At 37.6% G+C, this 272,590-nt stretch overlaps 16 protein-coding genes and 1 long non-coding RNA gene across 34 annotated transcripts; 8 read left to right on the forward strand and 9 right to left on the reverse strand.

Moving 5' to 3' along the window:
• Nucleotides 1-4,165: 4,165 nt before the first annotated feature.
• Nucleotides 4,166-149,269, reverse strand: LOC115767430 (heterogeneous nuclear ribonucleoprotein L). 14 transcript variants are annotated; one of them, XM_030711712.1, is made up of 12 exons: nucleotides 148,547-148,931; nucleotides 144,537-145,319; nucleotides 107,698-107,835; nucleotides 67,943-68,125; nucleotides 67,786-67,864; nucleotides 53,801-53,872; nucleotides 25,556-25,603; nucleotides 14,822-15,003; nucleotides 14,478-14,570; nucleotides 7,596-7,871; nucleotides 7,335-7,533; nucleotides 4,166-4,999 (listed from the first exon to the last, which is right to left on the reverse strand). In XM_030711712.1, the coding sequence occupies exons 2-12, from the start codon at nucleotides 144,702-144,704 to the stop codon at nucleotides 4,863-4,865; spliced, it is 1,575 nt and encodes a 524-aa protein (XP_030567572.1). In that variant the 5' UTR covers nucleotides 144,705-145,319; nucleotides 148,547-148,931; the 3' UTR covers nucleotides 4,166-4,862. The 14 variants fall into 14 exon arrangements, with proteins under 14 accessions (XP_030567572.1, XP_030567569.1, XP_030567571.1 ...); XM_030711709.1 differs by having other exon boundaries at nucleotides 7,329-7,533; nucleotides 148,547-148,920; XM_030711711.1 differs by lacking the exon at nucleotides 148,547-148,931 and adding an exon at nucleotides 147,619-147,800 and having other exon boundaries at nucleotides 7,329-7,533.
• On the forward strand, nucleotides 97,951-102,433 carry LOC115767429 (tubulin polyglutamylase ttll6). The gene is made up of 6 exons (XM_030711708.1): nucleotides 97,951-98,035; nucleotides 98,107-98,780; nucleotides 98,835-98,988; nucleotides 99,460-101,130; nucleotides 101,840-102,063; nucleotides 102,145-102,433. The coding sequence occupies exons 2-5, from the start codon at nucleotides 98,107-98,109 to the stop codon at nucleotides 101,960-101,962; spliced, it is 2,622 nt and encodes an 873-aa protein (XP_030567568.1). The 5' UTR covers nucleotides 97,951-98,035; the 3' UTR covers nucleotides 101,963-102,063; nucleotides 102,145-102,433.
• Nucleotides 149,270-161,499: 12,230 nt separating the features above from the next.
• LOC115767463 lies at nucleotides 161,500-161,971 on the forward strand. The gene is made up of 2 exons (XM_030711769.1): nucleotides 161,500-161,727; nucleotides 161,782-161,971. Exons 1-2 carry the CDS (start codon nucleotides 161,515-161,517, stop codon nucleotides 161,848-161,850), a joined length of 282 nt encoding a protein of 93 aa, XP_030567629.1. The 5' UTR covers nucleotides 161,500-161,514; the 3' UTR covers nucleotides 161,851-161,971.
• Nucleotides 161,972-162,745: 774 nt separating this feature from the next.
• LOC115767464 lies at nucleotides 162,746-163,186 on the forward strand. Its single transcript, XR_004018380.1, has 2 exons — nucleotides 162,746-162,855; nucleotides 162,910-163,186. It is a non-coding gene; the product is annotated as an uncharacterized LOC115767464 (long non-coding RNA).
• Nucleotides 163,187-172,300: 9,114 nt separating this feature from the next.
• LOC115767484 lies at nucleotides 172,301-173,400 on the forward strand. Its single transcript, XM_030711791.1, has 2 exons — nucleotides 172,301-172,478; nucleotides 172,809-173,400. The coding sequence occupies exon 2, from the start codon at nucleotides 172,810-172,812 to the stop codon at nucleotides 173,380-173,382; it is 573 nt and encodes a 190-aa protein (XP_030567651.1). The 5' UTR covers nucleotides 172,301-172,478; nucleotide 172,809; the 3' UTR covers nucleotides 173,383-173,400.
• A 6,312-nt stretch (nucleotides 173,401-179,712) lies between these two features.
• Nucleotides 179,713-181,156, forward strand: LOC115767424 (endochitinase A). Its single transcript, XM_030711700.1, has 3 exons — nucleotides 179,713-179,919; nucleotides 180,391-180,941; nucleotides 181,069-181,156. The coding sequence occupies exons 1-3, from the start codon at nucleotides 179,713-179,715 to the stop codon at nucleotides 181,154-181,156; spliced, it is 846 nt and encodes a 281-aa protein (XP_030567560.1).
• A 12,495-nt stretch (nucleotides 181,157-193,651) lies between these two features.
• On the forward strand, nucleotides 193,652-196,915 carry LOC115767482. 4 transcript variants are annotated; one of them, XR_004018383.1, is made up of 6 exons: nucleotides 193,652-193,805; nucleotides 194,474-194,918; nucleotides 194,985-195,166; nucleotides 196,040-196,212; nucleotides 196,277-196,752; nucleotides 196,811-196,912. XR_004018383.1 is itself a non-coding variant. In XM_030711786.1 (5 exons), exons 2-5 carry the CDS (start codon nucleotides 194,825-194,827, stop codon nucleotides 196,695-196,697), a joined length of 870 nt encoding a protein of 289 aa, XP_030567646.1. In that variant the 5' UTR covers nucleotides 193,652-193,805; nucleotides 194,474-194,824; the 3' UTR covers nucleotides 196,698-196,915. The 4 variants fall into 4 exon arrangements, 3 of the variants coding, with proteins under 3 accessions (XP_030567646.1, XP_030567647.1, XP_030567649.1); XM_030711786.1 differs by having other exon boundaries at nucleotides 196,277-196,915; XM_030711787.1 differs by having other exon boundaries at nucleotides 194,665-194,918; nucleotides 196,277-196,915.
• Nucleotides 196,916-202,926: 6,011 nt separating this feature from the next.
• On the reverse strand, nucleotides 202,927-208,753 carry LOC115767453 (poly(A) polymerase beta). Its single transcript, XM_030711753.1, is given in 9 exon segments — nucleotides 202,927-203,240; nucleotides 203,312-203,432; nucleotides 203,950-204,748; nucleotides 204,818-205,093; nucleotides 205,164-205,754; nucleotides 205,817-206,013; nucleotides 206,083-206,841; nucleotides 206,907-207,065; nucleotides 208,017-208,753. Coding segments are annotated over 6 exon segments (2,607 nt in total). The 5' UTR covers nucleotides 206,822-206,841; nucleotides 206,907-207,065; nucleotides 208,017-208,753; the 3' UTR covers nucleotides 202,927-203,240; nucleotides 203,312-203,427.
• Nucleotides 208,754-209,048: 295 nt separating this feature from the next.
• On the forward strand, nucleotides 209,049-212,517 carry LOC115767472 (ubiquitin-associated domain-containing protein 1). Its single transcript, XM_030711777.1, has 6 exons — nucleotides 209,049-209,448; nucleotides 209,616-209,627; nucleotides 209,689-210,178; nucleotides 210,244-210,585; nucleotides 210,645-210,948; nucleotides 211,762-212,517. Exons 1-6 carry the CDS (start codon nucleotides 209,096-209,098, stop codon nucleotides 211,908-211,910), a joined length of 1,650 nt encoding a protein of 549 aa, XP_030567637.1. The 5' UTR covers nucleotides 209,049-209,095; the 3' UTR covers nucleotides 211,911-212,517.
• An 11,293-nt stretch (nucleotides 212,518-223,810) lies between these two features.
• On the reverse strand, nucleotides 223,811-224,276 carry LOC115767478. The gene has a single exon (XM_030711782.1). The coding sequence runs from the start codon at nucleotides 224,218-224,220 to the stop codon at nucleotides 223,987-223,989; it is 234 nt and encodes a 77-aa protein (XP_030567642.1). The 5' UTR covers nucleotides 224,221-224,276; the 3' UTR covers nucleotides 223,811-223,986.
• Nucleotides 224,277-230,598: 6,322 nt separating this feature from the next.
• Nucleotides 230,599-233,385, reverse strand: LOC115767473. The gene is made up of 8 exons (XM_030711778.1): nucleotides 233,000-233,385; nucleotides 232,784-232,947; nucleotides 232,521-232,703; nucleotides 232,252-232,461; nucleotides 232,013-232,189; nucleotides 231,366-231,649; nucleotides 231,159-231,304; nucleotides 230,599-230,988 (listed from the first exon to the last, which is right to left on the reverse strand). Exons 1-8 carry the CDS (start codon nucleotides 233,274-233,276, stop codon nucleotides 230,675-230,677), a joined length of 1,755 nt encoding a protein of 584 aa, XP_030567638.1. The 5' UTR covers nucleotides 233,277-233,385; the 3' UTR covers nucleotides 230,599-230,674.
• A 560-nt stretch (nucleotides 233,386-233,945) lies between these two features.
• LOC115767483 lies at nucleotides 233,946-236,245 on the reverse strand. The gene is made up of 8 exons (XM_030711790.1): nucleotides 235,917-236,245; nucleotides 235,697-235,860; nucleotides 235,450-235,632; nucleotides 235,189-235,398; nucleotides 234,955-235,131; nucleotides 234,613-234,899; nucleotides 234,413-234,558; nucleotides 233,946-234,339 (listed from the first exon to the last, which is right to left on the reverse strand). Exons 1-8 carry the CDS (start codon nucleotides 236,197-236,199, stop codon nucleotides 234,080-234,082), a joined length of 1,710 nt encoding a protein of 569 aa, XP_030567650.1. The 5' UTR covers nucleotides 236,200-236,245; the 3' UTR covers nucleotides 233,946-234,079.
• A 1,537-nt stretch (nucleotides 236,246-237,782) lies between these two features.
• LOC115767481 lies at nucleotides 237,783-240,189 on the reverse strand. The gene is made up of 9 exons (XM_030711785.1): nucleotides 240,092-240,189; nucleotides 239,650-239,959; nucleotides 239,427-239,590; nucleotides 239,184-239,366; nucleotides 238,918-239,127; nucleotides 238,680-238,856; nucleotides 238,340-238,626; nucleotides 238,131-238,276; nucleotides 237,783-238,067 (listed from the first exon to the last, which is right to left on the reverse strand). Exons 2-9 carry the CDS (start codon nucleotides 239,924-239,926, stop codon nucleotides 237,808-237,810), a joined length of 1,704 nt encoding a protein of 567 aa, XP_030567645.1. The 5' UTR covers nucleotides 239,927-239,959; nucleotides 240,092-240,189; the 3' UTR covers nucleotides 237,783-237,807.
• A 17,305-nt stretch (nucleotides 240,190-257,494) lies between these two features.
• On the forward strand, nucleotides 257,495-258,689 carry LOC115767450 (general odorant-binding protein 56a). The gene is made up of 2 exons (XM_030711748.1): nucleotides 257,495-257,554; nucleotides 258,333-258,689. The coding sequence occupies exons 1-2, from the start codon at nucleotides 257,495-257,497 to the stop codon at nucleotides 258,687-258,689; spliced, it is 417 nt and encodes a 138-aa protein (XP_030567608.1).
• A 790-nt stretch (nucleotides 258,690-259,479) lies between these two features.
• On the reverse strand, nucleotides 259,480-260,309 carry LOC115767466. 2 transcript variants are annotated; one of them, XM_030711770.1, is made up of 3 exons: nucleotides 260,168-260,309; nucleotides 259,945-260,067; nucleotides 259,480-259,892 (listed from the first exon to the last, which is right to left on the reverse strand). In XM_030711770.1, the coding sequence occupies exons 2-3, from the start codon at nucleotides 260,002-260,004 to the stop codon at nucleotides 259,533-259,535; spliced, it is 420 nt and encodes a 139-aa protein (XP_030567630.1). In that variant the 5' UTR covers nucleotides 260,005-260,067; nucleotides 260,168-260,309; the 3' UTR covers nucleotides 259,480-259,532. The 2 variants fall into 2 exon arrangements, with proteins under 2 accessions (XP_030567630.1, XP_030567631.1); XM_030711771.1 differs by having other exon boundaries at nucleotides 259,945-260,080.
• A 657-nt stretch (nucleotides 260,310-260,966) lies between these two features.
• Nucleotides 260,967-262,225, reverse strand: LOC115767425. The gene is made up of 2 exons (XM_030711701.1): nucleotides 262,185-262,225; nucleotides 260,967-261,651 (listed from the first exon to the last, which is right to left on the reverse strand). The coding sequence occupies exons 1-2, from the start codon at nucleotides 262,223-262,225 to the stop codon at nucleotides 260,967-260,969; spliced, it is 726 nt and encodes a 241-aa protein (XP_030567561.1).
• A 3,748-nt stretch (nucleotides 262,226-265,973) lies between these two features.
• On the reverse strand, nucleotides 265,974-266,627 carry LOC115767471 (general odorant-binding protein 56d). The gene is made up of 2 exons (XM_030711776.1): nucleotides 266,527-266,627; nucleotides 265,974-266,463 (listed from the first exon to the last, which is right to left on the reverse strand). Exons 1-2 carry the CDS (start codon nucleotides 266,575-266,577, stop codon nucleotides 266,116-266,118), a joined length of 399 nt encoding a protein of 132 aa, XP_030567636.1. The 5' UTR covers nucleotides 266,578-266,627; the 3' UTR covers nucleotides 265,974-266,115.
• Nucleotides 266,628-272,590: the final 5,963 nt, after the last annotated feature.

Consider the following 272,590-nt stretch of genomic DNA (forward strand, 5'->3'; position numbering starts at 1 on the left):
GTGTTTTTTTCTGTTTAGTTTTTTTTTTTTTGGATTACTCTCAATATGCATATTCATCATAGATTATTATGAATTCGTTTCGGTGTACAAAGTTGTTGGTTTTGTTTTTAGTGTTTTGTTGTTTTATTTTCGTTTGCTTCAATTTGTTTTTCGGAAAAACCAAAATCATAGCAAAATGTCTAGCAAGTAAAAAGTTTATTCATAGAAAATTGTTTTTGGTTTCATTTTTACGTTTTTTTTCTTTAGCAAATAAAATGTTTTTCATTGTTCAGCTTTGTAGTTGTAACTCGTGCAAGCAGCATGGTATTGGAATATTCATATGAAAACTGCCTGTGCGACTGAAAACGATTTCAAAACCATTTCGAAGCGTTTTTGTGGCATACTTAAAGGCGCGGCGGCTAATGGGTATCAGAAGGGGCAGGCGGGGGTAAAGTTGATGCTTTCCCTTTTCGGCTCTGCAATGTGTGAACTTTTTATCGATTATCGATTACGACTATCGATTACAACCATAGATTAATCGATAATTTGCATTTAAGCGAATTTGGTAAGTCAAAAATGTTATATAGGTGCGGGCGGCGGGAAGACAGAATGAATCTGCCTTCCCTTTTCAGCTCTGCAATATGTAAGAAATTCTAGTTATCGATAACTATTGATTACAATAATCGATAAATAGCATTATTGATTGCTCGATCAAAAAATATAGTAGCAACTTGCTCATTTGTCGCTGGTAAACCGATAATTTATCGATAACTGTCTGAAGTAAATATGTTTTAATAACGTTTCCAGTGGCAGCAGGCAATTTAAGGTTGATTTTTTTTTTGTTAGCAGTTTTCAACTCGTGTGTACGGTGTGTGGTGTTGTTTGTTGTTGCTGTTTCATCATATTTGGACGGTTTCATCAATTTATATAATGTATATAATTTCTCATTACTCTTTTATTTGGTTTTTGATTTTTGGTGGTTGTCAATTCAATGCTGAATAAACTGGTCCATTTTCTTGTTGTTGTGTAATTGTTGTGTAGTATGCGAATTACAAGAACTAAGTAAAACCGTGTAGAGCATACGATTTGTATATCGCTCGAGTCAAACGGGGGTAAAAATATCGTTCGAGTTATTTATAAACAGCACCTACCTTGTGCCCCATGCGCATTTGTTTTTTTTTTAGAGTTGAAAACTACGCGGCAATACAAATCGGAAAGGATTTAAACAATTTGCAAAGAATTGCTACAAAAAGCGCTTAAAATAAAATGCAAAAATTGTGCAAACTAAGGAGGGAGCGGGGGTTATCTTTTAACAAATTCAATTCGCTGACAACCTTAATTTAACATAATTTTCTTTCAACGAAATTTAGCTAGACTTAATATACGATTTCCAATGTTTTGAAATAAAATGTGTAAAAATTGTGACTAAAGTTGGTAAATCATTTTTTTAGGCTAACTCTCGAATTGTTAACGTAGGCAAATCAAATAAAAATAATTTGGCTAGTACTCTTTTAGTTTTTGTTAGGTTTGTTTTTCAAATGATCCACACTTAACTCAACATTGCTTAGGTCTAGCATTGCATATTTTCATACAATTTTTTGCTGGGCATTTTTGTCGCTTATTTTTCGTTCATTTTATATTTTATCAGGGTTCGTTTTTGTTCTTAACAAATGGATTATGTTTTGTTAGCAGTTTTGTTGTTCAGTGAAAGTATTCTGGTTTTTTCATTTTTCATTTTCATACATTTTTAATGCCTAATTTGTAAAATCGTTTTAACTTAAGCGGCCTTATAAATTTCGATATGTTAAAAATTCAGGATTTACGCTTTAACAATTTGGCATATCTTTTGGTATAGTATAGTTTATTATCGTGTTTATCATTTTGTTTAAATAAAAAACTAAAAACGGCGTAGGGCTGTGCGCTTGCTAGGATGTGGCTTGTTGCGAGTTTTTCTATAGTTTTCTTTTTTCATTAAGCAAATTATTTGTCACGTTTCAATTCCTGTAAAAACATATAAAAACTTTCTTCCATGTCGTTACGGTATAGAGCCTGAAGTAAATGAATATATGAGACAAACAAATACAATTGCTAAACAATTTTACATATACATATATATATTTATATCAAAAAAATCGAGCGCGCATATTACAAACTTTGGGCACACAATAAACGCGTTAAAAAATAACAACAAAATTTAAATATTAAATAAAACAAATTATACATATAACTATATATAGAAATATATATATTTTTTGTTTTCGCTTTAACTCATAAGAAACTAAAAATAAAATGTTGCAACGTTGTTAATGTTGCATTTTTTTTAAATTAAAAATTAAATTCCATATTAATGGTTTCTGATTTTATTATATAAATTATATAGCTACCAAGTTGAATTGTATTATTGAATTAGTTTATTATATTTTTATTTTAGATTATTATGTTATTTGTTTATGCACTAATTAGGAGCTTCAAGATCGTTGTTGCTTTAGGTTCTTAAGAAAATAAATTGTATGATTTAATTAACGAGATTTGTTTCTTTAATCCTCTGTCTATAAATCAATATGCTTTAATTGTTAAAATTAAGTACAATTATACTTAATTATAGAAAATTATTTTACAATTTTTAAGATTTACAACAATTTACATAAAACTAAGACGCATTAAAAAAAAAGTAGAAATAAAGATGAAATAAACGAATGAGCAGAGAATTGCAAATAAATTAAATAGAATTAATGAAGTGTTCTTTTATTTAATTAAAGCAATAATTGCACGTAGTATTAAAAATGAAATATATATGTATGCGTGTGTGTGTGTGTGTGTGTGTGTGTGTGTGTTTGTTTGCTTGTGTATGAAAAATTCGTTTAACGGCTCTATATAGCATATAGTATTCGTTGATTTGCATTTAAGAACAAAGGTGTCACATAGAACTTCGCCCTGCCTAATGTACAGACTCTAGAAATAATAAAAAATTCATTTTATAACTAGCTGCAGTTGCTTTAAAATTAAATGAAATTAATTGTTATTAATTTGTTTATTATATTTGTTTTGTTATTATTCATTTAATCTAACATACGCCTTTGATATGGTTGTTACTGTTGCTTTTATTGCTGATATTTTTTAAATTTATTTTTATTTATAAAGTTTTTTATGCGTCACGCCAAAATTATTTGGAGTTTTGAAATGTTTGGCTCTCGTGTCTAAGCTTAAAACGCCTCAAAAATATTTGTATTTTTATTTATTTTTCTTTTAAGTTTTATGTATGTTTTTGCCTGTCTCAATTTCGCTCTGCACTTAATTGTAATTTATAAATTTAATATGCTTTTTATGCATTAATTGTTTTAGTTATTATAATTTTAGTTTGTTTTAGTTTTGTTGTCGCTTTTTACATTTAGTGTAAAATTATAATTAATATAAATTTAAATACATATACAGCTCATACATATAAATTTATGCCTTTTTAAACCTTTGTAAATTAAGCACATAAATTAATGTTAATGTTCTTTTGTCTTTTTGTCGTTTTGTTTTTGTTAATATTTAATTTAAAGAAAAAATCAAAATAAAAAGAAACATTGGCTTGTGCAAGTTTTTCCTTTTTTCTTTGTTTAGTTTTAGAAATTTGCTGAAATTTGCATAAACTAAAGTTAATAAATTTGATTTAAAATTGCTAAATTTTTGGTTTAATTTTACACGTTTTGCGCTCTCGCATATTCATTTTTTTTTTAAATATTTTTGATTCAATAAATATTTTGTTTTTAGCATCAGATTTTTGTCTCACACGTGAATACTTGTCGAAATATTGTCCAAAGAAATTTTGTTGTTGCATTTGTGTTTTTTTGTTTTGTTTTCTTCCCATATCGTACATAAGTCTAAATGATATATAATTAACTAAAATATATATGTATATATATATGTAGTTGAAAGTCAGTTGATTTCTTGTTGGTTTTCATTTTTGCTTTTGCGTTTTTTGTGTGTGTTTAATATATGTTTTTATTATAATATATAAATTGCATATTACATTGTTTACAATTTGTTGTTTTGCTATAATTTCATCAAGTGCAACACACACACGAGAAACTTTACAAACTCAAAGCAAGAAAAAACTAAACATTTTCGTTTGTCAATGTTTTGGTGTTTGTTTTGTTTTGTTTTGTTTTTTGTTTTCTTTTGTTTTTGAATGCAACTAAACAATTTTTTAACCTAATTTTTTTGCTATTCTTCCACACAATTTCAATAACATTTTTTGTATGTTTTTTCTTGTGACGCAAACGCATGTAAAAGTGTTTAATTGTGTGCGATGTTAATTCGGTGTGTGTGTGTTTTGTGTGTGTATGTGGCTGTGTGTGAGCGTGTGTGTAGCTTTTGAACGCCGCCATTTTGTACATGAATGTGTAGGGATTATGTTTAATTGTGATTCGATTTTTTTTAATACAAGTAAATGGCGCGTTTAAAAGTTACATGCGTTTGCGTGTTGTGTTTTTATCCATAAACTTTCTTTAGTTAAAGTTTAAGTTATTAATTTGTTAGTGTGTCGGGATTAGGTGTGCGTGTGTGTGTGTGTCAGTAATTTAGTTTTATTATTTATATATGTAATCAGTTTTCTTGTTATTCTTGACTACACTCAGTATGTTCGTTCCATCAATATTTGAATTTAATTTGTGTTTGAAATATTTAATATGCTTTGTTGTTGTTGTTGTTTTTGATGTTGCCGTTGTGTACGTCTGCCTCTCTTCTCATCGCGATCCAATATGCTCCACATAAATTCAACTCCTCCAGTTCTGTATGATTTGTATATTTGTTGTTTGTTGTCTGCTGTTTGTTGTTGTGTAGTTGTTTGTTGTGTTGTTCAGCTGGTTGTTGGCTGCTTACACAATGGTAATCAAATCTCAATTGTAAATCTCCACTTTGACATCGCCGTCATTCTCCTTCTCGATCATGCCCTCATTGGCCGCATTGTTCCAGGCGCCGTTCATGCTCTTCGACGAGGAGAAGCACAGCTTCATGATGAATGGGAATTTGGTGCCTAAAGTGCCAGAGTTGGATAAATAAAGATGGGCAAGAAAAATGCATTGTTATAGAATAAATGGGGTTCCTTCGTTGCTAAAAGCCGGTTTTTATAGTATTGTTGTAGTAATGTGTATAAGTGTTGTATATCTGAATCAAGTTATTTGCTTTTCGCAGAGTTTCGTAATGGGACGGAAAAATGAAAGGAACCGTGGGTAGTGGGTAGGGAGTGGGTGGATAGGAGAGGTGTGGTAAAAGGAAATAGGCATTTAATTTAAACTTTGTTGCGCAATCAGAAAAGTTGGTCATGTTTATGACCGAAGACCCAACGCGGCCCTGATTTTATACGACGCCGCGTGCAATTAAAATCATTAAATTGGCAGAAATGTGTGTTCAGCAGGTTGGTACCCTGTAAACTGAAAAGGTTAGACTATAAAGAGCTTTCTGATCGAAGTATAAAGTTCCTGCGGAGTCTTGATTGAGCTACGTCTTTTATGAGAGACTAGGCATATAGGCCCTTCATTTTACCCTATTGCCATCAGTGCAGGGTATTTTAGAAAGGGGCTAGAAACGCCCGATAGACCGTTAAAGGTACTTGGTAAGCCGACTAACCGAACAGCATAAGCGTGTTTTATGTGCCAATTAAATGCGGTAGCCATCATAAAAATGCTTTGGGACCAATGCAATCAAAACCATTCAGATGTAAAAATTGCCAACCATCAGCAGAGCACACATACGACCACATTAATCTATGCCTGTGTGTGTGTGTATATATTCCCATAAACACACATACACAGAGCGAGAGAGTCTGTGCAAGCGAGAGGGCTTGCAAAATATTTTGCTAGATGCATAATTTTTACAGCCTGAAAGTATGCAACGGCAGCTGTTTGCATTTAGCATTTGCTGTTTGCTTTACGTGTGTGTTTGTGTGTGTGTGCGTAGGCGTGCGCCTGTGTGAGTGTATTTGCATTCCTTACATTTTTAATTACTATTTACCATGCACTCGAGCGAGCACTCGATGCAGCAGCAACAGAAATGCATCAACAACAAATATGCAAGCACCCACCAAAATATTGACAAAATATATATACACGCACACATGCACACGCGTCTCCTGCTCGTTTACCTGCTTAAGCCTCACCTCGCTAGGCTGCCGTTGCGCTCGGGTATTTGCATAAAAGATTTTTACGCAAGGTGTAAACAATGATAGGCAGAATACCCTTGTGCAGGCAACACACTTGGCAATGGCAACACCTGTGAAAAGGTGTGCCAATGCCAGGCCAATGCATGCAAATTATTCTCGGGGCACGGCATTGCGCATAGACAGCCACAGCACGCAGCAGGCAACTAGGTTAAGTGAACGAATGCATATCAATGGAAAGGTTGGATTGTTATCGATTATGTGGTACCGATTGTCGATAAATAAAACCATCCCACTGCATGCGAGTGGATCGATTATTTGATATTAATGACAAGGGTTGTTTTTGTAAAATCTAGTTACTTAAGCAACGACCTCGACTGTGTTGCATTAGCCGCAAGAAGAACTTTTGCATTGAATGCGGCTCAGATGCCATTTTCTAGAAGTAATTCCCATAAATGGAAGTGAATTGGGCAAATCGATTGGAAATCAAATTGATTATTTTATGAACAATTGCTGGCAAATGTTGTAGCCCATGTTGACAAGGTAAATAAAATCCGAATGTAAACATGAAAATAATAATCGGAGACAAAAATTGCTCGAAAGTATTTATGGTAAAAGTTTAATGGGTCGTCAGGACAGAAAAGTCCCGCTAGAAAGGGGGCTACAGAGCAGATGTTATAATAGCTTTTGCCGCAGGACTGGCTGAGGGGGCTTGAGAACCCATAAAATAAAATAACTGGCTACCGAAATTGTTTATCTTAATTACCAAATTAAAATTTTCAACGCGACTCATAACTAAAAACTTTTGCACAGCCAAGGAAAATGAAAGAGCAAAAGTTTGGCGCGAGGCTGTGTTAAGGTAGGGTTGTTTCGAGTGGTTGGCGGTTGGTGGATTGGTGGATTGGCGGGTTTGGGGTTGGGTGTGTGCTGGGTTGTGTTTTGGTGTGATGGTTTAGTGGGCCGGCAGCAAAAGTCAAGAGGCCATTGCGAGAATGGCGCCCTAACTTTTGCATATTGCCTACTTTTTGGGGTTGTGGTGGTGTTGGGAAGTTGTGGATCTTTTTTTTTTTTTTTTGCGAAAATTTTGTGTAACTTTTTTCTCAAATTCTTTTTATATTTACTGGCCATATGCACAAAATTTTTAAATAGCCAACTTTTTGATTTGTTTCGTTTTTTCGAAAAACACTTAAACACAACACTATCTCACCTTTACCCTCAATAGGCAGATGGTTGCACTTCATGATGGCGAGCACGGCCTGCGAAATGTTGGGGAACTCGATCAGACCCGAAGACGAGCGCTCTGTCTTCAAGGGGAAGAGACGCACAGATGTGGCTGGCACCTCCTTAATGTTAAATATTCCAATAAGCTGATCCTCGGTCAGACCGGGCGGTGTGTTAAAGAAGTGCAAGATCTATTAGGAATAAGAATATATATCATATAATTGAATTAAAACCTCGTTTAGCTTGCACTCACTTTGCTCGGTGGTTGAATGCGATTCTTGCTGGCCTGTGCCGGTGATAGGAATCGATTGTTTTTGGAGCCAGTGTACTCCTTGAAGCTGGGTGTATGATCCGGCAGCAAGAATGGATTAATCACCTCCGATAGGAAGTTCTGCTTTGAGAATGCAATCTGTATTTTGCCGCCAGTGCCAACGGGAATGTTATTCAAGTGCTGCACGCAACGTTCAACGGCAACCGAATCGCCCATTTGTACCATGGCGGTGCCCTCCTTTGTCTTCAAGAACTTGATCTGCAGAAAGGGTTAGATGTTAATTTTGAATATATATATTTTTTCTTGTCCGTCTTGTTTGTCAGCTTCTATCAAAGGCTTTCAAACCATATAGTTTACTCTAATGAGATTTACCCCGAACTCTACCATGAGATTTACCCCGAACTCTACCATGAGATTTACCCCGAACTCTACCATGAGATTAACCCAGAGCGTTAATTTGCTACATCTGCAGCTTCAATAATTTGTGGCAGGTGCATTTACGTGTACTTGCACACAATTCTGGCAAACTATCATATTGACGCATCGACCGCTGAGAGCTGTCGGTTGCCATTTGATTGAATTTTCGTGCAGTGTCCACCCCTTTTTACTCTTACCCATTTCTTAGCCGGACCTCGAACGTGAGGAAAATTTAGGTATTTTTTTTATTGAATTCAATTTAAAATTTATTTCAAAATGAAATTATCAAATTGAATGAAGCCCTTAACTTGGTAGACATTGTGCTCTCACGATGTGCCACATTCTATGAGTATATTGTAGAATTATTATATATATATATATATATATTATATATTATGTTGTACGTGACAAATTACCAAAATTAGCGATACGAGTTTGAATGCGAGTAGCATATGTTTGGTAGAAGAATCAAGCCATAGGAACTTGGCTGGCAACTGTCAAAACCATATATTCCATCCTAGTTTAATTTATAGCATTGCGACATTTGAGTCGAAAATTGTGTCAGCTGGGTATAGTTAAGGACGTGGTTGCGAAAATTCAATGGGCTCAGTTTGAACATTTTACAGAGCGTTTAACCGCGCTTTAAATTAGTGAAGTTTATGGCAAGGTCTTAAGTGCACTTTCCAAACTAATTGTTAACATGTGTATAAACCCTCAATTATTTGTGGCCAAGCCTTTTGGCACCCCTTGCGGCGGCAGCAGCAGCAGCATAAAGTTAATTAACCAATTCGAGTGCAATAATTACACGACGGTGAAAGTGAAAAATCTATGGAAAATGTTGCAGCTTGGCCGTTTGGCTGTTTCGGCTGCTTGGCTGGTCGGTTAGTTAATTTGGCCGTTAGTTAACTTGGCAATTGAATTTGCAACGCGGCCAGCTACTGTTACTGTTACTGTTACTGCTGCTGCTGCGGCGAGGCATTGAACTCAATAAGCGAAAACGTGTTTTTGCACCTGCAGCACCAAATTGGCAGCTCGCAATATTTCGGTTTTCATTTTGTTTTCAAACGCCGCCAATTTGGTGCATTTAAGCAAAGTTTTCCATAAACGAAAAAAATGCGCTTACACAAATGTCATTTTGTACTGCGTGGTCTGTTTTTTTTTGTGATTTATTTGTTGCAGTTTAGCTGCTGAAAATTACCCAACTTGGCTTGGAGCTTGGGTCAACTGAGTTATAACTGCAGGCGGCATTTTGGACAAATAATTGCAGGCTGTCTTTGTGTTATGGTCTTGGGCCAGTTTCCACTTGAAAGTGACAGGCAAATTGTTTGTTGGTTTTCGCTGCAACAAGCAGCAGCGGCAGCGGCACAAACAACTTGTCTCTCATTCAACAGCAGCAACAAAAACAACAAACTATGGCAATCAAGTCAAGTGCCGCAATATTTTCTCAACAAGACATTTCTATTAAACTGAAATTGTTAAGCGAAGCGAAAAAATATAGAACATTTGTAGAGCATGCAAATAAGGTACAAGACGCAATGAATGCGTCCAATTTCCTTGCACTTATTTCTTTCGCTTTATTTTTTTTAAATATATTTTGATTGATTGTTTTTATTTTTTAATTCGATTCAATTTGAAGCTAAACCATTTTTTTTAATAATTTCTTAAATATTTTTTTTTCTTTTTTTAATCTTATATTTTTGTGAAATAAATTCAAATCAAATAAAATTTGAATAAATAAACACATTTTGCTCTAAAGGAATTAATTTATCTTGGCATGAACACACGCTGTGTTTGACCAGCCAGTAGATTATTACAATTGTTTACTTTACATCAAATTTGGATCTGCTTAAACGAGTTAATCCTTCCATAAAATATTCATTGTTTTATTTGCAAAAAACAAATTTTCACATAATTAAGTTGTAAATAATTTAAAATGAAAGTTCCGCTAGGAAAGCCGAAGGCAAACAGATTACAGTTTATGGTTGGAAAAATCATTGTTAAAATTTAAGAAAGAAGCTTAAAAACCGAAATATTGCTATCAAATGAAAGCAGACACGAGGCAGCTGTACCTTATGCTATGCCATATATAAGCCGCCCATATATAATATATACATATATTTGTTATATATTTATTTATGTATACATATCGAAGCGCATACGCTTGACTGACGGCAGGAATCCGAATGAATACGAATAAAACATGGCAGAGAGAGTGAATGAAAACTAAATGAGGCTTATCGAAAGGTAGGCGGCCCACACAATCCAGACACGAAAACCCAAAATAAAATTGTATATATAAATAAATATAGACCATAAATCAGTGAGGCAGAAAGCGTGCAGATAGCCCGCCAATTCCCAAGCAGCTAACAGCAGCTAAAACAAAAGGCATTTATGAAATCTGTGGCAAATGGTGCGGGGCATGCTCCATACGGCGACGTACGGGACACACGCAAAACAGGCGCCAGGACATTCACAAATCAAAGAGCGCTCGCTCTTCATGGCTCACTGGCCAATGGCCACCGGTCAGAGCTGGTTCGCATTGCGAGCGAAGCGACAAACATTTGGTGCGTGCCTAATGAGCTGTGCTGTTGCCCTTTGCCCTTTTCTGCCGCTCACCGAAGCCCTCCTAGTAGCTAGCTACCCGCTCGCTCGTGCCCCACAATTGGACGCCCAGCAACCAATTCCCCATCAGATACTTGAATGCGTATGTTGCGTTAATTAAAACAATGCGAACAATTTACCAAGCGCTATGATGCGCTGCGAGATACCCTGCAAAAATGTTTGTTTTATTAATTTTATCAATCTATGCAAATAATTTAAATTTTTCCTTGCATTAATTACATTAGCTATTCCTATCATAGATTTACACCTCTTAGCTGCTTCGTTGTATAGATTGAAGCCTTATTCTAATATTTATTAAAAATATCTTTTATAGTAATTTTGTACCAGTCAATCCATAGAGCCAGAAAATATCCTCATTGCTTACAACGGCATTTTATTAATTTTGATATCAATCCTATCATACATTTAAGCCTGTTCTCAGAAACAGATCGAGGATCGTTTACATATTCATTACAAATTCCATCTCAAGCTTAATATGCCCCATAGCTATCCTCTATTTGTGTTTGCTGCTCAATGTGCCGTGGCGTCTGCTGCCGTTTGATTTAATTGCTCACGCGCTGGGCGCCAACAACAACAGCAGGGGCAGCAGCAAAAACCCGACAACAATAGAAAGAATATTGGCTGCAATGGTTGCCCAGGATTTCACCCAAGCCCAAATAATACGCACATCCCCAATTCCCAAGAGGGCAACATGACCCCTCCCCAAACGAGCCAAATGCCTTTTTAATGCGCATTTAATTGAGTGCGTGTGATTGTTGTTGTTGTTGCTGCTGCTGGTTGTTGCCAGCTGTTGTTGTTTAAAGATACTACCGCTTTTGGCCTCTTGCCTCGTTTTTGACAAGCCATTTAACCTGAAAATCAATTTGGCCGATGACTTCATCGCAGCTGAAAAATAATTAAATCGATTGATTGCTAGGCGTTCTTTGGCACCTTCGTCTAGTTTAAAGCAAAATCAACACATCAGCAAAAGGTAGCTGGATAACCGTCAAGGCGGTGTGCTTTGAAAATTACAGTCAAAAAATTGGGTCCGAGCATGGACGAGGGGTGTGTGTATGGGATATACAAGCGACATACTCCCGGGCTGTTCCCATCATCTAGCTCATCTTTTGGCTGATTGCCCCTAATTCACTGGGATAATCGAATCTCTTTTTTTTTTGCTTTAAGGCTGGGCCAAGTACATGATTTCTGTGTAAAGGTTTCTATCAGATACCCTTTACAATGACCAAGAGATTTTCGATTAAGAAAGATTCATCTGAAGAACTACTCAGAAATATATGTAACTCGTTTAGTTTGAGATTACATCAGAAAAATGAGATGTGCACAAGTTTCACAAGCTTTACCACCAATCCCATTATACATTATATCATTTGAAAAGGAAGAGTATTTCCGTTTCGTTATGTAATGCACACAAGCTGTATATATTTTATCGCTAATCTACAGCTCATGCCTTTAAAATGAGATGCGCCTGCGATGTGCGTCCCAGGCACATTAACACCAACAGGAGCCAGCCGCAAGTTCAGGCAGCACACTTTGATTGAGTGCCCATCAATTTCTCATTCGCAATTCAAACATGTCGGACATAAACTGATGGGCAGCACACACACGCGCACACATACATGCACACACAAGCACACATAGACATGCTAGTTTATAATGAGGTTGGCATAACACGTGGCTGGCTTCTTTAGAGCTCAATATAAAAGAGAAAATGAGAGTCGGCGGAGCAGCTAGAGATTGGTCTGTGTCTCGAGAGCAAGTGGGAAATAGAGACGAAGAAGCGAAAGGGAGAGAGCGAGAGAAAGAGAGAGAGAGAAAGAGAGCGAGAGAAAGAGCGAGGGGGCAATGCATGTTTTGTGGCTTAGCGAGAGAAGCCAGTGAATAATGTTTGCGCATAATCATTTTTAATGGCTAATGAGTAGTTTCCGTCTCGGACAGGAAGTTTGTAATAAATCTCAACTGGGCGTCGGCCACCCTAGAGCCAAACACAATGAGAGAAATGCGAACTAAATTGCCTGTGCCTTGAATTATCCTAGCCAACTATCCCGACTTCAATCCCTCCCAAGTCCCACTGACCAAACATGTTGGTGACTGTCCGCTGTTTGCTTTAGGTTGCTGGTCAGAAGTTTTCTGCTTTTCTTTTTATTTTGCGCGTAAATTGCATTTAATTGTGGCTGGGCGTGAACAAGTACATAAGGCAGGGCGGAGCGGTATGACATTGTGTGCGTGTGTCCGTGTTGTAAAGCGCCGTAAAGGCTAATGTAGCGCAATTGTTGAAAAATTGGCTAGTGCTGAGATTTATGAAGTGGAAACTACGCTTTAGATAAAAATGTTGCCATATGGTCAAAGATAAGCTAACTACAGTTACTATGTGGCGTTGCCATATGGTCAACGATAAGCTGTGAATGTGAGAGCTCTAAAATTATTTGCTAATAAAAGTGTTGCGCTATGGTTATTTACACTGGCGTTGCCATATAATCTGAGCGAGATTTAGAAAAGTGTTGCCATATGTTGTATATATTTCGTACAAACCAGCAGCGGCCATTTCTTTTTGACTTTAAAGAGCTACAATATATGTAACCTTTCACCTATTCCCAGGTCTATAGATTTTAAATCAACTCCCACGTTGTATACATTTATGTTGCATTCCTGCAGAAGCCCAAGGGTCATGCGCTTTGTTTGAGTGAAAAAAAACTGAACTAAACTGACTTCGTTTTGCGTTGTCCTTGTGCCCAGGCGCAATTATCAAAGAACGCACACAGAGCGAGCGACTTAGTGGCAATAAAGTGAAAGCGAGTCCTGTTGCCAAGGAACTCACTTTTCATTTTTCTTTTTACCATTTTCGACTTTGATGTCGCCGCGCTCGGTTTATTTTACCCCATGCCTTTCAAGTTTTCTTTTTTATCGCAATTGTTAGTGGCAGGCGGCGGAAGGTGGGCGGCGACTGCGTGGCTCACAATAGTTTCGCTAAATGCTCCCCAAGCGCTCCGCTCGTACAATGGAGTGCCCATTTGAATTGTCATTTGGCAAAGGTATTCGGGTTTATTTTTAAAGGATATTTTCTGTAATTTTACCAAGTATGATTTATTTTTTAGCGAGCATTTTGTGTTACTCTAAAATGGTATCAATTCTATTCGCATTTTGTGTGGCACGTTGATGACGCTGCACTGATTGCTGCCCGCGGGCGTCTTTGATGTGAGCACACAACCCTCTTTAGCCCAACCCTTCCTCGCACATGTCCTGGCATTAATCTAAAACGCTTTATCTAAATGTGTTTTGCTGTGGACCAACTGGCCCGCGTTTGTACGGGCCTAGGGGCTTTAGCTTCTGCCTTCAATTTTATTGCGTTTCGTTTTATTTGCACATTTACAAATGGAAGTCACACTCACGAAACGTCTTGTGGTTTTGTGGCTAGTCTCGACAAAAATTCTTGCTGACGACCAAGCGAGTGGCGTATTTTTTCGTGTCATCTTGCTAAGTGCAAGTTTAAGAGCATTCCCGCCCACTTTTTAAAGGTCAAATATGACACAAGAGCTTTTCCTTCAAAGTAGCAATCCAAGAGATGTAAGTTCAGTGTTGTATACCTTTTTTGCTGCGCAAAGTAGCAACAGCACGTATCAAATATCTAACTATTTTATCACAGCATGCCATTCTATATTCAAAATTGCTAATATAATTTCGCCTTTTGATTTTCCCCAATTATCCACAAGCTATTAATTAATTTTATAGGCTTATCCATAAGATCTGCACTGTCGCAAGCCCGAGATTTTCAGTCATTTTGTGCAATTTATAACAAGTTAATATAGTTTATAGTAGGGGGAAACTTACCCGGGCAACATTGCCATACAGGCAGACCAAATTGAAGAGCTTATCTGTGTTGGAAGTGTCATGGTCCATGCCATAGACCATCATGACAGCGCCCTGAGGATGGAAAAGTGTATGAGAAAAAACGCAACAACAAATTAATTAAAATGCTGTCCAGATGCAGCAACAGGAGCAGCTGGCGGGTATTTGTGGGATGTGGCTTTGCCTCTGGCAAGGATTGCAGCGTGCGCAGAAATTGTACATTTAAATTAAAATTATATTTATGAAAAGAAATAAAGCTGCAAGCCAAGCCAGTAGAGTCTAGGATAGGTGGAGCTAGGGGTAACGAGGGATATTTCGATACTCACCTGAGCCTGTCCCTGTTGAGCGAAGGCGACTGGCGCATTGCGTCCGGCAACAACGCCGGTTGGCTCCTTCATGAGGCCAGTTGGATGGATGGCGGCGCCCTTCCAGTTATCCGGCTGGGTGGGATGGTATTCGGCTGCACCGAATGGTGGGAAGGCGGTGCCTGGTCCCAATAGTGGTGGCTCTTTAAATGGAACAAGATTGTGCGTTTGAGCTGGGGCAACAAGTTGTTGATGGTGTTGGTGGTGGTGATGATGTTGTTGGTGTTGTTGTTGTTGGTGGTTGTTGTGGTGGTGGTGGTGGTGGTTGTTGCGATGTTGTGTTTGTATTGTTGCAACTACAGTTTTTGGTGCAATTCAACAATTTGTTATTCACATTTTGCATGCAACAACAATTTAAACAAGAATCGAAAAAAACCAAAGAAAAAAAAATAAAAAAGAAAAAGCACATAAATAATTACGAGTTTATTAATTAAAAAACTTAAAAATATGCTTAAATTTAAATTACAACTTTTTCTATTTTATTTTTTCGTGTTGTTGCATGCAAAATGTTGTGTTTGATGTTGAAGCGAGTCGCCAGCCAAAGGTGCGTTACAAATTTATGAAAAATCCAATTTAAAGCCGAAAAAAAAATTTGTTTTGCCTCCTTTTTCATTCGAGTCAAGGAAGCAGTAGTCAGAATTGGTAGCTGGGCCTTGGGTGGTTGTGGTTATTTTTTTATGCCAGTTGCGGCTTGGCAAGCCAGTTAATTGAATTTTTTTCATTACAATACAACAGTGGTGATTGCTACAAGCTACAAGCCAAAGTACAGTGCATGAGAAGCGCAAAGAGAGGCGCAAAAATGCGCAGCTTATTTTGCCAGCAACACACATTGGAATATGGGATGCAGTAGTAAAGGGAACTTATTCGATGATATTAAAGCAGCAAATGCGCTTTTCTTTCCCACTGTAACGCACAATATGCATGTATATGTATGTCTAATATGTATATCCTAAAAACTGTCAACATGCAGACCCGCAATAACCCATAGACAGGCCAATAACAAGGCAAGTCTAGCAAAGATTTACCGACCAAGGCTACCAACCACCAATTTCTCATTTCGAATAGCGCTACAAGCTGTCAAAATACCGCTGGGCAATGTGTATGTGGCACTTGCTAGCAGGGCACATTAAAGAAAACGTTATATAAAAAAAGTTGACGCTATTTAAAGTCAAGATTTAAAACTTTTATCAATGTTACGTCAGTTACAGGAATTTGCATGCCACTTGACTACTGCCCATCTCTTCGCTTCACAATTTTCTGCTTTAAGCTGCGCTTTTGTTTTGATTTGATTTAGTTGCTGGGACCCAACACGCCAACGGCAACTGTTTGTTTACGCTGGTTCCAAATATTCTGGTTCCATCGTCGGCGATTCTACCTGACAAAATATTTATATAAAAATCCACACAGGGTTGCGAGCGTTGAGCGCGCCACTTGCTGCTATTTGTTTGTTTTCTTTTTTTGCTTGCTAGTTTTTGGCTACCAAATTGCGTTTCGGTCCTACACAGAGGGAGAGAGAGGGCGAAGTCCTTAAACCTTGTGCCATTTGGATTGAAAATTCGCAAATATTTCAAATTCCTAACAATTTCTCATAAGGATTTTACATTTTTTCTATTTTTTATATATACATGGCATTAAATCCTTCGCACTTCGCATCAAATACTTTTGCTATTCGGTTTTAGTTCCAGTGGCCTGAAGCTATGGCTGGGCAGTCAAAACTAGAAGTTCCTCCGATAAACCATAAGCTTTTAATACGTTTACAGTGTGGCAAGAGCATCAGAAGGTTGCCAGCACATTTCAATTTAAAATTTGGCCTTAAGCAAATAAGCATAGATAAATTTTTGGGCCACGGCAGCTGCTGCTGTTTCACCCACACGCTGAGAGCAAGTCAATAAATGCTCCTAAACTCGGAACGTGCCACAGCCTGTGGCAAGAGGTAAACACTGTGATTCATTTTAACTATTGCCCCTCAAAATCAACCTCGCACAGAGCTTTAATTGAAATTCAGGGACGGGTCGCTGATTTGTTGCCTGGCGCATGGGGCGTATGCGTGACGCGAAGCTCAAGTCTTTGGCCAGGTCAAGTGTATGAGAGAAAGAATTTCATTGCCCCGAGGTTGGGCAGCTGGCGGTCGGAAGCGTGCCTAAAATGTTTAAGCATTTTGCGGTACCGTGGGGCGGGAATTGTTGCATGCAATTGCTGGAAAATTTTCACACGCAAGGCGACGACGCCAACGACGTCGTCTCAGGTGTAAATTTTGCGCGCGCACAAAATTATTTTAGATTATGAGCAAAGCGTCAGGTGGAAGTGGAAGTTCAGCGAGAGTTCCGGAAGTTGCAGTTTAGTTTTTATGAAGCGCAAAGTGTGCGATGGCAATTTAACTCCAGTTGGTTAGTTGGGTTTATTTGCATGCGAGTTACTCATACGACACGTGGACCACAATTAGGTGCGGAAATTGCAAATAATGTAAACTAATGAAGTTCGACAAGAACGCCAGCGGTAAGTGCAAATAATTACTGGGGCTTCTAAAAGGAGGTGTTTAGAAAGTTTGTTTCAAACTTGATTGCGACAATATAAAAGTAAAATTGTATATATTTGGTCGGGAATTAGACAAAGTTCCGGCGAAGTTCGGCATCGAGGTGCTAATTGAAGTTTGGCAATAATGTATAGTGCAATTTGGCAACAAAGAGTGACGCTACAAATACCTAGGTGCAATAATTGACAGCCAAGCACGCTTGTTTGAATGAATTTTGGCAACAAGGTGTAAGAATGTTGCCTGATGAAGTTTGGCAGCAATGCATTGTGCATTCTTGCCCTAAGCCGCTTGTCAAATGTGGCAACAGCGCAATGATACACAAACAGCCATAAAATGAACGACAAAATAAACATAAGATCAACCAGGCGCATTTTTAACATTACCACCAACACCACAACAAGCAGCTATAAACGCTAGCCTACCCCCTAACCCCCAGCCCCTGCTGCCCCTGGACCTGCCATAGTGCAATGCTGCTTGCAGCTGTTGCTTCTAGTGAAAAATGGCTACGAAACGGGCCACAAATCCATTAAAACGGGTGCTGCTGCTGGTGCTTCTGCTGTTGCCATTTAGGGGCGGAGGCGTGTGCAGGAGCCAAAAGCTAGAAAAATAAAATGCAACTCGTTCGGCATATGCAACATTTATGTGGCGTTTATTGCAAATGCACACAGGGAGCAATAGCAAGAGAAAGAGACTGGGGGGGAGAGCAGCGACACACACAGTTGGAAGCGTACAAAGTATTTATGCTGCAAATTGTTGCATACTTTGTGGCATATTGGCGCACTTTGTCGAGCGGCAAGCGGCAAACGGAAACGGCTGCAAGTGGGTCGGGCTGTTGGAGGTGTGGATGAGGGTTTTGAATATCGCAAAGCATTGTGCAAACGTTGCCAACCTTAATTGCAATTTGCTTAAATGTATGCTACACTATTTTTCACTAAGCCACTAACACAGCAGCCATCCCCAACACACACACACACAGCGTTATGCATCTCCCCCCTCTCGTTGTTGCTTAGGTGTGCATTTTACTTTCGCTGTTCAATGATTTTCAATTTGTCAGAGTCAACTTTGCTGCGCAACTGTACCAAGAGTCAGGGCACACAACCCCTACAGCTATAACCCTACCCTCCCGCCTTCCCGACCGAGCCCTGCCCTAGTCCGACTCGTGCTTGTTTATCTGACTAAAATGCATGGCTGCCACGCCCAGTAGCCCGCCCTCGCTTGCGCACAGCACTCACTCTGCTGTCATGTGACATTAATTTTTCCGGCAATGCGGTGCTGCTTTTCCAACTGCCCTCCCCCACCATCAGCCCACACAGTTTGCGCACGTCTTGCATAAACATTTTCATAAGCAGCTTCCAGATTGAATTTGTTTTCATAAGCCAAAACTATTATGTGCCAGACTTTTGGGCTGTTCCTCTCTCATTTGGGTGTGTGTGTGCCATGATACGACGACTACAACAGACTTTATAAAAAATATATTATAAAACATGTGTGTGAGTCTGGGCTGATTATGTGACAATGAGCTTGATTGGTTTTTAATGTTGTCGATGCTCGGGGCACAACAACTTTTTTTTTGGCAATAGCATAGATATTGTGGCAGCTTGATTTAGTTGGAAAAAATTGGGAAAATATTTACCGAGCTGTGTAAGCGTTTACTGAAAAACATGTGCGGGCATTTGGTTTTAAAATTGACAATTTGACTATTCTATTTTATTTTATCTAGCTTATTTAATATATTTAAATTCGATTTTAAAATTGATGTATCCTTGATATTATATTTTTTATATTTATATTTAAATTTTGCACAGCTCGAAATATTTCTAAGCCCAAAGCTTGCATTTTCGTTTCTATACTCCACTAAAAAAATTCCCATAATTCAATCCATTCGACAAAAAAAATAACAAGTAAAATACGCAACAATCAAGAACGAGTGAGCACTCAAGAAGAAGAATATAAAAAACGCGGAATTGTTATCACCAAAAAGGAAGAAGATGGAATTACGGCAGACAAGAATCCAGCAATGAGCCAATTTATATGCGACACGCGACCAGAAACCGAACCGAACCGTAGACCAATTCCCCCCAAGTATTTGACTAAAGCACAACCCCCCGCACCCGCTGCCCACAGAGAAATTAGCCGGAGCGGAGAGAAGGTTAAGATATTAGGAAAGGATTTGCGCGTGAGGTTTTTTGTTGGGCGCTTAACGAGAGCTGCGCGCCATTCCGCTCGGTGGCAAAATAAATTTTCGTTTAATTCTCATGAGCTTAATTACATTTACGGTCGGATTTGAATACGAATAAACGGGTGTAATTGTTGTGCCATGACAGTCGTTCCTCTCTCTCTTTTGGCAAATGCAAACAGGACGAGTTCTTAGAACAAGCTAATTAGACACGCAAAATGGCATCTAAGTTATTTCGTTTGATGTCACGTTTATAATAATTCATAAACATCTAAACAAGTGGTTGACTGTGCATGTGTGTGTGTACTGTGTGTGTGTGCACAGCAAATTGACGCAGCATTTGGCTTTGCTGCATCTCTTTGGCCTGGCCTAATTAACGCATTGGCAAACACTTTCATAGCCATGGTCAACGTTGTGCTTTAATGGCATGCAAACACACACACACACACACACACACACACACACACAGGGGCTTGTGTGCAATCAACTCATATACACACACACACACCCACATGCAGCCTTTGGGCACATTTGTGCCATCAAAGAGTTAAAATTTGGTCCATCAACATTTCTATCCCAACATCAACGTCATCTCCATTGACTGAAGAGTTCTTTACGTATTGCACTTCAATTTTTGACAATATATACTCGCTCTCTGCCTCTCTTTTTCTCTCACACTTGGCAGCTGTCTCGCTCTGTGCTTTGGCCACATTGGCCCAAAAGAAATGCCAAAAGATATTTGGCCAAAAGCATTTGAGTGCAGAGCATGAGTACCATATAATACGATACTAGTTTAGGGTCGGTTAGCATAGTCTGGGATAGATTGTTAGTTAGATGATAACATGGCGTGTGTTGTTTGTTTGGGGTCCCTCCCCCACCCATAGCCACAGTTAGCTGTGGTTGCGGTTTGATATATTGGCCTGTGTGGCATTGGGGGTGGTGCTGCTCGGTTCTTTTCCATTTATTTTTGCCCAGCTTTTGACATTTTCAGCTGTTTGTTTTTGCTACTTAATGGATCGTCATTTGTGCTTTCAATAAAAAATACAGTGAATACTGTGCTAAGAAAACCGACTAGATTTGTAATATTTAATATAGTATAGTGGAGATACTTTAAGAATGGCATGTCTAAGCCATTGAAAACTTTACTAAAAAGATTTTTATTCAACGGCTGTTTAGTGCAACTGCAAAAAATTAAAATCTTGCTTTCGCTTGTAATTCACAGGCTGTTCTAGCGTTGTTGAAAGCTCGCACAAACTCGTTTGTAAAGTGTTGCATACCAAAATTTGCAATTGAAAAGTACCCTCAACTAAATTTAGATATAAGAACTGAAAGCTTCCTTATAATGCACAACCTATTGAACTTAACGAGTGCATACTGTAGGCAAATATTGTTTTATTTATTAAACAAATTGCGCAGCAACGGTCCAAAATTGGGCGACAATTCGTTTTGGTTACTTAGTTGGGTCCTCGGTTCGATTTGATTAAGTTGCCGTTTTATTGGATTTTTTTGTAGCCTGATAAGTGGGCAGATGTGAAAGCGAAAATCGATAATGCCTTTTGGCATTAGCATGCGCCTTGGCTACAAAAAGCAGAGGGAGAAATTGATGGACAATTTTGATATTGTAATTTGTGAACTAGCGCTGGCTGCAGCAGTGGCTGTGGCAGCCGCCAGCTCGTTGCAAGTGGCAACTTTTGTAAAATGTCAAACGCATTAGTTAAATGCAAAATTAATTGCCTCGAAAAAAAAGCAGATGGGAGAAAACAAATTGTTGCTTAAACTAAATCTAGTGCATTTTTTGTTGCTCAGGCCAGCTGTGAAAATTAATTACAAATTATTAGAAGTAGCAAAGTGAGCAAGAAGAGGAAAAAGAGATGCTACAGCAGCCGCTGTTGGCATAAATTAAGCAAATGTGACCACGAGACTGGAAGATGCGGGGGGCGCGTTCGAAGGGTGGGCGCGTGCCTTGTATTTTGCCTCATGAAATTATGAAATGGAACATTAAGGAAAATCATTAGCAACACATAGCGGCAGCAGCAGCAGCAACAGCTAGGCAAAGAGGCGTAGGGGTGAGGGTGAGGGTTGGGGCAAGTGGAGTAGCTGCTGCACAGTGGGTACATGTGGTCAATTACTTTCGAGCTATGCACAGGTTGGAATCAGAGGGAGTAGATGCTGTGCAAATTGTTGATTATGCGCAACATTTAGGCAACAATTTGTATGTAAATGAAGTGGAAGATGAGATATTGATGTAGCAATATCGAGTGAGCGGGGGCGAGGGAGTGCGAGAAAGAAAATTACTTAATTAATCGACGGAGAGAGACGGGAAAGAAAGCAAGAGCAAAATGGCTCTAAATTTATATGTTTTCAAAATGATTTACCTACTGAAAATGAAGGAGATAATACTGTTAAGTTCATAGAGAAATTTCTGTAAATAAACGATTTCTGCGAAGAGCTCAACTATTTATTTGCTTTTCAATCCAATATTTCCTATTTGGTTTTAAAATTTGCTTAATACCGTAATTTCCATTTTTCAATAATTAAATTAAATCGATAGCCCAAAATTTTGAATGTACTCTCTGTCCCTCCTAGTGCCCCGCTTGACGCTGATGAATTGCTCGCATTGAGTTATTTTCGCCAAATACTTGGGGTTAGTTTAAAATAAGCGTAGTATTAGACATGATATTATTTGTTGTACGGTCCGGTTGCATCAGTCATCAATCACGTGCATCTGATTTAAGATAATCGACGCCATATTGCGTGCTGGCCCCAGCTTCAGTTGTGCCCCCTCCCCTTCCACACGCCTTGTAAGTCACTTGGAACAATATTTTTGGTTCAATAGTTTCATTCTAACATCTTGAGATGGGGCGAGGTAGGGAGGTTATTGCCCATTAGGGCTCGTTAGTGTTACGGCAAAGAGAGGGGTGGCGGGGAGCGGCGCGGGTGAGTCGAAAAGTTGGTCAGGCGATGACAGCGCGACATTCTTCTTGTTCGACACGCCATCTAGCGACAGGCAGCGGCGGCGGCAGCAGCAGCAACAGCAACAACATCATCAGTCGGATGCGTGAGCTCCTGCTGCTGCTTGTTGACAACACTTTGATTGATCGCATTTGATTGATTGATGTGGGACAGAGAGGGGAGAGGGAGACAGAGGCTCAACTTTAAAGCCATTACGCATTGCCAACTTTTATTGTTTTATCAATATGGATTTAATTATGGGCCTGTCCACTTGCATTACCAGAGCCCATCTCTCCCCCATTTGGTTAGTGGTTGCTCCAGGCGCATTGAAATGACCGCAACATGACACAATTTGTCATTTTCAATTTTATTGAATTACCATAAAATTCAAGCGCCACAATTTATATATGTATTTTATACATATATGCTTTGGGTTCCCTTATTCTATACAACTGCGGCTATCCAAATTTGTTAAATGTTTCTGTTGTGGTTGTTTCCTTGTTATTGTTGCTTTTGGTATTTCACTATGAATTAATTTATTGTGAGAGTTTTTGCTGGATAGCAAATGATTTACGAGCGACAGGTTCCCAACAGCGTGGTATCGTACTTTTTTGGGTTTAATTTTTGCGAGAAGCGAGTACGAATGGACATTGGAGTAAAGGTTAAATCTAATCTAGGAATTGTGGATATAAATTTAGGAATCTGTAGAGGTAAAATTGTAAAGCATAATAGGACAGATAGATCAAGTTTGAGGTTGACATATGTATATAATTAGAAAATTCAATAGGAATTGTCCTATAAATTATTTCAGATATAGATGAGTTCGGAAAGCTCTTGGTTTATATACTAATTAACTAAAAAGCAACGCTCAAAGGGGTTTCAAAGGTTTATTTATATAAAGAAAAGCTCGCCCACTCCAAAGTTAATTCAATTAATTTCAGCTGCGCCTCTTAATGAAATAACTATTGCATTACGTAAGCAAATATGAATAGCAGGGGTGAAAAAAATAAACATGTACAGGAAAAACATAATTGGGAAGAGAACGAACCAGAAAAAAAAACGGACACACGCTGCCAATCAGCAAAAGTAAGCCACAAAACAAGCCAGAAGGCAAATAGAGGCAGATTCGAGTGGACGGTTAAAGAGTGGGCGGGGCGACCACTAGAGAACTAACGGCAAACAACTTCACACCTACGTATTAAATTAAGCAAAGTTGGGCGCAAAAAAATATGAACAAATACGTATATATATATATATATATTTTTTTTTTGTGCTGGGTCAACAGCTGCGCACAGGCGAGCGGGCGCAAGATAAACAAACACAATTCAACTTTGGCTTTTCGGCTCTCTCTGCCACTGATAAGGCCCGACACACAAGCCTGGGCGACCGACTGCCGAAAAGCAAATAAAGTCGCGCATTTAATTTACATGTATGTGACAGGGGCACAGGAAAGATGGACCAGAGGGAGAGGGGGCGGGTGTTGCTTGGGTCAGGGTTGACAGCGTCTGCTGCTGCTTTTAATGAACACACGCATAAATCTTGCGAGTGGTTTTGATGTTGATCCCTTTTCGGAAAAGCCATCAACAACTGACGAGAAATCTTCACACGGTGGCACAGTCATAAATATGCCAAAATATTAACATTCCTCCCCTCGAACGCCCACAGATATGGCCCATTGGTATTTTTATGTATTTTTAAGTGTTTTCTTCTTTTATAGATGTATAGATTATATTTTTGTTTTGCCATCTTGCCACCTGCGACATTTGGCTTGGAGGCGTGACCAAGCCATCGTATTGGCCAGCTAAAATCGGAACAAAAAATGCTGTCCTAAAATAAACACAAGTGAGGCAGAGCGAGACATAAAGAGATGGAGAAAGAGTGAGAGGGCAGAGCGAACGCCAGAGCAAGCGCAAGATTTTAGCTATTTATTTTTAGGGGCATTTTCTCAGTCTTGCAATTAAAATTAATTTATTTGGCAATTATTGAGCATTGAAAACATTTATTTTAATTATGGTGCAAATATGTTGGCAACGTGCGTGTGCGTTGGTTGTGCCTGCGCGCGCGTGTGTGTGTGTACGTGCGTGTGCTCGTGTTATTATTTAAATGGCCATTTCATATTTTTATGACATACTCTGACGAGTTGGGCGTAAAATTTTGTTGCGGCCTATTAAGAAAATTGTGGATATTTGTTAGTTGAGCAAAATATGTCTGGGGAATTCTCCATGAGGGATTCTTATTAGAAAAAAGTATAAAGAATCTTTGGATTATTATTAAATGGAATATAAGTTTTTTTTTTTTATTTTAAAACATATATTTATTTCAGTGGGAAATTTTCACTTAGGGATTTTTATTGGAATATGAAATGCAGTACGCCTTGCTTCCAAGACTTGGAATTGATTGCGATATATAAATTAAGAACAAAAATGTAGCTCCCAGCCCCGTAACAAGCGGAATATTCGCAATGCAAATAAAAGGTAATATGTCCATAAAGCTAAAATTCTATTACCCAGGCACGTCCGTTATCTCACCCCAACTAATCGATACTCTACCAAATGATGTTTGTCCATTTGAATTTTCCCCCTATGAAAATTGAGTGTGCATTGAATATTATGCAAATTGCAACAGGCAAAGCGGACAAAACGAAAATTATAAAAATTAAAAATTGATGGCGTCATGAACGTTATATAGAAATTTTATAAAAGTCAAGAAACGTCGAAACTGCAATTGAAAATTCTAGACAAGACAAACAAAAGATTACTTAAAATTGCAATGCAATGAAAATTGATAAATTGAGCAGAAAAGTTTTTCCACAAAATGCAAAAATGCAATAATTTTGTATGCTGGCAGGCTTTTGATCTTTTTTTGGAATTTTTTCTTTATTGGAGCTAAGTAATTAATTGGCATTTAATGGAACTTCACAAACGTCTTCTGGCATTTGGTGTGTTTTAAGTATATTGTGTATAGAGTGTGGGATGTATGTATTTATATATATGCAATGTTATAAAATTGTGGTTTAGTTTTGAAATGTACTTACGGCTCTCAAGCACAACAACATTTTCGGGAATAGAAAACAGCGACTTACCTGCAATGAGAAAAGAAAAGTGGAAAGAAAGAAAATATCGTTTAGTCATTTTGCTCAAGAGTTTGAAAATTGATAAGATATCGTTTATATATATATATAGTAAAGGAAGACACCATTCAAACAGTGAGAGTAGTAAGTACAAGAATTCAATTTGAATAGCTATTCAATGTGTTTAGCGACAAATGTTGTAAATTGGGCGCACAGAGAGGGAATTTTAAATTTAAAGTAAAATATAAAAATGCTTTACAGCACTGCACACGCGCACGTTTTGCAGTTGTCAACACTGCAAGTGCCCAGTGTGACAACTATTGTGTGTTTGACATTTTTTCAACAGCTTTTAATTTACTCTTTCTGCAGCATCGTTTACAAACTTTCGCATATGAAAAATTACTAAGAAAGATGGCAACTCCCTTACCATTATGTTGAAAGCCGCCCGGGCTATAGGCCGTGTTCATTGGTTGGCGCTTGCGATAGCCATTGGGATTGGGCGAACCGAGACCCATTAACTGACCGCCCGGATTACTGGCGCCCATCATGAGGCCAGCAGCCGCTTGGGCCTGACTTTGCATATAATTATAATTGTTCTTGTTACTGGCAAATCGCCGGACGGGCTGTGGCAGGCCGCTTAGCAACGGCGGCGGCGGCTGTTGCGGCGGCGGCGGCACCGAAGATTGTTGCATCAATGGCGACTGCGGCTGCTGCTGCTGCGGCGGATGCCACAAATACGCGCCCGTTGTATTTGCCTTCAAGTTATCCATTACGTAACAATAAATGGTTAAAGGTTACAATTGCCAACCAGACAGCAGCTCTTCAGCACGCGCGCTCACACACACACACACGCGCAGTTTTCTTTGCTTTTTAAACACACACACACACTCTTGCGGAAAATTATTCACTTGTCGATTGCCAAATTGAAAGATTTGCGATTAGCGGGAGAAACCGAGCAACACGCGCGCACATGTACACAGAAGCACGAGAGACAGACAGTAGATAAGTTGATAGAAAATTTCTTAGATTTAATTTTACTTATTATATGTTTGTTTCTTTTGTTATTTAATTTATTTTTATTTTTGTATTGCCGAGATGACTTGAAGGAACTCTATTCAGTAAGCCGTCCCACTGACGAATGAATTGACACTGGCTATGTTCTATAGGTTTCCAAAATTTTCACAGCCTGCTCGGTTACCATTCAGGAAATTATGATTCAGTTTTCTCGTCCATTTCTCGATGTACCAAAAATGTGGCAAGGCCTGCTATTGTTATCGCATTATCGGGTACAGATGATATTTATTTATTTTCCTTTTGGCTTATCGATAATCGAAGGTCGTGTGCTCTTAATTAATGTTGGTATATTAAAAGTACTGTCAAGGTAAGCTTCTAACGGTTATACTGCTCCATGATTTTATATGAAAACAGTGTTACCATGCTGGTATTTGTTTTTAATGAGAAAAATAGTTCAGAAAGCCAACGAATTTATATTTTTATGATAGTTTTTGACAAGTTTTGAATTTTACACCAGATACACACTGAAATATATCGGTGTACTGATTTTAGATCGTTCAACATTACTTCAAAGGAAAGTTTTTTATTTATAAATTTAATTACATTAGATAATTCTTATTGTTTCTTTACCAGAAATAAATATTTTACAAAAATCTTTCTAAATATATTTCTGTCTACTTAATGAAGATCTTTTGAGCACAGGGCAGATGTTCTCACCGACAATTTAGATGTTTTTACTTGAAACTTTGAAAATGCCCTTTTGCGTAAATTTAGGAACTATGAAGCATAATATGCACATCAAAAAGAAACCTCTTCCTTTTTTTTTGTGCAGCCAACTTCCTTTGGAACTAATTTTGAATGCTTTTTGCTTAAATGCTTTTGCCCATTTTAATAGTTTTCTATGGCTCACGTCGAGTTGCGAGTTCGGGATCGAGTTCCTTAAACAAAAAGACACTTTGCCAGAGCGGTTGGCAGTCAAGAAAGAAATATTGCACATGACAAAGCAAAGTTGCAGAAGGTTGTTGCTGCTGCCAAAAAGCTTTAACCATGCCCAACAGATGGGTGTTGCCGCCCCTTTTAAAGGTCCATGGCATGGAACAGTGCACAGAGAGAATGACTCGACATGTGCGTATGAGTGTGAGTGTGGAACGTGGGCATTGTGGCAAGCGCCAAAAATGCTAGAGAGCGAGAGAGTGAGAGAGAGTCAGGCAGGGAAAGAGATGGCAGCCAACGCATTTGTAAAATGCTGCAGGAAAATTTGCAATGGCCAAAGGCATAAAAAACGAACAGCAAGAAAAGCAACGCAGGAAACTTTAACCACAATTGCAAATGCAAAGTTTTATTTTAATTTTTCTTTTTGTTGAAAATCAACAGCAGGTGACGCAAAAACATCAAAATTGCATTAAGTGCCAGCGCATTACAAGTTCTATAAACAAAATAAAACATAAAACTGAAAAAATGCCTTTTTAATTGTAAAATAAAATTATCACAGACTGGGTTTAGGCAAAGGTATAAATATAGCAAGAGCAGAAGGGTGCACATCTAGGAGTTCGTAGAGGTCAAAGGTGTGCATAATGCTGTTACAGAACACAAAAGAAAAGCACTTTAACAGCAGGTTATTTTACTTTATGCAAGAAAATTGTTTTCACTTTGCGTGTGCCAGTATTGCCAGCAGGTTCTATGATGACTCGCAGTTTATATGTGTGTGTAAGTGTTGCCATCACGCATAAAAAACATATACTGAGATTAAGGGATTGTGTACTTAGGTCTGGGTAAGAGTCAAGGATTAAAGCACGGCTGCCGACTTGATTTACATTGAACAATTTATGAATGTGGGAATTCAAATTCGAATAGATTTATGGAGAAGGGTTTTAGGAAAATGAAAATAAAAAATCTATAAACAGAAAAGCGTTGACAAACTTGTTGGAAATGAAAAAGTCTGTCAAAGTCTCCTTAGCATATTAGAATTTACGCTATCAATGCGTTACATTTGCGACCCATTAATGGTCTAGCCAGATTTTAGCATAACTGTACCTTCTTATATACACACAAAGCCTTCGCCAAGTGTTGTACCTTTCATGTTTAAATCACAAAATGGCCCGCCTAATGAGAACTGAAATGCATTTCATTAGACGACTACGAAGTGCCAAGCACTTCAAAAACTTCAGTCAGCCCACCGCAGCGCCTCCTGTTGGCAGCCACATACTTGACCCAGTTTATGTAGCTCAAAGTGCGTTAATTGCTGGCATAGCACGGGGAAGGAGCAGAGGAGGGGCAGCTCTAGCTGACAAGAGGCGACGAGCTGAAGCCTTTTTCAAGGAGGCCAACGGTGCAAGTGTCACTTGTTTTGGGGAATTTGATGATGAATTATGTAATCCGTTTGGTTAACGCTGTTCCCCCACCGCCCCCTCGAAAACCAAGCCCATAGATCACTTACAAGCCATTAAGCAGGCATTGAGCCTCAACAGCGAGTGGCATGCATGTATCTTATAGATACACAAGATACAAGTTGTTTTTCTTTTGGTGTCACACATTTGTGCCGCTCAATCAACGTATTCCCCGAGCTAACATGAAAATAAACAAAAGGAAACGAAATGCAACAATAGAAGAAATATATAACAATGGTCAAAAACATATCTGAAACATTTTTAATGAAGTGTATCTAATATAGAAATTAATTAAATAGACACACAGGCAAAGTATTTCGCAGCAGACAAAAGTGCGGTGTGAATTTCAAGATATGTATTTGCCACATGGCCACACTCATTGACTAGCAAAGCGGGTGTGGGGGTTGGGGGAAGGTTGGTAGGGGGCTTGGGGGGTCTGTGTTGTCATTGCCTTTACAGGTGACAGCACAAGTTCAACACGTTGAGCGAAAACAGAAACTCAGCTGGTTGCCTCTCGGCTGCTTCATTCATTATGCTTATTAGATTTGCCTGTCAGTATAGAGCAGGGTGTTGGTTGTACAGGGGGCGCGGTACGACAACAGGAATGGACTATTGTTATTTTGGCATATTTATGGTGCACACACACACACACGCACACAGACATCCCACAAACTGAGACATAACACAGCCTCAACATTCTAGACGCAGTGCTTAAATTTAATTAGTTTAAATTTATTTTCTTCTACTGTAATTTGTGCGTCTGGTATTTCAAAAATGCCTTTGTCTATTTCAATTATATATATTTCTCGGTCTAACAATGGTCAAGGTTGAGAAATCAGCAGATAAACAATACCCTGAGTGTACTAGACTACCTGAAGGGGTGCTCGTGCATAAATAAATGTGATGTTTAGTTTTCGTTTTGTCTACAAATGTCCCTACAAAGTAGACCCAGAAGTTGTTCTTCACTTGAAAAGCTTCTTTTCTTTAAATGAATTAAAATACGTGAAATTTCAAAATTCGTTTTATCTAAATATGCTTCCATAAAGTATATCTAGCAGCTACCATCTTTTTAATCAAGCTTCTTTCCATAAATTAATTAAAAAAATTTAATTTTAGAATAAGTTTTATCTATAAATGTTCCCAAAGCGTAGATCGAGCTTCTTTTCTTCACCTTTTCAGTGGTTTTCATTTTTATAATAAAATTGTCCGAGTCTTTCTAGCATTTACGTAATTTAGTTTAAGCTCTCGATTCTTAAATATTTAGGAAAATTGTGTGAACTTTTCTAAGCGTTTTTTTCTTCATCTTTCAAAACTTAAGCGCTTACCAAGTTTCATATAAAATGTTATTTGCCCATTTGCTCAGCTTGAAAATCTTTGAATTTTATCCAACACTGTTTTTGGCATTTACTTCACTTCCTTTTCGACCACTTGTGCAGTGTTGGCCAAGACAATGTGCGATTGGCATTTGCTACGTTTTTTATGGCAACCAGCGACATTTATGGCCAAGAGCTGACTATCAGCATCATGACGATGGCCACAGAGGCATATCCTCGCTCTCCTTCTCTCTTTTTCTCCCTCTGTGTGTGGCTAGGGCAACTTTCGCTGCAACAATGTTTTTTTTTTTCCCCCCCTCTCTATGGCAACTCTTACGCATATTTCGATATGAGCTGCTGAGAAAATAAACAAATAAAAGTCATAAAGCGCCCCTCGCTGCTATGCTGCTTACATAAGACGATGGCTTTGTGTATGTATGAGTGGGGGGACTGGGGGTGGCTTAAGGGGTTTCGGGTTTTGGGTTGTGGACATTGGCTTTGATGAGCGTGGTTCAATGGCTCTATGGCAGCGCACATACCAAAATTGATTTCGATTTCGTTTGCAGCAATAACAACAACAAGATCTAAAAACATGTTCAATTGGCGAAAACCACTTTTGCCTGGCTGATTGTTGCTTTTATTCGCAGCAGCAGCAGCAGCCAGACGGGAAAACTTGATTTTCAAGTTGCAGAAAACGCATTTTAGCAATCGCGAGTTTCCCAGAGCTGTCGTCGTCGTTGGTCGTCATCCACTTTTGGTCGCATGTTGCTCTAATTGCATGACAAACTCTTGCCAACTTTCACACACTTTTTGCTGTGCCGAGCTTAAGCCTGAACTGGCCTTTGGCTAGGCTGCTCCCCTCTCATCCAACGCCACAAGCACCTCCCCCCCTTCATAACTGTCACATATCACCGGAAAAAAAGTGAAAATCTCTGGCAGGAAATTGTTGCTGAACAGCAACCCGTATAAATCTCTTACGTAATCTCAGCTTGAGGCGAACGTTGTCAAGGAAAAGGAAAAACGGCCGCAGTTCTAATTGAAAATGGAAACAAATTAAAAGTATATGCACCAACGGGGAGAGCAAGTCCTGCTGAGGCAAACGTATTCTTATATTTAATTTTTTTTTTAGTAATTCCCTTTTAAACTAAAATAGGTTTAAATAAATTTCACTTGATTGCATAAATTTGAGTAATCTTCAAAATGATGACCAGATTTGATTGACTTTCTTTTTAAAAATCAAGTATGTTACGATAACTTATTTTAAAATTCTCACAGCTATTTATGTAACCATCACTCAAATCCCACCCCACAGTCGAGTCTGTAGAAATCTCACAAAATAGATTTAAATATTTTATCGAATCAGTTGCGTATATAAATGTGTGCATAAATATTTAGCAATCAACTTGCTGTCAGTTGAAATTAATACATTAATTGCAAAAACAGCAAGGGAAAATGCATAAATATTTTGGTGACATGTGAAAATGCTTGAAAATATTGCCAAGAGCTGCATTTCAAATGTCGTCAACAAATACAAATATGTCTAGCTACATATATGTATATCTATATTATGTATACTTGAGTATATATAGAAAAACTTAGCATACATCATTGCGATTTAAGTGTCTGCATATTTGCTTTGCCGCAAGTAAACAAATGGACAAATAAACAAACGGGCGAACAGACGAGCAGAAGTACGTAGCCCCTTGCATAATTTGCCAATTTTATTTGTGTGAACAATTTCATTGAAATGCGTGAAGAAATGCGTGCAAATACGACTAGCAGACACCACGTAGCCGTCTATTAATATAAAAAATTACTTTGTTTTATAAGGCAGCACCTTATATTCTTATTAAATTTCATCTGCTTATGATGAACAAAGTCTGCCTATCAAAATCCTTACTCTAGCTGCTGTAGTCGCTGAGTTGCCTGAGGTCAGCGCCACTTGGCTATAGGGTATAGAAAATTATAGCAAAAACGATCAACAACAGCGAATCATATATTCAATTTATAAACACGGGCTACGACCGCGAGCATTTCGAAATTGAAAATTGCTTTTTCACTGCTAAAGATTATATTTATGATGTAGAACAGGCCAGAAACAATTCCAATACAATTCGATTCGATGCGATCCGAACAACACAGAGACCAACAAAACTGTTTTTCATTAATTGCATTTTCATTTATTTATTTTAGTTTTCCACGCCGCCAGGGGGCGCCAGCAAAACAATTTGCCTTTACACATTGCGATGTGGCAGTAAGGTCAATGTCAGTGAATTATATTTAGTTTGTTCAGCAGCAAAACGTTGCGATCTGAGGTAAGCGAACACACAAAATACCCTATGAAAAGGAAATCATGAAAAATTAAAGAGAAATCTCTTAGCCCGCAGCAACAGTGCAATAAGTCAAGACTAGCAAATGTTGTATACCTAATATCGGGAACAGCTTCTATTATATGATACGGGATTTCTAATTTGTTATACCATATCATATACCATAGAAACCATATAAAATTGCAGCTAAATAGGCTTGAAAAATTGGCTTTGGGCCGCTATGAACGACCTTTTTTGATTTCATTCTATACTCGAACACAGTTTTAGCAGGAAGATCACGATAATCTGATAATCTAAGAAGTATTTTAAAAGAGTCACCGCAAAGAATGGTAAATTGTTTTACGGTTTGTATGCACCGTCGCACTGAAACTTACATCCCAACTTTTGCGTGTAGCGTCTGTTGCTGCTCCTAGTTTTTTTCTGGGGCGGCACAACATATTTTGTTGCCGCCAAGCATAGGAAAGCGATGGAGCATTGCGTGGTGCGAGCCGATAAAGATGACCTTTTGCAAACGGCTGCTCTTGCTGCCACAAAAATAATTCTTGCGCAAGTGGAACAGTTTAATGAAGGAAAACCTCTCAACACCCAACTGGCTATCGATATCAGTGCGGTGATAGTGAAGGGGCTGCTGGATGGCATGTCCATCCGAGAAATGCTTTGGAACGCAGTAATTTGGTGTGACGTTAACACTCCAGATGGAGTCGACAATCCCGGCGGAGGTCCTGGGGATGCACCCGAAGGCGCTCCAGGAAGTGCACCCGAAGGAGCTCCAGGAAGTGCACCCGAAGGAGCTCCGGGAAGTGCACCCGCAGGCGGTGCACCTGCAGGCAAACCAGGAGGTGCACCGGCTGGCAAACCAGGAGGTGCACCCGCAGACAAACCAGGAGGTGCACCGGCAGGCAAACCAGGAGGTGCACCCGCAGACAAACCAGGAGGTGCACCGGCAGGCAAACCAGGAGATGTACCTGCAGGCAAACCAGGAGGTGCACCCTCAGGCGAACCAGGAGGTGCGCCCGCAGGCGGTGCACCGGCAGGCAAACCAGGAGATGCACCCGCAGGCGAACCAGGAGGTTCACCCGTAAACGAACCAGGAGGTGCACCCGCAGGCGAACCAGGAGGTGCACCCGCAGGCGAACCAGGAGGTGCACCCGCAGGTGGCACACCTGTAGGCAAACCAGGAGATGCACCCGCAGGTGGCACACCTGTAGGCAAACCAGGAGATGCACCCGCAGGCGGTGCACCTGGAGGCAAGCCAGGAGGAGCACCCGAAGGCGAACCAGGAGGTTTACCCGGAGGCGGTGTACCTGCAGGCAAACCCGGCGGTGCACCTGCAGGCAAACCCGGCGGTGCACCTGCAGGCAAACCAGGAGGTGCACCTGGTGGGGGTCCCGGGGGTGATGGTGGTGGTGGAGCAGGAGGTGGCGGAGGAGATGGGGGAGGTGGTGGAGGAGATGGGGGAGGTGGTGGAGGCGATGGGGGAGGTGGTGGAGGAGCAGGAGGTGGTGGAGGAGCAGGAGGTGGTGGAGGAGCAGGAGGTGGTGGAGGAGAAGGAGGTGGTGGAGGAGCAGGAGGTGGTGGAGGAGCAGGAGGTGGTGGAGGAGCAGGAGGTGGTGGAGGAGGAGAAGGAGGTGATGATGGAGGAGGTGGCGGAGGAGAAGGTGTAGGAGGTGCTGGGGGATCTGGTGGAGGAGGAAACGAGGGAGTAGATGGATATGATGGACGTGCAAGCTATCTCTGCCTAATTGAAAATGATGACCTAAAATGCTACCGTTATGATTATAGGACAGATGAAGATATATCTGTTATGGAGCATAGGCCAAGAACAATACACTCCAAAAAGCCAGTAAAAAACGAAGCAAAAATCCGGTCTGGAAAGCAGCATAAGAGGAAATCATCAAAATTAAGGAAACGAACCGCAACAACAGTGGACATCATGAAAAAACTAACCGGTTGAGTAGAAGGAGAAACCAATAAACGTGATCTTCAATTTTTAATATGTTAAAAAAATACTAAAAGAAAGGTAATAATATTATAAAAGTATCAACAGTTGTATGTAAAGTCCATGAAATGAAATGTAATATTAAAATAATGATATTTTCAATAAATTTGATCTGCACAAACTTTTCCATCAATTCTTCAAACTTTCTTTGTTTGGATCCATAAAGATAATCCTACAAATATGTGTACATATCAAGATTTTGGAGCAAATGTTATTCAACATAATTATTCATTTAGTTTCCTTGTTTTATATCAATTTATCGACGACTGTCTGCTGTCTATCTCTAGAAATCTCTGCTAGGCTTTTATCGCAGTCCAGGCTCCATTAAGTGGCGATTTTATAGCGGGCCATTTATCAAATGTACGGCGAATGTGGCCAAAAACGCAGCTTCAGCCAAGACACAAGGTTGGGCAAGGCGAAAAAACAAAAAGAAATAAAAGCTGGTGCCCTGAACACATGCCACGTAGGCAAAAGCCACGTTTGTCATAATAAAAGTTACTTAAAAATTGCAGCACAAATATCTGGGCGCACATAAATCAATGAATGTGGCGCGAATAACGCGGCGTATGCGTGATTTATGTCTGTAAATAAAAGAATAAAGGCGATGTATCATGTGTTTAAAGTAAGAGACAGCAACTGACTAATTACGTATACGCCATGCCGCGTGCTGTTCGCAGCTCTTTTGAGATTTTAATTAGCCGTTGCCACTCAGGCCAGAGGCAGCATATCAAAAGTGACGCATTTATTTGAGTTTCACCCGCAAACGAACAAACACAAGTCAAGAGCTGTTGCTGCTTGATAAACATGATGTTTCTCGTTATCACAAGCTGCTGCAGCATGTGCCCAACTTCCGGCTGCTTTAGGGCCAAGTGCATAAGGTGGCCCACAGTCTGTCAGGGGTCCAATGTTTTGTGGGCTGGTGGAAATTTATTGCTGCGCTACGCCTGTGGGCTATTAAATGAGAAACGAGAAGGTAAGGCTAACCGCTTCAGGTTGCCGAAAACTAAATACACTTCGTACTTTTTGAAATTTGCATATGTCATATGGAATTAAATAGTTTCATAGATAAATTTCTTACTGCCGTGAGCCTCGATTATAATTGAATGATTTTAACATAATTATAACTGAACTATTGGCAAAACCAGAATCTGATCTAGCATATAAGACTGCCTTGTGGCCTAACAGTAGAGCCTCCCTCCTGCTGACTTGCTTTTAGCACCCAAAGTTAGGGTATGGAAAAAGCCTGTGCTGCGTTTTCATATTTAATTGCGTCGTTCTTGTCGTCGCAATGTTTATGAAATATTTGTGTGTCAGTTGCAGCAGCCACGCCTTGTCAGAGGCAGCAGACCAACAGCTCAGCCCACTTCCCACCACTTCCCCGACTGGCATATGTGTCAGCGATTTTAATAAATGTTGGCATTGCCAACTAAACTGAAATCTCTGGAGCATTCAATGGCTGCCAGCGGGAAACAAAAGTCGATAAGCCGCAGTTGGAAATTTGCTATATTTCATTTTATTGAAATGATGCAACATTTTTCCTTATTTTTAATTTGTTGATTGCTCGCAACGCTGCAGCAACAGAGAGTTGTGTGTGCGCGCGCGGGGGTTAGGTAAAAGGTAAAAGCAAAGTGATTGCAATTTTCACGCTATTTTTGGGGCATGTAATTGACTTTAGCTGCGGCCATATAAGTGGGCAAACCAAATTTGAGTAAATGGCAAACCAGGAAAGCAGCAATCAATACCAAAGGGAAATATGATGTGAATAATTGTGGAAAAGAAGCGATCAGAGAAACATTTAATAAGTTAAAAGAGCTAATGAAGAACGCACAAAGAAGGCGGACCAATATAATGCGAGAGCATTGTAAGAAAATTAAAGTAATTAACGGGAGAAGGACCGACAAAAAATATTGGACAAATATGAAAACATATAAGTTTACAGAAGCTAACAGAGAAACAAGAGGAGGAGTTTAAAAGAAAAACTTGAATGAAGGCATTGACAGAAGAGATAAAAAAAACTCTAAAAGAAGCGATCAGAGAAGTAAAAAAGAAACGGTAGAGGCGAGAGGAGCCTAAAAGGATATACAGAAAGAAGCTTAAAAGTAAGAGAAGAAAATGAAACAAAGGATAAGTACTGACAAACACAATCAGATAAGTAAAAGCAATTAGAGATTCGAGCGAGTGGCTGCTGTCACTTATCCTTCTCTTTTTGCTGTCACTTATCCCTCTCTTCTTTCTATACAAAATGTAGCTACATTTGGTTATATTGTAAACATATTTCTAAGTTTACTGTATTTCTATTCATGTTTAATTATAGAAGGGGCTCTGTTTGCAGTGCTTTGTTTATGCACATCGCTTCTCGCTTCGCTTCTTTTTAGACAGCTTTTGAGTGTTCGCGTAAGAAAGCCTAAACACGATGTGGTTGTTGGTGTTTGCCACTTTACGCTTCGCTTCTTGCTTTGTGTCTCGCTTCGCTTCTTGTTCGCTTCTCGCTTCATTACTCGTACCTACTCTGACATTAGTTTGCTTAAAATGAAATTACTTGCCATATTGCACGTCAGAACTTAAATTCGTTTTAAATAAAATAAAATATTTAGAATAAAGTTTCTATCACAAATTCCTGTAAATTTACTTTCATGATATAAGCTGTGCCCCTTGGTTCGACTATCTGAAGGCATTTTCAAAGGCAAAATTGCCAACATATGTAAAAGTATGCGAATTTGTAAGCTGCTGCGAAAATTTGTGGACAACATTCCGAATAGCACAAAGTATTCCACCGACAAAGTACTCCCCCCCTTTTGGAGAGGAGAAGCTACCCCACGCACTTGCTTAAAATCTCATTATGTAAAGTACAAAGAGAGAATATGTGAAGCGAGAGAAAAGAGCAAAAACAAAGAGCTGAGCATAATGATTACCACTTTTACTTGGCTTGCAGCAAATTGAATTGATTTTAATCTGCATGCACAGCGCATAAAGAAGCTCCTGCAGGAGACAAGTCCCACAGCGAGGAGTCTGCCTATCGCCAGGCTCTTGTGCCAATAAAATTTGCATTCAAAATCGCTTTTCAAAAAGTGAAGAAAAAAAGTACAAGAGGGATATCAAGCAAGCAGGCTTAGTCACAGCACACCGAAGATGAAATGCTCTTTTGAGACATTTGACTTGCAGTTTTAGCTAATTCTTCGAATTATTCATACTATAGGAGCTATATGATGTGGCTGTGCATGATGTTCATATATCGATTCTATAAAATGTGCATAGCAAAACTTAGTATCCAATGTCAAGTTTGTTTAAATATTGAACAAGTATGTTTTTCATGAGATTTCCTCGATCCCGCCGGTTAATATTTTATTAACGACTGCTTTGCATAGACATAGACAGTCGGACATGGTTCGGCAGCTGATGCTGATCAAGAATATATATACTCTATGGGCTTGTTACGCATTTCATGACAGAATTAAAATACACTCTGCAAGGGTATAAACATTCTGGCACAGGCGCAGCAGCTAAATTTTGCGTAGTATCTATTTCATATGAGTGTGTCTGAGTTAGTCTGTGTGTCTTTTAGGGTGAATTAAATTCTTGCCAATAAAAAAGTTTAAAGAAACAGACAGCAGCAACTTTTATGCGTGTGCTGAAAACGATAAGAGAGCCTCTGCAGCCTAACAGCAGGCTGCTGGGGATTTTTTCCAGTGGGGCTTTAGGGTTGGGCCGTGGCTGTTACGCTTGAGCGCAAATAAACTTAAAAGACATATGAAAATCAGTTTTTGAATATTGGCACAAGCCAAACAAAGTTTTCTGCCAGCTTTTTGTCTGTGCGTATCCTGCAACAGCAGGAGTAACGCTTCACTTGAGCGCTGGCATGCGGCCAAAGAGGGGGCGGGGGCGCCAACACTCATGGGTATATCATTAGGGTGTGTGTGTGTGTATGTGGGAAGGGGAGCGAGTTGGGCGTCGATGTGTTTACTTAACTGTGGCTCTTCTAGCCAAGAAAACAGCAAGTGTAATTTAGATTTCTGGTTCATTACTTTTTCTAGCTCAACTATTCAATGTGTATATTTTAACGTTTGTAGTAGTAGTAGATATACCCTGTAAGTACAGATCTTTCAGTCGTGAATAGTTACGTTAATGTGTAGTATAACACATAAGCTTAGACCAAACATAAGTGTGCGTCTGCTTATCTAGAATAACTCGGAGACTATAAGAGCTAGCGTTGGAAAAGTTAGTATTAAGTGCGCATATACCCTACTTATTTATAATAACAATAATAAATAATCTTCGCAATAAGGGAAAGCCTGGCCTCAATTTACCTAGAGCCGATTGTAGAGTATCTTTTGCTAGTTAAACGAACACAACTGTGGACTTCTTACCATTTTTTAGCACCTGGCCTGAATTTCAGGCAACAATTTTAATACATTTTTAGCCACACAAATGGCTCAACCTGTTGGCCCGTTGAAAAATCTACTGAAGATCCCCCGACGTGACCATTGGGGGGTGGGGCGTTTAAATGGCTTTGTGTCTGCGGCAAATTCCGGCAGTTTTTGGCGCATTATTCATTGTGCCAAATGCCACTTAAAACGCAATTACCGCAACCTCACAGAGAGTTGAAATGTTATTGCGAGCAGCCCACGCATCGCTGCTGAAAACATTTTGAAAATCATTTCGGAAGCAAACAAAAATGATATATACAAATATGCTGCACATTTTCAATGCAAATTGCGCGTGGCCAAATAATAAAGCAAATGCGCCACAAACTCAAAACTAACTAAAACGAACACAACTGAGTAACGAAAATAGAAACAAACGCATAAAAATGCGTTTCAAAGTCGAAACTTTTATTACTGAGCAGAGACAGGGGCAGGGTTTCAATTGTAGCACAAAACGTTTGCGAATGACGCACAAAGAAGAATTGCCAATAAGTAGGAGCATAAAAACATAATATTAGTTCATTAATAACTAGGGAATCAGAAGTACAACACATAAATAAATGCAGACATGTTATCATATATATTCACTATTCAATAAAAATATACGTTTAATATTAAATCAAAAAATCAATTGCTTAAATCTGCAAAGGTTATATCGTTCACACCGTAAAAGGTGTTTAACCCGATACACAATTCATTAGTTGAAAATTCCTTTTTCAAGTCATGGAACTAGTTCGTTGAGCGAGAGGGCACGTCATCAATTAAGAAAACCCTTTTGCCAAAATTAGCGTACTCAATTAATTTCCAAACAGTTTTCCCGCCGTCGAGCAACACCAACACTATAGTTCACAGCGGCCACGCCTCCCACACAAACACACAGGACGCCCAATATTCACACACACACACACACACAGAAACACACACCTTGACAGTGAGTGAAATTTCAATTAATCAAGCTGTGTGCGGATGAGCGAGAAACGGGGTAAAATGCTGCACATTGGGCACAAGGTGAAAAGGAAACGCGTTTTCGGTGCTTGGCGAAGGGGTACGTTGAATGGGGCCTGGCTGGAGTGGGGCGCGGGATGGGGTTAGTTAACCCGTGTCGACATTCAAGGCATAGCGAAATTGATGGCAGGATATGAGGTTGGGCGAAGGCGGCGGAACGCGTAGGTGTATTGAAATGAAATATTGAAAAGCAAAATATAAGTAAGCACAATTAAATGGGTATATACGACTAGCAAAGACTCTCTATCATTCTTTAATATACCTTAATATTCTTATACGTAGCAAAAGTCAAATCTTTTACTTTTAAACAATAATTTAATATAATATTGTAGCAAGCACTAATAAGAATAAAATAAAATTTGATCATCGCACAGCTTGGAATGTAATGGTCAGCCCCGCACTTGCCCCTATGCCCGTTTTTAAAATTACCCACTATTACAGGGTATCTGTCAATTGATACGCTAATACACTAAAACTAGCTGCACGACTTGCATATTTTTTTTGTATTTCGGTGGCTGCTGCTGCTGCTGTTTTGCAGGTGGTGATTAGTCATTATTTATTTTAAAATCAATTAGTTTGCCTTGAGAGGGACGCAGACATAAAATTCACGTCTCATTTAGAGGAAAAAAGCATTTTTGAACATTATTTCGTTGGCTTTCATTGAGCGGCAGCACTTTGCGGGTTGTTTTTGTGTGCTGAGTAATTTCCTTGGGCAAAAATACAAATACCCACAATTTTGCATATTAAATTGGCGAAGTTCTACACAAAATATAAATATATCAAATAACCAAGTTTAACTTTGCACTAATTGGCAATTTAGAAACATTGTGGATCATGCGAACTGAATGAAAAACTAATTAAATTCGAAATTCAAAGGAAAATGTTCCTATACCAGAGAGTATTAGTAAAATTGACAGCAGCCGCCAGAAAATATATAAAATAGTTCAAAATGCGGCAAACGTTGTGCAATTCGAACGAATGAGGAAATTAATGCTGCTGCATACGAAATGAAGAAATCATCATCAGCATCAACATCATCATCGTGAAGACAAAAGTGTGCAAATGCAAATGCAAATGAGAATGTCAAGAACTGAATACTAAGTAAAGCCCCCCGAAAAAAGAAATAGACAGCCAATGAAATGTCAACAATTGGCGACAGAGCAGGAGATAAATAGCTACTAAATAGAGCGGGATGAAGAATTAGAATGCTTTCTCTCGCTCACTTTCTCACTCGTTCTCTTGCTCTGGTGGCAGCAGCTCACGTAGTCGTAGGCGAATGGGCAAAAATGTAAAACAGGAAATTAAATTTACAAGAAATTGCACAAAATCCAAAATCAGGGGGCGAGAGTAACTGTTGCATATCATTTGCTGAGCCGGGGTTGGGCTCTCGAGTGGGAAAGGACTTCACTTGAAAGTGCTCACAAATTGCACAATATTGTGGCTAAAATCGAGAATAAACGAATTGGATTGACATTTGGTTGCGCTGTAAAGGACAAGTCAGTTGCTACCAAATTGAAATCCCAAAGAAACTGCTGGCATGTCAACTGCAAAAGAGCACAAAACATGCAGCGAGACATAAAACGCAGCTAGTTGACAACACTTTTCAGGAAATTTAAATAGTTTGATATTTATATATATATATATATATATAAAAAGATTGTCCTGGCTGTGTCTAGGTCTATGTATAGACCAAAGCACAAGAGCTATAAATCTGAACATTTTACTTGCGTTTTCTTTTGAGTCGAAAAGTGCTTTCTTAAAACTCGTAAGCATATGTTGAATCATGAGTCTGAGTAGTGTCTGAGCGTTAAACCAGCAAGAAGTCGCTGGATCAACTTTAGCTGAAAGTCAATTTTTTAAAGCTAGTAATTTATTCGAAGGCGTACAGAGAAGTAGTTCAAGGGTTTAAATTTGATGTAAATGTAAGGAAGCCGCCAGCTTGGTAAATTGTTTTAAATGTACTTAATAAATTTAGGCCTAAAAGGAGTAGTTGGTTTCACTATATATTATCGAAAATGTAGGCAGTATTCAAGTGATATTGTGATTTTATAAGAACATTTAAATCAAATTATTTAATTTAAGTTAAAACTACCGATACTGGCCATAGCTTCGCCCTTTACGGATCGTTAAGCTGCCAATCAGATTTCAGACAATGAAAGCAAATATTGATTGCCAACAGCAGCTGCTAGTAGATAGCATCACATTGGAGTGCATTCTTTTTGGACATGCAGCAGCAGCAGCAGAGGCTTTCCGAAAATTCCAAATTTTTGGCCAGTGGAGTGGCTTTGAGCAGACGAGAGTGCATTGTCTGTGCCCCTTTCAATTAGCTTGTTAAGAGCGAAAAAGTGCAATTTTAGACTGATGGAAAAATTGTGCAAGCAGAAATTTTGAGAGCAAACCGTAAAGCATCTGGAAGCTGAGCTGAGCACTTGATGCTGTGAAAGAGATTCGTCCGGAATGTTGGTAAGGCAATTAAACATGTGGCAATAGCCTTTTTGTTGCAGTCAACAAAATTAATCAAATGAAGCAAGAGTCAACGCTCAGTGGTGTGTGTGTGTGTTTGTGTGTGTGTGCCACATAAATCAGTCTCGCCCGGAAATAGTTTTGTTTAAATACTTGCCCCACACCCTCCCTTCCGCACTCTCTATCTCCACCGCACACGCAGAGCAGCCAGAAGTCAAGAGTGCAACATATATCAGGGTCTGGCAGCCAGAGTTGCCAGATTGCCAGAGTGTAGTATAATAACGCACTAATTTGCATGCAGCTGAAGGCAAAGCTGACAAAAGGACAACAGCTGTTGTAGGGAAAGGCAGGGGGAGAAAGGAAAAGGAGGAGGAGGAGAAGCAGCAGCGGCAGCATTTAAGACCCATGTCACATATGTCGACAGACTGTTGCAACAGTGGCATGCCACGCCCATGCACAGCATGTGGGCGGTTGTTGCAGCAAATGAAGCTGCGCAGCAAATATTATTTTTTAATGAAATTCCATTTAAAACAAAATTTATGCTGCCACACACTATTGGACGTCCGTCCAAGGTTGGTCTTAGCCCAGCTAACACGAGGAGGCGGCAGGCACTGGGAGACCCGGCGTTGAGTCCAGGAACAGAAAGCAGCACGAACAGCACGAGCAGCAGACAAAATTAGAAGCTTGTGCTATTAGGTCGCGCGTAAAAGTTTAATTGAATAAGTTTTTTGTTGCCAGCCAAAAGAGTGTAAAGAGGAGCAGGGAGAAAGAGGTGAGGAGGGGAAAGGGTGAGCCAGAGTTGCAGTTCTTAGTTTTCTTTAGTACTTCTGTCAGTGCATGCAATTAATTTGGGTAGTGCATAAATGTAGCAAGCCAAAGGGCTGCGACCAAGAGGATACCCTGTACTTGAAATGTAAATTATGACATTTATATAATAATTTCGTAGAAGTGTTGATGTAAGGGTCAGCAAATACCCTGTGCTTGACATATCAATTTCACCACGCCAATATTATTACAAACTTCTAGAAGGACACCCTCTGTGTATTATAATATAATAATATCTTGAACAACTTATGTGAATATTATGCAATGCAAAGATTTAATTATGTTTAATCTCTATAACGTGTTTTTATTTCTCTTTAATCTTTAACCTACATATTTCTTCCAAACTTGATCTGATTATGCCAAGATGGTTAGACTTCTATAAACCAACTATTAGATCGCGACGAATACCCTTTTTGCACATTTTTATGTCTACAGGGTATTCAAAAGCTGTATGAAAGCCTTTAAAATGTAGCAGTTAGTTTTTTAGGGCACTAACTGACTTGACTTGACTGCTAACAGCGTTGATTTTGTTATTTTTCTGCAGTCGCCGTTCGCAGTTTCCCAGCTAATTCAATTTCCTGGCCATTTGGCATTGTGTTTGGGACAAGTCTTGTGTTGTCTTTTGTTACAGTTACAATTTTCCCAACGTCAGCAGTTAAACAGTTTGCATATTGCGCAACAATAACAATCATGAAAAGTAGCTGCAAGGCGGGTTGGGGTGCGGTGTCGAGGGGTGCTCTTGTTTCTTGGCTTGTCGGCCACTAAAATTGTCGTCGAAATTAAATGCTTAGTTGAGCTGACAAGCGCCGATGACAGTTGCACAATGTCCGCCATAGTAAAAACTGTCAGCTGTGTGTGTATAAGTGTGCGTGTGTGTGTGTGTGAGTGTGTGAGAGAGTCGTAAGCGATGTGGCAACGCCAATTTATGTCGCATGCATCTTTGAACGCTGACAAGTGGCATGAGAAAAGCATGCGAAAAAGCAGTATGAGAAAAGTTTTTGCAAGTGATTGCTTGGGGCCTGCATTGTGGGATTTGATATGAGCCCGAGGCTCTTTTAAAAATGTAGCAGAAATGCTAGTTTAGCGGAAGGGAGGGCTAAATGTGGCATTTAGGGAATTAGGAATTGCCTGGGACATGCTTACTATGAGTGACTTTTTGGGGTCATTTGAGCATTAACTGATACTGTAAGTAATTGGGCTCATTAGACGCCAGATAAACATTCACGAATGTGACGTAAAGAGCAATAGTTAACGAAAACGCCTATTATTGCCTGATTGCGTTTACGAATATGATAGAGAGGTATTATATAAATTAAATGCCTGCATCGGAGTTTTAAAACGTTTACGAAAGTGATACTAAAAGGAGGTGAAAATAAAAGTATCATGAGTATCTTAAAAGTTAAACGATTGTGACAGAGGAATCGTAAAAACAAAAGGCTCTTTAGTGTTCTAATTTTCCATATCTTTCACAAAGCCAGTGAAACTCTTACGAATGCGCTACTAAAAGTAAATGAAATGCCAAACATTAATCGAATATATGATGTTGTATGAGTTGGCACTATCGAATACCAGTGCCCTGATGTATCGATACTTAATTAGGTAACATTTAGATACAAATTCCATCCAAGATCTGAGTTCTGAGCTTTCAATTTTTAACAGGATGAAGTTCATCTTTGATTTATATGATTAAAACCAACGCTCTAGCATTCGTCCTGCTACAATTTGCACGTGAACGTCCGTTCTATTCAAAAAGCAGGAGCAAACTTGTACAAATTAGTCTCTGGCTGTGCTGTAGAGATGACTAAATACGTCAAAGTCAAAACTTCATACGCACTGACCACCATTCATTTGCTCACTTTTACAGCAACCGAATGGAGGAGGTTGACATTTATGTATATTGTTTGGTCAATCAGAAAAGCCGTCCCGAGTGGCCAGTCGTCCGTCCGTCAGTAGGCACTCAATCAAGTTTTTCAAGGGGCCATCAATGCTACTGAAAGCCACACTCAATTACACGCACTTAACACAATGCCAGAATGCAGACCATTACGATGAGCGATAAGGACGATGATGTTGATATGGATGTTGATGATGATAAGAATAAAATTGCCTGACGATATATGTATTTTTTTGCAACAAGCTGACAATTGTCAATATTGTCAGAGATGAAGATTTTGACACGAGATATAAAAGCCCAAAAGCTGCAAGTGCCAAAAATGCGCCAATTATCGCAGCTGCAATAACAAAAGGCTTTCCCCACACAGAGCAAAATAAAATAATAAAGCAAAATTATTATCGGCTCTGAACAACAATGAAAGATGGAAGCAGCTGAGCAACGCGATTGGCTCTGAGCCTGACAAAGAGGCTAACAACAATGTGGCACAAGCAGCAACAAATGTTGCCAATATTTTGCAATAAAATGATGGGCCAAAAAAAGATGAAGTGCTGATGCCAGCTATACACACGTACGCACACAGACACACACATACACAACATCTCATCAGATATGGCAGTTGAGAAACTTGACAACAATTTGAGGTATGTCGGTAGCAATCAGCCCCGCCCACGCCCGACTGCTGCCTGCAGCATAGCAATTGGAAAATACTCAACAACTGAAATCGAGCTCAAATAAGTAACTTTTAGCTACAAGCCAAACAAGAAGAGGATGCTGTAAACAACCAAGCAGATATACGACTAAATTATGCCTTATTATTCACTACAATATTCTCTTTATAACACGAAACATGTTTTTGTCATTTGTAGACGACATTTTGTAAGACATTCAAAAACCTTAAACTTTTTGATTTAAGTAAAAAGGCAAAGTTTGTCAGATATAAAGATTAAGCTAAAATATACATTTGTCTAAATTATTTGCTTCATTTAATTCACTGTACACCAAATATTATGAGTATAGATCTTTTAATCCTTGAGTTGCGTATGGAAACAAACTGATTCCTGTTTATTTATGCTTACAGGGTATACGAATTGTGAATTGCAACAGCTGCTGCCACAACAAAAAATGTGAAACAATTTCTTCATCCATATTTCTAGTTCTTTGCTAGTTCCTTTTTCGTTTCTTTTATTTTTTGTCTGATAACTTTCAAATGCAATGCCGCAGGCTGTTATGGCATGGCAATAATGCAAAATACAGCAGAAGCAGCAGCAGCAACTGTGGAGATGAAGTTGCGAGTGGAAATGGAAATATAGAGGATCGTGTCCTCCTACAACGATGGTGACTTGACGTTCAATTTCTCATAAAAGTTTCTTTGGCAGCTGTAACAACAAAAGCAGCTGCAGCAGCAGCAGTAGGAACAGCCGCATCAACAAAATATATGACACACAATTCAAACTTGAGAATTGCATTTCATGTTTCTGCATTTTTGATAAGGCGCTCAAATCGAAATGGCAAAAATGGGGAAAAGAAGAGAGAATTTTGACATGTTTTATAATCAGGCGAAATATGGCAATAAAAATTTAAATAATCTATTACAGTTTTAATATTTGTTTACGTATTTTGTAAAATAGTTTTACTGTTTAAAGCAAAGTATAAGCATATTTTGTACTTCTATTCAAGACGCCAAATTGATTTTAATTGTTAAAAATTGGCTTAAATTACATTTAAGTTCAGGAATATTTTTTTATTAACATATTTATACGCTCTGCTTTAATTATTAATACTTTAAATACATTAATAACATATCAAGCTGAGCTTCAGATGAAAAGTTAAGCTACATCAATATGTCAATGGGTTTTTGTTTTAAAAATAGGACAAAAAAAAAAGAATAAATACCGTTACGAGTAAAAATATGCGCATAAATGAAATAATAATACAAAAATAAAACCGTGCAGCCCTTGCATTAAAATTAAAAACATTTCCGACTGCGCCGGAAACAGCTGTAAAAAGTGGCACAATGCGATGTCGCAACGCCGTTGTCAGCTTCCGTGGGCGGAGGGTGTGGCCGTCCGGCTGGAGATGGTTGTTGGCCATTTTGTTTTTACAGGCTGGGATTTGTGAGCCCATTCAGACAACGAAACATTTCGCTGCGGCCCATTGAGTCAGTTGGGCTTTGCAGCCCTAACGCGCGCTGCCTCTGGAGTCCCCCGCAAGAGCTACAGCACAAAGGCAGCTGCTGGGGAATTGAGCAGGGGGTGGAGTTGGGCAAATGTAAGCGTTGACAGCTGCAGCTTAAAGGTGTGAATGATTGCTGGGCAAGAGACGGATACGCAACAGCAATTGCGCTCGGCATTTTTGATTAGGCAAAGAAAGAGCCCCAGCGACGCCGCAGCCCATAAATATGTGAATGATAATGAATTGCAATTGGAATTGCGTTGGGGCTAAAAGAATTTTCCATTTTAAGTGCGACAAAGAAAAAAATTAAGAAGAGCGCGTGAATGTGTCTTCTCTGCATTTTAATGCAGTCTAATTAACTTTTGAGCAACTTTGCGCATTTTAAATGCAAGCCAAAAAAAATAAAAAAAAAAGGGAAAAAATCAAAAAAAAAAAAAAAAAACAACAATTTAAATTTAATTAACCTACGGCTCGCATCTGTAAAGCGAAACCACAAAATGTAAAGTTAACAGCAAGCAGATTAAAAAGTTTACTTTTTATTTTTAATAAAAAATGTAGAAAACTTTTAATAAAAATCACTTTAGCGTTTCATTTGCGACCAACAACAACAAGAACAACAAAAAGCACAAGACAAATATATTTATATATGTAAAGAAAACTTTGCGGTTAAATTAAAAAATACTTTTCATTGTGGTTAACAGCGTGGCTGAGAAAACAGGCCAAAAGGCAGCAAATGCAGCACAGCTTTGTATAATAAGTACTATATTGAAATTTATTTTTATATAAAGAAAAAAAGAAAAACAAGCAAAGGAGCATAAGAAAAACAAAAGCAAAGCAAAGCAGATTTGCATTTTGAAGCCAGAGCAAAATTTAGAAGATAAGCAAAGAAACTGCTGCAGACAATAAAAAAACATTTGCTAGCCCCAAACAAAGAGCTGCCACAAAAGTAGCCGAAAAGAAAAACTTATACACAACAAAAAATAATAAATAAATGAAACCTAGCACGTAGCGAGGGGTTGAAGCCAGTTGCATAAGAAACGGATTCACTGGCAAATTAAACACGAAATTGAATTCTGCTCATCATAATTTCCCCAAGGATGCTTATTAGGACAGGCCAGGCCAGACCAGACCAGACCAACCAGACCAGACCCGTCAGGCCACACAAAGCCCCTAAAGAATTCATTTGACGAGTCCAATCCACAAGCTGGCGCCCCAAAAGCCAAACGACGCCCAACTTTGACTGCTGCATTGTCATAAGTGCAACTGAGACCAGGACTTGATATTATTTCCTTGATTAGGCGTGGAAGAGGCAGCACCAACGGCAGCAGCAACGGCAGCAAAACTCAGAAAAACATTCAACAAAAGTTGAACGTAAGAAAATATTAAATATGCATAAAGGCATTTAGTGGGAAAAGCAGGCGAAAAGAAAATTGAAAATTCGCATGAAAAACTGCAAAATTTAACAAACTTTTATGCGTGGCAGCTAAACAGAGTTTGGTTAGAAATTAGAAAAGTTGACAGTTTTTGTTGCTAAACTGCGGGAAAATGTGTTTGACAACACATTTTTGAAATATATTTTATTGCCTTTGTTAAAGTTGAAAAATAAATGCTAATCACATAAAAATGGCTTAAAACACATCAATAAAAATAGGAAAGTAAGGATATCCTATTATAGGCATTTCCCTTTTACAGATATGTGAGAAACTTGCAGCACGAAAATGCTGAGTTTGTTGAAATATCTTTGAAAACTGAATATTTTGCCTTATAAGATCCTACTATTTTACCGATCTTTCCTATGCAGGTATATGACATAGTTATCCGATATTGTTCAGATATTGCATATATATAAGGATCATAATGGAACTAGTACATTGAGTTCGATCAAGTTATCTTAATATTAATAATTATATTTAGGCCAATTTTCCGACGGATTGTTACATGTTATAGTGGTCCAATTCGGCCGGTTCCTACATGTGTACTGCGTGCAACAGATAGAGGGACGTTTGCAAAGTTTCAAGACGATAGCCTTACAACTGAGAGACTGTTCGCATAGAAACAGGCAAACCGAAGCACGAACGAGCATGGCTTTATCAACTCGACTACTGATGCTGATCTAGAATACATATTATTTATAAGGTCGAAGATGCCTCCTTTAATGCATTACACATTTCATGAAAACATTTCAATACCTTCCACAAGAGTATAAAAACAAAGAGACAAAACTATTAAACCAGTAAGTAACTAAAGTCAGACTGTAAAAATTTGTAGTTAATAATTTAAATAGATATTTAAACGCCTAATAACTTATATCAATAAAAAACAAGGCCACGTAAGACCTATAAAACCAATAATTAAATAGTTAGTAATTATTATTGGACCGTACAAATTTTCAATAAATATTTAACTTCTTTCGTTTAACTTCATTAGCAAACTTTTAGTACGCACATAAATCAATAAAGAAAGAAATAAACTGAGTTTGGTTTAGTGGTCAGCAATAAAAATGAAATCCAAAATTGAATCTCAATTTCTTGTTGTTAAAAGATATTACAAAAATGAAACTCATTTTCAATTTACTTTACTTTACTTTTGCACAACAATTCCAATTAAAGAGTTGGATGTTTTTCGGCAAGCAATTAAATTGTACACGCTCAGCAATATTTGTGTGCCCAACCCAACGAATATTGCTATAAAAATATATATAGGAGTTTGCCGGCAAAACCACAAGCATTCAAAAAAGCTCAAGCATGTGAGCGAAACGGATCCAAAGCAAACCTATCCAAGCGTGGTAAAAACTAACTACAACAAACATGCGGGAATGGTGAAAAACCACATGTATTTCATGGAATTTTCAAAAACTTCTAACTTCCAGCTGCCGCTCGAAAAAGAAAAGTGAAATCAATTGAATTTGACTTAAACTTTGACCCGCAGATCAAACAACAATGGTAAAAGGCGTGGCCGTAGCCAATTATCACACACAAAAACAGCATTGAAGAAAATTTGTGTGCAAAACTTTTCACTTTTGGCTACTATCAAGGAAAATAACTCTGCAAGAAGCAGATGAAATAACATAACAACAGCAAGAAAAACAGGGCAAAAGTTTTGCGCAACTCCCCGCAGAGCAAATGGAAAAAAAAAACAGAAGAAAACAAACTCCCCACAGAACAACAAATACTTGGCATAGGGGAGCTCTATGTAAGTTGTGCAGAAACAACTACAGCTGAGCCATAGATACAGATACTTACGCATAGATATAGCTATATTCCGACCGCCGGCCTCTCCACTCTCTCCCCCTCGCTGAGTTCTAATTGAAACCAACGGCAACGGCAGAACTTAAGTTCAACTTTTGCCTCGAATGCAATTAAAAGCAGCAGCCGAGCGGCAGTCAGAGACGGATTTTTGTTTAATCTTTTTACATCAAGAGTTTCTGTCCCCAAAGCACTAGAAACAACAACAACAACAGCAACAACAAATTCATGGCACAAACTTTCCACTTGGCTAATGCAAAAGCAAAGCAATGCTTAAAATTGTATTTACGCACAAATTAAAATATCAAGGCTAAGAAAATGCTCGAGCGCAAAATTATGGTACGAGCCGACGTCGCGCCTAAAGGCAGCTTACATAAGTCTTAAAAGCCATGGGGAGGGGCAACAGCAAGTGGTGGGTTGCGGGGTCTTGCGGTTGCCTAGTTTATAGTTTTGCGATTTTTAGATAATTCAAAAGTTGTAACTAGGTGCGGCCTCGAGGCGCAGCCTGGTTTTAGTTTTTATCTCTTGGCCTTGCCAAATGAAGCCCAACACAGCAGCGGCCTCTGCTGGGTTGGTTTTTGGAGCAGTTGGTTTTGGGATCAATAAATAATATAAGCAAATTAGTTAGATGTTAATGGGCGTGGGGAATATAGAAGAAGAGTTTTAATAAAATGTGTAAAACTTGGCTACAGCTGAGTGAGCCTCGTAAGCGATTGTTTTTCTTTAAACACTCTGAACTGAACCTTAAACCGTTTGGGAATTCGAAGCTCAGAACATGAGCATCGTTCATTTAAATATTTAAGCTGTCAATTTTAATTTATATATATATATATATAAATAAATGTATTTATTATATATAAATTTTTAGGCAGATTAAGCCATCATAAAGATCTTCACAGAGCTTCGAACACTTTTTCTTAGTAAAAAGAGCGCAGAAAACGCAGATTTTAAAATACTTGGAAATTAGAAGCGCCCAAACTTGTGATATAAAAAAATGTAATTTTTAAAAATTAAAATTAACTGTGTAATTAAATTTCAAAAATTTATTTTAATGCAAAATAAATATATTTATAATGATGGCAAAATAAACATATATATATGTATATGTTTCTTTTGCCAAGAATTGCAGAGCGATTTGAACAAGAATTCTTTTGTGTTTTTCAGAAATTTTGGGCTATTTTTAGTATGCCCAAATTCTAAAGAATCCTATATTTATAGAGAAGTCTTTATATAAAATTCTCACACAATCGTTTCGCAGAGCAGGAGCCTTCTCACCCTGACATTTTCTGAGTAGCCGCAACAAAACGAAAGCCACAAAATTTTACAATCAACTTGAATGCAATTGAATTCGAAGTGTTTGGCTCATAAAAAATCAATTAATTTTGTACTTCACATGTACACGCACACACACACATAGATCTGGAAATCGATTACCACATTGGAGGGAAAATTAGTGGGCGTACGGTGTTTGGCAGGCCACAGAGTCAACGAGAAAATGAATACACATGTTCATTGAAAAAATATACGCGCTCTCTCTCTCTCTCTCTCTCTCTCTCTCTCTAAGCCCACTCTTTCTCATTCTCTCTTATTGGAATGTGTTTTCTTGCTTTAGGGTTTTGCCATTTCCTTCAGCCAGTTCTTTGCGTTTGACACAGTTTTCGCAAGCCAATTGGCAAATACCAGAGACTTGAGCAATGTGCATGAAATCTGAACTTTCAACCGCTTCACAGCACTCAAATCCCCCGCCCACCGTCCCGTCCGCCTAACACTTGATCTGACGACTAGTCGAGCACATTGTCACGTTTAAGGACCTTTATAAAACGTGTGCACTTCGAGTATCTGTGGGCTCTATGTGGATTATTTTGCAGCTGTTTTTGAAGACCAAAACACAAATTGGGTCGAGTGCTGTACCAATGTTGATTTAAAGCGCCAGTTTTACTTTTGGCCAAGTTAATTAGTATTATTTGTTGTTAGCTCTTAATTTCTTTTAATTGCTCGCATGTCACAGACACACACACGTACAAAGCAGAAGAAAGTTGGCTGATGGAAATGGGAAGTAAAGGGGCACAAATTGTAATGATTGCAATTTTATGAGGGCTCCTAACGAAAGACACGCTCAAGTGCCAACAATTAGAAAAGTTTGCCAGGTAAAAGAAAAGAAAAGAAAAAACTCTCAGAAAAGTAGACTTTTACTCTACGCTACGAGTGGAAGAGTGCTGCATTTGACATACTAATGAATTTATGTAGACAATTTGCTAAATGGCATGTGAACTGCTTAAAGAAAATATGTGGGTAGAGTATGAAGCGGGCGTGGCAAGGCTGACATGGGTATGTAATGGGAAGCGGAGCAGAGATGCTTCGAATCAAGAAATTGTTGCACAAAGTCGCGCAACTGCCCGAAATCAGATTTAATTAATTGAGTACTTACATTAAGGTAAAGAGATTACTTTATTAATTCTTGGCATATACATTTGAAAAATGAAAGTCAACATGTAATTGCTTTTATTAGTATTTGTGGATTAATTATCAGAGTAATAACTTTTATCAAGCATAATTACTCGAGTAATTACTTATATAAAGCACCATTACTGGAGTAATTACTGTGTGTACCTTAACTGGCATGGGCAGATGATGTTATTCATATTTAAAATGTAGTTAGTGTTTATGATTATTTATAATTAATTAAAGGTAAACACTTGGAAATAAGAATAGGAAATATTCAGATATTTTTCATCCTATACTTGACTGGTCAAATAGAGCACAATTACTCAAGTAATTAATGCTTGTCAGTTAGTAATTAAAAGTGAATTGGCTTGATAATGGGCTCAACCAACTTAAGCTCTGCCAAATGGTCAACAACAGTAACAGAAACAATAACTTCACCTACCTCAATAACCGATCCTAAGCCCACAAGTAGCACTAAATAACCAAATTGTAAAAACGAAATGTTTTAAACATAATTAAATAAAAATTTCGAAACAACCTGTTACACACACGCACACCGTAAACATTTTGTGGTTATAATGGAAGAAGGCGTTGGGAGTTTTTGGGAAGGGGGTATGCAGAAATAAAAAAAAAACGTAGGGTACAACATTTGTCAGCTAAACAGAAACTACAAATGAATAGGCGCCTTCTACTCACTGTAGGGCTGAGGTCGTGTACCGTAAAGAGGCTCCTGCAGTAATGGTGAGCGACCATTTCCAATCTCCTTAACTGAAATGAGATAAGAGCAAACGGCAAACAATTTGCGCGTGATAAATGTTTCCACAAATTTGTTGAATTTGTTGGTTGTTGGATTTTGTTGGGTTGCTTTTGTTGGATTGATTGAGTTGAGTTTAGTTGAGTTGAGTTGGGTTGAATTTAGTTGGGTTGAGTTGCGTTTGTTGTGGTGTGTCTGTGTCTGAGTATTGTTTATTCATGTTGTTGTCTTCTGTTGTTGTACACTAAAATCTAACTAAGAGAAACTGTTTTGAGAGTGTGTTTGTTGTTCTGTTTAGAGAGTTGGTTAAAAAACAAACGAAACAATGGCCGAAAATAACTAAATATATGTTGTTATTTAACCAGGGGAGCACAAAACAATATGAAAATAAAAGAGTAAGCATCACATATCCAAGTCCAGTCCCATTTCAATAGCTGCGAATTAACAGAGAGCGCCAAAATATGTAACACACCAGGCTGGGCAAAAGAGAGAGAGAGAGAGAGGGAGAGGAGCGAGAGTTGGCCAGATCATAAGAGAGAGAGAGAGAGAGAGAGAGAGAGAGAGAGAAGATAGAGAGAGAACATTAGAACGAGAACTGATGCAAATATATGTCTATATACATATACAATATTACGGGTCGTTCGCCCGGCTCAGTTGCTGCTTCGGTATTCATGGCCTTTTGCATGTCAATGAATCAGTTTTTTGTATTTTTTTTTTTTTTTTTGTATATGCCATATAATAAAGAATATAAAAAACAAGAACGAGATAAAAAGAAGCAAAATATATACGAAATAAAAACCTGACGCAACGTGTAGGCAACTAATTTCTTTTCAGTTTTGAGGCAGGTCAGTACACAAAAACAACAACAACAACCAGAACAACCATAACAACAACAAATACCAACAACTTGTGAGCAACGCGTCGTCATGTTGAATTCAAAATGCGGCACAAATTCTTATATAACAACATTTTGAATTGAATTAATTTATGACAGCCAAAAACATTTTGCGCCAAATTAAATGAATCGCTGACAATTTTTATTCTGTTTGCGCTCTTAAAGACGTTTATTAGAGAAATCTGAGAATTGTTGCAAGTTTTCAGGGCCAACGAAACGAACTGACCAACAAAATCGAATGCGACCCCAATTATTGCAGCTTGTTTTAGCTTGAGTTTTAGAACCTGTTCTACTAATGCTTTGACGATTGCATAAAAACAAGAAAAACGTTATTTTTATGTGCAATTATTTGCTGGCAAATAGACTTTTATGGTTAAGTGGGCTAATGTCTTGCATTGAATACGAATTTTAGCGACTTTTAAGGCGAAACATTTAAACATATTCTGACTGAAAATTGACCGCAGGAAAATAGAGTTAAGATTTAATACATGCGATAAAAAAAAAGGTCTAATATTATGTAAGAGAATAAAATTATGTTCACTAACCATGAACCACAAAATGATAGACTTGCGGAGACCGTCGACTGACGTTTATGAGAAATGTGAGTTTTATTATTCGTCAAAGGAGACTGAAATAATTGGATGGCAGTTAAGACATTTAATGGTAGACAAGTTAAGATCTTGGGCTGCTGTAGAATAAAAATAAAAATTTTGGATAGGTAAACAATATTTGCACAGTTAAGAAATTGAATCTCTTATTAATTCTGGTAAGAATCATAGCATGGAAATTCAAATTAAGAGATTTGAGCGCAGAGATTGACTGAAAGCTGTCAAAAAGTTCTTCATTTATGGTATGTTTTTTTGATATAATCCATCAACAATTATGAATTTTGGTTTAGGTTTCCATTTAAACAGACTGCAGCTAAAATTGAACACATATCGTTTAAGTTGGTGCATTTGCCATTTGCTTAACTTATGCTTCCTGGGTGAGGTTGGGGGCTTACGTCGACTTTTGCACTTACAAACTATGATATCGTATTTGGTAGGTAGTTATATTTAGTATAGAGTGCTTCAACTGACTCACCTCCGTCACAGTAGTAGCTGTGTGTGTGTGTGATAATACGCGACGTTGGTCGACGTCGTCGTTTCTCATGACGCGCTCTCTCTCCACATTAAACGGTGCACGATATACATATTTTTTTTTTAATTTTTGAACTTTTTTCTTTTAAATTGTTTGTTTACCGTCAGAAACTACATACATATCGAGCGACGAAAACCAACGGGCCCGTACATACAACTTCTCTACATGCCCCAAAAATCGTTTTTATATAGCTATATAGTCACATTACTTTGAACAGATCCCAAATGGTAAATGTTATACATACATATATATATATATATATATATATATATATATATATATATATACATACATATATATATATATATATATATATAAATAAATATATATATATAAATATATATATATAAATATATATAAATAAATATATATATATATATATATAAACATTTAAATTAAATAAAATTGTAGCTTGATTTGAAATTTGTGGTTCATGGTATGATATACAGAACAAAAATTATATATATAAGCTACATATATATTATATAAATATATATGTGGATAGTACCAAAAACAATTTTAATTTTTTCAATTAATATTTCGTTATTTTTTATGGATTTGGGTTTTTTCAGTTTCTCTCTGGCAACTCGTCGGATTGTCAACAGCAGTCACAGCAACAACCACAATTGGCAACATTTTATTCCGATAACGATAAGCGATATTTGATTGCGATAACGATAAATAAATCGATAAATCGCCGATTTCTGTTTAAGTGTGTTATTTTTTTTTTTTTTTTGGTTCTTTTCTCTTTTCTCAGTTTTATGCAAAAAATTCAAAAACTTTTCAGCGTACACCGCTCAAACATTTCAAGGATCTGTTCAAATTGTACATTCTATAGCGACAACGCATTGGGGCTGTAGTAGCTGCTGTCGTAGTACTAGCAGTTCTGGTATTTGTCGCTGTTGTAGTTGGTAATATTATGTGATCCGTTCGAGTTTCCAAATTCCAATCCGTATATGTTATGGCTGATCCCGCGCTGTCAACATCATCAGCATTAGCATCACCATCATCATTAACATCTTTAGTATTATCATGATGCTGATGATCATCATCATGATCAAGTCCAACAACAACAATTCTTGCGAGTGGATCTGCGTCGCTGCCCGTGCCATGCATCCCTGCACACAGACAAACACAAGCGAGATAGAGATAGATAGTAGAATAGTGTTGGGTAATTGTTTGGTTTTTATTTCATTTGCGATTGTGATTAGAAAGAGAGAGAGTAAGAGAGAGATAGAGAGTAAGAGATACTATGTGAGAAGACATATACTGAGTTCTTGCATTATTATTATTATTTTTTTTTTGTAGTATTATATATATCTTGTCTGCGAGTTTTGCGTTTATATTTTGTTGTGATGCTTAGTCCTGCCCAGATATAGAGTTTGAATATACTGTCTATATTTATATATATAGACATATACAGAAAATGCTTGCATTTTCGTGGTTGGTTTTTGAATTTTTTGTATAGATTGCATAAAATTGAATATATATATATATATATATATATATATATATATATATATATATATATATATATATATATATGTATATATTTATTATATTTTTTTGACTTGCTTTAATTTGGTGCATTCTTTTTTTTTTAGTTGCATAACTGTTGTTGTTGTAGCTGTTGTTGTTGTAGTAGTAGTAGTAATAGTTGTAGTTGTTGTTTCTTACTGAGGGAATAGATACATTTTTTATCGGGTTTCTTTCTGTTTTGGAACTTACACACGCACAACAAAAATAGTAGTAGTAATAGTTTTTTTTAGTATGTTGCTTCTTCTTCTTTAAAGTTTATTGTTGGGTTAAGTAAGAAGTAAGTAAGTTAGTTAGTTAGTTAGTAGGGGTAGTCAGGCAGGCGAGCGAGCAGGCGGGCGAGCAGGCAGGCGGGCAGGCGTAAGGGCGTTTTTAATGGGGGGCGAGGGCGGGGTTAGCTGCGGTTTTAACATTTTGATTGTTAGTGGGCGCTTATATAAAATATGTCGAGCTTTGGGCTTGGTTCCAAGTGTGGTTTTTGTAGTAGTAACTGTTGTTGTAGTTGTTGTTGTTGTTATTGTTACTACCTTTTAAACACTGCCGTAAAAAAGAGAAAATTAAAAAAATTATAAAACAAAAATATATTTTTAAGACATAAATTAAATGCATAAATTTGTTAGTGAATTCTTGACTTGACGCGCAGTTTATTATAATTTTTTCATTTTTTTTTGTACAGTGCGAGAGCAAAAAGCTGTTTGCATCGTGGTTTTCATGTTGTTGTTGTAGTTGTTATTGTTGTTTAATAGAACTGAAATTTTGGTTGTTGTGGTTGTTGTCGCTGCTGCACTCAATTGCTGCTGCGTTTTGTTAAAAATTTGCTTAAGAATTCTGTTGCTGGCTTTTTGGGCGCTGTTGCTTGTTGTTCTTGTTCTTGTTGTTGTTGCTGGCTTGATGTTGTTGTTGTGGTTCTTTGTCATATAATACACAATGTTTCTTTGTATCTGTTGTTGTTCTTGTTGTTGTTATATAATACAGTGTATTCAATTTTTTTTAGTAGTAGCGGTGAAAAGATTTCAATTTTCATAATTATATTTGAAAGAGTTTTGGTTTGTATTTTTTTTTCGGGTTAATTGTTTTGTTGTTGTTGTTGTTTTTGTTTTAGTAGGCGCTGTGTTGTATTTGTTGTGTGTTGCATGTTGTTGTTGTTGTGGTTGTTGCTGGCTGGCTGCTGTGGTTGTTCTTGTTGTTAAATGAGAGAGTTTTGTGTTGACAGGATAAAGATTTGTACGTTGAAGTTGTAGCTGCATCTTTCTTTTGTTTTCACTAGGTTTTTTTATTTATTTATTTAATATAAAATGTATAAATATTTACCATTTGTCGAGTGAGTAAATTTTGAATTGTTTTGCAGAAATAAAAAATATATAGGAAATGTTGGCATTTATTTTTAAAATAAAGTTTTGTTGTCAAAGATATGTTTTTCAAAGTTTTTATAGCTGAGAGTAAAGTATTTTTGCTTATCAAGTAATTCTAAGCTTAATTTATAGATTTTAAAGCTAGTTTTTTTATTCGTATATAGCTGTGTGTAATTGAATGAGAGATATTGTATGAATGAGTGTGTAGAATGGTTTTATAAATATTTGGGGTTAGTAAAGCCGGAAGAAACATAAAATATATCAAGCCAAACGAACAGATCTAAAGGCACGATATTATCAAACATGTGATTCATATTTTTGAGAGTTTATTATACACGTGTTTTTGGGTCTGTTAAGCTATTTGTGTTTCTTTGAGTGTACAGTAATCAATCAGATTTGATTGTTCACATAGGCTATTTCATCAATCCATCATTTAATCACTCATGTGACTTTTTATATTCAAAAAAATACTTTGTGTAAACTTCTAAGCTCAGCTCGAGAATTGAATAAGTTTACCTACTATAAAATATCTTATCAATCAATGAAGTTATGCCGTCATCAACTAATCAAACAGCTAATTATGTGATCAAGTTTTGTATTTGCTTTGTTTTATAGTGTGCATTTCCATGACATATAAAAGACTCATCAATCATTACATCAATCAATTGTAATGCCATTTAAAATGCTGTGTACAGAAAAATGTTGTATTAAAAAAATGAACACTGACAAAAAATGTCTGTTAAAAGAACTTTTGAAAGAACTTTTAATTCACTTTAATTGATTAAATGCTGCCAAATATGTGTATTGCCGTGCAGGTATCCAATTTTAAATAGTTACTAAGACAAACTTTGTGTAATCAATCAACAAAAGTTTGATAAACATGCTTATGTTTGCTTCGCTGATTTTAAGTTCTGCTCAATTTAATCCAATGTTGGGTGACAACCTCAAGAGTTGACAGCACTTTTGATGCGCCACATTAGGTTTGCGTAAAACAAAAACCATGTAACCAGATTAGATGATGGCCAAGCGGAGAAGAGGACGCAAACCCAAAATGTATTCACTGGGCACACACACAGAGCCAAAAATTTGGTCAACACACGCGCAGACACAGGGCAAGAGGAGGCGCAGGGGACTATCATAAAAACCAATTTAATTGGATCCGAATGCTAAAGTTGACGCCTACGCAAAGGCCATATGAAAAGGCATTTACAACAATTATACCAGAGACGAAATGTGTATGGAGGGGGCGGGGGGGTGTCGTAGGGTTGGCCATTTCGGGCCGGCTATTATGGCAAAATGCGAATAAAACCCCCATATCGGAGAGGGTATAAAAGCAAATTATTCACACTGATTACATGAAGTTTGCCGCTTGACATAAAGTAAGCCACGCTGAAAAATAAACCGTTATAATTACGTTGCGTTATATGAGGTCGCGGGCCTTTTGGGGGTGGTGGGGGTGGCTACAGCCTCTAGCGCAGCATATGGCATATGGCTGAGAGCCGGCTGGGCAAATGTGCCACTAAAAACAAATTGAGGATCCAAAATAGCGCAAGGCTCTAGATAAAACGAAAATAATCAGCAGGCAGCCAGGCTGAAGGACTGCTGGCTCCCCACATACACACAGACAGGCACACACCCCCAGAAACTGTCGTGTCATAAAAATAAAGTGCCAAAGAAACAGCGCAGTGCCTTGGGAGCGCTTTTCGGGTTTGGGAAGCACTGCAGGACTTGGCCATGAGACTATGACAACGGAGCGGGCAAACAAATGTTGATTTAGGATAAGCAGCCAGTCGTCAGACGGAGGGAGGGCGGCCCAGATGAAATAACAAACATGATTCTTATTCCTTTTATACATCCTTCGATTGCAATTTAAATAAATAACAAGTGGAAATATGCTCAAGCCGCGCGCAAGTTGCGCGACTAGCAGATGCGCAGCAGTAAAATTGTGATGTGGATTAAAATATATATTATATATCTCTTTTTGTATGTATTTGCATGTCTATATGTTTGGCTTAGAGTTGCCAACTGTCTACAAACACAACATACCCCATTTGCGTCTTATGACTGCCTACAGGGTAGACGTAGCTGCCGCAGCAGAAGTCCCTTCGGTTGAATGGCGCTCACAATAATTGAAATCACAGGCGCACACACACAGACAGGGTTGCCAACGCAACGCATTAGGGTTGCCATTGTCATTTGCATACATAGCCAGACGCATGTGTATGTGTTTGTCCCACATGAATTATTTATGCTCATTTAATTCGATAGTTGTGTGCCAGCGCCTGCTGTTGGTCACACAATAAAACTGGGCACACCTTTTGTGGCACCTCCCACCAGCACCCCCTCTCAAGCCAAGCTTCCTTTGGGCATGATTTAATCATAAACGTAAAGTAGTTTTATCATGTTCTATGTCATCTGCCCTTTCACCAACCCCCCTTCTGCACCACAGTATTAAAATTGTTCTGTTATGCGACTTTTTAATGTGTTTCATAGTTTTTTCCTTAGTTTGGTTTCTGCTTTTGATGACTTTTGGCATTTTGGTTGTTATTTATATTTGTTGTTTATTTTTTATTGTAATTTCTATATTGTGTGTTATATACCCTGTAGCTAAGGCAAGCTAATGGGCATGCCAAGTGGTTGTGTGTATTAGAAGAGTGCTGAGACTCGAACATTTTCAATCCAAAATTCAATTTCAAATCTAATTACCACGGAGTACAGAGCAACCTTTACTAATGAAGCAATTGTTAAATTGACTAATTGCAAGAGCAATAAAGTGCCTGCGACTCGTTTGTAAGACAGATAATTAATTAGTCTTATATTTACATTTAAAGGGTATTCCGTAGTCTAACCATTTTCAATTTGGAGCTTGTCTGTTTCATTGTGCAGCTTTGTTATTGTTATTGTCATGCATTCATAAATAAATAATGACATCCATTACAATGCAGGTTATTTGTGTGTTGTGGTTTTGTCTACTGATGGCAAAGGGCGACGCTGGGGTCGCGGCTAGGAGCTGAGGTCGCTGCTGCCAGTTTTGTGGTTAATTATAGCATTGTTTTGGGGGATGGGTTTCCTTTTTTTTCTTTTTGTTAGCTGATACGATAATAGCACAAAATGGTGCATGTGCCAGCTGTTATGAGTTTCCCGTACGGAACTTTTACTTTGAACATTTTTCTATAATAGCGATTGAACGATGATGACAAGGAGAAAGGCTCGGCAGAGAAAACTCGATATTGGAATTTTAATAACTAGGAATTCGATCAGTCATGATATTCACGGAAATAGGTAACAAGTACTTTAAGATTGTTTCTCCGATAGATAAGTTTAAATAGACGCATTTCAGATCTCAACCAATGGCAAAATTTGACGCATATTAGGCTATACAAATCTTAGACGCGTTTCCCTCTTTAATTAAGTTCTGTGTACAATATTTAAAGTTAAGTCGAAAAGTGCCGCTGCATTCCGTCCAGCCTAACAATGTTAGGTATTATTAAATTATTCAAGCCATTCCCAAACATTTTAAATAGGCTGTCCAATTTTTTATTAGATAAGTTTTGCGCACCATCAGAAACTAAGTGTAGGAAAGTCGCCCAAAAATAAATTCTACTTCACAACGGATATCTTCTCTAATATGGATTGCATTTGATGGGCCTATAAAAAACCCTTAAATAGCCTTTACGTTGCCAATGGCCGACCCTAATTAGCTGGCAATGTCTAATAGCCCAGAAAAACGACAACTGTCACGTTGTGGAAAGAGTCAATTGGAAAGCCCGCGTTACGTAGACGTAAGCTAGCAGCACGTATTTGTAGGTTTGTCAAGTAATTCTAAAAATCGAACATCCTTGGGTCAGGAAAAATAAAAACGGAACTCAAGCAACTCAACGAATAAAAGAAAGAAAAAAAAGAAACAATTTGCAGTCAAATACAGAGAGAAAACACAACGACGAGCAAGTTTCACACAAAGAAGCAAAACGTGGAAACACATCGCGTGACAACACGAAGCAAGAGCCAAATGCGATGAGCATAAGAATCCATCTGAATAGACTCCCGTCCCTTCCCTTCCACACTTAAACTAAACAGGATAACGGAAACGGAAGCAGAGCAATGGGCGAGGGGTTGGCTGGTTGGTTGGTTGGTTGGTTGGTTGGTTGAGCGAAACCGCAACTAGGATGCCATGGAAAATGAGTGGAAAATTAACAAAAACGCCAACCGCGCATAGATAAAACATTGCACGTGAAGTGACTGACTCGGGGGCTGCACACAAGCCACTCGTAAATATGCAGGCAACCTGTCCTAACAGCTACCCTGAAAAGCCAGCCCCAATGTAAATATACAGCTGTCTGTCTTTTTGTCTGTCTGGCTGGCCAGGTTGGTTAGCCGCCAGCGTCGACCCTGACGCTTGGCAAATGCAAATAATACACAAATTTACTTAACGTTTAGTTTAGTTACGTTTTTTTTTTTTTTTTTACTTTCTGATAATACTTGACTTTATGCTGGCTACCATCTACTCGGGAGTTCGAACCCCAAACTTCACGCTAAGTTCATTTATTTTTCGTTGAAAGTGTGTTCTGTTCTAGAACGGGGGTTTGAACCGCAATCTTTGTGGTAAAGTTAGTTATTTTTATCGCTCAAAGCTTGGTTTCTTATTAGAAGGGGGTTCCAGTCCCGAACTTCGCGCTAAACTGTGTTTTTCGTTCTTGGACTGTTGGTTTTTTGGTTTAGTTTTTGGGCTAGTTGCAGTTCACTTGTTTAAGAACTACTTTTGGCTTGGCTGCCATTTTAAGGCAGGCTTCACTGTTTGCTCGAAGGACATTTTTTTTTTATTTTTTTGTCGATTGTGAATACTCTTCCCCTCTGCCCCCCCCCCCCCCCCCCCCCCCCCTCGACCAATGCCAAAGCTTATGCAAATGTTGTTTGCATTTTTTACTTGATATTTAACTTTTTATCGCTTCTGTTTTGTCTTTTCCTTTTAATTGTCGTTGTTGTTGTAGTTCTTATTGTTATTGTTGTTAGTCATGCAAAATTTATGGCTCTGCGTCAGTAGTGGGCGTGGCCTGTCACCAACAGCAGCAGTATTTTAAATGAATTCTATTGATTGGCCAGACCCGGAGTGCAGACCAGTTTATAATGGCCGTCATATAAGGTCGAAGGTCAGCATAACTTGCCACGAGGAGGAGGGTGGGATTGGTTTAGGGAAGTCGAGCTGCAAGCGAATGGAAAAAGCTTTTTGAAAATTTACTCATGGAAAAAGTGGCTAGTTAGCATATTGATTTGCATTCGATCAGCAAGTGAATGGGAAAAGGCAATGATCTGTCTTAAGTTGGTTGCATAATTTATCCAAACAAAGCAAAGTTTATCTTCTGAATACACGAGTTTAACTATTAGAGAATTCCTAGAAATCAATTGCAGCAATATCCAACAGACCAGTGGAATATTCATAAATATTTTACTTGCAGGAAATTCTTGGAAGTCAGTTAATGTGAAATCTGCGAAAAGTCAAGAGGATATACACAATGGAATAATGCATTTAAGCCAAGTCCTTCTGCTCTTCGTGCAACTTTGAATGTTTGCAATTTAGATAGAGATTCAAGTAAGCTCTGTGGAATTTGCTAAGCAAAAAAACACTTTCCAGCGATTGGGCATTATGATTTTACAAAATATTTGTGGAAGCTAAAAGAAAAAATGTATATTAATACTGGTTGAATAAGTTTTTCAGCGATTTCGGGAATTTCACCAACAACCGTGGAAAATTTGCGGTTAGTAATTCTATACAACTGTTTTGATTAACTTCCAGCTCATTTTGATTCTGAATTAGATGCACTGCAAACTCAGATTCAAACGTCAATGTAAATATATTCTCGGGACGTGAAGTTGAGGGTAGTAACCGGGGATTTCAATTTCTCAGCTGCTGGAAATTATTACCAAAAAAACGAACTGTGAAATATAGTATCAATTGCAGTGATACTTAGCAATTGAATCATGTATTCGACATTGGCTGGTATCGAAAATAAACTAACAAATATACAAGTATATAAAGCAGGTCTAATTAACCATTATATTTGAAACACTCCACTAAAATGCTATGTCAACTTACCAAGCCGAAAAAAAAACTTCAAACAACCAGTGGCCACAGACACAAGCTGCAACACAGTCGAGAAAAAAACAAGCAAACAGAAATATGGCGCCGCCTATGGCCACATTTCAGTGTGGCATGTTCATTATACGACAGCCAAAGAGATGGTCTCTGTGTGTCCGGTCCTAATTTACACGCCCACATAATGTGGCAAACGGCAGCGAATGCCAACAGATGCTGCAACTACCGACTGCCTGGCTGGCTAGCCAACTGGCTGGCTGTGCCGCCAAGTTCATTCATCTTGGCATTCATTGATGGCAACTTTTGCTGGGGCAGACTGCTGCTGGACTTGGTTGCAGCTTTATATGTTTGTGGCAAAAACAGAGAGAGAGAGAGAGAGAGAGAGAGAGAGAGAGAGAGAGAGAGAGAGAGATAGAGAGATAGAGAATGGGGCAGAAAAAGAGCTGAGTGCTGCAAGCGACGCCAACGCTATGCAGCAGACGCCGCAGCCTGCCGTCTCGCCCACCTGCCGTCTCGGCATGCAAACGCAATGCAAACAACAAGAACAAGAACAACAACAACAACAACAAGCAGATAAATCCAAGGGACAGCCCACAGTCAAAAGTTTGTCCAGCAACAACAACAACAACAACAGAATATGACAGTGGGCAATTTGGCTGCCGTCTGAGTTATTGTGGCTTTGGCCACTCCAGCCGTTTGTTGTTGTTGTTGTCGTTGTCGTTGACACTTGCAACATTGCCGTCATAGCAAGAGGAACAAGCGGGTGTGTGCGGCGGGTTTGCATGTCGCACAGCTGGCAGATTTTCTGCAGTTTGTCGGCCTTTTGAAGTTGCTGCGTCCGTTGTCTGACGACCCAGCTGGCTGGCTGGCTGGCCGGGGCAAATTGCACGACAACGTTGCCGCCGCGCTGTCTGCGACAGCAAAAGAAACAACAACAGCAGCAACTACGGCAAACTGACAACAACGAACCGACGCGCACAACGTTTAATTTCATTTTTATTCAAAGTGAAATATAAAAATTAAAAATGGCATTTAACGCGCGCGCAACTTTGTCGACTGTCATAAAGCGAGACATGTGACTGCCTAGCTGGGCGCAGGGGCTTGGCTGCTAAGAGGGGTTGGGGTTCTGCAGCAGGTGTTGCAGCTTTCATTTGATGTGGCCAATATGGGTGGGGGTGGGTTGGGGTGGTCAGGCGTGGGCGTTGACTTCTGCTTTGCTAGCTTTGACGCCGCGCGCTTGTGCATCATAAATGTTTGATGTTGTTGCTGCTGCTGCTTGTTGTTGTTGTTGTTTGTTGCTTGTGTCAGTTATGCGTTTTGAGCTTGACAGCTTTGACTGAGGCAATTAGAGCTGCCACACGGCGCTGGCATAAGCCATCAAACGGGTTATTATGTATACGACCCCTGCAACAAGCTTTAAGCCGGGAAAAAAGGTTTCAAGCCGGACAGACGCTAAAAAACCAACAGATAGCTTATGCAGAAAAAATTTAAGGAATGGCAAATAATAATTGCTAGGAAAAACTGCTTGGAATTCAAAGAACTGTAGCTTCAAATTGTACACATAAAATATTACGCATACGCCAGGTAACACAGCTTGAAGGCAGACCTTAGACCTGCGTGTGTCCTAAGACAATAGATGTATATAAACTACAATTTTCTTTACTTTTGTGCATACGTCAAGTCAGCCTTGATGAGGATCATACTTTCTATAAATTTCTGCTTTGAAATATTAGGCATACCACAGGTATGAGCCCAAAAGATTGCAGGTAACCGTTGATAAAGTAGAAAGAAATTTTATTTAAATAAATATTACGTATACGCCATATAGAGCGTGCTGCGCGTTTTATTTTGCTAGAACTTGGGCATTGTGCGAAAAGTCTAAGTATAATATAAATCATACGCCAGGTGGCGCCACAGCATTTGACCAGAAATTACGTATGCGCAGCGTTAGCTACGCATAACAGTATATATATATATATGCATAATGTGAGAATATATTTAAAATGTATTTCACTCGAAATGCTTGGCTATATAATATAAAATTAAAAGCTGACAACTAAAAAATAATAAGAAAATGATATTAATAACATAATAAAAAAACACAAATTATAAATATTAAAATGAGTGTGTTTTGAATATTTGAAGACATTTTTGTGTTAAATCAAAAAAATATATAAACAATATTTAAATATTGTGTTAAATTAAAATAAAAATATAAAATTTTTAAATAAATTTGTGTAAAATCAAAATAAAAATATAAATTTGTCGAAATTCAGAATAAAAATAGCAAATAAATATATAAAGCCTGATATCTTAAATATTCAATTGTTACGGTAAATCTCAATAAAATTACGCATACGCCTTGTCGTACATGATGTTTATATATGCTTTTATGTTATTTTGACACCTGCAGTACACGCGTACACACCCATAAAACTGAGTGTCAAAGTTTAATCGCTTAATAAATTTTAATCTAAATTAAAATATGTTCGTGTGTGTGTATGTGTGTGTGTGTTTGTGTGGGTGTGGCAATTGAAAAAAGTTTACAAAAGTTGTATGCGCTGCCTAAAAGTTTTACGGAAACTAAAAAAAAACTAATATAAAGCCAACTAATTGGCAAAATAGAGTTATATATATATAGAGTTATATATATATATATATATATATATAATTATATATGCATACATATTTTCACAACTCTCTCCACATGTGGGCAATAAAAAGCAAGTGTATGTGTGTGTATGTGAGTGTGCGGTTGAGAGAGTGTGTGTAAACAGTGTTTATTATGGGGCATATGCAAATGTTGTTCAGTGTACTCATGATAGAGAGATATAGTTGTATAGTATACTATGTAGGGTGCATAGGTACACTTATAGATTAATAAGTAAAAAGTAGTAAAAAATGTGAACGCACTTGGTTGAATCTCACCTGTGCTCAGGGTATAATCCCAGCTGGTGTCTGTCTCATTCTTATAAACATTCAATTTCTCCGGCTAGAATATATGTATATATATATATATATTATATATAACAAGATATAGCTCCCGCACTGATTTTACGGGCTCACTTACCTTAGCAAAATCAATTTTTAGAGTGCAGCATCCGGCATAGATGTCGGCACCATTGAGATTCTCGCGTGCACGCGTAGCCGCATCGAGGCTATCAAATTCAACCATAGCCTGTACGCCGTTCTTTTTGAAGATGACAATGCGCAGCACTTGTCCATGTGGATTGCAAATTTTATGCAAGACATCCTGCAGAAAACACAAAAAAAAATAAGAATAAAATCAGAGATTGAAGCCATGAGTTAACAACAAATTGAAAGCCTCTGCGCGCTGGCTGCAAATTAAGCGACATTCTGCAAACCCAACTGACATACGCAGGCCATATACAACTCAACCAAAAATATCCACAAAAACAGCCCCCGAAAAGCTGGCAACGACCGTTTTTGCCGTCCCACTCCCGCATTGTCCTGACTAATTAATAAACGAGCAGTGCACACAACAGAAGCAGCACACAGAAAACAAAAACAAAAAACCCAAAATAGCAATGAATGCAGTCACCAACACACACACGCTCAGATTCACCACAAGCACACATATCATACACACACATGCAATGACTGACATTCCGGCCTGACCAATTTTCAGTCTGACTTTATACCCTAGCAATGAATCAAGCGCAAGGCAGCTATATCTATGAGTCTATGCCATCCATTCGAGTATAATGTATTTATATTTTTAAAATTTACTAGCGGATATTGCAAATAATATTTTAGATAGTACATTTTGTACACTTTCGTGCATAATTGAAATATGTTCGTACCATCTTGATTTTCGCTTATTTTTAACAAATATTTAATGTGGATCGATTATAGAAGCGCGTATAAACGATTTCCGCCCATGTCTTGTGGTGAGAATTTTGAGCCTTTGAACCGCATTTTCATAAAAAATTGAGGAACTTTACGGAAACGTATAAAATAAATTCTCACTAATATCTTTTAAAATGTGTTTAAAACCTTTAAACAAAAAGTTGCAAGTCTTTTGTCAAATTTCCACACTTGCGCTTGGTTAGTTTTTCGATCGGATGAAACTTAAATGCACTCAAAAATAACTTGAGCAGCATTTTCCACCGAGAAAGACCAACCACTGTAAATCATTAAGTATCTCGGATAGTTATTTGATGGCGAAACTTCACCCACCAAATCTTCCAGCCCGATTTATATATTTGAACAAAGATCTTTGAAAATAAGTTTGAGGCCAATCGGTTGGTAAGCGTAAAAGTTTCGTACTAACGTTTTTCGTGATTTTTCCACACTCGCGGATGGAATTTCTCAAAACCCCGTCTTAGAGTGCAGCTAAATATATACATAAATTAATATTTATATATTTAGCTTTCAAATAAAAATAATAATAACGACAAAATATGCAGCGTATTTGAACCTCAGCCATCTGTAGTTAACTGCTTTTTGCGTGCTTTTCTTTTGCTGATGATGATAATTGGAATTTTTCGTTTGGCTGGTTTACAGTTTTGGGCCGCCCGAAAATTGTTCTCGGCATTTCGCTGACAGTTGGCGCAGCAAAACTCATTAGCATAATTTAATAAGCAGTTATTGTCTAGGGCCAAGTGCGAGAATTTCAGACAAGAGCCGAAAAGTACATTTTCCAATTAACATTTATAAATTTTCGAAAATTACGTTAATGAGTTTTCCAGCAGCCCGCCAGGCAGCAACGTGTCTTAAGGCTTTACAACAAAATACATCATTATATATTATATATTTATATGTATATAGAGGGAGGAGGGTGAGTTTATGTGAATTTATGGCAAATTATAATGAGTCGTTCTTGCCATGGTAATTTATGTTAAATTTAACCTGCAAAATTTTCGTCTTCGTCTCAATTCGTTGCTTTTCTATTTATTTCATTTAAGAGCCCAGAATATTCAAGAGGATTTTGGTCTGTAATGGGTTAAACGTTCAATTTGTACAAGTTTCCGTCAAGGGGGCGGGGTGGGTCACTGATTGTCTTTTGGCCAAGTGCTGGGCGCATAAATCTTGTTGAAAGTTGTAGCTAAATATATATTTTGTTATTCATGAAATTCATCGATAAGTTGGCGCAACAAATTTTGCGCTCTTGTTGAAAATGTTTGCACAGATTTTCCAATAAGCAGCCCGGGGAGTTGGGGCCTGGGGAGTTATAGGGATAGGGGCTGTTGGCATGGCTCTGGCAGTAATTGACAGCCAAAGAATGGTTGGGCGTTGCGATTGGAAGCTTGATTAAGTGGCTTATAAAGGCACTGCGCAGCCTATAGAAATATTTTTGTTGTTTGTGTTTGCTTTTTGGTTTTATGTGGGCTTAGCGCAAAGTGAAGATTAAAAGCAGCCTTGAGTGGGTCTACGGGTGGGAATTCGTCGTTTGTACGTACTCAATTTGTTGCTTGAAAAGTGGGCTGAAATTTATTTTACAATAACACAGTTTGGCATAGACTTATCACTGAATTATTAATAACAAGCGGCTAAATTTTTATTTATACCTCAGTTTTGCACATACTTTAACCTGATCAAAAATCAATTAAAATCAGCAGCAATTGCAAATTAGCAGAATTCATAGAACTCTTAATATTATATAGCCAGCTAGTTAATAGAACTTTCAGCCCAGCCTTAAGATATGTATTTAAGCTTCGCTTTAAGAGCTCCTGGCCACTTGCCAGTTCACTTGTTGGCATTCCACAGACATTCCAATTGTTTTGGAGCGTTTGCCATGCCAACGGCATTTGCTTATGCATTAATTAGCACACACAGCCACACACACGCAAAGAGAGAGAGAGCACTTCAGTCATGCTTAATCCTCTCCAATTACCAAGAAACAATGGTGGAGCAGTAAATACGCTTAAGTTACAGAACTGACATTGGCCATACTGATGGGATAATCAGGCGGAGGACAGTCCATTAACTGCGGCAAAAGGTCGCTGCGAGAAATACTTTTAGCCAAAGGCACGCGCCAGCATCCATTCATTCATTCAGTCACTCTTTCAATTCGCTGCGCGCTCATTAACCAGACTCATTTAATTCTTTTGCTACTTTAGCACTTTTCTCAGTTGCTCAATGATTGCGACATTTACAATAATTGCGCACATTTTCGAGCATCATCCGGGGGGCCACCCACATGTCCAGCTGCCGAGCGGCAGGTCTAGACTTGGCAACTTGGCGTCTGCTCCACGCAAATTGTAATAAACGCAGGGAAAAATTGTGAAACTTGCCACTGGCTACTGGCTATTGCTGCCCCAGCAGCAGCAGCAGCTACGTGCAACCACTTGCAACAACGCCAAGAAGTGAAATGCATAACTATAAAGCGCACTGTGCACAAAAACTAATTAGAAAAGTTCTGTGGTAAGGACTGGGGGCTGTTAGAGAGCGAAAACTTGTTTTTCTTCCAATGAAACAAGCTGTGGACATCACCAGCTGGAAAGTGTTAGCTCAGCGTGTGTGTATGTGTATCTGTGAGTGTCTATCTGTGTGTGTGTATCTGTGTATATCTGTTTGTGTCTGCTTGAGTGTGTGCAAAGCGATGAGCGGGCATTATTAATAATTAAGTAATAGAACACACACTTTAATATGCTCGCTAAGTGTGTGGGTGTGTGTCTATGTGGGCGTGTATGTGTGCTAGTGCGTGTGTGCGACTTAATGAAAATGTGGCTCATAAAATAGCGACAAGCTGCGAAAAACCTAGGGCCATAATGTGGTCTGACTTTCAAACAACTAAACAGCTGCGATAAAAATATACCAGACAAAAAAAAAGAGCTGCTGAATATATAACAATAGTTGTCAGGAAAAGTAAGGTATAATTTTCAAAGAGGAGAGCATTAAAAGCTTTTAAAATACAAATCAATTTAGTTTATTATCAATTAAAATCAATATCAAAATTTTATAGAACAATTTGTTAGATTATGGCAAATAAATTTCCAAAAACGGAAATTGTAAAAGCCAAGCTGAAAGAATCGCTGAAGTTGATGCAAGTGTATTTAATTTGTTGAACACCTAAATCATTTCTGCGTTTTTTATTTACAGAGTGATTATTTATTACCAATCTCTCGCCAGTAGCTGCCCATAAATTAAACGCAATATCAAAACAAAAAATTCATAGAAATGGGCAAACACAGAAAAGGGAATGGAAAACATTTTCAATTTCCATAAAACGAGGCTAAACAAAATATAAACACACTCAATTGCAAATGTTCTTCAATAGTTAAGGGACCGAAAACTTCTGTGACCCACTGTCAAGCTGTGGGCGAATACAAAAAAATAAAACAAAAGGAAAAGTTGAGCACGAGCCACGCGCTGAAATTAATAAACACAGAACATGAGCAAATCAAAAGGCGTTGAAATAAAAGAACAAAAAAATAAGAAAAACGCGGAAAAATATAAGCGAAAGCGCAAATAAAGCGCGTGAAAATTAAAATGAAAATATTAATAACACCCAGTACGAATAGAAAGAAAGAGACAGCTAGATAGTGTGTGTGTGAGAGAGAGAGAGGGGGCAGAGCTGTGGCAAACACGAAACAGTTATTTAAAATTAAGTGCTCTCTGTGGCGCGCAGGATAAATACGTACAATTTTATGAGGCACTATAACTGCGTTGCAATAGCCGCAAGGATACGACGAGGGAGTGTGACCGCAGCAGCAGCAGAAGAAGCACGCAAAATATATATATACAAAAAACATACAAAAATAAATTAATATTTTATCTAGCGCAGAGATTCCACATGCAATGCCAGGACCACGCCCCGGGCACCCCACCCTCTTTCTGTGCCGCCCACATGCATTTTGTTTGGCCATTTTATGGCCATCATCAAAAGCGCATTAAATTTTTACTAAGGCAACAGCCCCCGTCGACCTCAGCCCACATGCGCACCCATGGTCAAGCACGACCTCGCCCCCCACCCTAGCCCCAGAGCTCTGTATCCAGGCGTGCTAAATATTAAATCAACCACAACGGCAAGGAACATGCAAACGCAGGTGAGGGGCGGGGCTTTAGTGCAACCAGCTCGTGTAGCCAAGCGGCAGGCAAACAATTTAAGCCGCTTTACCAGGTTCGTCAACGTCCAGTGGTAAGCCCCGCCCCCGCGCCCACCCTTTGCCCACATTTCATATTATTGTTTGGTTCTGATAAAAATGCCGCCTCATAAAATGTCCAGATTCTACGTCTTCTCTTCATTTTGTTGTCTTTTATTTTGGGCAAGCGCATTAAATATTAATAATATTGTGTACTTAGTTCTAATATCAACATTTTAGTGGTCGAGCTTGGCCTTTATTTGATTATCACTTACGAGAAAGCGAGAGAGAGAAAGGGAGAGAGAGAGAGAGAAGAAACCAAATGTCATAAAAATTGCGATTGATGTCATGTTACGAGCTATATGAGAAGCTGCTCTGAATACACAACAAGACTAAAGAGGTTAGCAAGGAAATAAAAGAAAAGCCTTACGACATAAAGATTGACAGGGGAATGAAGCAACTCGGTTGAGCTTTGAGCTTTAAAAAATATTGAAGTAATGTGATACGAGCAATGTAAAAGCCCTGTCTGAATACACAACAAACATTAGAAGGTTAAGATAGAGGTTATAAACGCATACGACAAAAGATTTAAATGAGAATGAAGCTAGTTGGTCGAGCTTAAAGCTTAAAATAACAATTTTAAGAGACACTGTATTTATTTAATTTATTATTGTGAAATTTATTTGAAATGAAAAAACGTTGAGCTTTCAAATAGCTTTATTGCCACACACAAGATATTAAAGAAGCAAACTATATGCAATAATTTAAGGTATAATTAGACAGTTTCTGGGTAATTCTTAATAAACAAAGCTTCAATCACAAAATAAGCTTTAACTAAGAGAACAGCATAGCTGTTTTTCTCATTAAAGTAAGCTTTAAGTTAAATTGAGGTGTACGCAATCAAGAAGCTGTAAAAAAGTAATTTTAGCTTAATGTTTAAGCTTTAAGCGCTCGAAAAACTCAATGTGATTAGTTGCACTCGTTCCTTATATTAAAGAAAGTAATTTTAGACTGATCATTAAGCTTTAAGCTTTTATTAAGCTTAGTAAGACAAGCTGCGCAAGTCAATAACATTCTCTTAATCTTAATTCATGATTACTTTCACGCCAGTTAAGAGTTTTATTATTCTCTTAGAGTATGTACAGTTTTTACATCCATGTAATCAATCAACAGCATGCTTTAGAGATTTTTAATGACAGCAAATTGAAGAGCTGCTAAGGACAACAAGCTGAAAAGTGAAAGTGTTTTTCTTTTCTGTTGTTTAGCTTTTACCGATAGATGCTGTTAAATTTTCTGTCCAATGCTAAATGTGTCGTAATTTGATTTGCAAGAGTTGCTCGAATGCAACACGACGAACTTCGCCTTCAGAAACTTGCCACACCAGTTAGCCAGGCTGTCAAGTGGTTGGCTAACGACTAACGGCACTTGGTAGCAGGCAAAAAAATAAAAGCGAAAAGGAAAAGAAGAAGGCAAAAGCAGAAGAAAAAGCCAATGGCCCAAACGTAGACGCAGTTACTCACGTAGCCATGGTCGAGGCTGCAGAGACTGGGAAGCGACCTTTCTGCTGCCGCTGCTGCATTCAGCCAAAAGTGTTGCAAATTACTCGTAACCGGTTTTTAAAGGGCTTTGAACGAACGGCCCGAACAGAAATGGGTCAATAAGAAATTCAAATGCAGAAAAAACAGAACCCGAAAAAACAAAAAAATTAAAATAAATTGAAGTGCCTCGACTTGCCCCACGCTGCCGGTTGAATAATTTGTGGCTGCGTCGCGAATTTTAACAGTTCGTTGACTCTAAAAAACTGAAACGTGGTCAACAATTTAAGCGAAATTAGTGCAGGCAAAAGGGAGAGAGAGAGACAGCAAGAGCGATCCGAAACGTGTTTCTCACAATGCAGCTGGCCAAGACAAATGGCATAAAATATCAAGGCTAAAAAGCGCTTGGAACGTTGACAATGCCAAGAAGCTGCCTGGCAGCAGCAGCAGCAGCAAATGCACAATTTATATAGCCAAGATTTAGTGACTATGAAAATCTTTTCGCTTTGCTGCATAAAAAAAGTGCAGATAAAATGCAGCTTCGTTTGTGATATACCAAAGCAAGGTATGGGAGCACAACAGCCTGCACAAGGAATTTGTGACTAGCAGCAAAAAGAGCTTCTGTGAATTTTATGATGAGAACTTAGTGTGTGCTGGCTTAATTTAAGCGAAAGTTGTGAAGAAACATTTAAGATTTGGACACAAACTAGATGTGTAGCTCATCAAATGCCCAAAACAATAATTCAATTTGCTTTCGGTGCAAACTTCGAAAGCGAGTGAAACAACTTTGGCAGAAAGCTTCAAAAAAATGTTATCTGGAAACTCATTAAAGCTCTCTTCACATAAGTGCAGCGAATTGAACAGATTAAGCAAACAGCTTTAAGGCAAAAATAAATGAATATTAAAGCTCAAGCCCATTGTTGTTTGCAAGCTCATTACGACTTAACGATATATTAATAAAAATAAGTACAGAGCAGAAGCAAAAAAAAAAATATATATATTAAAGCTCAAAGCTCTGCCAACTGTAGGCAATTTTAATATCAATATTCTTTACTAACTAAAGTAAATTACACTTAAAGCTCGTTTCAGCAGAATTTATAGCTATAAATTAGCATAAAAAATATATAGAAATATTATCTTAAGTACATAATAAAACCGTATTTATTGTTTGTTTAAGATTTTCAAGAAGCTTCCACACTCATTTCTCAAATCTGCCCAAACAAAGCACTTGCTTCAATTACACTCAAGCACAGTGTGCACAATTTGTAAGCTAATGTCCTTCGGGACCATTCAACAGACAAGGAATATATCAATCTTAAGAAGCTCTTAGCTTCTATTTGTATATCTATAAGCACTTAATTGAGCTATCTATGACTTGTTGTGCCGCAACAACCTGGCCCAAAAAATTAACTTCACAAAGTGTTGCCTCAATTATGTGTTAATGTTGATATTTTATTGCCGTCTTTGCAACTGGCACTCATTTCCATTTTTGCCAGCATTTCTCAGTGTCATAGCGCGCCGGAAATGTCTCAGTTTTTTGCCTTCACTACCTCGCCTATCGTTTTGATCGTTTTACAGGCCCAGTTTCTGTTTCTGTTTCTTGTGACGCTTTTCCTTTGACTTTCCCGGCGCTGACACGTGTTTCCAACAATGTTGCACGCCTCGCGCGTCCGTTCACTTTCTCGGGTGAACATTATTTTCTTCTCTTTCTTTTTTTTCAATTATGTTTTTCCTTTTTTCCCAACTCTATTTATGCACACATTTTGTAGGGCCTCGATTTTCATTTTTGCCCGTTTTCATAATTTGCATTATGCTAATTTATAGTTAGTTGAAGTTGAGCACACGAGCCGTGCCCGCGCAAATGAAATGATAGCAAAATACAAATATTTGCTCGCATTATGATTTGTTTGCCATCGTGACTCGGGCATTGAAAATTTTCATTTCATTTTATGTAAATTTGTCAATTTATCGAAAATGCGAGAGGAAATGAAATGGCATCAGGGCTTTAGGCCATTTTAATGGAGCTGTTATATGTTTGGATTTGCATACTTTATTTAATTCTTTCAGTTTGTAGTTCTTTAATGAAGACTTAAACTGCTCTCTTTAGGAAGTAATAAACTCTCTCTCGCAAACGTTCTTCTTTGTGCGACATTCTCAGACGTTTCCCTGGCTGCGCTACTGTACCCCTTCCTCTTGAACATTTTTCTTTTTATTACAAGTCCAGAATTTTTAATGATAAAGATTGGCAAGTTAAGTTCGTATGACCTCGAAGTAAGAATTTGCAATTCTTAAGTCCCACACTTGATTTAGGTACGAACTACTGAAAGTTAGTTTCAAAATTCTTTAAACACATAAAAAATACTTGTAGAAAAGAAAATTGATCAGGAAATAGAATATAGTACGCAGAATCTTTATATAAGTTTACAACTCAGGCTCGAACCCCACTAAGAGAGTTAATCAAAACATTTTCTTTAAATTTTCTTAAAAGTTCAGAGCACAGCTCGAACCCTACCTAAGCTATAATGAATACATTTCCTTCAGATTTTTTGTGTTGATTTTTGCAACATTATTCACACATTTCTTTTGTGAAGTTCTTGAGTAATTTTCTGAAATATTTGATAGCCTGCTTCTTATATTTTAAGGGCTTCCGCCTCCGTTTTAAATGTACTTCTCATCTTTTTCCCTTTTCTTAAATGACTTCCTGCGCTTACAGCTCCCCATTGAACATTTCTTTTTGGCTTTCCCTTGTTTTCCTTTTATATAAATATATTTTTTTCAATTTGTTTTTTAATTAAATTTGAAATGCAAATGACTTTCATGTTGCGACACCCTCTTAAATCTGTGTGTGCGCATGTACGTGTATCCATGAAAATATAGAGTATAAAGCCCAATGACCCGGCAGACATAAAAATAAAGTAAAAGAACGCAACTCGTTTAATTTGCCAAATACTTTGGCATCCTTATCGCACCTTAACGCAGCTCTTAAGTAGCCGGGCAAAGAGACTGCTAATTTTTTTTTTTTTTGTTAGTCTCCCCGCTCCGCCGATGACGACAACACCCACTGCCGTCTGCCAAAGTGGGTTTTACAACCAATAAAAAGAATTTTATGACCACAACATTAAAATGTTCAAATTGAAACTGAGCACAAAACAAAGCAGCAACATGAAAAGAAGGCAACTAACAGGACAAGACCACGACCAAGACCAGGACCACGACCCAGGACAGGACAGCCGTGCCAGAGTACGGCAGGAAAGCGGGGACAGGGGTAAGTGCGCCGCAGGTCTAGTGCTGAGAGTTCGACTAGAGCACAAGACATACTTTGAGCCAAATTTATGTGGCACAAAGAGGCGGGCATACAGCAGAGCAAAGCGTTGAAAGCAAAGGAAACGGAAGTCGGGCTAAGTAAGGAAGGAGATGAACACAAGTTGTGGATAGAGAGCTAAGAGAGGCGGCATGTGTAGCAGAGGGCGGGGGGAGGAGCGCCTGTCAGCGGCAAACAAAAGTCCAAAGGCGGCAGAGAGCCCGCTTAATGTGTGTGTGTTTGAAGTTGGCTTAAAACTGCTTGAAAATTGCAGCACAAGAGGCCAATTCGAGCGTGAAAATGTAAACAAGCCGAAGGCACAAAAATAAAGAAAATAATATGAAAACCTGAAAATGTGTGTCGCAAAGAAAGAAAGATGTTGGAGGTTGGGCGGGCTGGAGGTGAAGAGAAGACAGCAAGCAAAATCAACAGTTAGCCAATGAGCCTGAAAGTGGCCAAGACCAGAGAGGGGGAAAGGTGCAAAGGGCAGCAAAGCAAGCTATTGCAAAGGGTGAGTAAGAAAAGCAAACGCGGAGGCAAAAAGAGAGAGCGAGAAGAAAAGAGAGATTGAGGGAGAGAGCAAAAAGAGAGAGAGAGAGTAAAGCGAAGATATCACAGATATATATGCAGCTCCAGAAAAGCGAAAGAGAGAGTAGAGAGCGAGAGAAAGAGAATACACGAGATCTTTGCAAAGTGAGCTGTTTCATAGCTAAATCAAGCTATTTCTAGCTGCATTTAGCTGTTTATAAGCTCTCTCACGCTCCCATTCGCTCATTTATAGCCAAATTTATTTATATATATATATATATATATATATATATATATATATATATATATATATATATATATATATATAATCTATTATTTGAACAATAAGTACTAACAATTCATTTTATCGGTTATCGATCATCTCTAACTGACATACCGCTGCCAAGTTAATTTAGCTATTGTAGCGAAAGCTGGAAGCACTATTTTTTTTGAGCTGCTGTGTGCCCATGCACAACCCTGGGTGGTTGGGTTGTTTTCCTTTTTTTCCAGCCACATGGCACAGGTGCTGCCACCACAGAGCTGCGAATGGCAGCAGAACGTTGGCGTTGCCAGAAGTTGCACAAGACAATTATAAACGTAATGGCGGTCCAAGTGAAAGAAGGTGAAATAGACTAAGAACAAGTAAACGAGGCTAAGGAAGCAGACGAAGCAGAAGTAGAAAAGTATCGTTAGCCGCAGTGGACGCAGCTGCTGAGCGCATAAATTCTGTTTAACAATGTGAATGCGATGGACACGAGCCCAGAGGGGCAGACAGAGCGGGGGTGTCGTTGGGTTTACAGATAAAGGTGTTGCCGTCGGTCGTTAGGCTAAAAAGCTAACGCAGTTAATGTGCCAAGGGAGGCATTGGGGGCGTGGCAGGAACGGAAGGTTGGAGTGCGAGTGTGTGTGTGTGTGTACACGACACAAATCTACGACATGGCATTAGAAGCAGCTGAATTTAAACTTGCAGCCAGCTTGAAGGATAGAATATGTGGAGGGTAGATTAGGGAGGCAGAACAGAGGAGCCAAAGGATTGAAAGAAAATTTTTTATAATAAAACCGAGAGAACAGTTATCTGTTGCATGACCAAAGCATGCAAAGGGGTTTCTTTGTTTTTTGTTTTGATTGAAAAATCAATTTTCGAAGCATTTGTTTCAATGCGTAGAAGCTCGACATAAGTTCTGAACGCATCATAAGAGGTGGACGCTGTTCAAATATATAAATTGATATGGGGGTCTTATCAACAGGACCCGAAATATCTGCCGAATCTCGGAATATATTTCGAAAATATGCCGAAAGTACTTTCACTTTTGTAATCCATGTTTAAAGTTTGGAAAAAGTTAAAAATTCTCTTTTCATTTATTAATATTGAACGCATTGAATAGAAATTAATTTTGGGCGGGTTCATTTGAAAAACATCGGAATTGGATAACAAATGCCTAATGCCAGAAGACCGAGGTGGTATTGAATTCGATTTATGCTGCATTGACTAGTACAGTGCTTGGATAAATGCAAACGTTATTTTACCTTGACAGCCCTGCGACGCCTCAATCTACCCAGCACTGAAGCACGTGAATGTGTGTGCGCAGCATTCGGCTGGTAACCCTGTTGCCTTGTCGTGCCTGTCGTTGACGTGGGAGGCGCAGCTGAGTGAAATTAGCAGGCAACACGAGCTAAAGAAATAAATAAAACAAACGGCAGGCAGGCAAAGGCGGTCACAGGCTCGAGTGTAAAAATAAAGGATAAACTGGGACTATTGCGAGAGCAACAAGAGGCAGAGCAGCATATACTGGCATCCTGGCATCCTGGCTGGTGACGTGCACCCAACACTTCTTCTTGAGTAATTCATAGAGAGGGTCGTAAAAGTCGAGTCAAAGTAATTATGCGAGAGGCAACAGCACAGCAACTACAACAACAACAACAGGCTAATAACAAGAAGAAGAAAGGAAGAAGAAGAAGAAGCAGAAAAGGCAGCAGAAGAAGAGCAGTACATGGCATTCAAGCTAAGTTCCGGCCGCCAGCTACATTCCCCGGGCAGACCCATTTAGAGTGTACGCAAGAGTTGTTAAGACAAATACAAGCGTAAGCAAACACAGCCCTCACACACAGACCCCCCCCTCTCATTTGACGACGTTTCTGATGAGTTGCGTTAATTGAGTGGGCCATGCTTGCATGTGTGCGTGTGTGTGTGTGTGTGTGTGTGTGTGTGTGTGTGGGCGTGCGCCTTCAACTAGGGGCGTAACTACTGCCTGTGCGCGTTAAAGTGGCAGCTGCTTTCAGCTTTCAACATCAAGGGGCAAATGCCACCTAGGAATATGCAACAATTTGGTGCAGGCCAAGTACATGGATTGCCATTGGGAGGAGTGTAAGAAAGTGGGCGTGGTTAGCGCACATTAATGTGTGCGCGTTGTAATTACAGTTCGCTTTTAATTATATAATTTGCGTTCACTGCCACAAATTGGCCAAGCGCAATCAGCGAGCGATTGTAGAAGGTGCGCCAAAAATATCAGTTAACGGTTAAGGATAGGGGCAAGGATTAACGAGAGTTGAGGATAAGGTCCATCAGCAGCTTTCATAACCATGAACAGCAAATATAAGAGCTTGGAAGCTGCCAAATTTCACTGTATCTAGCATAGTTGATGGAATTCGCGGTTCAACGGGGTTTTGGGCAATTCCACCCGCAAAATGGAAAATGACGAAAGACATTTGTAAGAAACTTCTTTGTATACCATACAATCGGCCTCTGTTGCATTTTTAAATATTGTTGTTCATACTTTCATTTAGATTTTTGGGTTAAATTAATTTCTAAGAATCTTTATTCTATATAGCACCTGATCTATATCTAAGATTCACTCTTGTTTCTATTCTTTACAGGTATTGCTATATACTGTACAAAAAGTAAAGTTAACAGTCAAATTTTTGTAAATGTAATACTAAACATGAATTTCCCAGAATTTATGCAAATGTTCTTTTATGTGACAGAATATAATTCCCTCAAATACTGTTGGATTTATAAAATCTAATCTAAAATAATGGATTACTTAATTAAAATTACCAAATTAGTAAATTGCCAGCTAGAATGAATATTTCAAACAAAAATTATCTCAAGTCATTAGGAACAACAATGCTCCCAAATTCAAAGCCGATCCAAAGCCGAAAATCCACTTGAGTTTCTGGCAAAAGCCAATAGTTAATCCGGTAACTCAATTAAAAACCATAATGCAAACCCCAAATTACCAGCTGCACAGCAAATTTAATTGGAATGCGGCTCATTAGGCATATACAGATTATTTTGTTGTGCTCGATGCAATTAGGGCAACAAAAGGACATGCCAGTCCAGGCAAGGGTATACACAGCCAAATCGGACGCATATTGACATTAATTAAATGAACCAATATGGACAGCTAGTTATTGAAGCCTGGCTGTAGGGGGCAGGCTGTGGGCGGGGCACAAGCCGACATATCAGTCAGCGGATTGTCAGAATTGCGCTGCCAACTTGTGTGCGGGAACATTGATTTGCCTTGACATTTGGCATTTGGATGCAGACAGGAGAATGGCATATAAAATAAAGAAAACCACGAAGCGTGCCTCAGAATTTGACATATTGGATGGCTGATGAAAGCCGTCCCCATCCCCCGCTCAACCGACACACCATCACCTCCTTGTCGCCCAAGCGTGTCGGCTTGTGTGTTTATGGTAATACGCGTAAAAAGCATGCAAATTTCTTAACTACGAAAAAAATAGGAGGTAAAATTGTTGAATACAAAATTATAGCGCAGACATTGAGTGTCCTTCGGTATTTTTGTGTGTGCTACGTTGCGTTGTCCACATCCTGGCTAGGATTCATTTCCACGCCGCATATATGAATATAAATGTTGCCTTGTTCCGGTGCAACGAAAAAGCCTCCCACAGCTATTGAGCTATAATATAAACTGAGCTGTCGAGCAGGTTGGGGGTCCACTCCTATATATATAACATTTTTAGGGTGGACCATTCGGCAATTTAGTACATTGTTTGCCACGTGGGCGGGCAAATGGACAGTGAGCACAGCTACAACAACTACAACAAAAACACAAACAATGGCGCTAAATAAACTATGCAAGAAATCTATGCAAATTTTATGCAATGTTGAAGCATTTAAAAATGAGTTGCTGCTGGTAGCTGTGTGCGCAAGGCGGGGGGCGTGGCTGTGCAGTCAGCGGGTGTGCCATAATAGTTGAGGCAAAAGCTCAGATATTTCAGATATGCGTGCGCCAGCAAAAATTGACGAGCAAAAGGGGTCTTACAAAATAGGGGTGGAAAGGGTAAAGTCACGGAGATGATAAAACGCTTAAGGGTTTAAAATAAAGACGTGAAATTTAAGAGAGAAAACTTTAAAAATATTTTAAAATTTCAGTAAACGTTCTTGAAGAAATACATATATAAATTAATTCAATTAATTCACAAAAGTGAAGAGAAGAAATTAAAATATTATATTATAACTGTATAAATCATAATTATTTTCTAAACTTTATAGGATTCAAGAGGGCTAAATACAAATGAGGAAAGAGAAAGAGAGAAGAAGAATAAAAGTACACTAATTTGAGGTAGCAGCTTAATCGCATGCATTATCTGATATAAACTCTCTTTAAAGGATCCCAATAAATCTTAGAAATTTACCACAACATTCATATCAAGCATCTTTTATGCATCTTTTGTCACATCTAACCACACTCTCTCACACTCACTCTGTTATCCTTTGTCATTGTCAATTATATAAACTAAGACATAATCAACGAAATGCGAAGCAACCGCAAATGCAGCCCGCCATCAGAAGGCCTCTCTTCAAACACCCTACCCCTCTCAATTCCAATTACGTTGACCATAACAAATGACAGAGAGGGTCACACTTTAACCCTAGATATATCTATTTTGCATCCGACTTTGGCCTCAAGTCATTTTTTCTATCTCTCTTGCTGTATGCAGCGATTTTAAAGCTGACCAAGTCAAAATATTTCACTGGTCAACTATTCCGAACTGCGGTCAACAGACACTCCGCCCCCCTTAACATCCTCCGCCTTGTCCATAGCACAAACATTAAGAGCGGTTCGCTCGGACTGAGCGGAGAAGAAACCGCGCTTGCTGCTGCGGTTGCAGTGTAATTTGTGTTGCATTGTTGAACATTTTTGGTTACAAAGACTTGAGCAGCAGTTTTTTTGTTCGTGTTTTCAATACCCTGTAAAAAGGTTACAATAAAGTAGGCAGTAGCATGCTACTGTGTACGTTTGATCTCTACTAGCCAAGCCATGCTGAGCATATTATTCCAATCATCTATTGCCAATAGCTTAATATAATTTCTATTTACTGACAGCTTTTCAGGAAAAGCTAAAAAAAAATATTTGCAACTTGAATAAAACTGTTTATAGAGTATCTGCGAGTCGCGCATGATCAACCAAGGCATTCTTACATGTATTTTTCTTGTTTTCTTTGAGATGCGGCTGTGTCGAAAACAAATGTTGCCTTAATGCTGTGGTCAGTAGTTGTCTGAGAGCGAGAGAGCGCGCGAGAGAGAGACAGGAATACTGACAAACACTCAACTTCTGCTCCTACTCTTTATAGCCGACTGTGGCTTTCATTTCCGGCTAGCAGCAACTGCCATGCAACTTCCTGCTTTGGCGCTCGCTTTGGCTAATGTGATTGCAAAATGGCGTGCATCCGGTTGCTGCTGCTGCTGCCGCTGCAGTTGACTCTTCCAAGTTTTAGCCAAAGCCAAAAGCCACTTGCCAATTGATTTTCAACTGCACGTACAAAGACAAAGAACCAATTTATTGCCAGTTGTACCCGAGGGAGTGCTAAATAATGCGTGCATCTTGTCTTTGGCTTTGGTAATAAACATTTCAGAGATTAATTGTTTGCATAATCAGCCGTTGGGGGTTGGTTGGTCACCCCGAAAGCGACTGATTTACGTGTCGTATACTCAATATTTATGGCACATTCCATTTAATTGTGCGTTAGAATATTTACGCACACTTCTAGCCAAAAGCCTCGACACTTGAATTATTAGCAGACATTAATTTTTCTCCACGTTCTCCCTTTGAAAAGGCTTAGCCAAGCATTAGGCATTAGTTGGAGCGTTGGGATTCTTGCTCCTTCTGACACTTGCTGTTGATTGACCGTAGAACTTCAGTTAGGTATAAAGCTTTGACTGAGGGCAGCTTTGCGGTTTACGTATTTATGTTGTGGGTCGACAGTGTACTTAAGTAGGTGAAAAATGTTTTAGGGCGTCAGGGCGAGTGTCATAGCTCTTGATAAGCACACTTTGGTTACCTTGGGTCATAGTTTTTGCGCAATGGCCAACAGATAATGACAAGGGTTAAAATATGCCGCTTATAAATGAACGAAATTCAGCTTGGTTTTACCTATTTTCTGTCTGTGTGTAAGAGGCAAAGTTTATATTTATTTAAAATATATTTTACAAGAAGAAAACCCCGCCAAGTGGCTGCGTCTTATAATAAGTCACATTCCTTAAGGCATTCGCCTTACTTTTCTTTTCTCAAATTTTTTTTTTTTGCTGCCTGCATTATAATTAATTAAATAAACTGATAAAAAAAAACAGAAAATTACTGGCTTATTTGAGCCGGTGACTTCTCACTTGTTGGTCTGACGCTCATCCGCAACGTAGTCATTTACACCCATTTGGAGATTGCTTTAGATAGCTTTAAATATAAAGCGGGCTTAAGGATTACTTTAATTTAATATTGATAATTTAAGATCCTAATACTTATCCCTCCAACATTTCAGAAATTATAGATGTTAAGGCAATTCTGTTGCCGAAACATTTAACAATTATTTTGCTTTTATTATAAAGTGGTTCTTGGATTTTAATTTGATCATAATCTGTTTTTCCCTTTTTTAAATATGAATATAAATGTTATAAATGTGCCGCATGGCAAAATTAAATTCAACATCCGGAGCATACTTTATGCTCGCTAAGCCCACTGTCAACAACAAACACTAGAATTAAATACATTTAATATGCCGCGAGTACACCCGCTAACCGCAAAGCCTGTTACCAAATCGACCAAAGAGCGGCAGCTGGCCAGCTGTCTGTTCGGTTGGCCAAATTAACCAAATCAGCTGAAAGGCACACAATAAATGGGCTTAAAATCGCAACTTAATCAATGTGCCCAAGCAATTGGCATGCGACAAATTTTAATTTGGATAATTAAAGCGCGAAAAATCAACGGGGCGCGGCCGGGTAGTTGGTTCGCATACAAAATGGCAATCAAATGAAATAAATGAGAAGCGCTAATAAATGGTTTAACGCGGCGTATGCGCAATGTGGTTGATTCACAGCATTTGAGCATTTTAGCCAGCTGCATTTACATTTCGGCCCGGATAATTAACTGCCAGGCGCATAATTAAAATTCGTACATTTTACTGTCGAATGAACGGACGGCATGAACCAGACAAGGTGCATTGTTTAAGCCCGACTAACCGAACCGGCTCACATGTCAGCTAACAATGAATAAGCCATCCCCCTTCCCACACACACGCCCCCTTTACCAACAACTAGGCTCAGCTCATTTGTTGACTGACTTTAGCGCTTGTTATTAGTTGGCCGTGGTGACCATTAGAGCCAAGTCGTGTGAGTGATGCATATCACATATCACATGTGGGTGTGCGTGCGTGCGTGCATGTGTGTGTGTGTGCGGGTGTGTGCTTGCACTATTTGCGGTTTTAATTATGCGCCCAGTATGGACACAATGGCACAATGAGTCGCATGCGAGCTGCAGCTGCAAAATGATTGAAACAAATGTTGCTGGCCAGCCAATGCACTGACAAATACCCTATGATTTTAAACGAGAAGAGTGCCTATTGTTTTGAAGTTACACGTAAGAAATAGAGTGAGAAAAGGCAATCAATTGTAATTATAAATAAACAACTTATATTAATATAAGTGACAATCTATGGTTTAGATATTCTATGCTTCAACATTTAATACTATTTATATAAAAACAATTTACAGGGTATTAAGTAATATGCGAGCTCAACAATATGTCTGCCCTGTTGTACAAGTTAGAAAATTCGGCCAGCTTGATTAATGGGAGGATAAACCAGCTGCGGGTGGTCGAAAAATCTGCTGATGAATATTATTGAAAGTGGGCGCCGACTGATAACCGAAATATTTAGCCAAGCGCAAAATTTTTCATTATGATTGCGCATTTCGCACAGGAAATACAATGGCAGCCAGTGCAATTGCAATTCCATATCCGGAAAAGCGCAGTTTGCCCATAGAACATGCAGCAAATTTAGAAGAAAATTGCAAAGGGAGAATTGTATAATAAATGAAAAGCAACTGAAAAGCCGCTTGAATGCAATTAGAAAATAAAACTAAATCAAATGAAAAGAAAAGAAAATTAATTATAATAAACTTCATAAAAAACTTAATATATATATATGTTATATGCATAGCACGAAATACTTGAAAAATGTTTAACAATATGTTCAAAAAAAGAAAGAAAATAAAATCTAAAGTATTTTCCAAAAAAGAAATCCCTTGAGCCATCTGAAAGCGTTTCCCAAGTAGCTTTAAGTAATAAACTATAGCCGAATATGTAAATACAAAATATTCGTAGACATTTTTCTGTAATTTTAGAATACCGAAAATCTATGCAAATCTTTCTAAGCCTCGATATCATGGCATGCCTGTTAGGCTCCGCATCCCTTAAATCTATTTAATGCCAATCAGTCAGAATTTTGTGTTCGTTTTGACATTTCAATTGTGTTGCTGCCTTTGCCTTTGGCTAAGTCCGATTTTTTTTTTTTCATCAGATTTTTCTCTTTTCTACATTTTCAATAAATTTTCATGCGCCAATGGCGTCAAATAGCTCTTGGCGCCTCACTTATAGCCTCCCATTTGGCCATCTCTTGTGCTGTGGAAATGTCATGTCTATGTCAAATAAAAAAAAGTGAAAATAAATTGTGATAAAAATAAAATTGTATTGTGTTGACTTGCATTTGACAACTTAATGAATTTTCCACCCATTTCATGGGTGGCGTTGCGCCAATGTAATGACATTTTCAAGTAATTCATCAGCATAAATCATTTTTACGCGTTGAGGCCGCCTAGTGGCGCCCTCTAGCGTTGAGCGCGACAGGCACTCAGTTTAACCCTAATACGTGCTATATTTGTACGCGGTTTATGAGAAAAGTTTTGCAGCCAAACGGCCGAAAAGAAGAGCACAAAAAAAAAATGGCCGCTACGTGAGTGAGCCGAAAAGAAAAATGGAACTGAAAGAGGCAAACGCACGTCCTGAATGTCTGGCAACGCTGGCCAGGCTGAAACATAATTTGGACAATGTGCAAGTTTCTGGCTCATGTTATATGCTCGACGGCAAAGAACTTTTATTTTTATGTGGGCCCGAGCAACAACAAGAGGAAAAACAATATTTCGAACAATCTGGCAACACATGAAGTGCTGCAGAGTTTACCCCTCTCATACAGGAAGCATGTGTAGATTTTACTTGTAATTTGCTTTTATGCTTTATCGGTCGCTTGATTTTTATTATGATTATTATCGTGGGAATTACGCAGCAAGTTTTAGGGTCCTTATTTCAGAGCTTTTCCTCTTTCATTTTTTTTTGTTGTTTGTTTGTTGTTTTGGCCCCTGGAGGCCAAAGATTATATTCGAGTGCTGTTTGTGTGAAATTTTCTAGTGATTTATTAGGTCAGCGTTGGATTTGCTGTAGCTGTTTGTACTTATATTTTTGATGTGCCTTTGATGGCTTAAGCCTGGCAGCTTGTTTGTTGATAAAGAGCAAAAACCAATTGATTGGACGCTCTGACAGCCTCCGAGTGTTGAGTTCAAGAGATTAACTAGGCAAAGGCAATCACAAAAGGCAAAGGCTGGGATATACTTAATAATATGCTTATATCTAAAACTCACGCACAAATTAATAATCTATATTTAGATAGTCGAGAGTCATTGAACCATTGGGAAACTTACCTGAAAAGAGAGAGCGAAGGAAGGAATAATAATATTAGTAATGCGTATATCAAAATGAAAACTGATTTTTTGTAAGTTATGTATAATAGCAATAACCAAGACTCTAGTCGAAAGTGCTCGACTAGCATATACCCTGTAATCAGTACTCAAGTACATTTAAAAACAAATAACGCACAGCATAATCTTTATGCTAATGTCGAGAGTCTAAACTTTATGTGCAGGAATTTAAGCTACCCTCTACTAAAATCTAAAGTACCCAAGCCTTAAAATATAGATCCTCCTGGGCTTTCCAAAAGAACATGCACATAATACAAATTCAATAATTTATTATTTTAATTATTTAACACAAAAATTAAACAAATAAATATTTTAAACCAAATAAAAAATAATTACTCTTTTTTATAAAATAAACAATTATATTATACATTTTTAATGCAAATATTAATAACATCGAAATTGAATTTGGATTTGAAATCTATTAACAAAATTGTAATAAATAAAAAACATTCATATTTATTGTTATTAAATATTTCGTAGGCTAAAATAATGTTAAGCAAGTAAAAGGGAGCAGGCATTAATTGGAGTTGCGCCGAAAATCAACTTGATGTTTTCGCAATTCAATCGAAGTTGGAAAATTACGACGCCATTTGATCTCAATGTTAATAATACTATAGTGACCTATGAAAAAAAAAGAGTTACGAATCGAAGTGAGCGAAACCTGTATGCCAGAAAAAGACAAGAATATGTATATACCGTTGTTGCAGGAGTTGTTGCCACAGCTGTTGTTGCTGTCGTTGGTGCTGTTGGTGTTGTTGATGTTGCTGTCGTTGTTGGTGTTGTTGAAGTCTCTGTTATTGTTGTTGGAGTAGTAAGAGCAGGTGTAGTTATAGTTGTTATTGTTGGTGAAGATGCTGTAGTTATTGTTGTTATTGCTGGTGTAGTTGGTGAATCTGTTGTAATTGCTGTTGGTGTTGTTGGAGTCTCTGTTATTGTTGTTGGAGTTGTAAGAGCAGGTGTAGTTATAGTTGTTATTGTTGGAGTTGGTGTGGTTATTGTTGTTATTGGTGCTGAAATTGTTATTTGGGTTGTTGGAGTCTCTGTTGTTATTGTTGTTGGAGCTTGTGTTGTTATTGTCGTTGGAGTTGTAAGAGCTTCTGTAGTTGTTAATGTTGGTGTAGTTGGAGAATCTGTTAATGATGTTGGCGTAGTTAGAGTCTCGGTTGTTATTGTTGTTGGTGTTGTTGGAGTCTCTGTTGTTATTGTTGTTGCAGCTGGGGTTGTTGGAGACTCTGTTGTTATAGTTGTTAATGAATCCGTTGTTATTGTCGTCGCTTCAGGTGTTGTTGCAGTTGTTACATCAGTAGCGCCGAACACATCCGTTACAGCTCGTGCCACACGAAGTAGACGAATCAGGCTCAAGCCTAGATTCTTGTTTAGATCGTAAGTATTCACTGCGCTCAGGACGAGGCATACGATGAAGCCGAAACGTAGTGCGAACATGTCAAGAAGTTAACTTTGACTCTGAGACTGTGCTGACTGTCAGACAAACCCATGGCTTTTATGATCGCCAAGAACAAAGGCTTTGACATAATCTAATTGACTATGATTCGCTCCCAACGCTATGCGGTGTTCCTATTGAAACGTGTCTCTCAGATTGAGTTGCTTAACTTTATTAATTCTCGTGCTTTCTCTTGGGAAAATATGTGCCATCAGTCGAAAACGTGCCTAGTGTGAGTTTATTTATTATATACATATATATATATATATATATATATATATATTATAATAGATTATAATAATATCTATAATATTATGAACTCATACTATTTTTTAATTTAATTATAAAAATCTTATGCATTAAGTTATTAACCAAGAAAGCTGCAGGTATTGCAGACAAAACAAACCTAGGCAACATTTATTATGGCAAATTCCTAGGAATTTAAAACAGATTTTTATGCTAAATATTTTTACAGATGTCGCATTTTCGTTCACGTTTCAAATTTAAAGTTAATTTATTTTGGTTGCAAATTTCCTCAAGAGCTGTTTGTTATCCTTTTCCTCTTTAAAATCATTTCGTTTATTGCAAAGTGCATCTAATCGATTTCTGGTGTGGCCAGAGCTTAGTTTCCCAGCAACTCAATTCCCCATTTTCAGCTCCAGAGCCTAAAAATATGGAGCCTTTTTGTTGTGGCAATTGCCATGCAAGAAGCGTAGGCGAAAACCACGAAAACCACAAAAGGCTCAAAACCGTAAGTAAAACAAAAAAACAAAACAAACTTCTACTTGGATGGCACAACTAGCGGACATACATATGAACGTTGTTTAGCACTGGCAAAAGTGGTTCCAGTTCGACGGAAGCCCAGTGTGTGTGAAAGGCAAATGTGTGTGCGGGTGTGTGTGTGTGGCATGCAAAAAGCACAGCCAACAAAGTGTGGAAGCAGCAGGCGAGCTGCTGCAGCGGAGCTTGCCACACAAAGGGGCCACTAAAGAGCTGCCTGCACAAACACACACACGCATGTGATTACATGTGTGCCGAGGTGTAGCTGTGTGTCTGTGTGTGTATTTAACAGCAAAGTCAAGCACTTGTGATATGCACAGCACAAAATCCAAATTTAATGACCAAGTAAAATAGACACCAAACTCGTAGCGAAGCGGCAGATGCAGCAAGTGCCCTGTGTGAGAGTGCGTGGGAGTGTAGCTCTGCATGTGTGAGTGTGTTCTGATTGTGTATGTGTTCTGAGTGTGTGTGTGTGTGTTCTGTGTGTGTGTGAGTTCTGTGTGTGTGTGTGTGTGTTCTGTGTGTGTGTGTGTCTGTGTATGTGTGCATGTTTGAGGCGTGGCGCTAATGTTAGTTGAATGTTTGCGTTTGGCTCGACTCGCGCTTTGTTATCGACATGCGTCCGTTTCTCATGCTTTGCTTCTTTTTTTTTTTTTTTGCAATTGGATATGCGCCTTTTTGTGCCCCACGGCTCTGTTAATGTAGACAATGCGCAGCCAAGGACATGACACGTGGCATCAAGCGGACACAGCGTGGGGGTGAACGGCAGAGAAGGCGCCTCAAAAGCTTGCCTGGCTGCCCTGTGCCCGCCTGCTGTCTAACTGGGCATGCTGTCCATGTTGATGGAGTGTTGTCATGGCGCATCGTTAACTTTGCAACTAAGTTGAACACACACACACACACACCTATACAATAAAGCACACATACAGCGTGTGGCTTTCAGTCCTTTCGGCCGCTGGCAAAGCCAAATGACATTGACATCGACATCTCGACATCGCCATCGACATCTCGACATGGACATGCAACATCATCAGCCTCCACACTCACATTGTGCCGGAACGGGGCGGGGCGGGGCGGGGAAACTTCTGCTGCTTCTGCTCTGGTGCCTCTTTCAGCCCCGCTTCACCCAACACTCTTCCTCCCCTAGCGTCGCCTCGCGCACATTATGGCAAATTATGACATTGACAATGCCCTGGCAATTCCACCTGGCCATAGCGCGTCGTAGCTTTTCTGCCTCACCCCTACCCATACCCTTCCCAACCATCCACCCTTCCATCATAAAGGTGTCACATTTCTTAACATGACCCCATTGCCTGCCATCATTTTGCATGCAATTTGTTGCGGCATGCCACATACATTTCCGTCACATCTAAATAAATATTTCATGAATACACGAGAGCTAACACACAAAAACAAAAGAAGCAAGAAAACTTGTGCTTAAACTTAAAGCCAAGTCGGGGCAAAATATTTTAGTAAAAATAAGTTTGACATCCATTAGTAAATTAGAAAGTTTCTCTTCAGGAAAAACAAGCTGATCCTCAGATCAGGACGATATTTACCTTAAGAGAAGCCAAAGCCGAGGGTTAGGAATTATTTGAAACTTACGAATAGAATATATTGAAAGGTGTTATCTGACAAATTGTTGCTTGCCGCAGCTTCTAAATTACAAAAAGAATGAATATAATTTCAACTGAGCCCGAGTCAAGTGTGGAGACAAAAAAGAGCTTGTAATGTTGTCAGATCCAGCATTAACTGCTATACCCTAACCAAGTAAGATATCCATCTTTCGCGCACTTTCTCACTGGAGTTGAGCAAGTCAAAAAAAGAAGCAAAATGTGCTGCATACTTAGCAGCGCGCCTGTCACTTGTCCTTGCTGTCGTTTTCGCAGCTGCTGATGCTGCTTGTGGCATGCCGCTCTTGCTGCTGGGGCAGTTGTTAAGTTTTATTTTGATTACAAATGCGTTGGTTGTTTATGCACTGCACACAACGCAAATAAATACCATAAAATAAAAGCACGCAAAACAAAAACTCAAGTAAAAATGTTGTTAAAATCAAGCAAAAAGATTTTCGCAGAACTTTTGTGTTTGGCCGGCCACGTTTTTAGTTTTGTTTCTATTTCAGTAGCTGTTTTTCTTTTTGTTTTGCGTTACAAATGACCTTTTTTTTTTGTGTATTACGTGCGAGCATTTTAACATTTCAACATTTTCATTGCACCCGAGCTGATGAAATTTATGTGCATATATTTTTGTTCCTGGCGCGTTCATTCATGCGTTTCGGGTCGAAATGCAGGCTACATAAAGCCCAGCCCAGACGGACGCGTTGCAGAAGCAGAAACAGCAGATTCGTGATTCATGCATAATTACGAGCGTAGTAGAGCGTATATATATGTATTCATAGAACATCTATTCTATATACCATATAAATCAACAGAAACGGCGCACAAATGTCAAAAAATTTGTGATTGTCATGTTGAGCTCCCATATATATATATATATATATATATATATATATATATATATATATATATATATGTCTAAGGGATTAGGTTGCATAAGAGCCATCAAAAGTGCATTTTATTTAGATATTTATGTAATTTCATTTGAATTAATACGCATATTTAGCTTTTATTGACAAGAGAAAATATAAGTCAGCTATGAATTCTATATATGGTATATGCATATGATATTCATTTTGGCATAGATAAACATAATCTCACATGCTTTGAGAGAATTTTGAAGAGATGTTTCGTAGAAATATATAAGCTTTTTTTATTATAGTAAATTAAACCCCAAACTTCGAGCAAGCTAAATAAATAATTTTAGTTTTATGCTGGGTTTGGCAATCTTTTTATTTTATACATCTAATTAAAATCAAAAATTAATAATAAATGATCTCGAACTCAGATATTATTTTAAGTTCATTCTTTTTCAAACAAAAAAAAATTGTATTTTTTTCAATTTTTTTTAAATAAGTGTAAGATAAACATGCAGCTCAGAAGTAGTCAGAAGCTCAGAGCCAGTTCGGGCATAAAATATACAATTCGCCATGTGAATACTCGACAAGCGAACACAGTTGAGCTCAAGGAAAACGCGTCAAGTAAACCCAATACAAATGGATGTATACTTGATATGATATTTACACATTTTAAGATCTGCAAATCAGTTAACTAAGATTTTTTTCTGTATATTCTGTATAGACTGCAACGTACTTCTTTAACATGCACAATGAATATATATTATATATTCTGCATAGACTGTATATTTTATATAAGCTGTATACTCTATATCTGTGAATCGTATATTCTATATTCCATACTTATCTGATATGCTTAATGGAGAACACTTTATTTTTGTTTCACAATACGCACAGCTGCAACTCTTCCTTAAATTTCTCGTTTAACTCGCAAATTGTCATTTGTGCCTTTTTTTTTGGTAGCTGTTCATTCAACTAGACGGACGTTTAGAGAAATTTTGAGTATGTTCTTTAATTCCGTTAGCAAAGTTTTCTGCACGGGTCACGCTTTTTTAGGGGGGAGGTTGGGCGCAACGCACGCAAACTTTTGGCATTAAAAGCGAGCCCCAACTGCCCCTTCGCAGTGTTAATGCTTAAAGTGTAAGCGGTCAAAATTCAATTAAAATCAAATGTGTGGCACAGCTATTGTTGCGCTTAACTTTATGTGCAAAGTTTTTTTGGGTTGAGGGTCAATTGAAAGCAATTAAAAACGGTTGAGATATTCTGTAAATGTGCGAATAAGCCAGAAATTGTGACAAAATGTGAAAGCAGCAGCAAAAACCTCAAGCGTTTTCAAGTGGAAAACTGTGTTTGGGATTAGGGCGATATATATACATGTATTCAGGGGGCGTGGCTGTAAGCTGCTCATGTGCTTAGCTCAAGTTTTGAGTTTTGGCTTTGGGTTTTGTTCGAGGCTTTGGCTGGGAAGTCACGTTGGCAAGTTTCAAAGGAACGCAGAATTTATTGTTATTATTATTACAACTATTCTTGTTTTGTTTTGTTGTTATTCTTAAGCTGCTGTTGCTGCTTCTACTTTCAGTTGTGCTGCATTTTGTTATTGTTATTATTATATGCCAACGCGAAATTGTTTTGCTTTTGTTGTTGCATACTTTTTGGGGCGCCTGTTGAGCCAGTTGATGCTGCCGTTTGCCATACAAAATGGCTGCCATTGCACAGGCTACACACACACAAAATGGCTGCCGGCTGCCAGCTAACAAAAGCCATTGCAGCATATATATATATATATTTATATATACGGGGCGTGGCTGTGGGCTATAACAGCAATCATTGCGTGCGTGGGCGTGTATTATACAAAGATCTATATCGTTGGGAAGTACGAGTAATTAATAGCTGCTGCGCACAAAGGCGCCTAAATACACACACACATGCACAAACACACACATAGACGTTGTTGCAGCAGCTATTGTTGTTGTAGTTGGGCCCCAGTAATTAAAAGATTAATTTTTAATGTGCACTCAGTGCAAAGCGGCGCTAGAGATTGAGCATTTGCCGCGGGCACATAAAATTAAAAGGATTTTAGCAACTGCCATCTACACACACACACACACACCCTTATCCCTCCCCCTTCCCACACACACACACATTGTAATTTATGCTCCATTTCAGAATTTTTTTAGCTGCCCAAACTGCAACTTTATGAGCCAAGTTTTTTTTTGCTCTCTTTTGCTTCCCTAAACATCCTAACCCAGCCTCTAATTTTCTTCTCTTTCCGTCTTCTCTCTCTCTCCGTCCTCTTTCTCTATCTCTTTGACCCTCTCTCTGTATTCCTCCCTTTTCTTCCCTTTCTCTCCACCCAACACCCAACTTGTTTTTCAGCCTGGTTTTGTTTAATTTTTTATTAATACGCGCTCGAGTTTTTCACTAACTTTTTCCTTGCCTTTTTTTTGGAAATAATTTTTCGGTTTTGCTTGCAGCTACAAATTAAATGTGCACACCTTTAAATTATTAATGCAGTTTGGCATAAGCACGTTTTATTTTTGTTTTCCGTTTTTGCGCCCTCCACTTGATTAAAAAATCAGCAGCAGAGCAGCAGCAGCAGCAGCAAAACGTAGTCAATTTAATATTTAACAACAACAACAATTAATATGCTTAAAAGATATATATTTGATTTTCACTATACATTGCTTGCAGAAATGAAGAGCGCGTTGAAGTGCAATTCGTTATTATTATAAATAATTGGCATGGTTTTTAAATTGATTTCCGCTTATCGTTTGAGCCAATTAGATGTCAGTAAAAACTGAAACATTAAATATTAAATCAACAAAAGTTGTTATTCAACGAAGTGTTATGTTCAAATTGATGAGAGTCTTTGATTTATTAAAAATGAGCTGACTAAAATATATAAATATGTTTGGTAAAGAGATTTCCCATAAATAATTGCCCCCACATAAGCATTTTAGATCAAAAGATGCTTCGAATTTGTTTAAAATTTTATTTACCATAATTTAATTGCATTTTATTTTATTTACTTTTTAGCTTATATCGCTTAGGCAACCTGTCAAGACAAGTTTCAGTTATATAATACCTATAAAAAATTTTGAAATATGCACAAAACTTTTTCAATTTAGCTAAGCTGTGAAACTAACCCACTGAAAAGCCGCACTAAGCCTCAGCACAGCCTGAGCCACATTCTTCTAGTTCTTCAACTGTTATTTAACAAACATTAATCGTAAATTCTCTGGTCGTTTGTCTGTCGCTTATCTGTGTGTTTTCATGGCAACACTCCTTGTTATCCGTGTCAACAGTAGCCGCAGCAGCAGCAGCAGCAGCCTTTTCCTGTGCGTGCACTATCATTAATATTTGAGCATGTTTAAAGTAGCCAACACTTTTTTGTTGTATTTATTTTGCTTTTGTTTTTAGTTTGCCAAAAAGTGTCAGAGACAAAGCGCGCATAATTAGCAACAATACAAAAGCAAGTTAACAACAAACAAACGGGGCAGCAGCAGCAGCTAATTAGTGAGCCAAAGTGGGCGTGCCCAAAAGCAGGAGAGAGAGACTTAAAAAATGAAAAATAAAAAAAATCGGAACGTCGCTCAACCAAATAAACTTGACAAATTACACGCTCCGTTTGCGCCCCACCAAAAATAACTATATATAAAAAAAAAAACACAACCACTTTCCCGCTTACCAAATTGCAAAATGAGGCACACAGTACGACACACATTTGGTAATTGGATATAACAATAAACAAGTCAAAGGCAATTGCAATGTGCAACCAGTGACCAGGTAATGTGTCTGTGCAAGGGAATTGTCATGTGTGCAACTGGGTGACAATCACGCCGCCGCTGGAAAGTGTCGACCCAAATGAAGCGCTTGCATGTGCTTTATTGTTGTGATTGTCATGAAAGTTAACCAAGCGTATGACAACAACAGCAGCAGCAACACCATCGACAACAACTATAAAAATCTAGTTGTCATATATATAGGTCTATAATTTGTGTGTAGCTTTCCTTAAACATCAACTATAAACAACTGCCTGAACTAATAGCCGCAAAAATCTAAAACTTGATTAAACTGCGGTTAATGAGCCACTCACTACTAGACTCTTCCATTCCCCCTTGACCTACACCCTTTGCTCATGGGCATATCAGCTAACGCAAGGTGTTGCACATGACGATTTTGTGGCTTGAGGCGCACCGTGACTTTGGTAATGGAGAAACGCGACAGGTTGAACCACAGCAACAAGATTCGATTACAACTGCGGGGGAGCAGCCCAAGTTCGGCTAGCTACTGATAAATGTTATGGCAATGAAATGCTGTTAAAATAGATTGTAAAGGTTCCACACAGACAAGCTGACACTGGGAGCAGCTGTGACATTGCACAATATTACTGGACAAAAACTGGAGTTATTTAAACCTATTCTGCACGCTATATGAATTTAAGATAATCGGCATTAAATGACAAAGCATTTTAATTGTAGAAATTCTTAGGAGTTTATCCTAAAATATAAATATTTAGAAATTATTTGCTAACACTTCGTAGTCATAAGAATTCATTTTTCAGAGTTCAAGAAATTATTCTTAATTTTAAATATAAAAAAGTTTTTAGTAAAAGTTTGATAATTTACTTAAAGTCATAAGAAATTTATTTTAAACTTCTCTCCATTCAACAAAAATATTTCATACGTTTTAAAACATTCAATAACAACTTTGATTAATCAAAGAAAAATTTCGAATATACATTTTAAATATTAAGAATTTACTTTACATTTTATGTGCTCTCAACAAAAAACCATAAATATTTTATTTTAACGAAATCACACAAACAAAAGTATGTGATCAAATATGCGCATAGGCCGGTTGAGATTTATAAGAATTAAAATATAAAACGAACAAGAAATCTTTTGGAAAATAAATATACCCTACAGCATTTGCATTGATTGTCAATCATAAAACTGTCAAAATTTTAGGTACTCGCAACCCTTTTGCTTTTAAATAATTCCCAGGCAACGGTAATATTTGATTAAACCGCACATTGCTTCGCATCGATACAAATTATGTTATGAACTAAAAAACACTTTAGATGACTACCATAAAAAAGTTCAAGTCAAAGAAGGTCTCCAATCAATACACACGTTACTTTGATGTCAAAAACCTATTGCACAGTGACAAAAGCTACAAGGTGGCCGATTGCACCAAGGCAATCGGATCACCGAGGAACAAGCAAACAAGAACTCAGACCCGGTCACCCGGTCGATCCGTCTCAACGACGATTCAATGGCAGCCCATTGACACTGCATTTGTGGATGATGCAAGAGGCAGTCCATATTTGCTGCTCTCCGAGGACGATACGCTGGTTAATGAACATTCGAAGAAAAGACGACGACAGACCACCTGCCACAATGTGTTGCATGAGCCGCGTCTGAAGCTAGATCCAGCGGGCATTGAGCCTCTGATACGCGGCATACGGATCAGCATTTGTGTTGAGCATACCCGCTTTCCACTCATCGCCAAGGTAACCAAGGGCATGGGCCTGACCCATGTGCCCGAGCATCGTCTGTGGAACGTGCAGTGGTGCGATAATACGCCCCACTTTGATCTTTTAAAGAGCATGAAGCGCTTTCAGCAAATCAATCACTTTCCTGGCATGAGCGAGATCTGTCGCAAGGATTTGCTCTCGCGCAATCTGAATCGCATGCTCAAAATGTACCCAGGCGATTATCGCATTTTTCCCAAAACCTGGCTGCTGCCCACCGAGTGAGTACACACACATAGTTCTAGGCGAAATTAATCGAATTAAGTTCTATTTAGTACGTACGATGTGGCCGTCTATTTGAACAAACACAAACGCACCTTTATACTCAAGCCATATTCATCAGGTCAGGGGCGTGGCATTTGGCTAACCAATACTCTACGCTCTGTGGGCAGACAGGAGAAGCTCATATGTCAGTCATACGTTGATAAGGTGAGTGTGAGGGGGCGAGCGGGTGTGATGAAAATGTTGGAGAGGTATATTGCATTGGATATATATGATATCTATCTCAATTTTACTTGATATAGCAGCAAGCATCTGGGCTTGTCTCTCCACCCCAGATCAGGTCGATTCTTCAACAAGACTATTGCTTCACTCCATCAGGAAAGTCGAGCAACTGTTGCTCTTATTTTAGATATCGTATATATGTTGTTTACTTCTGTCATGTTATATACCCTCACTTATGTTATATCATATCTTTTCATATGAATAAGTATTTTTTGGGCATTCGCTCACCATTTAACAAGTCAATAAATATAATAAAATTAAAAATACTACATTTAAATAGCCACAACCCCAGTTCTAATCATTCTTAATTTTTCTTTCTTCTTCAGCCATTCTCAATTTCAGCACAAACACTTTCTCTAACACCTTGTTTAACCTTCATTCCCTTTACTTTTGCAGCCTTTGCTCATCGATGGCTATAAATTTGATTTGCGTGTCTATACACTGGTTACCTCAGTGGATCCATTGCGCATATTTGTGTACAATGAGGGTTTGGCTCGTTTTGCGACGCACAAATACAAGCCTCCGGCACTGGGTAACAGTAATAACATGTTCATGCACTTGACCAACTACTGTGTGAATCGTCGGAATTCGAACTATGATGCGGGCAGTGGCAATGATGGTGGCTCCAAGCGCAAATTGAGCGCCTACAACAAGTGGCTCGTGGACCACAACTACAGCGTGGACGAGTTCTGGGCAGCGGTGGATGATGCGATCATCAAGACTGTGATAAGCGCATGGCCGGTGCTGAAGCATAATTATCATTTGTGTTTCCCCAAGCACGACAAGATTCAGGCATGCTTTCAGCTGCTGGGCTTTGACATACTCGTGGATTGGAAGCTCAAACCGTACATTTTGGAGGTGAACCATACGCCAAGTCTATCCGGCGGCGAGCCCGTTGACTATGAAGTTAAGCGCCCGTTAATACGGGATACATTGAATTTAATTAGCACGCCGCTCGTCGACAAGGAGGAGATTATTCGCGAGGATCGTGCACAGCTAAGGGATCGTTTAATGAGGCAGCAGGCGCATCGGCGGAGCGCAGTCACCCCCAGCAAGTCGGCGGTGACACCGCAAAGAGCCGCCGGTGGCGCTGATCTGAATCAGGCATGTTCCCTGGGCGCCTTGGCCCAGCAAATTGCCTGGGAGGAGAGCCATCTGGGCAACTATAGACGGATTATGCCGCCCACAAATAGCGATCGAGTCAATTATTATTTCAAGTTCTACAATCAATACAAAGAGGTGTCCATGTTCAAGGAGAATAACACAAGCAAGGGTCGCATTCGTCTCAATCGTGAGCATTTGAAGCAACAGAAACTGCAACAGCAGCTGTTAACCGAACAGGATCAGCTGCATCGTTTGCGACAGCGCAAACAGAAGCTACAGCATATATTCCTGCAAAACAATACACAGAATTTCTCGAATTTGCTTAAACAGAAGCGCATGCAGGCGCTGGCCATTGCCAAGGATATACATTTGCAAAAGGCCAGATTGTTGCAACAAAATGCGGGAAAGGAAAGGGTGGGCATTTGGCAGATGGTTGACAAGCAGCAAGTGGAATCAAATCAGAATATGGAGACCAATCCGGACAAAATGTCAGTGGGCGCACGCATTCGAAACAAACGCAGCATGGCCGTCATCAAGTCCCATCGACGGACACAACGCCACCAGCTGCAGCGCCGTGCAAGACGCGCACGTCGCCTGGAACGGGAATCCCGCCTCGATGCCGAATTTCTGGCCAAGCATGCGGTTAACCATGCGGTCGGCGGACGTCTGCAAGCAGGCAGCTCTAAAATCATAAGCACCAGCTCCAAAGTAGGCCTCAACCAGCAGCATCAGCAGAAGCAACTGCAGTTGGCTGCCAGGTCCAAGCCCAAGCCCCGAGCCAAGGCCAAGCATAGGCCGGCTAAGAAAATCAAGAGCCCCGCCAAGTTAGCCAAGCAAGCAGCTATCAACAAGGACGTGATGGATTGGATGCCGCAGCCAATCAATGAGGCCGACAAACAGCTGCAAGTCGAGTGGCGTACACAACGGACGGCGGCTGTCAATTGCGGGCAGTTCAAGGAGGTGGTAAGTAGACAGCTAGAGTAAGGTAAATAGCGCAATCCAGAACTCAATATGCTTGAATTTCTAAAAATATTCTTAAGTATCCTCTAGCAGCTATATAAAATACTAGTGGGAAGGATATCAAATTAAAAATGGTTTTTGATTTCGGTTACATTCAGACGACAAAAAATATTACCCGAAATGACCCTAAAATGTAGAAATTCAGAAAAGCGCCAATAAGAATCGAGCTGTTTTTCGAAACGATAAAACTTCCCTAAACACAATTTTCCTAATTTCTCGAAAAGTATTTTTTAATAGAGAAAAAAAAACTCAATAATGGGTTGAAAGTCTTATCTCAAAAAGAAATTAACCCTTTAAAGGATTAATAGAAAACATTATTTTTATGAAAAGTTGATTTTTTAAGACCTTTAATGGGGCAAAATCAATATCTAAGTTTTATAAAAAGTAGAAAAGTCTAAAAAGCTTTTGAAATATGCAAAGGATTCAGTATTTTTTTAATAACCATAAAAAAAAATTGTATCTGATCCAAGAACTTTTTGTCTGAGAAGTAGAAAACGAAAAAAGAATGTATGAAAACATCTCTTCTAGGCTATAAAAACTAAGCCCAAAAGTGAAATATAGAAGTTAGAGAGAGAGAGTAATCTCTCCGCGGCTATAAAAAGCTCAGGCTAAGGCTTTACTAATCCAATAAATAATATATAATATTTTGTAGCTCTTCCATGAAATGTACGAGCGTGGTCATCTAACCAAAAATGACATTAAGCAATTCCCGAATCTTCTTTATCGCATACTACGAAATGAAATAAATAAAGATGCAAACGTAGGAGGCGACTAAGCACATACGAAGCGTGCTCTTTAGAAGATTCCCCAAACATACCCCCCCATTTGGCTCAACCGACATTTGTTTTTATATTTTTGTACTCACAAATTCCAAGTGTAAGTAAAAAAGACAAAGTTAATCAAAACATAAAAATAAAATTTTTTTATTATAATGTCCTCCTCTTCTTAAATTTTCAGCTTGTTTCCTGGCCGAAGACTTTAAAACAAAGTATGGTGGAGAGACCGAATAGTTCCCAATATGTTTGTTGGTCGGACTGAAGTAAAGTGAGCTCCTATCAGGGCTCTGGTGGTTAAATGGAAGCATTTATAGTAATGGGAAAAAAATATTTAAAAAAAAAACAAGCCCAAAATGGAGGGAACAATATACTCAAAACAGCCATATAACAAAACAATAATGTGTCAAAATTATAGTGAATATAAAATAATTGAGCAATAGCACTCAGTCAATAATTATACTGCTTAATTATTCAATATAACTGAACAACTAAAAAAATAGTATTATTCATATATATTTAAATGAAATGTTTTGGAGGTTTAATACTCTTAGCCGATTATATGCCAATTATATAAAATGCATTTTATTGTGAGTAAATAATTGATACACAATTTTTCGAGTGAGCATAAGTTCGACATTTCCATAGTGATAAATGTGGCCTACATTTTTATAGAACTTTATATGGCTTTATAATATTTGTAGTCCAACAAATATTCACCTGGCTTTACTTGACTTCTTCAACTATTTAAATAACACACATATCTAGCTATTCAGCCTCATACATAAGCCATCCGCAGCTGTTTTTACTTTGCAATTTTGATTCAGAAATATAGTTTTTCAAACCCTTAAAAAAACTTTCAAGCAACCCGCACAAACGGCATATAGAGCATGCATATCTAAAGCAAAAAAAAACCGCACCCCCATCGATTTGTCAAAGTGCTTGGCAAAACAAAAAAAAAGGCACATTCTAAAATACGACATGGCCTCAAACTTCAATAAGCTAACCCCAACCCGTACCTGTGCCACAGCCCCAAACATCTTGAGCTTTGATGCTGTCGCATGCATAAACAAAATGCAACACAATACGCGACGACTCATAGTTGCATGCAGCTGGGGGTTCAAAGGGGGCAGCATAGGGCATCGAGTTGGTATAGTCTTCAAACTTGCATTATTGAAAACTGCACGGATACGCTTTTAGCCGCCGTATGCAAAGCAGCAGCCACCATTACTTTTTCTTTCTTTTAACTTGCAACTGCCACAGCCGCCAGCAATTCGCGGCGGCAACAACGGCGGCTGCTGCCAAAGGATCTGCTTTGGGTTTACGGTCTATGCTCTATGGTATATGGCTTTAGCTTTGGCTTTAGACGTCAGCGCGTGTCCTGCGTCCTGTTCTTGTTTCCCTGCTCCGGCTGCAGCTGCCTCACCATGTGTCACATATTGAAAATTGTGCAGCTGTCGTCGGCGCTGCGTTCTAGCGCTGACGCGTTTCGCTGCCTGCCTTTTGGCCAACACAGCGCTCTGATAAGCCATTTCAAAGAGGTTTTACATATGCCAAGCCGAGTACCACGCGTTTGCTCAAACCCTTGCTCAACGCATTGTGGCAGCTCCTGCTGTTGCACACGCTTAATATTTGATTGAACATTGTTGCGCTTGCTGCTAATACTTTTATTGCATACTGTGCAGCTGCATCATCTGCTCTATTTCTTGATGTTGTCGTTTTTGTGATCAGCTTAAAGTTCAAGTTTGCACGCTTAGCAGCTAAAAGTTTTCCCTGCCACCACTTTTCCACATATGCAGCAAAAATTTTCCTTTTGATGCTTTTAGTGTCGTCTTATTAAAAACTTTTTAATCTTATCTCCGCTGCTGCTGCTGCTATTGCCCCCTCCGCCACCCCACCACAGAGCTGCTCTTTGTTCCCTGATAAGCTCTCGAAATTCCTACCATCTATTCCTCAGTCTCTGCCTCTATTCATCTCGCTCTCCATCTATAACAAAGCTGCGGAAATGACTGAAGCATTGAAATGGCAAAAGTTTAGCTCGTCGTACACTATGCTCTCTTTTTGGCATGTTCGGCTGTCTGAGTGGACGTGTCTCCATGTGTGTACTTATGTGTGTGTGTATCTGTCTACATTGTTGACAAAAGTTCAGGCTGCTATTAGAGGTCGTTTAGCTTGTGATTAGTTCAGCTAAGTCAGTCTACGTTGCTCAAGCTTCCTGCCTACTTTGCAAGTTTTCCAAGTTCTTTAGAATTCGGAAATGTCTCAATTTGAAAATGTGCAAGAAGAAACAAATAAAAGGAACTTTAATCACATTAAGGGTTTTAACTTTTAAGTGTTTTAGCAGATGTTTTTCGGCTATAAGCTGTCGTAGCGCATTGAATCTTTAAATAAGTTCTACCCACCAATATGCCAAACTATCGTAACTCAGCCAAGTTTCAAGCAAATTTCTTTAACCTGGCAACACTTTATAGTATATTAAGCATACTTTGATGACAACATGAAAAGAACATCGTATCTACTTACTAACCTATTAAACTGAGCCAAAACACAAGCTGTATTCAGCGCAAAAGTATTATTTAACTGGTTATCCAATACCCTCAAAATATTAATCCACGCACTAACGCTTCAGTGAAAACTCAAGATATATGTTTGCAACTTGTCAGCCAGATTTCTCACATCCGTCAACTTTCATTTCTTTAAAAATTACTCAAGTTGTCAGCATTTTAATGCATATTCTTTTGGCATATATTTATTAAGGTGTCGCCTCTGCAGAATATTTGCTCGTCTCGTATAACACATTTTCCTTACATTTTCCGCTTATCAGTCATAAAGCGTAATGTGCACTTAATCTTCATTTGCACTGGGACAACATTACGACACAGCGCCTGCGAAGTGCATGCAGACAGAGACATATAAGAATTCGCGTAAGTGTGTGTGTGTGATGGTAAGTGGGAGCATGGATTACTTCAGTTGCAGAAGCCTTTTAATTTGTGCCATAAAGGCAAGAAGGAATTGCTTAATTCCATGACAAACACTCGCAGCAGCGTGAGTGCATATAAAGGATATGGCCCAGGAAAGACAACTCTTCCCTGCCAGCATCCAGAATCCCACGGCGATGACTTGAATCAACAAAAGATTTATGCCAGACAGAGAAAGGGGACTGAGCTGAGGGGTGTGTGGGTGGGAAAAAAATCTACAAACAGGCCAGCCGTATATAAATCCGGCAAGTCGGACTTAACGCAACACTGAGTACAGCAACAACAACAACAGTAAATCTGTAAGGACGAAAATAATGCCCAGCAAAAAGTCAGTCAGTCAGTCAAAGGACGGGAGGCGGGGCGGGGCAGCACTTGAGGGGTATTTGGAAAAGCTGTGACAGCCTTTGCTTTTTCCACTTTTTTTTTTTTTTTTTTTTTGCATGCGAATTAACATGTCTGGCCTGACTGAAGCCTGTGCTCTATATCCCTAGCTATAGACACCAATTGTATGTATATAAACCGCTATGAATGTATGTATGTATGTATTCATGTATGTATTTATGCATGCATGTATGTATTCATGTATGTATTTATGCATGCATGTATGTATGCAAGTATGTATGTACGTATGCATGTATGTACGTATCTATGCATGTATGCATGCAATTCTGCATGTATGCATGAAGACACGCATGTATGTAGAATGTCTACATGTATGCATGCAGACATGTATGCTATAGACATGTATGCATGACTGTATGCATGTGTGTATGCATGTATGTCTGCATGTATGTATGTCTGACGACTGGCACAAATAATTTGCAGTTTTACAGTTTTTCAGCGCTTTTATGCTGCATGTTTTCCACTTCACAGGATTTTATGTGCCACACTACGCTCAGCTCAAGTGTTGGAAAATACAATTGCCAGCACACATGCCACATACACTGAGCGAAAAAAACATGTTTCCGCATTTTTGTTGTTGTTACAGGTTTTTTTTTTTTGCTACTGCTGCTGCTTTTGTTTGTGTTGTGCCGCCAAATGTTTTGCCTTTGCTAAAAAGACAATAAACTGTGTCAGTGCGGGCCAACAAAAGTGTGAATACGCGTATCATGTATACCCTGTACAGCAACAGTGATGGGCATATTTGTTACGATACTTCTTGCGTTAAAACTTATAATGTACATTTTTCCAAATTGGTTCTTCATATGGAAATGAAAAACGTATTTAAATGAATTTGTCGTGATTTTCTCTAATATATAAATAATTATATCAGAAAAATTTAATATATATGTAATAGAAGAAACCTTTGTAGACTTATTTGGAAACTATAAAAGAATTAAAAATTAATACCCTATATGATATATAATTCTGTTCAACTTCAATAATTCTCTCAATGCAAAAATTCATAAATAAAAATTTTTTAAATTTCCATAAAGCCAAGAACCTTGAAAACCCTTTAAAATTGTCTACAGTTCATGGTTGAATGCTTTAATTTTACAGGGCATTTAGAAATTCGTCTGAATTATGATTTGCTTATGATTCTTTAATGTACATTTGTGTAACTGCAGTCATATTTCTTCAATCTGTAACTGAGCTGGGCCTCAAGTTTTTTTATTGCAGCATGGCAAACACTTGACTACTTCATGCATTTTTTATGCTTTTTTGTTGCAGTGTTTTTTTTTTTTAATTGTTGTTGATTTTGTTGTTGTTGCTGCTGCAGCTGCAGGTTGTTGCACGTCTAACAATGCACTCGGGCTAAACACTCAGCTACACAAATGCTTAAGCGAAATCTGTGTGTGTTTGGGCTATTGCTTATTTGTTGTCGCTTTAATGTCACACAAATTCTGGCTGAATCGTGATATATATATATATATATATATATACTGCTCGCTCTGTGGCTTTCTGGACATATATCTATATATATATATATGTCCAGAAAGCCACAGAGCGAGCAGTGCCCAAGTGTTCACAAAAGACACAGACACACACACGTGCCGCAAAGCCAATGAAAAATCCTCTATAATAAAAAATAACAACAACTTGAAGCGCCCTCCAGCTGCCACTTCTTAAGCACGCCAAAGAGGCAACAGTGTGGCAAATAACTGTTGTCACACCAAAGGCCACACACACACACACATCTAACTATACATATATATTTATATATATGTATATGTATATATATATCCTTGTTGTGCTCTGCTCAAGTGTGTGACAAGTTTTTGCAGCCACTCACAACAAATTGCCATGGATTTCAGTTTTTCATCGCCTTGCCAAAAACTTTGCTACCAAATAGCTTAAAAAGTGTAATGTAACTATAATCGACACACAAATACCCTGTAAAAGAACAACTTTACATACACAAGTGCACACACACTTTAAACTCAGTTCTTCGATTTTTTCCAACCTCAGATTCTTTGTCATTTTGGGTTAGTTTTTTTGAATATAATATATCTTTATTTGGCTTATAAAAACCAACATATCAAATATTCAGGAACTAGCTCTAACAAACTCTGAGTTCACACTAAAAGTATAAAAAACCTAATTCGAGCTGCTGTCGGCTCTTTCTGTATCTATAACAAGCCCCTTTGTCAAACTCTATGATTACAGGGTATACATAAAAGATTGTGCGCTTTAAGGCTCAGACTAGGAATGAGCAACAACAATGGCGACAATAGCAACAAGAGATGTATAGAAATATAGTATATGAAATTAAAATTGATGTACATAGTATATATATAGTAATTTTTGTGTGTACTTACAACTGTGATAGGATAGAAAGGATTTATGATGGTGAAGAGTAGAATGTGATTTGGCCGTGTAGTCTCAGGACGCTTTCTCCTTAGGTCGTCGTTTGACTTGTTCAGTAGTGCTTGCTGCTGACTCTGATTTTGTGTGGACTGTAAATAGTAATATATATATACAGATATATAAGTATTTGATATAAGTGTGAATGCAAGTTTATTAGGCTTATATAGTATAACTAACAAATAAAAAGACAGCATGTATGCATTTAATATCCATTTAGATATATCTCGGTGCTCCGATTTAGTTTATTTTGACTCAAAACATAATAAATTTTGTATACACAAAATTACTAAATTGAAACTAAATTAACGCATGTGCCTCAAACTCCTTTGTCACATAGGTGCCCAGCAGAAAGATGATTGAAGATTTAAAAACCATGCGATAAAAACTGTTCCGATTTAGAATTTTATATATGTTCGAGCCAATTGCTTTACACTGGTCCACATAATTAAGAAAGCTGCAATAGTTTTACGATTAGACGAGGTGAATAGGAGGAGATTTGTTCGTTATATTATTTACCGCGTTACAGCAAACATCGTAGCTTGTTATAATTTACTTTATACTTTCTTGTTTGTTTTTGTTTGAAATTTTGCACAAATACACTTATGCTTTCGCTTAAATTTTCTGAGTTACTGAAAAATTTTCGTTTGTCTTTGCTTGAACATGTACTTAAACGTGACTTGTAAATCGTAGCATTGGAGATTTCAAAATATTTTCGTTTGACCTCAGTTCATAAAATCAAAATACTTTTAAGCTTTATACGCATTCCTCTATTCAATTTTGTCTCAACTAAAAAATCAATGCATTGAATGTCTTTGGCCATTAGTTGCCAGACCTCATGTCAAACCAGCTGCCCGCTCGCTGACTGCCTGTCAAATGCTGTGCACAACACATTTTCAATGGCCCAAAATGCAAGTTGAGCCAGCTAAAACGAATTGATTTTTCAGCTTTTCAAATTATTTTCGACTTAAATGTTGTTGGCTATTTATTTGTGAAAAATTCAAGTCAAAATAAAACAAAGTTTGCGCATAAGTTTTTCACGTTAATTGACGCTGTCAGCGAAATGCGTGCAAAAATAAGAAATAATAATAATAATAATAAGTAAAATAAAAGCAACAAAAAGCAGGGCTACTATTCGATTGTTGTTGCGAGCTCGCATAATTTGTTGGAGGGGACTCTATAAATAATTGCGGAATTTAGGTAAAACATGTACATGTCACGTTCAAATGTCAATCAACGCTTGCGAGTTGCACCGCCAGGACGGGCGCAAGAGGCAAACATTTTCAATTTTCGCAGGTGAGAAAAATGCTACTACGCTGTTGCTGCACATGCAAGAGAAACTAACGAGAGGGAGAGAGCGTAAGTGGGCGAGGGAGGAAGTGAGGTGTGTTAAGTACACATGGACAGGTGGCGGCTGATTGGTGGAGCCGGCGAAGCTTGTTTTTGGCCTCATAGACTTGACACCAAAATGCCAGACATGCGTCGATATTCGCGCTAATTAACTGGGGCATATGCCAGGAAATGCTGAAAATGTAGCTGTATATGAATGTATATTTGCTCACGTGAAGCTGTTGGCATTTTATATACCCTATATTGAAAACTAAAAAGTGACATAAGCTAAATATATGACTATTCGAAAAGCTCATAAATGATAGCGCACTTAACAAGCAAAGTTATGCCAGCATTAAAGGGTAGATCTCCTTTAAGATACCCTAGACTACGACAAACAAATATAGAAAATTAAAGGAAATGAAATAGAGACATAGACTTTAAATATGCTAGCTAATTTCCTTTAATTTTATTTTATCTTTTTCACAACTCTCCTTTTGTGTAGGATTTACCAATTATCTAACAGTTCAAAAATGATCGCATACTTAGTACTAAAAAGTTATGCCAGCATAAAGTTAAGGCTATACTTCGCATAATCTTTTGTATAGTCCGTCTTCAGTTACTTTCAGACTTTCTGAAAGCAATTCACACACGCGTTGATCAGGTTACTTTAAGACTCGCTCTCTTATTTCCTTTTAACTTTCTTCATTTTTGTATCATAGCTCTCCTTTATATTAGATTTTCTGTAGTAACTATTATTTAAAAATAATCGCATAGTACTTAGTAAAAATATCCTATGTATATCTATTAGTTGAAGAATGATCTCATACACCACGCATAAACGGAAAGTTATGCCTGCATGGGGTTAACAGCAGCTCCCAGGGTATCTTTAAGACTCAATTTCATTTTCACTAATTTTCATATGTTGTTTATTACCCTTCTTTTATATCAGCTCGTAGGGTATCTTTAAGAATTTCTATGCATCATCTTATAGGTCAAGATTAATCGCTTCCCTACACCTAAAAGTTAAGCCAACATAACGTTCGTATCAGATCCTAAAATATCTATAAGAATCGCTCATCTCATATTTCCTAGCAATTTAATTCATTTTTTATCGTAACTCTCCTTAAATGTTAGATCCTAGGGTATCTTAAAGCTTCCTTTCTGTCGAGTTCCGTCTAACTTTCTCCATTTTTATCTCGGTTTTTTTGTCAGTTCTTGCATAACATTTGTTTTTTTCCTTAAACAGCAATTCATTAACTAATTAGCGTTTGTCTTGATTAACTTTCCAACACCAGTTTTCAGCTCCTCCAGCGTTTGCTGATTTTTGTTTTCCGCTGTTGCTGTTGCTGCTGCTGCGACTTTTGATGCCACTTTCACGTGTAATTTTTTGGCTTTTTATTTTAGTTAATTTGCTGCATTTTTCACAACATTCCCGCCAGCTCGAGTCGAGCTCACTACTTAACCTTTTTTTTTAACATATTGTTTTATTTTATTTTTATGCGCTGCTTTTAAGTAGCTCCCAGTTGAAGTTTTGTTTTCTTTCCCTGGGCTTGTAATTAGGTTAATGGATCGCTGGCTGCTGCTGTGACGCATTCTTAACCACCCAAAGCTGTAGCTTTAATGAGCCAAAGGGTTGCGCACGAGCTGTACTTTAATATCACAGGGGGCTATCTTAAGGTCACGAGCGAGCTTGTAAATTGTTCAAATTAATTGACATACAGACAGCTACAGCTCTCATGATTACAGTTCACAGTTGAGTACAAAGGTAGCCTGTTCTGCAGCTTGTCAATTGCATTTCTTAAATTTCGATTAGGATTGTGTAAGGAGAAACAATCTGGATATTTTCTTGAAATAGTTTTTAGCTAATTTTATAATTCTCTCGGAATATTTATAAGTATTTATGTTGTTATATCTCGAGTTACTTAAATTTCTATTTCGATTTTGTAAGGAATCAATCAGAATATTCTAGTAATAGTTTAAAGCTAAGTTTTCAACTTAGATTCTGTAAGAAATCAATTAAAAATGTTATAGAAAAAGATACAGCTAATTTTCTAATAGTTCTCGAAGTATTTTGAAGATTGATATATACACATATTATTCCTTGAGGATACACACATTATTATTAGGATTAAAAAATGCACTTTATAGCTAAACTCTTAAGATGTAATATGCATAGCTCATAGACTCTCATTAAACAAACATTTTTGTTTAGCGTTACTTGGACAAAGCCTGCTATAGCTCGACTCTCTCACAAGAAGCCTCAAGTACAAAGAGTTTATCATGTGCCGCACAGCATAACGAACTATCATTATTGGCAATTTTTGAATATTTCCACACACACAAATTTCCCAATGAGCCCAAGTGCCCACAAAATCTGTATTTACCTTGTAATATAATCTAGCAAGCGTCAAGCAGCAGCGCGAGGGGTTTCAATCAAAAAAGGAGAAGCAAGCAAGAAGAACAAAAAATCTCAAACGCTCTTGACGCACAATTTGTATGTTGAAAAGCCCAAGGCGAGTCTAGAAAACATTTGTTTTCTGTCAAATTTGCCTTTAATAATAATAAAGATCATATATTTTGCCGTGCGCACAACGCCCACCCGCAAGGAGAAGCCGACGTTGACACTGGAAACTGTTGATTAAATTACAAAAAAAAAAAAAAAAAAAAAAAAATTTAACTAAGTGGAAACTGTAAGCGAAATGATTGATGGATGTACGCCTGACCGGGTTTGGGCTTAAGTGCATGGCAAGGAAAAAAATATGATTTCAAATTTGATTTTGTTTTATTTATTCTCAATTTGTTTTTGCTGCTATTCGAAAAGTTGTTCTATTCGTAATTTGGTTTTCCTTTTCTTTTCTGAAAAGCATTTGAAACATTTCTGGCACAACGGCGCGAACGATTTGAAAATAGCCGCGCGGACGGTCGCCGCGGCGGTGTCGTGGCTGCATACCACGGCGCATTTCAACTCGAACCGCAACGAAATGAAGATGAATTACCCGCGAGCTATTCGCCTAGGGTCTGCACCGACAGACAGACGAACAGACGAATTGTCGGACGCACTCTATGTGACGGGGGACAGAGCAGTGCAAATAAGTTTTGCATCGAGCTAAAAAAGATTTGCACTCACAGTTGATCAAATGGTCAAAAAAACACGCTATAAAGTGCGCGGCGACATATTCAACGGATACACCTAAAAAGATACAAATACAAGCGACAGCTAAAGATACAGATACATTTACAATATGCTTAAATGCATCTTTGCCAAGAAATTTAAAAGAAAAGCAAAGAAAACTTGCCTCAAGTTGAGTTGCAAGTTGAACTGCAGCAAGTTGAATTGCGAAATCTCACAGATAAAGAATCTAGCCAATATAAATAGCCAAAGATATATGGGCAAAGAGTCGGTCTATCATGCTGTCAGTGCGCTTGATGTATTGACATTCATCAAACTGACTTGGAGAATATGCAGAGATCTACATAGATCTATATATTGATTTGTAGTTGGCACATGATAATTGCGAGGTGCAAATTATTTGTGGGCAAAGTGTGAGAAACGCATTCGATGAGAAACAAAAGGAAATTACAAGCAATTCATTATAAACACGTGATGAACGAGAGTTTACAAATTATATTTATTTATTATTTGATTATGTTCATTCAAGGTAATTTTCAGATATACATTCGGTATTCTGGTATTAAAACAAAATATATAGATAGCTGAATAAGAAAAATTAAACGTCATTATATTCAAGCATTGTCGGATCTGTTAGACAAGGCTTTATAAGATTTTAAAAAATAATTTCGTCTACTTTCAACAAAAAATCGTTGCATTAAATGTTGCAGCCCATTAGACTTGTCACAAGGGAGCAAAACCCCTGATGCCGCACATCTGCTGGCGACTGTCTCAATAACTGACAGACTGAGTGAATGACTGACTGACTGATTGACTGACTGACGACGTAAATGCTGTCGTGCTGTTGCTGTTGCAGCTAGCCGCCGCATGCTAGGCACATGTTGCTGCCCTTCATTTTGATAGGCAACGACGCCCAAAAATGTTCAAATGCAAATATTTATTTTTTATTTATTTTTTTTGGCTAGAACTGCGTCAGGCGACAGCAACACGCGAGGCAGGCGGCATTTGTTACTCGCAATTAGTTGCACTGTATTTTGCCAGCAGACGCAGCATGCATCAAACTGTGCACCGCCTGCCCCTCGACTGAACAGCATACATATGTGCGCGTGCGAGACGAGGCCGGCAAATGTCGAACGAGTATTGCACATGAAATGCAATTTACAAAATGTTTTCTTCAACGTTTGCATTGCGAAATTTAATTAAAACACAGCAGCCGCAACAACAACAAAAACAACAAAAACAACAACAACAACAACAATGAAATTAAATGCTGCAGTTGAGCGACAAGAGCGCCTGTTGGACTCACAAGTTTGTCTGCCTGCTGCCTGCGTGCATTGGGCAACTGTATTTGGCCAAGTCTCTGCGTATTGGGCCAAGTAAAAAACATCAAAAAGTCCATGTCAAGTGGCAACAGGCCAGCCAGACAAACACACAACACATCCCGAGTGAAAAAACAAATAATAATTTTCACAAAATAATGAAGCAATGTGTAAGTTGTGTAAACGTAGCCGCATTCGCATCTGTAAGATACAAATTTTGTACAAACCAGGCAACTACTTGCTGTGGCATCCATCAATCATGTATGGGGCCAAGATTTTAGATCTTCAAACCTTTTAAACAATATCAGGCAAGAGTTCGTTTCGCATTCTATTGGCATTGCTCAGCTCTGGGCAAATGCTGTATCAACTTGTGTGTGTGTGTGTGTGTGCGTGTGTGTGTGGCCAGAACACGTCAGAGCGTATTGGCCCGCGGATCTCGTCAATGACATAAGTACAATATGTGCACACACACACGCACACATCAATCTATCTATTTGTACACTACACACACACACGTGCACCACACCTATATGTAGCTGTATCTTTTGTATTTGTATTTGTATCTTTTTTAGTTTTTGGCACAAATCTTTTTGCTGCTACTTGGTAACAACTACCCCCGCCCTGTACCGCTCCTCAGCCGCACATTCGCAATGTGCTGTTCCGGCCAGTTCATTTCTTATCTAAGTCGGCAATGCTCATTAGTCACAGCATGGGGGCGTTGCGGTGCTGGAGCGGGTAGGGGGTGGGGAGGCGTGGTAACATTACCCCGCAACGCGTGAAGCATTGAAAATTGTCATTAGTTCAACGTTTGATTTTCTTCCTCATTTTGTTTCCTTTTTTTTTCTAGCTCGTGTCGCAATTTCTTTTCCGCGCCCCGCGTATATAGCTGTCAGGCATCACACTTGATTTTTGCGAAGGGTGTGTGTGTGTGTGTGTGTGTGTGTACGACATGCGACAATTGTGTTGTTTGTGTTTGGCTTTTCAAATGATTTTCAATTAGAGTTCACAGATTGCCAACACATTTTTCTTACGAGCAAAAGGCGTGCAGAGCTTAAGATTGTCTCTGCGCTTGCCACAATTGGGATTTATGTGGCGGCTTAAGCCCCGCCATTGATGAAGAGGTTTACGAGTTGCGGTAAATGAAGAATGGGCAAAAGTTGGCTTGAGACAAGGAACATCAAGAGATAGAGGGAGGAGAGATGAAGAGCGGGTGATGCAGAGAAAGATGGAGAGAGATATATATAGAGAGAAAGAGAGAGCAATAGTGAGAGTGAGAGAGAGAGAAAGATAAAGAGTGGAGAGGGTGAGTGGAAGATAGAGATAGTGGGGAAGATAGAAGAAGATTGTGATGATAAGAGAGGGAGAGAAAGAAAGAGCGATAGAGAGAGAGAGAGAGAGACCTATGGAGATGTAAATAGAAAAATATATATATATAAAGAGAGAGATAGAAGGAAATAGATCTCACGTGAAAACGAAATCCACATTTTTAAACATTATATTTTCTACACGGGATTTTGATGCTTAAACTATGCGCTTAGCCCACCGCGGTTTTCAAGGGACCATTTTGAAGAATAAATATACACATTTTTTAAGAAAAAATTTAAAATAATTATACAATTATTAAGAAAATGAATTTTAGGTTAGTTTCTAAAGTTACAGCAGAAAAATTATGTATAAATTTGACCAAATTTATTGAAAGTTTCTAAAGAAAAGAGCCTTCAAAATTGCAAGAAAACTAAAAACAAGAGCTGAACACACAAAGTAAAAGGAATAACAACCATATACACGTTATTTATAAACAAAGATAAGAGAAATTGGTAATGCAAAGCACATTAAACGAGCCGCAAGAAATTACAACCCCGCCTCAGTTCTATTAATATAAACAAAGTCGAAGACAGCGACCCTTTTTGCCAAAAAGGTCACTCAATTACAGACACGGCATTACTTAACCCTTTGACCGCAGGGGGTGACCACAAAGGAGAGCCAAAAACAAAAAACAGAAGAAAAATGTAAAAAGAAAACAAAGTCGGGAGTGCACGACTAGGGAATACCCTACATAAACCAGCCCTACCAACACCTTTGCCCTAACTTCAGTACAAATCAATTAAAAAATCACACAGTTAAAATCCCTTACTCTCGATGTCATGAAAGACACTTCACCAAAGAGATTTGCTCAAAATACAGTATATCGATATCGATATTTATCGATTGCTTGAACTAGGAAGACACACGTTCACATTTCCAGCTCTTATGGCTGCTGAGATCGATGCGACCGTGCATACGGACGGAGAGACGGACAGCAGGAGAGACTAACGAACGGAGAGACATACAGGTTGATGGACAGATGGACGGACAATGCTCGATCGACAATTGATTCTGATCAAGAATATACGCTATGGCACCCGGAAATACTTCCTTTTGTCTGGTACATACATTTGCACACAACCATCATGCCCTTTTTACACATTTTCAATGGGCATACAAGAAAAAATTTGTGTGTGTAAAGATGGTCTCGCCAGGCCGCAGACAAGCACAACCCACCCACCCAGCAGACGACCCATGCCCAGCCATAAATCCATCCATCTTTTCAACAAAAATTTTCTTTCCTTTTTCTGTGTTTTTTTGTATTTTTTTGTTCTATTTGTTGTTTGCTGTTTGCTGTTGATTTGCGTTTTCGTCATTTTGATGTCAGTTCACTTGACGTGCACAGAAGAAGAGGAAGAATAGGAAGAAGAGGCAGCAGAGGCTGAGGCAGCGTCCAGCATGTGAGTCCCTCTATATAGACAGGCCTGAGGCAAGCGTTGATCACTTCTGACAACAGACTTTATCCCTTTCTCTAATGCCCCCTCTTGCCCCTCCCCCGCACCCTCTCTCTCTCCCGCTGACTTTGCCTCAGCGTCTGCTCTTGTAATTTATGTGGAAAATTCTGTCGTGGCGCACGGCGCAACATAAAACAATTTTCATTTCGTACACGCATATATCTGCCTCTGCTTCTTTCTCTACATGTGCTGCTTCCTCTTGCTGTTTTCTTCTTTATTTTTTTTTCTTTTCTCTGCGCTTAATTTACGCGCCGCTTTTCATGTGAAAATCTTTACTAATTCGTCTGTTGGTTTTGCTTTTCGCTTTTCATAATTTTTATTTATGGAAAATGCTTTTAAAACCACATAAAATGCCTGCCCATCTATGTGTGTGTGTGTGTGTGTGTGTGTGTGTGTGTGTGTAAAAATTGATTTGCTGTGCCTCAGAAAACAAAAAATAAAATAGTATCTGCCAGATACAATAGCTAATTGAGCTACACATTCGCCCACAAATCATTTTATTAAATTTAATTAACTAAAATTCGACTAAATTATGCATTTTGTGTTGTGGCTGAGTAGCTGAAGCAGCAGACAGCGGGGAGGGGGGAGCAGACTGTCAGGGGGCAGGGGGCAGGGGGCAGTGGCACAACACAAACTAGGAAAATTATAGTGAAACGTCAACGCAACAAATCTCCCAGATTTTCACACAATCTGTGACTGTCATGCGTTGGGGTAAAACGTGATGGAAAGCGGGGGCAGGGTCGGATGAGGTGGTAGCTGACCTTCTCCTCAAGCCGGTGGGCGGCGACGGGCAACAATTGAAAATTTGCTGTGAATTGTTTTCTCTTCATACGATTATTTGCTGCCGTTGTTGTTGTTGTTTCTGTTGAACTCAAGGTGTTTCAATTTCTTTGTTGATGAATTTATATATTTTCTTTTTTAGCATTTTTACGTCAATGCCTGAAAAATGCGCTCTATATTTGACAAAAAAAAAAAAATACCATCATCCACGTAATTGAACTACCTCATGAGATTTTTGTTTTATACATAATTTTGTGGTCTGACAGAAATTGAGCAGAACGGATCATGTTGAAGCATCTTATATAAATCTTTTAGGCACGTGTCGGCGCCCACTTTGAAAATAAATGTGACAGAATGGAAATATGTGGTATTATATATATTGTACAACTACAATAATGATATGTGATTAAATAGTCTATATATATAGTATACTACAATACAATACATTAATAATATATACACTATGACATATATACATTTATATATAGGTCAATTGTGCTGCCTCTAGATTGAATAGCTGCGGAAAAATATATCGGTATGCTTATTGGACTTGAAGATATTTGGCCTCTTAGATATGAACTAATGTATATAATATACATAATATTATTATTATAAAACTCAATATACATAAATTTATTCAATGCCTTTATCCCACATTGATTGTAAGAACTGAATTTATATGTTTCTTTATCTTGATCATGACGAAAATATATATGCATTGAAAACTTTATATCATCAGTTACTTTTGTAACATATTATTTAAATATATATTATAATCGATAACCATTTATAATATGTATACAAATAACTTGTATTTTTATTCAGATATTAATGTTAATCTTACATAAACCTTTAACAACATAGCTGCATTAAAAATCCTCTACATTCGACCCAATATAACCATATTAAATTCCAAAAATTCTCCAGTATTAATCTCTTACAACCTCACGTCTAGATATCTCATGGAAATTATTTATATCGTTTCAATTTTCAATTTTGCTACGATCTAGATACAGCTACAGGCCGGAATACATTTTTAGCCCCTTATGGTCTTTCACTCTAGGCTCTCTGCCAATTTCTATATATACATATATCTATATACAGATATATAGCTTTTGTGGCAACCATTTGATCAAAAAGGCAACAATATCTGATTAAGTTAAATGCTACGTTAATGGATATCAAAGCGAAAAATTCTTGAAAAATTCCAAAATTTTAATGCTCAATTATGAATGGATTTATTTATGTTTTTTTGTGTATCGCTCAAGTGTTGCTTGGGCTAAGTAAAATGAATCTTTTAAGTTGCTTAACAAATTCCTGCATTACACGCAGTCTTAACGTAAGAGCTTTGTAATCCGCAGCTGTCTCGTTAAAACATCAGTTTACATGAATCCACCTTGGGCAAATCTTGAAAATCTTTATTTAATGCGCTGCTTTCTTTATTTTGAAGTTGATCATTTGCATTGCCCACTTGGCAACTTAAACAACCACTAAACCACACACAAACACACACACTTGTCAGCGCGCAGAGCCATAACGACGGCGTACAAACATTTTCCGGGAAAATTTCTGCTCCAAAAATACATTTTGCGGCAAGTGGAAAACAGCTCAAAAAATATAGATATATACATACATATATATACATATCTGTGTGTGTACTTCATGTTGTGCTGTGTGGAAAATTTATAACAAAAGCAATTGCAGCGCTATAAAAATTACATTTAGCCACAGCTCCGACATAGACCCATAATAATCAACACCACCTGCGACGATGGACGAGACGGACGACTGAGTATGCAAGCAACAGCAACAATGCTTCCTATCCGACTCCCTCCTTGCCAGCCGCCCGCTTTCATCTTTCAACACCCACTTTAATAGCCCCAAAAGTGCGAAACGCGAGCTGCTCCCCCAAGGAGCACACTGCGAAAGGGGAGAGAGGCGCCTCGGCATGATTTCACTGCTGGCCGGAAGACTCGGCCACATAACGCTGGGCAAATATTTACTTTTCTTGTGCAGCCGCAACTAAATTAGGTTTCCAACTCCGAACTGGAATTCGTGAAGCCCAAAGATGAATATTTAAGAAAAAAGGGTGGGAAAGTAAGAATATCTGCAGCATGCCATAGATTTACTACTCTTCTAGACATTTGTGTTTTGCAGATGTGTGAATTTTATGGAAATATTTTGGAAAACATGCAAGAACCCACTTCGCCTTTTCACTGATCGTTCCAATGGCAGCTTTATGATATAGTAGTCCGATCTTGATAAGATTTTGCATATATACGAGGAGCATAGTCACTTCTAAAATATACAAGAGTCTACTTTCTATCGATATTTCCCATGGTAGCTTTATGATATAGTAGTCCGATCCTTTCAGTTCCGACATATATAGCGAGACGACCTTATAACTAACAGCCTAGATTGCATAGAATCAGACTGACATGGCTATATCGACTCGTCTATTGAAGCAGATCTAGAATATACATATATACTCTTTAATGTCTATGATGTCTCCACTTCTATGCGTTGCACACTTCATGACAAAATCGTAATACCCTCCAGAAGGGCATTTAAAAAAAATGTGTTAATCATCGCACAAGAAGCAGAGCAAAGTGCAGACACACGCCCACACACCTGATAGCTTCAACTGTGCCTCAACTTGCATTAAATATTTGTTTGTCAGCAATTTGCCAAAAAGTTTTTAACTCTTTATACGTTCCCCCGTTCCAACGAACCCCCCCCCCCCCCCCCCCCCCTTGACCAACAACTTGTGCTGCAAATTAACACATGTCTCTGTTTGTATATTTACTTTTATTCAATTTTGACTTTTGTTTGTTTTATTTATTTTTTTTTTTTTTTTTCTGCAACATTTTCCCAGCTGTTGTTGTTGCCATTGTTTTTATCAATATTTTAACATACTTTTTTTGTGTGCTTCAACTTTGCGGGAATCGTTTAATTTTGTGTAAAGCAGACATTTATTTATGCAGTGGGTTATTTTAAATATCGCAAACGGACGAGAGGAACCTTGTGAATGGCATTTTAATTGATTTTGTGGGCTGAAAAGTTGGAAAATCTTTTGAGAAAAGTTTGCAGAAGCCTGCTTTTGGATCGGTAATGAAATCAAAGATCAGGTTTTGGAAAAATGTACGCCTAAAGTTTGGGAAAGCTTGGGAAACCCAGCTATCAGTTTAAAAGTGAACAGCAAGATTGGGCTTAGGAAAACTCGACCTTCCTGTGAAGAACGTAACGCGTACGCGAGAAGTCGCTGGTTCTAATGCAGCAGCGAATGCCCTATTGAAGCTATGAACGAAATCGAATCAATGGAAACTCCAATACTTTATTATATGTTATATAACCAATTGTGAATATAGCAAGAGGAGAAGTCGCTGGTTCAAATTCAGCAGCGAATGCCTTATTGAAGCTAAGAACGAGCTCTAAGCAATGAAAACTCTATTGCCATATTCTATTCTACCTATTTAAACAAATACTGAAACATCGGATGCATATTTTCTTAAATGTTCTTCAATTTGCCATGTAAATGCCCATCTATTTGCCAACGCTCCAAACAATAACAAGCTAATGAATTGCATTCTTTGCTTAAAATGCATTCCACTGATTCCACACACCCAAACCCGAAAAACTCTGCTCTATCAAAATATTTAACCCAACTATGTAAGCAAGCACTTCACGTTGGGCACTTCTTAGAGCATTTTATGGCCGACTTTTATTTAGCCCACATATTTGGCATTTTATGCGCACATATATATACAAACAAATATATATATATATATATATATATATATATATATATTTATTTAGATTGTTATTTCCATAGGTGTTTGTTTTGCATGCCAGTACGCTGTTGTTGTTGTTGTGGGTCTTGTGAAATTTTCTACTGATAACACCGCATTGAGCCGCAGCACAATTAAAATATTTTACGATAAAAAAAAGAACGAGAAGAGAAGTGAAATTTGTTGTTTGTTTCTGCGCTGCCGTTTGGTGTGAACGAACTGTCAAACGTTGTTTTCGCTGCAAAAGTGAGCTGGCTAAATAAATACCATATCTTTTATCTTTTATCTGCTTACAGGCAGAGCATATAGAAAGCATTTGCCATGGTTGGCTGCATCAAATGCAATCAACAGCAATAAAAACAAATAAAATGGGGCCAACGATACGGTATTCAGTATTTAATTATATACAGATATATATCGTATGGCATCCTATCGTAAACTTTAAGCATATGTCTGCTATCAGACAATATTTGAGCCCACTTTATCAGTCGAAAACGTGAGCTTCGGCAAATTTAGCAATTGCTTCCGCTAACTACAACATGCTCAGCAAGTGAACCCACTCGACAACTTGGATTAAGAATTGAGCGAAAAAAACTATAGAAATCGTAGACCTTATTCGAGCAAGTTTAAGCACAAAGATATTCCCCAAATACATCTTCAGTTTTGCTAAAATTGAGTTAATTTATGTAAGCAGAGAGCACAGAGCTGAAGATAAACTGATATTTGCTGAGTTCACTTTGTAAATTATGAATTTGTCCTTACTTACGAGCGTCAAATTATAAATGTTCGGGACTTACTATTAAATGTGACCATGGAGGACAAGATTTGAAGATAATTTAGAAAGAAATTAATTTAAAATGTTTAATGTGAAGGACGAGTAATCAAAATAATTTTGAAATAAGGAATTTTCACAAGGATTTGTGCTTAAATCGCTTTTAAAAAACTTCATTTATTTTTACACATCTATTTAACGACCATTTTCAATGACCATCAAATTAAGAAATATTAATTTATTAAGAAAATGTTAAAAAATTAAGAAATTAATAAAAATTTAATTTATACAGAAAAGCAGTCAAATTTCATTTAGCAGATTAATGAAAATTACTTAATTAATTTTCATTAATATTATAATTAATTAATAATTTAATAATTTGTGAAAAATAATTAATTAATTTAGCTATTAAAGGAATACTTTTGTGATGCAATATTTGATGTAAAGACCATGTATGAAATGAAATTTAATTACAAATCAAATCAAGATTCAAACAGAAAAATTGTCAAAGTTATTTATGACTTTAAAATCGCAAAAAACGCAATTTCTAACTGTCACCCATTCTGAACATTTTTTAGCATTTCTTTCTGATGCACTTTCAATAATAAACTGACATAATAAAACCAATGCAATGTACTTAAATATATATTTTTTTGCAACATACCGACAATTAATTAACATCAAGCGACAACATTGAAACTTACCTAAAACGAGAGAGAGAGAGAGAAGGAAAATTGGTATTAATAAAAAATTAATATTATTTAACATATGCTTAAATGCTAATAAACCATGTTAAACAGTTAACATTTGTATATATGTGTATTTTTATACCCTGAACCCATTAAATATGGGTATAAGGGTACATTGTATTTGTGCGAAAGCCAAATGTATGTAATAGGCAGAAGGAAGCATCTCCGACCCCATAAAGTATATATATTCTTGATCAGCATCAATAGCCGAGTCGATCTAGCCATGTCCGTCTGTCTGTCTGTCTGTCTGTCCGTCTGTCCGCCCGTCCGTCAGTCCGTATGTATGAACGCAAGGATCTCAGAGCCTATAAGAGCTAGAGACTTGTAATTTTAGATGATGATGCTCCTAGTTCCCGCGCAGATCGAGTTTGTTTCCGATAATCGATAACTTACTCCGTTTCAAGCAAGCGATAAAAATCGATATCGATATCCTGTTTTTTGGGCAATTTTGGTAAATAATAAGAGCTAGAGTCACCAAACTTGACATATAGCTTCTAAAATAGAATATATATATGCATTTGATGTTGGAAGAAGAGGGTTCAGGGTATCTCCTAGTCGGGAGCTCCCGACTAGAAGCTCTTACTTGTTTTTATAGTGATCCAATCAGCGCGACAATCGAATTACTATAATTAATCTCGAAAATATATATACAGAAATATATATTTATATATATGTAAAACCGAATTCCCGCTGACCTCAACAGTTAATCAATGCGGCACTTAGCGCAATATTTTGATTATAATTTTATTTATGAGCAGCCTTTTTTGTGGCATATTTGAAAAGTGCGTCGCACGTTTGATTTTCATGCGGATGGCATTAATCACATGAATAAATAAAGTATATTTTAATTAATCGCAATCGTAATCAATTGCAATTGCAGCCAAAACCGCAAAAAGAAATTCATGAAAAAGTCTACCTTTATATAAATCAATGTTTTCCTTTCAACTTTGTTTTTATTGGCCATGATATTTTTTCTGCCAATGCAGCAATAAAAATTGTAAGCTAACAAAAAACAGAAATAAATATACAGAAATCGCTTGAAAATAAATAAAATATTAAGGTAAAGTGCGACTGAATAGACTATGCGACTGACAGATACCCTGCAGACGGGTAAGGGTGAGGTGTGAGGGCATAGAAACGCTTGAATAAAGAAATGTCTAATAATATTAAAATATTTAGATAATAAAATATATAAAAAATATAAATTAAGCAGGCGTACAAGCAAAATGTTTAAAAATATTTAGAGATATAAGAAATGATAAAAAACAGGAAGAAATAGATATATCGATGAAGTTGAACTATAAAAAAGCGAACTATATAAATGAATGTTAAAATAAATAAATTTTGAATTTATAAACCTAGAAATATTAGGAAACGGGAAGAAATGGATAGATGGATCGATGGAGATGAATAATCTGAGCAATGCGGATCAGATCTATATAATATTTAAAGATCTTCAAGAAAATCTTTACTGACATTTCTTTGACAGACATTACAGGGTATACCAACTCAGGCAAGACGCACGCACACGTGTACAGTACGATTCTGTATGCCATGTGTATATCAAATATATACATATAGATATATGAGATGCCTATATATCCGTAAGTAAAACAGTTTATTGACTTTCAATTAAATGCCCCAGCAGCAAAGAGACAAAGGCAACATTTGATAATTCAATTTTCCATAACACAGTTGACAAATGTTAATTGAATTTTGATTTGCAACATGAAAATGTAACAATTGCAATTTTTCAAAATTAATCAGTTTAATTGCGGCCAAGATGTGCAAGGCTTAAATATGTGATAGCCTCAGGTGGAGAATTTCTCAATTGCAAATTCGCATTTGAATGCATTGTCTAAGCTTTATTTATTGAAAATATGTACATACATGCATATCAATTTTCGATGCGTTTCAATAAACGAGTTAAATAAAATATATTTCGTTTTTGCCAAATAAAATGCCAAAATTCGATTCGAATCTGAACTCGAATTGGGTCAATACATTTAAAAGCACGCAAGAGGAAATGAAATCCGAACAAAACGATGCGATTTTTTTCTCTCTTTTCGAACAACACAAATAAGTAAAAGAACGTCGCTAAATAAAAATGCAACAAACCCGAAAAACATTTGAGGTACAAAAAGAGTTGAGCGAAGAAAGTAAAGGAGAGAGGCATGCGGTGCGGGGAAGAGCTACCACAAACGGGTGGAGCAGATGCCAATGCCAGAAGCAACAAGGCACACAGCCACAGAAAATAAGTGTGCGAGTGCAAGTGCGAGAGAGTGAGCGTGAGAGAGAGAGACGAACATAACTTAACCCTTTAAGAATCAGAATTTGCGGAATTTCGTAATTTCAGATTATGAAGTAATTTATGATCTTTAATGAAGTACATTTCGGCATTGCATTTCGAGTTAAAACGGAAATGTTTTTTGGTATTCCATAATTATTTTTTTGATATTTTATTAATTTGTAATGTATTTTTTTTTTGTTTTAGAAATTTTGACGTAATAGTGTCATCCCACTCATTTTTCACTGTATTTAGTGAATAAATATAAGAAACTTATATCTGTGTTTTCACACCTTAGCTAAAATTCTGTCAATGGTGGCTCAAAACAGTTTCCACTGTTAACTTAACAGCGTCCCTTACAGTCGTCCTCAGTAGCAATTCAACAGTTATGCAGCAACAGCAGTTAACGGGTTAAAAGCTGCGTCAGGCATTATTGCATTTCATTGGCATTTCGCAAAGCGCAGCTCCAAAAACATGTTTATGCACACACACACACACACGCAGACACACGTGCACGCACACAGCGCCGTATATAAATAAAGCCCCAGAGCACCGTTAGCAACGGCAGAAAAAAAGGAGGAATGGCCAACAAAGAAACGTTGCCATAAGCAGAAGCATCAGCTAGAGTACCGAAAATAAAACCGTAAGCGGCGTCGCGACGCTTTGCCAAAATGCAGTCGACGTCAAAGCTGTGCCTGTGGTCAATGCACATGGCACAGCGACGCACTCCACAGGCACGCTCTTTCTATATCCATCTCTTTCGTGCGCTCACGCGTCTTGTATTAATGTCTGAGTTAAGCTGAGCTTTTTGAAGAGAGAGACGAGCTGCATTCGCGCATCAAGTGACGTCGCCGTCGCCGTCGCCACTGCTCTGCTTGTTGTTGTTGTCGTTTGTTGACAGTTGTTGCTGCTTTTTATCTTTTGAGCTGTGCGCGATCGTCGCACACAAGCACACACTCGCAAACAAGTAAACAAATATGTACATTGAAAAGTACTAACATTTAATTATATTTGGCGCGTTTTTACTGTTGACTTATTGTTATTATTTTTTTTAGTAGGTCAGCGAAATTGTATTTTTCGCGCAAACGCCGCTGCGTCAGCGTCGCTGTCGCTGCGCTATTTATTAATACTCAACCGCTGCAGCTGCGCAAAACTGGATTTCACAAGCAGCAGCAGCAACAACACCAACAAGGAGAACATTGCAATCAAGGTAAACCAGCGCATAAAAAAGCGAATGAAGAAGAAGCGAAGACAAAAAACTGCATTGAATTTGTATTTGACGTTGCATTCGAAACAAAAAAAGGCTAAAAACGTGTTTTGTGCGAGCAAAAAAATAACAAAAAAAAAAGAATATAAAATACAATTTCCATAAAAAGAGCGCAGCAAAGGCAAAAGCTCTGCGAAGAAGTCGACCACAAAGTTCAAGCACCTGCCCAAAAGAAATATATACACATGTACCTATAGGTATACATATATTAAAGAAAATAAAAAGCGAGCGTACGTAAAATAAAGAAATAAATGAGTAAATCAACAGCAGCTGAAATGCTGCTACCATAACAATTCCATTTATTTTATCTACGTACTTAACTGAAAAAATACCGCTACAACTGCGACGGCGACAGCGACGCCAGCGTTGCCATATGAGCAATTGAGTAATTACAATCGACAGCGCAGCAGCAGCCGCCGCCGCAGCAACAACGAAAACAAAAGCCGCCAACACCACACACATATACGCCCCAGCAACAACAGCAACAACAGCGCATTGCAGACCCTATAAATAGCAGTGCAAAAGCAACAAAAGAACGCAGCAACATTTGGTTGTTTTTGTTGTTGCTGTTGCTGCTGTTGTTTTAAAGAGATCCAAGCAATTAAAAGTTATGATAAACAATTTTTCCATTCGCACACGCACGTCAAAAGAACCAGAGAAGAGAGCAAACACAATGAGAGAGTGGATAAGAGAGTGAGCACGCCAACGCTACAAGAGAGCGCGCGCATAAGAGAGAGAGAGAGCGGCGTACGTGCGTGTGTGTGTGTGGATCGCGAGCGTAAGCGTAGAAAGCCAAGCGAGCATGGCAAAAGAAAGCAGGAACAGCAGCCGCACACACCAAATTTTTTTCATGTCTGCCAGTGACGAAATATGCTAAGGGGCATGACTTAAAGCTGCACAGCTAGCGTCGCTGCTAACGCCGCTGCTGCGCCTGCTGTTGCTGCTGCTGCTGCGAGTGATGAGTCAAAATAACAAAAAATATATACAACAAAAACAACAAAAACAAAATGCGCGCCAAAAATAAGCGCAAAGAATTGGCATTAACAAATTGCCAGGCACTTTGTAAATAGCAATTGTTATAGTCATACAAGAAAGGGTAGATGGGTTAAGGGGTTACGGGGAGGGTGGGGAGGTAGAGGGAGAAGACAACTGAAATAAGCTGAAATGTTGAAAGAAACAGGCAAATAATTAAGTGAATCTTTACATAGAAAATACTAAGGAACTTTGTATTAAGAAATATCTCAAAATGAAATGGCAATTTCTTGTGTTTGAACCAAAAAAGGGAACAAAGAGCAGAGAATAATTGAGTTTAATAAGTCACATATCTTTGAATTATTTTGTTAAACTGATTTCCGAATGCCAGAAATATTGTTAAAACCTGTTTTTTTGGCGAACACATCATCAATTTGAATAGATCAGCTCGTGCGTTACCTTATCAGCACTAAAGCTTTAAAAGATCCTGAGATAAAAGGTAGTTTTTGAAGGCATAAGGTTTTTAAAGGTAAATTTGTATACCCTTGTAGTGGGTATTACGCATAAAGGTAGACATATACGACCCTAAAATGTATATATAGATCAGCATCAATACACGAGTCGATATGGCCATGGTCGTCTGTCTCTTTGTATGCGAACTACTCTCTCAGTCCAAAAGCTATCATCTTGAAGCTCCGTCTTTCTGTTGCCAGGCAGTATATGTATATGTCAGAGTCGGCCGGATCGGACAACTATATCATAAAGCAGCCATAAGAAAAATCGGTCGACGGAAAACTTTTTGTTTATCAAGTTATCTTGCCCATACCAAAGTTTCAGCCTGATCCCTGCATACATTCAAAATTTTATCAACATCGAATCACTATATCATATTGCTGCCATAGGAACAATCGGTCGAGGGGTAGCTTCTTTTATGGCAAAATATTCTGTTCTCCCAGATATTTTGATCAAACTCAGCTTTAACGAGCTAAACTATTCTCACGCATCTGCAAAACCTGTGTGTCTAAAAGGGCATTAAATCTTCGGCGTGCCGCAGATATCCTTTATTTCTCGTTTATTCTGCTTTCTGCAGAAGACATTTGATATTCGCGTTATTTATTTTAGATATTTTATTATCAATATTTGTGCATTCAATTGCAAATTGTTAAGACTAACAACAAATATGCATTAATCGCGCGGCTACACGGCGTATTATTAATAAATGCAAAACAAATTCCATTGCAAATCAAGTGCAGCTAAATAAATAAACAGCATAATTAATTGCAGCGTCAACACATATCCATAATTATGTTCATAACTTTGATACAACAATGCCATTTAGCTGACAAGCTGACAACTTGTTGTTGCTGCTGTTGTTGCAGTTGTTGCTGTTGTTGTGGGTGTGAATATATTTATGATAGCATAAAACGTTGTTGCATTCACATTTAAATTTATTTATTGGGCCAGCATAGAAATAAAAGAGCTGACGGCACGTAAAATGGGGGGTGACGTTCAAATTTGTAAGGCCCCCTCCCGCCCGACACCTACCAAAAACAGGGGCACCCGTGGCAAGTGGCAAGTGGCAAGTAGGCTAGGACAAAGTAGCAGGGTCAGTGGCGTAGACGTTGGCATGTACGAGCCGGGCAGGGGGTGGAGGGGGACTGTTTGTTAGTAGATGTAAAGCTTGGGCAATTGGTTTTTTTTTCATGTCGCAGTCCGGTAGACTAATTAGATACAATTTCCAGTTGCTGTGGCATGCCATTCTAAAAGCACGTTTTCTGCCCAGTTAAAGCTGGAAGCGGCATAGGGCAAGCGTTTTGACAGGGGGTAGGGCGGGGGGCAGCAGCAGCTCGATAAATAGCGTATAGCGGCGATTGCTGCAATACAAAACACGTTTTTACTTTATCGTTGTCGTAGCTCGCCTCGCTACCCCTTCCCCCCACCCCTCTGCCTAGCTTCACTACATTTATTTACCTGCCCGCGCGCTTTGTCACAGGTGAACGTGTTGTTCTAGTTGGCAATTGCACACGTTACAGGTAGTAGTTGTAGCAGCTTGTAGATACAAACAGAGCGCACATAGATACAAGCAAAGCGAGCAGATACATTTGAGTTGGTTCTCTCACCCTCTCCCTCTCCCTCACGCTCTTTCTTTCTCTGTGCGCAGCAGCTGCTCATTGTGCAATGATTCTGAGCACAATGCACAAAAAATTATTAACTTAAGTATAGTGAAAAGAATGTAAAGAACGAGCGTAAAAGATACTGCTGCGATATATGCTTTGTAGGGGAGGGGAGGAGCGGGTATCATCAGTTAAATTTGATATTGAGAATACAAAGGCGAAGACCAAATACCCATAATATTAGATTTGGGATTTATATATATTCTTTGATATGTTTTCATATTTTATTTTATCTCTATTCATTTATTTATATTTGAACATAATGTAATCAGGAAATTGTAATTATGACCTTAAATGTAATAGAAGCACTTCGCAAGAATATTACCATAGTTCAAACCTAATTAACTGAAGCTCTTATGGGTCTAGTTATTAACTCGCCCGGTTACAGCGAGGCGTATATAAGTTGATGATTAATAGACGCTCCGTTGAGCAAAAGATCGATTCTTCAATGAATTCCCGCTTTGGGGCAGAGATAACAACTGAGTTGCCTTGCTCTCTCTGTCACACTCTCTCTACCTCCCTGTCTCTCTCCACATGCTCGCTCTGTCTTGCTCTTGCACACTTTTATTCTTTAGAACTGTCAGCTTCCTGTGCAGCAGCTCAAGACGAAATTGTGAAACGACTTGAGGCACAATTTGTGCAGATCATTTGGTTGCCTGGGCTTTGGGCCACGATCATTAACGCGGCTCAAGTGTTAAGCGCGCTGCAGTGCGCTGTCCGCAGTCTGCAGATACAAAGATACACACATACACACACCACACAGACACACACATGTGGCAATTGACTAACGTCAAAGCGAGCATTAAAATGCTCCGCAAAGACACAAAAAATAAACCACAAACAAAAAAAAACTGGGCAAAAGTAAAGCCAGAGACGGGGGCCACACGTCACTTGACGACGTTCAAGTTCAATAACCTGGCCAACAGTTACACTCGTGCACACACGCACACACACACACACACACAATTACCAAATAATGTGCCACATGCACATGAAGCAAAACGCCGGCAAGGAAAAGCAACAACAACAAAATCTCAAATGAAAAAAAAAGTTGAAACTGAAAAAGAAGCAGGAGAGCCCACAAAGAAATATATATAAAAAATAAAAAAAATAAGTAAATTGAAACAAAATATGCGACGCCGTTCGCGTCGCGCCCGCCGACTGCTTACATAACTGCAAATAAGCACGAGCAGCGGCAGCGGCAGAGCCAGAGCGAAGCAGGAAGAGAACGCGCGTGCGAGTGGAAGAGAGAGAGAGGGAGAGGGAGAGGGAGAGAGAGCGCCAACGAGCAGTAAGCACAAATAATGAGAAACAATAACAACAAAAAATCAAACCAAAAAAACGAAAAAAAAAAAAACGAGTAAAAACGTTTCCAAAAAAACCCAAAACGAGCAATCGAAATTACATTCGAAAAGGGGCAAAGCCAAAAAAAAACAGAAAACAAAATACAACAAAAAATCTGGAAATACAAAAACTGAAAAACTGATCTGTATACGCATAAATTCGATTTGAGATACATACACAAATACATACATATATATGTATCTGTGTGCTGGTTTGTATTTTGCATTTGTGAATTGTGAAAGACTCCCTTTTTTTATGGGTGAAGTCGTTGCTAAATAGAAATTGGGCAACTGTAAACGATTTAATCAGCAGGGCAATAATCAATTAGACTGTGTATTAACATATCTGCCCAAAGTATCTGACAGATACTGATGGGTTTTGTGTCTGGGGCATTGCAGCAGAACCTTCGTGGGAGGGACCCTATAAAATGTAGATCTTACAGAAGAACTGCAATTACAAAGTATCTAAGACACAAATCTAGCTGCAGGATGCAAAAGTATCTGCCAGATACAAAAGTATAAACATCCTTCAAAAGTAACTCAAAGCTATACAAAAGAATCTGATTTCAGAAACAAATATATCTACTAGCTACTAAAGGTTATACAATCCTTAAAACTAACTACAAACTACGAAAGTATCTGGAAGCTACAGTAGTATGTGCAAGATACAAAAGAATATTTAAAATAAAAAACTAACTGCAAGCTACAAAAGTATCCGAAAACTGTAATAATGTTTCCCAGGTACAAAAGTATCCATAAGCTTAAAAGTATCTTACAGATACAAAACTTTCTTACAGATACAAAGGTCTCTCAAATCTGCAAAAGGTATCTGTTAGCTACAAAAGTAACTGCAAGATAACAAGGTATCTACATCTCCAATCTAACAGTCCTCAAGACCTACAAGCTGATATACATATACGCAAAAGTAGATGCAAATTACAAAAGTATCTTTGAGTTACAAAAGTAACGACGAATCAAAAAACTGACTTGAAAGCAACTAACAGCTACATAAGCTCTTCATGTGCGATTTACAATAAATTTCCTGCACTTGACAATGGTAAGCGCTAACGAATGTGTTGCAAGATGCAAAAAGTAGTCTGCAAAATAAGAATAAGGTGCATCAAATGTTTTTAAGCAGCAAAGTCAAAAACAGTTTTGTATGGTTTCTTTTTTGCTAAGCTAGCCCAAAAATGATAATAAACAAAAATGTATCTCAAGCTAGAATTTTTAGCGTAAAATGCATCTAGCGACTTGGCACAGATACATTTAAGGATAACTCCAAAAACTGGGCAAAAATGTTATTAGTCTGCGGCAGAAATAATAATTAAATATTTAAGAGCAAATTAAAGCCCAATCACAACATTTTCAACGCAAACTATAAGATACTTTTAACATATTGTAGAGAACTTCAGAGAGAACCACAAAGCTCATAAAGCGCGTGCAGGCAAAAGTTGTTGCTCCCTTATAGGGGGTTGGGACTGCGGTTGTTGGTGGTCGCGTCTTTTGTTAGCTGAAAATATTTCACTCACGAATTTCATTTCGACATAGGCTAAAATATATATATATATTAGAATTCTTTAGGTGTAGGGAAAAAAATTGATGAAAAGGAAAGAAAGCAAAGCGAACAACAAGATGAAAACGTGGCGCAAGCAATAATCATAATCAAAATAATGCACAGGCAAGAAGTTATAGAAAACATGGCCAAAAGCTTTGTAATGAGTCCAAGTGGAAATAAACTGGGAGAAACCAAAAGGAAATATGCCGAGGGTGGCGCGCCATCGGGAGAGAAGGGGTGGGCAAAGAAGGGGCATGGCAAATGAAAAACTAATTGTAGCGTAGCGAATTAGGCAAGCATCGAAGTTGGTAACAGATGAAGAAGGAAACGGAATTCACAGAAAGAACTACGACAACGAAAACGACGAAAATAAAATGAAAGATGGAAAAAAAAAAACGTATTTTTCTATGCAAGTCACGGCTTAGCCGCAGGCTGACAGCCCACCCCCCTGCAAAAGCCAACCTCCCCCCACCCAGCTTTCTGGCTCAACACACACTCACAAGCCTGTAATTGACGCAAGTTTCGAAAAAGTGCTGCAACGGCAGCGATTGGAAGCGGGGGGGCAACCGAACGACGGGTTGCCGGTCGTGTGCGTGGCATATTGAAAACAAAAGCCAACAACGAATCAGTCAGTCATAGATAAGGCAAGGCGAGGCGAGGCGGGGTGCGCCAGGTAATAGAAAACCGTTAGCAGCCACTGGTAATTGGCATTTAAAAGTATGTCGCACACCAAAACGAAAAAATAAAACAAACAGAAGAAAAAAAATTTAAAAAAAAACATCGACAGCCCGATGAGCTGTGCATGTGAATGACATGAAGGTGTCAAGGCAGGCAATGGGGGGTGAACAGCGGTGCTTAGTGTGTGGGCGGGGTGGGGGCTAAAAGTATCTGACAAATGGGATGCACTTAACTATGAGATACTCAGAGGATATTCGACTCGCTGAATGACAGTGTTACGAGTCCATAGATAAGACAGCAAGTGAAAGGAAAACAAATATGAGTGCTGTGATCACAGTATGTGAAACAGTTCAGACCGAAGCTGTTGACTGTATGGTGATTACTTTATTAAAGTCTATGTTAGCACATTCAGAAGTACTGTGATTACACAGAGTGCTGTGAAACTGCAGATCACACTACTTGCAAGCGCATATATCAATATAAGTATTATATATACATATATCACATAAGATATATAAGACTTCAAATAATTTCTATGAGTCACATATATCACAGTACCACTCTACTATAATCATTCACCACAGTACTGTGATCACTCCACATTACGGTGATCACTCACCACAGTACTGTGCTCACTCACAACATTACTGTGCTCACACGCAACAGTACTCTGATATGTTGGCCGCACTCCACATACAAATTATTGAAGAGCCTAAGCATTTCATTTAGCAACAGTCTTCATTATTCAGTTGCATCATACACATGAGTCCACTTGCGTATTCATAAATGCAAAAGGATGCAATGCAGAGGCATTTAATTTGAACTTGACTTGTTTGTCATCTGACCTCACACGCTGGCTTCAAGCACACTCAGCTTGAGTCTGAGCTAAGCTTCAAGCAGTTCAACACTTCTTCAAACTGCACTTACCACAATATGACAGAAACCCCCAACCGCCTCACAAAGTCTGTCGCTCTTTCAGAACGTTTTTCCTCTAAAATATATTGCTTCATTAATGCATGTAGATGACCTCGTTCAACTGTTCCATTTCACAAGCAATTCGCCAGCATCTTAACCGAGCTTTTTGCACACTTTCCATTCGCGTATATGGACATGTATATGTATGCATGCGACAGATGCAGATGCAGAATCAGAATCAGATACATACACATATCTACAGATACAGATACAGTTGTTGGGGTACCAAAAACAATATATGGCCACATGAGATGGCAAACGACAATGCGCCATATATCAAATTATATAAACGTGTACTTAAAAAACTACACTTCCGACCTTCAAGAGAGACCCAGCATGACATCCGGGCAAATACACGACTCGTTACGCTATATACATATACACAAATGTATCTAGATACATATTGTATCTGAGTGTGTGTGCCTTGTAAGTAAATGACAAGAAAATACAAAAAAAAAAAAAATAACAGTAAGAAAAAAGAACAAAGCAAAAAGAAAGCGGCGAGTGTAGGATGGGGTAAAGGGGTTGATGGAGCGTGTGGGGTTAGATGGGACTGGCAAGGGGGCGGAGAGGGGAATGCATAACACAGCGCGACATAAATTGAACTTTTTGCTGAAACTTGTCGCAAGCACACAAAAAACGCGCGACGTTTGAGCAACAGAACGAGCGAGAGCATAGAGAGAGGGAGAGAGACAGCAGGCTGTAGGGGAGAGAGTTGATCTCTCTCTCTATCTCTCTCTCTCTCTCTTTCTCCCTCAATGTGCCCCACTCATCACTTGCGCGTCGCTTAGCACTTGGGGCACGATTCATAATTTGTTGTAATTGGAGTTTAAACCGTCCGCCCAACGCGACCTTAACAAAAACAAAAGAAAAAGGGGGAAAAACCTTGGGTAGCTGTTTCATATTTAAAAACTCTTTTGTCTTTTAATTTAAAAGATTTTTTGGGTCTGGAAAATGTAATAAAAAGGTGCTACAATTGATAATGCCAACATACAGCTCATTAGGCGGGAAAAAAAGGCCTTACAAAAATTTAATTTTTATTTTTTATAAATGAGATGAGATGAAAAACATTTGAAAATGGGCTTGGGGGCTTGTTTCAAGAAAAGGGAACTGAGCTTAAAATTAAAATGGGAATAAAACATAATTTAAAGATTTTACGGAATTTTGTTTAAGGAAACCTTGCTTTGAATGAAGAGTTTCGTAAATAAAAAAATAAAATCAAATTGTATTGTTGTTTTTCAAGGAAATTTATAAAAATAATGCATTTCGATAAAAACAATGTTAATCAGTTATTCAATTTAATGATTATTTATTAGTATTTATTTGCTGCTATTATTATTTTTTACTATGTATTTAACAATATTTTTTTTAGTTATTATTGTTCTTCAATTATTATATTTTCTATTATTATTCTATTGTTTTGTATTATTCTTTTTTTATTACTTTTCTAATTTGTATGTATTATTATTAATTATTGTTATTATGTATTTACCATTGCTATTTATTTATTGTTATTTATTTATTATTTGTGATTATTATTACTATTATTTTTTATTATTATTATTTTTTATTATTATTATTATTATTTATTATTATTAATATTATTTATTATTATTAATATTATTTATTAATATTAAGATTATTTATTATTATTAATATTATTTATTATTATATTTATTATTGTTTTTCATTTTTAGCTCTAATGAATATTATAAGGGATTGTGCAGTTGCCTACAAAAGATAATCTAGAATTTGGGAAACTTTATAAAACAATTTAAATATGCCAAGAATTTCTGCAGCAACAACATTAATAATAAAAAAAACCAAACAACTTTACGACTTTTTTCTTTGTAGGTCAAAGAACAATATTATACCTAGCCAGCAGCTCATGAATTTCTGATAAGTGCTGACCGAAATATGAATGAAAATTAATTTGTAGACAGCGCGTAGAACACAAGAAATTGTTTTGCAGTTGACCAATATGGAAAGCTACGGCAGTAGCAGCTGCTAATTTTGTATGCCGGTCAGGCATGAAATTCATTTGCTGGTCTCTGCCGCTTTAAGTGTGACCAAAGCAACTGTAGAAAACAGCAGCAACTGCAACAACAAGAAAAGGAAAATGCAATCAGACATCGATACAAAAGAGAACAGCAATCAGTTAGTCATGTCGACAATTGCCCGTTCGAAATTCCAGCTAAAATATTGTTGGCAACAGAACTGACCGCAAATATAACAGACTCCAATTGGGATTTTTTGCATTGTCCACAGCTACGGATAGATATGTGATACGGGCTTTATTACAATCAAAGACAAATTGCATGCAATTTGATGACGCTCAGCTGGCCAACACTTTTATTACCTCTGCCCCAGCAGCAGCAGCAGCCTCTAACCGGCCAACAAACGTATACTAACTGGGCTAGTTGGTTTTTTGTTTGGCTTTGACATACGGCACTTTTGGCTTAGACCAAAGCAGCTTAGTTCTTTGCCATCAGATCTGCTGGGTTGTCTTTTCTTTAATGCCACTTCATTCATAACTAAGCTGATACACACGAACGCCTTAGCCTTAAATAATCATCATCGTCATCTGCTGCAAATTTCAATTAGTTCAATTACAATGCCAAAAAGCAACAAAAAAGGGTGCAATCTGCATATCTAAGTGCAGGTGTGTGTTTGTGTATGTTTGTGTGTGTGTGTGTGTGTGTGTGTGTGTGTGTGTGTGTGTGTGTGTGTGTGTGTGTGTTTTAACACAGACAAAGCCACCCTTTTTACGCACAACCCTCGACTCGAACAACTTTTAGCAATTAAAACTTTGTGAAATGAAGCGACAATAAAAATCAATTATTGCTAATAAGAGCGAGTGGCAAACCAAGAACAAGAAGTACGAGGTATATTCAGTTAGTCAAAATAACCTCAGAAGAGTTAAGAGTGCTGCAAACATTTTTAAATAATAACTAGAGCTATTTTGGAGAGCACTTGATAACATTTTTACAATTTAATTAAGACTTGTCTGAACCAAAAAGAAAAGGTTAAAGTTAAATGAAACGACGAAATGCAGCAAATAAAAAAATATTTCAAATTTTTCATGCGCACATAGTTAAACTCTTAAAAAAATATATAACAAATTAAAAGTTTGTTCCAAAAAAAATTTAAATAATGATCAAAATTATTTTTGAGTTTTTAACAATTTGATTGAGACAATTAAGTTCAATTTAACGCCTGAATAAAAAAGTAATTAATAATCGAAGTTGAAACTATAGAAATTAACTTATATTATTTTTTACATTTTTGTAAATATTATTTTAAAAGCTTTTGAAGAGAGACTGAAACAATTTTAGAATTTGAATAGGATTTAAAGAATTTTAAGCAAAAATTGAAATTTTCAAAATGAAGTTTATTTTTTTGCAAAATTAGTTTTTTGGCAGCTTTAAATAAAAATCCCTATATTTATAATTTGTTGCAATCATTTTAAGAATTTAATTAAGACTTGTTTTAAGCTTCTGAATTTATAAATTAAATAAGTTATTAAATTTTTTGTTAATTATGTCATTATTTAACTGTCTGAATGTAAAATAGATATTTGATTTATCGTGTAATGATTTACTTGTTCTTGTTCTTAGATATCACATATTGCGGATTTTTAATTACTTCCTTTATATATTTATATAAAAAAAACATCTCAGAGCGATAAACGCATTTCCAAATAGTAAAATAATCTTGAAAGTGGAGAATGAGCATAGAAAAACATCTTTAATTCAATATCAATTAATTTGAATAAATATTTATGAAGCAGCCCTCGCGCAATGTTGCCAGCACAATAAATACCACCCCCCATAACGAATGATGGTCAAAAATGCACCAGAGTTCCGGACCTTGTCCGGACGATGCATTTAATTAAAAAGAAGAAAAAAGAGTGGAAAATTGTGGTGTGGGGAGCAGACACAAGGGGAACACCAGCATATAGAGTAGAGTCCAATGACGGATGCATTTCTGGCTACTGTTCCCGAGGCCTTGGACGCACATAATTTGCAAAAGACCTTGCGGCATTTTGGTGGGTTGTTGGGCGGCGGTGCTTGGCGGTTTTGTGATGCAGGCCAGGTAAGCGGCAAATGCTTGCAGCCAAATGGGGAAAATTGTGAAAATGGTGTGCAAACGAACGGGGTGCGTTTCAGCAGCTGCCGCCCGCCGCCGGCAAACGACCTCGAAACGCACCACCGAAAAACCCGCTCGCACATGATAACTTCATTAGGAGGGGGTGTATCCAGGCGAGTGGAGTAAGACCGGGAGTGGAAGCTGGAAGAGAAGCGGCATGCCCAATGCAAAGTTGCTGTTGCTGACTAAGCTCAGGCACAGATCCCAGTGCGAATGCTGCCTCTTCACATCGGTCAGACGAATATGCAATCTATTTTTAACTGTCTGGCGGGGGCATCTCTACAACTGGCTCGGCATACTGATGAGGGGGGCGGGGTGCGGGTTTTGGTGTGTATTTACAGTCTACTCTGCCGCTGTGGCGCTGGGGAGCGTGCAAAATTTATTTGCCATGGCTGTTGATGCCGCGTGCGTCACGCAGCCAGACGCAACGGCGTCGCCTTCTGCTGCTGATGCTGCCACTGCCGCTTGAGTTATGCATATACGGGGCGTGGCAGCGGGTGGCTGTGCACTGGAATTGGCTGTTCCGTGGGATGCGCAACTGCGGATCTGCATAACAGCAAATTGCAAGCTGCGGTCAAAAATTGGTAGCTTTGACAGCCAGCTGCCGCACCGTGCAACCTCATGAAATGGCAAAGGATTCATTTAAATAAGAGAGCACAAGCTTTTCTATATGAATTACATAATTGTAATTGCCTAATGCAAGTTTTTTAATCTTTAAAGTGCTTAAACTTAAACGATTAACCAAATATATGATTTTAGTGCTGTGCAGTGCCTTCATAAGTGCTGCAATTCATTCAATTGAGTGTTGGGCCTCTATTCGTGCTGCAATGCCAGCATATGTTTAATAAACAGCTGCTATTTTACAAAACTTTTCTCGGGCCAGTGTTGCAAAAGGAATTTCCAAATGTTGCAAAATGCAACTATCTCCCGCATTGTGTAAAGCTAAAAAATTAGATATGTCTGTGCTTTCTCTAAGGAGAGATCTAATACAAACAAAATTCAAATAAACAGCAAATATTTTTCAACACTTTTTTCGAGCCAGGGTTACAAAATGTTCTTTCAGTTGTTATAAAATGAAACTATTGCTTACCGTGTTTAATGAATACATTATTATTGCATTCTCTTTAGATAAGCTTAAAAAATGAATAAGTCTGCGCTTGCAAGAAAAAATAGGAAATATTATATAACACTTTTTTTCGAGACAGTGTTGCATATTGAAATTTTAAGTGTTTTTAATTGCAACTATCGCCGACATCACTTTATAGTGCATTCTCTTTAGATTAACTTAAAAAATAGATATCTGTGCATTCTTCTTAAAAGCGCTTATTTTTTTCAGTTTTTGCCAAGCTGTGGACTTTTATGAAAATGCTACCCTAACGACATTTCGATACATTTTTATCGATATTTAACTTGCCAGAGAACTTGAACCATATTCTTTAGAAAAATGTTGCCTGACCTTTGCTGGCTCTGCCAAAACTTTTAAAAATTCCTCATAAATGGCGTCTGTCGTCGCATTTGTTGCTATTGCAACACTCAGACAGACCCACCCGCCCCTTTAGACGCCCAAATTCAGATACCAGAGGCCACAGCTCAGTCAGCAAGAGACACTGAAACAGAGAGCCAAATGGCAAGAGCCGGAGCCGGCCAAGCCACATGTTGAGGGTTGGAAAAATCGATTGTGGCCATTGCTAGTGGCGCCTGTTAGAGCAAAATATTGTTTCGATATTGTTGTTGCTCTCCATGTTGTTGTTGTTGCTGTTGTTGTTATTGTAGAGTGTTGTCTGCTTTTCGCCGGCGCCTTATCTCGGCATGCCGATAAAAATGTTGTTGTTTGTTTTCGTGTGTACTTTTCCGCCCATATATGCAAAAGCCACAAAAATAATAGAAATAAAAAGCAAAAAAAAAGCGATAGAATAGAAGTGGAAGCCAAATGAGAAAATGTTCAATGGGCCGCGGCACATTGGGCTGAAATTTGATGCGAAATGTTTTGGCATGAATATGACGATATTTTCTACATCGGTTGTTGTTGTTGTTGTTGCTGTGGGGAAATTCTTAAACATACTGAGGGAAAAATGTTGCTGTGGCGGCCGCGCAAAGTATGCAACAAATTTGCTCTTCACGAGGCTAATGGTGTGTGTGTGTGCATGTGTGTTTCTGTGTGTGTGTGCAACTCATTTGGCATTTGAGCTGTTGCTTCCGCCTGTGCTCAACGCACACACACACACACACACACACACACACACACACACACACACACACACACACACACACACACACACACACACACACACACACACACACACACACACACACACACACACACACACACACACACACACACACACACACACACACACACACACACACACACACACACACACACACACACACACACACACACACACACACACACACCACACACACACACACACACACACACACACACACACACACACACACACACACACACACACACACACACACACACACACACACACACACACACACACACACACACACACACACACACACACCACACACACACACACACACACACACACACACACACACACCACACACACACACACACACACACACACACACACACCACACACACACACACACACACACACACACACCACACACACACACACACACACACACACACACACACACACACACACACACACACACACACACACACACACACACACACACACACACACACACCACACACACACACACACACACACACACACACACACACACACACACACACACACACACACACACCACACACACACACACACACACACACACACACACACACACACACACACACACACACACACACACACACACACACACACACACACACACACACACACACACACACACACACACACACACACACACACACACACACACACACACACACACACACACACACACACACACACACACACACACACACACACACACACACACACACACACACACACACACACACACACACACACACACACACACACACACACACACACACACACACACACACACACACACACACACACACACACACACACACACACACACACACACACACACACACACACACACACACACACACACACACACACACACACACACACACACACACACACACACACACACACACACACACACACACACACACACACACACACACACACACACACACACACACACACACACACACACACACACACACACACACACACACACACACACACACACACACACACACACACACACACACACACACACACACACACACACACACACACACACACACACACACACACACACACACACACACACACACACACACACACACACACACACACACACACAGACACTTGACTTGACAGCACAATTAGCACATGAAGCAGCATCTTCTCGTCATTTCAAGAGTTTTGGCCATGTTGCTCTTTGGCCCTTTGCTTTAGCCAAGCTTCAGTTGTGAGGTTCAGGCCCAGGCCAGTGCAACGCCGCTTGCCACTTGGCATCGTTTAAGCTTTTCCTTTTGCTGCGAGCGCTGCGAGCTGCGTACGTGCCTTGGACAAGCGGCGCGTCTGTCGCCCAAAACGTGCTAACATGGGACACCTGCCAACCTGCCGTTGCCCCTAAAGAGGCTATCTCTCTCTCTCTCTCTCTCTCTCTCTCTCTGTCTCTTTCTCTCTCCCCACTCTCCCTCTCTCTCTCTCTGCCTGCATCCTGCTCCGCCGTTTTGGCCACCACTTCTATGTGATTAAGTGCACTTGGCCTGCGACGGATGCGCTAAAAAAATATATACGCATGCAAAGTTCAACACGCTTAACTGCACTTGCAGCGGGTTAAGCGTTTTACAGGGCCTAAACAGACCCTAAGAGGTCCTACAAAATGGCGGATCAGCAAAAAATCTACTTTTTTTTTTAAAAGAAGCTGCGAAAAGGAAATGCGCAGCAAGTGCATGCTAGGCTAAATGCTATAGAGCTCTGTAGCTGCTCTCGCGGGTCAAATGATACAAGTCTTGAGATTCAGAGATAATGACAAAAAACTTATTTTCAATATTTTAAAATAAAAAAGTTTAATAGCAAATATATTGCAACACTTTTCTCAAACTAGCTCTTCAAATTGATATTTTAAGTGTTGTAAAATGCAACAATTTTTAATGGATTTTGTTTAGATAAGCTTAGAAAATAGCAAACATGTCTGCGCTTTTCTTAATGACCCGTTCTTCTTTTCAAGTTTCAAAAACTTGGGATTACTTTTAAGAAAATGATGACAGCGATGTTTCGATACATTTATCAAAACTTCTCTGACTTAAGTCTTCGAAATTTGTTTGTGTGTCGTAATACAAATATATATTTATATAAATATTTAAATATATTATTTGAAAATATACTCTTAAGATAATTTTATAGGAAATATATTCTTGAAAACATTTTTTAAATTAGCTCATATATATATTTTTACCTACACATGACGTTATGCACCTTTTCCTGATAATTTAGCGGACCCGCAGAGCATATTAGAAATTATATATTTTAACTTTATAATTATTGTTTTGTTTCCGAGCTTATACTTCGACTCATAATGGAGGTTAACCGTCTCGAAATTAATTTCTGAAACGTTGAAACATTTTCTGTAATCATATTTGTACATGCTTTCATATGAATTGTTACGTAACACGCTACGTTACGCATATTTGCGTAATAATTTAGTCGAACCTTATATCATGTCATATATTATAACTTAATATTATATTCTATTTATCTTTTTGTTATGCCCGAAAGTGGACGTAAACCGTCTCAAAAGTAATAATTGAATCTTTGAAATATATTCTTTATTCTTTTTTTTTACACGATTTTGTATGAATTGTTGCGTAACCGCTTACGTAATTGTCCACAATTCACTCGAACCTTAGTTCATATTATTAAATACCATATATTTTTAATTTTTAACTTTATATATATATATATTATTTTGTATCTGAGCTTATGTCTCACCGTCTTTCTTTACATTGTTATTTCTGACAGAGTAAAAAATCATAACTCTTACACTATTTCCCCTATCCATTTTTTCAACATGAATAAAGAAAATACATACTTATCACAACGCATAACAGTTGCATCGTCCTTGGCAACCGTTAGAAATGTAAATCAAATGGCGTCCACCCTTTGCGCGGACTGCATGATATGTAATTCATATGACAGTCGCAAGTACGGAAAGTACTACTCGCTGCCTGATAACCTTAAGAGCCTCTTGCAAACTGCACTTCAACCCCCAAAAAACAACAACAACAACAACAACCACGGTCGAAAACTTTACCACGAATATTCTGGCTCTGTGTTTCTGGCCATCCCCTGTTGGCCAGCGGCAGAAGGGTGCGGGTACTGGGCTGAACTTTTGGGGTGAGGGTGAACCTTCAGAGTTCGCCCCCAAAAAAGTGATTGAATAGACCAACTAAACCAATAGATGCGATAGGAATGTGTGTCTGCGCCTTGCAATCGCCCGCCGATAGGGGTGGGTAAAGTGGAGCCAATGCACGAGCATGTTGAGCATTTTCGCAGGTAATTATTATTAGATATATTGGGGTTGATTGAGTCTATGGGAAATACGTATATAGTGTTGATAACATTGGAAGACAACTCAATAAGGTTTTAATATAATATGGAAATATACGAATTATTCACATATGCATGCGCTTAATTTATCGATAATAAAGCAATTTATCGAAGCCTAATGTTGATCGCAGATCGATTTAATTGTAGTGAAAAAATAATTCTTATTTATTTTTAACGAAATAAATTATATTTATATTTATATATCAAATCAATTTACCGAAGCAAATCAAAAAAGCGAATCAAGTATTTCGATTTAAAATATTAATAAATTATCTTATCGACTTAATATATCGATAACAAATCAGCTTAGAATGTTGATCGAGAAAGTAGATAGAAAGTAGAAATATTTATAACAAAAATAATTATTTCGATTTAATTTATCGATATCAAATCAATGTACAATAGCAATATGTTGAGCGAAGACCGCAGTTCGATTTAAATATAGCAAAAATGATTCAGCTTATCGTTAACAATAAAATAAATTGATCGAAATAGAACGATTTAAATTTCGTGAAAATACCAAGTTAATTTATCAAAGCATAAAAATTACTCTAATTTTTATTTGACAAAAAAAACCTATATATTGAATATTTCGATAGTAATTCAATTTATAGCAGTATTATGGCGAGCAAAAACGGTAATTTAACCAAAAATAATTATATTTACTAAATTTATCATTTACAAATCGATTTATTAAAACGTCGAGACTGAAGAAAGTCTAACAAGAAGTCGATTTAATTATTCGTAACTAATTGAATTAATCGCATAATGTTGATCGAAGATTGTAGTTTAATAAAAATATCGGACAAGTCAGACTCTTTTGACCAAAACATGATTTCAACTAGCTTTATCGATAACATAAACTTAAACGCGATTTATCGATAACTTGTTTTTCGAGCAAACTTCTCGATAGCAAGCCAGTTTGTTGTTATGATGTCTGCCCGATGTATGACAACTGATGTCAGTACAAAACTGTGAGTTTGGTGTATTTAAAGGCTATTCCTTTCAAAAATCGATATTAATCGATAAATGGCAGCTTATTATTATCGTACTCACCCGAGCATGCATGGTGACGTCGTTATCTCCGGGCTGAACACCGGTACGTATCTTTTTATTCTGGGGTCCCTCGCTGACGACGATGGTGGCCCCGCCACCAGTAACACTGCTGCCTGCGACTGCACCACCGACACCACCACTACCGTTGCTAGCACCGTTATAGGGCATTGTGGTCGCCGTGTTGAAGTTGAGCGAAGCCTCCGTCGTGCTGAATAGAGTTTTTTTCGATAGAATCTTGACGTTTACTTTGGGCCGTAGCCTTTTTTGTTGGATAAACTGGATACTTTAGTTATTGGACACGGAATGATCCTTGCTCTAGGCGCAGTTGTTGTTGTGTTTTTGGTTGTGTGGGTGTCTGTGTGTGTGTTGGGTGTGACTGTGTGTGGTCGAGAGTGTGGTTTTTCCTTTTGTTTTTGTTGTGTGGCACTCACTTGATAACGAAGAACGGAACACAGAATGCACCGGACACGAAAGACTCCACAAAAATTTTGATGAGAGGGTTGACAAAAATGATTGCTAAAATGTTGATTTAAACGCGCACGATTTTCAAGCTCTTCTTAGGCGAAGAAGAAGAGTTGTGAATATTTCTCAGAGATTTATTTATCTGAATGTTTGATTTATTTTTCCTTTTAAACACTTGCTTCAACTTGAACTTTCAACTGCATTTGACGTTTTTCTTTTTCTTCTTTCTTCTTATTGCACTTTCAATTTGCGTGTTGAACGAATTTTCTTTTTTATTTATCGCTTGCTTTCTTTGTTGTTGTTATGTGTTTGTACAATCAGCTGTAAATGGGAGGAAAGAGAAAAGAGGTTAGTAAAACAGGTGAATTACAAATAATAGAAAATAATCAACATACAATAATTGAGTGAAAATTCTCTATGCAAATTGCGGTGATCGCGACGGGAAAAACTTTCTAATGCAAACGGAAATTAATTTAAGTATGCAGTAAATATTTATTTAATGCCAAATCAAAGCCAAGCTGCATTTTGTACAGTGCACGCAATTAAAATTAGAATTAATTATTATATATATTTATTATTATTTATTTCAATAAAATAAAAATGTATATTTCTGGAATTTATTCAAACACAGAATAACTTAAAATTTGAATACTTTAATACAATAAGAAAACTCTTAAAAACTTATCCAAATTTTCATATTTAAAAGAAGCTCTAACATAAAATTTTATAAAAAGTTTCACATAACTTTTGGATGCAGGCAAATTCGAGGGGATAAGTTGCTTATGAGACTGAAAAGTTAAGACATGGCAATACATAATTGAACTAATTTGTCATATATAGGCTACATTATCTCATTCTCCTTTTATCACAAAAGTGTGCTCAATTAGACACTTAATTGTCAACAATCATATCAATCATATCGTTTGGCTTGGCAATACGCAAATTTTTGCTTATCACTAAAACAATAAAAATATGCCAGAAAGATATGGAAAATGCAGCTGGTTATGTAACATAAATAAGCATATGGAATATAAGCAGAATATAAGTGGAAGCAATTAGACAAAAAATAAATTGGTTGATATTTTTATTGAATAAGCCAAAATTGAAGTTAGAAACAAAATGTAGGCAAGAAAATGTGAAACTTTTCATTTGAGATCTTTTTGATATAAAGAATAAGTTTTCATATATATATTTTAGGCTAAAGTTTACATGCCAATATACATAAATATAATATGCATATAGTATATGTAAAAATTTGGAAAATTGTGCATATTTTTTTATTTAACATTTAACAATTCAAGAGAGTTTTCACTGCAAGTGAATTTAATGAACCGAACAGGCAATATATATCTGTTTTTTTTTTTTTTAACAATTTTATAAATGCAAATGGAAGCTTTTTATAATAATTTAAATATAGTATGATTTATTTATATTTATATATTTGTTCTTAGCTGTTTTTTTTTTTTTTTTTTTGTATTCTTTTTTTTGGCAAATTATAATATGCTGCAACAATGGGAAATTCTTGCTAATTGGAGAGCCGAGCGCATAAATCAGAGGCATAAACCAGACAAAAATACAAAGCACGCACACACACACACACACACACACACACGCTTAAATTGCAGAAACAACCCTCGTGAAGCTGAAGAAGAAGAAGCAGCAGCAACCAAAAAGCGCCGGCAAAACAGCAACGTTTATAGAAAAGAAGAAGAGAAAAAGAAATATGGCCGAAAATGTCAAAATGAATTCGAAGGATAACGGCAACAAGGCGAACAGACGGACGGACTGACGGACGGACGGACTGACAAGTGACAGGCTAGAAGCATAAGCAAAAGCCAAAAGCAACGGCGAATGTGCGGCGGAAAAGCGAAATGGAAACGAAATGAAAATGAAACACGGCCAGCGGACAACCTTTAACAGCGGAAAATCGCGTACAAGTAAACTTGAAAAAGTTGTTTCTTTGGCCGCGTTGCCCGTTTGCTGCAACCCTTAAGGGGAAAAGCGGGAAAAGCGGGAAAATGGAAAAGCTGTAGAATGAAGAACGAGCGCTTGCCGCTGCCGCTGCTGTTGATTTCTACTTTGTTTGTGGGGGCGCGCGTTGGCCCAAAATGCCGGGGGTTGATTTTTCATTAATGAAACAAAAAGCCGCGCGACGCGCGCTGGAAAAGCGAATGAACTTTTTAGGCACAAGCACACACGCACACACACGCACCCCGTGCGCTTTTCACACTCTTTTTGGTTAATTTTTTTTTAATTTTTTGCATACCGCTTTTGAAAATGGCGGCCAAATAACAACGACAACAAAAGGGCACACAAATTGTCAAATTGTCTGCTTGCAAATTTAGTTGAAACTGTTGAATTTCTCAATTTGTTGGTTCACACTCAATAATACGGCTAGAATTTGTTTATTTATTATTTATATATATAAATATTTTTTTTTTAAGTTGCTCAGCACATAATTGTAAAATTTTTAACTATATGCACATAGTGTTTTTTTTAAGTTTTTTTTTTTTTTTTTGTTGAGTCGTTGCGAAAGAAAAACCTGCACTCTGTGAATTTTAAACTGTCAATGGGCTCTGAGCATTTGCAATTGACAGTTCGCTAGACGGCGCCTACTTACATTTGGCTTTGACAGTTGACAATTGTATTTGCTCTCGCACGCACACACACACACATACAGATGCGTATGCGAAATGTAACCGCTTTTTTTTTTTATAAGATTTTTATTTATTTTTTTATAATTCTTTATTTTTGTTATTGGGAGCTGTGTGTAAGTAATTTTCATCCGTTATATTGAAGACTTCTGCTGTTGTACACTTCGGCGCCGCGCTGGCGAATGACGGTCAAATAAGAAATGAAAACCTGTGAGAGCGTTGAAACGTCAACGTCGGCTCTTTTGTCGTGTGCAGCAGCAGCGACAGCGGCAGCGACAGCAGCCAGCACACGAGCGAGTGGCGGGCACACACACGAAGCGTCAACGCCGGCAGCGACGTTGGCAGCAAAAGAGAGCCCAACATACACGCACGTCGCACAGGTAGCCGTTAGGCAGCAAAAGCCGCGGCAGCGTCAGCAGCAGCTGCACACGTTTTGATAGGGGTTGCACTGAGAGAGGATAACAGTAAGTGCTAGAGCGAGAGGGAATAAACGCTGGCCAGAGCGTAAGCCTGGAGAGTACGTGGCGGACAGGCAGGCAGCCGCAAGAGTAAAAGTACCTTGTACGTTTTTTTTATGCTGCCCTTTTTGTTTGGCTATTTCGTGGGTGGCAAAGCAGCACCTACCGGTTAGGCTTTGTTGTTGCTGCTGCTGCTGCTGCTGGTGCGAAGCAAAACAGCAAAGCAAACGACGCGCTAAGAAAGCTACAAATTTGCAATGGTTTTTGCAAACGCACAAAGCACACGTCACACACACACGCAATTACACATGTATATACACACGATAATGAACACAAATGAATATGTATACAATGCAATGCAATGCAAGTGCAGGCACAGCACACTGAAACGGTAAAATAACACTTTCACCCATTAGGCGTCGGCTTTTCTGCTTACCTTGTTTTTGGCTTGTTTTCTTTATTTTTCTTACTCCAAATTGTATTGCTGCTGCACTTCGATTAGAATTAGCACGAAAATAGTTTATTATTTGACTTTCTGTTGTCTAAATTCGCATGCAAACGATTATTTTCTGTTGTTTTGTTACTGCTATCGCGTGCGTCTGTCCGCTTGCTGCTTACTTCTCAGCGGCCCTTTTTTAATACAACACAAACAAAACGAATGTGGCGGCCAGACAGAGACAGAGACAGAAACTGAGCAAAGGCAGTGACACAAATGACAGAGATAGTTGGCACTAAAAAGCAGCGAGAGTGTTGCGAGAACGAGAGCAGCAACAATCGAGTTTGAGAGTTTGTTATGTGTATATGTATGTGTGTGTCTGGTCTGTTTGTGTGCGAGTGTGTGTGTGTGTATATATGTGGCGTAGACGTCAATGCGGCGGGGCGAGAGAGCGAATACAGCGCACGCAATGGAAAAACTGGCGCGGCGACGACAACGACGACGCGCGGAAGTATTTAATTGAGCCCAAAAAAGTTTTTAATTTAAATTGATGGCTATATGCAAAATGCACGAACACACGCACGCTAGTATTTTCTACTGCGTTATTGCACAATACAATTATAACAATACACAAATTGCCGTCTCTCGTTGCTGTTATTTAGTTGGATTTGGTTTCGGGTGCGCTTTTCTGCTGCTACTAAAAGGTTTTCAACCGTGCGCCACAGTGTCTCAATTCGTACTGAGAAAATGAGCGGCGTGCTCTGCAGTAAGAAACCACATTTGCCACATAGTGTGCGAGCAGTCCGGCATGTGTTCGTGTAAACGAACGCTCTCTTACAAGCGTGCGCACCTCGCACAGTCAAAGGAACGGATCAAGCACACAAACTCGCAAACTCGCTCGCAACGCAAGTGTGCTGTTGCCTACTGTTGCTGAGAGCGTAACCAGAGCGCGCAAATGAAACGTGCTCGCTCTCGCTCCCACTCTCCCACTCAGCGCTGTAATGAGCGCGCCAGAGCGTCGTCGTTTCAATGTACATAAACATATGAATATATGTATTTCATGCTTGTGTGTGTGCGCGCTGTGCTCAATGCGTTGGTTTTGTTGTTTGTGACTGGCAAAATCGCGCACAGTGGGCAAAGGCTGTCGAACATGTTGCATGTGGAAATATATCAGATGTATTTTAACATTTGACTTGTCATGGTATTTGTTATGTTATTCTAACTTATTTTATTAACATTGCTTATTAATCGAAAGGTAAATAATTTAAGCAAATATTGAAAATAAATTAAATTAATAAAATTTATATTCAAATTAAGTTATTAGATTCGCATAAAATAACAAATATATTTTTATTATTTCTGCTTATGTAAATTTCCTTAAGCATTTTATCGATAAATGGACTGATTGTCAGTTCAGCAGCTAAGAGCGCATGAATTTTGCGTTGCTCTTCACGTTTCATGCACATTTCTCTTACACTTCTCTCGTTCACCACGCGCAACAACAACAAAAAATGTGCTTGTGCAGCTCTCAACTCGTTGCATTTTCATGCAATCGCATTTAACAGTTGCCTTAGATAATTTAACAGTACGCTGTTAAACAACAGCTGAACAGCATAAACAACAGTGGGACTGTTAACTTTAACAGGCAATGTTGGCGTGTTAATTACATTTATCGTTATTTTGAATGACGGCAATTTCAACAAAAATGTAAATATAATAAGTTAAAGAAAATTAAAAGAAGGTGTGTTGCGCAAAATATTAAACGGGAAAAGTTAATTATTATACATAGACTTTTATTTGATGTTAATTTTGGTGATTTTGCTAGAAGAATTGTGAGTTTTTTCAATCTTTGACTGTGTCAAAGAACTGCATTAACGCTTCCCCAGCTGCTCTTATCAAATGTGCAACACTAAAAATAACAGAAAAATTGAGCATACTTTTCTTCTTCTCCTTATATATTAGATTTAAGATGCGGGTAGTAAGCGCGTGGGAGACTGCTGGATAACAATGGTAACCGGGGCAGTCAAATAGCAGGACATGTCCGAGGGTCTGCCTACCTCACCCTCTTTCCCTGCGCTCTTAAGTCGCATATACACATGAATGCCGCTCGATGGCGACGGTTACGTGTTTTCCACTTCAATCCTCGCCGCTTGGCATTGGCATCCTTTCGCTCGTGCCTGTCCATGGCTCAGGCGCTTTGCTTAATGCCAAAGTGCAGGACAACAGCAACAGCAACAGCGACAACAACAACAACAACAACAACAGCAACTGCTGCAAGTCGCCTGGTAAACAACATAAACTATTTAGTCTATGTGTGCGTGTGTTATGTGTGGGTGTGGGGGTGGATGCTTCTCTGCATGCGTGGGCGTGGCCAAGCATTGGTAACAAGCGTGGGCTACGACTAGCTTCTGGCCTATACCCTGCAGGCAAAACCTATCGTCATGGGTGTATCAAGTCTATTTAAATAACTGAGCAACAGGCTTTTCGGAAACAGCCTATGATGTTTTCTTTAAACTTTTATAACTTTGCCACAACTTCCGAGAATTTTAGATTTTATGCAACTTTTGTCACGGGCTTACCTCTAAAAAGTCAGTTTTGAGAATATTCGCAAATGGATTTTTCTTCTAATTTTTGAAGAGATTTTCAGACTCAATGCAATTCTTGTCAGGATTTTACCTCTAGATTCAGCATGTAGATTTTGGAACTATTCGTAAATACATATTATTTTATTTTACATCTTTTTGAAGATCTTTAATTTTATCATATTTTTATATATCGTTCTTTTCATAATTTGTGATCAATTAAACATTATTTAAGGTAATGAAATAATTTTGAGTTAATCGCCCTATAAAATGATCGTCATAATATATATATTATATATATATATTTAATATAAATAATATGTAATATATAAATTAAAATATTTTGATTATTATTTATACAACTTATTTGCATTTGATATAAGAAATCGACGAACTGAATTGAATCCTGGAAGAATAGTGAGTGATATTTTCTGCCCCAAAGGGAGAATTTAGCATTACTTATAGAATAGAACTCTCTTCCGCCTTTAATTCTGTATAATTGAAGGCCGTGACGATTTCATTAAATCGAGGTATTAAGTCAGGGTATTTGCTTATATTTAAGGGGAATTTTTAGGTTAAACGAGGTAAAGTACAGGGTATTTGTTATTATTTTAGGGTACAGGGTACTTGGCAATATTTGAGGGGAAAATTTTGAAAATAAATTGTAGTATAGGTAGTATTGTAGTATATTTGGTATTATTTTGGGGGAATTTTGGGTAAAGTAAGATAACTTAAAGGGTATTATTTAAGGGGAATTTTCGGGTAAAATATGCTAAGGTATAAGGTATTTGCTAGTTCAATTTCTAAACTAGTTCTATTTACGGAAGTAGTTCAGCAGAAGTTCATTAACACTACTTACTATTGAAACTAGTTGCTAATTAGACTTATTTTATAGCCCTTAGTTTAGTCGAGTGCCAAATTGTTCGTTTTTTAAGTAAGAACAGTGACCCCTACACAATTAAAGAACTTTTTACAGGGTATTTTTAAGTCGCGTATTTCAAAGCTTAGGTCCACCCTTTGGCAATTGGAGCAGAACTCTTTGCCAATGTTTGCATCATAAAATATGGATTTAGTTGTGTGTACGCGTTGCGTGTGCGTGTGTGTGTGCGTGTGTGTGTGTGCGTGTGTGTGCGCGTGTGTGTGCGCGTGTGTGCAACGCTCGAATGCACCCATCGATGGAAAATATGTTGATGTTGCCATAGTTGCCACACTTGTTGCAGATTGCATTCCATGATGTCTTCTTCTTCTCCTTCTTCCTCTTTGTTATGGCATACAATTAAAAGTAATACAAATAATATGGTATCAAGCAGATTTCTTAGCCATAGCAAACATACTTTTGTGCGCGCACTTGTTAGATATTGAGATATTGAGCAGTTGCATAGCAAGCAGCTCTGTGTCGTTTTAGAGATTAGCGCTATAAAAACAGAAAGTTTCATAGTGTTTAGAGAAGAAATGGAGAGAGAAGCAGCGAGGAAGAGAGTTTTTATACCCTGAACCCATTAAAAATGGGTATAAGGGTATATTGTATTTGTGCGAAGTCCAAATTTATGTAACGATCTAGCCATGTCCGTCTGTCTGTTCGTCCGTCCGTCCGTCCGTATGTATGAACGCAAGGATCTGAGAACCTATAAGAGCTAGAGACTCGAAATTTTAGATGTATATGCTCCTAGTTCCCGCGCAGATTGAATTTGTTTCCGATAATCGATAACTTACTCCGTTTCCAAGTAATCGATAAGATCGATATCGATATCCTGTTTTTTGGGCAATTCTGGTAAATAATAAGAGCTAGAGTCACCAAACTTGACATATAGCTTCTAAAATAGAATATATATGCATTTGATGATGGAAGAAGAGGGTTCAGGGTATCCCCTAGTCGGGAGCTCCCGACTAGAACTTCTTACTTGTTTAACATTAAACTAGTCTTAAACAAGGCTTGAAGCATTTTAGTCTACCTTAGTTTAATCGAATTAGTTTAATATAGTTCCATATATACTTCATATTACATCGAATTTCATATATAAAAGCAAAAGGTTTCATGCTATTTAGAATAGTAGAATCTTATGGAGAGAGAAGGAACGAGAAATAGAGTTGCTTAAGATGGTTTAAGCTAGTTTAAATTCGAATCTAATTAGATTAAGAAAGTTTCATATAAAGTTCATATTGCATTGAGCATAAATAGCTGTAAAAGCAGAACATTTGATTGTTTTTAAAAGACTAAAAGTAAATGGAGAGAGAGCGAGGAGGGAAGAGATTTGATTAAGATGGTTTACACTTGTTTTAAAGGATTTTACACTTTTTCCCATTCGAATTAGGTTTAGAAAGCGCCAATTATAGTTCATATTACATTGAACTTTATATATAGCTATTAAATAAGACCATTTTATAGTTTTTAAAAGAGTAGCAAGAAATAGAGAGAAGAGAGGAGATAAAAAGAGTTGCTTAATATGGCTTAAGCTACTTCTTTTACACCTACATCCAGTCGAATTAGTATAAGATAGTTCATAATGCTTTGAGATTTATATAAAGCTTTAAATGCAGAATATCAACAAAATAGTTTTCAAAAGAGTAGAAAGAAATGTAGATATAGTAAGCGAGGAAGAAAGTTCTTTAAGATAGTTTAAACTCGTTTTCAAGGATTCTTTACACGCTATTTAAAGCAAATTTGTTTAAGATAGTTCCACATATAATTCGTATAGCATTGGGCTTATATATAGAACTTACTACTCTGGATTCCATCTTGATCGTCATCTCACATGGAGAATGCAAATCACAATAGTCTACCATAGTTACGATAAAAACGAAACGAAATAAGATGGCTCCTTAAGGGAAACAACATGTTTTTTCTGAGCAACGAAGTTTTCTTGTTCCCAGTTTGGTTCTATGCCAGCTAATTCTTCGGAAGAGCAGCAAATAGCATTAGAAAAATTCTTCCTCTAGACCAAAGTTCTCAGACTAACTAATGGGGAATCTTAATAATTCCGCAACGATCTTCTAGGATCACAGTCCACCAGCTACGTGGCCTGTCACTCTGTTCACCCTCATATACTGGCAAACAGGATTTGCAGAAGAAAGATTTCCCAAGCCGCGTACTTGCATAGATATAGGTTAAAATTGAACAATAAATAAGTAAGAGGTTCTAGTCGGGAGCTCCCGACTAGGGGATACCCTGAACCCTCTTCTTCCAACATCAAATGCATATATATATATATATTATATTTTAGAAGCCATATGTCAAGTTTGGTGACTCTAGCTCAAAAAACAGGATATCGATATCGATTTTTATCGATTGCTTGGAAACGGAGTAAGTTATCGATTATCGAAAACAAACTCGATCTGCGCAAGAACTAGGAGCACCTACAACTAAATTTCAAGTCTCTAGCTTTTAAAGGTTCTGAGATCCTTGCGTTCATACATACGGACGGACGGACGGACATGGCTAGATCGACTCGGCTATTGATGCTGATCAAGAATATATATACTTTATGGGGTCGGAGATGCTTCCTTCTGCTTGTTACATACATTTGGATTTTGCACAAATACAATATACCCTTATACCCATTTTTAATGGGTTCAGGGTATAAAAATCAAAGTACAAGACTTAATACTTAATGTTTAGTAAGTTTATACAAAGTTAAAAAGCTAAAGCGAAGTGTCAACAAATTAGTCAATAAAACGGTAGATAATCGGCTTTTTCGTAGCTCATATTTCTAGGAGGATTGGTGTTCACTCAATCTTATACAAATTGTCATGCATTGCCCATCAAAGCAACACAGCCAAAAACCTGCTGGAAAAGCAATGGAAGCTTAAATTGGGATATAGCTAGAAATAGTTGAAAGTAAATTCTTGAAATTAAGATACGCTGTTTACACTCAATATGTATTTTGGGTACAATATGAATGAGTGTTCCGGGAAATTAAAGTAGTCTACTTCTATAAAATAAAGTATCCCCAACTTTGAGGATATAAATGCAGACTGTACATATCAAATAAGATTAAGGAAATTTTTAAGGGGGAAATACTTCTATTATATCATCAGGTAAATCACACTTGGGCGCAAAATCTGATTAGCTATGGAAATTTCACTAGCTTCTCAAGCATGTCAAGTTTTTTTATTTTTTAAAACGTATTCTTTGAAGACAGTTTCTTTAGTTTCTTCTGTATTGTCTTGTGCCACAACATGAAAGTCACATTCTTTCTGTTCTTTACTTTTGCCGTTGCAGCTGCTCTGAAGGCCTGCCCACCGAATCATATACAAGTATTTATAGATTGTATTCCAAGGCGAACCAGAACACATACAACCAAACGATTTTCAAAAGCAAGAGCACCTTTGAATACTCTATCACATGATGAATTTTTAAAATTATTTCACATCTAAATTCGATACAAACATAAATAAAGCAATGAGACTCTGTTACTGAAAAACACAAATGTAATTTATCGATTATTATAGCTATGACAAAATAACTAAGCCTACGCATAATATTGTTACAAGCGTAATTATCCTTGCAATAAACTTTAGTTTATTATTTAAATATAATAAACATGACCTGTCGTTTCTTCAATATAAGTAAGATATGTATTCATATAAGCATCAATCGATAGGTCTTTATTACTTTTACCGATGTTTGTTTAAAACTTTTCGATGTTTTGATTGAAATCTCTAGATTCTTCAAAAAGAACATGTGTATTTTGAACATTCAACAATGTCATCAGTGAAAACAGCAGAAGCTCTTAATGCATAAAAAAGGGGAACTTTATGCTTAAAAAAAAGAACGGCCGATTAACGATTAACTTCATTAGGTCTTCCTCTTACATTAACATTTCTTTCGATAAGTCATCGACAAACTACGAGTTTCGATAAAAAAACGAACTTACTTTTCAGCTTAAGATATAGTTAAATAAGAAAAGAATGCGGACCTTAAAACTTCTTGCATATTATACATATTAGTGTCTTTAAATAATTGTAAAATTTGTAGCTTATGTCAGATATTTCGATTTTGATGCACTGCAGCAACAATTTTTCCTTGACTTTTCTCTTATGCGATGTAACAAACAGCAGTTTTTGGTTTATTTTCCAACAATTTACGCCACATGTTCACATGGTTCGAGCTTTAAATAATAAACTTAAGTCGTGCGAGTGCAAAAAGCTTAAGCTTATTTTGCTAACCCAAATCGGCAACTTTCACTTGACTTTTAAGTGCAAGCCCCAACAGCAGTCAGCCCCCCCTTACTCACTCTCTCTGCCCCGACCCCCTTACAAGCAAATGCAAAATCTAATGCACCTTTAAATGGCTGAATATGATGAGTGGATCTGTGCTGAGCGGGAGGGAAGGTTGGCTGGTGGGCTGGTAATGCTGGATCTAGCACTAAGGCATGCCAACAGACCCCCAAGCCTTATTGTGGGTAGCTGTAGCTGTAGCTGATAAGCTGCTGCTATCAACGCCTTACGCCCAGCCTCCGAACCACACTTGGTACACATCGAGCAGCGCAGCATCCGTTTCCGTTGCGCTGCAGCGTCAGCTTAGTATCCTGTTTTGTCAGATTTACAGCTGAAACTCCTTGAAATACCAGCTGCACATGTGTGTGTGTGTGTGTGTGGGGTGAGTGGGCGTGGGTGTGTGTGAGTATGTGCATGTTTATCTGTGGCGTTGCCGGAAAGTGAAACGTTTATGAAAACGTCCGGCAAGGCGTGCCACAGTCCTGCGATGTACACACACACACACCGCCCGCCTCCCCGCACACACATACCCCTTGAGTAATGACCTTCTTTGGTTTCAGCTATGCTAAATTTCATATTAACTTTCATCGGCTAATTTCGCAAACTGAACAATGCTTCAAGAATTTAATATTCTGCCGCTTCAAATGACCAACTGGACATAGGTAAAGTGTGAAGCGTGAAGCCAGCCAGCCCTTTCTTGGCCGCCTCAGCCGCCAGCTCTGACACCCTGGCTCCGGCTCTGACTCTGGTTTTGTCTGACTTGTTCCAAGACAAACAATAAAGTCTTGACCCAGTTCCTTGTTACTCTTTTGCTTTGCCCTTTGTCATCATCATCGTCAGTAGCAACAGCAGCTTTGACATGGACAAGCACGGAGCAAAAAAATAACTCAAGAAAAAATGAAGAAATCTGAATAATTGACTGGCAGATACCCTGTAAAAAGTCTAAGGACAAATTCCCTAAGTTTATACAAACAAAATTCGATGCATCTCGCTTTTATAATCTGAGTTCAATAAAAGGAGAAATCAGAAAAAATAACAGAATACAGATGCTACCCAACAAAAATGATGTCGCTAGCTTATATGTGAGGAGAAATCCCCCAATATTTTAAATATATTTGATCTTTGTATAAAGCAGATACAATTTATTTTCTCTATCGCTCTTCTAATCTCTTAGCTCAACGGGAGAGGAAAAGCGGATAAAAATCCAAAATTATTCATATACTTAATCTTATGTAGAATATAAATCCGACATACCATGTCTCGACTCCCTGAGCTTTCTGGAAGCAGAAAAACGCAGGACATTCCAAAATGTTATATATACTTGATCAATGTAAAGCAGAGATCCCCCAATATGTCTGTGCTTCTTATGATTACATAGTGTATTAAAGATCCGACATACCAAATATACTTGAGTTCAATGGGAGGAGAATAACGGAGAAAGTCGTATATATATAACAGAAAAAAACTGGATAAATGTCTAAATTTTAAATATATGTGAACTATATATAGCATAGATCCCACATACCAAGTATTATGTCTCTAGCTCTTATAAACCGGAAAAAAAAATGCAGAAAAATATCAGCTCCATTATTTTTGGTAATCTACAGTACTTTAAATAACCATTAAGGGCTTTTATGAGCTTGATTTGACTATTTGCCCAACTTTAGGATATACTCTTAAACCATTTGTTGTATATAGGGTATAAGGCAAACGAAAATTCTTAAGAATTGGGTGAAAAATCCGCCAACTTTACATGCAGAAATGTGCGCTAACCCAAAAATTGAGACAGCTTTGCCCCCGCTATACACACACGCACACTCAGTCACACATAACCAAATATATTTGACTATATTTCGTTTTTTATTTTGCCTTTTTGGTGCTGGACTCCTTGCTGTGCAAGGAATATGTGGGGGTGGCATGGCTAAAGTGCAGTCAGACAGCCATTGGATCATTTGTCTTGGCATTGTTGCCTTTTACAGATTTCTTTTTCCTGCAGCTTTTTATTGCCGCTGTTGCTGCCGCTGCCGCTGCTGCTGCTGTTGCATGAAAGTTTCGGCAACGTAATGCTGCAATGGGGCTTATGGGTTTAGGCAGCTTATATGACAGTCAAGTTGGCAAAATCAAAAGCCAAAGCAAAGCAAAAATGAAAGCATGCAAATAGTACTTGCCAGTTTGGTAAGTTTTAAAGTTAGTTAAGCAGCGGCATTTGAATAAACAGACAAAAGCATTTGGGTGAGTCAATAGGTATTAGGAATCGTTTAAAATGGGATGCGAAGGAGAATAAAAACAAAAAGAATTACACTTTTTAGGGTAAATAAAGCATGCTAAAAAAAAGCATATAGAAAGAGATTATCATTAAAAACAAAAATGTAAAAAAATAAAGAAATATTATCTTAATATTAATTATAAAATTATATATATTATATATATAAGCTCTAATTGAGAGACAATATTTTTCGTATTAATCCTTATATCTTTTAATGAAAAATATTTAGACGCTGCTTTTAAAATTTTAGTCAGACTCATAAAAATATTATTAAAAAAAACTCATCATAATTATAAAATATTTATATCTGCATATTCTTCACTTAACAAAGACTGTCCATAATAGGATATTTGCTTTCAGGACCTTTAATAAAAATAATAAATAATATAAATAATAAATAAATATCAATATTATATTATATTTTATTCAGTACAGATATAAATTGTACAATGAAATTGAAAACAATTAGAGGTCAAATATAGTTAAAGAACTCGAAGTTTTGTGAGGGACAACAGAAATATAAAAGAAATATAGAAAATAAATTTAACTTCAACTTTGTCCATTTGATAAAACGTGACTATATATATATCATGCCTGTCATGTTATAGTCAAAATTGCCGGTCGATCATAGGCAAAAAAATAACATACATAATATACATTAAAAATATAATTAAAATAGAATAAATAGAACAAATATATTAAAAATAAAAAAAATTTAAATAAAACAAGTAGCAACAAAATATATTACAACAAAATTGTTTCATTTTTAATTTTAATAATTCAAACAATTTTATTTACTAATAAATAATGTTGAAAATAATAGTAGATTAATATGTAATATTATAATTTATAGAAAATGTGGATTAATATAGATATTACATATATAATTATCAACATAGAGGTTGAGTTATTGCAGGGTATTATCCAAACTTAAAAATGCAACGAAAACAAAAATCATGCAGGGCACAAAAAAACTTTAAAAGAAATTTCACCCAAAATTACACTCTCAAATACACGCACACACACAAACAGCAACACACACAATTCTACCAACGAAAAAAAAAGAAAGTTAACAGAATCACGGACCTGACTCTGACTCTGACGCTGGCTGAATGTTCGCAGCAAATGAAGGTGTCAAAATGACAGGCAGACACCAGCAAAAAAAAAAAATGAAAATGGGAGAAGAGAAGGAAAAGGCCTCGCGCGCGCTCACACACACGCCCGAATGGACGCCTGCCTGGTTGGACGTGCTGTGGATGGATGGATAGCTGTGCTGCAGTTGATAGGATGGGAGCTGGGCCCCGGACTGGCTGTCTGTCTGGCTAACTGTATAAACGCCAAAACGACAGCAGCATTTGCTAACTTGCACCATAAACAAAAGAAAAAATAAACAACAACAAAAACAGTAAAAAAAAAAAACAATAACAAACACTCGTGCTGCAACAACAGAGACTACATAATTGTATCTGTATCTATGTATCTATACGCTGGCTCCGTGCATTGTATTGCAGATACGTGCTCGATGGTCCAGCAAAATGGCGGAATAAAAAGAGAATGAATGAGAAAACCGAAGCCAGAGCTAAAAATGACTTTTTTTCATGTGGCAAGACGAATCACAAATGCTCTCACATAAGTATTCAAAATTTTTATTATGAATTATGTTAATATGATAATGATAATGATAAAGTTGAGAGTGTAATAAGTTTTTAAATTATTGCAAATAAGTGAATCAGGAATTCCTGTGCTTATTTCTATGACCTTTCAGCTTTAAGCAGGCATTAACAGCTCTTGGAATAACATACATGTTTTTCATGTTAAAGATATGTAAATGTTGCTCATGTTATGCAAAAGTTAACAGTGATTTTAACAGAATAGAGAACTGTATGTAGCGAGTTTTGAATGATATATTAGATGCAAATTTTTAAATAAAACGTATCATTATAGATCTTAAAAACTCTAACAAATTTATACAATATATAATCTATTGTAGAGAGTATTCAAGAAAAAATCAACAAAGAAAATGTAAATGTTGCCTATGTTACGTAAAAGTTAACAGTGTGACGATAACAGAATATATAAAAGATTGAAGCGAATTCGAAATTTCAAATAAAGCTCATCGATATAGATCTTAAAACTTTCTAAAAACATACAATCCAAGGTATATTTTATTCAAGCCCTATTTATGCAGTTAAAATGCACTCTATAAATCTTTAGGGGCTATAACAGTTAGACAAAAAAATGTGGCTAGAGCTCAATAAATTATTTACCTTAGTTACTTAATTTTTTTGGTAAAAATAACCTCAACAGCTCATCAATCTTTTTGTTAGCCACCCCATAATATAGGGTATATACACAAAGAATGACAACAACAAAAAAAAAAAAAAAGAGAAAACGCTTAAAGACTTTGGCGATGGCCAACTACTGACATGATGGCCAAATGCCAAAGAGGATTTAAGTTGTAGCGAAACTTTAAATGAGTTCAAGTTTGTAGATTTAGATGCCACGCCTCCCACCACCCCCCACCTTTGATGGGTGTGTGCTGATGAAGCGTAATGATGATGACTTTGTTAGATTGATTGATGGGCAGACAGAGAGATTGAGCAGGGGGCGGAGCAAAAAGACTATTTACAATTTGCACTTAAAAATTGAAAAGACGCCCACAAAAATTTCCCAAAAAAAAAAATTAAATACAGAATCGCGCATTGCTCATACGTCGCGTAAGCCGCGCGTTATAAATTTAGAATAAACGCATCTGACGCTGCAGATGACCAATTAAATTTTTGTTGAGAAATATTCATATTTCTGCACTTTTTTAATGTCACTCATGAACCGGAAATGCCGTCAAGGTTTGCAGTTCAAGCAAAAATATTGCATAGCCGTAGAACTTGGTATTGCCAGTCGCAATGGATCAGTGGACGGGCGTGCATCGGGCGTTCATAATTCGCGCCTATTATAGAAATAACGATTCCATAAGCACAGCACAGCGAATGTTTAAGAAACAGTTTAGCATTTATCAGATACCCCCCACAAATGTCATCAAATCCTGGCTGCGGCATTTCGAGTGCACGGGCTCCTCGCAAGCGGGCGGCTCGATAGCGCGTTCCTCCTCCATTCCTGTAAGATCAAAACTTTCGAACATAGAGCGGTAAATAATAATTTTGTATTTACAGCAAATCTTCTGCACCATTTGCAATCAGTGCTTGAGCAATGAGAAGAACTTCAGCAGCTCCATTAAATAATAATCATAATCAATTATTTTGTATTAACTCTTAAAATTTGTCTAGTATTATATTCTATGAAATTCCTTTGACTCTAGTCTTATGCTTTGGTCATTTTATATAATAAATTCACGTATTTTTTGCTAATTAACAAGTTTGTTGAACATTTTAAATCAACACTTTTGAGTGCCAGCTTTCTGAGCATATCAAACGCTCGACATTTGTCTTTTTGAGGGGGGTTCTCGCACATTTGTTTGTCATGCTTGGCAAAATGTCTTCGATACGGTTGCTTGCCATCGAAATTGTAAGAAAAGCCAAATTCTTTTGTCGAAAATGCAAGTGACTGACAACAAAATATTTGCATAAACATGCGTTTTACTTGATTGTTATCATATGAACTACAAAAAAAAAAGATATACTAGCACAGATATAATTATTTTTATAAATTTATATTACAATACCATCGCACGAGCAATTGTACATAGATTGTGTACACATGCTGCCAGTAAAACGTTTACGAATGCGACAAAAAGATAAGGCGACAATCATATCCCACTCTCAGTAGCCAGTTCCTCTTTCTTTCCAGTTCGTTAACATTTTGCTTAAAGTGGTATAAAATGTGCTTTACTGAATTTTCTCCTCAGAACTATCAATTTCTCTATCCTCTTTGCATTCGTGTTTGTAAACATTTTTAGATGTTTTCAAGAACTTGTACTCCCTTTTGTTTCCTGTTCTGTTTTGCTCAAAGCAGTCTACAATGTGCTTTATTGAATTTCCTCTTCGGAAATTCATCAATTTCTCTTTTCTCTTAGCACCATGTTTTGTAAATACTTTGCTTAAAGCAAACACAGTGCTTAGGCTTAAACTTTTTTCGGATAGTTAAATCTTACAATATTATCGTATTTGCAAAACAACTCAAAATGTTGAGAGCCTGAAAACCCAGTGTTCAAATTTTCTTACATCAAATTTAATGTATGCCTGAACCTATTAAAGTTTTGAAAAGCTCTAAGTATTAAATACATTGTGGTAAGTCTGTAAACCCATCGTTTTCCATATAAATTCAAGTTATTTCAACTGCAGAAAACCGTTTCAAATTTTTTCATCAAATAAATAAATTAAAATGTTACCATGGTATCGCCTGCGACCCAAACACTGGTTCTACTTTCTATGCAACGATCCCACTGCCGGAGAGTTCATGAAGTGTAGCATGATCTTCATCTGTAGCGTGCTGCTGCTGAGGCGTTTGGGGCGTAGTTTTCGCGCCCTGTCGCAAGGTATTGAGAAGTTGTTTAGCTCTTAAGAGCATTCTATGCGAAATTGTTGGTTTTTTTTTATTTCGGCTTGCATGTAACGAAATTCGTGTAGGTTTATTAAAATCTACTTTGTAGAATGTTGATAATTGTTTGTGTTGCATATTTTTGAAGCGGGAAGTCGCCGACTAGCCATTGGTATTTCTCAATTTTGAGCTCATCTTGATAAGAGTATGTATTAATGGGCTCTTCGTACTTCTGTCATAGAACAAGGGTATGATAATATTAAGCATAAAGACGTACTCGACTTAAGTATATAAAAGTTTATATATGAAAAGGAGAAATCTTTCAACCAAAGAAATAATTCATAGGATGAGACATCTTCGACTCTATGAAGAAGGAGATATCTTGGACCAAACAACGAATTTATAGAAAAACATCTTCGACCCCACGGTATATATCTTTAACCAAGTATTAATATTCTTGATCAGCATTAACATGGTCTTTAATGTTCAGGCAATACATATATGGGTGGCGGCCTCCTGATCGGACCTCTTTATTATATAGCTAAATTAGAAATAATTGATCAGAGTCGTTTCTTGCCTGAAAAACCCGGCTTTTATTAGTTTCACCGTGCTCCTTATATACAAGTCATATCTTTTCAACATCTGCCTACTGTGCCATGTATATTTCTAGCAAAAAATGTTCGCAATATCTGATTTTGTATGGCAAACTTTTCTGTTTTTCAAGATATCTTCACCAAAACTCTGCAATTGCGAGCGTCACAGTGCTGCTCACATATCTGCGCCAGCCGTGTGCCATATGCCTGCAAGGGTATTTCATATTCGGCCTGTAGTTATAGTGTTGTTTTTTCGAGGCATTTCTTTTATGTCTAACCCAGTTCCTTAGCTTTTGGCCAAACTGTTTAGTTAAGCTAATCAAAGCAATCGAAAATCCACAAGAGCTTATATATGAAAGCATTTCTATTTATGGCATTTGCTTCGCTCGCAAGCCTCCATATTGCTTTAGTTATTCTTCGGCATGGGCAGCTGTCAGTTTGAAGTCAAGCAAATCCCAATATTAACTTTTGCCATCAACAGATACTTCACATATTATGTTTTTGCTTCTTCCCCCGCTCTCTTGGCATTTTTCAAAAATGTCCACTTCAAGGCGATGTCATCAAGTTGTCAGCTTGTCATATCAAATGAGCGATATATAAGGATATACAACTATATAGCTGACTAGGTATTTTCAGTTTGGGTGAGGGGAGCGACTGCCGAGCCGAACGTTTATTAACGGTTAAGTATGTTGCTTACAGATTACAATCGGAAAATGCGCATAAGGTTTTGCGATACAGCCGCAGGCGGCATTAGTTTGAGTTATATGCGCGAGGCATATAAAATTAGGTGCCCTACCGCCCGCTACCCCACATGAAACATATAATAAAAAAAATAAAAAATCCCCTGAGAGGTAGGAAGGATGCCGGAAAGCAACGTCAACGGCAGAGGCAACGATTCTGGTATCATAATTTCGAAATGACAGGTAATTTGGGGCAACAACAGGAGCAACAGCATTGGCAGGGGGCGGCGGCAGAGGTTACGGGGCGGCGTGGCAGGAAGACAAGAAATGAAGTGCGAGCGCCAAATGGGAAAATGATGCGAGTTTATTAAGTACCGTTACTCAAAATGTACCCAAAATCCTCACAAGAATTTATGATGCGCAATTTCCCCCGCCAAGAAGAAAACTGAAGAAAATTAAACGCCAAAAAAAGCAAAACCTAACAAATTTATATTGCAAATACATGAAGTGCTCAAGTCTTTAGTGGGCGTGGGGGCGTGTGGAATTGTGGGCGTGTGGTCTAGCTCTAAATGATTTAAGCACACGAACATGCAACTAATGAGTGCAGCTTCTGGCAGGAAAAACCTGCCCCAAAGCTGCTCCACACCTGCCCCCGGCCAGCTCCCCACACCTGCCACGGTCCATTTCAATCAGGACACTAGCCTGCCATAAACTCAGCTCAGGTGTGTTTTCAAAGCTTTAAATTTCAATTGAAATTTACAGCTCAGCTACGTGTAGCTGGGCAAAATACCTAAAAACAAACAATTGCTTGTGGTCCAAATGTCGTGAGTGATTTTATAGCAAATACGTGGCTGGGACAAGTTTAGTTCGCATTCAAACTGAAACTGAGATGTTCAGGGACAACTACGATATATGACGGCAAAAAGAGGCTTTTAAGCGACTGAAGCTGATATTTTGAAAACTATAAATCAATCTGGAGATATGCAGCTGTAATTATGTGAAAAGGAACTCGGCTTATTCTAAGGTACGTTGAAGTAGTAAGAAATTAATAAATACATGTTTCAGCGTTTTTCCAAATTGTGACTTCTTATAATTTGTTAATATAATTTATAAGGTATGAATAATTGCTATACTTTGGTTCTTTTCTGCCTTGTTAATTAACTTTCAATAATTGAAGCTTTTACACAAACATCCTTGATATACTAAGGTATGTTTTATGTCATTTTAATTTTTTTAGCAATTGGGGATCCTTTCAAATATTAATACATCTTATCACCCTTGATAAAAATCAAGAGTTTTTACTGTTTGTTAAAAACTACAAACAAAAGATCTGATGTGTGTATCATATAAATCGCCCTTCCCCATTTATTGCCCCTCTGATAGGCGGACAGCTCTCTTGAGCGGACTAAATTACCCATCGGTTGCTGTTCCCCCAAATGTAGCTTGTTCTTCAAATATTGTTGGTACTAAGTATCCATCTAATTAAACTTATATTATCAGTGTATATTCCGCAACATTTAATGTAATTTCCCTTTCGTTTTCTTGTGCATTTCGCTTTCTTAGGGCCCACTTTTGCTTTCAATTGCACTTCAAAGTTTTGTCTCGCTGAGTTTTGCTTGGATTTAAGCATATATATATTATTTAAACCCTGCTAACCCTGCCACATAAATCATGATGAGAATTATTTTGTTCTCTCTGTTTAATGATGTGCTGTTCAAAATGTTCGCTATTGATGCGAAAATATTTATTGTAACATATCTTTTCATAATGTGGGATTATCTAGGCGCATGTCTTGCCAGGATTTATGTGTGCTAAGAATCAAATACACACACACAAACAGAAACACACACTCACATACATGCAAAACATTAAAAGGAAGAACAGGATGTGGCAGCTTTAAGCTCTTAGGAAATTGAATTCTTAAGCTTTATTGTTTTACTGGCCTGTGCACCCCCCTTCCCCTACCATCTCTTACAGCTGCCTCCCCTGAAGCAGGCCCAAAAAGCAGCGCATGCAAAGCAAGGACCTCCTCGACAAGGACAACGGAGTGTATAAAACTGCAGCAAAAGCAATTTTCATAAATATTTAATGGATAACAGCGCAAAATAAGCAGAGGCCCAAACAACAGAGAAACAGGACTCGCCAGACATTTTACATACATACATATATGTATATGTATGTATATATATATATATATATATATATATATATATATATATATATATAGATACAAACGTACTGACATTGTCAATGGATGTATTGTATTGTATCGCATAGATATCTATATGAGTTGCACATATGCCGCATATATGGCATATACATATATAGTACTCTGTTTCCTACACTCAGAAAAGTAAAACGCAGCCAGAAATTGAAACATTTTTGTAGAAAAAATAGCGGAATCATGTTCCTAAATTGAGAAAAATCTTTTTTAAATGAAGAAAAACTTTCTAAATATCAAAATTTTATTTTCTAAAGACCACAAAATGTATATAAAAATATAGAATATATAAATTATATTTTTAAAAAATAATTTTCTATAAAAAGCAAATATTAATAAAATATTTTTAATTTACAAGTAAATATTAAAAAAAGCCATATATCTTTAGAAATTTTATTTTAAAAATTAGTTTAATAGTATATATATATATATGTATATATATATATATGTAAAATATATGTTTAAAAGCTAAAATTTGTTGTATTTTTTTCTAAATATGAGATGACTTTGATTAGCTTCCTAAAATTTTGAAACATTATTTTTTCTCAAGTGTATAGTATGCAATGAATATAAATCTCGGCTTTTGGTTGGTATCATTAAACGGGATTTCGCGGCGCCTGTGCGCGAGCTGGCCAAAGTCCTTCAAGAGAAGGCCATTACAGGCGGCAAAAATCATAACAATAAAAACGAGACAGGCGGCCAGAGGTGGGCGGTGCGCGGAAAGTGGGGGTAGCTGCTCTTACTTAATCGATGATGATGAATAATTGATTCGTGCGAAGCGCCCAAGCATGGAAATGAAAATGTCGGTTGCCTGGTAGATTGCTGCCGTCTACTTGCCCCCCTACGTGCTCTCTGCGCGCGTGTGTGTGTGTGTGTGTGTGTGTGTGTGTGTGTGTGTGTGTGTGTGTGTGTAACGAGTGGCAAATTTCAGGAAACGGAAATGGCAATTGCAGGCAACGCAAATGTGAAGTTGTGCACTAAATGAAATGCCAACACAGCAACACGGCAAGAAACACGGAAACAGCAATGTGGACAGCAAAGTTACAACAACAGAGACAAAGAAGGGCGGTAACAGATAGTGTTGGAGGGGGAGAAAACGAGAGTTGGAGGAAACTGACAAAAAAAAAAGAAGAAGGAAGACGAGTGCCAAGTTACACAATTCGCTGGTATTTAAATTTGATTCTCAGTTCTCTATTTGAATGGGCTTGAAAAGTGGGCGGAGTGAAACAGCGTAAAAGTAAATGCAGCGAAAGTTTCTTCGATCAACTTTAAGGGAAACTATTGCAAAATAGTTAAGCTAAGTACTTTTAGCCACTCTTACAAAACGATATCGTGGCATACAACTAAAATCAATTTTTAATTAAAAAATGGAAATTTAAATTAAAATGCGGAGTTAAGTTTTAAGCTTGTTTTACAAAGCGAGAGCAAATCCTCTATTATTTTTTTACTTAACGCTCGTTTCGTTTAGCTTAAATACCATTGATATTAGATATAATACTATATTTGGGCATTTTGTATTGCCTATATAACGAGTGTGATGCGAGCTAGCCGATTCTAACATACTTATACTTTATACTACTCCGATTCCGACTATACTTATTCTTTATACATATGTATAGCCAAGTCTGTAGCTAATAGAAGACTCCAGACAAGGTTTCTTCTATGAAGGCAGCTTACGGTCTGAAAAAGTTGCTTTGCATTACCCCAAACATCATTTAACCTGTTTAAACCAATGCCTCTCCTTAAGATTCGGTGCATGAACCAGATTTTTCACACCTGTGAACTGAAATTCGAATTCGAAACTAGGTTCATCAAATTTTCTTTAATTTATAATTGAACTATGCAATTTATATATACTTGACATTCATAATATTTACATATTATTTATTTCAAACATTTAAAATTCTCTCAAAATTTAATTTGTTATCAAATCGTTTTTGCATTTAGGTTAAGCTAATCTTACATAGATCTCAATCGGTTCATCTTAAATTTATTGCATCTTTAATTTTAGGAATTAAAAAAAAAATTATTTATTGAATTAGGTCTTTAGTTAGTCTTTCAAATTAAATTAAAAATAACAAAATATTTTACATCAAATCTTTTTTAAGTTTTTTTTTACATAATTTGTATTTCGGTTGAGGTTAATCTGATCTTTTAAATTCGTGTATTTATTTATTTATTAATGGTCGACAAAACGAGTGTCTTCCTCATTATTCAATAGATTATACAATAGAATTTTATGCTAAAAGCCTAGTTAAAGGATACAATTTTCTAAATAGCATCACCGACCGATGGAGGTGTTTTATTTGCCAGTCCGGCCAGCTGTGCCCCTTTTCACAGCTAATTTTGTCAGTGACGCTATTAGAGCCTACATCTAAGCAGAAGGTTGTAAGTAGGAAAAAAGTGTTTTCAAGTAACATTAAAATAATCTTAATTTGCTATATTAATAAAGAAAATACAATAAATAGGAAAAATGAAAGTAAGAAGATTGTTAATAAAGTAAAGCAATGTAAGTTAGATAAAGAGTGTTAAGTAGATAGGACGGAGAGAAAAGTAATGGGAAATCACCGACCCGGTGGGGGAAAATTTTTCAGCCTGTCCGGCAAGCTATGCCCCTGCTCATAGCTGGGAATGGTCAGCGACTTTTAGAAGGTATGCTGAAAGCAACGATTTTATTAGGGGTAGAGACAGTTCGGTAGAGAAAACGTGATGCAAACTATTATAATTTTTACAAAGCACGCGAAAAGGATTGTGCATAGCATAAATACAAATACTTAAAATTCTTGTACAATTTATTTTAGAAATTCAAGTTTGTCCTGAAACTATGGTTAAAAAAGTCCTTCAATAATACATACTAAAAAATAAATAACATCTTAAAGTCAATCTTTTTTGAACAATCTGAATTTCGTTTCCGGTTCAGCTGCTCTTACATAAATCTAACTCGTTTTAGCTCAAAATTATAGTATAGGCTGCAATTGTAGGAAATTTCTCGGGCACTTAATATGTCTCTAAGGTCGAGTCTAATAATATTCGCTAAGGAACATTATAGTTAGCAACAAAGTGCCACATAATATGCAATTAATTTGTGATGCAGAACACACACACACACATGCACAGAGAGAAATGCAACTCGAGCTATGTTCAATGCATAAGAACAATGCACTTGGGTTTGGGCTAATGAAAGCCACAGAGCTGGCTAGGGCTTGGCCATGCAAAGTGCAACTGCAACAGCAACAGCATGAAGATAGATGGCATAGATATGCCGAGCGTTGCTAATAATACGCATTTCGCTTTAACGGGACATTGGGGGCAAATCTGGCATGCAACTTTTGTATGTTGCAGCAAGCAAGTTGCTGCTGCTGCTGCTGCGGCTGCTGCTGATTGCGGCTGTTGCTGTCGTCGCTGTGGAAAGGACAACGACAACATTGCTGCCACTGACTGCGACTGGCTGCTACTTGGGCCCCGCTCTCAAAATAAATTGCAATTTTATCGCGTATAATTCAATTAAATGATTTGGTTTTTGCTTTCGCTGACGCTGACGAACGATTCTTCTGCAGTTTGCTGTCTGCTGCCTCTTTCACTTTTACGCATTTTCCTTGATTTTTCTTCTATTTAGCTTTTTCTTTTCCTTTTTTTTTACAGTTGACACTCTCGCTGCGCTTTTTGGTGATTTATTGTGCATTCGCTTTGTCTTCTCTATTGTGTCTGCTAAAAATAAGCGTCAGCGCCGCACTCGACTGCATATTTAAATTGTTGGCTAAAAATCGACTGGCAGCCGGTCTGGCCACAGGCCCTACACCAGGCTCCCCCCACTCTTCAGTCTCTCTGTCTCTCTCACACTCTGCCACAGAAATTAGATTTAAATATTTTGGCATTTTCCATCAATTTTCATATAATGCGAAATGGTTCTCCCAGCTTCCTGTGATGTCAGTTTGCCGTATGTGAACCTTTTGTTGCATGCAAGAATGCGGCATGCTGATAGCAGCTGTGGAGCAGCAGCAGCAGCAGCAGCAGCAGCAGCTTTTAGTGGCAAGAACACATTCGATCCGCCAATCGAAGCAGCAGACAGCCAATCCTTTTACGCCCCTTAAGCCACCAGCCGCCCACACATTTTCAATCATTTATGCAGCAATCAGTGCCAGCTTCATTTCCACACGTACGATTACTCACTTTTCCATACATGGAAATACCCTACACTACAAGGCATAACAACTTCCATACATGAAGTCATATTCGCTTCCATTTTTATTTTTATTTTCTATTAATGCACTCTCTAAATAAATAATAACAAATTAAATAAATAGGCATACACATTTTTGCTGGATTTGAGCCAGTTTCCTCTTTTTTATTAGTTCGATGCTCAGACGTTTTGGTCTGAATCGATTAGAGCCAGCCACTTCTCGCTTATTAGTTCGACGCTTTGGACTATGCGTTGAAAACGAATTAGTCAACGAATCAGTGTTAAACAAAAAGTTTTGTTTTTTACATCAGAGGGTTGTCTTTGCATAAGTTGATTTAATAATTAACTTTCTAATAATTAAGGCATGCGATACGCACACATTCCACACACAAATGCACAACTTAGTAGAGCATTCAAATACGCAGTTAGCCGCAAGCCCAATGGCTAAAAGTATTCAATTCTCTGATTTAGTGGCCAAAATCAAATTAAATCAACTGCATAAATTGACTTTTAGTGCATACCAAAAATAAAACTCTGTCAAAGTGCCAGCAAATATATATATATATACATATTCAAAAAACAGATAAGCACAAAAAATTGAAATGCAATCGATGATAACTGACATAGATAGCTTTTTTTGTGGTGAAACAATCAAGTGGCTGAATACAAAATGAATATTTGCTTATTGATTTTAGTATTTAATTTAATTTGGCGACAAGCACGAAAGCAACTAATAGAAATGTTCAAGAGTAAATGAACGAAGCATTAATTCTCTCCAAAGCATTTAATATAATTTAAAATAAATAGACATTTCAGTTAAATGCTTATGAAACTCATGACTGTAAAGATACTGTCAAATGTCAAATATTTTCTAGGATGTTTCGAATTTTAAAAACTAAGCCTGAACACATTGATAATGAGAGAGAAACGATATAATATTTTTTAAACTATAAAATGCATTATTTAATTCTTATTAACAGATTGAAAAGGCATGTTTTGGTAAAGGTACAAGTAATAAATTTAAAAAACGGAATACATTTTTTATATAAAATTATTTTAGTTAAAGCAGCATCAAGTATTCCTTACATAGCTTTACTTAGACGCTACTTCGCAAATAATATTTAGATGTATAGTTGGATATTGAATATAAGGACTCAGCTCATTGTTTCCACCAGTTATATTGAATTTTACGCACTAAGCAAGTCCTTTGCAAAACGTTACAAAATTTATTTAAAAAGGATAGTTCCCCATACAAGGGTATAGGAAAATATATATTTATATAACTATAATTGACTATAAGGCATCTCAGTTTTCAGATTTGTGTCCACAGCAATGCTTGGTTTATTAAATTATTATTTCACAAATACAGATTATATTGAATGAAATCGTTCGTGAATAGATAGATATTTTTATATATATTTAATATATGTATTGCATACTTTTGGGCTAACAGTAAATCGTGACAATGAAAACATTATATTTTATTCTCTTGTAGAGGGTATTATAATTTTGTCATGAAATGTGTAACGAATATTCTAGATCAACATCAACAGACGAGTCGATATAGCCATATCCCTCTGTCTGTTTATATGCGAACGAGTCGCTTAGCTTCAAAGCTATCGTCTTTAAGCTTTACGTAGATCCCTTTTTGGCAGTACACATATTGAAACCGGATCGGACCAACGTACCAATGCCACAGGTAAATCTTCGGCGTGTCTAATATCCTTACTTTCTTGTTTATATAAAAAAAGCTAAATTAACTTAAAGTATGCATATCTTAACTTTTAAATTCTTAAACACATGCATATTATGATATGCCTATTAATATATTATATAAGCAATCGTAAAAAAAGGGATAGATTTTTTTTCAAACAATCTTAGCGGTCAAGCAGGCTTTTAGTATGAAGTGAAGCAGCCAGATATAGAAAAACAAACTCAATCTCAAGTCAAAAATCATAAAACAATATATTAAACTATTTGAAACTATTGAAACAAACAAAGAAACTAATATATTTATACGATTTCAAAGCATGGGTACCGCCAGTCTGGAAGTACCGGAATTGATTACCTTAACCGGTAATAACAATCATTTGGCCTTGCCCGATGTGAAGCGCATCACGGACATACGCAAATTTATGGATGAATCGAAGAATATCAATGGCAGCTTCGAGAAACTATCAGAATTTATTTTGGGCCAGGAGCAACAGTGCCACGACATAACGAAACTGCTCAAGGAGCAGGTGCAGATCAAAATGGATGCACTGCGTCAGGTGAAGGAGGATATGCTGGAGCTACAGCGTCAGCTAAAAGCGCCGGGTGCCAGCGAACGCTTTACCAAGGGTCACAAGGTACTGGTAAAGTTCTATGATGAGACGGAAATAAATGAATACGAGGTGCCCGATGCATTGGCCCGCTACAGCTTGAAGATGAGCTCACTTTACGGTGAAATTCTGGCACTCGACAGCGATGTCGACTATGTGGCCTATCTGGCCAGCATTGCCAGGGTAAATAAGGATTATGTCGCGGACTGGCACAGACACGAAAAAATCGAAAAGGCCAGAAAAACGGTGATTAAGAATAAAAGCGGTGGCGATGCCAAGTAGCTTCAGTTGCTTCAAAGATCTACGATTATAATCTATATTATCTTTTGATGAGGTTTTAGTTTATCGACACAATACTCGTATTATATGAGGGCTAAGTGGTACCATATAAACGTGTCCTAAATTGTAGTTAATATTAAATTTAGCCATGCGAGGGAAGTTTTGGCATTCTGAATATTGAACATAGGTAAAATATATCGTATCTAATGCTCAAAATTGATTTTATTTTTAGGTATAAACTTTCCTCTCTTTGCCATGAGAATTGTTTCTCTCTGACTTTTAAGCACCTGAACTTGCTCAAAAAATAACTTAAAAAGGAAATTTCAAATCATGTTTTGGTATCTTTTTTTCTGTGATAGAAAAAATCTTTAAATTTCTTTACGTTTTCCAACACTAGGCACACAAAAACTTTAACCTTTACATAGGACTCCATGTGGGGCCCCCTGCAGCTCGTTTCCTGAATTTGCATGCTCCATTCATGAATAATCCGTGTGACACTTGCGTTTTATGGCTTTGCATAGTTTGTTATTGTTGTTGTTGGGAATCAGAACCAACTGCAGTTAGTTAGTAGGACGCAGGAGGTACTAGCCAGCAGTAGCCCAACAGGTGGCGTTGCCAGGCAATTTTTCATGCTGAATGTCGGCGCTGATAGCGAAGCGTAATTATTATGCTGGACTCTCTCTCTGTTTGCATAAGAACAACGTGGCGGTGGGCCAAAGAGTAGGGGGTATATGGCTTGTAAATGGCTATGGAAATGCGATTGGAGTAGTTTTTGCTGTTGCTGGGACGCATAAACGCCTCCAGGCATGCAAAGAGGATAAGAAACATTTAGATGCAAATTTAACAAGGTATCTGGTAGATGTCGAAGGTTGAATACCCTAGAGGACATGTATTAGCAGATAACACATACCATTGTAAACACATATCTATGCACGATAGAGAGAAAATATAATGAAAATATTTAAAATAATATAATAATAATAATAATAAAAATAATAATAATAATAATAATAATAATAATAATAATAATAATAATAATAATAATAATAATAATAGCCATGAAAACATTTGAAGAGGGAGGGAAAACCTGTATTCAATATAGTCTTCATATAAATATAAAAATAATAAAGGTAGAGAGAGGAAAGCCCTTAATAAAAAAGGTTTCACATATAGATAACAATAATAATGCCACAAAAGTTAAAAAAAGGCTCGAACCCATAATGAAAATATTATCACTTATAAATAATAATAAAATAATAATGATGCAAACATTTAAATAGTGAGAAAAAATAACCGTAATCAAAATGGTCTACCAAGTGGCGGCCATGTTTGTGCACAACTGCAAGATGGCGTCCGGCATCCGTTATAACGGCAGCTACCTAAGCCCAACCCGAAAGCCACCCTTTTAGCAGCACTTCCGCAACACTTTCGCTATAGTTGCCACCAAAACCCACCCGCAATTGTTGTTGCCCTTGTTGTTGTTCTTGTTGTTCTAGTTGTTGTTGTTGGGTGTCTGCTACAATTCCGCTTGGCAAAAGTTTGCCTTTGCTTTGTTGTTGCTCTTGTCGCGTGTTGGTTGTTTTTGGGCCCAGCTTCCGTTGTCGCCAGGCTGCTCAACTGCAACTTCCTGCCAGCCAGCAACCCCTCGCCCCCTCCGTGTGACAATCCAGTCTTCATTCTGCCTGGCCAGCTGGCTTATTTAGCTTTGGTTTAATTTGACAAAACAGCGCATTTAAGCGCCGTGTAATTTACGTAGCTGCTGCCGTCAGCTGCCTGCTGCAATGGCTATGGCCAAAAGGTCAAAGGATAGCGTGAATAATGCAACAAACAACAACAACCCCAACAACAACAACAATGTTGCACAGTTTGCAGAGTGCCGCTTACAGTTTGCTAATTGAGTTGCAGTGCTGTGCAGGTTGCCTAATGTAGGTAATTAGAGTTGCAAGTTGCCAAAAAAAACGAAAGAAAATAGAAGCTAGCCAAGACAACAGCAGCAGCAGCAACAACAACAACCACAACTGTCACAGCAGCTGCAGCTGCTGTCAATTTGCATAATCAGAGAACTGGCACCTAGCGGCAACTTTGTCTCTTTTGAGGGATTACGAATATTTCGCTTTTCAGACACTAGATTCACAAGAAGAGATAACAATTGCAGCGCCAAACAAATGCGATTTGCAAGAAAGGTGCCATTAAAATTTGATAAGAGGATTTCATAAACATGTGTTAAGAAGTAAAACAGGCAGCATGCACATATCTGAGCTAAGTTGTTTATATAATCACGTTCAACATAAACAAACGAATTGATCTAATAAAATCTGTCTGTTAGTCTCCATTCCAGATATTTAAAAAGTAATGGAGTTTCTTCCTAAAAATATTATATTTTATTATTATTTAATTTAAAACTGGATAAGCAGCATATCTCCATTCTATAAACTTAAAGTCAAGGGAAAAAATAAATACAATACAATTTAATAAATGAATGAAAAATGGTTTTAATCATTGGAGTATTGCATCTCATATGCGTATCGAGAGCAAAGCATATTTATATAATTTTCACAAAGTCAATACATTTTAGGTTTATTAATACGCAGGGAATAAGAACATTTAAGTTCCCCCATTTTTTTCATTCGGCTAAATATTTAATTATTATTATATATATATATTTATTTTGGTTTGCCAGGAATAGAAAGTTCCCAGTACGATAAACTATTATTATATACCTATATTGTAGGAAGTTGAACTTATTTGATTTAACTATGCTGGAGATCGAGAATGTGTGCTCTTTTAAGACTTCTTGCTGCTAGACTATTATCTGATTTAAGGCCTACAGATTCAATGCTTGGTTATTACGTTATTACTTTGAATTATATTTATATTTGAATTATATTTATATATATTCTTATATATTATAAAGACTTACAGTTAAGTTTGTGGAATATGTTGAAAAAGTTGCAGTTTTCAGTTTTCAGCAGCAGCAACAGGGCGTAAATGTTTTTCATGCATCGGAAAATTTAAAAGTTGACCAGGTAGAAGTTGAAGTTTTGTCATACAAAAAGCCTCAATTTGTGCACACACACACAAACAACCACACACACACACGCACACGCGCAGTTGTTATGGCAACAAACCAAATTTTATGGTTATCCAAAGAGTACGTGCTGCAATTGGCTGGCAAAAGCAAATGCACGTGAGCAATGGGCCAACAAAACGAGCGCAACTTGCCACATGTGGCAAATTAAGTTAAAATTAAGCAATTAATTTAATTAGTGCACTGCGTACGGGGGATGCACACACGCAAACATACACACGCGCGGCCCCACTGTCACTTGCCACACACGCATGCAACAGTTGCAATTAAGCAGCCCACACACACATACACACATTTACAGTTTCAGTTGCACTTGCAATTGCAGCTGCCGTCGGCCATTTGCAATGGCGGAAATTACAAACACAAATTAATGTATACACGTATATGCAAAAGGCTGACACACACACACATATGCAAACATATATAAATGCACACTTCTATAAAAAATCATTTAACGCGATTGCATTTAAGATGAAAAATGATTTTATGGCGCCTACCGCTTGCACCTCGCACCTCGCACCTTGCACTGCGGCAAAAAGTAGCAGGCTGTAGTAGAAGAAAAGTGTTGGGAAATTCATGCATCAATACAAAAAGCAATCGACTCCTCAATTAAGCAAATAAATGCAACGGCCAGCAAAATTCATCAATTCCAATTACAGACATTTTTAACGAAAAATTACATTCAAAAAGTATAAAAAATAATAATAAACAAAACCGAACAGAAATTGTAAATGGGCTCTGACAGCAAACATTGAAAGTGTTTTAATTTTAGCGATAGGTTCTTTGCCTTTGTTAAATAAAGCGTTTAAACGAAATCAAAATGAAAGTTAAATATGAGCGTAATTCTATAAAATTGTATACAAAAAAAAAAAACTAGCAAATATATGTTTTAAAAAAATGTTCTTTAAATATGCTAGATATGCTAACCGGGTAATGTCTTTTAGTAAAAGACTTTTATTTTACTTTTATTTTACCCTGAACCCATTAAAAATGGATATAAGGGTATATTGTATTTGTGCGAAGTCCAAATGTATGTAACAGGCAGAAGGAAGCATCTCCGACCCCATAAAGTATATATATACTTGATCAGCATCAATAGCCGAGTCGATCTAGCCATGTCCGTCTGTCTGTCCGTCCGTCCGTCTGTATGTATGAACGCAAGGATCTCAGAATCTATAAGAGTTAGAGAAATTTTAGATGTAGATGCTCCTAGTTCCCGCGCAGATCGAGTTTATTTCCGATAATCGATAACTTACTCCGTTTCCAAGCAATCGATAAAAAATCGATATCGACATCCTGTTTTTTTTAGCAAATTGGGTAAATAATAAGAGCTAGAGCCACCAAACATGATATGTTGCTTCTAGAATATTATAGATATTTCAAGTATCTTTCATTTCATACCTATCGCCACCGCCCCGCTACCACCCCGAGCTATAAATCAAGTTAATAACCCAACTTTTATTGCCAACTAATTTAAACCACAATTTAAATGCAATTGACTTTTTCAGAATACACAAATATTTTATGGTACAATAAGATATACTGTAGAAAATTTCATAAAGATCGGTTAAGAAAAACCAAAGTTATATGCAACTGCGCAATTGAATGGGGCAGCAGCTTTAAGAATTTCTGTATACATGTACACACATACATTCTTGGGCGTCTGCTTCGCATTCTAACAGCATGGTAATTGCATCTTTTATTTGTAATGTTATTTTAGTTCCTTTTTTTATCATAAGTGGTGCGATCTGTCGCGAGTTCGAGCCCTACCGGGGAAAGTAATATTTTATTTTTTTTTTGCTGGTGTGGCTGTTGAGTAGAGTCGAGCCCTGCCAAGGGAACTTTTTTTTATTAATTTATTTGGTGTGGAATAAGAAGGTTCAGGGTATCCCCTAGTCGGGAGCTCCCGACTAGAACCTCTTACTTGTTTTCTTATACATTTTTCATATTAACAGGCTATCTTGCAGCTTGTTTCTTCAACATTTCAATTGCTTTCAATACTACATTTTCTTTTCTTATTTCTAATTTCCTTAAGTATTATTATATTTTATCTTCCCCCACTTATTAACTTCAACATCCTTTGCTGCAAGTTCTTAAATTCTAATAGCGAACTGCTCTATTTGCTCACCTTTATTTAATAAATTCTCACGCCAATCTCAGCTCTTAAACTGAAGTGTCAGAACTATTTGTGCTTGTTGTCATCTGTTTGCGCTTATGATTATATGTGGTTGGACATTATTAGTTGGTCTGGGTACATTTCATGCTGACCACTCAACACTCGAATTACATGGGTACACATTGCGTGCGGCCAGCCCTCAGAGTTCCTCGAGCACCTCAAAGATGGCATTCGAGTGTTTGCATTTGCATAGTGCATGTAAATATTGTGACAGTTGTAACATTACCCAAACAGGGGCTCTAAACGGTTAGTTTAGATATTATCAGGGTGTAAAAACTGATAACTGAAGAGAACATTTGAAACTAGAAGCGAGTGTATAGAAGTACTTGCTTTCAAGTTAAACAGAACTGTTTGGTTGAGTGTTTGTAGTACCAAATAATTATCTTAATTTTATAAAATCTTTTTCTCTTTAATATTATTAATTAACTTACTATTTAGACTCTTTCGGAGCAATAATAGCTGTATATAATATAAAGTCAAGTGAATGGATTTGAACTGGCAATCTCTCACTTGCTAGTTCAACGCTGAGGCAGCTAAGCTGTGCGGGCTTATTTGGCTGATGTTGTACATACATGAAGTTCGAATTTTCTAAAACTCCGTATTAGTTCTTTAGACTCAAAAGGAAACTTCATAACCCTAACCTCCTAGGCCACTCAGGACACTCTCGTTTATATATTGAAAAAACTGATTTTGTACATTCTTCATTAGCTCGTCTTTTAAGTCTTTTAACACTGCTCACATTAAATTAATGAAATGCCTGCTCAACTTTATTTTTACATTTTGTATGCTTGATAAAGATGTATGTGCAGAACTTGTTCAAGTCCGTCAGCAGCTGACATCTTCAGTGGTTCTTGCAGCGCCCAAAGTAAATATAAAATAATCTCACACCTTGGCCTAAGTAGGTGCCATCGAGCCAGAACCTTTAAGTAGAGCCCTCCAAGCCACTGACCAGCTCAGTTGCTCGCGCATCGTTCAAGCCAACAGTTCTTGAAAGCTGAAAGTGCCAGAGAGTTGGTATTTGCGAACTCAAGAACTGGTTTCACTCAAATCGTCTCAATCTCAAATCAGAATGTTGCAGCTGTCGTTGATGCTGATGTTGATGTGCGGCTTGTTGCAAGTCCAAATGCAGCCCGTGGAACAGGCGGCAGCCACGATGCCGGAGGACAGTGAAGGCGCTCGTGCGCTGTACGATCAACGGCAGACGGGCAAATACAATATACACGTCAGCATCAAGGATGTGGCCATCATAGAGGTGGATCAAAATGAGCTAGCCGATGTAAGTGTGTAAAGGAATGTGACCAAGACAAGTTGGACAAGAAAGAGCGAATGTTTTCGGCAAGCCGCATATGAAATACTCTTGTAGAATTGTGGCTTATGGTTTTGCAGATATGTGGGAAGATTTGTGAAGCCCGCAATTGCTCGTATCTTGAAAAACAGAAAAGTTTTGTTCTTGCTAAAAGCAATACTAATAGTAGTTAGATCTTGAACAAATAAGGGCTGTATTTGGAAACTAATGTATGTCAGCATCGGTCAAGTTATTTGGTCAAGTTACTTGTATATGAACTCTATTACTAATCTATCATACCTCTCAATCCTCGAATTAGCTCTAGTTACTGATCACAGCGATCTAAAAAATTTAAAGACAAACTCATAATACCCTCTGCAAGGGTATACAAATGCGTTTGTGTGTGCAGCTAACGAGTTGACGAGGCTAAAAATAACTTCTTTATTTTTTGCATTTCATTAGGAATCGTATATAGCGGAGGACGAGGACTATTACTATGATGATAGTGCGCTGACCATAAAACCCATCAAGTTTACCACCGATGCCAGCACAGCGACAACAACAACAACAACAGCTGAAACTACAACAACAACAACATCAACAACACCAACAACTCCGGTGCCTGTGAGCACAGCAGCAATTGTTGGCATACCAACGCCCAGCAGCAACATGAGCGCGTACAGCGCTCAGCTCTTGGCGGACATTGCTGCCACACAGCGTTTGCGGCCCAAGTCAAACAATTTAATTATTATGGACACGCCCATTGGCGGCTCATCAACGATGTTGCCCAAATGGTTGCATGCGCGCTCCAAGGATGAGCCCATCACAACAACAACAGATGCTGGCCCCTTGCCCGCCAATATAGAGTATACGCCCGCTCAAGGTCACGATTCGCCAATTTTCAAGGTCAAAGTGCAACGTGCCGCGCCCGCCGAGACGCCAGCACGTTGTCGCGCCCATCAGTACCGCGATGCGCAGGGCAAGTGCCGCACCAAACGTTCCGGGTCCATCTTGTAAGCGAGTTAATAAAAAGAAAAAAAACACATAATCAGCTTATCACATGTGTCTTCTCTTTCCTTTCTCACTCACTCTCTCTCTCCCTCTCTCGCTCTCTTCACTCGTTTCTTTGTCTCTTCTTAGAAGAAAGCTGTTCAGCATGCTGGTGTCGCTGCCCTTTACAGGCAATCGTCATGCTCATCATGGACATGGTCTTCAGGTGTCGCCTTAACGTGTACCCGAAATGATTGCGCACTTTTACTCTTAAGCACACTAATTTGGTATTATGATAAGAATTGTCTCTAGCTATTTATTAAGTGCCTGCAATTACCAATTACATTTGCTTGATTTATAATTAAAGCCTTAAATACTTTGACTGATTTCTCAATTGATGGTTCTTTGGGCTTGTAGTCTTATTTCTAGATAGTTTGAAACTATTTATCAAACTTTGAAACCGCCTTCGTCATATACATATACATAGATCAGATATTGGGGACCTACCATTAAGTACATATAACAGCATTTTGCTTGACAACACAGGCGAAACATTATTATAATTTTTTAAAACTAATAAATCTAGCATTTCTTTGATGTTTTTAAATTATTATTAATTATTGATTTGTGCTTGCAAATTTTCTTTTCAACTCAAGAAATACATAAAAGTTGTCAATTTCTGCTGGACTTTAGCCGGCGATTTCTCGCTTGCTAGTTCGATGCTTAGAAAACAAAGCCACGCTGGCTTTTGAACTTCATGTTTGACTACCACAATCCCCTGATAGTGCTCACTTTGAGTTAAAAATCCAGCTTGTACACAAGGTGGAATATTCAAAAACCCTTTCTTACTGCCAAATTTGGACCTTAAAGGAAGCTTCTGCACTAATTGCAGCTGTCTTGCTCTCCGAGTCAGGACAAAAGCTTCAATAAACGCTGATATAATTTGTTGGAATTCAAGTTGGTAAATTATAAATTTTTTACACAATACGCCTGCTAATAAATTTCTATCATCATTTTAACCTCGGCAACAGCCTGCATATTAAAACAAATATTTAATATCATGTACATAATTTGGGCGTCTAATTAGGCATACAAAATGCGGGCTGAACAATCAAATGGTTTCGGAGCTTATTAGTTAAATATGAAATGGTTCATACTAAACAGAAGGCCCTTTGGCATTTTGCTTTGTAAATAATGCAAAGCAAAGCTCTGGCAATTGCACATTCACATGTGTATTTAAGTAATTGATTATTGCAGAAATTTTTGCATATATTACAAAACAATTTGTCAAGTCAAATTGTGCGGCCAACTAAATTGTGGCAGCTTTAGAGAATCTCGAGAAAGTGTTTGCCAAATGGAATTTCAATTTTGAACGTTTACAGAACTATTCTTATTATGAAGTAAACACTTTATTAACATTCACTTGCAATTTAAATATGAATAAAGCAACAAAGGAATCATTTTTAGTAATTAAATGCCACTGAAATAAATCGTTTTGCAAACGTTTAATAAAACTTTAGTTGTGTTAATAAAAATGAATAAAGCTTTCCATTAAGATATTAAAAATCAGTAAGAATAAATAACTATAGTCAAAAATGTATCAAAAACAAGCCAAACACTTGAACATAAACATTATTTGTTTTATTTAATATGCTTAATATCAATTATACAATATTGCTTCAGTTGGAAGTGCGCGACTAGGAGATACTCAAAGTCCAAATCCTCATGGGCTATGCCCAAATTATAACCTTTCTAAGTTTGAGTAAATGGGGAAGGTATTCAAAAATATGAAACTTTGTTTATCTTTATATACTATACGAGAGACTGGACACAACGTTTGGTGCATCTAGGTCTTCTAAATTTAGAGTTATGCTTAAAAGCCCCTATCTTAAAGTATAATAGAGTAGAATATATATAAAATTTCATATTTTTTATGTATCGATTCCATAAAAGCTGCATGAGATATAGAAAACAATTCGTAGAGTAGTTCTGCGTATAGCAAAGGAAATTATATATTTACAATTTCAAGTATCGATATTTATCGATACCACGAAAATTGCATGAGATTCGGTGGTCTATCTGCATATTCTGCATAAAGCAAAGGAAAATTTCTTGATATTTGTTAAAATTATATATCAAGTTTTAATTTTTGATATCTATCGATGCCATGTAAATGGGAGAAGATATCGAATGCAATTAATAGACTAGATATGCGTATCGTAACGGAGTAAATATTTCAAATTTTAAGTATCGATACACAACTACACGCAACTAGTATACCTTTCTTAATCATTGTTGAATGGTATACAGGGCATAAAATGTAAGCATTAAAACAAAGCTTAACATTTCATTGCAGCTTTAAATAGATAAACAAGGGCACATATAATTGAATAGCTAATTGTAGCGAAAATAAACTGTTAAGTGCTTGAATATTATTAAATATATTTTATCATAATTATTCTACAGACAAATACCAACAACGCTTATTTGTTTTAATAGCATTATTAATTATCGCTCTTAAAATCGAACAATAATTTGCATGGAGAAGAGTTAGCGGTATCGCCAAATTGAATTTTCGGCTTTAATTTGGCAAAGGCATGTTTCCGACTAGTCCAATAATAATATATGCGCTCAATCGTAATATATGCGAGAGTCGGGCCTATTGCAAGTCCATTACGAACCACCTGGCTGGCCATTGAATATGCCAACAAGGCCGAAGGGGAAATGATTTGCATGATGAAGAATATTCAGATGGATGTGGGCTTGGCACACAAATTGGCTGGCAACCGAGTTGGCTAATTTGCATACCATAGCGAAACGCTGAATTCAGAATTAGAGAATTGCGAGAATGCGAGAATGCAGAATGCAAAATCAGCATTTCGCATTACGACATGAAGGAAAATGCACTAAAAATTAGATTAATTTGAAATTAAAGGAGGAAATTTTCTTTCAGAACGTTTAGTCTAGATATTGTTGCCCACTTTTGTGGCAAGTGGGTGGCGGGTGACGAGTCGCATTTGTAATTAGTTTTAGCCGCAAACATTTCAAGGCTTAATGCATCGCTGCGAAAAACTTGGAAAATTGTACTCGTTATTGTTGTTGTTTTGGGGCTGGCTTTGTGAACGATGCCGAGCTCAGCAGAAAGACTGGACACGGCGCCAGGATGCGTTTGGGTCAGTAGAAAGGGCAGTGGCAGAGATGGGCAGCGAGGGCATGGCTCTGGGGTCTGAGTCTGTGCCGCATATGAAGTGTATAAATTGCACTTCATCATGAATTTATTATCAGCGCAGCTGCAGCTGCCACCGTTGCAGCTGCAGCTGCCACCGTTGCAGCTGCTGCTACTGCTCGGCGCTGGCTCAGCACAAGACGTGCAAAACCTTACATTTCCCTTGGTAACAGCACACACACACACACCAACACACACACACCAACACACACTCGCCCACACCAAGGTAGGCACACAGGTGCTAACAACAACAATAGCTGACCGTTTCTGGTATTCAGTTTTGTCCCGCGCAGCCAACTTGAAATTGTGTTAACTCAGCGCAAAAATATTAATTCTAATTTCTAAAGCCAAGCGCTCAAGGACTCGCTCGTGGCTGCCATTTTTTGGCCAATTTTGCAGCCGTTTTAGCCGCGTTTGCTGCATCTTTAATTGTGCACAGAAGCGTTTGAGAAATGCTCAAAGATTTCGCTTGACAGTTGCCTACGGTAAAAGGTTTTTGCATTCTCTGCTCGCATTTCTCTCTTCACGTTCTTTTTTTTTTAGCGCCACGCGCCATTTGCTGCTCATCAATTAGCTGCTCGGTAGGAAAAGAAGAAGGAAAAAAAGCAGCGGAACCGGAACCGTAAACGTTGAGTAGCTTTTAGTGTAGTGAAAGGCTTAGGCAGAAGAAACGCCTTTTTATTGCCTACTTTCAGGCGTTTACACCCTGACAACGCAAATAATTGCCCGTTTGGCATTTTAGGCCTTCGGCTAAGCTCAGCTTGAGTGTGGGACATGTAAAATATTTGAAGGGGGAAAAATGTATTGCACTATGCAGGTGACAGTTGTAATACAATGGGGCTTAGCTATGGATTAGTTATATCTATTAATCAAAGTCACAAATCGTTGTGGACGGGCGGACGTTTAACTAAGACTAAGGCTTCGGGCTAAAAACTAATTTATTAAGCTTAATAAATTTGATTCGGTTTTTAGCACGTAGAAAGAGGACAGTTAAATTGACAATGGGTATCATATTTTGTATTTTATTAATTTCAAAAATATTTTTGGCCTTAAATAAAACAGGACACAAAATGCTCTCCGCCCATTGAAAATGGTACAAAGGCTTTGTATGTAACAGGGAAAAGGAAGCATATTTGACCCCATTTAGTATTTATATTCTTGATCAGCATCAATAAACGAGTCGATCAATAAACGAGTCAAGTCCGTCTTTCTGTCCATTCGCCTGTCCTGTCAGAACTTATAAGTTTAAAAGACTTGAAAAAACCAACCATAACTAGCGGCAAATCATGAAAGAACATTAACTCAAAATTTGTGCACATTTTTGTTGATTCATTCACGAACTTTATGTTAATGCTCGTGAACCCTTTAATTACGACAGCGGTAAGGGCTAAAAAAACCAACGTTATGCAAAATTTAACAGGATGCCGCGCGGCGTTTTAATCTCTGCGCACATTTTGCATATTAATCACTTAATTAGGTTAACATTATTAAAATAAACAAGTGTCAGAGATTCTGTGTGCATGCGTGCACGTGTGTGTGTGTGCGTGTGTGTACGAGTGTTTGTGAGCATGTGTGTGTGTCTGTGTATTTGCTCGCATTTATCAGGCAGAAGGATTCAGATACAGCTGCCTTCCTATATGACTTCATTTTATGTGTCGCAGGTGCTTAAATTGTTGAGCGCAAAGGCGGGGTGCCGGCAAAGGGGTAGATGATGTGTGTATCTGTGCGTGTGTGAGTGTGTGTGTTTTCGTGTGTATATTGCATTAATTATGCGCCACACTTAAAAACAACTATGTACACACACACATAGCGACGCTTTTCAAAGGCAATTCAGGTATGCTTAAAAAAAGTTGCCGCATGCCGAAAATGCCAACGATTAGATGCGTTACATAAACCGTTAAAGCAAATGACAATGCTTTTGTCGACTAGAAGATATCCTCTGCAAACCAACCAAAAATGTAGCTAAATACATGCTACATTTTACAATTCTAGCTAGCACAGAGCACGACCTAATAAGTATTCTATGTTGTAAAATCTGTGTAATATACTTTGTGCCAAGCTTCAAATACCCTGTTAAATCTACCTCGACACCCTAGCCAAAAGTATGTCCTTATCAAAGCGCACATAAATATTATTTATTGTTTTTTATCGCCGCACAGGCTAAGGTATGGCTTGGGCACACGCCCACACACCCACCCCCGCACACTGCAGGAGAAATATTCAAGTGTTGCAAATATTTTTCAAGACCCTGCCATGCCGTAACCCCCACTCCAAACACTTGCCCCAACACGCACAGGCGGAGCACACGCATTTCGCTTAGAATGTGTTCATTGTGCTTTAATGAAATGTGTTAGAAGTGCGTGTGGCAGGGGCGAGGTGTTGGGGGAGGCGTGGCCAAAGGTGTCGCTGTCACCTTAAAAACGGCGCATAAAAGTATGCTACAGTTTGAAAATAAACACAATTTATGTCGCGTTCCCTTTCATTTTCTTTTTTTTTTGTACCTTTGTTGGGTCTTTTATCTTGACAAAACATTTGTGCAATGCAAACTTTTGCGATGAAGCAATTTTAAAGTTGCCAAGTTCATGGATATATTACGAGCAATAATTTAAAAATGTTTTCAGCTAAACTCTGACATTCGTTATTAATACTATTCGAAACTTTTAAATGAGCTGCCAGCGCATGGAACATGGAATTGTGTATATAGTTCATATATGTGAACCCAAACATAACATCAATCAACATTTTTGAAGGCATCAATCATATTACGGAAGGGGGTTACATATGCCAGCAATTGCGGTTGAGCAAACAGCGCTGCTGGCGGAGAAGGGCCGCAATTTTTGGCTGAAAGTATATCGGAAATTCTATAGAAGTGAAGGGAATGACACTTTTGAGTAGCTGCAGCGAAAATAAGTCACCATTGATATAGTTATTTAAAGGCAGTTTAGATATATTTTACTTGAAAGCAAAAATTGCTACTGAATTTGAGCCAGCGACCTCTCGCGTGTTAGTTCGACGCTCAGACAAAAAGGAAGACAATTAAATGTATAGTCAATCAATCTTTTTGAAATATAGGCTCTGAAAAAAAAAAAATGATAAAACTAACTAAAAGCGTTTAAGGCTTAAAATGTATAATGAATTTGAGCCAGCGACCTTTCGATTGCTAGTCGGATGCACACAAAAAGGAAGACAATAGAAGAATCTCAAATATTGCTACCGACTTTGAGCCAGCGACCTTTCGCTTGTTAGTCCCACGCTCAGAATAGATCCATTTTGTAGGGCACTTAAATTTAAATGTTGCCTCTGAAAAAACAAAAGGATACTACCTAAAAGCGTTTAAGGTTTAAAATTGGTACTGAATCTATGTTATAACTAGTTAAATAAATTTTAAAATAATTTTAGAAGAGAAAAGAAATAAATCAAGTTAACAATTGCAATTATATTTCACAGCATTTTCTGAAGTTTAAGCCAAGTCTTCAACTTTTCAACATTTTCTCTTGAAAATTACTTTAAAAATGCATGTGACAGAGTTCTGAAAATCCAAAAATTGCATATCAAAAATTACCCATGTGCATAAAATGTTAAGCCCACAACATTATCCCAATGATTTACAGTTGTCTCAACTTGAGGGAACCAAATAGGTGGGAGAGGAAGCGAAAGAGATTGAACGGCGACAGTTTTGAGAAATTTCACAACACTGCAAATTGCATGAGCTGAAAATGCACATATGTATATGCATCCATATATCGTATATGAAGCCATATCTCTAAAGCACAAGCTGTCAGCACCGTAGGCCAGAAAGGTGAAAGGTTAGGGCAGGCGAGAGGGCAGGCCAGGCCAGATCCAGGCCCTATCCAGGCCAGAGGCTGCAGTTGCCGTCTCATCATTTCAGCTGTCACATTAAAAATGCATAAATGTTGCCTAAATGCAATTCAAGAAATGCAACTGGCAAAAATTGAGCGAACTAGCCCAACCCCAATCAAAGTGGGCGTGGCGGGGGACATAGTTCACACAATTTGTACCCTGCATATGCCTGACGCTTTGCATTCACATTGTGGGCGTTGCGACCATGCCCACCAATCTAGCAGAGTGCAGAGCAAGAGAGAGAGAGAGAGAGCTAGAGTGCGGGAGGAAAGCGAGAACTGGGCCGTTAGACATGCCCCTGGGTTGTGCCATGTCTTTACCTTGTCTGAAGCTGCCTACGTAGCAGGTGCCACGACTGGGACTAGAGCTTCTGCCTTCCTCCACCTTACTCCCTTTGCCTTTGCCTTTACCTCTGCTGATTGTCGTGCTGTTGATCTGTGTTTTCACTTAGATATTGGCCCGCCGGGCAGCCTGATAGGGCGGGGGCGTGGCAACAGCCGTACGTGTGGTCGCATCGATACAGGAAGTTTGTTTGCGGCCAAGCTGGGGGCCAGATAAGAACGTATGCTATGCGAATTGCCTATGGACCGGCAACAAAATCGAACAGGCGGACGAGCAGACGGGCAGGCAGGCAGAGGGACAGCCCAGGTCCCGACTTCAATTGCTTCAAATTGAATTTTGTATTTACCTTTACTCTGATATGCAACGAGCATTCGTGCCTAACCTTTGTGCTTATCTCTGTCCCTGACATGCAACATGATGTTGAAAAATACGTTAAGAATGACTTTAGCTGCAGACTTTGATGCGTTAAGCTTTCAAAAGAAATCAACAATATAAGTAACTGTTTGCTGTTCCTATGAAAGGTTAAAGCGTTTACGAATGCGACACAAAGGAGAATTGGGTAACTACTCAATCAATCTAGAGACAAAGAAAGAGAGAGAGCAGGAGGGGTGTTTCAAAATTAATAACTATGTGATTAAAGTTTTACGAATGCGACACAAAGGATATTTGATTAACTACATGATTTCCTGCTCTGAGAAAGGCAGATAAGGAGAGAGAGTGAGAGAGGAAGACAGGTTTCGAAATGATAGACTCTGTACGTTTCAATTAGTAAAATACATGAGTAACTGAGGGCAAGAGAGAAAGAATATAGGATTCAAAATGATTCACTCATAACGTATTAGTAGTTTACCGAATGAAAAGTTTACGAATGCGACACAAGGGAGAATTGGCTAACTGCATGATTAGTAGAGAGAAAGAGAGCTCGAAACTATTCACTCTGTCTGAATAAAACTGTTAAGGATGTAACACAGAGGAGAATCGATTTTAATCAAGTGTAAAGCTCTGATCGTATACATATACATATGTATGTACAACTGCTGTGCATGCTGCAGGTAAAAAAGTTACGGATGCATAACATGAAATAAATTGCCAAATTAAACGCTCAAGAGAGCATGCAGATAGAAAAAGCGAGCGTACAAATGCATGTAGCCATGCACACTTTCCTTTAAAGGTTAACAAATACTTAATGATTTCTACTACATTTTGAATAATTCACTAGTTTTTTTTTAGTGGGTTTTAAATGAAGCCCTTTCTCAGCAAATTTGCAAGCAACAGCTGTAACAATAAACCCTATTCATTTTGCAACCGCCGAATATTTTATTACAGCTCTTTGGCTTACAGTAGGTATTCGAATTCGACTTTTAATGGGCCACTCGAAATCGCGCCCAATTGGTAATGGCAATGGCCAAGGCACAATTGACTGCCAAGTGCATAATCAATGCAATTTTGCATGATTTGCAGCAAAAACTCACAGCCGGAACAGCAACAACCGCAGCAGCAGCGCACGTTGAATGCAAAATGCTGCTGCAAAAGGCAGCGAATGGTCGCCCGTAAGTATGGAATGCTTTTTGTGGCAGTTGCCAGTTGCCAGTTGCCACTCGCCGGTTGCCAGCTGCCAGCTGCCAGCTGCCAACTGCCAGTTGGCCAATTGCAACTTGGTGTTTATTAGCATGATTAGCTGCCCTGCAATGCCACACACACAAATTGTAGACGCATGGCATTTGGGTCAGCCGAGAGTGGGGCAGGGACAGGGACTTCGGCTTTCGGTGGATGCTATTTGAGTGCATGTGGCAAATGGCAGAAGCATCTTGTAATTTGATTTCAACGTTCTTCGTTTGTTTGTGCTTACCCCCCAAAAGGTATTAGATTGCAAAATTACACTGTGCAACATGATTTTAAAATCGATTCCTTTTAAAGAGCATTGCTTTAGATAATTCTTAATCTTTTTTTTAGAGTGGAACAGGCTACTTACCACATGTTTATTCAATAGACATGAGTATATATTTGTAGCACAGTGTTAATAGGAATCTAAATGGCTGCCGAAAGTGCATTGCGATATTGAATGCAAAAGTCGATAAGCTTAAAGCGCATGTTTAATTAGTTTGCCATGCACTTCAATTCTAGGCACACACACTTAAGCTCAGGCACAAATACAAACACAGGCACAAACACACATGCACAGGCCGAGAGAAAAGAGGTGGAAGTGCGTCGCACTTGGCTTATTTCGTTTCATTTCCGGTTAACCACATCCTGCGTAATAAGCGGCCCTTCCGGCCCAAAATAGACTTAAACTGTTTTGTGAGCTGTCATTGTTTTGTTTTTATTGTGAGGCAAATTTTGCGTTAGCCAAAAGGCACAGCAGCCGCCCAAAGACAAGAGGAGCAGCAATGTCCTTGTTGCTGCTGCTGCCAGGATGCTGCTTGGCACTTCCGCCCCTCCAACTGGCGTCCATCCACTGTTGGCCCAAAGTTTTTGTGCTTTGCATGCGAATTGCACGTTTATGGCCACGTTTTTGGATGCTGCCATGTCCTGCCTGGCCATGTTGTCCTGGCCAAAATTGAAAAGCCACAACTGAAGCTGAAGCATTTTTATTTGCACGCCCCATTGTTGCTGTAATTGCTTGTGTAGGACACGCCACTTGGCTTGCATGAAGTTCTCTGGCAATTCCCAAAAACTGATTTGAATATTTGAGCTGTTTTTATTTTTTATAGACTGCCTGCAAAAACAATTTACAAGCCGTACAAATGGATACTTTTGGTATGTGGCGAAGATGCAATGCCCTTGAATAAGTTGGTGTTGAGGTGTTTCCCGTAAACTCACAATATAGAAAGGGAGACAATTTGAGACAGAGAGAATGAAAGAGAGTGAGAGAGAGAGAGAAAGAGAGAGATTCTCTCGTAATAGAGTAATTTAATGTAGATGTAATGTATGTTTTTCTTTAAAAAATATTTGAAAAATGTTTAAATATTAAAAATCTGAAGATGGTCAAAATAAAGCTTTGTTAACCCATGTTGTCGCCTGTACTGGACTATATAAGGTATAACAGATTCCGTAATACCCTAAGAATACCCTTTTAAAGTGTACAATAGCTATAAAACTGCTATTAGTCTCTTTAAACAAAAACACTATATTTTAAATACGTGCTGAAGCATAATTTGTGGGCTGCCACACACAAAGTCTAAGTAAATAATTCTCCACAATTTTCCAAGAGAAAATTAAAATTCTTAAACATTGTCTAAACAATAATTAACTTGCTAGCTTCATTGTATTTAAATTATTATGACAAATGGCAACAGTTTAATTTGCATTACACTAATTGTTGACATAATAAACGAACTTGCAGACCAGCTCTACACCCCCCCCCCCCCCCCCCTTGCCTTCTACCGAAAACCCGTTGCCAAATTTCGCTAACCAAAATGTTGCACAGCAAAACACTTAAATAATGTGAAATTACAATTTAATTGCATTGCAAGTTTGCGGCTAGCGTGCAACAGAATGCAGCTATATTTAGGACGGGGGAGGATTGGGTTTGGCATTGGGTTTGGGTTTTGGTCCACCCCAAGCAGCTGCTTTGAGTCCTAAGTGCGCCCATATGCAAGGACTTACTGTGTGTGACTGTACTTGCAATAATAGACCCACAAGCGAACCAGTTACATATGTTGCACAATCATTTTATTTGCACGAATTAAGCAGCTCACTTCACGCTGTTGCTGCACAGTGGTACACAATCTTCACAAATAACTTGTAAAATAAATAACCTATTCATAATATATATACATAATATATTCATAAGTAAAAATAGTTTAGCTCTTAAAATTGACTTACCTTTTACTGCCGCAGCTTTTTCTCCATTCCGTTACTTACCGTGTTCGCTCAAAAGCTCTGCTGTGGCTCAAGCACAACTGCGCGCCCTCTTTGCCTATGTGCAAAAAGCTCTGCACACAAAATCAAGCACTCATATTGCAGCGAAAGGAGACAATCACGATCGCGTAACGAAAGGAAGATTCATATAATGTATACAATACACACTCGCGACACGAACGCACACATTTAATAATCGGTAGTTAATTAATTGCAGATAACAACTATTTTACAAACAAGCGCGGCGCACACAACCGATTAAGGCGACGGACGCGCACAGACTAAATCGATGCAATTATCTCACGCCAACGCTAAGCCGGCATACACTCTAACATTGCAACAGCTTAGAGCTAGACACTTCTAAGATAACTCTCCCGCTCACACCATAGATAACGGGATCATAAGCATCTTCGCCAATAGCTTGACTGCAGCGTACGTTTGAATTTGCTCTCCCGCTCACGCGCACACACGCACACACACATGGGGCGCTCTGCAGGCTGCAGCCAAAACAATATAACGGAAATTAAAGCATCAGCTGCGCCCATGGCGTGAGCAAATTAATTATCTGCAACTCTCTCTCTCTCTCTCTCTCTCTCTCTCTCTTTGGGTAAGCGCTCTCTGCCAGCGCGCTGATCCGTGCTTAATGCAATCCCACACACACACGAATAATCGTTCACAATAACGCGCTGCCCTGCCTTTAATCATTTTTTGAATATAATTAATCAATTAGGTAAACTACTCAATACCCTTTGAATAATTGTATAGGTTAGCAGTTTCGGCAGTGTGAGGCTACTGTGCGCGTGGGCGGCTTGTGTAGGCAGGTGGGCGGGGCCATTGCATGGCTTCTGTGGCTGCGCTGCGGTTGTGCAATTCTGCGTGCTGCCTGTCAGTTCATCTGCCTCTCCGTCTCTGCCGCCGCCGCCGCCGCCGCCGCCGCCTGCGCTATTAGCATTCATGTGCGTGAGCGTTGGCCAAAAAGGATGGGTGGGGGTAGGGGGCGGTGCGGTTGCCAGGAGCTGGTTGCTGCCGAAAAACCCAAAGCCATAGCTGCAGCTGACGACGACGCCGCCGCCAACGACGACGACGAGGACAACGTTTGGGGTTAACTGGCATTAATGTCATGCAGCCATTCTGCCATTTTGTAGGTGCACACTTTGCGGTTGTTGCAACGAGCCCAACCCAACCAGCCCCCCGGACAACCCACTTGGAAAATTGCTGGAAAAGCCATTTAAAAGTTTCCTTGTGTGTATCTTAGGCTCGTATATCCGACTCGACATTTGAATTTAAATGCAACGCATTATTCTGCAATCCGACTGCGCCTGTTGCATGCCACATTTCCAATGTTTGCTCAACTATTTCTCAAGCAATTTTCTGTTGCCAGCATGCCTTTTGTAAATATGTCTACGACTCGGCTTGTCATTTTGTACAATTTGTTCAAATTGTTTATTTTAGTCAATCGCCCCGAAGACAAAACGTCGCGTGTTATTATTATTATTACTATCATTATTATTGTTTTTATAAATTTTAAGTACTTTTATTCAAAGATCAACTGATCAATTGTTAAACCATTATAATTGTTGAGTGCTCATCATGGAGGGTGAGTAAGCCATATAATGCAAATACCGATTTATTGCAATTAGTATGTCACTTATTTCCAAATATATATGCATACATGTTAACATTACATATCATTTAATTACGTTGAAAAGAACTTGCATAACAAATTTGTGCGAGCTTACTTTTGTTGTTCCCGAGTTACTATAGTTAGTTATTGATAGGTCAGTGCTCAGTCCTTGTGTTTCTCTGTTTCTTTAAGATTTATATTCCTTCTTATCGCATAGGGGTCTGGTTTGTGGAATTTGGCAAACTTTAGCAGAAAATTTGTTGGAAGTTATATCGTATATAGTTGGAAACATAGTCAATCCTAACCTATTTGACAATAAGATCTGCTCTTAACTCTGTAATTAGTTCGAAATAGGTTCAAAAACATTCTCAATCGTAAGATGAATCTTTTTATTTCTTTTTTCTAGAAAACCTTAGCTCAAGAACTTTCCGAATAATATAGAAATACGTAGATATCTTGAAATATTGTGTTCACATTAAAATGTCATATATACTACTAAATACTACATATATCTGGAACATAAATGGCACCCAATGCTTTCGCAAGCCTGTCGAGAACAACTCTTAGTAAAACGTTCTACCCATTTCCTATACACACCCTTTTGATATATCAATTTCCAAATATGGCCATCAATATCGAAGTCCAACTCAATTATTTTAGTACCACATAAAAATAATATGCACATAAAGTGATTAGAGCCATAAATCAGAGAGAACTGGGTCAGAGTTCAGCAAATAGAACGCTGTCTAGACTGAGGGGAATCAGAACTCCGTTTGGCTAATGCCTCGTCGCCTGTGGAAACACGTTTGTCATATTGATTTTGAATTGATAGCAGGTGCACAGATTGGTATTGGGGCAGGTGCGTGCCATGCGTGCCATGCCCTCTGCCGTCAGTCGGGGCACGTTACCCGGCTTCCAGTCAGCCATCGACAGGGCCATCAATTTGGCAGTTCGCGGCCCCAAGTTCAGTCTGGCAGCGACGGCGACCCAGGATGCGTGCACGACAGCCAAACGGCCAGGAACGGGAGCAGCTGCGTCGTCAGCGCTCCGAGACGCGCCTAATCTTGGCACGCTGCCGGGCAAGAGGTGGCATTCCGTGATTGACATTCCATAGTAAAGTTTCAATCAAATTGTTTGCTGTTTTCTCAAAAGGCTTTGAATATGTGGTAAATCCGCCTGTGGTGCCTAAGGTGGCCTTTGGCACGACCATGGATCGCGAGGTGATGCCGGTCAGTGGACCCTTCCTGAACAGCTTCATGAGATCCAATCTGCCGGAGGGACGCGAACAGCCCAGTCCAATTGATTACGACTGTTCCAAGCCTATTGGCTTTAAGGTAAGTGTGGCGCATGTAATGGATGAACAGAAATTTCTCTTTCTTGAAGTTGCCTCTCTTTCTTTTATATTTCTTTATTTCTTCAAATTGTCGTTAGTTCGTTTAACTTTCTTCTAACTTCCATCTACCTAAATCTCCTGCATATCAGTCCTCTTGTGCTTCTGTCCTTTTCTTTCACTTTCTTCAATTTGTTTTTTATCCTTTTAAGCTTCTTGCTTACTTCTTTGCTTTTTAAAATCTATATTTCTTCCTAGCTCATATCTTCTGCTTTCTCCCCTTCTGTCACTTTCTTCCGTATTCTTTTTATCTCCTTCGTTTCTTCCATTTCTTTCCTATTGCATATCTGTCTATCTATCTCGCTCAGCGCATATGCTTATCTCTCTTTCTTCTACTTTTTGTCTTTCACACTTCTGAGTTTCTTTCACTTCCTTCTATCTGTATTCTTGATCTCTTTTAACTTTACTTTACCTTCTATGCCTTTGTCTTTCTTTCTTTCTTTCACTTTTCAGATTTTTTATCTCTTTACTTAAGCTATACGTTAATTTCTTTGTCTCTGTCGCTCCCAGTTAGTCCATCTCTTTCTCTCTTTCACTTTCTTCTGCCTGTTTTCACTGTTCCACTATTTTTTATCTGTTAAACATTTGTTCTGCTCTACTTTCCTTATCTATTTGCATGTCTATGTTTCTCTTTCCTTTCTTCTGTATTTTTTGTATCTTCTTTATTCTCTAATATTTTTCTTTGCTTTCTCTTTCCTCTTGCATATCTATCTGGCTCCCTCTCCCCTTCTATCTAATTTGTATCGCGTACATTCTCTCTCTCTCTCTATTTCTTATTCTTTTTACCACCTCTTCTCACTCAAATAAACTCTTGCAGTATCCCTCCAATGCTGGCTTCTCTGCTCTGGCCAACAAGATGCCCCGTCTGCCCATCGAACCGGAGAAGATTGTTCCACCCATGGGCGCCTATGAGGCAACACCTTGGATACTCCGCGCTGGCTACACCTTTGACAAGTATATGGTGCCGGAGCCCAAATGGGTAACTCCCGGGTAAGTCAGTGAATGCCAAAAACAAGCTGCCCAAAGGATAGACAATTGTTCCCGCCCGACGCAGTGCCTCCACCTACTCGACCCACAACAAATATCCATATTGGAAAATGGAAACCGCCTTTGGCACCCGTCGCATTATCTGGCCCGCGGTGGCCGTCTTCTGCGGCCCCAACAATGTGGCCCAGTGCCTGGTCTGTCATGAGCGTCCCAAAGGCGATTATTTCCATTGCTTTGCCACCGACAAGGATATGTGCCGCAAGTGCATGCGCGAGGAGATGTCCACCATCAAGCACTGCAGCGTGAGTGTCGTGGAGCGCTATCGCAAGCGCCAGCATATAAAACAGTTTGTACCCGCCCGCTATTGTGGTTTCTTTCACGATCACAACGGGACCACTGCCGCCACCGAGTCCATCTCACGCAAGGAGCTGCGTGCCAAGATCCGTGTCGAGAATTATTTGTATCGCTTTGCCAGCAAAGTGGAATGAGGCGCTACGAATATCAGAAGGTTTCTCCAGTTTCCAGACAAATAGTAGCAGAAAAGTAAACCAAAAATATGTTTCAAAATTTTTAATAATTATATAGTATATTGATATTACAGCAATGGGACATTTGCCGTTTTGTGTATCCCAGATAAATTGTAAATGATTTAAAAAATGCATAAAAATTATTATGTAAAGTTATGTAAAAATGCAAGTGTTAACGAATTGTTGAAAATTATGAAATAAAGTAATGTAAAATTTGACGCAACGACTGCTCCGCTTGTTAGTTAGGCTTAAGATTTGTGTTGATGAATGTTAAATTTCATCCAGCGACTTCTCCAATTGTTAGTTCAACGCTCAAACAGCTAAGCCAGTCAGGATAACGATTGATATTGATAGCTGTTATATGTGAGTTTGCGACTAAACCGCTTGTTAGTTGAACTTAAAGTTAAGCTTATCAGCCTTAAAAACTGAATGTTAATTTTGAGCCAGCGACTTCTCCGCTTGTTAGTTTAACGCTCAAACAGCTAAGCCAGGCGGGATTACAATTGATATTGATAGCTGTTATATGTGAGTTTGAATGTCAAATTTGAGCCAGCGACTTCTCTGCTTGTTAGTTCAACGCTCAAACAGCTAAGCCAGGCAGGATAACGATTGATATTGATAGCTGTTATATGGGAGTTTGCGGCTTAACCGATTGTTAGTTAGTTGAACTTAAAGTTAAGCTTATCAGCCTTAAAAACTGAATGTTAAATTTGAGCCAGCGACTTCTCTGTTTGTTAGTTCAACGCTCAAACAGCTAAGCCAGGCGGGATTACAATTGATATTGATAGCTGTTAAATTTGAGCCTAAAATTAAGCTTACCAGCTTTAAAAACTGAATGTCAAATTTGAGCCAGCGACTTCTCTGCTTGCTAGTTCAACGCTCACACAGCAAAGCTACACAGGTGTACGATTGATATTGATGCTGTCGATTTTCCCTTGGACTGTAAGATTCCTAGCTCTTAAGATTCTGTCTTATTTGTTATATATAAATATATATGAAAAACTTTATTAACTAACAATATCTAAAATTTCGTTAACAATCTCTGAAAGTTATTCAACTGTTCAATTGGCATTTCAACTGTCACAAATGCCACGAAAAAAGTGGCGTGAACGTGTTGGCCAACAAAGTGTGGCATTTGAGGCGTTTGGGGGCGTTTCCAAGTAAAATGACATTCATTGACAGCCAGCTACCTGTGTGCCACACATGCACACACACGCACACGCACATGGCTGCATATAATGGCTGGCAATGTCGACGCCATTGTTGCATGCCACCAATGCCTGCCACATGGCTACACGTGCCTGGCCACATTGTGTCTGGCTAACGGAATAGGAATAGGAAAAGGAAACTAAGCGCCGGAAATACGAATAAAATGTTCCACTATAAAAAAACGACTCGTCGCAAGTTTTTCAATGTGCGTGGAAATATGCCTATTAACTCAAAATTGTATTGTTAAGAGTTTGTTTTTATTCTAACGATACATCGGATCTTTATTATAATGCTATTGTTTATATGAAAAAAATATATATAAAATATTGTTTTTAATTTTATTCTCGAAAACAAAAATATTTCCGCATGACCTAAAATAAAACTGCATATTTCATAAATAAAGTATTTTTTATTCTTTAATATTCATATTTTAACAATATATGTATGCAGTTGGTTTTCATATTTATTCATAATTAAATATAAATATCATTTTCGAAGTAAGCAACCTTTGATAATATTCAACAACATTTTAATAGTTACGTTGAATATAAAGTATATAAAAATAAAAATAAATATATATATTTTTAAAATAAATTTTATTTATAGGTATTATTTTATTATTTTTATTTGACTGAATTTGTCGAATATAAACTAAATCGAAACTATAATATTTAATCGTTTATAAATAAAACAAAAAAAACATGCCAAAACAAAAGCGTATGTGTAATGACTTTTATTTTATTAAAAGAAAAATAATGTTTTATAGGCAAAAAATAAATATAATTTAAATATTTTTTTACTTGACTATTTCGTTTAATTATTATTTTAAAATAAAGTTTTTGTAATTTATATTGTTTCAATTTATTTACTTTTTATTTTCTTTATCTTATTATAATTCTATTTTTTTATTTTTATTCCCTGTTATTTTATGAATATGGTTGATCAACAAAACAGCAAATAATGCTTAAATATTTATTAATTATTAGTTTATTATTCTTATTAGCTATTAATTTATTAATAAATTATGACCAATGTTGAATAAACTTTTTATATTTATTTTATTATTTATATTAAATATTATTTGATGTGTTATGTTGTTTAACAAAAAATAAATTTTAAATAATTATTTATTGTCTTTTATTTTGTTTAATATTGAAAAGAAAAAACTTGTTTTAAAAATTATTAATTTTTATTTATATTAACCCATTGTGTTTATATATCAAGTTGACAAATTGCTTAAGGAAAAAGAAATCATTTTTAAATATATTTTAATATTGTTTAATTAACATTTTTGTTAATAATGTATTAACTAATTTAACAAAATATTGATAAAAAAAAAAATAAAATGATGTAAAACACTTTTTTATTTAATTAACAATTCTTTTTTGATGATTTAAGTTGAGAAATTGCTAAACAAAAAAGAACAGCCACTGTGATATAAAGAGTACAAAGGTCGACTACATCAACAGCGAACGTTCTCTTCCCTTTAAACAATTGACGAGCGGCATTAAACTGGACACGTTAGTTATTAATAAAAGTACTTTCAGGAGACAAATTGTTGTGAATTGCGATGCAACCAAAAAGAACAGCCACTGTGATATGGAATCGATATAATCTATACAGTATATCAGCAGCAGCAGTTCCCTGCGGTTAAACATAGCACATAAAAAATGGTCAGCAAATATTTGTTAAACTTTCACAATTTAAGGAATTAACGTTGTACGGCGCTTCAGGTACAAAAAGAACAGCCACTGTGATATAGACAATACGCAAAACATACAGCACAGCGTCTATTCTCTCTACTTTAAAGGCTATAAACAGATAACTGCGCGATATAGCTGGTTTATGTCTATATAGACATGGATAGAGATCGTATATCGAGTTGCTTTACGGGCTGCACGCGCTATAAAGGAAAATCACTGTGATATGTAACGGTTAATGAACGCATATCACAACGATCGTTCCTTTTAGCGCATGACCCAATATATATAGTATAAGAGAATATCAGATATATGTATATAGTCAGATTATAGCCGCTGCTTATGCCACAACGAACTTCAATGGTTGTCTAGCTTTATGATCAGAGAAATCACCTAAGGCTGGACGACCAAAGAAACTAATTGCAACCTCTATATGATATAGATATATATTGCGCCGGATTTCAAAATCGAGAACTTGTGCTTTTTATATACGTTGAACATTTTAAAATTATAGCACGAGTGTTCGGTCTAGTCACTTTATATAGATAATGGGTATATTGTTTAAAAAAGCGACCATACCGACAATCGCCATTTAATTTTAAAATACTGGAATATTGGAACTGAAACACTGTCACACTGGAACACTGGAATATCGGAACTGCGTTTTTTCTCTAGTAGCCACAATTTTGAGACACACTTTGCCCAGTGATGGGTTTTGGAGGCAGACATAACCGCACAAAATGCATCCCAAAAGCAGAGCTATGAGATTCTGTTATTTTTATGTAATAATATTCTTTTTTTTTTGCTGTTCTTTTTGCGATTATACGACAAACTTCACCCAGTGATGCGCACAAAAAGAGCCTGGCAAAACTGAACAAAGTTTACCATATAATATTTGTTATATTGGGCTTCTTCTGTACGCCAGATCCTTACATACTGACACTCGAATGCAAACTGATGTTCGATACGTCCGCAGCCCGATCTTATATACCCCAGACGTGCATGTACCTGAGGTCGGCTTATCGGCTCTTACCTAGATTTACCTGTGCTTAGTCGGCGCTTTCCCTGGAAATCGCAGTTGACCTTCGTTGAAAAATTTTGCAACTTAATCCGTGGCCATAAACGGATTAATCCCGCACATTCTGGGTAAAAACGCGCAGCTGTGTCGCGGCATAAATTCGCAGAAGTGCAATTAGGTTAGGTCCCTGTACCCGGCCCAAAAAGGATCGCCGCTTGGTTAATTGATCAGTTAGTGCGAAGCGCAGTTGTTTTTCTATCTATGTATATTCTTCCATCCAACGATCGTCCTTGCCGCATAGCTTTTTGTATTGACTGTACGCAAAGGTGCGGCAGATTGTGCTACCGTGCTTGAGTCCTTCGGATACTGTACCACGAGCCCGGACCACCTGTTGACAGAGAATTTATAGCTAATCCGACACTTAAGATCATATAAATATTTGAACATACTTTTTCCGTTGACTGCCTTACATTTTCTTTAAATGTTCGCCCAATTCCAGATGGGGTTTATTATAGATCTATAATTTTACTAACAACATTTTTATTGCATATCGACTTGAGATGTCTTTGAGCTTCTTACACAGATGTTTGATCTGCTGATCCTCTTTAATTCCATATCTCGGCTTTTTCTCTATTTATTTTAAATTATTGCTGGTTTTCGCTTTTCATGGAAATCAGTGGTAAATTCTGGTATTTTGCGTGGAAATTCTACCTAAAGGAGCACACTTTTTTCTGGAACAGATTGAAAAGCGATGTGAGCAGACGCTTGATTTTCTGCCAGCTTCTATGTGATTTTGCCTTGAGTAGCTTGGTACAGTTTCGCATCTTTCCCACAGACAGTAATTTCCAGCTTAGATTCTTTCCAGCAGAAAGTCTATTTTCCAATTGATTTTGTCGAAACTGGAATGATTACTGGAAAGAGTCGAAGCTGTATCATGTTTCCTAGGACAAGATCACTTAAAAACCTTCGACTCTTTCAAGCAGATATTTTTCTTTCACTTTCCAATTTCGACTCCTTTTCGCAAACAATTCACTTTCCAGTTTCGACTATGTTCCATTTTCCGAAGTCTGCCGGAAGGAGGCAAAGCTGGAAAGTGGAATGTCTTGGAAGAGTCGAAACTGTATTAAGTTTCCAAAATATAAAATACATAAAAATCTTCGACTCTTTCTAACAGACATTCCACTTTCCAATTCCGACTCTTTCCTTCAAACATTCAACTTTCCAGTTTCGACTGCAGTTATTCAACTTGTGGAAATACAAAATTTCATTTTTTAAAAATCGTTTTCACGAAAAACGTTTTTATTATTATTTATTATGAATGTCTTTATTTTATTACTTCTGACATTCAGTAATGTTCCTAACATGTTGAATTATTATTTATTATATTTTTTTTTATTACAAATCTTGCAGTCAGCTGTTGTATAAGGGATGTATTAATGCCTTGTGCCAAAATAACGAGAGCTATTTAATAAATATTATTAAATATTGATATTTTATAAAACTCAAAATCGGCTCTCGAGTATTATATACGAGTGTAGCTAGAAATTTCAATTTAATTTAATTTTCATTTTTATAAAAATGATTAAATAAATTGCGCAAAACTTCAATTCTCCTTAGTTACCCCTAGTTCAAGTCCATATCCACCTTTACAATTTTAATTGTAGCTGGAGTTAAGAGTAATTATCGGATCGTATAGCCATGATATTTAAGAGCCATCAAGTTATTTCTCTTCAAAGGCAAAGAAAGTTCTCCGAGTGCTATTTTCAACTTTATGCTGTAGAATTTTTCATACCAGGGCTGCCACCTTTACAAACTGAATAATGCTTAAAAATAATCTTCAAACAATATTTTTCTTATCCTCAAACAGCCGCCCACAGGAATTTCCATCAATAAATAAAAACACTACATTTTTGTTAGCTTTCGCTATGCATTTTTTGTTGCTTTTTTTGTTTGTTTATTTGGTAAAATTAAATCAATATCTTCATTTCAATTATATATTTTTTGTTATTACCTTTTTTCAGTTATCATTTCTTAGAAAAACGAACATAATTGTTTCAAATTTTCAGCGTACAACTAGAAGAAGAAGAAAACAAAGATTGAAAAAACAAGGTGAAATTGGAAATCAAAAAAAGATATAGAATATAGTCAAGTTGATTCTAAGTTCACAAGTAGGTTCTGATCTTGTTGCAGTTCTTGTTGTTGTTTTGTTTCTTTCTTTCATTCATTTTGTTGTTGATGTTCTTGTTGTGGTTGTTGTTGTGTGCCATCAGCTGTCTCTCCCTTTCATACACACACACACATTCTCTCTCTCTCTCTCTCTCTCTCTGCTCTAGGCACTTCTCCATACTCCAGCTGTGGGAAGTAAAAAAGATGTACAACAATATTAGAAAACACTAAGACAAATGTTTGCGAAATGCTTTCTTCGGGCCGCCCCAAAAGTTGTTGTTGTTGTTGTAGTTGATGATGTTTTCATGTAGTTGTTGTTGTCCGATTTCTATGGTATGTATGCATATGCCCAACGTACTTGCGTTGAGGGCTAAAAGTAAAAACAAAACTCTGCAGCTTTAAAATGGAAACCTAATAAAAGAACAAAACAAACATATTAGCCAGTATTTTATATAACGATTAAGTTTTTTTTTTAAACTTACCGTTTTGTATAAAATATAGGGACTTCCATTCAGTTTTGTGACATCAAAATGCCAGGGAAAATCAATGGGTAGGTTAACTATGAAAACTAAGCCTTAATGGTACATGTATTAGCTTTTTACACTGCAAATATAAAACGAACATCATTTCATCAGATAAATACACAGTAAAATATACAGCTTTTAATACTAATACAATTAAATTCATTAAAATTTTCAAGTACAAACATTTATTTATTCTAACGAATTTTCAGAAAAAGCTGTAAAAAACGGAAGAATATCAGGCATACATATATTTATAAATCACAAATATTTGAAATTGTTTTAAATAAAAATACCAAACATATTTCATTTTTTTCTTATTTTTTTTTACTCTCATTAATTTTATTTATTGAAAAATGTTTGAATAAATGTTGTCAAGTAAATCTGAAACCATTTTAAAATCGATTGCTTGCAAATGAAATTGTTTTCTTTTTCTTTACTTTTGCGAGGTATCGTGTAGTTTTATTAGCTAAGGAATGCGTTTTGTTGTTTAAGCGTAGAAATAGTTTTTGTTTCTTATAGAGAAAAAAACAGTCTTGTGCGTCACATTTACAAATACAGAAAAACGGAGAATAATGAAAGACATTTAAATAACTTACAAGAAATTGTCGTTGCCGCTGTTGCGGCTGCTGCTGCTGCAGTTGTTGTTGTTGCTGATGTTGCTGGCATGGCTCTAACAGAAGTAGCATGCGCTGATTGTTGTTGTAGCTGTTGTTGTTTCTGTTGTGGTTTTTGGGTGGTAGGTGGTTGCTGTTGCAGTTGCTGCTGATGCTGTTGGTTGTTGTCATCATCGTCATCAATGTAGTAGCATAAAGTAGTTGTGTTGTTGCCGCTGCCATTTTTATTACTGTTGCTGGCAGCAACTGTTGTTGTTGGAGCTGCTGTTGCTGCTGCTGTTGTTGCTGGCTGCTTGCGCTTGTGTCCCGTTATGCTTAGAGCGGCCGTTAGACTAGAAGCCGCATGCAGTATTGAACGCTGGTTAAAAATGCTATTGGAGGCAGCCGCCGCGGCCGCATTGTTGTTCTTGCGAAATTTATGATGATGATGAGACGGTGGCGGTGGCGGCAGCGGCGGCGGCTGCTGTTGCTGTTGTGGCTGCTGATGCTGCTGCTGATGCTGTGCTTGTGGCATTGGCGGTTGTCACGAGCAGGCTACCTCAGCTGTCGTCGCGCTGCTGTTGTTGTTGTTGCTGCTAGCATTGTTGTTGCTGCTGCTGCCATTATTATGCGGCACGGACGCTGCTGCTGCTGCCTGCTCCGTGTTGTCCACACAGTTGCTGCTATCCGAGCCATTCTTGCTCGATGCCTTGAAACTGGGCGCATTCATTTGCGCCGCTGTGGGCGTGGTGGGCGTCATGCCACCCGTATCGCTAGAGGCATTCGAATTGTCCTCAATGAGCTGCAGAGAAATTGATTGGGCAAAAATTAATATACTATTTAATTATAAATCTAATTAATTAAAATTTACCGATTCACTCAAACGTTGCCTCTTAACACCGCCGCTGTCGCGTCCACGATTGCTGCTTGCCGTTTGCTGAACCGGCGGCAGCGGATCCTGTGATTGCGCCAGCTCCGACGACAGACGCTTGCGATTCGCCAGCAGCGTATTATTGAAATTGTTGTGACTCTCCATGGACTTGCGTTCGCGCTTGAGAAAGTCTGCGTCCAGGTAGAGCGACAGCTGTTTGCGCTTCAAATGGCGCGCGTCAATAGCCATGCCCTCCTTCAGCATTTTGATGTTCAACTGGAAATGGTCAATGTTTTGTTTGCATTAAAATATGGTATATACAAGAACTTGGTCAACTGCTGCTTACGCCATGCATAATCACATGCTCTGTAAAGTTTTGTATGCTCTCGGTGAGGTCAATGTTGAGGTTCTCGGAACGCTCGAACTCCAGGCCAATAAACCAAAGCGAACAGAACGGTGCCGTGGTGACGGCGGTTTGTGCTGGCGGCTGTTGCTGCTGCTTCAAATCCTCCTCATTGCCGCTGTTATTCTGTGAATTGTTTGCGCTAGCAGCGCCCTTTTTCAGCTCAAAGCATTTCGGATTGACATGGGCCAGAACAATGTGCGGATTCCGCTCCAGATTGCCAATGAGCAGGCGCACCTTGGACTCGACCAGACCGCACCATTCCAAATGATCGTCGGCTGTCTGTGAGTTGACGAGCAGTACAATAAAATGACGATATCTGTAAAAGAAACTGGGCGCCTCGAAAAGGCGATCCCAACTGACGCGGCCGAGCATGATCTCATCCGTGATGCTCATGCCGCGATTGAATTCGGTCAATATGACCTTCTTTGTTGACTCGGACACATTGAATGTGGAGTTTTGTTGTGGATATGCGGGCGTGATGATCGGCATCAAATGATAACGATCCGAGGCATTAACACGCGGATCCCAGACCTAAAAATAAACAATATGGTAAAACGAGTTTAGCTGGCACTTTTTGCTAATGACACACATACCGGAAATCGTAGATTGACATTATCGGGATGCTTAAGCAATACCGGATTGGGCCACTTCCAGCGTGAGAAGACCAAGAAGAACTTATGCACCAGCGTCGCGGCGGCAGCATTTGGATACAGCTGGCACGTGCGTGCCACCAGCATGGCCCAGGTGACGCCGCCAAAATAGCCCAGCGAATTTGAATAGATGCCATGCTCTGGGAATACGCGTGGATCAATCAATTAATATAAATATGTATGTCTTTATAATTTATGCCACAACTCACTCTTTGCCCACAATTTGATGGTGCGCAACGCCAGGCGAAAGTTCTCAATATTGGGCACCAGGGCTAGTATTTCATCGGTGACACGACAGCCGTTCAGGCTGCGCACCGAACGTGGATCCAGATTCTTGAGCAGATTATCATCGCGCAGATCAAAATCATCGGGTATTTCCTTGAGCGAAAGCCGAGCAAATAGTAAATCAATTTCGATGCCATCGAAATTCATTTTGATGACCGGCACGAAGGCCTCCTCGACGGAACGGCATTCGGTGACCTCGGGCTGTTTCTTCAAGACCTCAAAGAAGCTCTGAAAATAATCGGTACGCTCAATATTACGCGGCGCCACGCACAGCGCATCGATATCCGCCCCCTTATGATGCACGCCAAGGCGATACGAGCCGAATGTGTAGATTTTGCCGCCCAATTTCTCGGCGGCCGCCTCGGGCATATTCTTGCTGACGGATATCTCCTTGACCCACTGCTTGACCAGCGTGTTCAGCTTGGCCAATATTTCCATGCGATGATTCAGCTCATCCTGGCTCTCAAAGACATTGTACGGCTCCAGAGATTTGCTAAGCTCCTCTGTGCGTTGCAGATCCTCGGCACGAGGCTCGGCCAGGCTAATGGCCGATGTCATGCCCAATTGTTTGGCAGGCTGCCCGCCGACCCCCGCCGAGGTAGTGTTGCCATTATATTGTTGTTGCTGCTGCTGCTGGCGATGTGTTGGTTCGGAATTCCACATGCTGTTACTATGTTTAATTACTGTAATTATTTAAACTGAATTACGCTGTGTTCATAGGGGCATCAGTAAATAATTTGCTACTCACCTAACTAAAGTCTTACAATTAGCTGGTTTTTTTGTTGTTGTTTGTTTATAATCTTAAAATTTAAGTTGCCTGCTGCGGTTGCAGTTGCAGTTGTTGCTGTTGTAGCAATAAATGGAATTACATATGTAGCCCGCTAGCGCTGCGCACAATACTAAAATGCTGAAATTAAAAAAAAAAAAAAAACAACAAAACAAAAAATAAACAAATTGCATTAAAATTCGTTCAACTTTTTTCCTTCCGGCAATTTCAACATTGATTTTATGGCTCTTTCTCTGTCACAATGCAATTTTTTCTATGCGATAAGATATTTGGCCATAAGAATCAACAAAAACAAAAACAACAACAATATAAACAAATAAACTGAAAAGTCCAAAGCACAAACGACTTTAGCAAATTCTGTTAGAGCTGCCGCCTTTGGGAACTAATAAAAGAAAAGCCATAAAAACTGGTTAGCTATTATTAAAAAAAAAAAAAAAAGCTATAAAAACGGGTAGCAAAGAAAAATATGGGTTTGTTTTGAATTCATTCATTTTAGTTAAGTATTTTGAAATGCTTCTGAGATTGAATTTAAGTAATTTATAATATACATAATATATGTATTGGAGTTTTGCGACAAAGAGATAATGTTGCCTCCTCACTTTTCCATAAATATTTACTTTATTCTACTCTAATTAAGCGAAACATGAGCGCAAAATAAGCTGATTGCGGTAAATGAAAAAAAAATAGCGGAGCACAGCCACACTGCCTGTACGCAGAGCTGGCCACACTCATGAACGCGCGAGTGAGAGCTTTTTTCGGGTTGTTGTTGCTGCTCGCTCATATAAACAAATGCGTAGATATCATTTATTTGTATTTAGAGATGGCAAAAGTGCAAGCTAATTGTCGACATATTATAAACATAAACAAAAAGCAAGCGTAAAAGCAAATCAAAACGGAATCAGAAATCAGAGATAGACACCCACACACACACAAACAAGCACAGGTATATGACAGCCGAAAAACAACTCATGCGCACACATACACACACACACACAAACGAAAAAATTGCGCTGCGTTAGGAACTTTTATCTGCGGTTTTGTTGCTAAAAACTTATGTTTACTGCAGCTTACCTGCGCTTTATGCTGTTTATTTGTAGTTGGGCCAAGCTTTTGGTTTCAAACAAATTGATGTTGCGTTATGTGTATGTTGCTCTTGTTGTTATTATGCTGTAATTGTGGTGGTGGTGGTGTTGTTGGCGCAAGTGTATGCGTGTGTTTTGTATGCATATGTGTGCACATGTATGTATGTAGTTTGGCAGCGTACGAGTGTTGAGGCCCATTCATTTGTGTCGTTCCGGCTTTTTTCAAGCACTATTTTTCTGCTCTTTTTCTTCGTATTTGTTATTTGTGTCGCGCTTTGTGTGTGTTTTAATCGTCGTCTTCGTTGTCGCGCGCTGTCTTCTTTATGCTCATCTCTTTCATATTAAATTCGCCTCTATACCCGCATGTAACTTTTTCTTTTGCTGGTCTGCTTCTTTTTTATGCTACGTGACTCTGGCTCGCTCGCTAACTGATGCACGCCATGCACAACAAAAATCACTTTTCATTTAATAATTAATGCATATGTATGATGGACGCGCGCGCTGCATTGATGAAATTGCGTTGGATTTTTTCTGCTTCTAGTGTGTATTCGACATTTTCGGTTTCCCTTTTACAGTTTGATTTGCGCGTTCTACAAATGACTATGCCAAGAACCGCAACGACCGACACGAATGTGTGTGGATAATAAAAGAGAAGCCAAAAAATGCAGAGTTGCTTTGCCATTTATATCGCCATGCGGCCATTCACACGCACGCGTTGTAACCTCTACACACAATCCACAAATTTCAAATGTTTGTTATCGTAAATATGAATAATTGTTGTTTGCATGCACAATGATGCCGATAGCTGAAGCCATATTAAAATTAGAAGCTGAAGTATTTTGTATTTAAATATATTTTTTATTACAAATAAAGTGCTCTTGGGCCGCCCGTTGTGGAACTTAACTGTAGTGGCAGTATTGATATTTTGGGTTCCACAACAAGTCCGCCGATGTGGCAACGCTGCAAACAGCTGTGCACTTTATTTGTATTTTGGTGAATTGGGAAAACTGTGCAGAAACCGAAACACAATGTAAAAACAGACAAAACGCACTTAATGGCAGCCACAATATGATACCCTGGATGCGCGAGAAATTCAACGAGAAGCGCGCCAAGTGGCTAGCACGCAGCAAGCAACGGGGCAGCGAAACCGAACCCAACTCCAGTGCCACCAGCCCACGCACAGCGAGCAGCGCCAGCGGCAGCGGCAGCTGCAGCGATGAGGGCAGCAGACTTAGCCTGCGCAGCGGCGCCTCCAGCAGTTCGGTGCCAGTGCAGACAACGGAAACGGAAACGCAAACGGATCTCATTGGCGGCAGCGGCGGCTGCGTTTTGCGCACACCCTCGCCGGCGCGCAGGCGACGGATCCAATTGGAGCTGCAGTTGCAGCAGGAAAAAGCAAGGAAAGCGGAGCAAGCGAATGCGTAAGTTGCCAAGTCAATAATCATTAGTGTTAAATGTTTTTTTTTTCTGTCTTTTTTCTACTTATCCTTTCGAAATTCTCTGTTGGATTTACGCACCGCACGGCTAAAAACGCTACCAATCCGTTCAACCCATCCGAAAATAAACAAACTATGCAAAAATTGCGCAGTTTGTTTCTCAGGTGAGTTTTCAGCTGCATTGGAATCGTTGCGTTTGACCCAAACCTAATTCACTTTTGACAGAAAAAACCATGCAAGGCTCACAACAACTTCATCAACGGTTGTGCAGGATGAGGATACGGCCAAAACTGGCGAAACAATTACCGTGCGCGTCATTTGTCCCAGCTCTCGTGTGCTCATCTTTCAGACGGACATGAATAAGCGCCTGAACGATCTGAAAAGTGAGGTCATTCTGGAACTGAGCGACGATCCCGATTCCATACAGCTGTTTGCGCCCGATGTGCGGCATTTGAATCCACGTTATCGTCTCTATCGTGCCGAGTACTTTGGCGGCGAACTCAACGAGGCCCAGACGCTTGCCCAGCTCCATGTGCGAAACAATGAGACGTTTATATTGTCGCCACGCCGCAATACGCTCTCGCACACCGTGACGCGCACCCGCGAGGTGCCTGGCCCCAACGATGCCCTGCTAGAGAGCGCCACACGGTTTGTGCACAACAATACCAACACGTTGCCCATCATAGACATCAATGAGATCTTTCAGCAGTCAAATGTGAGTGCTGCTGAGCAACAGTTCCAGTCTTTCAATTCCATGCATAATCTACTTTTTGCTCTCAGATACAATACGATGTGCGCAAGGTGCTCATTTCGCTGGCTCAGGCCTCGGCAGCAATTATTGGCGCCGGCCCGTATGCGCCACGTTTGATTAGCATGCTGAAGCAGCGTTTGGTCAATCGGCGTAACCATCAGGCGGACACGCTGCAGTGCCTCGTTGACATGGGCTTCACACGCGAGGTGTCCGCCCAGGCTCTGCGTTCCAACAATGGCATCTACTCAACTACATTGGAGTGGCTCATACAGAATCAACGAGACGATGATGCACAGCAGCCAGCGCAGCCGGCGATGAATATGCAGCAAAGCGCCTCCTCAATTTCACCCTCAACCATTGTCACCGATAATGTAGCTATACGATAGCAGCCGTATTCAATTGTATATGCCTATAACACGTTTCTCTTCAGGAAACCATCGAGAATACCGCTGCTCTGTTGCAAATTGTGCGGATATACAGTCATCGCGATGCGCCGCCAACTGATGAGATTGTCGAATCGCTTACCGAAATGGGCTTTGAAGAGGCCGCTGTCCTATCGGCGCTTAGGAAGACGGGCAACAACAAGGCCTCCGCCTGTGACTGGCTCTGCGAGAATCGTTCGGCTAGCGTGATTGAGCTACGGGAGGGTCTGGCACCAGATTCACCAATTCTTAAAGTAATACTCGAAATGCCGCAAGTGCAATTGACGCTCAGCAATCCAAAAACCTTTTTGGGTACGTGCATACTATATAGATTTATAGTTTAGTTTAACAGGGTTTATAACTAGATTAGAATAGATATATTTGATTTTTTTGTAATGAATGGTTCTAGCTATCTTAAGCTTAAGCACCCTTTTTAATATAATGCTAATTTTTAGACTAATTATGAACAATTATAAATTACTACGAAAACACAATATATAATCTTAAAGAATTTAAGCGTTCTTATAAGAAATATTTTTTTTAACTGTAGACTAGCATATCTATATAAAAATATACATCCGACAATATAATGTAATGTAGGTATATATATGTATTAATTTTAATATAAATTAGATATATATCTTAATATGAAATGTACGTTATTTTAGGTTTGTACAAAGCAATGTTTTCTATAGTTGAGATCTACGATTATATACTAAACTATATCTTATTTCTAATATAAATACTGATTCATACTTTGTGCTAGGTCCTTAGTTATATGTTACATCTAATAGAAATAGACTGACCTCGCGATTCAGATTATGTACTAAACTATATCGCATTTCTACTCATTGATTCCTACCATGTTAAGGTTTTAAGCTTTATCTTATATCTAATATACATAGACAGATTTCTTGATTCCGATTTAGTACTAAGATCTATGTCTATCTTATACCTATTATTATACGATAAATGAGGCAATTACGAATCGTGTATAGGCTTGAAATATTGTTAAATTACTTTGCTTTAAACAATTATGTCATAGATCAGCTCTCTCTCTCTCTACATATTTACTCTCAATATTTAATCTAATAATTTTCTTTTCTGCTCTCATTCATTGTCCAGCCTTTTTGGCCATACTGGAGAACGAGAATGCGATACGTGTGTGGCGCGGCGATAATGATACCACCTCAGTTATCACACATATCCTGCAAAAGTATCACGAGGAGAAGCATGTGATGGGCATCAATCAGTTCTACATTAATCGCTGGTGAAGGCGAACCCTTTAAAGTGGCCTAAATATTGAGATTAACCAAATTCTATTTATACATGCATATATACATTCACAAGCCTATACATATACATTTACATATGGACACATATATATATAGAGATATATATGTATATTTAGATATATACACCTACAAACATACATACATGCATAGGCACTTGACGTGCATCAGTTATCAGTTAAGCGCATTTGAGCCTCATAAACATATTGTATGTATAAAAAACAAAATGACAAAAAAATTATAATAAGTAAATTGAACTAAATTGCACCAAGCCAAATATGCAAAACGCTTCGCTTACAGAGCACATTGGCTGCAATCGACAAACGCTTACCGATCAGTACGAAATTCATTAAATATAGTCTATACTAACTACTATAGTTCTATCAACTTAGTTCTAGTCATGTTTCGTAAGCTTTTCAAACATTTATCAAACCTATCTAAAAAGTCGCACAAAATCTGAAACAAAAACTATTTTCACCCAACTGAAACACGTAGATGATGCGGATTTTTGTGCGTTGTATTTACAAGAGTTGTTGGAAATAAACAAAACAAAACAAAAATAATAATAAAAATAAACAAGAGTGAAAAAATTAAAGAAAATGTAAGGCCGCAACTAAAGTATTATTTTGTAAAACAAATTGTATTTTGATAAGTAATAAAAATAATTAGTTTTTTATATAAAATTGAAAGCGCAATTATGATTTGTTTAGTTAATCGAATTTCGGTTAGGTTTACTTTAATATATGCATATCATTTTAATACATATTTGCATATTAAACAAAATTAGAACTTACTTTTAAAAGAGATTAAAGTTTATTTGGCGCATAACATAACATAAAGTTGTATAACATCTATTAGGCGCTGCTCTTAATGGATTTATTGTACACTTTAGTCAACAAACGTGTTACTAATACCACTTGCTGGTCTATTTGATAAACAAATGTGCTTGCTCCATGTGAGTCAACGTTTGAGCCTCTAGACTATTAGCAACAAATCAAATGAATCATTCAATAAATACAAAATATGACATTTGATTGTTGATAAGCGAAATTCCAATGCATACACGGCTACCCTACCCCTCCCCCTTCTTTTTTGTTTGTTTATTTTTTAATCAATAATGTCGTATTTTTTTTTTATAAATATTTACTCTGCCCATCAGACAGTGTTATTAATGTTTAATGTATGGCATTTCCAGTTTGAAATATTCACTATTAAAATGTACTTTTATAGTTTTGTATATCGTTTTATTCAAATTATTATGTGTATTAGTTCTTGGGTGTATACCCTTGCAGAGCGATTCATAATCAAGAGGTAAATAAGTGTAGAGCAGGGTAGTTAGGGTAGTATATATATATACTTATACTATATATATAGGATATATTTTGCCAATATGTGAGAATAGTGCATCTTGTAAATGCTGATTTTGATGAAAATGTCTTGGATATAAAGAATATATTGCCATACAATAACCTACTTTTCGACCGATCGTTCCTGTGGGAGCTATTGATATATAGTTGTCCGATCCTGACGGAAAGACGGACCTATGCAACTAAGAGATTAGAAGCAAACAGACGGACTTGGCTATGTCGACTCGTCTATTGATGCCGGTCTAAGATATATATACTTTATAAGATCGAAGATGTCTTCTTCTATGCGTTACACATTTCATAAAATAGTTGTATTACCCACTAAAAGGGTATATAAAATAAATAAAAAGTACTGCTACTACTATCCGTTTATGCCGTGCTTCAGCTGGAAGAGTATCTTATCTTCGGCTTACGCACAGCTAGCTTTTGCATCTTGTTGACTAATGTTTAACACACGCATTACTTGCCACGCCCACTCTAAGTGCGACGCCCCCCTCTGCACCACACACAAAGTACTTCACACGCATATGTTTTGTTCAAAATGTTTTGCAATTTGTTAAATTTTATAGAGTTTTTGTGTTTATGCTTGTTTTTATTACTGTTTTGGTGGAAGGGGGTGGGGCGGGGGGAAGCGAATAATTTAACAATTGCACTTTTAATGCATTACAATTAATTTTCCGAGCGACCGCACATTTTTCCATTCGTTATTTTCGCAGCACTCGAAAAACAACTAAAACAACAACTGAATGTATTTTATATTTTTTTCTTGTGCATTTTTTGATTTATGCTAAGCGCGTTTATTTAGTGGTTACGCATCCGTGAGTTACACAGATACTCGGTTGCATAGATGTATGCGCTGGCAAGTGGCTTTTAATTAATATTTTGCGCGCATAATTGTTAAATTGTTTAGCAAATGAGCAAAGCGCCATAAATAAAGGGGAATACATATTTGTACCTAAAACCCATTGAAAATGCGTGAGACGGGCACATCGGTTCCTTGCTAGTGTATGTATATATCTTACTGATCTAGATCTAGATCTAGTTTGTCGCTTTCGGCAAATTACAAAAGCTCGAGAGTTGAAATTTGATACCTATACCTGATGCAGAACAATCTAAGCATTTTCTTCTTGACATCGCCTCCCAATTTCAAAATATCGATAAATATCGTTTTTGACACTTGGTTTTCAAGCAAAACTCGAGGATTATAAAAGCTATTTACACAAAATTTGGTACGTAGTTTTGCGTATTGTATATGCAGCATAAAAATAATTCACTTTTTGGATAACTGTCTACATTTCACGAGAAACTTGAAAAGACCCTATTCTTTAAGGTGCAGCCTTGTGCTTTGGTATGTACACACTATTATATGCCATATTTGATCCCTGAGAATTTCATAAAGTTCGGACTGTAAACACTCAGGTTACTTAAACACGGATTCCTTATAGTGTATGCCTAGGGAAATAACAAGCACAGCCGTTGTAGCGGCAGTTTGGCAGCTGCGTTTAGGGCAACTGCTAGTCGGTTAGACCCGACTAAAAATGCTTAACTTGTTTTATATGTTGTTGCGGCAACAGCAAGTGGCAGCTGCAGCGTTTGCCTAATGGTCCTTGGTCATGTCCATGCAAATGTGCGAGTGTCTTGCAAAAATTGATGACGCATGCAATGTAAAGGGGGGGGGGGGGGGAGTGTGGGTGTGTTGACTCAGGGGGGTAAGGTATAATAAATCATCTGCTGCAAGAAATATCCAGCTAACTACTAAATCCAAGCGCTACCCTCGCAAGTGGCCCAGGCAAATGAGTTTTTGATATTATCAAAAAGACGAAATGCATTGACAAGCAGCAACCCCCAGCCCCCCCCCCCCCCCCCCCACCCCTGCGCTTTAGCCTAGCCGCAGGATAACAGACACACGCCCAAGCACTCCCCAGCAGCCTATAAAAAAACAGCCAAGATTCGCCCAAGGGTTGGAGGGTTGTTGCTTTTACTTGATATTATAGTCGTGTGGCTTTGGCAATTTCCGTTGCATATTTGCAGGCGCCTCACAATTTATGAACATTATTATCGAGTGGAAACCAAAAAGAAGAAGAAGGAGGAAAAAAGACGAAGACAACCCAAGACCGAATGCGAATCAAGCCGAAAACAATGCGCTGCAACAATTTGGCGTTGGCAAAATGTTCGCAATTTGTATGAAAATGTTCATTTGAAATTCTTGTCGCATGCGAATTTTCATTCCGTTTTCTATGTTTATATTTGCCGTAAAAGCCCAAATAACTCGATATAATGCGCTGGCTCTTAAAAATTGCATTAAATATGCATTAAAATTGCCAACGCATCGGATATCATATAATAAAATATTAAAATTGATGCAAGTGAATGGAGTAAACGACTAGAAGATATGCTGTAGAAATATGTTTATTAATATTTCTTTGTTATGGAAGACTCGAAGAACTTGGAATGTTAAACTTAATATTTATGTTTGTTTTCTAGGTAAGAGTCTGCATTCCAAATTTGCTGAGCCCAGGCCTAAGGGTCGCTGAGTTCAATGAGGTCACTTAGACAAAAAGGTCAACTAGATCAATTCAATTGATCTTGCAAATTGGAAAATCTCTTAGGGAAAATTTCTTCTATTCACTTGATGTCAAAGGACATGATAAGGGCAGCAACTTATCATGGCCCTCTACATCTTCCCTAGGCACAGGGTATTTAAATATACAAGACGTGCGCATTCGTTCGATATTCTGTGAGTATAAAGAAATTGTGGCTTGAGTTAAATGACATTTTGGCAAATGAATGCATTAAATTCTGCATTCTCTCTTAAGGCTTTGATTTATGCATAATTTATGCTTGATTTTCAATCGTAATTTGCAGATTTGATTTAATCAACATTTTAGACAATTAGTCAGACATATTTGTGATTGTTTAACTATTTACATTGTTGTCATTTATTTTATTATCCATCGACAATTGTTTGTGGTTTTTTTATGACCCTGGGAATAGACTCTTTGTTTAAACAGAGTTGAAGTTTTACTGTTTGTGCATATTTTCTTTTTTTTTATTAAATGCAATTACAAACAAAATTGTAGATACCTTTTCATTGTAAAAACTGCATAAAAGCTACCTAAATATCTGCTTATTTTAGAATTGTAGAAATTTGTTTAACAAAGTCCTCTTAAAAATGTTAAGGTTTTATTTAAACTTTTATCTTAATTTTTCCAAAAAAATTTTCAAAAAGTTCTGCCTCATAAAATGTATTCTTGTAAGAGCTCAGAGAGAAGTCTATTTCGAATAAAATCTTTGCTTGAATAAACTTAAAAATGTATTGCATGAATATATTAAAATATATTTATTATAAATGTAAAAAAAAAATTGTAAAAATTTTAGAGTTTTCAGTTTATGTAAATATCATTAAAACTCACTAAAAACTATCTGAATATCTGTTAATCTTAAAGTAAATAAGGAGAAGAGTTTCATTTTAAAAAATCATCCAACTTTTTGCCTTAACTCTTCCAAAAACTTTGTCCAAAAGTTCTGCGCCTTCAAGTGTATTCTTATAAAAGTAGAAAAGGGTCTATATATTCTCATATATTATAAGGGATAGGACAGAAATTAGTCACTTCCCCTCAACCCCCACAAAATCTCCGTGCAATTAACCATTTAAAACCAAACAACCAAATCGAACTCCTTCATTAGCAAACATTGCGAAAGATGTTGTCAAGACTGTAACTTGGGGCACATTTTGGGGGCACATTTCATTTATATGTGCCATAAATACTTGTACGAAACTTTGAACGCGACATGAAAATTAAGCAACGGCCACGCCCCCGATAGACAGACGCCTTAATGTGCGTTGTCTGCACAGGCAGCAAATAAAAATTTAGCTTAAACGCATGAAATCACACAAAGATACTAAAAATTTGAGCATGCAAAAGGCATTGGAGTCTGCGGCTAGGACAGAATGTCCTTGTTGGCACACACAGATACACACGCACACATACACACACACACACACACACACACACACACAGTCATGCTGCAAACAAAGTCAACTACCCTGCGGCAAAGCAAAACTCTACAGTTTATGACGCAGTAGGCCAACGTCCCGGTCTCATAAATATAAAAATTAGTTGCTGGTCAGTTAGCAAGTGGGTGGCTAAAAGGCCAGACGGGGGCGGTGGGTTGGCAGAGGGGGTGGGAGCGGAGGGCAACGGTTGAGCGTGGCATTGTGTGGGCGGCCCAGACGACGCTTGGCTCGAAGGCTACGGTGGCCGCCCCACAATTAATTAATTAGTTCAGTTGACAAAAATTGGTGGGGACGGTCGAGCTGCTTGGACCGGGCAACTGGTTGGGCAGCTGTGCGGCGGGGCTACTGTGGTTGGCCCCGGCGCGTGTTTATGATGGCAACTCTGACTGGGTCGACCAGTGTGTGCACGTGTGTGTGTGTGTGCATGTGTGTGTGGTGAGCGATAATATAGTTTCAGCTATGTTTACACGATATCACTTTCTGTGCATTGTGCAAAGAAACAAAGAGAGAGAGAGAGAGAGAGAGAGAGAGAATGAGCGTGAAAAAGCAGCTAAAACAAAATGCAACTTTTAATCCCGTTACATTTTATGCGCTGTGTATTTGTTGTAGGTCTGTGTTGACAACTAATCAATTTTTCAGCTAAATGTGGCTATTTTATGAAGTCGTTAGCCGAAAACAGCGGATGTAAAATATTTTGTCATCTTAACGAGAAGTACTAGCAACGGTGTTTGCTGTGCTCAGAGAGCTTATTCAGCTATTTTTGGCTATTTTTAACAGCTCACTCAGCTACTGTTTTGCAGCGGCAGCGGGCAGCGGGCAGCGGTAGTGAGCGAACATTGTGGAGGCTTTCGATCTGAGCTGCACATAGAGAGCTGCACATAGAGAGCGCTTATGCAGAGAGCACTGGTGCATGAGGCTGGTGTGAGCGTGCATTTTGTCCACGGGTGCTGGCTTGCCATTGGCGATAATGCTTATGATCCCGTTATGATAGACAGTAGAGTACACTTTTGCTATGGGAGCGAGTATTTTGCATAGTGCGAGCATGTGCGAGAGTTGTTATTGTATTAGTGTGAATGCCAGCATATATGCCAGCTTAATGAGATAATTTAGTTTGTGCGAGTCTGTCCTGCTGATCCGTCGTATTCTTTTCGCGCGTGTGCTTTATTTTTATTTTCTTAAGTGATAATTATTATTTGATCTTACAAAGTGGGGTGAAGTGTTTTATGTTATATTTTGATCTGTGTACCACCTTCTATTTATAGAAATATGTTTTTTTATTGTTTAATTAAGTGTCGGCTTATTTTCACTAGTGCAGAGCTTTTTCATGCAAAAGAAAAATGGCGCGAAAGTGAATACAGTTAATTGTGGATCGTGTGTGTGTATATGTGTGTGTGTGAGTGAGTGTTCTCTTAGTTTATCTACTCTTTAAGTGCAGCTTTTGTGAGTGAAGTTAAAGCAACAATAAAACACGAGGTGAGTTAACCTTATGTTACATTTCTTGAGTTCTTTTGAAACTGAAATGCTGGAAATGTTTGTTTAAGCAATTCACGATTTGGTGCACACATAAACGGGGCCTATAATTATGTATGAATATATGTGTCTCTCACACACTGTTACGCCCAATATGTGTGTGTGTGGGTATGTGTGTCACTTTGTGTGTCATTTTAGTCAAGGGTCATGTGGCATGCGGCCAACTGTTTTCATAAGCGTAGCAAATATTTTCACAAGCCCAATTAGTGGACAACCCCAGCTGACCGCTGACCACACAGCTGCCGAGAGTTGTTGTTTCTGTTGTTGTTTTTATTGTTGTTGTTGTTGTTTCTGCCAAGGACTCAGTTCAAGACCGAGTCCGAGTCTGAGTCCGAGTCCGAGTTGGCGTCCGTGTCCTTGTGGCCATCTTCAGCTTGCATACTTGTGTAGGGCTATTTGCAGGGGCTGTGCCCCTCCTGCTGAGTTCTAAAAATTAATAAAAGTGCAAACTTTCTTCTTTCCTTATTTCTTTCTTTCTGTTCTGCTCGCCAGCTTTTTGGTCTCGTTTTGTGTTTCTTTTTTTGTCCTTTTTGTCAACGCGCCTCGTGTGCAACATACTTGCGAACAAAAGTGAAAAAGCCAAAAGCAATAAAGTTTTCAATTGTTTCTCTCGCACTCTACTATGCAATGCGGTTCCTTGTTTTTTTGTTAATACCCTAACACTGGGTACTTGCATTTTGTTGTGTGAAATACTCATATTCATTTTATAATTAATTATAATAAATTATAAATTATTATAATTATATATAACTAAAAAACTATTAATGCATTAACAACAACAAAATAAATCTGTTTAAGGAGCCTTTCCATTTTATCAATAATCGATTGTGCTTTGGACTCAAGGATTGCAAACTTGTTCCTCCTTCCATACTATAATTTGTTGAGAATTTTTAGGCAAAACCTAATTGTTTGTTTGTTTTGATTTGTTATAATGTATAAAACGGCTTGCCCCTTCTTCGATGCCTCGACTTCTGGAGAATTTTAAGAAAATAATTGAGTCTTTGCTTATGTATATAAATTTTGCACTTCGTGCTTTAAGGGTATTTGCACCTGTACTAATCTAACTTATCTCTTTTTTCTAGGAATATCGTTTTTTATTTTTTAGTTTTATTTTTGGCTATTTTTTCAGCTATAGTTTTCTTATAGTCGTTGGCTTCAAAGTTTTTAACTGGCGCTGACTTTAAGTGCAATTCAGTGCCGAGGCAAAAGCGAAAAAATGCTAAAAACTTTTGCCCACTTGCAACTGACTTTGTTTTTTGCTGTTCTGCGTTGTTGTTGTTTTTGTTGTTGTTCTTTCTTGTGGCTGCCACATTTCGTTTTGTATTTTGCAGTTTAAAAACGCATTGCCAAATGTGTCACACAGAAGTTGCCGTTGTTGTTGTCGTTGTTGTTGCTGTTGGTTTGGTGCTTGGCAAGTGACACAATAGCAGCTTGCAACAAGCGGGTGAGGTGTGTGGATGAAGGGGGGGAGCTAACTGTTCGGTATGCGGTTGCTTTGTCTTATGCATTGCACATTTTGCACTTGACATAAAACAAAAGGCACCGTAACTTGGACGCCCTGTAGAGCCCGTGTCGAACGGCACTTAGCGGGTCAGCCCTACTGGGCGGGAGCGGATCCAAAGCACCCCCTCCACGCACCCCTAGAGGGACAGTTGCATGCCACAAAGAGAGAATGCCAAATGGAAACTGGGTTGAGCATTTTAATGGTGACATTCAGGCTTTTGAAATTTGTTTCTATTGTTGTTTTTAGTGTGAATGTAAAATGAAAAAAAAAGATGGGACATTTTTGAATAAAAATATGAAAATACAAATATGCTAGCACAAATTACCCGGCGTCGCCCGAGTTTTCTAAAGTTTTGTTTTTAGTGTGAATGTAAAATAAAAAAAAAAAAAAGCTGGGAGCATTTTTGAAATATAAATAACAAGCAAAAATTACCCGTTAAAATTACCGTGTTAAATTAATAATGTTGAAACTACAAGCTATATCAAAATTGGGCGTGTAATTCATTTCTTAATTATTTCAATATAAAACAAATGAAATCTCTCCCTTGTCTTTAAAATATCTCTTGTCTTTCAATGCTCTCAAAAGTGTGCTACACAAAAATTGTGTTTGTTGTTTTGTAAATCAAAGTTAAGCTTATGTGTAAAAGAAAACTTCCAACCAAATCACTTTTAATTACTACTTTTGTATTATAAGCCCTCTTAAGATGATTAACCCAGAGATAGATAGATTCTCAGCTGACATTAACAAGCTGCGCTCTGACCAACTAGTTGGACATTGATAGCCTTAACATGGCCGTATTAAAATCGCCTGCCATGACGGATTTATTTTTAATGAGTCTCGGACTGAGCAAAAGTTAATGAGCCAGGCCCAACAGACCGCCCAGCAGCACAAAGGAGACGGCGCCCAAAATCTTTCACGTGCGTGGCAAATAAATCATCATTGCCCGCAAAAGCAACAAATACAATTGCAATTTTCTTGGAGGTGTACCGGGCAGTGCTCAAATCCTGACAAATGAGCGAAAATTTCAGAGAGAAGAACATAAGATATTAACGTGTATTAACCAACCCTCGGTCCACCGTGCTTCCCCCTCCGCCCCCCCCTCCCCACTCGTTCAAGCAAATGCATTAAGTCCCTGAGTAACTATATAAACTACAATACAAGCCCGTTGATGCTGCTGCATTGGCGTCAAATTTGCTGCTTCATTTATAAGGATTACAGCCCTTACAGCAAAAACTCATAACGAAATTACTTGCAGGAAATGCAACAAGCCCTGAGTATCAACTGTGTGTGGCATAGCCACCCCTAAGAGTCTTATTCGGAGGGGTAGTTGAATTCTTGCTGACTTCTTCTCGTTAAACATTGACTTGCTTTTGTTTGCGGAGAACACGAATTATGCATTAGTTTCAACTTGTAGCGCATGATTAGATGGTTTTTGTATTTTTCTATTTGAGGGCTGTTGCTGACCCAAATGTATTCGCATAAGCTGCTGACATGGCCAAAGAAAACTGTGCAGATATATGGCAAAGTAATATTGAGTCGAACTAAGCTGGGGCATAAATTAATTGATTTGCGGGATAAGTAGGTGATTATAATGCAACTGAAATAAGATGTGATATTAAAAGAACGCGAATGAATAAGATATTAAATTTATATCTACAAATATACATATAAGAGAGAGCTCGTTGTCTGAGCGTCGGACTAGCAGAAGAGAAGTCGCCGGCTCAAATGTAGCAGCGATACGCATTTTATTTGTATTTTTTTAATTGTTAATTTGAGTTGATATTACTCTTCAAAAAAATAAATATTAAAAAATAAAAACAAACAAAAAATTGAACAAAAAAATTAAAAAATGAATTAATTAATAATAATAATTAAATTATTATTACGCTGAAAAAAAAAATGAAAAAAAATGATGAAAATTTAAAAAAAAAAAATATTTAATTAATTAAAAACAATAATTCCGTTGCTATTACTCTCAAAAAAAAATATTAAATAAAAAAAAAAATAATAATAAAAAATTACAAAAAAAATAAGGCGTACACTGCGCACAAAGTATAGGGTTCGAACCTCCTAAGAAGTATGCCATCTATAAAATCAACATAAATATTAATCATAATAGATTTTAATTTGCTGCATTATAACCAGCTGATAGATTTGCCCAAATGAGAGTTCATATTTCCAGCCATAACTTTGGCAACTGTCAAACAATTTATGTACTTGCCTGGCAACTTTTTCTTTATTTTCTGGCACTACGAAGGCAAAACCGAAAAAACGAAAAGAAAAAAAAAAACAAAGGAAAGAAATACAAACAACAACAACAAAAGCCCTTTCCAGTTAGCTGGCTTTTAATAAATATAAAGCGTTAATTTGCTGCATAATTGCGCCGTGCCACACCCAACCGCTCCACGTAGACCCTTCGTGTCTGGCAGCTCGTTTGCTCCTAGTTAAGTAGCGCAGCCTCCTGCCCCGCGCGCACTCTCCACCCACCTCTTGACTTGGCTCAAAGACAGTCAACCGTCAATGGCAGCGTGCCGGCCCGCACCCATTGCCGCCCCCTTTTTTCATGTCTTCAATGACAGTTATTTCATTTTTCTTGTTGATGTTTTTCCCTGCACTCATTAAATCAAGTTAAAAAGGCATATAGCACCCGGCTGTTGTGGTTGTTGTTGTTGCTGCTGTTGCTGTTGCTGTTGGCCTGTTTCCGTTGTTAGCCAAGCTGTTCAAGTTGTCCTGGATGTGCTTCTGGTTTTAGCTGCTCGTTCTTATTACCAACGCCCTGTTCTTGCGGCCATGTCGAAGACGAACGCACCAAATTTTCAAATAACATTTTACACAGCCCCCCAAAAAAAGAACCGAAAGAGCAGCGGAGAGAAAAGACATAATGTCGCACTCTGGCTAAGACTGTACACGACTTGGCTTTAATTATTGTCATAACTTGCCATACTTGGGCGTTGGCTTTAATGCTCTAGCCGCAAAATGATATGGCTGAGAGCCAGTGACAGGCACTTAAACAAATTTCAAATGCGCATCTGCCTAATTGAAAGACTAACGACTCGAGCTCTACGTAGATAGAAATCAGGCAAGTCGAAAATAAAGTATTGAGAAGAACTATACTCGTTGGATATAAAAATATGCCAATGCTTGGGTTGAGTCAGAACTGTGAAGCACTCGACGGGCTGGATATTGAAGCTTGATAAATTATAAGGTTATTTTTAAGGGAGCGGGAAGAACTATCCTTTTTCTAATATTAAGCATGCAGGATGATTCAATTCTGGATTGTAAAAACAGAGACCATCAAAAATGTCAGAAAAAGGCCAAGATAAAAGATAGTTATAAATAATTTATAGCCGAGTTTTTACTCAACAAATAACTTTTCAATTAATATTATATGTAAATTTATTCCAATTTTGAAAAATGTTTAATTTACTTATATTAAAGTTTGTTAGTTCTTCATATTATTTGCTCAAGATTTAAAGAAATTAATATAAGTTGTATCCAGGAATTGCACTTGAGAAATAACATATGGGCTTATTAATGGCATAATCCAGCACTTAAATTTTCAACTATATTTATTTAAATAAGAATTTCTTAAACACACTTAATTGCTGCACATGTTTTCTAAACAAGCATAACTCTTGATTATGATATAACGCACAGGCCGCACTCTTCCATGACACAGCAGGCGCCCAGCATAAGGCAGCAATCCATTTGTTCTCTCGTAGGACCATTATTTTCCTCCACGTAGATTGTTTGAGGCTGGGCGACGACAACGGCGGGCTGTGGATAGGCCGGTTGGCGTACTACTTCAATAACCTCCACCGGCGGTGGATAGTACGGATCGATGACATCCACTTGATATCCCGGATTGTACATGATCCTTGCGTTTAATATCGGAGTGTGACTAACTAAATTCAATAACTAATGTATGTTATGCTGCGCGGCGCAATAACTCGTTTCAACTAAAATTCCGGTTGGCTGAAAGGTTGTTCCAGGTAAACTCAGGCTACCCAATTTTTTGTTTTTTTATCTAAAGCTCCCGCATTTGATCAATGAGCTCAGATAATAAAACAGTTTTGTGTAAGTGTCAACCAATGTAGAGTACCCAGGGCACAGTGGAAGAATTTCAACGAATTATGATTCACTGTGATTTATTTATAGTTCATTTATATGTAGAAAATATAAGGCTTATATATTAAACATAATATATGTAAACCCCGGTTATCGAGCATAAATAAGGATGTATTAAGTTTATTAAAGCTGTGCTTCGTCTTAAGCCAAGTTTGTTAATATTCGGTTCAGTTTGGCCCACTTCTGATTATGGTTAACAGCTGTAAAATGGTTTTAGGGCTTTTAAGAGTCTGCTGGAAATGTATTAAACTTTACAAGCTCTACTGTTGACAATACTTTTAAAACATAAATGTATAAATATAAAATATAAAATATATGAAATTAATGATTTAATTATTTCTTGCAGAAAAATGACAGCCAGGACTGCTAAAAGCCAGGCTATCAATTGCAGAGAGGGTAAGTGCCTGTCCATAAAAATAGCTAAATCTTATAAATATTCTATTGCACATCTTATATATCATACTGTTGCACCAAACTGAAAACCATTCATAAAAGTTACCAAAAAAGGAAAGGAAACAATTTAAGATTTTACGCGTTTTACAATTTAAGCATTTCTCAAACACTTTTCGTCGCCCTATTTACCACTGTGCGGCGCCTCGCGTGCAACAGTGCGTATGAGTAATATGGTTTGGGCTTTAGATAAACAGCAAGCAAAAGAAAAGTACACACAAATTACGCTGAATGGGTTACCCAAACACACCAACCGCCCCGAATATAGCGAAACCCATGTCAAAGCCGCTGTTTGGCCAAAACAAAAAAAGCAACTTTTGGCTCTGCGGTTGCAATGCGAAAAGACCTCAAAAGTCACATAAAATGTTTTATCAAATGGCAGCAGGCGGCACTTTTTGACACATTTTCGGTTTTATTGGCAAATTGAAAAACATATAAATAATAACTTGGAATGTGAGCTAAGTTTTTGGGCAAGTGGTTGGCTATGCCAAAAGGGCTGCCATAAAACTACAAATTTTTGCGGTTTGTGTGGGCGTGCGTGCGCATGTGTGTGTGTGTGTGTGTGTGTGTGTGTGTGTGTGGGTGTGTGTGGGTGTTATTAAATTTGGCTTTTTATTGGAGCCGGCCAAAAACATTGAGATTTATGCAAGACAATATGTTGCCCGAGCTCAACCACAGTTCGTGTACCAAAAACATTATTTATAACAAATCGTAAAATTTTATTGCACGAAAAAAGTATGTGTGTGTTTGGTTTGTGTTTGTGTGTTGGTCTAGTGTGTGTGTGTGAGTGTGTGTTTCACAAGCCCGACAAAGCCATAGAAACTTAATTTAACGTAAAGCATTAAAGGATTTGCAGCGCCTTTGTTTGAAGTTCTCATTGTTGCTACTCTTCTCGTTCCTTTTCGTCTTCTTGTTGTTATTCTTGTCAAATGTTGCCCTACATTATCGTGCAACAGCAACAACAATCGCCACAGCCACAGCAACAGGGCAAGCAGGGGCAACAGCAACAGCCCTTATCCTTGGGCGGCGGCTGCTGCACAATGACCGTTGTGGGACCCGCTGGTGGCGGCACATTTATCACCTCAACACGTGTGCGATGATCCATTTGTGAACTATGTGTATATGTTTATATTTGTTATTTTACACAAGTCCCGATCGAGTGGACGGACGTTGCTGCACGTTGCACGGACCGTTCTATACTACATGTAATGCCAGATCGCTCTATTATAGCTTTTACTCTTGCCAATCTCGGTAGTTTTTTTTTTTTTTTGTCTGTTCATGTGAGTGTTGTACACCTTTAGAGCCTTATCAGTAGATAAAACAGTATTACGCTCTTATCGCTGCGGGTGGACAAGTGAGCCGTGTTATCTGCACCAACTGTATTAATATTTCTTATAAAAAAAGGTCGCACATACATACGTAGTTTTTTTTAAAAATAGGGCCGAGTTAAAAGAACTAATTCCAGTGAACGGCCAAAGTGGCTCTGATGTCTTTTGTGTCCTAAAAGCCTTGTAAAACCAAATTTGGATGCAGCTAATGGGTTAAGATTATGTCTATGTTAGCTAAATAATTTATATATATTTTATAGTTCGCGATCAAAGTGCTTCAAACAGACGTTTATTACTATTTATTAAACTTATTAGATATTGTGTTTAGGTTTTTAATTTAATATCAGCTTTGCTTCTATGTTATTTATTTGTTGTTGTTTATTTTGTTTTTTATTAATATATTTTGTTTTAATATATAACATCTTTCCCTTTTTAAAATTTAATTAATAATTTAACTATTAAAATTTAAAAATTTTTTAGATATTGTATTTATGTTTTTAATTTTATATTATCTTTGTTTTTATTTTTTATATTATTTGTTTATTTTGTTTTCATATTTAACATATTTTTCTTTCTTATTTTTGTAATTTATTTATTTATTTTTATTTTATTTATCTTTAGTTTATTAAGTATTTAATTGGCTTTGTTTTTTTTTTTATATTTTTTTTTTTGCGTTTTCTTTCTATATATTTTATAGATAATTTAATAATAGATAAAAGATTATTTTTGTTTTTATTTTTTATCGGGGCTTAGTTTCTTAATATCAAAAATGTCAACATTAAAACAACTTTGCTTTCATTTATTTCTTTGCAGATATATTCAATAAATTTTTTCAATTTTTTAAACATATTTATTGAGTTTATGCTTTAGTATCTTAAACAAGCTGTGCAATAATTTTATTTTTTTTAAAAGATTATATTGATATACTTACATAATCATAATCATAATACACAACTGGCCAGATCGATGGGATGAATCCGGCGAAGTCTCTAACCTTAAGTCTTTAAGGTTGAGCCGGGAGGCGGGCCAAGTACTTGATGGATTACAGCCGTAAAAGTTCTAATCAACTCTACTAAATGGCCTATAAGTGCAGGGCCTATAGAGGGTCATGTTATGAGTCAGAGCATACAATGGAACTCTTATCATATAAGTTTTTTGACAGCCTTTGCGTGTGTTTTTCTTTTTAGAATGAGGTAGCAATTGTGTCGAGTGGCCTAACGCATCTGTGAAGTCAATTTTAAACACTTTTTGGTGGTTAAACTTTTTACTCTATTTAAGGAGAACAAGAACCTTAAACAAATATGTGCTGTAGCAAGCCTGTATTAAAGTATATGTATATCCAATTATATGTAACCACGTTCGCATCAACTGCTAATAGCTGCGCGGACAGCAGTAGGGCTAGATTAAACTATAAATATATATAAAAATGTGTAGCTATCTTAATTCTACATGCATTCAAAACTAGCCAAAATGCACAAAACATTTCCTACAGCTAATTCCCGCTCTAAGCAAGTTAATCTGTAATAATGCAATATACAAATATATCTCATCGAGTGACTCACATTTAAGACTATCTATGGCAGCAATGTGTGTCGCCCAAATGGAACATATAACGGCTAATTATATTATATCTTATCTAAACTGATTATCAAGCAGCTATCGAAAACTACCCAGAAGTACGCAATTTACATGCAGAATGGAGCACAGCATTCAATTTATTCAGCTAGTAAGGAGAAGAGTTCTATCGCAATGCCAGATCTCAATTAAAAATTTTACACACAACTAGGGGTAGTAAGGTGGGGGAAGAGGGCAGTTGGTGGGGGAAATTAAATTAATAAAAATATATTTTTGAGCGCGCAATGGTGATGATAATTAGTGTACGTGATTCTATTTACTTGAGCAGCAGCAGCAGCAAAACCCTCGGAAGAAAAAAAAACTTCCCGCCCTCTCAAATAAAAGGGGTGCTTTGCGTCAACGTTGATGTTGTGGCTGCATCAAATTGTGTGTGTGCTTGTGTGTGTGTGTGTGTGTGTGTGTATGGCATGATATGCGCGTAAAAAATATAGTACGTGTGTGCGTGACAATGGCAACAACGTGCGATGACAGGACTGAGACTTCGAACTTGCCGGGCTTCGGAGAACTGGGGAGCATTTGGGGCCTGGCCGGGTTTGCTGTCGGGTGTCAAAAATGAAACAACGCCTGCTCGGAATTTTAAAATAAGCAAATGAGCTTGCGCCAGAAGTAAGCAACATCGACAGCAACAACAACGGCAACAACAACAACAACAACAACAACAGTAAATCCCATAAATATTTATAAACTTTTGCCTGTCATATAAATACAGGGTCATTAGTTGCTTGCACACCTTTCGCTCCCACTAGGCAGAGCCCCGACTGGACAATAAAATCCAACTCGACGGTCATTTAAATGTTTACGGCTCTACCTCGAACTGACAGCAGCTCGATGGAGCTTATTAGTTTAACACACACACAAACACAGTGAAATGTCAGGCACTAAAGGAGATGTTAAAGTAGCTAAAAGGATTCAAATCGGAAATTTTGGTTAGCAGGAAAATATGAGACTTGCAGCAGCGCTTGCCGGGAAAGTCGAACAGGGCAGACTTATATTTTGAGGAATATATAATAAATATATGTATAGATTTTTGTATGTAATATTAGGTATAAATATAAATAAATAAATTAAATTTTCCAATCAAAAGCTACGAAATCTGTGAAAGTCAGCTCAGAACCTGAAGTCCGCTTATATTTCTCCAATTCCTATTATTCGAGGCTTTCAAATGTTTAAAATATGTCCAGGTCTGATAAAAATGCTTAATAACTGGTCTACATAATCAACAGAATATAATACAAAATAAATATAATACTAATATATAATAATATAAATAAATATGTATAATCAAGCTTTTATTTTTTTCGATATTCGTAAAAATATTTTTGTAGGTCCATTTCTTAAATATTAATTTTATTAATTCTTAGAACCTCTGCGAAACGATTCTGAAAGACAAAAAACAAAATCAATTTCCATGCAGATTTCACTCTCGCATTGCCTCAAGCATCGCACCCCGGAAGGGCATTGTATGGCACGCATTTCGCTGACTGTAATACACTTATTTATAATATGGCGCGGGCCAGGGCCACGCCCAACTAACTAGAAACAAAACATACAAAAATGATAAACCAAAATGGCGAAAAGTGGCAGTAAAAAAATAAAATGCGCTGCCGCAAAAGTGCCATTTGTGGCATAAACACATGCGCGCCAAAAGTCTGATAAGACAAAAGGCGACGGCAGCAGCACACGAGTATGGGCGGTTTGGCTAACAGGTGAGCGGTTAGCGGCAGGTAGGCCAAAAACTTTGCCAAGTGTGGCGCCACACACACGCACACCCACATACACACACAAAACAGGCGCCTAAAAAATACAGAACAACTGCGACAACAGCAACGTGGCAATGTCCCAAGGATGAACTTCAGCGCCATCGTTGGAACCGCAATGTGCCACTAAATGCTGCCACTAAATGTGTGCCAAGTATTATTGCAGGTGCCTATCTAGCTGTGTGTGTATGTGTGTGTGCCTGTATGTGAGTGTGCGTGTGTCTGTGTGTGTGTGTGTGTGTGTGTGACTGTGTCGCATATTCTTAAGGAACTCGCTTCAGTCGCGCTGCCTTCTTTGGCTTGCGCATAAAATTAGCACAATAAAAACCCATAAATGCGACACAAAAACATGAAAATCCACTTGTTATAATTTAATCGAGTTGATAGAATTTTTACGACGCCGCTTTTCCAGGTATATATTTTTCCCCTCAAATGCACACGTGTGTGTGTGTCTGTGTGTTCGTTTAAATGTAGGCTAAAATAAAAGCTGCTATCACACGAGAGACCAGTTAATGGGCGGCCACAAAGATAGCGCTGCTATAAACTAAATCTGTTTAGCGGTAAAACAGCTACAAATGGAAACACATTTTGTCCACAATGCTCCCCCGATTGACCTTGATGAGGTGACTTCTTAAATACTACTCCTGCATAAACATAGTCCAATCGGGCATATCAGTGCTGTATGTTAAATTATCGAATAGGATTCTTAAAATACCCGTTTCACTGTTGCAAATATAAAAAATTCGCCGCTAGAATCAGGCTATTGTATAAAGCTATGCAAAATTGTCAAATAGATTTCCCTTATCCGCACATGGGAAGACTAAATGCTAAATGCTGCAGGTATTTGCAAATGTCCTAAAAACTTGCAGGTGTCAAAAGCTCTGCCATCCGTTTTTTTAATAGAGCATTGTAAAAACACGTTACTAACTGCTTTGCATAATTTTGGCTCTTTCATTTTTGTTATGGGCAAAAGTTTATTTAATCTTTTTTTTACACATTCACATTTCAATTAAGTCGTGAGTACATCTTCTATTGAAGCGTATCCAAAACATGCGTACTTTCATTTAGTCCAGAGTCAACACCCTGTGCCGAATACGTCGTCGAAGCCTTGCTGGCCCGTTGACTAGCTATTGAGCTGATTTTTCTGGAATACTCGTCCTCTGCAGAAGATAGACAGGTATTTATAAACTTGATAAGATTTGGGGAATCGAGCTGTTTGACAATTGGCACTGCCTCCTCCAAAGCCTCTTTGGTGCGCTCCACCTTATGCTGCATAGTGTTTGCCTTGATTATTTGTATTATCCCGAGAAACTTCCATATTGCGCTGTTGCAGTTCTGACTTTCTAAATGCGTTAGAAATCGAAATATTACTTTTTAGATACATACATATATATAATATATATAATGTATATAATATATATATATATATATATATATATATATATATATATTCTATATATATATTCTATATTCTATATATATATATATATATATATATCATATTTAATCGCACCTTTCATAGCTTTGCGCGCATTAAAACAGCATTCATCGTAATGCAGCTGGGCCAAATGGGCGGCGGCTATTTGATGGAGTAGATAACACTTCTCGATTGAGAACTTTGCAAATCTTATGCGTTTCTCCAGGCGGGAAACCATTCTCCTAAATTAATCATAGATCATTTATTTTTTTTTTGTTAATTAATCGATCTTTTGCTTTATACCGGAATTTCCTTCCTTCGGTATCGTCATCGCCTTCTTGGTAAGTTGAACGATCGCCGAATACAAAGGGTGCAATATCTTTTATCTTATCCAATGGCAACATCAACAGCTGAAAAATGGGCCTTGATGACATTTTAAAGCGCTTCGGGATGGAATACTGTTCGCAAAGAGCCAGGGCCAAGGTATTGTATACCTCATTTGTGAACTCAAATTTCCAGCACATGACACGATTCGTTTTGGTCACATAATAATCTCCCATCACTTTCTCGACATACGCGGAGAGGCTCTATAAGGATATCCATATGATAGATAGAAAATTTAAATTATAGAGTATTTGTAAGCGATAGCGGATTTCGAGACTTCTTAATTTCAAATTAAATTATGAGTTAAACCTGCCTCCATTCCATAAATCTATAAATTCGATATAGAAATACACCGCCTAAGCTCAAATGGCCTTAATATCGATAAGTATCGATTTTGGCATTTTAAGCATAACTCGTGGAAATTAAGATACCCTATCCAAACTCGGCATGAGCTCTACTCTGCCTATATAATGTTATTCCACCTCACACTTTATATACCATACAAATTCCATATGTGTGCAAGGGTATTGAATCTTCGGCACTCCAATTATATATTGTTGACATACCTTGACATCCTTGGCCTTTCGCAGCTTTCGTATATGTCTCAGATCTGCAATCATATTGCGATGTGTCTGGTATTGTATGCGGAATAGATATGCTTCTCGATTTTTCTCCAGCATTTTCTTGTTGGGATACTTTAGGTAGCTAACATAATACTGGGGACTGCGACTTTGTAACATTTTCTGTACGGAAATAGTTGTCGATTAATATGGTATGATATAGTAGCTTCCTAACTGATACTGACAATAAACTGTCTAATAATCTCGTACTGTTTAAAGGCGAGCGTTTGCAAAAAGCTTTTTGAACGCTTGCATTGATCCAGCAGCAAACTGGGGTTCTTGCGTAGATTCTTCATGAATAGCACATCATACCAAGAATCATTCAGATAGTTTTGGTGTATAACATTAAAAGCACGAGCTCTGCGAGCTATTTCCAGTGGCGACAGGACCTCTTCCTAAAGCGGGAGCTGTTCAATGCTGTCTATGTAGGAAAACAAAAGTTCCCAATACGTACCACCGTTTCGGGTATGCTTAGCACATCGCATTTCTCCTGATCCCTCAATATCTTCCACAAGGGACGCGTGTCTACAAAACCCTTCGCTTTGTTGATCTCGCTGACGCGTTGTATTAGTTTGAGATTTTTTAAAAAGAACAGCGACATTGATTTGTCAGTAACATCTTTGATGACATCATTCACCTATGTGGGTTAGACGACTGTATATATAGTGGATGTATGTATACACATGTATGTATATTCCTGCAATTAGGACAACTTACCACCATGAGTCGCTTGGAAAAGTTTCTGGACTTGACACCCATAAAACTTCGAATATTGTCGTGCAGTTCACAGGCGCTGGTCTCGAACTGGTTGAGTTCAAAGAGCGCATCGCATATTTGCAAATTGATGGGACAAATTGGACCGCGCTGCGCCGAGCCAATCTCTATGCAATCCAAAAATTAAGTACTCTGTAGATATTCAATTTTCTAACTCACTTGCAGCAGCTCGGGCATCATTCAGTGCCTGTTCAATGCGTGCCGCCTTGCGCTGCACCTGACTGCGTCGATAGAGTGTTAGATAATCGGATCTATCAATATCCAATGCCTTGGTATAATAGTATAAGGCGAAGTTCTCTCTGCGACGATTGAAATAGTATGTGCCCCAGTCTCTATAGATATCATGTTCTATTTCCGGACTCCAGTCAAATTTATTCCAAATGGCGACTACGCCCTCCAGAGTCGCGGGCGGCACATAACCCACAATCGAAGTCATTATTGCAAGTGAATCTTAGATGTACTGAGACCTTATAAAAGTATAAAGCAGCGAAATAATGTATAAAAATGTAATATTTTGTGTTTTTGTGAACTGTTTCCCTCTGTTTGTGTAATGCTACTGAATCGTTGAACATAAAGCCAGTACCAGGAAATATATATATACAAGATCAAAGACTTCTAGATTGGAAATATTTTTTGTATATTTCTGTCACTCAAACAAAAAGTAATGCGTATCTTAACGAAGCCATCAAGAGTTGATAGCTATAAGCTTTATTAAAATTTTTAAAAATATCAATATTTATTTTTTCTTATCCGAAAAAGTAAATGTTTTTAATGAGCCAAGCAAAGTTGCATGCAGAAATCTATAAGAATTGTACTATAGTTATTAAATTGGCCACATTACGTTATATTCATAGAAAAACGTTCATATCTGGCCGATTATTCCTGGTCGTTAATGATATAGATAAATGGCGCAATAGTCCAGTATTAATAATAGTTTGCACATAAGAGATTAAAATTTCTTTCTAGTTAACGCAACTTACGAGTTCGATTATCTTCAAAAAAAAGAAGTTCGATCTATGCCTATATAAACCAGGGCACAACAGAGTCTCAAATCAATCTGTACAGTCTAACAAATAAATATGTGTCAAGTTTTCTAGCTTGTTAGAGAACATATATTTATGTATGTTTTACTTCGGTTGTGCAGCATTCCGAAATGGAAATCACATTGTGTAAAGGTTATAACATAAGTGAAATGTACGACTTCATATATAAATATCGAAAATTGTGCAAACATATAAATTAGTTTGAGGTTAAGGTTGACATCGCGCTCGGGCGTTGAGATGGCATTAAGCTTGCCTTAATTGCAGTATCCTCCAAACTGCAGGCCAAGCAGACCTCCAAAAAATTGGCCAGCGGTGGATTCTTCAGTGTATCGCCTAAAGGTATAGCCTTCTCCAAGGAGTCCTTAGTTTTTTCCACTTTCTTCTGCATGCAATATGCCTTCACCTTTTGCATAACGCTGAGGAACTTCCATATCAAGCTGTTGCAGTTGTGAGTTTCTAAACATAATGAGGACAAATATATAAATAATAAGTTTAATAGAGTTGCATAGCTGCAGTGCTTATAGCCGACCTTTGATAGCCTTGCGAGCATTTAAACAGGATTCATCATATCGTCCCTGGGACAAATGAATGCTTGCAATCTGATGGAGTAGATAACATTTCTCAATCGAATATTTTGCAAATCGTATGCGCTTTTCCAGGCGCGTAATCAGCTTCCTTTTAAACAATTAATTAATCTTAAGTATATTTCGAGCTAGTTTTCGCACTTACCTTGAGCTAAGCGCTGTGGGATCATTGAAACTACCATCTTGATATGTCGAACGGTCTCCAAAAACAAATGGTACAGGTTCTTTGGCTTTATCCAGCGGCAAATGCAACAGTCGATACATTGATGTGGAATTATATCGAAAATTTTTTGGCACACGATACTGTTCACATAAAGCCAGAGCTAAATTATTGTATACCTCATTGAAGAATTCAAATTTCCAGCACATGACACGATTCGTTTTGGTCACATAATAATCGCCCATAATTTTCTCAACATACTCCGTGAGACTCTAAACCACGCAAATAATTAAGCATTAAAAAATAAATAGAATTGTTTTTTAATACCTTGACGTCCTTTTCCTTTCGCAGCTTTCGAATCTCTTTTAGATCTGCAATCATGTTGCGATGTGTCTGGTATTGTATTCGGAAAAGATACGCCTCCTTATTCTTCTCCAAAATTTTCTTGTTTGTAAACTTTACGTAATTCACATAGTAAAAAGGACTACGGGAATACATCATTTTCTATCAACAAATGGTTTTTATAGTTAAGGTTTTCAGGAGCTTCTGATTGTAACTCACTATAAACTGTCTGACAACATCATATTTCTCAACGGACAGTATCTGAAGCAATCTCTTGGAACGCTTGCATTGATCTAGCAGCAAATTGGGATTGTTACGTAACTCTTTCATAAAAAGAACATCAACCCAGGAGTCATTTAAATAGGTCTGATGAATAACATTAAATGCGCGTCTTCGGCGCGCTTTTTCCAGTGGTGACAAAAGCACTTCCTAATGACAGTAGTTGTAGTTCCGGTTGGGGTCAATTTAAAAGTTATTTACCTTAATTTCTGGTATGCTAAGTATATCGCATTTTTGCTGGTCCCGCAATATCTTCCACATGGGACGCGTATCTTTAATAAGAGAAGCTTTGTACAAATCGCACGCCTGTTGAACCAGCTTGTGGTTTTTTAAGAAGAACAGAGACATGGCGCGCCCAGTGACATCCTTAATAATAGCTTCAACCTAAAAAAAAAAATATTGAAAACCTTTTAATAGTTCCGATGTCTTCCATTATGTTGTTCCATACCACCAAGAGACGCTTATGGAAAAGACTCGACTTGGCGCCAACAAACTGTCGTGCATTGTCATGCAATTTCATATCGCTGAGTTCAAAATTGTTCAGATCAAGTAGAGCATCGCATATTTGTAGCCTAATGGGCGCATTTGGTCCCATTTTTACGTTGGCCATTGCTAGGAATATGCAGACATACAGAAAGTTTTGACCATAAATAAATATTACGACCTACTTGAAGCCAGTCTGGCATCGCTCAATGCTCCATTAATCTGTGCTGCCTGGCGCCGAGCTTGACTTCGTCGAAAGAGCGTTATATAATCCTCGTTTACAAGTTCCATTGCCTTGTTATAGTAATATATTGCCGTATTCTCTCTGCGTCGACTGAAGTAGTATGCGCCCCAGTCTCTGAAGATATTGTGTTGTATATCTGGACTCCAGTCCATTTTCAGCCACACAGGTACAGCTTCTGCAATGCCAGATGCCTGCGGTACGGGGGTCAAATTAATTGAAGCCATTGTATTTGTGTTCTTTCCGTTTATTTATTTGTTTTAAAGATTTTATTGATTTTTTTAAGACTTTTTTTTGTTTTCTTTCCGTTTATTTATTTGTTTTAAAGATTTTATGGATTTTTTTAGACTTTTATTTGTTTTCTTTCCGTTTATTGATTTGTTTTAAAGATTTTATGGATTTTTTTTAGACTTTTATTTGGTTTCTTTCCGTTTATTTATTTGTTGTAAATATTTTATGGATTTTTTTTAGACTTTTATTTGTTTTTTTTTCCGTTTATTTATTTGTTGTAAATATTTTATGGATTTTTTTTAGACTTTTATTTGTTTTCTTTCCGTATATTTATTTGTTTTAAATATTTTATGGATTTTCTTAAGACTTTTATTTGTTTTCTTTCCGTATATGTATTTGTTTTAAATATTTTATGGTTTTTTTAAAGACTTCTATGATTTTGACATTTTTATACAGGTTCTGCTCCCCTAAGTTTAATATGCTTTTGTATTTTTCCATCATTTGTTTGGTAAACATAACTTACGACAAGTATTACAAAGCATTCTAGATGAAACATTTTATTTTCTTATACCCTGAACTTATTGAAAATGGGTAAAACGTTTACTATGTATTTGTGTAAATGTATGTAACGAGTCGATATAGCCATCTCCGTCTGTCCGACTGTGTGTTTCTATGCGAACTGGTCTCTCAGTTTTAAAGCTATCTTTATGAAACTTTGCAGAAGTCCCTATTACTGTTGCATGCAGCAAATATCTCATAACCAGCCAAATCGGACTATATTATATAGCTTCGATCGGAACGATCGGTCGAAAATTAAGTTGTTTGAAAAAACATTTTGTTTTGCAAGATATCTCGACCAAGCTCGGCATTTATTAGTTTTACTATGCTCCTCATATATATGCAAAATCCTATTAAGATCGGACCACTATATCATATAGCTGCCATAGGTACGATCGGTCGAAAGCCAGGTTTTTGATTAAAAACCTGTTTTGGTCACCAAGATATCTTATCCAAACTCAGCATTTACTAGTTTCCCTGTACTTCTTAGATACGGGCAAAGCACTATGAGCATTATGAAAAGGTTGGGTCTGCAAGGGTATTAGATCTTCGGCGTGCCGATAATAGTCGTTCTTTCTTGTTTTAAAATAAATTTGTTAAAAATGCGACAATCATTTTTTTGAAAGTTCTAAGCATCGCACAATTGGCTTGTCACACAGGCTAAAGGTCAAATTGCGTTCACACTTCTCCCATAACAATCGATTTTGGGAATTGGGCATAGCTCGAAGATTTTAAGAGCTGGATACCGCAGACTTAATAAGTAAGCCGTCCCTCATTTGCCATACGGAGATCAACAATATTTCACTTTTTTGGTCATGTCATTTGACTTGTCATGTCTTAGTCTTGAAAATTTCACAACAGCTAAGGGAAGTAGCGTAGTTGTTGCTTAAAAAGCTTAGTAAACGGACTGGGATCCTGGGTTTGTGTTTGTATTTATGTTTATATTTATATATAGAAGGAAGCCGGAATATTTGCAACTGGCCGGGAACCCTTTACTGAAAAACTCGTAACTGTGTCGATAATATTATTTTATTAATTAATTAAATTTATAACGTAGATAAAGTGGATGCCTTGCTGGCTCTCTGACTTTGAATGGAGTTGGCCTTCTTGGCCACCTGCTCCTCAGTATAGTAGAAACAGACATCCACAAAGTTAACTAGCTCCGGCGACTTTAGCTGCAGGGCAATTGGCAATGCCTCATCGACAGCCTCTTTAATCTTTTCCACTTTGTGCTGCAGTGCATTCGCCATGATTAATTGCAAAACACTCAGGAACTTCCAGATAAGGCTGTTGCAGTTTTGACATTCTAAAAGCCAAGTTGAAAATTTGTATTAGACAAAAATGATTTTGATCATTATTATTTTTTCACCTTTGATAGCTCTGCGCGCATTCAAACAACATTCGTCGTAGTGTAACTGGCTCAAGTGAACGCTGGCTATGCGATGGTATAGGTAACATTTTTCGATCGAATATTTTGCAAATCGAATGCGTTTTTCGAGGCGTATAATTAGCTTCCTAAATGCAGTGCATAATTTAGTTTTAAATTTGTCCATTAGAGGTTCAATTTATTACAATTACCTTTCTCTCACCGCTACGGGATCCACAAGGTCACCATCTTGATGCGTCGAACGATCCCCAAATACAAATGGCGGGTTATCTTTGAATTTATCCAAGGGCAGCTGTAACACTTCCCTAAATGAATGTTTTTCGGCCCTGAAATACTTGGGCAAAAAATATTGCTCGGCAAGTGTCAGAGCCATGGTGTTATAGACCTCATTGAAGAATTCAAATCTCCAACACATGACTCGATTTGTTTTCGTCACATAATAATCACCCATTATTTTCTCAACGTATATTGCGAGACGCTAACAAAATATTCAAGTAGAGGTGTAGAGAAAATAATAGTTTTGTTTAATACCTTGACATCCTTTTCCTTTCGCAGCTTACGAATCTGTCTTAGATCAGCAATCATATTGCGATGTGTCTGGTATTGTATGCGGTATAGATACGCTTCCTTATTCCTTTCCAACATTTTCTTATTTGAGTACTTCAAGAAGCTTATCAAGTAAAGCGGAGTGCGGCAATGAATCATTTTCTATCAATAAATGCATTTTAAATTAGCTCAGTTTATGTTGGATTATTGACTCGATACTAACCATAAAACGCCGAACAATATCATATTGCTTATTAGACAGTGTTTCCAGAAAGGGTCTGGAATTCTTGCACTGATCTAGCAGCAAATTGGGATTCTTGCGCAAGTTTTTCATGAATAGCACATCATACCACGAGTCATTCAGATAGGTCTGATGTATCACATTAAAGGCACGCTTTCTGCGTGCTATTTCCAGTGGAGATAAAATCTCTTCCTGTTCAGATATATTATTTAGAGAAAATTGAATACCCAATCCTAATCAACACTCACTTCTTCTTCAGGAATGCTCAATATATCGCACTTATCGAGCTCTTTCAATATCTTCCACAAGGGACGATGATCTAACATTTCTTTTGCTTTGATAGTGGCACTGACGCGTTCCACCAGCCTAAAGTTTTTCAGATAAAATAAAGACAGGGCCTTATCTTTGACATCTTTTATGATCTCTTCAACCTGGGACAAAGTACTTTGTTGAAAATAGTTCTATAACTCTTCAACTAATCTAGAACTCACCACTACGCGACGCTTTTCAAAAGTTTGCGTCTTAACACCCATAAAACGTCTTATATTGTTGTGTAGCTCAACATGACATTTCTCGAAACGGTTAAGCTCAAATAGCGCATCGCATATTTGTAGATTAATGGGGCAATTGGGTCCTTTTTTCTGCATAGCAATGTCTATTTGAACATGGGCTAGATTGAGATTTATTAAACAATTTATTTGCTTATAGATTTACCAGCCGCTTTTATAGCATCCGCTAGTGCTTCCTCGATCTGCGCTGCCTTGCCAAGGGTCAAGCTGCGTCTGTAAAGTGTGGACCAATCATGTTCATCCAGGCTTAATGCCTGTGTTAAGTAGTACAAGGCATAAGTTTCTCGCCGCCGATTGGAGTAATATGTGCCCCAGTCTCTATAGATATCATGCTGAACTTTTGAATTCCAGTCAAATTTCATCCAGGCCGGCAAAGCCTCGCCAGTATCCATTTTGGGCACATAGCCCACAATTGATTTCATTTTAAATGTTTCAAATAAATATCGTCTATAAGACTATGAAGAGTACATTGGTTTTAGCTTGGATTGGTTTTTGTTATTATATTTTAAAATGTATAGCTCGCAAATTTTGTATCAAATTAAATGACACGTAAATAAGACATATAACCATCCCTTATAGTGATTTACCTTGCATAAAATAGGCTTGATGTAATTTCCACTTTCAATTTATATAAAAGTATAAAAAAATATAAGAAAATTCAAAATTATTTAGAAAACTGAGGAAAAAAAAACAACACAGTGCTGCCGTCCAGCAACTGAACAATATTAAAAATGAAAAATTGTGAGGCAAATGAAGTTTTTCGCCTCGACAAAATGTACAACAAATTTTTCAAATACAACACATTTTCCAAAAAACTTATTTATTATTTGCTTGAAAATTCTACAAATTTTTTAATACTGCCAGGAACTGGGAATATAATTATCATTTTAATTATCAAAATTGGTTCCCCAAAGCATTAAATACCGGCACAGGCTGGCTGGCTTAGAACTTTCTTCTTGAGCTTTTAAAAAGGCGGACTTATTCCAAACTCTTTCTTCCATAACTTCATTCAAACGATTTTTGATAGGCTTTCATATGGCAACTCTTCTGCTTGCATGCCATCTAATTGGAAAATGTAAATATTAAAGCAATATTTATTTTTCATATAACCGATGTTGGATTAGCGATAATCATATATTTGCTATCGAAGCAGCGCAATTCGTTATACAAACCAAGGACTGCGTGTTGTGGGACAGGCGTGCACGTTTCCGTTTCCGTTTCAACTTTGAATTCTGTCACACTTCACATAAGCACCTCTTGCAACCAACCAGTTGTGAGCCACGCAAGGCTAGAAAACATATTATTATTTAAAAAAGAAGCAAATAATAATATTCAACCGCAAGTCATGTGACAGAAGTGGCACACACACACACACAAACACACGAGCCACCATACCACCGATTGGCTTCATAATAATAATTGTGCATGCCCAGTGGCTCAGCCAAGTGTAAGAAATCACTTAAAACACACCCAGCTCTAGGTTTCAGTTGGGGTAATTCCCCAATGTAACTCACTCCAAACACAGTGAAATTAAAGCCACAAGAGCGACCACAAAAGGCCAATGATAAGTGTTAAGAGTCGTAGGCGTCGTCATATATGCATGGTAGGGGCAACTCAACGCGCACATAAATCTAATGTATAATAAATTTAAATAGCGAATTCATGCAAAATGGCAACTCGAGTGTGACCAGGCCCACCTAAGTCTACCCGCGCTGTTGCCGCCTTCTTTTTGGCTCTCTCACGCACACAGGCCGAGACCGACAATGACTACACTTTAGCGGCAAATTTGTGCGCATTGTCGCCGTATTATTTGCTATTATTTATGCCTTTTCCACTATTTACTTCCTTTTTTTTTGCTCTTATTGTTGGTATTGTTGTTCTTGCTCACACGCCATTGCTGTGGTATGCAAAAGTGGACGCCAACCACGCCTTAAACTCTGCCAACCAGCCCCCAACTGCTGCCTGTTATGTCCAGTGGCTTAGGCAGGCATTTAGGTTGCAGTGGGGCTTCTTAAGCTAAAAGTCCAGATTTTCCATAATATAATATAAATAAAATCTAAAAAAACAACCATATATGTATTAGTTGTTAGCTCTAATTTACGTCGTCAAAAATTTTAAAAAATGTATTAATGAAAAGGACCTAAAAATTTCATTTAAAAATTCCCAAAAGATTACTAAGCTAAATATGTCGATTTTACTTTCAACAATTTATTTAAAAAAAATCGATTTATAAGTCCAGACATTCCATACATATATTTTCAGACCCCATTTAAGTTAAGTTATATTTTATATAAGAAATTAATTAATTAATAAAAAACCTCAGTCTTCCAAAATTATGGCTTTCATTTTGTTTTTTATTTTTAATGTCAAAACTTTCTAAATTAAAACCTTCTAAGAATATTATTGAAAAATACTTAAGAAACTACATAGTTTTTATTCTATATATTTAATTTCTTTAATCTCTCAACTCATTTGCTTTGTGTTAAAAATAATCGAGTCCGGATATATTTGATATACTTTTTCATACCCTATATGACAAATAATATATATTATATATTATTAGACAAAATAATCTAATCAAAGTCTTAAATTATTATGTCTTTTATTATTTTAATAAATATTATTATTTTAGAAACATAGTTTTTTTATTTATATATATTAGCTATTGTGAACTAGTGGAAAATATAAAAAAGTTTCAAACATTTCTTTATTAAAAGGATATTAATAAGTCTTTTAAAATGTAATATACCCAATATTTATATAAGCCAATATTATTTCCAAAGATGTTTCAATTTTACTCTTTAACACATTTCCTTAAAATGGATTGATTTATAGCTATAAGCTCTCATAGGAAAATTCCACAATGTTAAAAAATTTAAGGAAACTAATTGACAAATACCCAAAATATTATAAATAAATAAATATACATTTTAGTTATTCTTTAAGGTTAGTTTTAAAACTCCGTTAGGTTCCAAAGGGAAATATCTCCTTTTGTCTCCTTTTACTTGTTTCCTTGTTTGCAAGTGTGGAGCTGTTTAAGTCTAAAAATCGAACCCCCTCCGCTGCCTACGGCACTGTGCACGTCTACTGGCGTGCTAAGCATTTGCGCTTGAAAAGCTCGCGTGGATTTTAAACATTTTCACACAACATTCTCATATTTAGACGGCACACATCAGCGACAGTCGAAAGCCAGTTACCCAGTTACCCCGGTACCCCAGTGCCCCCGGACCGGGTCCCAGAAGTTGGCGGTAATGTAAGCTCCATAAGCCAAATAAAGGACACACACTAATAGCATGCAACACACGCGACCCAAGGCGCCCCGAAACGTAAATCTGTGAAATGTAATTGTTGCCATGAAGAAAGCGGCAGAGCCCAGGCCCAGGCCCAGAGCCCGGAACCCAACCCAATCCCAGCCCAGCTACCCACCCCGTAAGCTAAGGGCATTTTAAGTAAGTTTGGCCGGCGCCCTGTGCCATATTCGCATTTTGATAATCGTTGGGCCTCCATCGTAGTCCGTCGCTGATATACAAATTGGCTTTTGCAATGACTTTATACATTTTACGAGCAACAGCGGCTCTTTCAAGTGGGGTTTTTCTACTATTTTTTTTTTTTTGGGATTTTATCGGTTGGTTCGCCCGTGACTCGTTCTTGCTGCTCTGACTGAGTATGTGTGCTATGCGAGTTGGCGCACTCTGATGCGATTATAAAGGCTAAATTGATGCAGATAAAATTAATTGAATTCAAAAAGCCAAATCCGCTGCCCTTTTTTTTCTATTTTTCCTACTTATTTTCTTTTGGGTTTCGTTTTTGTGGAGAGTGTCTGGAGAGTTTAGCAAGTGGGTCGCATGTTTTTTTTTCTCGCTCGCTTTTCTATAGTTTTGCTAGTTAGTTGGTCAGGTCATGCGAGCAAATATCTCGAAGCAGGCAAATGTGTGCACTCAGTCGCTTTGCAGACTCGTATGTGCTGCATACTTATAGGCAGCATCTATATATGATAGCTTTTAGTCGGAAAAGAAAGCTAAGATATGCATGTGCTATTTTGGAATTAATTAGACCTTGGAAATTACGATTTTAAATTAAGTATAAAATTTAATATAATATGTTCTCAATGGATACTAAAGATAATCTTTATAATGCAAATGTTTGTAACTGATTGACTTGACTGCAAGAGCTTGAATATGCACAGCAAGCGGAAAGTCGCCGGTTCGATTTGAACCTGAAGTATGCATAGCAAGCGGAAAATCGCAGGTTCAATTCAAAGCTGAAATACGCACATCAAGCGGAAAGTCCCTGTTGCAATTCCAGCAACAAATTTAAAATAAAATAATTTGAAAAGTTTAATGAAAATTCATTTTTATAAATGAACAATTCAATAATAACAAATGCGTTCAACCTTATTCTGTGGACCCAACGCCACGTAATTTCTTGAATGAATTCAATATTAAGTAAATATTATTAAGTAAGTATATTAAGTAAGTATAATATTAAGTAAATATTCCTCAAAGTAAACTTTTCAATGTGAAACGCGAATAAATGTAATATAAAAAGAAAAGAAAAAATATTGGTCATTAAATGAAAAACTTAAACAATGATTAATCGTCTCTTTAACAATGCTGATAATAACCTACCCTCACCTACCTCACACAAGTGTTTACACCTTCGAGTTTATCTATATAAGTACGAGGCCAGGCTAAAAACCAACTTTCACGGGCTTTTCCAACTTTGACAGTTAACTGGCGTTCGAAAAAGCTTTGCCATGATATATAAATATCTAATGAACCTGGCAAATCGATAGGGTTGAATTGACCGCAGAATAGCGAACATTTCACTTGTAAATTTTTCAACGGCTTTAAGTGCAAGAAATGCCACCACCACCAGGACCACATGGACCAGCCGGACCAGGAGCTCATAATCCAGGCGGACATGGACATGGTCCCGATCATGGACACAAGCCGAATCCACCGCATCAGGCTCCAGCGCCTCATCATCATGGACCGCCAGGACCTCCACACCATCCCCATTAAAACTACCCAACTCCAGTGTATTGTCAACTAGGACTATATTTATGTTTATCTTTAGTTTTGCGAGTCCTTTAATAAGTAAAAGAATATATAACTGCATTTCCTGGCATATAAATAATTTTATATATGTATTTTCTTGAGTTCTGTAATCAAAATGCAAATATGTTGATAAAAAATAAACCTAAATTTCATACTTACTTCAAAAAAAGTTGTATATAAATATAAATACTGGTATGTAAGTACCGGTATATAAATACTAGTGAATAAATACCGGTATGTAAATACTATACTCCCGGCATTATACATTGGGACATAAATACAGGTATATGCATACCTGCACATAGATATATGTATATTAATACAGATATACAAATACTGATAAATACTGGTATATATACTGGTATTTAATAACAAATGTAATAAATTATAATAAAAAATATAAAACTGTATTTCCAATTAAAATTCAAAAATAGTATATCTTTTGGTATTTATCTGGTATCTATTAGTTGTGTGAACCTTTAAATGCAAATATTAATATAACTGAAAAAGGTTAACCTGTATTTTCATGTTACTTCCAAAATAGAACTGGTATATATATACTGGAACATAAATATTAGAATTCATGTATTTTTTTAGTTTATTTTTAGTTTTAAAAATATTAATATACTGAAGATTGAGTTGTATTTTCAACTTCAATACAAACTAGAAGTATATATTGATATATATAAATGCTTTTTATTTATTTATTCTTTTCTTACTTTAAGTCCTTTTATAAAAAAAATTGTTGATAAATATACAGTTATACATCTAACTTAAAATTAAAATATAAATGATATATATGTATGTACAGTATATACATATATATACCATGTAAATTCTGCTATTCATTAAATTTTTTTGGGTGAATCCTTTTTAACTGAAGCTGGCATATATATACTGGCATATAAATACTGTTATTCAAGAATTATTTTTTAGTTTTAAAACTAAATTGCCAACTTAATTGATACGAATTAAATTCTAATCAAATTATTTAATTTTAGAACCAGTATAATCGTCGTTCCGAAGTCCTTTAAAAACTTTCAAGCCGCTCTGGGTTAAGTTTTCCCACACTTTCGCCTTGCCTTACTAATAACTGAAAATAGATTTTAAAAATATTTTCGTTCTATCAATTATCATGTTAAAAAATACCTCTTACGGGGATTTTCCAAAACAAAAAAATGACTCCAAGCTGTTCATGACAAACTCGCTTGTTTATTAAACGCTGCTAATAAACATGACATAAACTTAACTAGCCAGCTTAATAAACAAACAATTGATTAGGGCGAGAAACCCGCATTGATTAGATAAGTCTTATCTCAAGACCATAAAAATACGAAGTGTATTATAATATTATAAAACTGTGCAGACCTAGTTAAGTGAGTTCAGTTGAGCAAAGTAACTCCAGTCGTTCGCATTTAGAGATTGCTCAAGGCCAAATATTAGCAATGCACCCGCACGGACCTCCACCACCACATCATCACGGACCGCCGCCTCCGCACCACCATGGCCCGCCACCGCATCACCATGGCCCGCCGCCGCATCATCATGGACCACCGCCGCCACATCACCATGGACCACCGCCGCCGCATCACCATGGACCTCCTCCACCGCACTATTGCCCACCGCCGCATCATCATGGACCTGGACCACAACCTCGTTAATGTAGCATAACCCAATCTCTGGAATACCATATACAAATTATGTATACAATTTGATTTCATATAACTTTACTATGTGAAATTGTTCTTAAGCTCTCAAGCATTTTTTTATAGTTTAAATATTATACCAAATGAAAACTGATTTTTATATTCAACCATTTACAAAAATAAATAAATAATTAAAGAAATAAAATAATTAAACAACAAAACCAATGCCTTTTACAAGGTCTCAAGTTCTTTCTTAATAAAAATATGTTGCAGATATTCCTGGAATGTGGGCATAGAAACATTAGGGGACAATCTGGTATTCAATAAAAATATCGAGTACTTGAGGTCTTTGTAATAGAATTTTTACTTTTTTCGTTATTAGTAGAATTATTTGTATTATATATATTCATTTAATTTATATTTTAAATATTTGTTTAGCTGGTTCGAAGTCCGGATAGTTAAAACCAAAAATTAAAAGCAATTTTATTAAATATATATTTCTCCAATATATATGTATTTTATTTAAGATTTTTGTTGCATATTAATATTTGCTAATTAATATTTGATTTATTTACAATAATTTTAATAATTTTTTTCATACGATGGGAGAGGAAGAAGTTGTAGAACATTAATATTTATGTGGAACAACAGAATGTAAATATGAAAATATAGAAAACAAATTTGTCACAATTTTAGAGTGTCGAAATATTATTTGTCAACATGGCCGCAGCTTTAAGCAAAAACAAATATATAATGTTATTATTATCATATTCCACATAAATATTCCACTGCTAAAATTTTCAAACAAGAAAATATTTAAGAATAATACAATTATTAGTCAAACTTAGATAAAAGTGGACACCTCATTTCTGATTATTTCTTATCTATTGAGGTTTATCTAAAAGTCAGTTATTAGCAGGGTTTTCCAAACTTTTAACTGTGTATGACTAAAAATATTTACATGCTTAATTGCTATTACTCATGATATGTACCCAAATATTTGTTATATTGATTAGGAGAATATTCGACTTAAGATTAGATAAGGCTTATCGTGAAATATGTCGGGTATAAATTCATAATATGGTTTTTGTGTCAGTTATCTGAGGGCTTAGTTAGCACCTGAAGCTCGCGCGTAACGCACGTGAAGTCAAAAATTTGAAAGTTTAGTCAAAAAAATGCCACCGCCACATGGAGGACACGGAGGACACGGACATGGAGGACACGGGCATGGCGGCCCACCACATGGCGGACATGGACATGGACATGGACATGGGCACGGCCATGGCCCACGACCTTGCATTTGCTGCACAATTTTATAGAATATATCTCTAAGGCGAGCGCTCACACGACGTATGGAATTTAGAAAAGAATCACTATGTAGTTTTAATGTGTTAATAAAGTATAAAGATAGAGGTTTGTTAATGAATACAAAGTAAAAGTGGTTGTTAAACAGCTGTTTAATTAGTCAAATCAAGTGGCCTCAGCAATTAATGAGTGGCTAATCATTATGCCTAAATACTTTAAAACCACAAAAGCCGCTTACGCAGCGGTTACTTTTATAAACATACATATATAAATTATATATATGTATGCGTGTGTGTGTAGGTATGTGTGGCCTTGCGTGTCGAATTCTGCCCAGCACATGTGTGGGTGGGCGCGCTCTACACACCCACACACCTACACCGCTTTAATTTATAGCAGTCAAGTTGGAGCAGACCAGAAGACATACAAGTGCCATAAATTTTGGCAAAGGAACACATTATTTATACTGTCAACTGGCTATATTTGAAACGGAATCCAACGCTACAATATACTACCTATAAATAAGTGCATTACCCGGCCAAAAAAAAAAATGGAGCAGAAGACGGGACGCAAACCCGTAACAAGTAGCGCTCATTTTGGTATAAGTCTTCATTAGCGGTTAAAAGGCTGACCTACAATGGGGGCCAGCTAACTGGCGATGCCAATGGGTTTTTCATACGCATTGAACTGTCGCCGCAGCGTTAAAGCCGGAAATGCCCGAAACAACAACAATGAGTCAAGCGAGCAACAACACAAACAACAACAATGCCGTATGCGCTGAAAAGGACGAGCCAAGCAAGGAAGGCAACAACGACGGCGGCCAAAAGGAAAATGCTTAAAGTTCAAATTAAGCACAACAGCTGGCGAAAAATTGAATTGAAGGCAACAACAGCAGCAGCAGCAACAACAACAACAACAACAACAACAACAACAGCCACAATGTCGCTGCCCCACGCGCCCCCGCGCCGCTCGTCTACCAAGCCAAAGCATTTGAACGACAACAGGCAACGAGGCTGCTAAGGAAAAACCAAATAAAAAAAAAAAAACTATATATATACATATATATATATATATATATATATATAAAACCCGAAGCATGCTTCAAGGCGCCGAGGCGGCAAATACACGAGCTTAACTCGTGCCAACAGCTGGCAAAGCGAGAGAGACAAGAGAGGGAAAGAGCGCGCGATACTCAAAAAGCGAGAGCGCAAGTTATCAGAGAGCCGCACAGTGGCGCCACATGCTAGTCGAGCGTCCAGTTTGCGTACTAAGCAACGCATGCGCCCATCCATTGAGTCAAAATATAAACAGAGAGCATTAGGTACAATTCGACCAAATTGTGTTTTAGTATTTTGTAGAATGCTTCGAGGTTTGGGTGCCAACATTTCATTGCCAGCTTGATAAGAAGTCCGTCATTTTTATGCCTGATACGAGTACGAGTAGGAGTACGACTAAGAGTACTTGTATTGCCGGTAAGATCCAAATCTTATCTGCAAAAAAATTGCAATGGTAACAAACGAGCAATTGTTAGAGGCAAGTGCATATTGTGTATAGCTTTAGCTGTTGGGGCTTAAAGAATTAAGGCATTCGAATATTTGGTTATGTGATTCAGCAGTTTGTCATATTATAAATAGGTGTGATTAAAGTTGAGATAAGATAAATATATCAGCTTTGGTTGAGAAACGTTTTCCTCATAGTGCTTTGCACTGTGCCGTTTGCAATTTAATAACAATATTAGACCAATTGCTTAACATGTTTGCCGTAAGAGCTGTTGCTCAAAGATAGATTTTTAAATGCCAAATCTTTCTTGTCTTGCCTAGCAATGAGAACTAAGCAATTTAGCTCATTATATCAATAAAGAAACAAAGATACAAGATATAAGTCAACCAAGGGTCTTGTCTTATGAAGGACGCAAAGATTATTTTCTTTGAAATAATATAATTGGATATATTATTGTGTAAAGTGTTGAACACGAAAATAAAATTATTCTTTAATTGCAATTATTCTTTAAAAATGGGTTGAACATGAAAAACCAACTTATTTCCATAAATATAAATTGCTAGATATAACAATATTAATTTATAAATGAAAATATTAACAAATAAATTAATAGAAAAAATTAATTAATTAATAATAAATTTAGAAATAAAAAAGGGCTCTTTTGAAAAATTCAAAAAAATTAAAAGCCAAGTTAATTAGATACAACAAATTAAATTTTTAATAAGAAAATTTATTAATTAAAATTAAATTGCTTTATCGAAAAAAAAATTTTAAAACATTAGAGTTAAGATACGATCCAAAATCTGGGTACATATATGTAAGAAGTGGGCGAGACATTGAATATAATAATTAATTAGTATTATTATTATTGTTATTATTATTATTATTATTATTATTATTATTATTATTATTATTATTATTATTATTATTATTATTATTATTTGTATTATTATTATTAATATTATTATTATTTATTTAATTAATTAACAATCTATCGCAATTAGCTTATAATTGATTAAGGCCCTTTGGATATCTTATATTATAACTTCAGCTTTGTCTAAGAGAAATTACTCTAAATGTAAATAAAAAATAGACAAATTATATTTAGGCTAATCTATACCTAGACAAAATACCTATGCACACATATGCAACAGTGTATTTTACCTCTGCGAAAAACTTAGTTTTTCTTTAAAAAATAAAATAAATTCTTTTACCTTGCGATTCGCTTAATTTGCAACGCAGCATTTAATTATATACTCGGCAGTTGCATTATGTTGAAAAGTGCTCGGCAATAATGCTGGCCATATATCCTAAGCATGTAATTATAAATGTGTGTGTTGGTGTTGGCTGTTGGCCACGCCCACTGTTTAAGTACGGTATGCTAGTGCATAAATTATGTTAGTCCAAAGTGCAAGCAAAGTTATTTGCAACATAAACCTTGCCACGCACACGCGCTCATACAAGCACACAGCGACATAGAGCCTTGGTTTGTTAGAAAGATTAACGCGTGCATTTTGTTTTTTATGCCAACAGCTCATAAAAACACGTCAGCACACACACGCACACACACGCACATACACACACACACTCACACACACAAGTAGAGATACTTATGCTAAGCCGTCTGCGCGCAGCGTGAACAAAAAAAAAACAAACTGCAACGGAAGCTGCGCCTCCGTCATGTGCTCGGGCGTTGTCACTTTTAGTAACGGGGCTGCAGGAAGGGGCGTGGTTGCAACAGAATGAGTGCAGCAGCGACTGCTCATGGCGGCCACTTCAGCGACAATAATAAGCGCCACAACAGCAGCGTCAGCGGAAACAGAAGGCGGCGGCAACGACGACAGCGACGGCGACGGCAACGGCAACGGGAACGACTGCCCCTAGAAGGTGCGAACCGTGGCGTCTGTTAATGATAATGATGACAGTGTGTCGCCGGCTTTGCTGCAGCCGCCGCTGCTGCTCCCGCTCCCGCTGCTGCACTTGCTCCTTATGCTGACGCTAACGCTGTAGGACACTCGGCGCGCTAGTTAAAGTTTTAATTTGGCATATTATAGTGGCTGTAGTGGCGCAGCATGCGCTCGTTAGATACGGATATGGATATGAGCATATGGTATTATGTGAATACAAGTGCGCATGGAGAAGCTTACGCACCACAGACCAAAAAAAAAGAAGAAAAATGTAGCTAATGAAACCAACAGCACTTGGGCTTGAAACAGCTGGCATTGAGCCGGGACAAAATAAATGAGAAAAGGCTAAAGAGCATACTTAGCCCCCGGAATGTGCATATAAAAGAAATAGATAACAGAGCTCAAGAACTCAATTAAACAGAAGACTTTTAATTACTTGCTATCACAACCCTGTCAAAACACGAGGTTTTTCAATATTTATTTTTGATTTTGCACCTAAATAGATGATGATGAGAATTCTCAATTTTTATGTTTTGCATTTTCTAATGCAAAAATTCCAATTATTCATTGATAAATATTTTGAGCTCTTGGCTTTTTTAGAAATGTATTCAAGAAATTATGATTCTATTTATAATCAAACTTTCTATTTCCAGCTTTAGAGTTTTTGTGCAGAATCCAATTTTGGGGACGGAATCTTCTCTAGTTTATTTCTGCGCTCAAATTTAAATACACCATTTTTTTTTTAAATGAATGTAAAATATTTTGTTTTCTTACCCTACGATATAGATCAGCAAAAAAATATAATACCATGACTTTGCCAAGCCGAGCTTAATAGCATTTTGGCCCTTAACTTTATTTAGCAAGAAAGCCTACTAAATTTTCTGTATATCTTATTTTTGGAGTTATTTAAAAAAGGTTTATCCTTCGGAAGATCCAGAATATGATTTTACCAAAGTCTTCCTAATACTAGACTATTCTCTATTTGATTTAATGCTAGGTTATTTTCTTGGTTGGGACGTCTATCAATGTATTTCTGACTAAATTTATGCATTTTTCTATTTATTTCTTCTATAACATTTTTTAATATAATGGACCTAATGCAACAGCCAATAAGGAGAACTTCATTATATATAAATAGCTTTGTAACATGTTTCAACGGAAACCGAAAAGGGACCGAGTAACTTATGTCATCAGCCAATTACTTAAAAAACTAAATTCAACTTCTATTAAATTCTAATTTTAGCAAACGTTCTTTTGCATCAGATCTCTTGTGTTGATTTGTCATGGGCTTGGTTTGGGGATTTCAAAGCTGTGCCCAGCTCACACTTTAAGCCATTTAGCAAATTATGTGCGAGTTCCTTTAACCCTTAAGTGAAACAGCGCACAAAGCAGCGACAAAAGCAAAGGCAAAGCTAAGACGAAAAAAAAAGGAAAACAAGAAAGAAAGAGCTGGGAAAATGGGAGAAAATTTTTTGGCAAGCATTTTCAATTCAATCAAACGCCCACTAAGAGAAATGCAAATAGCCAAAAGACAGACTCACAAAACACACGCACACACATGCGTATATATATACACACACACAGACAAACCCACACGCACATGTTGGCATTTAAATAAAAATAAACATGGCAAATGGTTAGAAATACTTTGAAACACTTTTAAGCATCATTACATTAGCAAATTTTTCTCTTTGCTATGCAGAAAGGGCACTGAAACAGGCACGGGTGGCAGCGGGGGAATGGCTGCAGAAAAGGGGGCAGTGACAGCATAACACACATGCACACAAAAGCGAAATGTTGGCGTAAGAGATTTTTCTGTGCAAAATGTGGGCGTAACTCATGCTGCTGCCTTGCAATTTTATTACATTCGCAAATGATGCGTGTGTGAGTGTGTGCGTTTTTGGTGGGCGTGGCCAGCAGCAGCAGCAGCAGCCATAACAAACGTACGACAAAACACATTATGGCCACTTCTTTTTCAGCGGACTTTTCGTGGCATTTTCTAATTTGCATTTAACACAAATGTAATTATTGACAAAGGGCAAAACGCTCTGACAACATGTGAACCGCCAGGCAACAGCAACAGCAACAGGAACCACAACCAGCACCACCACAACCACCAGCAGCACCACCAACATCGGTTTCTATGTAATTGTCGTTATAATAAATAACTTCAACTGTCCAGCACTTGACACTTGACATCAACTGCAACGGAAGCAGCACACAAAAAAGTACGAGTCCGGACGATTTAAATTCGTAAACTCCTTTTCAATATGCCCTGTAATGCCTGATTAAGATATAAGCTTGCATATAAAGCTGAAAATGTGCTAAAAACTATGCTTGACTGACTGACTGACTGATTGTTGAACAATACACAGCTCAAAACCCAAGAGCTAGGAAGCCTAAATGTTCACTGTAGTTACTTTATGTTATGAAGATGCACGCTAAGCCGGAGTTTTCGGAAAACCCGCACCCACAAGTGCGGAAAAACCGCGAAAAACGTTTGAATGAAACTTGCTTGTGATAAATATAACTTTGAGCGTGGAGCTCTACTTGATTTAAATGGTTATAATGAAACTCATTACAAAGATTACGGAAATACTTATTTAACATCTTATTTATACAAGAACAAATGCAAATTAAAAAAAATATGTATTTTTGTAGAAAGCAGTATCTGTTAAACAGGAAAATATATTACAACTGAAGAAATGCTAAAGATAAAAATTCTAAAAAGAAAATATTGTTATAATATAAAAACTAGTTTTATGTGCCTGGTAAATAGGTATTTCATAGAAATAGAAACCTGAAACCTAAGGTAATAGAAAAATCGAAATAACTTGTTTGTTTCTGAATGCCAAACCACTATAATTTATGTATAAGTTAATGTGTTTTCATTCAAACCCTTGACTGCCTCAACTGGACATCACCTGCACATGGAATATACCGCTCAACAGCTCTGCTACAGGGTATAAAACCACCGAACTCAACTCGACCGCATGCAAAGCGCCAGAAAAACAGTGCCGCATATTTCAAACGGGACACATGTAAAAATGCTGAAGCGCTGATAAGGACATTAACATTTGCACAAACACACACACACACACACACACACACACACACACAAGCGTAGTTGAGGAGCAACTAATGGGGAATACGTAGTAAATGGTACTCGGTCGGAACTTTGCATTCGTATGCGAAAACATCAACAAAAAATCAGCTTTTCCGCGTCGCTTTTGACACGCAAATTTATAACAGCAGCAACAGAAACTTGTTGTGGTGCCCACCAAAATCCCCACTCAGCCAACAAAAAATACAAAAATACAAAAAAAAAAAAAAAAAAACAACAATAACAAACCGTAAAATAAAAGTGGAAATATAGGTATAAATAAAAGGCAACAAATTTTTAACGCATACAAATGCAATTTAAATTTACTTATTTAGAACCCCGCGGGAATTTCAAATTATTTGCCTTTTCACGCAAATTTAGCGACCATTTTTCTCCAAAGCACAAACAAAAAAATAAATAGGAAGAGGGGAAGTCCCCCTTTTAGACAGGTGGCTACCAAATTGGAGTTTACATAGTTATGTGGACGGGGGGCAATAGCAGAAGGGGGCAGAGCGGCATGGGGCGCCCTCTGACATGTGCTGCACAAGTTTTTCGGCTGGGTTTTTGGACGATTAGAAAATGCTTCAGAGCAAAGTAAAACCAAAAGGCTCTGACAAATGCCCAGACTTGTTGTTGATAATGTTGTTGTTGTTGTTGTTGTTGCTGCTCCTGTGGTGATTAATGACGTCGAATGCTGTAAATGCAGACAGCGGGGGCAACGTGCGGGTGGCCGCCAGCCTTGGCAGCTTAATTTAAAATGAAAATTGTACTTAATTTCTAGCGTAGCTTAGCAGGCGACTTGGGTCTCTAGCTGGCTGGGCGGGCAGAGGCGAAGAAAAGACAGCTGCTGTTGCTTATAGATTAAGACAGAGAGAAAGAGAGAGATAGAGAGAGGGAGAAAGAAAGAGAGAGGGAGAGAAAAAGTGAGAGCAAGACACAGCTTATAGAAAAGCCATTCGGCAACTCGCCCCACTATCAAGCACAGCTCAATGTCTGGCCAGGTTTTGGAATCTATGACTCTATTTATAAGGCTTTACACATAATTCAAGTACTAAGCAATGTACATCATTTAATGCCAGGCTTCACACTTAAATTTGTCATAAATGGGCAAGATGAGTTTTATAAGGTTAGCCCATAAGTTGGGCTACTTTTGGAGTTAGGCAAAAAAATTTATCATTTCTCCCGAAACAATTTATTAAATATTCAACACTTTTGCTAAAAGTTGGGCTCGTTGATATAAAAGAAAACTTTTTTATTAGGATTAAAAAAAAATCGAAAAACAACAGACTACATTTATTTTAACAACAAATATTTAAAGTCTAATATTATATTTTATGCGATATTATACGCTTAATATAATCATAATAGAATTTTTGAAGATTTCAGCAGATGATAGAATAATATATAAAAAAATAAATAAAATGGCAACACAAATAATAATAAAACCGAATAAAAGAATAATAATAATAATAATAATAATAATAATAAAAATAAAAATAATAATAATAATAATAATAATAATAATAATAATAATAATAATAATAATAATAATAATAATAATAATAATAATAATATAATAATAATAATAATAATAATAATAATAATAATAATAATAATAATAATAATAATAATATTAATAATAATAATAATAATAATAATATTTTTGATAACTTTAATTTATTTTAAAACAATGTTTTATTAATAATTTGTTTCAGTTTATAATAAATATGGAAAAGAACAAACTGCATTTTTTTATGAATATCTATTTTATTAAAAATAAAATGACATGAATCATGAAATCATAAAAGAATTTAAACAAGTATAAATTTCAAAAAATTACGATGCTACATTTCTTAATATATACAAAATGTTCATTTAGAATAAAGGTCGAATTTGTTTGCAAGCCGATCTTAAATTTAATTTTCAGTTAAAAATTTGGAATAAATATAGCTTAGGTTAGTTTTAGCTTTCTTTCCATATGCATGCGAAGTGGACACATTGTCAAATCGCGGTAAGCATATGTCCCATATATATATGTATAAATTTTCGACATTCTACTTTCAAGATTTCAATTTTGAAGTTTGTTCAGCGAACCGCAAACAAATTGAATTAAGATTACCACGTGAGGATTTCAAAGAATTTACACAAAGTCAAACAAGCTTTAGTTTATTATTATTATTATTTGAGTGTGGATGTGGCTGTGGTTGTGGATGGGTGGGCGGTTGGTTTGTTGGGCGCAAAGTGTTGGCAATTTTCAATCGCAATCTGTATTTTTTTTCTTGTTTTTGGTTTATTTCTTTAGAGCAAAAGCTACTTTATTTTGACAGCAGACAAACAAATGTCAGAATTGAAATTAAAAGGGAAGCAGCGACAGGCAGACAAGAGCGGGAAAAACTTGGTGAAACGCATGAAGAAGAAGCGGCAGCAGCAGCAAGAAGTGGCAGCCGCATTACGCATCAGCGACAGCTATTGCCAACTCTCTCTTTCTCTCTCTCTCTCTCTCTCTCTCTCTCTCTCTCTCTCTCTGTCTCTCTCTCTCTCTCTCTCACCCTCTCTCTCTCTTTCCCTACACCCACGCGCATTGCTCTGCTGACTTTCTTGCATTCCCGTATTTGCTTTGGTTTTCCTTTGTGTGTGTGTGCGTGTGTATTTTTTTGTTGTTTTTGTACATTTCACACAGCGTGAAATTTTCTAAATGTCATTTTGCTGTCATCTCGTGGATAATAAGATTACAACTACGTTGAAATAATAGGATTCAAATGAAAAAACTTTGCCGTCGTCTGTCTTTTACTTGTGCTTCAGCTTCCTCATCCACTGCCTCTTCTTCTTGTGCTCCTTTGACTTTTCCTCGCGCATTTCAACTTTCAATGCGACTTACACCTCGCACTCAGATATATATCTCAAAAGTCCCCAGTCCAAAATGTGGGTGAGATTCTTGGCAAAGTGCAAAGTTTTCATTTGGTCGCGCTGATTGAGTAGTGCGATAATGATTAAGCAGCTGCCAAGTAACGACCGCCAAAGCTGTACCCAAAAAGAAATAAAATCAAAACATACTTCGACAAAATAAACATAATTCGGTAAAAGCAGACTTATGATCTTGAGACCACACTTCAGACGTCTGCACAATGCCTGTCTGCATGCATAATTGATTCGATCGTTCGTCTTAAATGTGCCAAAGCAAAACTAGAAGAAAAAAAGGTTTGCTTTCATAGCTCCCGCCCGCAGGCTAGAAGTTGACGAAAGTACTTGCCATTATGGCAAAAAAAAAAGACCTAAAACAAAAGTAGATAAATAAAACTACAAGCTGGCAAAAAAGCGACAGCTTGAATAGATCACTGCCGCAGGCCCATTAAAATATAAACCGGCTTTCATTACTGCAAAATTCGATTATAAAAGCAGAGCGCACCGCTCCACACAGCATCAGAACTTCTTTAGCGTTCTAACAAGTCATAAGTACATCAAAAATATAAAAATGAATCCCATTTTTGTGATCACTTTGAGTGCTGTGTTTGTGGCTCTGGCTGTGGCATCGGTAAGTAGAAATAGAAGATCAGAAGAGATGTAAAAGAAGCTAGAAATAATATTAGCAAAAAACTTGGGACTCACCCTTAAAGAAAAAAGAAATAAGTTATAGAAAATTATATATATAGAAAATATCATGATATCTACTATTATATATACAAACAAATAATATTTATATTTAAAATGAAATAAGATTCTGGAACTGTAAGTAGAAATAACAGATCAGAAGATCAGTGGAAAATGTTAGGAACGACAAGTACTTAAGTTTAAAGACAGCAAAAATAAGCAAAGAGTAAAGAGATAATTTAAGAACTATTAGATGAAAAAAAAAAAACAAATAATAAGCGAAGTAAAGAAGAAAAAGATAAGTAAAGAAAATCGTTGAACAATATTTCGAGTAATATAAGATTCTGGAACTGTTATAATAGGATTAGGTGTAGAACGAAAAAAATGATAGGAAAAAATTTGAAAAATGTAGAAAAGGGAAGAAATGAGATAAGTTACTCAAAAATCAAAAGATATGGGTATTACAGAAAAAAGAGAAACTTAATGAACTGTTATAATGTGATATAAATGTAGAAAGAAAAAGAAAAAAAGAAGAAAAAGAAGTGTAAATGGATCTTCTATATAGATATAATAAGATTCTAGTTAATTTAAAAAGAAAGTACACTCAAATCCAAAAGGTGCGTTCGAATAAAAAGAGCTAGCTCCTACTTAATACGTATGTCTACAAGATACAGAAACTAATTTCGATCTGATTTCACCCATTACCAAACCCGAACGCACAGCCCATTGAGCTGACCGAGGATCAAAAGGCTCTGACCAAGCAGTATGGTGAGCAGTGCGCCAAGGAGGTCAACCTGACCGAAGAGGAGGTCTCCAAGGTGAAGGCCAAGGACTTCAAGAGCCCCAGCGAGAATATCAAGTGCTTTGCCAACTGCTTCTTCGAGAAGGTCGGCACACTCAAGGATGGCGTTGTCCAGGAGGAGGTTGTTCTCAAGAAGCTCGGCGCACTTATTGGCGAGGAAAAGACACGCGAGGCGCTGACCAAATGCGGTGGCATTAAGGGCGAGAATAACTGTGATACGGCAACCAAATTGCACGAATGCTTCGAGTCCTTCAAGCCCATCGAGGTGCAGGCTTAAAGCAGCGACCAGCACATGCTGACAAATTGTAATTAATTTATGCGTGCATTGAAAAACAATAATAATAACTATATATCATAATACACAAAACAAAAGGTATATGTGTGTGTGAGGGTGGGTGTATGTGCGTGTGCGTGTATCAGTTAACCAAACGGACTTTGCTGCCTTCCAAATGCACTGCTCGGCGAGCATGTTTTTCACTGGTGGCAAAAATATGAAAACAACATAGAACTGTTCTTTTGAAATGCATTTTGCCTAACATATAGAGCATGAGAAACAACTGAATTTGGCAGCGAATGTTTCTGTATGTTTTATACGAGTCTTATACATTAGCCGCCAACTGCTGTTGTTTTGCCTTACACGGTGGTGAAAAGGGCATGTGTTTATTAAAATATTATTCCTTAAAAATGTGCAGATAGACTGCATGGCTTTTGGGGCAAGTTAAATGCAACCCATGGTCCATTTGGGTGCTTGCACGCAGTCGCTGGGATGCGTCACAGTTTGTCACAGCTTAATTGCAGCTTTACTGGCCTCTGGACTGGGCATAAGCCAGCAGCTTAAATGGATTATGTGTACATATTTGTGCACACATATATATATATATATATACTATATAAGTTCTTCCATTTGTGTGTGTGAGTTTGGGTATAAGTATTGGCTCATTTGCCATTTTCAATTTGCATAATTAAATGCACAATGCGCGTGCCCACCATCACGATTATGCGGCAAATGCGTTAATATTGTAAAATAACTTTATTATTTAACGGATTTCACTGCGTGATTGCCGTTGTTCGCTTATCATTTATGCAAAGTGCAGCATTTGCCGCTTGAAGCCTTGCCCCTTCAAGCCTTGAGTGCCTTCACCATGCACTGCTCAAAGTTGTAAACAAAATCGCAGTTGTTGGCGGACTTTGCAACGCTTATGCCACAGCTGGCCAACTGGGTCTTGATCTTGTCCAGCGGTGCTTTGTTGAAACGCATCTGGGTGAATTTCAGTATATTCTCGCTGTTGGGCTTACCGTCGGCTGTCACCAGGCCCATTTTCTGGTACAGACAATTGTGATAGCACTTGTAAGCCTCAGAGGCATTGGCCACCTCATTTTCGGCTGCGATTAGTGCGGCCTCCGCGTCGGGAACCTTCAGCTCCTTGATGCAAGCCTGCTGCTTCTCCTTATAGGCAGCCAAGTCTGCAGCACTCTGCGACTGTGGGTGATGTTTGGTTATGAAAATAGTTCTAAGTCATTTAAAAACTTACCAAAACCAGCTCGTAGAGGGAGAACACTACAAAAACAACCACAAATATCTGAATTTTCATCTTGTTACGAATTTTTAGAACTGATTTTTGTTGCACTAGTACAAGCTGCTTATATAGTTGAAGCTGCAAATATTAGCTGTTTGTAGTTCACCGAATTATAAAAATACTTTTAATTAAGTTATTAAATTTCAATTTTGTTTTAATTTTCGCAATAATGGCTTACAATTTTGCTTGTTAAAATTTCAAACCTAGCGTCAAATTTTTATTTCCTGCATTCATTTCACTTAATAATTGTGAATTTGATGTATAAACTAGTTATTTATTTGGCATGACTATATGCCGAAATTCACACTGAAAATAGCTGGAATTACGTATTTTGGGATGATGTTACAGACTATGTGATATAATTCTATACCTAGAGATGTGTAACAATAGCAGCTATGTTAACATGCTATTGAAACATAAAGAGATTATGCTATGATTATGTTATTCTATGACACTCTGTTAGTAACAGTAGTATGTTATGTAACACTCATCATCTATATGGGTACTAATATCGCCATAAAACTTGTCGGAACCAGCCGGATCTAGTGGTCCGACATCTTATTCTTATATGGCAAAAAGTTGTGTGTTTATAAGATATTTCAATTAAAATCAGCATTTAAGAGCTTCACTATTCTTACACATCTGTAGTATGAATCAGTTTATAAGGATATTAAATCTTCGACGTGCCGAAGATATTCTTACTTTCTCGTTTTATGTGTTGTTTGTTAACCTTTGGACGCCGGTTAATATTTGTTCTAAAATGTTTATGCCTAGATAATTGTTTTATTTTATTTTTTTTTATACAATTGAGCAGCTCAATTGTAGCCCAAAATTATACTTTTGTTTTGATTTATTAGAGCAAGCACAGCCGTAAAGCGTGCCACACATTTTTTATTGCAGCAGTTAAACTTTTACCTTACTTTTGCGACACACACACTTGTATATATATGTAAATTAAATATATATTATTGTTGAATCTATGCTGCTTGTGCCGTTGTTTCGCTGAAGCGCTGACTAATCTCGTTGGCCTTATCCGCTTCACTCACAACATTCTCATTCTCATTCTCCTCATTGTCCATGGCTGCCAGATCGCCGCCAGTTTCACTGCGCTCGAGTACCTCGCGCAGTCGCTGCTCCGTCTCCAGATTCTTGAGATGATTGTAGCACACATGCAGCTTGTAGGCGGCCTCACAGCGATTCTTGTTGCTCATGTCCTTGCACTCCTTCAGCTCTGGCTTCAGGCGTTGCATGAGGCCCTGCAATTGCATTCGGAATGCCTCCTCTAGCATCATGTCATAGTGCACCAGGCCCAGGCTTTCGTATAGGCAGCGCACAAAACACTGCAGCGGCTCATTACGCTTCAAATCCAGAAATGGTGTCGCATTGCCATAGTCCAAGTCGGGCAGATTATTGCCCGTGCTCACCTCAGCATCAGCACCGTCGCCAGGTGCCAAGGCCAGTTCGTTCTCCCCGTTGTTGTTATCATTGAAGAGCAGGCTGAGCCGAAAGAATTTCAGCTGTGACATGGACACATCCGTCTCGCGCATGCACGACTGCAGCAGCTCCTGATTTAGCTTAGCTGGAGCCATTGTCTCATTTCGTTCATCCGGTTCGCTGCGGGTCAAGGACATGTTCAGCGAAACAGAGACGGAACGCGCCTGTCTTAGAGAAAGTTATGAGAAAAGGAAAGAAAGAGAGTAGTAGAAACCCAGCTCTAGAAACTTTCGTAAAAAAACTCTATGTTACCCAAGCCGGTTGCGGAAGTTCACTGACACACAGGCTGAGAGCCAACAACAGGGTGACTCGTTTAAACATTTAAATAAATTCTGATAAACTCAAATAATTTTAAAGCACCTTTAAAAGCGGTCAGTGAACAACTATGTATATGAGACTCACGCGCCAGACGCATGGCATTTTATAAAGCCAATTTTTCGGATAATTATAAGCCTTAAATGTTATTTAATAGCTGCAATATTATGTACACTTGATTTCTCACACGCCTGAATAGACACTGATCGGAAATGGATCAACAGTATTTAGAGTATATATATAATGTGAGTGCGAATTTCATGCTCAATGCTTTTAAAAGGTAAAGCGATTCTCTGAATAATTTTATAGATTTTAATGACTGCGATGATAATTTTTAGACAAATATTATTAGAAAGGACACAGCTGAGTGCGTATCCACTAATTACAAGCAGTGCTTATATAATGACTCCAAGATAATCCAGATCATAATCTTAAAATAGTAATTGAAACATAGTCATACACTAAACTAAATGTTGTTAATACTTTCTGGTATTTAAATATTTGAATTAATAAGATCTTCGTCACATTTGCTTGCGTATTAAGTTTTTTCGTTAAAGTAATTTCAACATTTACTTAGGTAATTACATTTGAACGCTCTATAATGTAACTGCGCAGTGGGTAAATAACATCAATTGCTTAGTTTTGGCAGAGCGATTGGAAATGCTTTGAAAGGCATGTGAAGAATGTTATCAAGGTGTGAGATATTTATTAACTGTAGATATCAGTCAACTCGGCTAGCCTTAAAAGCAAAATCTAATTGATGAAGTCGCTAACAGACGTGTGCTGATTATCTGAAACAGAACACAGAAACAGAAGCTGCCCGCCAAGCACATGTATGTCTTTAAGATCAAAGTAAAGACAGCTGAACTGTCAATGCCAACACACCAATACATATATACATATATATATATATATATATATATATATATATATATATATATATATATATATATATAACAACCCCCGCAGTTTTTATAAAATTAAATTACATTAATGTGAGAACCGCAGGCAGCCAATCCCCAACCACCATGGAAAAGCACATTCATTGAGCCAACTAACAAGGCAGACAAGACAAGCGAAATAAGAAAAGTTGCCCGGCTGGTTGGCGGTTCCGTGCGGACTGTAATGCTCGGCTCGACTTGGCTTGGCTGTCTGTCTGCATGTCCGACTGTCTGTCAAGACAAAGGCTAGTGAAACATCAATGTGTTTGTCCCTTTGGCAGCGTCCACAGAGCACGCGTGTGGGTTTTCTTTGACAAGCCGCCAGCGCAGAAACCACGAGCTGTCTACTTAAATGCATTAGCTGGGCAGCGGGTGGCTGGGGGGAGGGGTCGGGTGTGCGTTGGGGGTGGGTGTGGCAGAGGGTGCTTTTTAATAGACATTAGTAAACGCATCAGTGATTATGCCAAGGCTTTTGTGCAGACAACTGCAACTGAAACGGATGCTAAATGGAAGTGACAGGACAGTCCGTACTGCCAGGAAGTTACAAAATGAATTATAGACGCCCATCCAGCCAGTCAGTCCGTCAGTCTGTCAGACAGACATACGCCTGTCGTTTGAGTCAGCGCTCAGGTAACGGCCTCCCAAATTCCCCAAGCGTTTGTCCTTTATATGCGAAACGTAACGTAACGTAACGTAACGTATTCACGGAGCGTGCAACCCTATAAAAAGTGTCTACTCCGCCCACCTGCACACCTCACTGACCCACTGGCAATTGCAATTGCGCCACGTGCTCAATGAATGTTTAATGATTTGTTAATTGGATTTTGGCTTTTGAACAGCGCCAACAACAGCAACAGCAACAACAACAATGAAAGGTCAAGTCCCAAACATGTGCCTATTCATTTGTAACAAACATTACGCATACGTCGTGTTGATCGCCTTTTGTAAAAGCAAAGAAAGAATTAAAAGGGGGAAAAAGAAAAGCGAAAGTTTTCAAGCGACGCTCATCAATATTTATGCATTGTACAAACGTGCAAATGCCTTCGGGACCAAGGACTTAACGTCTGATGGCGGTCTGACAGCTGCCATCTAATGATGCCCAACTGTTATGCAAATGTTCAGCCAAATGACCTGCACCTGGGCCTAAGTAAATTCTATCTATAAAATAACACACAATACTACAGAGAAATTAACACTTTTCAGTATTTAAATTTCGCATTTATATACATATATGTAAAAGAGTTTGCCCCGAATAACTGGTTATCGAGTAATCAACTGAATTTTTCAAGTGTAGCTTTCTCTTGTGTTGAATGTTAGCATTAAGATGAAAGTCTTTGGGGGATTCGACCTACATTTGGGAAGAAAACGGTGGCCAAGACATCAATAACAACAACCATATAAGTATGCTTTGCAAATGTGTCATCTTAAAACTGTGGCATTTAGATACCTGAGCGTTGGACTAACAACTGAGAAGTTGCCGATTCGTATCTTACAGTAATTTGCAATGCGTCTATTTTTATATACCTGTATAATAATAATACTCTCAATTAAGCCATGGAATGTGTATCGCATAGTAGGAGACATCTACGACCCCATAATATATATACATATTGAGGATCGTCACAGAGCATCAACAGCCGAGTTGATATAGCCATGTCCGCCTGTCTGTTTATACTCGAGCTAGTCTGTCAGTTTTAAAGCTATTGTCAAGAAACTGTTATATATTTCTGTTGAGACCCCTGGACCCCTTATATCATATAGCTGCCATGGGAACGATCGGTCTAAAAGTAGGCTCCCGTATCGAACATTTTTTCTTTTATAAGATATCTTGACCAAACTCGGCATTTATAAGGTTCACTATGCTCCTTACATATATGTACGTCGCCCGATCTTTGAAGAAAAGGTACTTGAACAATTTTTGTTTTCCAAGATATTTTCATGAAACTTAGTATTTACAAGCAGCACTCTTCTTACATATCTTTAAAATCGTAAGGGTATTAAAACTTTGGCTACCTAACTTACTTACTTTCTGGTTTTATTTTAATTTGATATTATTCACAAAGAAAAAGTCAAGGCGAAATGGACGAGTGCAGAGAACATGCTTGTTTTTCTAGTTTTTTTTTCGAGTGAATTATAAAGTAGAAATTTTTTGGTGATTTCATGCACTCTTTTTCGTTTTATCAACTTTTTAAATGTGGTTTCGCCATATCAGAAACTGTTAATGTGCTGTTTATTACAAACTGGTCTGGTAATAGCACTCCTTTACAGCCCAGGCGACTAAATGTGGCCATCTAAAAATAAGTCTAACTTCTCTGTGATGAAATTGGCAATAAACTGTAAAAAGTCCTGGTCAAGGCAAACTATTCAGTGACACGTTTTTAGTGCGTCTTCAAGGAAGAAGGAAGAATATATTAACGCATTTTGTTTCATATTAATAAATGATTTAGAATATATTTTGAGAAATGATAAAGGTATGCTTATTCAATTAGGTTGACTCTTCTGTATAATACTTTGCGAAGGCTTATTGAAAATTTGACAATTTTTAAGTTCGAATTGGATGGATTGTGACAGTATTAATCGTTTGTAAAGGCCGTCGAACATATAATTCGAAGATCATGATAATAAAATGTAAAAAAAACAAGAAAGAGGTTCTAGTCGGGAGCTCCCGACTAGGGGATACCCTGAACCCTCTTCTTCCAACATCAAATGCATATATATATTCTATTTTAGAAGCTATATGTCAAGTTTGGTGACTCTAGCTCTTATTATTTACCAAAATTGCCCAAAAAACAGGATATCGATATCGATTTTTATCGATTGCTTGGAAACGGAGTTAGTTATCGATTATCGGAATCAAACTCGATCTGCGCGGGAACTAGGAGCACCTACATCTAAAATTTCAAGTCTCTAGCTCTTATAGGTTCTGAGATCCTTGCGTTCATACGGACGGACGGGCGGACGGACGGACAGACAGATGGACATGGCTAGATCGACTCGGCTATTGATGCTGATCAAGAATATATATATTTTTTGGGGTCGGAGATGCTTCCTTCTGCCTGTTACATACATTCGGCTTTCGCACAAATACATATACCCTTATACCCATTTTTAATGGGTTCAGGGTATAAAAAAATTGACGACTTTATACTTTAATTTTCTCTGAAAAGTATCCTTCGAAATCAATAAAATTAAAATAAAAACGAATTTAATTAAATTTTGATTTGCTTTAAAAAAGCTTTGAAGTTTTAAATTTATGTAAATTTGTTCTTTAATACATGTATTTACACATAACAATTATTTTTTGGATAGGTCGACAATTAATTGCTGACAATTCACAGATGCTTTTAGTTTGGTAATTCCGTTTGTGGGCCTGGACTTAGATCTCAGCATGATTCTTATAATAGCACTGGTAGACCTGGAAGGCGGTGTCGCACTTATCTGCGCCCTTCAGTGAGTCGCACTTTTCCTGGGCAGCCTTGACCTTGTCAACGCCAACGATTGGGCCGAGCTTCTCTAGGACCACATCGGACTTGATCTGGCCATCGGCCATGAAGCCAGTCTTCTCCAGGAAGCAATTGGCAAAGCACTTGACCTTAGCATCGGCATTGTCAAATTTGCCCTGGCGCAGGGCATGAGCCTGCTCCTTGGTGATGCCCTCCTGCTCAGCGCAGGCAGCACCATTGGCCTTTGCCTTGGCCTTCTGCTCGTCCGTTAGCTGCAGCTCCTATATGGAGTTGGGATATAGAGCTATGGATGTGTTATACTTTAATAGAGTTGTGGCACTTACATGGGCAACAGTCAGAGCCACACAGGCAACGAGAACAATTAAAAATTTCATGGTGTATTACGTTGTGTCTGAACTTTCGAACTGTTTGTTTGATTCATTGTGCGATACGCTTTTATATCATTTTACTTGATGAACTTTGCCCACGTTTCGCATCTGGTTTATTTGTTATTGTTTTTTCTCTCTCTCGCTCTCACTTTTTTCTAGCTGACTGATCACACTCATACACACGATTCAAAAGTTAGAAGTAGTTTATTTAACTCACGCTCTTTTAATGATGCCTGGCGTCTGTTGGCTACTCGTTCTATGCGTCATGATCTTACCCCGCCCACCCGCACAATTTGCTACTAACTGTTAAGATCTTTAATTTTATTAAGCTTAACGTATTGTTATCTGGCAGCCTTTACAATTATTGCATCGAGTGATTTACCCAGGTTTATTGTGTTGCCTTTGTTGTTGTTTGGCATTACGAACGCGGCGCTCAGCTGCTAATTGCTTTTTGCAATTTGTAAAATTAACATTAATGTTAATTTGTAAGTTTTTTGAGTTGTTTTTTAAGTGCCGTTGAGTGCGGCGATGCAGCAAGTTTTCATATCTCTTCTTTTTTTTTTATTAAATATGTACCCATTACTCAGGGCTAATTCGCCCAATCAGGCTGCCTAATGAGACATAATTGTGCACAGCGCGTAAACAAAAACAAAATACGCATTGGCGTATTTTTAAAAATAATTTCTATACTAAATATGAAAATTATAGTTTTTGTAATTAAATTAAGCCTATTTTTAAATCACAATATAAAATATTTTAAGTGCTTGCTAAAATATACCCTGCAGATCTCAATTTGCTTTTATAGAGCTTAACAAAATAATTACAGATTTTAAATTTAAATAACAAAGCAAAAGGTTTAAAGTGCTTGGTAAAAATATCCGCGAACTAGATTTACTCAAATAGAATGAGTAAATCTACTGAATGTATATCAAATCGATCACAAAGCTGCCATTCGCTATTGAAAAATATAGAAAGCTGTCGTAAGAAGCAGATTTAAACATAATTTGTAGTTTTTTTATTTTTAATTAAATTAGGCATATTAATTTGATTAAATTGGGATATTTTAATTTTAGTAACAAACTTAAATATTTTAGTTTCTAGGTTAAATAAAATCCTGTACCTAAATTTACCCTTATATAATTTTTTAAATTGATAATTGAAGACTTTTCAATTATATTAGACATATTCTTAAAGAACTAAAAAAAGTCAAGTTAGAGCTATTTAAAATATAAATAAAATATAAATTGCGCACCTACTGATTGTGTTCCAAATCGATTGCTGTATCGACAGTTATATCGATAAATATTAAAATATGCCGCTCATTACTGAAAAATACAGAAAAGTAAATGTATTCCAACTAGAGAACTATCGAACGCTAATGTCGACTATCGATAACCACTCAAATAAGCAAACTACGTTTGAAAAATATTGAAAGCTGTCGTTGAAAACTTTCGAATTAAAAATATGATTTATGCAGATTAATATAACAAACCTTCGCTTCATTTACTTAAGCATTCCTTATGTACTTAATACATGTGGATGTATACATAACGACTGGGCTTTCTTAATTAACACTGCAATATAATTGCCGATAAAGATAACATTTTCAAAATACTTTGATTTAGTTTTAAAATTCTTCAATGAAAACAATTGAACTTTCTATAGTTATTATAATACCTGAGATTAACCTTTCTTAATAAGCCGTTCTGAATTAACACCTGCAAATAATTTCCGATTACGCGGTAAATTTCAAAATACTTACATTTTATAACTTTACAATTATATCAATTGACATGCCTTTAGTTATTATAAATCCTGAGATTAACCTGCAAACAATTTATTTCTTATTGCCGTTAAAGCTTTTCTGATGGACTAGATCAAGCTGCTAGCAATGCCTCTACGGCATCATTAAGATCTTCCGTTAACATATGTTCAATGAATAAGTCCATGTACACTCATTAAGCAATAATTATCGTATCAACCTCTGAGCCTTGCCTACGTATCTTGGTACATTTCCATAATTAAGCCACAGTATACGAGATGCGATAGATTTCAGGCGAGCAATCTTTAATTTTGTTATATGTCTGTATATAAAAAACATACCGGTTTTCTAATAGATTTATAATTAGCCGCGGGGCGAACGCTATCTCTGATTGAACTCAATTCGGAGCACAGTGACAAAGAGTCTGGTGCCAAAGTCCGCAGACAGAACTACCTCAAATTAACCAAATAAATAAAAAACAATATAAATACAAAGCCAAAGTCCAAATACTGAAACTGGTTATGCCAAAAGCTACAATATCTAAGGGCACTTGATAGCCAGATTTGGGCACAAAAAAAATCCATTTGACTCATTAGACAAGAGAGTGTCTGTAAGCGAAAGCTTCAAAGTTTTTGTTTAGTTTCTTTAGCTTGGATAATTTGCCTGTAGAACTCGTGCAACAAATAACATTATATCGCATATATTACAAATATTTACTGCTGACAGCATCGATAATTCATGACCTACTCAAACTACCTCTAACTGTGGCACAAAACTTACCCAGACAAACTCATAAATAGTTACGCACGCCACCCAAAAACAAAAAAAAAAAGAAGAAAAAAGAAGAAAAAAACCAACAAAAATGAAAATAGAGAGAGAAAATGCCAGAACTCTGGCAACGCTTATTGGGTGCCATCGTCGCCTGCCAGGGCCATAACAAATATAAAATATTTAAATAGTAATAAATTCATAATGTCAACGTGTTGTTGCTGTAACTGCCATAGATTTATAGACAATAATAACGACAAACACGAAACGCGCGCCCCAGCACAAAAAAAATGACAAAACCTGTGACTTAAGTAGCCAAAATAAAAATAAACAAAAATGTTGCTGTGAAAAGTTAACGACTGGGCGATACTCTATTTCTATAGAGAAGAATTTTTGAAATTACATGATAATTACAATTCGTAGTCGAATATCTAGTCTAGAATATCCAAATTGTGGCTTCAAAGCGAATGTAACGAAGACTTTTTAAAATGTGCTAAACAATTATATAAAAAATAATTTAATGTGATTTTAGTGGAACATTTTTCTTTTGAAAAATAAATTAATAATGAAATTTATTGTTTTTTTTTTAAATAACTAACGTGAAGAATTTCTATTTTAAATAGATTCAGATTTACATTAGGAAATAATTTAACAATACAATTTATTCATGTGATTTTTGTGAATATATTAATTTGAAGAATATAATAAATTATATAATAATTTTTATAATATAATAAATTATATAATGAATTAATAAAATAATAAATTATTTTGAACCAATTTTACATTAGAAAAAAATAAATAATACTATTTCTTAAAAATATATATATGTAAAGAATTTTTTGTTTATAAAGATCCAATTTAAGATTAGAAAAATAAATGAATAATAATATTTTTTATTGAATACAATCTTGAAAAACTATTAAGATATATAGTAAAAATGTATTTGAGAAAATCATATTTTATTAGCTAGGACCATAAGGAACAACTAAATTTTTATTTTGATTTTATTATTTAAATATTAATAATAATATTATAATTTAATGCTATAATATGTAATAATAATAATATTATGATTATTATTTATTATCATTGTTATTATTATTACTATTATTGTAATAATTATAATAAATCATTAAAAAAATAACAAATCTTACTTTATAAATGTCTCGTTTAATAATAAGGACTTACTGCTGCAAAAAGGGAATAATTAACTTTACCAAAATTAAAGTGCAGTCAAATTGTTTCTTACCTACAAGAGCATGTCCAAAACAATATACACAGCTTATTCCAAGATAAATGTTCACATAAAGAAATTGGTTAATACAGCAAATAGCTATTTTCCAATTGAAAACAGAGTATAAATGGCAAAAACAAAAGTTCACTAGACAACAAAAAAGTGAAAAGAAAAAAAAATATGGAAATGGCGCACGTTTTATAACTTCATATAAGAAAATAATAAAATTCTTTTATTGTAGACATGATAGACTGTTAGTACCAGGGGTGGGGACTAATAGCGCCGTGTACCTTATATAATATATATATAAACTATATTAAATACTATATGGCATGACATCAAAATATAAACAGCGCATAAAACGACTATGAAAACAATGGCACACGTTACACTACAAAGCCAGGGACAGAAAGGGCGACGAGGAGCGAGAGGAATGGGAAGGTCCTACGAGCTAATGAAATGTCATTGGACCCGGGCAGGGGCCGGGACGCGACTCGGGATGTCAAGCTAAACTGAAATGCAAATGTCACGCGAAAAACTATTTGACGACAACATTACGTTGACATTATAATGCGATATGACCAAAGAATATACGGCCCAAGAGACCCAACCAAACACACACACACACGCACACACACAAATACTCAACCTCAAGCTGAACCCTGAACCCGTCCTGATGCCGCCCAAAATGTGCTTAAAGCTAAAGCTATGCTAAGTATTCGCACTCATATGCAAATTTAATGTGTTTTTTATGGCGAGTCATGCAAGTAAATTTATTAACTATGAAAATTAAAAAAAAAAATGTAGAAACCAATTATAAAACTAAAGAATAATAAAGTTAATTATCGCCTTCAAACTGAGCGCAATATAAATACAAACAAATAATCAAATAGTAAAAACTAAGTTGTTCGTTGTGTGAGCTGGTTTTAGATAACATCGTAACATAACGCTTCTCTGAAAGATATGTTAAGCATATATCTTAAAAGTTATTCAAGAAGATAGTCTTTAAGATAAATACCAAAATTATTGTCAATAAAAATATATTATTATTATTTATGAACAATAATTCTTCCCAAAAATAAATGCGCTGAAAATGGCTTCAATAAGTTTTCTGCAATATTTCTTAAATTCAAAATAAAATGTTTAAAAATGATAAATAAGGTAAAGTGTTTGGAAAGGCAAGACTTTAATAACCGCATGGCCGATATATCATTTATTACTGTCACGTTATATTGGGGCAATAGGCCTTTGCTCGATCTCTGGGAACAAAAGCCTACAGAAATTCAATTAGGCTTATCCCATGCAACAACAACAAACAACAGCAGCTAAAACAGCTGCAACACCTGCGCAATTAATTAGTGTTTGCCGCATTAATTTCACAAAATAAGAAAAAAAATCTCTGAGGCTAAAATCCACAACCTAAAAATGTTTGCTGGTAGGCAGCAGAGTCGGTGACCTCACGCTAGGGTCAAATGCGTAGCTCGACCCACTGGCTAATAAATTCAAAATGGTCCCAACATCGGCAACTCGTGCTCGTCCATGGAGCCATGCAAAAGGCTTATCTCACAGCCAGCTCAGTTTTGAGCCACGCAATTAGAGCGAAAATATGTACCGGAGTCAGCAAATGGGCCGGAAAAACCACTGAAACACTAAAACAGCCAAATCAAATAAAGCAAATTCAGTTAATTTAAATTATAATGAAGGGCTAGCCTGGGCTGGGCTCGGCACACAACCTTTGCCGATGCAAAGATAAAATTTGCTTTGAAGTGGGAGGCTTTAATCGCTCTAGATCTTTTTTAAATAAAATACCTTTAATTTTGGGAAATAGTTTTAAAAGACAAGCCATGCTGCTATGAATCGTTTTAAGCCACCGCAGAAAAGTGTAGCCTCTGAATAAATCTAGAGAGTATATTCCGATCAAAATATAATCGTACAATAATATTGTTTATTTTTTCAATTCTATTTATATAAATGGGTAAAAAGGGTATGAAGTGTCTATGCGTCCGTCTGTCCGCCCGTATTTATACGTATTTATGAACGCATTGATCTCAGAATCTTTAAGAGCTAGAGACTAGAGAAGAGAAGAGAAGAGAAGAGAAGAGAAGAGAAGAGAAGAGAAGAGAAGAGAAGAGAAGAGAAGAGAAGAGAAGAGAAGAGAAGAGAAGAGAAGAGAGAGAAGAGAAGAGAAGAGAAGAGAAGAGAAGAGAAGAGAAGAGAAGAGAAGAGAAGAGAAGAGAAGAGAAGAGAAGAGA

Source organism: Drosophila novamexicana, unplaced genomic scaffold, assembly GCF_003285875.2.
Source record: "Drosophila novamexicana strain 15010-1031.04,08,12 unplaced genomic scaffold, DnovRS2.1 tig00001395-arrow-arrow-pilon, whole genome shotgun sequence".
NCBI classification, from domain to species: domain Eukaryota; kingdom Metazoa; phylum Arthropoda; class Insecta; order Diptera; family Drosophilidae; genus Drosophila; species Drosophila novamexicana.

Coding starts and splice junctions, on each gene's coding strand:
- LOC115767483 (XM_030711790.1), bottom strand. CDS start 236,199: ATGGCTTCAATTAATTTGACCCCCGTACCGCAGGCATCTGGCATTGCA. Junction 235,861..235,916: donor CGATGCCAGACTGGCTTCAA/GTAGGTCGTAAT, acceptor GCATATTCCTAG/CAATGGCCAACGTAAAAATG. Junction 235,399..235,449: donor TTAGCATACCAGAAATTAAG/GTAAATAACTTT, acceptor TACTGTCATTAG/GAAGTGCTTTTGTCACCACT.
- LOC115767482 (XM_030711786.1), top strand. CDS start 194,825: ATGCGTGCACGACAGCCAAACGGCCAGGAACGGGAGCAGCTGCGTCGT. Junction 194,919..194,984: donor GGCACGCTGCCGGGCAAGAG/GTGGCATTCCGT, acceptor TTTTCTCAAAAG/GCTTTGAATATGTGGTAAAT. Junction 195,167..196,039: donor CCAAGCCTATTGGCTTTAAG/GTAAGTGTGGCG, acceptor AAACTCTTGCAG/TATCCCTCCAATGCTGGCTT.
- LOC115767450 (XM_030711748.1), top strand. CDS start 257,495: ATGAATCCCATTTTTGTGATCACTTTGAGTGCTGTGTTTGTGGCTCTG. Junction 257,555..258,332: donor TGGCTCTGGCTGTGGCATCG/GTAAGTAGAAAT, acceptor CCGAACGCACAG/CCCATTGAGCTGACCGAGGA.
- LOC115767471 (XM_030711776.1), bottom strand. CDS start 266,577: ATGAAATTTTTAATTGTTCTCGTTGCCTGTGTGGCTCTGACTGTTGCC. Junction 266,464..266,526: donor TGGCTCTGACTGTTGCCCAT/GTAAGTGCCACA, acceptor AACTCCATATAG/GAGCTGCAGCTAACGGACGA.
- LOC115767478 (XM_030711782.1), bottom strand. CDS start 224,220: ATGTACAATCCGGGATATCAAGTGGATGTCATCGATCCGTACTATCCA.
- LOC115767425 (XM_030711701.1), bottom strand. CDS start 262,225: ATGATCTGGATTATCTTGGAGTCATTATATAAGCACTGCTT. Junction 261,652..262,184: donor TCATTATATAAGCACTGCTT/GTAATTAGTGGA, acceptor ACTTTCTCTAAG/ACAGGCGCGTTCCGTCTCTG.
- LOC115767466 (XM_030711770.1), bottom strand. CDS start 260,004: ATGAAAATTCAGATATTTGTGGTTGTTTTTGTAGTGTTCTCCCTCTAC. Junction 259,893..259,944: donor CCCTCTACGAGCTGGTTTTG/GTAAGTTTTTAA, acceptor CATCACCCACAG/TCGCAGAGTGCTGCAGACTT.
- LOC115767481 (XM_030711785.1), bottom strand. CDS start 239,926: ATGAAATCAATTGTGGGCTATGTGCCCAAAATGGATACTGGCGAGGCT. Junction 239,128..239,183: donor TGAGCATTCCTGAAGAAGAA/GTGAGTGTTGAT, acceptor ATATCTGAACAG/GAAGAGATTTTATCTCCACT. Junction 238,857..238,917: donor ATATTGTTCGGCGTTTTATG/GTTAGTATCGAG, acceptor ATTTATTGATAG/AAAATGATTCATTGCCGCAC.
- LOC115767484 (XM_030711791.1), top strand. CDS start 172,810: ATGGGTACCGCCAGTCTGGAAGTACCGGAATTGATTACCTTAACCGGT.
- LOC115767430 (XM_030711709.1), bottom strand. CDS start 144,704: ATGCCCTATAACGGTGCTAGCAACGGTAGTGGTGGTGTCGGTGGTGCA. Junction 107,836..144,536: donor ACGTCACCATGCATGCTCGG/GTGAGTACGATA, acceptor TACTATTTACAG/TCCACACAAAATCAGAGTCA. Junction 5,000..7,328: donor TCTGCCTATTGAGGGTAAAG/GTGAGATAGTGT, acceptor CTGGCACTTTAG/GCACCAAATTCCCATTCATC.
- LOC115767463 (XM_030711769.1), top strand. CDS start 161,515: ATGGATCAGTGGACGGGCGTGCATCGGGCGTTCATAATTCGCGCCTAT. Junction 161,728..161,781: donor CGCGTTCCTCCTCCATTCCT/GTAAGATCAAAA, acceptor TTGTATTTACAG/CAAATCTTCTGCACCATTTG.
- LOC115767472 (XM_030711777.1), top strand. CDS start 209,096: ATGATACCCTGGATGCGCGAGAAATTCAACGAGAAGCGCGCCAAGTGG. Junction 210,179..210,243: donor AGATCTTTCAGCAGTCAAAT/GTGAGTGCTGCT, acceptor TTTTGCTCTCAG/ATACAATACGATGTGCGCAA. Junction 210,586..210,644: donor CAACCATTGTCACCGATAAT/GTAGCTATACGA, acceptor GTTTCTCTTCAG/GAAACCATCGAGAATACCGC.
- LOC115767429 (XM_030711708.1), top strand. CDS start 98,107: ATGACTACCATAAAAAAGTTCAAGTCAAAGAAGGTCTCCAATCAATAC. Junction 98,989..99,459: donor GTCAGTCATACGTTGATAAG/GTGAGTGTGAGG, acceptor TTACTTTTGCAG/CCTTTGCTCATCGATGGCTA. Junction 101,131..101,839: donor GCGGGCAGTTCAAGGAGGTG/GTAAGTAGACAG, acceptor AATATTTTGTAG/CTCTTCCATGAAATGTACGA.
- LOC115767424 (XM_030711700.1), top strand. CDS start 179,713: ATGTTGCAGCTGTCGTTGATGCTGATGTTGATGTGCGGCTTGTTGCAA. Junction 179,920..180,390: donor ATCAAAATGAGCTAGCCGAT/GTAAGTGTGTAA, acceptor GCATTTCATTAG/GAATCGTATATAGCGGAGGA. Junction 180,942..181,068: donor AAACGTTCCGGGTCCATCTT/GTAAGCGAGTTA, acceptor GTCTCTTCTTAG/AAGAAAGCTGTTCAGCATGC.
- LOC115767473 (XM_030711778.1), bottom strand. CDS start 233,276: ATGACTTCGATTGTGGGTTATGTGCCGCCCGCGACTCTGGAGGGCGTA. Junction 232,948..232,999: donor TGATGCCCGAGCTGCTGCAA/GTGAGTTAGAAA, acceptor TGGATTGCATAG/AGATTGGCTCGGCGCAGCGC. Junction 232,704..232,783: donor TTTCCAAGCGACTCATGGTG/GTAAGTTGTCCT, acceptor TAACCCACATAG/GTGAATGATGTCATCAAAGA.